The sequence below is a fragment of the Dendrobates tinctorius genome, unplaced genomic scaffold (genome assembly GCF_039654945.1).
Source record: "Dendrobates tinctorius isolate UK_male_01 unplaced genomic scaffold, ASM3965494v1 ptg000182l, whole genome shotgun sequence".
Taxonomy (NCBI): Eukaryota; Metazoa; Chordata; class Amphibia; order Anura; family Dendrobatidae; genus Dendrobates; species Dendrobates tinctorius.
In genome coordinates this window covers 2734750-3023107 of record NW_027361849.1, presented here as the reverse complement: position 1 = coordinate 3023107, position 288358 = coordinate 2734750, and the positions used below count along the sequence as shown (strand labels likewise).

Sequence of the window (288358 nt, the reverse complement as noted above, 5' to 3'; positions counted from 1 at the left end):
CCCCCCGTTATACAGAGAGCTCGTCTACAACCCCCCGTTATACAGAGAGCTCATCTACAACCCCCCGTTATACAGAGAGCTCGTCTACAACCCCCGTTATACAGAGAGCTCGTCTACAACCCCCCGTTATACAGAGAGCTCACCTACAACCCCCCGTTATACAGAGAGCCTTTTTGGATCTCCTTATATGTCTATGTGACAACCCGGGGTGATTATGTGCAATTATCTGTGATTTTTTTGTTTTTATGTGATTGTGCACTCTGATTTAGTAATAATCTAAATCTATCGGTTATATAGAGAGCGTTAGTACGACACCCTGATGGATATACAGGAGCTTCTCTCAAAATTAGAATATCATCAAAAAGTGAATTTATTTCAGTTCTTCAATTCAAAAAGTGCCTCTCCTCTATTCTATAGAGTCATTACACACAGAGGGATCTATGTCACGGGTTTATTTCTGTTAATTTTAACCACAATTCGGACTTACATATGTCACAGCCGAAAGAAGAGTTCCAGTAAATAAATTTAAAACCATACAATATTTTATTCAGTATTATAACAGGCAGGTTAACGATGCAACAAGTTTTATTTGTATCCATACAAGCATTTCAGTAAGTCCAGGTAGATGACCCCAATGTAATGCCCCCAGTCCACCAGATCAGCAACAAGTCAGTAAAAATAGTCCATGGGATTATTCCTAGGGGAATTCCAAGTTCGATAGTCCATTCATGGGTTCCAGGAGCGGCCTTAACTCTGCTCCTTTCGCTTCAGATCCCCAGACACAACTGCTCTCCCCCATCATGTCTCTCATCTCTCCTCCCAACCCCCTAACCAATATACATTGAATTCACAGCCAGTGAAGTCTCGCCAGTCTGGAGTGGTGTGAACCCAAGTGGCCCCCTGCCGAGAGAAAGAAAGACACATATTCCCCCACCAGATAAGGTCATTGCATGTAAATACAACATAAATTGGGGTAACTAGTCATCTGTGCTGGGAAAGTATTTCAGTTCCTCACACCTCCGAGACCCCGGAACACACGGTGTCCCTCCGACACCCCGGAACACACAGTGTCCCTCCGACACCCCCCACACACAGTATCCCTCCAACACCCCGGAACACACAGTGTCCCTCCGACACCCCGGAACACACAGTGTCCCTCCGACACCCCGGAACACACAGTGTCCCTCCGACACCCCCGCACACACAGTATCCCTCCAACACCCCGGAACACACAGTGTCCCTCCGACACCCCGGAACACACGGTGTCCCTCCGACACCCCGGAACACACAGTGTCCCTCCGACACCCCCGCACACACAGTATCCCTCCAACACCCCGGAACACACAGTGTCCCTCCGACACCCCGGAACACACAGTGTCCCTCCGACACCCCCGCACACACAGTATCCCTCCGACACCACGGAACACACAGTGTCCCTCCGAGACCCCGGAACACACAGTGTCCCTCCGATACCCCGGAACACACAGTGTCCCTCCGACACCCCGGAACACACAGTGTCCCTCCAACACCCCGGAACACACAGTGTCCCTCCGACACCCCGGAACACACAGTGTCCCTCCAACACCCCGGAACACACAGTGTCCCTCCAACACCCCGGAACACACAGTGTCCCTCCAACACCCCGGAACACACAGTGTCCCTCCAACACCCCGGAACACACAGTGTCCCTCCAACACCCCGGAACACACAGTGTCCCTCCAACACCCCGGAACACACAGTGTCCCTCCAACACCCCCGGAACACACAGTGTCCCTCCGACACCCCCGGAACACACAGTGTCCCTCCAACACCCCGGAACACACAGTGTCCCTCCGACACCCCGGAACACACAGTGTCCCTCCGACACCCCGGAACACACAGTGTCCCTCCGACACCCCGGAACACACAGTGTCCCTCCGACACCCCGGAACACACAGTGTCCCTCCGACACCCCCGCACACACAGTATCCCTCCGACACCACGGAACACACAGTGTCCCTCCGAGACCCCGGAACACACAGTATCCCTCCGACACCCTGGAACGCACAGTGTCCCTCCGAGACCCCGGAACACACAGTGTCCCTCCGACACCCCGGAACACACAGTGTCCCTCCGACACCCCCGCACACACAGTATCCCTCCGACACCCCAGAACACACAGTGTCCCTCCGACACCTCGGAACACACAGTGTCCCTCTGACACCCCCGCACACACAGTATCCCTCCGACACCCCGGAACACACAGTGTCCCTCCGACACCCCAGAACACACTATGTCCCTCCGACACCCGGCACACACAGTGTCCCTCCGACACCCCCGCACACACAGTGTCCCTCTGAGACCCCGGAACACACAGTGTCCCTCCGACACCCCGGAACACACAGTATCCCTCCGACACCCTGGTACACACAGAGTCCCTCCGAGACCCCGGAACACACAGTGACCCTCCGACACCCCGGCACACACAGTGTCCCTCCGACACCCCCGCACACACAGTATCCCTTCGACACCCCGGCACACATGGTGTCCCTCCAACACCCTGGAACACACAGTGTCCCTCCAACACCCCGGAACACACAGTGTCCCTCCGACACCCGGCGCAAGGTGTCCCTTCGACACCCCAGCACACACAGTGTCCCTCCGACACCCCGGAACACACAGTGTCCCTCTGACACCCAGTACACACAGTGTCCCTCCGACACCCCGGCACACACAGTGTCCCTCCGACACCTCGGAACACACAGTGTCCCTCCGACACCCCCGAACACACAGTATCCCTCCGACTCCCCGGAACACACAGTGTCCCCCCGACAACCCAGAACACACTGTGTCCCTCCGACACCCCGGTATGCACAATGTGCCTCCGACAACCCGGTACACACAGTGTCCCCTGTGACACAGACGTTATCCCCCTGACACCCCGGCACACAATGTCCCCTGACACACACCGTATCCCCCCGACTCCCCATCACACATTGTTCACTTGACTTACGGTTTGAGCAGTTGAATCCTCCGAGGCCAAAGAGACACCTGGAAAACAAAGACAAGACGGTGTTTACTGCACAGAGAAAACCTGGGGATTTACAGGGCACCGGTGAGTAACGCACAGAGTAACCAATCAGATTCCAGCTCTTGTCAATCTGGGGATGATTAGAAAATGAAAGCTGTGATGTGATTGGCTGCTGCATTTGTGTCCATAAATGTTGCCCTCGGTGTCAGTCACGGACATTAAAGGGCCGGTGCAGTAAATGAGGCTAAACCATCGTGTGATGGAACGTTCCGCAACTCTAGACAGTCTTCCAATTCCTTGCCATTTCCAACATCACAGACATCAACAACCCCCAGAGGTAGAATAGATTGCAGCAGACCCTGTGTGGGCCCCGTGGGCCGGGAGCTTTCATGGCCCAGACTCAATGTTCTCAAAGACCATTGTAAAGAAGTTTCCATCCTGGAGAAAGTGACTGGTAGAAAGTGTAGAATGACGCAGACCCTCGCCATCACATGACCCCACCCTCACGGCCGCGCCGTCCCCTCCTCACCTCACACAGGCGCCATTGTCCAGTCTGTAGCCATCGTCACAGGCTGAGGAAGGAAACAAAGCATTAGATCAGCCCGTGCCCCGAGTATCAGTATCACCCCGAGTATCAGTACTAGTCCCAGACCAACCACACAAGAACCCCAGCCCAGAACACAGATGTGGGGGCTCAGATATTGGGGTCTCACCTCGACACGAATGGTCAGTTTTGCTGTATTTGAAGTACCCCGGCTTACACTGGCAGACGGCGACACCGGCGGGATCGGCGCAGACGGCCGTCTCATTGTCACATCCCGGGCTCCTCACATGACACAGGCTGAGGGCTGCAACACACAGAAAGAGCGTGCTATACGTGGTACACGCCGTCCATGAGCAACACGCCGCACCGTATATACCGGACACCCCGTGCCGTATACACTGTACATGACACCCCGTATATACCGTACACGACACCCCACGCTGTACATACCGTACACGACACCCCACGCCGTATACGACACCCCGTATATACCGTACACTACATCTGCTGTATATACCGTATGACACCCCACGCTGTATATACCGCACATGACACCCCGTACATACCGTACACTACACCTCACGTCGTATATACCATACACAATACCCCGTACATACTGTACACGACACCTCACACTGTATATACCATACACGACACCCAATGCTGTATATACCGTACACGACACGACACCCCACGCAGTATACGACACCCCGTATATACCGTACACTACATCTGCTGTATATACCGTATGACACCCCACGCTGTATATACCGCACATGACACCCCGTACATACTGTACACGACACCTCACACTGTATATACCATACACGACACCCCATGCTGTATATACCGTACACGACACGACACCCCACGCCGTATACGACACCCCGTATATACCGTACACTACATCTGCTGTATATACCGTATGACACCCCACGCTGTATATACCGCACATGACACCCCGTACATACCGTACACTACACCTCACGTCGTATATACCATACACAACACCCCGTACATACTGTACACGACACCTCACACTGTATATACCATACACGACACCCAATGCTGTATATACCGTACACGACACGACACCCCACGCAGTATACGACACCCCGTATATACCGTACACTACATCTGCTGTATATACCGTATGACACCCCACGCTGTATATACCGCACATGACACCCCGTACATACTGTACACGACACCTCACACTGTATATACCATACACGACACCCCATGCTGTATATACCGTACACGACACGACACCCCACGCCGTATACGACACCCCGTATATACCGTACACTACATCTGCTGTATATACCGTATGACACCCCACGCTGTATATACCGCACATGACACCCCGTACATACCGTACACTACACCTCACGTCGTATATACCATACACAATACCCCGTACATACTGTACACGACACCTCACACTGTATATACCATACACGACACCCAATGCTGTATATACCGTACACGACACGACACCCCACGCAGTATACGACACCCCGTATATACCGTACACTACATCTGCTGTATATACCGTATGACACCCCACGCTGTATATACCGCACATGACACCCCGTACATACTGTACACGACACCTCACACTGTATATACCATACACGACACCCCATGCTGTATATACCGTACACGACACGACACCCCACGCCGTATACGACACCCCGTATATACCGTACACTACATCTGCTGTATATACCGTATGACACCCCACGCTGTATATACCGCACATGACACCCCGTACATACCGTACACTACACCTCTCGTCGTATATACCATACACAATACCCCGTACATACTGTACACGACACCTCACACTGTATATACCATACACGACACCCAATGCTGTATATACCGTACACGACACGACACCCCACGCAGTATACGACACCCCGTATATACCGTACACTACATCTGCTGTATATACCGTATGACACCCCACGCTGTATATACCGCACATGACACCCCGTACATACTGTACACGACACCTCACACTGTATATACCATACACGACACCCCATGCTGTATATACCGTACACGACACGACACCCCACGCCGTATACGACACCCCGTATATACCGTACACTACATCTGCTGTATATACCGTATGACACCCCACGCTGTATATACCGCACATGACACCCCGTACATACCGTACACTACACCTCACGTCGTATATACCATACACAATACCCCGTACATACTGTACACGACACCTCACACTGTATATACCATACACGACACCCAATGCTGTATATACCGTACACGACACGACACCCCACGCAGTATACGATGTCATGATTTGTAGTCTTGCCCTGTCCTGTATTTTGTATAATAGGTCATTTAACTTTCCTCTGGTTCATTTGCTGTAAATTAACCATGTCTCCTTCCCCCAATACTTTGCAATGTCTTGTGATGTACCTGGACCATAATCTAATTTAGGCTTGTGTCAACAGCTAGTGGAACTTTGGCTATTGTTTTCCTAAGCAGAAGATAACCTACAATACACATCCTGTAGACTAAGTGGAGCCCTTACATTTCTAGAATCTTCTGATGGACCAAACCATTGAATAGTAGGTGTGACCCCTACCCCCCTTCAGATGGACTGATCCCAGGAGCCCTGACAATACATTCTTGCTTTAAGATCAGATGTGAGTTGGATGCTAAAAGAGAAGGATGAGGCTGTCTGAGGAAGCTTCGGCCTCTGTGTGATCGTGGTGGATTTCTGGGACTCTTAAAGGACTATGGTTTTGTGATCTGGCACAAGGATTGTCGGGAGGTGCCCCCGAATCAGTTTCCTGTGGACTTATTTTGGGACTCTGCAAATTACCTTCGTGTTGTTCCTGTTTTTTGGTCAATAAATCTGTTGGATCGTTCCCAGGCCTGTTGTCCCTCCTTGCTCTGGAGAATACTCCCGTCACAAACTGGTTGGCAGCGGTGGGATCAGAGCAGAAGAAATGGAGGACAACGGCCCATCAACTTCTGGAACCAGAGCCTCAGAGTACAAGAACTGGACTGCAAAGAACCTACAAACAAAGGCCCGTGAACTGGGAGTCAGCTGCAAGGGACTCTCCAAGGAGCAGCTGATTGAGGCTTTGGAAGCAGTTCGCCTGCAAGATGATGCTGAGGAAGGATCCTCACAGCAAAGAGAGGAAAGGCGGCAGTCGGAGGTAAATACCCAAAAAAGTCAGTGGGTTGTGTGGTACGAGGAGGAGATGGCCTTACTGGGAGAAGAGGCTACCATAGAAGATAAGAGGGAGGTCATGCGCACAGCCAAGGAGAGGCAGCGCAGGATGGAGGAGAGGGCAATGCTGGAGAGGGAGATCGCTTTGGAGGCAGCGAGAAGCTCCAGACAGACTGTACCCACAGCATCCCCCATGAGGGAACTCCCCAGAGTGTCCCGCAAAGACTTCAAGCCGTTTAATGAGGCTTCCGGTGACATTGAGGGCTTCTTCCTGGACTTTGAGCATCAGTGTCGATTAATGGAAGTCCCGGAAAGGGAGCGCGTCCGACATCTTGTGGGGCTCTTAGAGGGTGGAGCTGCCGCAGCCTATAGAGCTATGGACCCTCGGTGGAACTGTGAGTATGCAGAGATTAAACGGACTGTTCTAGAACATTATGCTGTGACCCCAGACACTTACAGGACCCAGTTTCGTACTTTAGCCTGTAATGAGGAAGTGTCTTTCAAGATGTATGCCCACAGACTCAAACAAATATGTAATCGCTGGCTGGAGGCAGAGGAGGCCTTAACCTGGAACACCTGTCTCCAGGTTATCCTAAAAGAACAATTTTTTGCCCAGTGCCCCGCTGAGATCAGGGAATGGGTGCGTGAGAGGAAACCTGCTACAGTGGAAGAAGCTGCATCTCTCGCTGATGAGGCTCTCACCATCAAGCCTCGGTGGAGAGTTCTGTTGGAGGATGGAGAGAGGCCTACCAGCTCCACAACACCGGTGGCCCCCAGTTCTTCTGTCCCCATTGTTCCCCGTTCCTCTGAGCCACCACCTCGTGTTGATACCTGTGTTAATGTGCCTCCTGTTGCTTCCACTGCGTTTTCTGGAATACGACGAGGAGAGGAAGTAGCAGAGCGCAGGTGTTATGGTTGTGGGCATCCGGGGCATCTGCAGGCCTCATGTCCAGCCAGCTCATGGAGGAATCGTCCTCAAACCCCTACAGCACCTTCAGGTGGGAGCCGACCGGCAGGTTCCCTTACTCCTCGCCCAAGAGGACGCATTGGATGGAGTGAGACACAGCACAGATGCTATCGATGTGGGCAGCCTGGGCATCTGCAAGCCTCCTGCCCAGCTGTTCAAATGAGGATTGATCCTGTACCCAATCATATTATTAATTATCTACAGCCAAGTGCCATGGAGGAAGACGTGTCACCACTAAGTGAGGACTGGCCTAGTGCCTCACCCACCCATGTTGCACCACTAGGAGTTTATGGTGTGCGACCCGCAGCTATGACGACTTCAGCTCATCGAGGTAAGCACTTGCAGGAGGTCGTGCTGGATGGACAAAGACTTGTTGGATTTTGTGACTCAGGAGCTTTCCTCACGCTGGCTGATCCCCGAGTGGTTCGGCCTGAGGCAATCAATAGAGGACCTGGAATTGTCATTGAACTGGCTGGTGGACAATGGAGGACTATTCCCACAGCCACTGTGGATCTGAACTTTGGTTTTGGGGTCAGGCGATGTTTGGTTGGGGTGATGGGTGGTCTGCCTGCAGCTGTTCTCCTGGGCAATGATGTGGGAAAGCTACGATGCCAATTCGTGGCTGCATGAAGCCACATGTAAGTTACGCCATGCCTGTGTGTACTTAACCAGTGACCTGTAGAGGTCCCTAGTACGTACACAAATTAGGAGGGGAAGGGATTGTCATGATTTGTAGTCTTGCCCTGTCCTGTATTTTGTATAATAGGTCATTTAACTTTCCTCTGATTCATTTGCTGTAAATTAACCATGTCTCCTTCCCCCAATACTTTGCAATGTCTTGTGATGTACCTGGACCATAATCTAATTTAGGCTTGTGTCAACAGCTAGTGGAACTTTGGCTATTGTTTTCCTAAGCAGAAGATAACCTACAATACACATCCTGTAGACTAAGTGGAGCCCTTACATTTCTAGAATCTTCTGATGGACCAAACCATTGAATAGTAGGTGTGACCCCTACCCCCCTTCAGATGGACTGATCCCAGGAGCCCTGACAATACATTCTTGCTTTAAGATCAGATGTGAGTTGGATGCTAAAAGAGAAGGATGAGGCTGTCTGAGGAAGCTTCGGCCTCTGTGTGATCGTGGTGGATTTCTGGGACTCTTAAAGGACTATGGTTTTGTGATCTGGCACAAGGATTGTCGGGAGGTGCCCCCGAATCAGTTTCCTGTGGACTTATTTTGGGACTCTGCAAATTACCTTCGTGTTGTTCCTGTTTTTTGGTCAATAAATCTGTTGGATTATTCCCAGGCCTGTTGTCCCTCCTTGCTCTGGAGAATACTCCCGTCACATACGACACCCCGTATATACCGCACACTACACCTCACGCCGTATATACCATACACAATACCCCGTACATACTGTACACGACACCTCACACTGTATATACCATACACGACACCCAATGCTGTATATACCGTACACGACACCCCATGCTGTATACGACACCCCGTATATACCGCACACTACACCCGCTGTATATACCGTATAAGACACCCCACGCTGTATATACCATACACGACACCCAACGCTGTATATACCGTACACGACACCCCACGCCATATACGACACCCCGTATATACCGCACACTACACCCGCTGTATATACCGTATAAGACACCCCACACTGTATATACCATACACTACACGCGCCATATATACCGTACACAACACCCCACGCTGTACATACCGTACACGACACCCCACGCTGTATATACCGTACACGACACCCCACGCTGTATATACCGCACATGACACCCTGTACATACCGTACACTACACCTCACGTCGTATATACCATACACAACACCCCGTACATACTGTACACGACACCTTACACTGTATATACCATACACGACACCCAACGCTGTATATACCGTACACGACACCCCACGCCATATACGACACCCCGTATATACCGCACACTACACCCGCTGTATATACCGTATAAGACACCCCACACTGTATATACCATACACTACACCCGCCATATATACCGTACACAACACCCCACGCTGTACATACCGTACACGACACCCCACGCTGTATATACCGTACACGACACCCCACGCTGTATATACCGCACATGACACCCTGTACATACCGTACACTACACCTCACGTCGTATATACCATACACAACACCCCGTACATACTGTACACGACACCTTACACTGTATATACCATACACGACACCCAACGCTGTATATACCGTACACGACACCCCGAACCGTATACACTGTACATGACACACCGTATATATGTCGTACACAACACCAGCCATATATACCGTACACGACACCCCACGCTGTATATACCGTACACGACACCCCACGCCGTATACGACACCCAGTATATACCGCACATGACAGCCCGTATATACCGTTCACTACACTTCACGCCATATACACCGTACACAACACCCTGTATATACCGTACACGACACCCCATGCCGTATGTACCGTACACGACACTTCGTATATGCCGTATACTACACCCCACGCCGTATATACTGTACACGACATCCTGCGCCGTACACGACGTCTTGTGCCATATATGTCATACAGTACACCACACCGGACACCGTATATACTATACACAATGCCTTGTGTCACATACACCGTACAGAACACCACACCGGACACCGTATATACAGTACACGACGCCTTGTGCCACATACACCGTACAGTACATCACACCGGACACCGTATATACAGTACATGACGCCTTGTGCCACATACACCGTACAGAAAACCACACCGGACACCGTATATACAGTACACGACGCCTTGTGCCACATACGCCGTACAGAACATCACACCGGACACCGTATATACAGTACACGACGCCTTGTGCCACATACACCGTACAGAATACCACACCGGACACCGTATATACAGTACACGACGCCTTGTGCCACATACACCGTACAGAATACCACACCAGACACCGTATATACAGTACACGACGCCTTGTGCCACATACGCCGTACAGAACACCACACCGGACACCGTATATACAGTACACGACGCCTTGTGCCACATACGCCGTACAGAACACCACACTGGACACCGTATATACAGTACACGACGCCTTGTGCCACATACGCCGTACAGAACACCACACCGGACACCGTATATACAGTACACGACGCCTTGTGCCACATACGCCGTACAGAACACCACACCGGACACCGTACATACAGTACACGATGCCTTGTGCCACATACGCCGTACAGAACACCACACCGGACACCGTATATACAGTACATGACGCCTTGTGCCACATACGCCGTACAGAACACCACACCGGACACCGTATATACAGTACCTGACGCCTTGTGCCACATACGCCGTACAGAACACCACACCGGACACCGTACATACAGTACACGACGCCTTGTGCCACATACACCGTACAGAACACCACACCGGACACCGTATATACAGTACACGACGCCTTGTGCCACATACGCCGTACAGAACATCACACCGGACACCGTATATACAGTACACGACGCCTTGTGCCACATACGCCGTACAGAACATCACACCTGACACCGTACATACAGTACACGACGCCTTGTGCCACATATGCCGTACAGAACACCACACCGGACACCGTACATACAGTACACGACGCCTTGTGTCACATACACCGTACAGAACACCACACCGGACACCGTATATACAGTACACGACGCCTTGTGCCACATACGCCGTACAGAACACCACACCGGACACCGTATATACAGTACCTGACGCCTTGTGCCACATACACCGTACAGAACACCACACCGTACATACAGTACACGATGCCTTGTGCCACATACGCCGTACAGAACACCACACCGGACACCGTATATACAGTACATGACGCCTTGTGCCACATACGCCGTACAGAACACCACACCGGACACCGTATATACAGTACCTGACGCCTTGTGCCACATACGCCGTACAGAACACCACACCGGACACCGTACATACAGTACACGACGCCTTGTGCCACATACACCGTACAGAACACCACACCGGACACCGTATATACAGTACACGACGCCTTGTGCCACATACGCCATACAGAACATCACACCGGACACCGTATATACAGTACACGACGCCTTGTGCCACATACGCCGTACAGAACATCACACCTGACACCGTACATACAGTACACGACGCCTTGTGCCACATATGCCGTACAGAACACCACACCGGACACCGTACATACAGTACACGACGCCTTGTGTCACATACACCGTACAGAACACCACACCGGACACCGTATATACAGTACACGACGCCTTGTGCCACATACGCCGTACAGAACATCACACCGGGCACCGTATATACAGTACACGACGCCTTGTGCCACATACGCCGTACAGAACACCACACCGGACACCGTACATACAGTACCTGACGCCTTGTGCCACATACGCCGTACAGAACACCACACCGGATACCGTATATACAGTACACGATGCCTTGTGCCACATACACCGTACAGAACACCACACCGGACACCGTACATACAGTACCTGACGCCTTGTGCCACATACGCCGTACAGAACACCACACCGGACACTGTACATACAGTACACGACGCCTTGTGCCACATACGCCGTACAGAACACCACACCGGACACCGTATATACAGTACACGACGCCTTGTGCCACATACGCCGTACAGAACATCACACCGGACACCGTATATACAGTACACGACGCCTTGTGCCACATACGCCGTACAGAACACCACACCGGACACCGTATATACAGTACACGACGCCTTGTGCCACATACCCCGTACAGAACACCACACCAGGCATCGTATATACAGTACATGACGCCTTGTGCCACATACACCGTACAGAACACCACAGCAGGCACCGTATATACAGTACACGACGCCTTGTGCCACATACACCGTACAGAACACCACACCGGACACCGTATATACAGTACACGACGCCTTGTGCCACATACACCGTACAGAACACCACAGCAGGCATCGTATATACAGTACACGACGCCTTGTGCCACATACACCGTACAGAACACCACAGCAGGCACCGTATATACAGTACACGACGCCTTGTGCCACATACACCGTACAGAACACCACACCGGACACCGTATATACAGTACACGACGCCTTGTGCCACATACACCGTACAGTACACCACACCGGACACCGTATATACAGTACACGACGCCTTGTGCCACATACACCGTACAGAACACCACAGCAGGCATCGTATATACAGTACATGACGCCTTGTGCCACATACGCCGTGCAGAACACCACAGCAGGCACCGTATATACAGTACACGACGCCTTGTGCCACATACACCGTACAGAACACCACACCAGGCACCGTATATACAGTACACGACGCCTTGTGCCACATACACCGTACAGTACACCACACCGGACACCGTATATACAGTACACGACGCCTTGTGCCACATACACCGTACAGAACACCACACCAGGCACCGTATATACAGTACACGACGCCTTGTGCCACATACACCGTACAGAACACCACACCAGGCACCGTATATACAGTACACGACGCCTTGTGCCACATACACCGTACAGTACACCACACTGGACACCGTATATACAGTACACGACGCCTTGTGCCACATACACCGTACAGAACACCACACCAGACACCGTATATACAGTACACGACGCCTTGTGCCATATATACCGTACAGTACATCACACTGGACACCGTATATACAGTACACGACGCCTTGTGCCACATACACCGTACAGAACACCACAGCAGGCACCGTATATACAGTACACGACGCCTTGTGCCACATACACCGTACAGAACACCACACCAGGCACCGTATATACAGTACACGACGCCTTGTGCCACATACACCGTACAGTACACCACACCGGACACCGTATATACAGTACACGACGCCTTGTGCCACATACACCGTACAGAACACCACAGCAGGCACCGTATATACAGTACACGACGCCTTGTGCCACATACACCGTACAGAACACCACACCAGGCACCGTATATACAGTACACGACGCCTTGTGCCACATACACCGTACAGTACACCACACTGGACACCGTATATACAGTACACGACGCCTTGTGCCACATACACCGTACAGAACACCACACCAGACACCGTATATACAGTACACGACGCCTTGTGCCACATACACCGTACAGTACACCACACTGGACACCGTATATACAGTACACGACGCCTTGTGCCATATATACCGCACACTACAGCGTATACAGTACAGTATACTCCACCTTCTGCCCGCCAGCTACATTATACAGAGCTTTACCCCGTATTCGGTGCTGGAGGTGCAGCGCCAGCGGGCAGGACCGGGGCGGCGGCGCCGAGCTCTCACACACTTTGGCGTAGCTCTGCAGACTGCGCAATAGATCGAACATCGTCACGTTGGACTCCAGAGAGAAAAGATTCTGCAGGAAGAAGTCGTTCCGACCGGTGTGACTGCGGAAGAAAACGAGAAGAAGTCACGCACAGAATCTCCCAGAATCCTCCGCTGTCCGGCACCCCAGTGTGACCTGATCACAGGCGCGTCTTACCTGTCACTGGTGACTGTGGACTGGTAATAGCCGGAGATGGCGGAGAACGAGGAGCGCAGCTGTAATTAGCAGATTAGAGTCAGTCCCCCAAAAGACGGGATTAACCCCCTGCTGTCTGCAAGACCCATGCTAAGCCCCTCCCCCAGCCTTACTATGGTGACCACACCCACCTAAGATGGCCACCCCCATACTCACTATGCCGGCGATGTCCTCCTCGACATGATGTAATCCGCTGTCTTTCATGTCCGCACCACTGAGGAAGCTCCAGGGGATCTCGACGTGTCCCAGAAACGTCCTGACTGCAGATAACGGAGCAACGTCCAGAGGGGGCAAACAACCTTCCATCTGCACTCACTCCGGCCACACCCAGAGCTGCACTCACTCCGGCCTCACCCAGAGCTGCACTCACTCCGGCCACACCCAGAGCTGCACTCACTCCGGCCACACCCAGAGCTGCATTCACTCCGGCCACACCCAGAGCTGCACTCACTCCGGCCACACCCAGAGCTGCACTCACTCCGGCCACACCCAGAGCTGCATTCACTCCGGCCACACCCAGAGCTGCACTCACTCCGGCCACACCCAGAGCTGCACTCACTCCGGCCACACCCAGAGCTGCACTCACTCCGGCCACACCCAGAGCTGCACTCACTCCGGCCACACCCAGAGCTGCATTCACTCCGGCCACACCCAGAGCTGCACTCACTCCGGCCACACCCAGAGCTGCATTCACTCCGGCCACACCCAGAGCTGCACTCACTCCGGCCACACCCAGAGCTGCATTCACTCCGGCCACACCCAGAGCTGCACTCACTCCGGCCACACCCAGAGCTGCATTCACTCCGGCCACACCCAGAGCTGCACTCACTCCGGCCACACCCAGAGCTGCACTCACTCCGGCCACACCCAGAGCTGCACTCACTCCGGCCACACCCAGAGCTGCATTCACTCCGGCCACACCCAGAGCTGCACTCACTCCGGCCACACCCAGAGCTGCACTCACTCCGGCCACACCCAGAGCTGCATTCACTCCGGCCACACCCAGAGCTGCATTCACTCCGGCCACACCCAGAGCTGCATTCACTCCGGCCACACCCAGAGCTGCACTCACTCCGGCCACACCCAGAGCTGCATTCACTCCGGCCACACCCAGAGCTGCACTCACTCCGGCCACACCCAGAGCTGCACTCACTCCGGCCACACCCAGAGCTGCACTCACTCCGGCCACACCCAGAGCTGCACTCACTCCGGCCACACCCAGAGCTGCATTCACTCCGGCCACACCCAGAGCTGCACTCACTCCGGCCACACCCAGAGCTGCATTCACTCCGGCCACACCCAGAGCTGCACTCACTCCGGCCACACCCAGAGCTGCACTCACTCCGGCCACACCCAGAGCTGCATTCACTCCGGCCACACCCAGAGCTGCACTCACTCCGGCCACACCCAGAGCTGCACTCACTCCGGCCACACCCAGAGCTGCATTCACTCCGGCCACACCCAGAGCTGCATTCACTCCGGCCACACCCAGAGCTGCATTCACTACGGCCACACCAAGAGCTGCATTCACTCCGGCCACACCCAGAGCTGCACTCACTCCGGCCACACCCAGAGCTGCATTCACTCCGGCCACACCCAGAGCTGCACTCACTCCGGCCACACCCAGAGCTGCACTCACTCCGGCCACACCCAGAGCTGCATTCACTCCGGCCACACCCAGAGCTGCATTCACTCCGGCCACACCCAGAGCTGCATTCACTCCGGCCACACCCAGAGCTGCATTCACTCCGGCCACACCAAGAGCTGCATTCAATCCAGCCACACCCAGAGCTGCACTCACTCCGGCCACACCAAGAGCTGCATTCAATCCAGCCACACCCAGAGCTGCATTCACTCCGGCCACACCCAGAGCTGCATTCACTCCGGCCACACCAAGAGCTGCATTCAATCCAGCCACACCCAGAGCTGCACTCACTCCGGCCACACCAAGAGCTGCATTCAATCCAGCCACACCCAGAGCTGCACTCACTCCGGCCACACCAAGAGCTGCATTCACTCCAGCCACACCCAGAGCTGCATTCGCTCCGGCCACACCCAGAGCTGCACTCACTCCGGCCACACCCAGAGCTGCATTCACTCCGGCCACACCTAGAGCTGCACTCACTCCAGCCACACCCAGAGCTGCATTCACTCCGGCCACATCTAGAGCTGCATTCACTCCGGCCACACCCAGAGCTGCACTCAGTCCGGCCACACCAAGAGCTGCATTCACTCCAGCCACACCCAGAGCTGCATTCACTCCGGCCACACCCAGAGCTGCACTCACTCCGGCCACACCAAGACCTGCATTCACTCCGGCCACACCCAGAGCTGCACTCACTCCAGCCACACCCAGAGCTGCACTCACTCCGGCCACACCTAGAGCTGCACTCACTCCAGCCACACCCAGAGCTGCACTCACTCCAGCCACACCCAGAGCTGCATTCACTCCGGCCACATCCAGAGCTGCAATCCCTCCGACCACACCCAGAGCTGCATTCACTCCGGCCACACCCAGAGCTGCATTCACTCCGGCCACATCCAGAGCCGCATTCACTCCGGCCACACCCAGAGCTGCACTCACTCCAGCCACACCCAGAGCTGCATTCACTCCGGCCACATCCAGAGCTGCAATCCCTCCGACCACACCCAGAGCTGCATTCACTCCGGCCACACCCAGAGCTGCATTCACTCCGGCCACATCCAGAGCCGCATTCACTCCGGCCACACCCAGAGCTGCACTCACTCCGGCCACACCAAGAGCTGCATTCACTCTGGCCACACCCAGAGCTGCACTCACTCCAGCCACACCCAGAGCTGCACTCACTACGGCCACACCTAGAGCTGCACTCACTCCAGCCACACCCAGAGCTGCACTCACTCCGGCCACACCCAGAGCTGCATTCACTCCGGCCACACCCAGATCTGCATTCACTCCGGCCACACCCAGAGCTGCATTCATTCAGGCCACACCCAGAGCTGCATTCACTCAGGCCACACCCAGAGCTGCATTCACTCAGGCCACACCCAGAGCTGCATTCACTCAGGCCACACCCAGAGCTGCATTCACTCCGGCCTCACCCAGAGCTGCATTCACTACGGCCACACCCAGAGCTGCATTCACTCCAGCCACACCCAGAGCTGCATTCACTACGGCCTCACCCAGAGCTGCATTCACTACGGCCTCACCCAGAGCTGCATTCACTCCGGCCACACCCAGAGCTGCATCGCTTACTCCTATCCATACCACTCACCGAGAACGCAGCCGGCGCCTTTCTCTAGGAGGTACCCCAGAGGACACTGGCAGCCGAAGGAGCCCCTCGAATTGACGCATGTGCTCAACACTGGGCAGGGGTTGGAGAGACATTCATCCACATCTGAAAGACAAACAGGAGCAGTGAGGCTCCGCCATCAGTACATGTGGAGGGGTCTGCACTCTCGCTGGGGTAAGAGGGCTTTTCCAAGATTAGGAAAACATGGCTGATAAATGTGTGCCCCCCCTCCTTTGTCCACAGCACATGTCTGGTACTGCAGCACCATTAAAGTCAATAGGGCTGTGCCGCAGTACCAGGCACATCCTGTGCAAGGGGGTGGCGCTGTTTCCAGAGAAAAAGCACCATATTTTTCTAATCCTGCAGGGTCCTCTGATGGTTTCCCATGAATCACACTCCAGAGCTCACCGGTGCTGCAGAGATCATCACTCCACCCCACCAGACAATCACATGTGAAGCTCGTCAGGTCGCTGCTCTCGACACACAGACCCCCATTGTGACAAGGACCAGAGGCGCAGAGACTAACTGGAAATATAAGAACAGGGTTACACAGTGATACGGGGTGTACAGAGCATGCAAATGGTGCAGCGCTGGTCTCACCTGCAGCGGGGGGAGTCGGAGGAGTCCTGGTGGGAGTATTCCTAGAAGGAGTCCTGGTGGGAGCACTCCTCGGAGGTGTGGTGGTGGGAGTATTCCTAGAAGGAGTCCTGGTGGAAGCACTCCTCGGAGGTGTGGTGGTGGGAGTACTCCTCGGAGGCGTGGTGGTGGGAGTACTTCTCGAAGGTGTGGTGGTGGGAGTACTCCTCGGAGGCGTGGTGGTGGGAGTACTCCTCGGGGATGTGGTGGTGGGAGTACTCCTCGGGAGTGTGGTGGTGGGAAGGGTTGGTACAGTGGTGGCGGAATACCTCACTGCAGGTGTAGTGCTCGGAGGAGGGTAAGGAAGGGTCTTTGTGTCCTTTGTGCTGACTGTGGTGTTTGGTGCTGGCGCCTCAGTTTTGGGGTGCATTTGGGCGGTCTGGGTCATGAGTACCCGATCAGTAGTGGCCATTGTTGAGCTTCCATCCCTCGGTGTCTCCATAGTGTCATGTGACATCTTCTGTGTGGTGTCCCGCTGGGTTGGAGTCAGTGGGATGTTCTGGGATGTAGAAGATGAAGCGTTACCTCCGGTCTGTGTTGGGGTCCCCATGAGATGACTTCCCACTGTGACCCCTTTTGACTTCTCTGAGGACATCGCTTCAGTTCCAGTCGTCACTGATTTCACTGTTGTGGTGACATCTTGTGTCTCATCATGTGACCTCTTCTCCGTGAGCACTTGAGGGGTCTCTGGACTGACGGCTATGGTATAGTTAGCGGTGGACACTTCATTACTTGGCGATACAGAGGTCACGGGGGTCTTCTCGGTTACTGGTGTGGATTCTGGGTGGAGCGATGGTGGCAGTGTTGTGGATGAGGCAGCTGACCATGGGGTGGAGGACATGGTGGTCGAAGAGTAAAGGGTCTCGGTGGTGTCAGTGTTTGGCGGTGAAGCTAAGGAGACTAATGTGGAGATGGGGGATGATGAGGAGCTCAGTGATGGCGGCTGCCGGGACTGTGCAGACAATCCTCCGGGAGGTGATAAAGCTGCTGCGCTGGTGGCAGCTGATGGCGGAACAGAAGACGAGGAAATCCACAGATGGATGGATGAGGTGTTGGTGGTGACCCCGAGAGTCTTGGGGCTGCTCCTCGTATTGGGCGATGTAGTGGGAACAACGGTGATTGAGAAGGTGGGACTGGGCTCGTGGTGCGATGTGGTGGATGAGTACGTGGTCACCACATATGATGGGTACCTGACTGGCACCGAGGCGGCAGTCATGTTCCTCTCTGTGGTGTTCCCGTCCCCCCGCACTGCGCTCGCCGAGACCGCAGTGATGTCCCCAGTGACAGTCACATAGGTAGTGGGAATCTCGGTGATGTTGGACGCGATGCTGTCATTGGTGACAGATAGGAGGGTCCGGTCGCCCCCTCGGGTGCTGGAGACGTATGTCGTGTCCATGTGAGGTGTCCTCTTGTTCAGATGTCGCTGAGTTGCAGATTTCTGGATGATTCCAGCGGCTGAAAGAAGAAAAATACTGTGAAAATCAAATTCTGGAGGATCAGTCGTCCTCATTACAAGTCACACGATGCTCGGTCCCCTCTAGGGGCGACATGCCTGATCTCCAACCACGTCTCATACGAGGGCTGGCCCCACCTGTGAGGAGACTCCCCGAGCATAATGGAGGGCAGATGACCGCAGACGTCCCTGTAATGACTCCCCCCGGGGGGTCCACAGGACGGCAGTGAAGGCTGACACCCGGGGGGCGACACTGTGACACTGCAGATCCCTACACACAGAGGACGGTACAGTGTGGGGCTGCCCTGTCTCACACACACAGAGGACGGTACAGTGTGGGGCTGCCCTGTCTCACACACACATACAGAGGACGGTACAGTGTGGGGCTGCCCTGTCTCACACATAGAGGACGGTACAGTGTGGGGCTGCCCTGTCTCACACATACAGAGGACGGTACAGTGTGGGGCTGCCCTGTCTCACACACACAGAGGACGGTACAGTGTGGGGCTGCCCTGTCTCACACATAGAGGACGGTACAGTGTGGGGCTGCCCTGTCTCACACATACAGAGGACGGTACAGTGTGGAGCTGCCCTGTCTCACACACACAGAGGACGGTACAGTGTGGGGCTGCCCTGTCTCACACATACAGAGGACGGTACAGTGTGGGGCTGCCCTGTCTCACACATACAGAGGACGGTACAGTGTGGGGCTGCCCTGTCTCACACACATACAGAGGACGGTACAGTGTGGGGCTGCCCTGTCTCACACATACAGAGGACGGTACAGTGTGGGGTGCCCTGTCTCACACACACAGAGGACGGTACAGTGTGGGGCTGCCCTGTCTCACACATACAGAGGACGGTACAGTGTGGGGCTGCCCTGTCTCACACATACAGAGGACGGTACAGTGTGGGGCTGCCCTGTCTCACACATACAGAGGACGGTACAGTGTGGGGCTGCCCTGTCTCACACATACAGAGGACGGTACAGTGTGGGGCTGCCCTGTCTCACACATACAGAGGACGGTACAGTGTGGGGCTGCCCTGTCTCACACATACAGAGGACGGTACAGTGTGGGGCTGCCCTGTCTCACACATACAGAGGACGGCACAGTGTGGGGTGCCCTGTCTCACACATACAGAGGACGGTACAGTGTGGGGCTGCCCTGTCTCACACATACAGAGGACGGTACAGTGTGGGGCTGCCCTGTCTCACACACACAGAGGACGGCACAGTGTGGGGCTGCCCTGTCTCACACATACAGAGGACGGTACAGTGTGGGGCTGCCCTGTCTCACACATACAGAGGACGGTACAGTGTGGGGCTGCCCTGTCTCACACATACAGAGGACGGTACAGTGTGGGGCTGCCCTGTCTCACACATACAGAGGACGGTACAGTGTGGGGCTGCCCTGTCTCACACATACAGAGGACGGTACAGTGTGGGGCTGCCCTGTCTCACACATACAGAGGACGGTACAGTGTGGGGCTGCCCTGTCTCACACATACAGAGGACGGTACAGTGTGGGGCTGCCCTGTCTCACACACACAGAGGACGGTACAGTGTGGGGCTGCCCTGTCTCACACACACAGAGGACTGTACAGTGTGGGGTGCCCTGTCTCACACATACAGAGGACGGTACAGTGTGGGGCTGCCCTGTCTCACACATACAGAGGACGGTACAGTGTGGGGCTGCCCTGTCTCACACACACAGAGGACGGTACAGTGTGGGGCTGCCCTGTCTCACACATACAGAGGACTGTACAGTGTGGGGTGCCCTGTCTCACACATACAGAGGACGGTACAGTGTGGGGCTGCCCTGTCTCACACATACAGAGGACGGTACAGTGTGGGGCTGCCCTGTCTCACACATACAGAGGACGGTACAGTGTGGGGCTGCCCTGTCTCACACACACAGAGGACGGTACAGTGTGGGGCTGCCCTGTCTCACACATACAGAGGACGGTACAGTGTGGGGCTGCCCTGTCTCACACACACAGAGGACGGTACAGTGTGGGGCTGCCCTGTCTCCACACACAGAGGACGGTACAGTGTGGGGCTGCCCTGTCTCACACACACAGAGGACGGTACAGTGTGGGGCTGCCCTGTCTCACACACACAGAGGACGGTACAGTGTGGAGCTGCCCTGTCTCACACATACAGAGGATGGTACAGTGTGGGGCTGCCCTGTCTCACACATACAGAGGACGGTACAGTGTGGGGCTGCCCTGTCTCACACACACAGAGGACGGTACAGTGTGGGGCTGCCCTGTCTCACACATACAGAGGATGGTACAGTGTGGGGCTGCCCTGTCTCCACACACAGAGGACGGTACAGTGTGGGGCTGCCCTGTCTCACACACACAGAGGACGGTACAGTGTGGGGCTGCCCTGTCTCACACATACAGAGGACGGTACAGTGTGGGGCTGCCCTGTCTCACACACACAGAGGACGGTACAGTGTGGGGCTGCCCTGTCTCACACACACAGAGGACGGTACAGTGTGGGGCTGCCCTGTCTCACACACACAGAGGACGGTACAGTGTGGGGCTGCCCTGTCTCACACATACAGAAGACGGTACAGTGTGGGGCTGCCCTGTCTCACACATACAGAGGACGGTACAGTGTGGGGCTGCCCTGTCTCACACACACAGAGGACGGTACAGTGTGGGGCTGCCCTGTCTCACACACACAGAGGACGGTACAGTGTGGGGCTGCCCTGTCTCACACATACAGAGGACGGTACAGTGTGGAGCTGCCCTGTCTCACACACACAGAGGACGGTACAGTATGGGGCTGCCCTGTCTCACACACACAGAGGACGGTACAGTGTGGGGCTGCCCTGTCTCACACATACAGAGGACGGTACAGTGTGGGGCTGCCCTGTCTCACACACACAGAGGACGGTACAGTGTGGGGCTGCCCTGTCTCACACATACAGAGGACGGTACAGTGTGGGGCTGCCCTGTCTCACACATACAGAGGACGTTACAGTGTGGGGCTGCCCTGTCTCACACATACAGAGGACGGTACAGTGTGGGGCTGCCCTGTCTCACACATACAGAGGACGGTACAGTGTGGGGCTGCCCTGTCTCACACATACAGAGGCCGGTACAGTGTGGGGCTACCCTGTCTCACACATACAGAGGACGGTACAGTGTGGGGATGCCCTGTCTCACACATACAGAGGACGGTACAGTGTGGGGCTGCCCTGTCTCACACATACAGAGGACGGTACAGTGTGGGGCTGCCCTGTCTCACACATACAGAGGACGGTACAGTGTGGGGCTGCCCTGTCTCACACATACAGAGGACGGTACAGTGTGGGGCTGCCCTGTCTCACACATACAGAGGACGGTACAGTGTGGGGCTGCCCTGTCTCATACACATACAGAGGACGGTACAGTGTGGGGCTGCCCTGTCTCACACATACAGAGGACGGTACAGTGTGGGGTTGCCCTGTCTCACACATAGAGGACGGTACAGTGTGGGGCTGCCCTGTCTCACACATAGAGGACGGTACAGTGTGGGGCTGCCCTGTCTCACACATACAGAGGACGGTACAGTGTGGGGCTGCCCTGTCTCACACATACAGAGGACGGTACAGTGTGGGGCTGCCCTGTCTCACACATACAGAGGACGGTACAGTGTGGGGCTGCCCTGTCTCACACACAGAGGACGGTACAGTGTGGGGCTGCCCTGTCTCACACATAGAGGACGGTACAGTGTGGGGCTGCCCTGTCTCACACATACAGAGGACGGTACAGTGTGGGGCTGCCCTGTCTCACACATACAGAGGACGGTACAGTGTGGGGCTGCCCTGTCTCACACACACAGAGGACGGTACAGTGTGGGGCTGCCCTGTCTCACACATACAGAGGACGGTACAGTGTGGGGCTGCCCTGTCTCACACACACAGAGGACGGTACAGTGTGGGGCTGCCCTGTCTCACACATACAGAGGACGGTACAGTGTGGGGCTGCCCTGTCTCACACATACAGAGGACGGTACAGTGTGGGGCTGCCCTGTCTCACACACACAGAGGACGGTACAGTGTGGGGCTGCCCTGTCTCACACATACAGAGGACGGTACAGTGTTGGGCTGCTCTGTCTCACACATACAGAGGACGGTACAGTGTGGGGCTGCCCTGTCTCACACATACAGAGGACGGTACAGTGTGGGGCTGCCCTGTCTCCACACACAGAGGACGGTACAGTGTGGGGCTGCCCTGTCTCACACACACAGAGGACGGTACAGTGTGGGGCTGCCCTGTCTCACACATACAGAGGACGGTACAGTGTGGGGCTGCCCTGTCTCACACATACAGAGGACGGTACAGTGTGGGGCTGCCCTGTCTCACACATACAGAGGACGGTACAGTGTGGGGCTGCCCTGTCTCACACATACAGAGGACGGTACAGTGTGGGGCTGCTCTGTCTCACACATACAGAGGACGGTACAGTGTGGGGCTGCCCTGTCTCACACATACAGAGGACGGTACAGTGTGGGGCTGCCCTGTCTCACACATACAGAGGACGGTACAGTGTGGGGCTGCCCTGTCTCACACATACAGAGGACGGTACAGTGTGGGGCTGCCCTGTCTCACACACACAGAGGACGGTACAGTGTGGGGCTGCCCTGTCTCACACATACAGAGGACGGTACAGTGTGGGGCTGCCCTGTCTCACACATACAGAGGACGGTACAGTGTGGGGCTACCCTGTCTCACACATACAGAGGACGGTACAGTGTTGGGCTGCCCTGTCTCACACATACAGAGGACGGTACAGTGTTGGGCTGCTCTGTCTCACACATACAGAGGACGGTACAGTGTGGGGCTGCCCTGTCTCACACATACAGAGGACGGTACAGTGTGGGGCTGCCCTGTCTCACACACACAGAGGACGGTACAGTGTGGGGCTGCCTTGTCTCCACACACATACAGAGGACGGTACAGTGTGGGGCTGCCCTGTCTCACACATACAGAGGACGGTACAGTGTTGGGCTGCTCTGTCTCACACATACAGAGGACGGTACAGTGTGGGGCTGCCCTGTCTCACACACACAGAGGACGGTACAGTGTGGGGCTGCCTTGTCTCCACACACATACAGAGGACGGTACAGTGTGGGGCTGCCCTGTCTCACACATACAGAGGACGGTACAGTGTGGGGCTGCCCTGTCTCATACACACAGAGGACGGTACAGTGTGGAGCTGCCCTGTCTCACACATACAGAGGACGGTACAGTGTGGGGCTGCCCTGTCTCACACATACAGAGGACGGTACAGTGTGGGGCTGCCCTGTCTCACACACACAGAGGACGGTACAGTGTGGGGCTGCCCTGTATCACACATACAGAGGACGGTACAGTGTGGGGCTGCCCTGTCTCCACACACATACAGAGGACGGTACAGTGTGGGGCTGCCCTGTCTCACACACACAGAGGACGGTACAGTGTGGAGCTGCCCTGTCTCACACATACAGAGGACGGTACAGTGTGGGGCTGCCCTGTCTCACACACACAGAGGACGGTACAGTGTGGGGCTGCCCTGTCTCACACATACAGAGGACGGTACAGTGTGGGGCTGCCCTGTCTCACACATACAGAGGACGGTACAGTGTGGGGCTGCCCTGTCTCCACACACATACAGAGGACGGTACAGTGTGGGGCTGCCCTGTCTCACACACACAGAGGACGGTACAGTGTGGGGCTGCCCTGTCTCACACATACAGAGGACGGTACAGTGTGGGGCTGCCCTGTCTCCACACACACAGAGGACGGTACAGTGTGGGGCTGCCCTGTCTCACACATACAGAGGACGGTACAGTGTGGGGCTGCCCTGTCTCACACACACAGAGAACGGTACAGTGTGGGGCTGCCCTGTCTACACACACATACAGAGGATGGTACAGTGTGGGGCTGTCCTGTCTCACACACGTAGAGGACGATACAGTGTGGAGCTGCCCTGTCTCCACACACAGAAGACGGTACAGTGTGGGGCTGCCCTGTCTCACACACACAGAGGACGGTACAGTGTGGGGCTGACCTGTCTCCACACACATACAGAGGACGGTACAGTGTGGGGCTGCCCTGTCTCACACACACAGAGGACGGTACAGTGTGGGGCTGCCCTGTCTCCACACACACAGAGGACGGTACAGTGTGGGGCTGCCCTGTCTCACACATACAGAGGACGGTACAGTGTGGGGCTGCCCTGTCTCACACATAGAGGACGGTACAGTGTGGGGCTGCCCTGTCTCACACATACAGAGGACGGTACAGTGTGGGGCTGCCCTGTCTCACACAGACAGAGGACGGTACAGTGTGGGGCTGCCCTGTCTCACACACACAGAGGACGGTACAGTGTGGGGCTGCCCTGTCTCCACACACACAGAGGACGGTACAGTGTGGGGCTGCCCTGTCTCACACATACAGAGGACGGTACAGTGTGGGGCTGCCCTGTCTCACACATACAGAGGACGGTACAGTGTGGGGCTGCCCTGTCTCACACATACAGAGGACGGTACAGTGTGGGGCTGCCCTGTCTCACACATACAGAGGACGGTACAGTGTGGGGCTGCCCTGTCTCACACATACAGAGGACGGTACAGTGTGGGGCTGCCCTGTCTCACACATACAGAGGACGGTACAGTGTGGAGCTGCCCTGTCTCACACACACAGAGGACGGTACAGTGTGGGGCTGCCCTGTCTCCACACACATACAGAGGACGGTACAGTGTGGGGCTCCCCTGTCTCACACATACAGAGGACGGTACAGTGTGGGGCTGCCCTGTCTCACACATACAGAGGACGGTACAGTGTGGGGCTGCCCTGTCTCACACATGCAGAGGACGGTACAGTGTGGGGCTGCCCTGTCTCACACATACAGAGGACGGTACAGTGTGGGGCTGCCCTGTCTCACACATACAGAGGACGGTACAGTGTGGGGCTGCCCTGTCTCACACATACAGAGGACGGTACAGTGTGGGGCTGCCCTGTCTCACACATGCAGAGGACGGTACAGTGTGGGGCTGCCCTGTCTCACACATGCAGAGGACGGTACAGTGTGGGGCTGCCCTGTCTCACACATACAGAGGACGGTACAGTGTGGGGCTGCCCTGTCTCACACACACAGAGGACGGTACAGTGTGGGGCTGCACTGTCTCACACATACAGAGGACGGTACAGTGTGGGGCTGCCCTGTCTCACACATACAGAGGACGGTACAGTGTGGGGCTGCCCTGTCTCACACATGCAGAGGACGGTACAGTGTGGGGCTGCCCTGTCTCACACATACAGAGGACGGTACAGTGTGGGGCTGCCCTGTCTCACACACACAGAGGACGGTACAGTGTGGAGCTGCCCTGTCTCACACACACAGAGGACGGTACAGTGTGGAGCTGCCCTGTCTCACACATGCAGAGGACGGTACAGTGTGGGGCTGCCCTGTCTCACACATACAGAGGACGGTACAGGGTGGGGCTGCCCTGTCTCACACATACAGAGGACGGTACAGTGTGGAGCTGCCCTGTCTCACACACACAGAGGACGGTACAGTGTGGGGCTGCCCTGTCTCACACACACAGAGGACGGTACAGTGTGGGGCTGCCCTGTCTCACACACACAGAGGACGGTACAGTGTGGGGCTGCCCTGTCTCACACATACAGAGGACGGTACAGTGTGGGGCTGCCCTGTCTCACACACACAGAAGACGGTACAGTGTGGGGCTGCCCTGTCTCACACATACAGAGGACGGTACAGTGTGGGGCTGCCCTGTCTCACACATACAGAGGACGGTACAGTGTGGGGCTGCCCTGTCTCACACACACAGAAGACGGTACAGTGTGGGGCTGCCCTGTCTCACACATACAGAGGACGGTACAGTGTGGGGCTGCCCTGTCTCACACATACAGAGGACGGTACAGTGTGGGGCTGCCCTGTCTCACACATACAGAGGACGGTACAATGTGGGGCTGCCCTGTCTCACACATACAGAGGACGGTACAATGTGGGGCTGCCCTGTCTCACACATACAGAGGACGGTACAGTGTGGGGCTGCCCTGTCTCACACATACAGAGGACGGTACAGTGTGGGGCTGCCCTGTCTCACACATACAGAGGACGGTACAGTGTGGGGCTGCCCTGTCTCACACATACAGAGGACGGTACAGTGTGGGGCTGCCCTGTCTCACACATACAGAGGACGGTACAGTGTGGAGCTGCCCTGTCTCACACACACAGAGGACGGTACAGTGTGGGGCTGCCCTGTCTCACACACACAGAGGACGGTACAGTGTGGGGCTGCCCTGTCTCACACATACAGAGGACGGTACAGTGTGGGGCTACCCTGTCTCACACATACAGAGGACGGTACAGTGTGGGGCTGCCCTGTCTCACACATACAGAGGACGGTACAGTGTGGGGCTGCCCTGTCTCACACATACAGAGGACGGTACAGTGTGGGGCTGCCCTGTCTCACACATACAGAGGACGGTACAGTGTGGGGCTGCCCTGTCTCACACATACAGAGGACGGTACAGTGTGGGGCTGCCCTGTCTCACACACACAGAGGACGGTACAGTGTGGGGCTGCCCTGTCTCACACACACAGAGGACGGTACAGTGTGGAGCTGCCCTGTCTCACACACACAGAGGACGGTACAGTGTGGGGCTGCCCTGTCTCACACATACAGAGGACGGTACAGTGTGGGGCTGCCCTGTCTCACACATACAGAGGACGGTACAGTGTGGGGCTGCCCTGTCTCACACATACAGAGGACGGTACAGTGTGGGGCTGCCCTGTCTCACACACACAGAGGACGGTACAGTGTGGGGCTGCCCTGTCTCACACATACAGAGGACGGTACAGTGTGGGGCTGCCCTGTCTCACACACACAGAGGACGGTACAGTGTGGGGCTGCCCTGTCTCACACATACAGAGGACGGTACAGTGTGGAGCTGCCCTGTCTCACACACACAGAGGACGGTACAGTGTGGGGCTGCCCTGTCTCACACACACAGAGGACGGTACAGTGTGGAGCTGCCCTGTCTCACACATACAGAGGACGGTACAGTGTGGGGCTACCCTGTCTCACACATACAGAGGACGGTACAGTGTGGGGCTGCCCTGTCTCACACATACAGAGGACGGTACAGTGTGGGGCTGCCCTGTCTCACACATACAGAGGACGGTACAGTGTGGGGCTGCCCTGTCTCACACATACAGAGGACGGTACAGTGTGGGGCTGCCCTGTCTCACACATACAGAGGACGGTACAGTGTGGGGCTGCCCTGTCTCACACACACAGAGGACGGTACAGTGTGGGGCTGCCCTGTCTCACACATACAGAGGACGGTACAGTGTGGGGCTGCCCTGTCTCACACATACAGAGGACGGTACAGTGTGGGGCTGCCCTGTCTCACACACACAGAGGACGGTACAGTGTGGGGCTGCCCTGTCTCACACATACAGAGGACGGTACAGTGTGGGGCTGCCCTGTCTCACACATACAGAGGACGGTACAGTGTGGGGCTGCCCTGTCTCACACATACAGAGGACGGTACAGTGTGGGGCTGCCCTGTCTCACACACACAGAGGACGGTACAGTGTGGGGCTGCCCTGTCTCACACACACAGAGGACGGTACAGTGTGGAGCTGCCCTGTCTCACACATACAGAGGACGGTACAGTGTGGGGCTGCCCTGTCTCACACATACAGAGGACGGTACAGTGTGGGGCTGCTCTGTCTCACACATACAGAGGACGGTACAGTGTGGAGCTGCCCTGTCTCACACACACAGAGGACGGTACAGTGTGGGGCTGCCCTGTCTCACACATACAGAGGACGGTACAGTGTGGGGCTGCCCTGTCTCACACATACAGAGGACGGTACAGTGTGGGGCTGCCCTGTCTCACACACACAGAGGACGGTACAGTGTGGGGCTGCCCTGTCTCACACATACAGAGGACGGTACAGTGTGGGGCTGCCCTGTCTCACACACACAGAGGACGGTACAGTGTGGGGCTGCCCTGTCTCACACACACAGAGGACGGTACAGTGTGGGGCTGCCCTGTCTCACACATACAAAGGTTTTGCTGCGGATCTCGCTGAGGGAAGATTTCGCGTCTTGAGGAATTTCTGGTATTAAAAGTAGCAGGAAAGTCGGGAGCGTCACAGTCACGGGAATTGGACGTTTACTTCCTTACCCCACCGTGCATCAGGAGGCCTTATCCCTGGCAGCCATGGTCTAGACAGCTCCGAAAAACGTCCTAATAAAAAGGAGCAGCGCGAGAAAAGCCGGAGAGCGCCAACTCCTAAAACGAAGTTCACAAAGCAGGACGTAATGCAGCAACCGCGCTCACAAGCCACACCATTAGATTAGATTAGATTAGATTAGATTAGATAAACTTTATTGATCCCGGAGGAAATTACAGTATTACAGCAGCAGAACAAAGATCAAGAACATTACAAGAACAATACACACTTTACAAAATAAGTCTATATGGACAGCAGATGCGGATAGACTGGTACTTGTAACTCACCAATCCCCCCCCATACACTTTGAACTTCATTTAGTCTTGGGATGCTTTACACTTATACATTTGTTAAACATCCCCACAGCTGTCGGAACAAACGATTTTCTATATCTTTCCTTTTTACACATTAGTTGGAGTAGACGCTTGCTGAATGTGCTCTTTTGCTTCGCAAACAGTTCATAGAGCGGGTGTGTATTGTTGCTCATTATAGCCTTGCATTTCTTAGTAATTCTATCCTCTAATACCTCCTCGAAAGTCCTGAGTTGTAGACCCACCGCCGCACTAGCCTTCTTGATAAGTTTATTCAGCTTATTCGCGTCAGCTGTGCGCACACTACTACCCCAGCATATAATTGCATCAAAGATTGCACTCGCCACAATGGATTGGTAGAACATTTCAAGCATTTTGCTACACACATTAAACGACCTTAACTTCCTTAGGAAGTAAAGTCTACTCATCCCTTTCTTGCAAACCTTCTCCATATGGCACCTCCAATCAAGCTTGCTGTCCAGGTGAACCCCCAAATATTTGAAATTCTCCACCATCTCCACATCCTGACCATCAATAGTGATAGGTAAGCAATCCTTCATGCACCTTCCATAACTCAACACCAGCTCCCTGGTTTTCTTTACGTTGAGTTCTAAATGGTTAGCCTGGCACCAGTCAACAAAGTCCAAAACCACCCTTCTGTATTCCTCCTCCCCCCGGTCTCTCTCAATACCTCCGACTATCACTGAGTCATCAGAGTACTTCTGAAGGTGACAAAGGTCTGATTTATACTGAAAATCAGCTGTGTATAACGTAAAAAGGAATGGCGACAGCACCGTTCCCTGAGGGGCTCCAACACTACTCCGCACACTATCCGATACGGCCGCCCCCAACCTCACAAACTGTGGCCTGTCCGACAGATAATCAATGATCCAATTCACTAGTCCCTCATCAACCGCCATTTCAACCAGCTTTTTACGTAATAATAGTGGCTGTAAGGTGTTGAATGCACTGGAGAAATCGAAGAACATGGCACGCACAGTGGTTCTATCATTGTCCAAAAATGAATGTACTGTTTGTAGTAGATACGCTACAGCATCGTCCACCCCCAGACTCTGCCGATACGCAAACTGAAGGGGGTCCGTAAAAGCAGACACCCTCGGACACAAGTAGGCAAGTACAATTCTCTCCAAGGACTTCATCACATGCGATGTTAAGGCCACCGGTCTATAGTCATTATGGGATGGGCCGAAATCTGGGGCCCAGAGCTACAGGGTCAGGGATGATGGGAGTAGTGATACATTGTGTGATAGGAGATTAGATTGTGAGCTCTGGGGTCAGGGATGATGGGAGTAGTGATACACTGTGTGATAGGAGATTAGATTGTGAGCTCCGGGGTCAGGGATGATGGGAGTAGTGATACACTGTGTGATAGGAGATTAGATTGTGAGCTCCGGGGTCAGGGATGATGGGAGTAGTGATACACTGTGTGATAGGAGATTAGATTGTGAGCTCCGGGGTCAGGGATGATGGGAGTAGTGATACACTGTGTGATAGGAGATTAGATTGTGAGCTCCGGGGTCAGGGATGATGGGAGTAGTGATACACTGTGTGATAGGAGATTAGATTGTGAGCTCTGGGGTCAGGGATGATGGGAGTAGTGATACACTGTGTGATAGGAGATTAGATTGTGAGCTCCGGGGTCAGGGATGATGGGAGTAGTGATACACTGTGTGATAGGAGATTAGATTGTGAGCTCCGGGGTCAGGGATGATGGGAATAGTGATACACTGTGTGATAGGAGATTAGATTGTGAGCTCCGGGGTCAGGGATGATGGGAGTAGAGATACACTGTGTGATAGGAGATTAGATTGTGAGCTCTGGGGTCAGGGATGATGGGAGTAGTGATACACTGTGTGATAGGAGATTAGATTGTGAGCTCTGGGGTCAGGGATGATGGGAGTAGTGATACACTGTGTGATAGGAGATTAGATTGTGAGCTCCGGGGTCAGGGATGATGGGAGTAGTGATACACTGTGTGATAGGAGATTAGATTGTGAGCTCCGGGGTCAGGGATGATGGGAGTAGTGATACACTGTGTGATAGGAGATTAGATTGTGAGCTCCGGGGTCAGGGATGATGGGAGTAGTGATACACTGTGTGATAGGAGATTAGATTGTGAGCTCCGGGGTCAGGGATGATGGGAGTAGTGATACACTGTGTGATAGGAGATTAGATTGTGAGCTCCGGGGTCAGGGATGATGGGAGTAGTGATACACTGTGTGATAGGAGATTAGATTGTGAGCTCTGGGGTCAGGGATGATGGGAGTAGTGATACACTGTGTGATAGGAGATTAGATTGTGAGCTCCGGGGTCAGGGATGATGGGAGTAGTGATACACTGTGTGATAGGAGATTAGATTGTGAGCTCCGGGGTCAGGGATGATGGGAGTAGTGATACACTGTGTGATAGGAGATTAGATTGTGAGCTCCGGGGTCAGGGATGATGGGAGTAGTGATACACTGTGTGATAGGAGATTAGATTGTGAGCTCCGGGGTCAGGGATGATGGGAGTAGTGATACACTGTGTGATAGGAGATTAGATTGTGAGCTCTGGGGTCAGGGATGATGGGAGTAGTGATACATTGTGTGATAGGAGATTAGATTGTGAGCTCTGGGGTCAGGGATGATGGGAGTAGTGATACATTGTGTGATAGGAGATTAGATTGTGAGCTCCGGGGTCAGGGATGATGGGAGTAGTGATACACTGTGTGATAGGAGATTAGATTGTGAGCTCCGGGGTCAGGGATGATGGGAGTAGTGATACACTGTGTGATAGGAGATTAGATTGTGAGCTCCGGGGTCAGGGATGATGGGAGTAGTGATACACTGTGTGATAGGAGATTAGATTGTGAGCTCCGGGGTCAGGGATGATGGGAGTAGTGATACACTGTGTGATAGGAGATTAGATTGTGAGCTCCGGGGTCAGGGATGATGGGAGTAGTGATACATTGTGTGATAGGAGATTAGATTGTGAGCTCTGGGGTCAGGGATGATGGGAGTAGTGATACACTGTGTGATAGGAGATTAGATTGTGAGCTCCGGGGTCAGGGATGATGGGAGTAGTGATACACTGTGTGATAGGAGATTAGATTGTGAGCTCTGGGGTCAGGGATGATGGGAGTAGTGATACACTGTGTGATAGGAGATTAGATTGTGAGCTCTGGGGTCAGGGATGATGGGAGTAGTGATACACTGTGTGATAGGAGATTAGATTGTGAGCTCCGGGGTCAGGGATGATGGGAGTAGTGATACATTGTGTGATAGGAGATTAGATTGTGAGCTCTGGGGTCAGGGATGATGGGAGTAGTGATACACTGTGTGATAGGAGATTAGATTGTGAGCTCTGGGGTCGGGGATGATGGGAGTAGTGATACACTGTGTGATAGGAGATTAGATTGTGAGCTCTGGGGTCAGGGATGATGGGGGTAGTGATACATTGTGTGATAGGAGATTAGATTGTGAGATCTGGGGTCAGGGATGATGAGAGTAGTGATACACTGTGTGATAGAAGATTAGATTGTGAGCTCTGGGGTCAGGGATGATGGGAGTAGTGATACACTGTGTGATAGGAGATTAGATTGTGAGCTCCGGGGTCAGGGATGATGGGAGTAGTGATACACTGTGTGATAGGAGATTAGATTGTGAGCTCCAGGGTCAGGGATGATGAGAGTAGTGATACACTGTGTGATAGGAGATTAGATTGTGAGCACCGGGGTCAGGGATGATGGGAGTAGTGATACACTGTGTGATAGGAGATTAGATTGTGAGCTCCAGGGTCAGGGATGATGGGAGTAGTGATACACTGTGTGATAGGAGATTAGATTGTGAGCTCTGGGGTCAGGGATGATGGGAGTAGTGATACACTGTGTGATAGGAGATTAGATTGTGAGCTCTGGGGTCAGGGATGATGGGAGTAGTGATACACTGTGTGATAGGAGATTAGATTGTGAGCTCTGGGGTCAGGGATGATGGGAGTAGTGATACACTGTGTGATAGGAGATTAGATTGTGAGCTCTGGGGTCAGGGATGATGGGAGTAGTGATACACTGTGTGACAGGAGATTAGATTGTGAGCTCTGGGGTCAGGGATGATGGGAGTAGTGATACACTGTGTGATAGGAGATTAGATTGTGAGCTCCGGGGTCGGGGATGATGGGAGTAGTGATACACTGTGTGATAGGAGATTAGATTGTGAGCTCCGGGGTCAGGGATGATGGGAGTAGTGATACACTGTGTGATAGGAGATTAGATTGTGAGCTCTGGGGTCAGGGATGATGGGAGTAGTGATACACTGTGTGATAGGAGATTAGATTGTGAGCTCTGGGGTCAGGGATGATGGGAGTAGTGATACACTGTGTGATAGGAGATTAGATTGTGAGCTCCAGGGTCAGGGATGATGGGAGTAGTGATACACTGTGTGATAGGAGATTAGATTGTGAGCTCTGGGGTCAGGGATGATGGGAGTAGTGATACACTGTGTGATAGGAGATTAGATTGTGAGCTCTGGGGTCAGGGATGATGGGAGTAGTGATACACTGTGTGATAGGAGATTAGATTGTGAGCTCTGGGGTCAGGGATGATGGGAGTAGTGATACACTGTGTGATAGGAGATTAGATTGTGAGCTCCGGGGTCGGGGATGATGGGAGTAGTGATACACTGTGTGATAGGAGATTAGATTGTGAGCTCCGGGGTCAGGGATGATGGGAGTAGTGATACACTGTGTGATAGGAGAATAGATTGTGAGCTCTGGGGTCAGGGATGATGGGAGTAGTGATACACTGTGTGATAGGAGATTAGATTGTGAGCTCCAGGGTCAGGGATGATGGGAGTAGTGATACACTGTGTGATAGGAGATTAGATTGTGAGATCTGGGGTCAGGGATGATGGGAGTAGTGATACACTGTGTGATAGGAGATTAGATTGTGAGCTCTGGGGTCAGGGATGATGGGAGTAGTGATACACTGTGTGATAGGAGATTAGATTGTGAGCTCCAGGGTCAGGGATGATGGGAGTAGTGATACACTGTGTGATAGGAGATTAGATTGTGAGCTCTGGGGTCAGGGATGATGGGAGTAGTGATACACTGTGTGATAGGAGATTAGATTGTGAGCTCTGGGGTCAGGGATGATGGGAGTAGTGATACACTGTGTGATAGGAGATTAGATTGTGAGCTCTGGGGTCAGGGATGATGGGAGTAGTGATACACTGTGTGATAGGAGATTAGATTGTGAGCTCTGGGGTCAGGGATGATGGGAGTAGTGATACACTGTGTGATAGGAGATTAGATTGTGAGCTCTGGGGTCAGGGATGATGGGAGTAGTGATACACTGTGTGATAGGAGATTAGATTGTGAGCTCCAGGGTCAGGGATGATGGGAGTAGTGATACACTGTGTGATAGGAGATTAGATTGTGAGCTCTGGGGTCAGGGATGATGGGAGTAGTGATAAACTGTGTGATAGGAGATTAGATTGTGAGCTCTGGGGTCAGGGATGATGGGAGTAGTGATACACTGTGTGATAGGAGATTAGATTGTGAGCTCTGGGGTCAGGGATGATGGGAGTAGTGATACACTGTGTGATAGGAGATTAGATTGTGAGCTCCAGGGTCAGGGATGATGGGAGTAGTGATACACTGTGTGATAGGAGATTAGATTGTGAGCTCTGGGGTCAGGGATGATGGGAGTAGTGATACACTGTGAGATAGGAGATTAGATTGTGAGCTCCAGGGTCAGGGATGATGGGAGTAGTGATACACTGTGTGACAGGAGATTAGATTGTGAGCTCTGGGGTCAGGGATGATGGGAGTAGTGATACACTGTGTGATAGGAGATTAGATTGTGAGCTCCGGGGTCAGGGATGATGGGAGTAGTGATACACTGTGTGATAGGAGATTAGATTGTGAGCTCTGGGGTCAGGGATGATGAGACTAGTGATACACTGTGTGATAGGAGATTAGATTGTGAGCTCCGGGGTGGGGGATGATGGGAATAGTGATACACTGTGAGATAGGAGATTAGATTGTGAGCTCCAGGGTCAGGGATGATGGGAGTAGTGATACACTGTGTGACAGGAGATTAGATTGTGAGCTCTGGGGTCAGGGATGATGGGAGTAGGGATACACTGTGTGATAGGAGATTAGATTGTGAGCTCCGGGGTCAGGGATGATGGGAGTAGTGATACACTGTGTGATAGGAGATTAGATTGTGAGCTCCAGGGTCAGGGATGATGGGAGTAGTGATACACTGTGTGATAGGAGATTAGATTGTGAGCTCCAGGGTCAGGGATGATGGGAGTAGTGATACACTGTGTGATAGGAGATTAGATTGTGAGCTCCGGGGTCAGGGATGATGGGAGTAGTGATACACTGTGTGATAGGAGATTAGATTGTGAGCTCCGGGGTCGGGGATGATGGGAGTAGTGATACACTGTGTGATAGGAGATTAGATTGTGAGCTCTGGGGTCAGGGATGATGAGACTAGTGATACACTGTGTGATAGGAGATTAGATTGTGAGCTCCGGGGTGGGGGATGATGGGAATAGTGATACACTGTGAGATAGGAGATTAGATTGTGAGCTCCAGGGTCAGGGATGATGGGAGTAGTGATACACTGTGTGACAGGAGATTAGATTGTGAGCTCTGGGGTCAGGGATGATGGGAGTAGGGATACACTGTGTGATAGGAGATTAGATTGTGAGCTCCGGGGTCAGGGATGATGGGAGTAGTGATACACTGTGTGATAGGAGATTAGATTGTGAGCTCCAGGGTCAGGGATGATGGAAGTAGTGATACACTGTGTGATAGGAGATTAGATTGTGAGCTCCGAGGTGGGGGATGATGGGAGTAGTGATACACTGTGTGATAGGAGATTAGATTGTGAGCTCCAGGGTCAGGGATGATGGGAGTAGTGATACACTGTGTGATAGGAGATTAGATTGTGAGCTCTGGGGTCAGGGATGATGGGAGTAGTGATACACTGTGTGATAGGAGATTAGATTGTGAGCTCTGGGGTCAGGGATGATGGGAGTAGTGATACACTGTGTGATAGGAGATTAGATTGTGAGCACCGGGGTCAGGGATGATGGGAGTAGTGATACACTGTGTGATAGGAGATTAGATTGTGAGCTCCAGGGTCAGGGATGATGGGAGTAGTGATACACTGTGTGATAGGAGATTAGATTGTGAGCTCTGGGGTCAGGGATGATGGGAGTAGCGATACACTGTGTGATAGGAGATTAGATTGTGAGCTCCAGGGTCAGGGATGATGGGAGTAGTGATACACTGTGTGATAGGAGATTAGATTGTGAGCTCTGGGGTCAGGGATGATGGGAGTAGTGATACACTGAGTGATAGGAGATTAGATTGTGAGCTCCAGGGTCAGGGATGATGGGAGTAGTGATACACTGTGTGATAGGAGATTAGATTGTGAGCTCCAGGGTCAGGGATGATGGGAGTAGTGATACACTGTGTGACAGGAGATTAGATTGTGAGCTCTGGGGTCAGGGATGATGGGAGTAGTGTTACACTGTGTGATAGGAGATTAGATTGTGAGCTCCAGGGTCAGGGATGATGGGAGTAGTGATACACTGTGTGATAGGAGATTAGATTGTGAGCTCTGGGGTCAGGGATGATGGGAGTAGTGTTACACTGTGTGATAGGAGATTAGATTGTGAGCTCCAGGGTCAGGGATGATGGGAGTAGTGATACACTGTGTGATAGGAGATTAGATTGTGAGCTCTGGGGTCAGGGATGATGGGAGTAGTGATACACTGAGTGATAGGAGATTAGATTGTGAGCTCCAGGGTCAGGGATGATGGGAGTAGTGATACACTGTGTGATAGGAGATTAGATTGTGAGCTCTGGGGTCAGGGATGATGGGAGTAGTGATACACTGTGTGATAGGAGATTAGATTGTGAGCTCCAGGGTCAGGGATGATGGGAGTAGTGATACACTGTGTGATAGGAGATTAGATTGTGAGCTCCAGGGTCAGGGATGATGGGAGTAGTGATACACTGTGTGACAGGAGATTAGATTGTGAGCTCTGGGGTCAGGGATGATGGGAGTAGTGATACACTGTGTGATAGGAGATTAGATTGTGAGCTCCGGGGTCAGGGATGATGGGAGTAGGGATACACTGTGTGATAGGAGATTAGATTGTGAGCTCCGGGGTCAGGGATGATGGAAGTAGTGATACACTGTGTGATAGGAGATTAGATTGTGAGCTCCGAGGTGGGGGATGATGGGAGTAGTGATACACTGTGTGATAGGAGATTAGATTGTGAGCTCCAGGGTCAGGGATGATGGGAGTAGTGATACACTGTGTGATAGGAGATTAGATTGTGAGCTCTGGGGTCAGGGATGATGGGAGTAGTGATACACTGTGTGATAGGAGATTAGATTGTGAGCTCCAGGGTCAGGGATGATGGGAGTAGTGATACACTGTGTGATAGGAGATTAGATTGTGAGCACCGGGGTCAGGGATGATGGGAGTAGTGATACACTGTGTGATAGGAGATTAGATTGTGAGCTCCAGGGTCAGGGATGATGGGAGTAGTGATACACTGTGTGATAGGAGATTAGATTGTGAGCTCTGGGGTCAGGGATGATGGGAGTAGTGATACACTGTGTGATAGGAGATTAGATTGTGAGCTCCAGGGTCAGGGATGATGGGAGTAGTGATACACTGTGTGATAGGAGATTAGATTGTGAGCTCTGGGGTCAGGGATGATGGGAGTAGTGATACACTGTGAGATAGGAGATTAGATTGTGAGCTCCAGGGTCAGGGATGATGGGAGTAGTGATACACTGTGTGATAGGAGATTAGATTGTGAGCTCTGGGGTCAGGGATGATGGGAGTAGTGATACACTGTGTGATAGGAGATTAGATTGTGAGCTCCGGGGTCAGGGATGATGGGAGTAGTGATACACTGTGTGATAGGAGATTAGATTGTGAGCTCTGGGGTCAGGGATGATGAGACTAGTGATACACTGTGTGATAGGAGATTAGATTGTGAGCTCCGGGGTGGGGGATGATGGGAATAGTGATACACTGTGAGATAGGAGATTAGATTGTGAGCTCCAGGGTCAGGGATGATGGGAGTAGTGATACACTGTGTGACAGGAGATTAGATTGTGAGCTCTGGGGTCAGGGATGATGGGAGTAGGGATACACTGTGTGATAGGAGATTAGATTGTGAGCTCCGGGGTCAGGGATGATGGGAGTAGTGATACACTGTGTGATAGGAGATTAGATTGTGAGCTCCAGGGTCAGGGATGATGGAAGTAGTGATACACTGTGTGATAGGAGATTAGATTGTGAGCTCCGGGGTCAGGGATGATGGAAGTAGTGATACACTGTGTGATAGGAGATTAGATTGTGAGCTCCGAGGTGGGGGATGATGGGAGTAGTGATACACTGTGTGATAGGAGATTAGATTGTGAGCTCTGGGGTCAGGGATGATGGGAGTAGTGATACACTGTGTGATAGGAGATTAGATTGTGAGCTCTGGGGTCAGGGATGATGGGAGTAGTGATACACTGTGTGATAGGAGATTAGATTGTGAGCACCGGGGTCAGGGATGATGGGAGTAGTGATACACTGTGTGATAGGAGATTAGATTGTGATCTCTGGGGTCAGGGATGATGGGAGTAGTGATACACGGTGTGATAGGAGATTAGATTGTGAGCTCCAGGGTCAGGGATGATGGGAGTAGTGATACACTGTGTGATAGGAGATTAGATTGTGAGCTCTGGGGTCAGGGATGATGGGAGTAGTGATACACTGTGTGATAGGAGATTAGATTGTGAGCTCTGGGGTCAGGGATGATGGGAGTAGTGATACACTGTGTGATAGGAGATTAGATTGTGAGCTCCAGGGTCAGGGATGATGGGAGTAGTGATACACTGTGTGATAGGAGATTAGATTGTGAGCTCCAGGGTCAGGGATGATGGGAGTAGTGATACACTGTGAGATAGGAGATTAGATTGTGAGCTCCAGGGTCAGGGATGATGGGAGCAGTGATACACTGTGTGATAGGAGATTAGATTGTGAGCTCTGGGGTCGGGGATGATGGGAGTAGTGATACACTGTGTGATAGGAGATTAGATTGTGAGCTCTGGGGTGGGGGATGATGGGAGTAGTGATACACTGTGTGATAGGAGATTAGATTGTGAGCTCTGGGGTCAGGGATGATGGGAGTAGTGATACACTGTGTGATAGGAGATTAGATTGTGAGCTCCGGGGTCAGGGATGATGGGAGTAGTGATACACTGTGTGATAGGAGATTAGATTGTGAGCTCTGGGGTCGGGGATGATGGGAGTAGTGATACACTGTGTGATAGGAGATTAGATTGTGAGCTCTGGGGTCAGGGATGATGGGAGTAGTGATACACTGTGTGATAGGAGATTAGATTGTGAGCTCCGGGGTCAGGGATGATGGGAGTAGGGATACACTGTGTGATAGGAGATTAGATTGTGAGCTCCGGGGTCAGGGATGATGGAAGTAGTGATACACTGTGTGATAGGAGATTAGATTGTGAGCTCCGGGGTCAGGGATGATGGGAGTAGGGATACACTGTGTGATAGGAGATTAGATTGTGAGCTCCGGGGTCAGGGATGATGGAAGTAGTGATACACTGTGTGATAGGAGATTAGATTGTGAGCTCTGGGGTCAGGGATGATGGGAGTAGTGATACACTGTGTGATAGGAGATTAGATTGTGAGCTCTGGGGTCAGGGATGATGGGAGTAGTGATACACTGTGTGATAGGAGATTAGATTGTGAGCTCTGGGGTCAGGGATGATGGGAGTAGTGATACACTGTGTGATAGGAGATTAGATTGTGAGCTCTGGGGTCAGGGATGATGGGAGCAGTGATACACTGTGTGATAGGAGATTAGATTGTGAGCTCTGGGGTCAGGGATGATGGGAGTAGTGATACACTGTGTGATAGGAGATTAGATTGTGAGCTCTGGGGTCAGGGATGATGGGAGTAGTGATACACTGTGTGATAGGAGATTAGATTGTGAGCACCGGGGTCAGGGATGATGGGAGTAGTGATACACTGTGTGATAGGAGACTAGATTGTGAGCTCCAGGGTCAGGGATGATGGGAGTAGTGATACACTGTGTGATAGGAGATTAGATTGTGAGCTCTGGGGTCAGGGATGATGGGAGTAGTGATACACTGTGTGATAGGAGATTAGATTGTGAGCTCTGGGGTCAGGGATGATGGGAGTAGTGATACACTGTGTGATAGGAGATTAGATTGTGAGCTCCAGGGTCAGGGATGATGGGAGTAGTGATACACTGTGTGATAGGAGATTAGATTGTGAGCTCTGGGGTCAGGGATGATGAGAGTAGTGATACACTGTGAGATAGGAGATTAGATTGTGAGCTCCAGGGTCAGGGATGATGGGAGTAGTGATACACTGTGTGACAGGAGATTAGATTGTGAGCTCTGGGGTCAGGGATGATGGGAGTAGTGATACACTGTGTGATAGGAGATTAGATTGTGAGCTCCGGGGTCAGGGATGATGGGAGTAGTGATACACTGTGTGATAGGAGATTAGATTGTGAGCTCCGGGGTGGGGGATGATGGGAATAGTGATACACTGTGAGATAGGAGATTAGATTGTGAGCTCCAGGGTCAGGGATGATGGGAGTAGTGATACACTGTGTGACAGGAGATTAGATTGTGAGCTCTGGGGTCAGGGATGATGGGAGTAGGGATACACTGTGTGATAGGAGATTAGATTGTGAGCTCCGGGGTCAGGGATGATGGGAGTAGTGATACACTGTGTGATAGGAGATTAGATTGTGAGCTCCAGGGTCAGGGATGATGGAAGTAGTGATACACTGTGTGATAGGAGATTAGATTGTGAGCTCTGGGGTCAGGGATGATGAGAGTTGTGATACACTGTGTGATAGGAGATTAGATTGTGAGCTCTGGGGTCAGGGATGATGGAAGTAGTGATACACTGTGTGATAGGAGATTAGATTGTGAGCTCCGAGGTGGGGGATGATGGGAGTAGTGATACACTGTGTGATAGGAGATTAGATTGTGAGCTCCAGGGTCAGGGATGATGGGAGTAGTGATACACTGTGTGATAGGAGATTAGATTGTGAGCTCTGGGGTCAGGGATGATGGGAGTAGTGATACACTGTGTGATAGGAGATTAGATTGTGAGCACCGGGGTCAGGGATGATGGGAGTAGTGATACACTGTGTGATAGGAGATTAGATTGTGAGCTCCAGGGTCAGGGATGATGGGAGTAGTGATACACTGTGTGATAGGAGATTAGATTGTGAGCTCTGGGGTCAGGGATGATGGGAGTAGTGATACACTGTGTGATAGGAGATTAGATTGTGAGCTCTGGGGTCAGGGATGATGGGAGTAGTGATACACTGTGTGATAGGAGATTAGATTGTGAGCTCCAGGGTCAGGGATGATGGGAGTAGTGATACACTGTGTGATAGGAGATTAGATTGTGAGCTCCAGGGTCAGGGATGATGGGAGTAGTGATACACTGTGAGATAGGAGATTAGATTGTGAGCTCCAGGGTCAGGGATGATGGGAGCAGTGATACACTGTGTGATAGGAGATTAGATTGTGAGCTCTGGGGTCGGGGATGATGGGAGTAGTGATACACTGTGTGATAGGAGATTAGATTGTGAGCTCTGGGGTGGGGGATGATGGGAGTAGTGATACACTGTGTGATAGGAGATTAGATTGTGAGCTCTGGGGTCAGGGATGATGGGAGTAGTGATACACTGTGTGATAGGAGATTAGACTGTGAGCTCTGGGGTCAGGGATGATGGGAGTAGTGATACACTGTGTGATAGGAGATTAGATTGTGAGCTCTGGGGTCAGGGATGATGGGAGTAGTGATACACTGTGTGATAGGAGATTAGATTGTGAGCTCCAGGGCCAGGGATGATGGGAGCAGTGATACACTGTGTGATAGGAGATTAGATTGTGAGCTCTGGGGTCGGGGATGATGGGAGTAGTGACACACTGTGTGATAGGAGATTAGATTGTGAGCTCTGGGGTCAGGGATGATGGGAGTAGTGATACACTGTGAGATAGGAGATTAGATTGTGAGCTCCAGGGCCAGGGATGATGGGAGCAGTGATACACTGTGTGATAGGAGATTAGATTGTGAGCTCTGGGGTCGGGGATGATGGGAGTAGTGATACACTGTGTGATAGGAGATTAGATTGTGAGCTCTGGGGTGGGGGATGATGGGAGTAGTGATACACTGTGTGATAGGAGATTAGATTGTGAGCTCTGGGGTCAGGGATGATGGGAGTAGTGATACACTGTGTGATAGGAGATTAGATTGTGAGCTCCGGGGTCAGGGATGATGGGAGTAGTGATACACTGTGTGATAGGAGATTAGATTGTGAGCTCTGGGGTCGGGGATGATGGGAGTAGTGATACACTGTGTGATAGGAGATTAGATTGTGAGCTCTGGGGTCGGGGATGATGGGAGTAGTGATACACTGTGTGATAGGAGATTAGATTGTGAGCTCCGGGGTCAGGGATGATGGGAGTAGTGATACACTGTGTGATAGGAGATTAGATTGTGAGCTCCGGGGTCAGGGATGATGGGAGTAGTGATACACTGTGTGATAAGAGATTAGATTGTGAGCTCCGGGGTCAGGGATGATGGGAGTAGTGATACACTGTGTGATAGGAGATTAGATTGTGAGCTCTGGGGTCAGGGATGATGGGAGTAGTGATACACTGTGTGATAAGAGATTAGATTGTGAGCTCCGGGGTCAGGGATGATGGGAGTAGTGATACACTGTGTGATAGGAGATTAGATTGTGAGCTCCGGGGTCAGGGATGATGGGAGTAGTGATACACTGTGTGATAGGAGATTAGATTGTGAGCTCTGGGGTCAGGGATGATGGGAGTAGTGATACACTGTGTGATAGGAGATTAGATTGTGAGCTCCCGGGTCAGGGATGATGGGAGTAGTGATACACTGTGTGATAGGAGATTAGATTGTGAGCTCTGGGGTCAGGGATGATGGGAGTAGTGATACACTGTGTGATAGGAGATTAGATTGTGAACTCCGGGGTCAGGGATGATGGGAGTAGTGATACACTGTGTGATAGGAGATTAGATTGTGAGCTCCGGGGTCAGGGATGATGGGAGTAGTGATATACTGTGTGATAGGAGATTAGATTGTGAGCTCTGGGGTCAGGGATGATGGGAGTAGTGATACACTGTGTGATAGGAGATTAGATTGTGAGCTCCGGGGTCAGGGATGATGGGAGTAGTGATACACTGTGTGATAGGAGATTAGATTGTGAGCTCTGGGGTCAGGGATGATGGGAGTAGTGATACACTGTGTGATAGGAGATTAGATTGTGAGCTCCGGGGTCAGGGATGATGGGAGTAGTGATACACTGTGTGATAGGAGATTAGATTGTGAGCTCCGGGGTCAGGGATGATGGGAGTAGTGATACACTGTGTGATAGGAGATTAGATTGTGAGCTCTGGGGTCAGGGATGATGGGAGTAGTGATACACTGTGTGATAGGAGATTAGATTGTGAGCTCCGGGGTCAGGGATGATGGGAGTAGTGATACACTGTGTGATAGGAGATTAGATTGTGAGCTCCGGGGTCAGGGATGATGGGAGTAGTGATACACTGTGTGATAGGAGATTAGATTGTGAACTCCGGGGTCAGGGATGATGGGAGTAGTGATACACTGTGTGATTGGAGATTAGATTGTGAGCTCTGGGGTCAGGGATGATGAGAGTAGTGATACACTGTGTGACAGGAGATTAGATTGTGAGCTCCGGGGTCAGGGATGATGGGAGTAGTGATATACTGTGTGATAGGAGATTAGATTGTGAGCTCCGGGGTCAGGGATGATGGGAGTAGTGATACACTGTGTGATAGGAGATTAGATTGTGAACTCCGGGGTCAGGGATGATGGGAGTAGTGATACACTGTGTGATAGGAGATTAGATTGTGAGCTCCGGGGTCAGGGATGATGGGAGTAGTGATACATTGTGTGATAGGAGATTAGATTGTGAGCTCTGGGGTCAGGGATGATGGGAGTAGTGATATACTGTGTGATAGGAGATTAGATTGTGAGCTCCGGGGTCAGGGATGATGGGAATAGTGATACACTGTGTGATAGGAGATTAGATTGTGAGCTCCGGGGTCAGGGATGATGGGAGTAGTGATATACTGTGTGATAGGAAATTAGATTGTGAGCTCTGGGGTCAGGGATGATGAGAGTAGTGATACACTGTGTGACAGGAGATTAGATTGTGAGCTCCGGGGTCAGGGATGATGGGAGTAGTGATATACTGTGTGATAGGAGATTAGATTGTGAGCTCCGGGGTCAGGGATGATGGGAGTAGTGATACACTGTGTGATAGGAGATTAGATTGTGAACTCCGGGGTCAGGGATGATGGGAGTAGTGATATACTGTGTGATTGGAGATTAGATTGTGAGCTCTGGGGTCAGGGATGATGAGAGTAGTGATACACTGTGTGACAGGAGATTAGATTGTGAGCTCCGGGGTCAGGGATGATGGGAGTAGTGATATACTGTGTGATAGGAGATTAGATTGTGAGCTCCGGGGTCAGGGATGATGGGAGTAGTGATACACTGTGTGATAGGAGATTAGATTGTGAGCTCCGGGGTCAGGGATGATGGGAGTAGTGATACATTGTGTGATAGGAGATTAGATTGTGAGCTCTGGGGTCAGGGATGATGGGAGTAGTGATATACTGTGTGATAGGAGATTAGATTGTGAGCTCCGGGGTCAGGGATGATGGGAATAGTGATACACTGTGTGATAGGAGATTAGATTGTGAGCTCCGGGGTCAGGGATGATGGGAGTAGTGATATACTGTGTGATAGGAAATTAGATTGTGAGCTCCGGGGTCAGGGATGATGGGAGTAGTGATATACTGTGTGATAGGAGATTAGATTGTGAGCTCCGGGGTCAGGGATGATGGGAGTAGTGATATACTGTGTGATAGGAGATTAGATTGTGAGCTCCGGGGTCAGGGATGATGGGAGTAGTGATACACTGTGTGATAGATTAGATTGTGAGCTCTGGGGTCAGGGATGATGGGAGTAGTGATACACTGTGTGATAGATTAGATTGTGAGCTCCGGGGTCAGGGATGATGGGAGTAGTGATATACTGTGTGATAGGAGATTAGATTGTGAGCTCCGGGGTCAGGGATGATGGGAGTAGTGATACATTGTGTGATAGGAGATTAGATTGTGAGCTCCGGGGTCAGGGATGATGGGAGTAGTGATATACTGTGTGATAGGAGATTAGATTGTGAGCTCCGGGGTCAGGGATGATGGGAGTAGTGATACACTGTGTGATAGATTAGATTGTGAGCTCTGGGGTCAGGGATGATGGGAGTAGTGATACATTGTGTGATAGGAGATTAGATTGTGAGCTCTGAGGTCAGGGATGATGGGAGTAGTGATACACTGTGTGATAGGAGATTAGATTGTGAGCTCCGGGGTCAGGGATGATGGGAGTAGTGATACACTGTGTGATAGGAGATTAGATTGTGAGCTCCGGGGTCAGGGATGATGGGAGTAGTGATATACTGTGTGATAGGAGATTAGATTGTGAGCTCTGGGGTCAGGGATGATGGGAGTAGTGATACACTGTGTGATAGGAGATTAGATTGTGAGCTCTGGGGTCAGGGATGATGGGAGTAGTGATACACTGTGTGATAGGAGATTAGATTGTGAGCTCTGGGGTCAGGGATGATGGGAGTAGTGATACACTGTGTGATAGGAGATTAGATTGTGAGCTCCGGGGTCAGGGATGATGGGAGTAGTGATATACTGTGTGATAGGAGATTAGATTGTGAGCTCCGGGGTCAGGGATGATGGGAGTAGTGATACACTGTGTGATAGGAGATTAGATTGTGAGCTCCGGGGTCAGGGATGATGGGAGTAGTGATATACTGTGTGATAGGAGATTAGATTGTGAGCTCTGGGGTCAGGGATGATGGGAGTAGTGATACACTGTGTGATAGGAGATTAGATTGTGAGCTCTGGGGTCAGGGATGATGGGAGTAGTGATACACTGTGTGATAGGAGATTAGATTGTGAGCTCCGGGGTCAGGGATGATGGGAGTAGTGATACACTGTGTGATAGGAGATTAGATTGTGAGCTCCGGGGTCAGGGATGATGGGAGTAGTGATATACTGTGTGATAGGAGATTAGATTGTGAGCTCTGGGGTCAGGGATGATGGGAGTAGTGATACACTGTGTGATAGGAGATTAGATTGTGAGCTCTGGGGTCAGGGATGATGGGAGTAGTGATACACTGTGTGATAGGAGATTAGATTGTGAGCTCCGGGGTCAGGGATGATGGGAGTAGTGATACACTGTGTGATAGATTAGATTGTGAGCTCTGGGGTCAGGGATGATGGGAGTAGTGATACACTGTGTGATAGGAGATTAGATTGTGAGCTCTGGGGTCAGGGATGATGGGAGTAGTGATACACTGTGTGATAGGAGATTAGATTGTGAGCTCCGGGGTCAGGGATGATGGGAGTAGTGATACACTGTGTGATAGATTAGATTGTGAGCTCTGGGGTCAGGGATGATGGGAGTAGTGATACACTGTGTGATAGGAGATTAGATTGTGAGCTCTGGGGTCAGGGATGATGGGAGTAGTGATACACTGTGTGATAGGAGATTAGATTGTGAGCTCCGGGGTCAGGGATGATGGGAGTAGTGATACACTGTGTGATAGATTAGATTGTGAGCTCTGGGGTCAGGGATGATGGGAGTAGTGATACACTGTGTGATAGGAGATTAGATTGTGAGCTCTGGGGTCAGGGATGATGGGAGTAGTGATACACTGTGTGATAGGAGATTAGATTGTGAGCTCCGGGGTCAGGGATGATGGGAGTAGTGATATACTGTGTGATAGGAGATTAGATTGTGAGCTCCGGGGTCAGGGATGATGGGAGTAGTGATACACTGTGTGATAGGAGATTAGATTGTGAGCTCCGGGATCAGGGATGATGGGAGTAGTGATATACTGTGTGATAGGAGATTAGATTGTGAGCTCCGGGGTCAGGGATGATGGGAGTAGTGATACACTGTGTGATAGGAGATTAGATTGTGAGCTCTGGGGTCAGGGATGATGGGGGTAGTGATACACTGTGTGATAGGAGATTAGATTGTGAGCTCCGGGGTCAGGGATGATGGGAGTAGTGATATACTGTGTGATAGGAGATTAGATTGTGAGCTCCGGGGTCAGGGATGATGGGAGTAGTGATACACTGTGTGATAGGAGATTAGATTGTGAGCTCTGGGGTCAGGGATGATGGGAGTAGTGATACACTGTGTGATAGGAGATTAGATTGTGAGCTCCGGGGTCAGGGATGATGGGAGTAGTGATAAACTGTGTGATAGGAGATTAGATTGTGAGCTCCGGGGTCAGGGATGATGGGAGTAGTGATATACTGTGTGATAGGAGATTAGATTGTGAGCTCCGGGGTCAGGGATGATGGGAGTAGTGATACATTGTGTGATAGGAGATTAGATTGTGAGCTCCGGGGTCAGGGATGATGGGAGTAGTGATATACTGTGTGATAGGAGATTAGATTGTGAGCTCCGGGGTCGGGGATGATGGGAGTAGTGATACACTGTGTGATAGATTAGATTGTGAGCTCTGGGGTCAGTGATGATGGGAGTAGTGATACATTGTGTGATAGGAGATTAGATTGTGAGCTCTGAGGTCAGGGATGATGGGAGTAGTGATACACTGTGTGATAGGAGATTAGATTGTGAGCTCCGGGGTCAGGGATGATGGGAGTAGTGATACACTGTGTGATAGGAGATTAGATTGTGAGCTCCGGGGTCGGGGATGATGGGAGTAGTGATATACTGTGTGATAGGAGATTAGATTGTGAGCTCTGGGGTCAGGGATGATGGGAGTAGTGATACACTGTGTGATAGGAGATTAGATTGTGAGCTCTGGGGTCAGGGATGATGGGAGTAGTGATATACTGTGTGATAGGAGATTAGATTGTGAGCTCTGGGGTCAGGGATGATGGGAGTAGTGATACACTGTGTGATAGATTAGATTGTGAGCTCTGGGGTCAGTGATGATGGGAGTAGTGATACATTGTGTGATAGGAGATTAGATTGTGAGCTCTGAGGTCAGGGATGATGGGAGTAGTGATACACTGTGTGATAGGAGATTAGATTGTGAGCTCCGGGGTCAGGGATGATGGGAGTAGTGATACACTGTGTGATAGGAGATTAGATTGTGAGCTCCGGGGTCGGGGATGATGGGAGTAGTGATATACTGTGTGATAGGAGATTAGATTGTGAGCTCTGGGGTCAGGGATGATGGGAGTAGTGATACACTGTGTGATAGGAGATTAGATTGTGAGCTCTGGGGTCAGGGATGATGGGAGTAGTGATATACTGTGTGATAGGAGATTAGATTGTGAGCTCGGGGGTCAGGGATGATGGGAGTAGTGATATACTGTGTGATAGGAGATTAGATTGTGAGCTCTGGGGTCAGGGATGATGGGAGTAGTGATACACTGTGTGATAGGAGATTAGATTGTGAGCTCTGGGGTCAGGGATGATGGGAGTAGTGATATACTGTGTGATAGGAGATTAGATTGTGAGCTCTGGGGTCAGGGATGATGGGAGTAGTGATATACTGTGTGATAGGAGATTAGATTGTGAGCTCTGGGGTCAGGGATGATGGGAGTAGTGATATACTGTGTGATAGGAGATTAGATTGTGAGCTCTGGGGTCAGGGATGATGGGAATAGTGATACACTGTGTGATAGGAGATTAGATTGTGAGCTCCGGGGTCAGGGATGATGGGAGTAGTGATACACTGTGTGATAAGATTAGATTGTGAGCTCTGGGGTCAGGGATGATGGGAGTAGTGATACACTGTGTGATAGGAGATTAGATTGTGAGCTCTGGGGTCAGGGATGATGGGAGTAGTGATACACTGTGTGATAGGAGATTAGATTGTGAGCTCCGGGGTCAGGGATGATGGGAGTAGTGATACACTGTGTGATAGGAGATTAGATTGTGAGCTCTGGGGTCGGGGATGATGGGAGTAGTGATACACTGTGTGATAGGAGATTAGATTGTGAGCTCCGGGGTCAGGGATGATGGGAGTAGTGATACACTGTGTGATAGGAGATTAGATTGTGAGCTCCGGGGTCAGGGATGATGGGAGTAGTGATATACTGTGTGATAGGAGATTAGATTGTGAGCTCCGGGGTCAGGGATGATGGGAGTAGTGATAAACTGTGTGATAGGAGATTAGATTGTGAGCTCCGGGGTCAGGGATGATGGGAGTAGTGATACACTGTGTGATAGGAGATTAGATTGTGAGCTCCGGGGTCAGGGATGATGGGAGTAGTGATACACTGTGTGATGGGAGATTAGATTGTGAGCTCTGGGGTCAGGGATGATGGGAGTAGTGATACACTGTGTGATAGGAGATTAGATTGTGAGCTCTGGGGTCAGGGATGATAGGAGTAGTGATACACTGTGTGATAGGAGATTAGATTGTGAGCTCCGGGGTCAGGGATGATGGGAGTAGTGATACACTGTGTGATAGGAGATTAGATTGTGAGCTCCGGGGTCGGGGATGATGGGAGTAGTGATACACTGTGTGATAGGAGATTAGATTGTGAGCTCCGGGGTCGGGGATGATGGGAGTAGTGATATACTGTGTGATAGGAGATTAGATTGTGAGCTCTGGGGTCAGGGATGATGGGAGTAGTGATACACTGTGTGATAGGAGATTAGATTGTGAGCTCTGGGGTCAGGGATGATGGGAGTAGTGATACACTGTGTGATAGGAGATTAGATTGTGAGCTCCGGGGTCAGGGATGATGGGAGTAGTGATACACTGTGTGATAGGAGATTAGATTGTGAGCTCTGGGGTCGGGGATGATGGGAGTAGTGATACACTGTGTGATAGGAGATTAGATTGTGAGCTCCGGGGTCAGGGATGATGGGAGTAGTGATACACTGTGTGATAGGAGATTAGATTGTGAGCTCTGGGGTCAGGGATGATGGGAGTAGTGATACACTGTGTGATAGATTAGATTGTGAGCTCTGGGGTCAGGGATGATGGGAGTAGTGATACATTGTGTGATAGGAGATTAGATTGTGAGCTCTGGGGTCAGGGATGATGGGAGTAGTGATACACTGTGTGATAGATTAGATTGTGAGCTCTGGGGTCAGGGATGATGGGAGTAGTGATATACTGTGTGATAGGAGATTAGATTGTGAGCTCCGGGGTCAGGGATGATGGGAGTAGTGATACACTGTGTGATAGGAGATTAGATTGTGAGCTCTGGGGTCAGGGATGATGGGAGTAGTGATACACTGTGTGATAGATTAGATTGTGAGCTCTGGGGTCAGGGATGATGGGAGTAGTGATATACTGTGTGATAGGAGATTAGATTGTGAGCTCCGGGGTCAGGGATGATGGGAGTAGTGATACACTGTGTGATAGGAGATTAGATTGTGAGCTCTGGGGTCAGGGATGATGGGAGTAGTGATACACTGTGTGATAGGAGATTAGATTGTGAGCTCTGGGGTCAGGGATGATGGGAGTAGTGATACACTGTGTGATAGGAGATTAGATTGTGAGCTCTGGGGTCAGGGATGATGGGAGTAGTGATACACTGTGTGATAGATTAGATTGTGAGCTCCGGGGTCAGGGATGATGGGAGTAGTGATATACTGTGTGATAGGAGATTAGATTGTGAGCTCCGGGGTCAGGGATGATGGGAGTAGTGATACATTGTGTGATAGGAGATTAGATTGTGAGCTCCGGGGTCGGGGATGATGGGAGTAGTGATATACTGTGTGATAGGAGATTAGATTGTGAGCTCTGGGGTCAGGGATGATGGGAGTAGTGATATACTGTGTGATAGGAGATTAGATTGTGAGCTCTGGGGTCAGGGATGATGGGAGTAGTGATACACTGTGTGATAGGAGATTAGATTGTGAGCTCCGGGGTCAGGGATGATGGGAGTAGTGATACACTGTGTGATAGATTAGATTGTGAGCTCTGGGGTCAGGGATGATGGGAGTAGTGATACACTGTGTGATAGGAGATTAGATTGTGAGCTCTGGGGTCAGGGATGATGGGAGTAGTGATACACTGTGTGATAGGAGATTAGATTGTGAGCTCCGGGGTCAGGGATGATGGGAGTAGTGATACACTGTGTGATAGGAGATTAGATTGTGAGCTCCGGGGTCAGGGATGATGGGAGTAGTGATATACTGTGTGATAGGAGATTAGATTGTGAGCTCCGGGGTCAGGGATGATGGGAGTAGTGATAAACTGTGTGATAGGAGATTAGATTGTGAGCTCCGGGGTCAGGGATGATGGGAGTAGTGATACACTGTGTGATAGGAGATTAGATTGTGAGCTCCGGGGTCAGGGATGATGGGAGTAGTGATACACTGTGTGATAGGAGATTAGATTGTGAGCTCTGGGGTCAGGGATGATGGGAGTAGTGATACACTGTGTGATAGGAGATTAGATTGTGAGCTCTGGGGTCAGGGATGATGGGAGTAGTGATACACTGTGTGATAGGAGATTAGATTGTGAGCTCCGGGGTCAGGGATGATGGGAGTAGTGATACACTGTGTGATAGGAGATTAGATTGTGAGCTCTGGGGTCGGGGATGATGGGAGTAGTGATACACTGTGTGATAGGAGATTAGATTGTGAGCTCCGGGGTCAGGGATGATGGGAGTAGTGATACACTGTGTGATAGGAGATTAGATTGTGAGCTCTGGGGTCAGGGATGATGGGAGTAGTGATACACTGTGTGATAGATTAGATTGTGAGCTCTGGGGTCAGGGATGATGGGAGTAGTGATACACTGTGTGATAGGAGATTAGATTGTGAGCTCTGGGGTCAGGGATGATGGGAGTAGTGATACACTGTGTGATAGATTAGATTGTGAGCTCTGGGGTCAGGGATGATGGGAGTAGTGATATACTGTGTGATAGGAGATTAGATTGTGAGCTCCGGGGTCAGGGATGATGGGAGTAGTGATACACTGTGTGATAGGAGATTAGATTGTGAGCTCTGGGGTCAGGGATGATAGGAGTAGTGATACACTGTGTGATAGGAGATTAGATTGTGAGCTCTGGGGTCAGGGATGATGGGAGTAGTGATACACTGTGTGATAGGAGATTAGATTGTGAGCTCTGGGGTCAGGGATGATGGGAGTAGTGATACACTGTGTGATAGGAGATTAGATTGTGAGCTCCGGGGTCAGGGATGATGGGAGTAGTGATACACTGTGTGATAGGAGATTAGATTGTGAGCTCTGGGGTCAGGGATGATGGGAGTAGTGATACACTGTGTGATAGGAGATTAGATTGTGAGCTCCGGGGTCAGGGATGATGGGAGTAGTGATACACTGTGTGATAGGAGATTAGATTGTGAGCTCCGGGGTCAGGGATGAAGGGAGTAGCGATACACTGTGTGATAGATTAGATTGTGAGCTCTGGGGTCAGGGATGATGGGAGTAGTGATACACTGTGTGATAGGAGATTAGATTGTGAGCTCTGGGGTCAGGGATGATGGGAGTAGTGATACACTGTGTGATAGGAGATTAGATTGTGAGCTCCGGGGTCAGGGATGATGGGAGTAGTGATACACTGTGTGATAGATTAGATTGTGAGCTCTGGGGTCAGGGATGATGGGAGTAGTGATACACGGTGTGATAGGAGATTAGATTGTGAGCTCCGGGGTCAGGGATGATGGGAGTAGTGATACACTGTGTGATAGGAGATTAGATTGTGAGCTCTGGGGTCGGGGATGATGGGAGTAGTGATACACTGTGTGATAGGAGATTAGATTGTGAGCTCCGGGGTCAGGGATGATGGGAGTAGTGATATACTGTGTGATAGGAGATTAGATTGTGAGCTCCGGGGTCAGGGATGATGGGAGTAGTGATACACTGTGTGATAGGAGATTAGATTGTGAGCTCTGGGGTCAGGGATGATGGGAGTAGTGATACACTGTGTGATAGGAGATTAGATTGTGAGCTCTGGGGTCAGGGATGATGGGAGTAGTGATACACTGTGTGATAGATTAGATTGTGAGCTCTGGGGTCAGGGATGATGGGAGTAGTGATACACTGTGTGATAGGAGATTAGATTGTGAGCTTCGGGGTCAGGGATGATGGGAGTAGTGATACACTGTGTGATAGGAGATTAGATTGTGAGCTCCGGGGTCAGGGATGATGGGAGTAGTGATACACTGTGTGATAGGAGATTAGATTGTGAGCTCTGGGGTCAGGGATGATGGGAGTAGTGATACACTGTGTGATAGGAGATTAGATTGTGAGCTCCGGGGTCAGGGATGATGGGAGTAGTGATACACTGTGTGATAGATTAGATTGTGAGCTCTGGGGTCAGGGATGATGGGAGTAGTGATACACTGTGTGATAGGAGATTAGATTGTGAGCTCTGGGGTCAGGGATGATGGGAGTAGTGATACACTGTGTGATAGATTAGATTGTGAGCTCTGGGGTCAGGGATGATGGGAGTAGTGATACACTGTGTGATAGGAGATTAGATTGTGAGCTCCGGGGTCGGGGATGATGGGAGTAGTGATACACTGTGTGATAGATTAGATTGTGAGCTCTGGGGTCAGGGATGATGGGAGTAGTGATACACGGTGTGATAGGAGATTAGATTGTGAGCTCCGGGGTCAGGGATGATGGGAGTAGTGATACACTGTGTGATAGGAGATTAGATTGTGAGCTCCGGGGTCAGGGATGATGGGAGTAGTGATATACTGTGTGATAGGAGATTAGATTGTGAGCTCCGGGGTAAGGGATGATGGGAGTAGTGATACACTGTGTGATAGGAGATTAGATTGTGAGCTCTGGGGTCGGGGATGATGGGAGTAGTGATACACTGTGTGATAGGAGATTAGATTGTGAGCTCCGGGGTCAGGGATGATGGGAGTAGTGATACACTGTGTGATAGGAGATTAGATTGTGAGCTCCGGGGTAAGGGATGATGGGAGTAGTGATACACTGTGTGATAGGAGATTAGATTGTGAGCTCTGGGGTCGGGGATGATGGGAGTAGTGATACACTGTGTGATAGGAGCTAAGATTGTGAGCTCCGGGGTCAGGGATGATGGGAGTAGTGATACACTGTGTGATGGGAGATTAGATTGTGAGCTCTGGGGTCGGGGATGATGGGAGTAGTGATACACTGTGTGATAGGAGATTAGATCGTGAGCTCTGGGGTCAGGGATGATGGGAGTAGTGATACACTGTGTGATAGATTAGATTGTGAGCTCTGGGGTCAGGGATGATGGGAGTAGTGATACACTGTGTGATAGGAGATTAGATTGTGAGCTCCGGGGTCAGGGATGATGGGAGTAGTGATAAACTGTGTGATAGGAGATTAGATTGTGAGCTCCGGGGTCAGGGATGATGGGAGTAGTGATACACTGTGTGATAGGAGATTAGATTGTGAGCTCCGGGGTCAGGGATGATGGGAGTAGTGATATACTGTGTGATAGGAGATTAGATTGTGAGCTCTGGGGTCAGGGATGATGGGAGTAGTGATACACTGTGTGATAGGAGATTAGATTGTGAGCTCTGGGGTCAGGGATGATGGGAGTAGTGATACACTGTGTGATAGGAGATTAGATTGTGAGCTCCGGGGTCAGGGATGATGGGAGTAGTGATACACTGTGTGATAGGAGATTAGATTGTGAGCTCTGGGGTCGGGGATGATGGGAGTAGTGATACACTGTGTGATAGGAGATTAGATTGTGAGCTCCGGGGTCAGGGATGATGGGAGTAGTGATACACTGTGTGATAGGAGATTAGATTGTGAGCTCTGGGGTCAGGGATGATGGGAGTAGTGATACACTGTGTGATAGATTAGATTGTGAGCTCTGGGGTCAGGGATGATGGGAGTAGTGATACACTGTGTGATAGATTAGATTGTGAGCTCTGGGGTCAGGGATGATGGGAGTAGTGATATACTGTGTGATAGGAGATTAGATTGTGAGCTCCGGGGTCAGGGATGATGGGAGTAGTGATACACTGTGTGATAGGAGATTAGATTGTGAGCTCTGGGGTCAGGGATGATGGGAGTAGTGATACACTGTGTGATAGGAGATTAGATTGTGAGCTCTGGGGTCAGGGATGATGGGAGTAGTGATACACTGTGTGATAGGAGATTAGATTGTGAGCTCTGGGGTCAGGGATGATGGGAGTAGTGATACACTGTGTGATAGATTAGATTGTGAGCTCTGGGGTCAGGGATGATGGGAGTAGTGATACACTGTGTGATAGGAGATTAGATTGTGAGCTTCGGGGTCAGGGATGATGGGAGTAGTGATACACTGTGTGATAGGAGATTAGATTGTGAGCTCCGGGGTCAGGGATGATGGGAGTAGTGATACACTGTGTGATAGATTAGATTGTGAGCTCTGGGGTCAGGGATGATGGGAGTAGTGATACACTGTGTGATAGGAGATTAGATTGTGAGCTCTGGGGTCAGGGATGATGGGAGTAGTGATACACTGTGTGATAGGAGATTAGATTGTGAGCTCCGGGGTCAGGGATGATGGGAGTAGTGATACACTGTGTGATAGGAGATTAGATTGTGAGCTCTGGGGTCAGGGATGATGGGAGTAGTGATACACTGTGTGATAGGAGATTAGATTGTGAGCTCCGGGGTCAGGGATGATGGGAGTAGTGATACACTGTGTGATAGGAGATTAGATTGTGAGCTCCGGGGTCAGGGATGAAGGGAGTAGCGATACACTGTGTGATAGATTAGATTGTGAGCTCTGGGGTCAGGGATGATGGGAGTAGTGATACACTGTGTGATAGGAGATTAGATTGTGAGCTCTGGGGTCAGGGATGATGGGAGTAGTGATACACTGTGTGATAGGAGATTAGATTGTGAGCTCCGGGGTCAGGGATGATGGGAGTAGTGATACACTGTGTGATAGATTAGATTGTGAGCTCTGGGGTCAGGGATGATGGGAGTAGTGATACACGGTGTGATAGGAGATTAGATTGTGAGCTCCGGGGTCAGGGATGATGGGAGTAGTGATACACTGTGTGATAGGAGATTAGATTGTGAGCTCTGGGGTCGGGGATGATGGGAGTAGTGATACACTGTGTGATAGGAGATTAGATTGTGAGCTCCGGGGTCAGGGATGATGGGAGTAGTGATATACTGTGTGATAGGAGATTAGATTGTGAGCTCCGGGGTCAGGGATGATGGGAGTAGTGATACACTGTGTGATAGGAGATTAGATTGTGAGCTCTGGGGTCAGGGATGATGGGAGTAGTGATACACTGTGTGATAGGAGATTAGATTGTGAGCTCTGGGGTCAGGGATGATGGGAGTAGTGATACACTGTGTGATAGGAGATTAGATTGTGAGCTCTGGGGTCAGGGATGATGGGAGTAGTGATACACTGTGTGATAGATTAGATTGTGAGCTCTGGGGTCAGGGATGATGGGAGTAGTGATACACTGTGTGATAGGAGATTAGATTGTGAGCTTCGGGGTCAGGGATGATGGGAGTAGTGATACACTGTGTGATAGGAGATTAGATTGTGAGCTCCGGGGTCAGGGATGATGGGAGTAGTGATACACTGTGTGATAGGAGATTAGATTGTGAGCTCTCGGGTCAGGGATGATGGGAGTAGTGATACACTGTGTGATAGGAGATTAGATTGTGAGCTCTGGGGTCAGGGATGATGGGAGTAGTGATACACTGTGTGATAGGAGATTAGATTGTGAGCTCCGGGGTCAGGGATGATGGGAGTAGTGATACACTGTGTGATAGGAGATTAGATTGTGAGCTCCGGGGTCAGGGATGAAGGGAGTAGCGATACACTGTGTGATAGATTAGATTGTGAGCTCTGGGGTCAGGGATGATGGGAGTAGTGATACACTGTGTGATAGGAGATTAGATTGTGAGCTCTGGGGTCAGGGATGATGGGAGTAGTGATACACTGTGTGATAGGAGATTAGATTGTGAGCTCCGGGGTCAGGGATGATGGGAGTAGTGATACACTGTGTGATAGATTAGATTGTGAGCTCTGGGGTCAGGGATGATGGGAGTAGTGATACACGGTGTGATAGGAGATTAGATTGTGAGCTCCGGGGTCAGGGATGATGGGAGTAGTGATACACTGTGTGATAGGAGATTAGATTGTGAGCTCTGGGGTCGGGGATGATGGGAGTAGTGATACACTGTGTGATAGGAGATTAGATTGTGAGCTCCGGGGTCAGGGATGATGGGAGTAGTGATACACTGTGTGATAGGAGATTAGATTGTGAGCTCCGGGGTCAGGGATGATGGGAGTAGTGATATACTGTGTGATAGGAGATTAGATTGTGAGCTCCGGGGTAAGGGATGATGGGAGTAGTGATACACTGTGTGATAGGAGATTAGATTGTGAGCTCTGGGTCGGGGATGATGGGAGTAGTGATACACTGTGTGATAGAAGATTAGATTGTGAGCTCCGGGGTCAGGGATGATGGGAGTAGTGATACACTGTGTGATAGGAGATTAGATTGTGAGCTCCGGGGTAAGGGATGATGGGAGTAGTGATACACTGTGTGATAGGAGATTAGATTGTGAGCTCTGGGGTCGGGGATGATGGGAGTAGTGATACACTGTGTGATAGGAGATTAGATCGTGAGCTCTGGGGTCAGGGATGATGGGAGTAGTGATACACTGTGTGATAGGAGATTAGATTGTGAGCTCTGGGGTCAGGGATGATGGGAGTAGTGATACACTGTGTGATGGGAGATTAGATTGTGAGCTCTGGGGTCAGGGATGATGGGAGTAGTGATACACTGTGTGATAGGAGATTAGATTGTGAGCTCTGGGGTCAGGGATGATGGGAGTAGTGATACACTGTGTGATAGGAGATTAGATTGTGAGCTCTGGGGTCAGGGATGATGGGAGTAGTGATACACTGTGTGATGGGAGATTAGATTGTGAGCTCTGGGGTCGGGGATGATGGGAGTAGTGATACACTGTGTGATAGGAGATTAGATTGTGAGCTCTGGGGTCAGGGATGATGGGAGTAGTGATACACTGTGTGATAGGAGATTAGATTGTGAGCTCTGGGGTCAGGGATGATGGGAGTAGTGATACACTGTGTGATAGGAGATTAGATTGTGAGCTCTGGGGTCAGGGATGATGGGAGTAGTGATACACTGTGTGATAGGAGATTAGATCGTGAGCTCTGGGGTCAGGGATGATGGGAGTAGTGATACACTGTGTGATAGGAGATTAGATTGTGAGCTCTGGGGTCAGGGATGATGGGAGTAGTGATACACTGTGTGATAGGAGATTAGATTGTGAGCTCTGGGGTCAGGGATGATGGGAGTAGTGATACACTGTGTGATGGGAGATTAGATTGTGAGCTCTGGGGTCAGGGATGATGGGAGTAGTGATACACTGTGTGATAGGAGATTAGATCGTGAGCTCTGGGGTCAGGGATGATGGGAGTAGTGATACACTGTGTGATAGGAGATTAGATCGTGAGCTCTGGGGTCAGGGATGATGGGAGTAGTGATACACTGTGTGATAGGAGATTAGATTGTGAGCTCTTGGGTCAGGGATGATGGGAGTAGTGATACACTGTGTGATGGGAGATTAGATTGTGAGCTCTGGGGTCGGGGATGATGGGAGTAGTGATACACTGTGTGATAGGAGATTAGATCGTGAGCTCTGGGGTCAGGGATGATGGGAGTAGTGATACACTGTGTGATAGGAGATTAGATTGTGAGCTCTGGGGTCAGGGATGATGGGAGTAGTGATACACTGTGTGATGGGAGATTAGATCGTGAGCTCTGGGGTCAGGGATGATGGGAGTAGTGATACACTGTGTGATAGGAGATTAGATCGTGAGCTCTGGGGTCAGGGATGATGGGAGTAGTGATACACTGTGTGATGGGAGATTAGATTGTGAGCTCTGGGGTCAGGGATGATGGGAGTAGTGATATACTGTGTGATAGATTAGATTGTGAGCTCTGGGGTCAGGGATGATGGGAGTAGTGATACACTGTGTGATAGGAGATTAGATTGTGAGCTCTGGGGTCAGGGATGATGGGAGTAGTGATACACTGTGTGATGGGAGATTAGATCGTGAGCTCTGGGGTCAGGGATGATGGGAGTAGTGATACACTGTGTGATAGGAGATTAGATTGTGAGCTCTGGGGTCAGGGATGATGGGAGTAGTGATACACTGTGTGATAGGAGATTAGATTGTGAGCTCTGGGGTCAGGGATGATGGGAGTAGTGATACACTGTGTGATAGGAGATTAGATTGTGAGCTCTGGGGTCAGGGATGATGGGAGTAGTGATACACTGTGTGATAGGAGATTAGATTGTGAGCTACGGGGTCAGGGATGATGGGAGTAGTGATACACTGTGTGATAGGAGATTAGATTGTGAGCTCCGGGGTCAGGGATGAAGGGAGTAGCGATACACTGTGTGATAGATTAGATTGTGAGCTCTGGGGTCAGGGATGATGGGAGTAGTGATACACTGTGTGATAGGAGATTAGATTGTGAGCTCTGGGGTCAGGGATGATGGGAGTAGTGATACACTGTGTGAAAGGAGATTAGATTGTGAGCTCCGGGGTCAGGGATGATGGGAGTAGTGATACACTGTGTGATAGATTAGATTGTGAGCTCTGGGGTCAGGGATGATGGGAGTAGTGATACACGGTGTGATAGGAGATTAGATTGTGAGCTCCGGGGTCAGGGATGATGGGAGTAGTGATACACTGTGTGATAGGAGATTAGATTGTGAGCTCTGGGGTCGGGGATGATGGGAGTAGTGATACACTGTGTGATAGGAGATTAGATTGTGAGCTCTGGGGTCGGGGATGATGGGAGTAGTGATACACTGTGTGATAGGAGATTAGATTGTGAGCTCCGGGGTCAGGGATGATGGGAGTAGTGATACACTGTGTGATAGGAGATTAGATTGTGAGCTCTGGGGTCAGGGATGATGGGAGTAGTGATACACTGTGTGATAGGAGATTAGATTGTGAGCTCCGGGGTCAGGGATGATGGGAGTAGTGATATACTGTGTGATAGGAGATTAGATTGTGAGCTCCGGGGTCAGGGATGATGGGAGTAGTGATATACTGTGTGATAGGAGATTAGATTGTGAGCTCCGGGGTCGGGGATGATGGGAGTAGTGATACACTGTGTGATAGGAGATTAGATTGTGAGCTCTGGGGTCGGGGATGATGGGAGTAGTGATACACTGTGTGATAGAAGATTAGATTGTGAGCTCCGGGGTCAGGGATGATGGGAGTAGTGATACACTGTGTGATAGGAGATTAGATTGTGAGCTCCGGGGTAAGGGATGATGGGAGTAGTGATACACTGTGTGATAGGAGATTAGATTGTGAGCTCTGGGGTCGGGGATGATGGGAGTAGTGATACACTGTGTGATAGGAGCTAAGATTGTGAGCTCCGGGGTCAGGGATGATGGGAGTAGTGATACACTGTGTGATGGGAGATTAGATTGTGAGCTCTGGGGTCGGGGATGATGGGAGTAGTGATACACTGTGTGATAGGAGATTAGATCGTGAGCTCTGGGGTCAGGGATGATGGGAGTAGTGATACACTGTGTGATGGGAGATTAGATCGTGAGCTCTGGGGTCAGGGATGATGGGAGTAGTGATACACTGTGTGATGGGAGATTAGATTGTGAGCTCTGGGGTCGGGGATGATGGGAGTAGTGATACACTGTGTGATAGGAGATTAGATCGTGAGCTCTGGGGTCAGGGATGATGGGAGTAGTGATACACTGTGTGATGGGAGATTAGATTGTGAGCTCTGGGGTCGGGGATGATGGGAGTAGTGATACGCTGTGTGATAGATTAGATTGTGAGCTCTGGGGTCAGGGATGATGAGAGTAGTGATACACTGTGTGATAGATTAGATTGTGAGCTCTGGGGTCAGGGATGATGGGAGTAGTGATACACGGTGTGATAGGAGATTAGATTGTGAGCTCCGGGGTCGGGGATGATGGGAGTAGTGATACACTGTGTGATAGGAGATTAGATTGTGAGCTCTGGGGTCAGGGATGATGGGAGTAGTGATACACTGTGTGATAGGAGATTAGATTGTGAGCTCCGGGGTCGGGGATGATGGGAGTAGTGATACACTGTGTGATAGGAGATTAGATTGTGAGCTCTGGGGTCAGGGATGATGGGAGTAGTGATACACTGTGTGATAGATTAGATTGTGAGCTCCGGGGTCAGGGATGATGGGAGTAGTGATACACTGTGTGATAGGAGATTAGATCGTGAGCTCTGGGGTCAGGGATGATGGGAGTAGTGATACACTGTGTGATGGGAGATTAGATTGTGAGCTCTGGGGTCGGGGATGATGGGAGTAGTGATACACTGTGTGATAGGAGATTAGATCGTGAGCTCTGGGGTCAGGGATGATGGGAGTAGTGATACACTGTGTGATGGGAGATTAGATTGTGAGCTCTGGGGTCGGGGATGATGGGAGTAGTGATACGCTGTGTGATAGATTAGATTGTGAGCTCTGGGGTCAGGGATGATGAGAGTAGTGATACACTGTGTGATAGATTAGATTGTGAGCTCTGGGGTCAGGGATGATGGGAGTAGTGATACACGGTGTGATAGGAGATTAGATTGTGAGCTCCGGGGTCGGGGATGATGGGAGTAGTGATACACTGTGTGATAGGAGATTAGATTGTGAGCTCTGGGGTCAGGGATGATGGGAGTAGTGATACACTGTGTGATAGGAGATTAGATTGTGAGCTCCGGGGTCGGGGATGATGGGAGTAGTGATACACTGTGTGATAGGAGATTAGATTGTGAGCTCTGGGGTCAGGGATGATGGGAGTAGTGATACACTGTGTGATAGATTAGATTGTGAGCTCCGGGGTCGGCGATGATGGGAGTAGTGATACACTGTGTGATAGGAGATTAGATTGTGAGCTCTGGGGTCAGGGATGATGGGAGTAGTGATACACTGTGTGATAGATTAGATTGTGAGCTCTGGGGTCAGGGATGATGGGAGTAGTGATACACTGTGTGATAGATTAGATTGTGAGCTCTGGGGTCAGGGATGATGGGAGTAGTGATACACTGTGTGATAGATTAGATTGTGAGCTCCGGGGTCAGGGATGATGGGAGCAGTGATACACTGTGTGATGGGAGATTAGATTGTGAGCTCTGGGGTCAGGGATGATGGGAGTAGTGATACACTGTGTGATAGATTAGATTGTGAGCTCCGGGGTCAGGGATGATGGGAGCAGTGATACGCTGTGTGATAGATTAGATTGTGAGCTCTGGGGTCAGGGATGATGAGAGTAGTGATACACTGTGTGATAGGAGATTAGATCGTGAGCTCTGGGGTCAGGGATGATGGGAGTAGTGATACGCTGTGTGATAGATTAGATTGTGAGCTCTGGGGTCAGGGATGATGAGAGTAGTGGTACACTGTGTGATAGATTAGATTGTGAGCTCTGGGGTCAGGGATGATGGGAGTAGTGATACACTGTGTGATAGGAGATTAGATTGTGAGCTCCGGGGTCGGGGATGATGGGAGTAGTGATACACTGTGTGATAGGAGATTAGATTGTGAGCTCTGGGGTCAGGGATGATGGGAGTAGTGATACACTGTGTGATAGGAGATTAGATTGTGAGCTCTGGGGTCGGGGATGATGGGAGTAGTGATACACTGTGTGATAGGAGATTAGATTGTGAGCTCTGGGGTCAGGGATGATGGGAGTAGTGATACGCTGTGTGATAGGAGATTAGATTGTGAGCTCCGGGGTCGGGGATGATGGGAGTAGTGATACACTGTGTGATAGGAGATTAGATTGTGAGCTCTGGGGTCGGGGATGATGGGAGTAGTGATACACTGTGTGATAGGAGATTAGATTGTGAGCTCTGGGGTCAGGGATGATGGGAGTAGTGATACGCTGTGTGATAGGAGATTAGATTGTGAGCTCCGGGGTTGGGGATTATGGGAGTAGTGATACACTGTGTGATAGGAGATTAGATTGTGAGCTCTGGGGTCAGGGATGATGGGAGTAGTGATACGCTGTGTGATAGGAGATTAGATTGTGAGCTCCGGGGTCGGGGATGATGGGAGTAGTGATACACTGTGTGATAGGAGTTTAGATTGTGAGCTCTGGGGTCGGGGATGATGGCAGTAGTGATACACTGTGTGATAGATTAGATTGTGAGCTCTGGGGTCAGGGATGATGGGAGTAGTGATACACTGTGTGATAGGAGATTAGATTGTGAGCTCCGGGGTCGGGGATGATGGGAGTAGTGATACACTGTGTGATAGGAGATTAGATTGTGAGCTCCGGGGTTGGGGATTATGGGAGTAGTGATACACTGTGTGATAGGAGATTAGATTGTGAGCTCTGGGGTCAGGGATGATGGGAGTAGTGATACGCTGTGTGATAGGAGATTAGATTGTGAGCTCCGGGGTCGGGGATGATGGGAGTAGTGATACACTGTGTGATAGGAGTTTAGATTGTGAGCTCTGGGGTCGGGGATGATGGCAGTAGTGATACACTGTGTGATAGATTAGATTGTGAGCTCTGGGGTCAGGGATGATGGGAGTAGTGATACGCTGTGTGATGGGAGATTAGATTGTGAGCTCCGGGGTCGGGGATGATGGGAGTAGTGATACACTGTGTGATAGGAGATTAGATTGTGAGCTCTGGGGTCGGGGATGATGGGAGTAGTGATACGCTGTGTGATAGATTAGATTGTGAGCTCTGGGGTCAGGGATTTTGAGAGTAGTGATACACTGTGTGATAGATTAGATTGTGAGCTCTGGGGTCAGGGATGATGGGAGTAGTGATACGATGTGTGATAGGAGATTAGATTGTGAGCTCTGGGGTCAGGGATGATGGGAGTAGTGATACACTGTGTGATAGGAGATTAGATTGTGAGCTCTGGGGTCAGGGATGATGGAAGTAGTGATACACTGTGTGATAGGAGATTAGATTGTGAGCTCTGGGGTCAGGGATGATGGGAGTAGTGATACACTGTGTGATAGGAGATTAGATTGTGAGCTCCGGGGTCGGGGATGATGGGAGTAGTGATACACTGTGTGATAGGAGATTAGATTGTGAGCACCGGGGTCAGGGATGATGGGAGTAGTGATACACTGTGTGATAGGAGATTAGATTGTGAGCTCTGGGGTCAGGGATGATGGGAGTAGTGATACACTGTGTGATAGGAGATTAGATTGTGAGCACCGGGGTCAGGGATGATGGGAGTAGTGATACACTGTGTGATAGGAGATTAGATTGTGAGCTCTGGGGTCGGGGATGATGGGAGTAGTGATACACTGTGTGATAGGAGATTAGATTGTGAGCTCCAGGGTCAGGGATGATGGGAGTAGTGATACACTGTGTGATAGGAGATTAGATTGTGAGCTCTGGGGTCAGGGATGATGGGAGTAGTGATACACTGTGTGATAGGAGATTAGATTGTGAGCTCTGGGGTGGGGGATGATGGGAGTAGTGATACACTGTGTGATAGGAGATTAGATTGTGAGCTCCGGGGTCAGGGATGATGGGAGTAGTGATACACTGTGTGATAGATTAGATTGTGAGCTCTGGGGTCAGGGATGATGGGAGTAGTGATACATTGTGTGATAGGAGATTAGATTGTGAGCTCCGGGGTCAGGGATGATGGGAGTAGTGATTTACTGTGTGATAGGAGATTAGATTGTGAGCTCCGGGGACAGGGATGATGGGAGTAGTGATACACTGTGTGATAGGAGATTAGATTGTGAGCTCTGGGGTCGGGGATGATGGGAGTAGTGATACACTGTGTGATAGGAGATTAGATTGTGAGCTCCGGGGTCAGGGATGATGGGAGTAGTGATACACTGTGTGATAGGAGATTAGATTGTGAGCTCCGGGGTCGGGGATGATGGGAGTAGTGATACACTGTGTGATAGGAGATTAGATTGTGAGCTCTGGGGTCAGGGATGATGGGAGTAGTGATACACTGTGTGATAGGAGATTAGATTGTGAGCTCCGGGGTCAGGGATGATGGGAGTAGTGATACACTGTGTGATAGGAGATTAGATTGTGAGCTCCGGGGTCAGGGATGATGGGAGTAGTGATACACTGTGTGATAGGAGATTAGATTGTGAGCTCCGGGGTCAGGGATGATGGGAGTAGTGATACACTGTGTGATAGATTAGATTGTGAGCTCCGGGGTCAGGGATGATGGGAGTAGTGATACACTGTGTGATAGATTAGATTGTGAGCTCCGGGGTCAGGGATGATGGGAGTAGTGATACACTGTGTGATAGGAGATTAGATTGTGAGCTCTGGGGTCAGGGATGATGGGAGTAGTGATACACTGTGTGATAGGAGATTAGATTGTGAGCTCCGGGGTCGGGGATGATGGGAGTAGTGATACACTGTGTGATAGGAGATTAGATTGTGAGCTCCGGGGTCAGGGATGATGGGAGTAGTGATACACTGTGTGATAGATTAGATTGTGAGCTCTGGGGTCAGGGATGATGGGAGTAGTGATACACTGTGTGATAGGAGATTAGATTGTGAGCTCCGGGGTCGGGGATGATGGGAGTAGTGATACACTGTGTGATAGGAGATTAGATTGTGAGCTCCGGGGTCAGGGATGATGGGAGTAGTGATACACTGTGTGATAGGAGATTAGATTGTGAGCTCCGGGGTCGGGGATGATGGGAGTAGTGATACACTGTGTGATAGGAGGTTAGATTGTGAGCTCCGGGGTCAGGGATGATGGGAGTAGTGATACACTGTGTGATAGGAGATTAGATTGTGAGCTCCGGGGTCAGGGATGATGGGAGTAGTGATACACTGTGCGATAGGAGATTAGATTGTGAGCTCTGGGGTCGGGGATGATGGGAGTAGTGATACACTGTGTGATAGGAGATTAGATTGTGAGCTCCGGGGTCGGGGATGATGGGAGTAGTGATACACTGTGTGATAGGAGATTAGATTGTGAGCTCCGGGGTCAGGGATGATGGGAGTAGTGATACACTGTGTGATAGGAGATTAGATTGTGAGCTCCGGGGTCAGGGATGATGGGAGTAGTGATACACTGTGTGATAGGAGATTAGATTGTGAGCTCCGGGGTCAGGGATGATGGGAGTAGTGATACACTGTGCGATAGGAGATTAGATTGTGAGCTCTGGGGTCGGGGATGATGGGAGTAGTGATACACTGTGTGATAGGAGATTAGATTGTGAGCTCCGGGGTCGGGGATGATGGGAGTAGTGATACACTGTGTGATAGGAGATTAGATTGTGAGCTCCGGGGTCAGGGATGATGGGAGTAGTGATACACTGTGTGATAGGAGATTAGATTGTGAGCTCCGGGGTCAGGGATGATGGGAGTAGTGATACACTGTGTGATAGGAGATTAGATTGTGAGCTCCGGGGTCAGGGATGATGGGAGTAGTGATACACTGTGTGATAGATTAGATTGTGAGCTCTGGGGTCAGGGATGATGGGAGTAGTGATACACTGTGTGATAGGAGATTAGATTGTGAGCTCTGGGGTCAGGGATGATGGGAGTAGTGATATACTGTGTGATAGGAGATTAGATTGTGAGCTCCGGGGTCAGGGATGATGGGAGTAGTGATACACTGTGTGATAGGAGATTAGATTGTGAGCTCTGGGGTCAGGGATGATGGGAGTAGTGATACACTGTGTGATAGATTAGATTGTGAGCTCTGGGGTCAGGGATGATGGGAGTAGTGATACACTGTGTGATAGGAGATTAGATTGTGAGCTCCGGGGTCAGGGATGATGGGAGTAGTGATACACTGTGTGATAGGAGATTAGATTGTGAGCTCCGGGGTCAGGGATGATGGGAGTAGTGATACACTGTGTGATAGATTAGATTGTGAGCTCTGGGGTCAGGGATGATGGGAGTAGTGATACACTGTGTGATAGATTAGATTGTGAGCTCTGGGGTCAGGGATGATGGGAGTAGTGATACACTGTGTGATAGGAGATTAGATTGTGAGCTCTGGGGTCAGGGATGATGGGAGTAGTGATACACTGTGTGATAGGAGATTAGATTGTGAGCTCTGGGGTCAGGGATGATGGGAGTAGTGATACACTGTGTGATAGGAGATTAGATTGTGAGCTCCGGGGTCAGGGATGATGGGAGTAGTGATACACTGTGTGATAGATTAGATTGTGAGCTCTGGGGTCAGGGATGATGGGAGTAGTGATACACTGTGTGATAGGAGATTAGATTGTGAGCTCCGGGGTCAGGGATGATGGGAGTAGTGATACACTGTGTGATAGGAGATTAGATTGTGCGCTCTGGGGTCAGGGATGATGGGAGTAGTGATACACTGTGTGATAGGAGATTAGATTGTGAGCTCCGGGGTCAGGGATGATGGGAGTAGTGATACACTGTGTGATAGGAGATTAGATTGTGAGCTCTGGGGTCGGGGATGATGGGAGTAGTGATACACTGTGTGATAGGAGGTTAGATTGTGAGCTCCGGGGTCAGGGATGATGGGAGTAGTGATACACTGTGTGATAGGAGATTAGATTGTGAGCTCCGGGGTCAGGGATGATGGGAGTAGTGATACACTGTGTGATAGGAGATTAGATTGTGAGCTCCGGGGTAAGGGATGATGGGAGTAGTGATACACTGTGTGATAGGAGATTAGATTGTGAGCTCTGGGGTCGGGGATGATGGGAGTAGTGATACACTGTGTGATAGGAGATTAGATTGTGAGCTCCGGGGTCAGGGATGATGGGAGTAGTGATACACTGTGTGATAGGAGATTAGATTGTGAGCTCCGGGGTCAGGGATGATGAGAGTAGTGATGCACTGTGTGATAGGAGATTAGATTGTGAGCTCTGGGGTCAGGGATGATGGGAGTAGTGATACACTGTGTGATAGGAGATTAGATTGTGAGCTCTGGGGTCAGGGATGATGAGAGTAGTGATGCACTGTGTGATAGGAGATTAGATTGTGAGCTCCGGGGTCAGGGATGATGGGAGTAGTGATGCACTGTGTGATAGGAGATTAGATTGTGAGCTCTGGGGTCAGGGATGATGGGAGTAGTGATACACTGTGTGATAGGAGATTAGATTGTGAGCTCTGGGGTCAGGGATGATGGGAGTAGTGATACACTGTGTGATAGGAGATTAGATTGTGAGCTCTGGGGTCAGGGATGATGAGAGTAGTGATACACTGTGTGATAGGAGATTAGATTGTGAGCTCTGGGGTCAGGGATGATGGGAGTAGTGATACACTGTGTGATAGGAGATTAGATTGTGAGCTCTGGGGTCAGGGATGATGAGAGTAGTGATACACTGTGTGATAGGAGATTAGATTGTGAGCTCCGGGGTCAGGGATGATGAGAGTAGTGATGCACTGTGTGATAGGAGATTAGATTGTGAGCTCTGGGGTCAGGGATGATGGGAGTAGTGATACACTGTGTGATAGGAGATTAGATTGTGAGCTCTGGGGTCAGGGATGATGAGAGTAGTGATACACTGTGTGATAGGAGATTAGATTGTGATTTCTGGGGTCAGGGATGATGAGAGTAGTGATGCACTGTGTGATGGGAGATTAGATTGTGAGCTCTGGGGTCAGGGATGATGGGAGTAGTGATACACTGTGTGATAGGAGATTAGATTGTGAGTTCTGGGGTCAGGGATGATGAGAGTAGTGATGCACTGTGTGATAGGAGATTAGATTGTGAGCTCTGGGGTCAGGGATGATGAGAGTAGTGATACACTGTGTGATAGGAGATTAGATTGTGAGCTCTGGGGTCGGGGATGATGGGAGTAGTGATACACTGTGTGATAGGAGATTAGATTGTGAGCTCTGGGGTCAGGGATGATGAGAGTAGTGATGCACTGTGTGATAGGAGATTAGATTGTGAGCTCTGGGGTCGGGGATGATGAGAGTAGTGATACACTGTGTGATAGGAGATTAGATTGTGAGCTCTGGGGTCGGGGATGATGGGAGTAGTGATACACTGTGTGATAGGAGATTAGATTGTGAGCTCTGGGGTCAGGGATGATGAGAGTAGTGATACACTGTGTGATAGGAGATTAGATTGTGAGCTCTGGGGTCAGGGATGATGGGAGTAGTGATACACTGTGTGATAGGAGATTAGATTGTGAGCTCTGGGGTCAGGGATGATGGGAGCAGTGATACACTGTGTGATGGGAGATTAGATTGTGAGCTCCGGGGTCAGGGATGATGGGAGTAGTGATACACTGTGTGATAGGAGATTAGATTGTGAGCTCTGGGGTCGGGGATGATGGGAGTAGTGATACACTGTGTGATAGGAGATTAGATTGTGAGCTCCGGGGTCAGGGATGATGGGAGTAGTGATACACTGTGTGATGGGAGATTAGATTGTGAGCTCCGGGGTCGGGGATGATGGGAGTAGTGATACACTGTGTGTGATGATGCTGGGGTACGTGCTGGGGTGTGGGCAGGGACAGGGTTAATCCTTGGCTATTAATACTCTGGATTCCGCACATATTGGGTGTTACCAGGAAATACCAGAACAAACCTCCTGATAACAGCTCCAAGTCCCATCATCTGTCAGAGGCCACAGTGCTGCGCCCCCTGCTGGTGACAGCGCGGTACTGAGGAACACGCCACCTGCTCACTTGTCGGCTGGGAAACTTAGGATGAACAGATGGAGATCTCCAGGAGTCGCTGCGCAGATGTCTCTTGTGATTGCTCTTCTGGCTCCAGACTCTTCACCTGATTCACTGTATCCACTGCTCAATTGATAGTAAGAATGTAATATAGAAATATTCTCTTATTCACTGACAGCAGAGACGGTGCGATGGCGAGAACAGAAAGATTTCATCTATATATTAATAGTTCTCATTCTGGGCGGAGTTTAGTGATCACATGACTGCTGTGTATAGACTATGTGGAGCGCCCCTTTAATTTCCCGACTTCTCACTGTGGGTCTGATCCAGTGATGACGATGGCTGTGAAAAGGACAGGATTTTTGCCTCCAGTAATTTGTACTTTGTTTTCCTTTCTATCTTTTGACAAAACCAGAATCACGGGGCGTCAATAATCCAGAGCCCTGAGACGTAACATCACAGCGTGTCCATTCCACGTATCTCAGCTACACTAAGGAGAGAAGTTCTGGGCCACACATATTAATTATGGAACTTAGATTTCTCCTTTACCCCCCAGTGTATAACATTCGACCTCATCACCCCCCGGTGTATAACATCCGACCTCATCACCCCCGATGTATAACATCCGACCTCATCACCCCCCGGTGTATAACATCCGACCTCATCACCCCCCGGTGTATAACATCCGACCTCATCACCCCCCGGTGTATAACATCCGACCTCATCACCCCCCGGTGTATAACATCCGACCTCATCACCCCCCGGTGTATAACATCCGACCTCATCACCCCCCGGTGTATAACATCCGACCTCATCACCCCCCAGTGTATAACATCCGACCTCATCACCCCCCGGTGTATAACATCCGACCTCATCACCCCCCGATGTATAACATCCGACCTCATCACCCCCGATGTATAACATCCGACCTCATCACCCCCGATGTATAACATCCGACCTCATCACTCCCGGTGTATAACATCCGACCTCATCACCCCCGGTGTATAACATCCGACCTCATCACCCCCGATGTATAACATCCGACCTCATCACCCCCGGTGTATAACATCCGACCTCATCACTCCCGGTGTATAACATCCAACCTCATCACCCCCGATGTATAACATCCGACCTCATCACCCCCGATGTATAACATCCGACCTCATCACCCCCGATGTATAACATCCGACCTCATCACTCCCGGTGTATAACATCCGACCTCATCACCCCCGGTGTATAACATCCGACCTCATCACTCCCGGTGTATAACATCCGACCTCATCACCCCCGATGTATAACATCCGACCTCATCACCCCTGATGTATAACATCCGACCTCATCACCCCCGGTGTATAACATCCGACCTCATCACCCCCGATGTATAACATCCGACCTCATCACCCCTGATGTATAACATCCGACCTCATCACCCCCGGTGTATAACATCCGACCTCATCACTCCCGATGTATAACATCCGACCTCATCACCCCCGATGTATAACATCCGACCTCATCACTCCCGGTGTATAACATCCGACCTCATCACCCCCGGTGTATAACATCCGACCTCATCACCCACGGTGTATAACATCCGACCTCATCACCCCCGATGTATAACATCCGACCTCATCACCCCCGATGTATAACATCCGACCTCATCACTCCCGGTGTATAACATCCGACCTCATCACCCCCGGTGTATAACATCCGACCTCATCACCCCCGATGTATAACATCCGACCTCATCACCCCCGGTGTATAACATCCGACCTCATCACTCCCGGTGTATAACATTCAACCTCATCACCCCCGATGTATAACATCCGACCTCATCACCCCCGATGTATAACATCCGACCTCATCACCCCCGATGTATAACATCCGACCTCATCACTCCCGGTGTATAACATCCGACCTCATCACCCCCGGTGTATAACATCCGACCTCATCACTCCCGGTGTATAACATCCGACCTCATCACCCCCGATGTATAACATCCGACCTCATCACCCCTGATGTATAACATCCGACCTCATCACCCCCGGTGTATAACATCCGACCTCATCACTCCCGGTGTATAACATCCGACCTCATCACCCCCGATGTATAACATCCGACCTCATCACTCCCGGTGTATAACATCCGACCTCATCACCCCCGGTGTATAACATCCGACCTCATCACCCACGGTGTATAACATCCGACCTCATCACCCCCGGTGTATAACATCCGACCTCATCACCCCCGATGTATAACATCCGACCTCATCACTCCCGGTGTATAACATCCGACCTCATCACCCCCGGTGTATAACATCCGACCTCATCACTCCCGGTGTATAACATCCGACCTCATCACTCCCGGTGTATAACATCTGGCCCCATCAACCCCGATATATAACATCCAGCCCCATCACCCCCCCGGTGTATAACATCCGACCTCATCACCCCCCGGTGTATAACATCCGACCTCATCACTCCCGGTGTATAACATCTGGCCCCATCACTCCCGGTGTATAACATCTGGCCCCATCAACCCCGATGTATAACATCCAGCCCCATCACCCCCCCGGTGTATAACATCCGACCTCATCACCCCCGATGTATAACATCCGACCTCATCACCCCCCGGTGTATAACATCCGACCTCATCACCCCCGGTGTATAACATCTGGGCCCATCACCCCCGATGTATAACATCCGGCCCCATCACCCCTGATGTATAACATCCAACCTCATCACCCACCGCTGTATAACATCTGGCCCCATCACCCCCGATGTATAACATCCGGCCCCATCACCCCTGGTGTATAACATCCGACCTCATCACCCCCTGTATATAACATCTGGCCCCATCACCCCCAGTATATAACATCTGGCCCCATCACCCCCCCGGTGTATAACATCTGGCCCCATCATTCCCCCCGGTGTATAACATCCAGCCCTATCACCCCCCGTGTATAACATCCAGCCCCATCACCCCCCGGTGTATAACATCTGTCCCCATCACCCCCCGGTGTATAACATCTGTCCCCATCACCCCCGATGTATAACAACCGGCCCCATCACCCCCCGGTGTATAACATCCGACCTCATCACCCCCGATGTATAACATCTGGCCCCATCACCCCCCGGTGTATAACATCCGACCTCCTCGCCCCCGGTGTATAACATCCGACCTCATCACCCCCGCTGTATAACATCTGGCCCCATCATCCCCCGACGTATAACATCCGACCTCATCACCCCCGGTGTATAACATCTGGCCCCATCACCTCAAATGTATAACATCTGGCCCCATCACCCCCTGGTGTATAACATCTGACCTCATCACCCCCCGGTGTATAACATCTGGCCCCATCACCCCCCCGGTGTATAACATCCGGCCTCATCACGTCCCGGTGTATAAAATCCGGCCCCATCACCCCCCGGTGCAGAACATCCGACCCCATTACCCCTCGGTGTATAACTTCTGGCCCCATCACCCCCCTGGTGTATAACATATGGCCCCATCACCCCCCCGGTGTATAACATTCGGCCGCATCACTCCCGGTGTATAACATCCAGCCCCATCACCCCCCCGGTGTATAACATCCAGCCCTATCACCCCCCGTGTATAAAATCCGGCCCCATCACCCCCAGTGTATAACATCCGACCTCATCACCCCCGGTGTATAATATCTGGCCCCATCACCCCCGGTGTATAACATCCGGCCCCATCACTCCCGGTGTATAACATCTGGCCCCATCACCCCCAAAAGGTGGAGTCCCAAAAGGGGGCGATGACCCAAATCGGGGTGGTAGCCCAAAAGGGGGTGGAGTCCCAAATTGGGGTGGTAACCAAAAAAGAAGTGGAGTCCCAAAAGGGGGTGGAATCCCAAATTGGGGTCGTAACCCAAAAGGGGGTGGAGTCTCAGAGGGAGGCGGTGACCCAAATTTGGGTGGTGGTCCAGAAAGGGGCCGAGTGTGAAGAAATGGCAGCACTGGTTGGCTCAGTGGGTATGTCTGGGAAACCACAGTGTTCATGTATGTCATTTCCAGAATGTGGGATATTCTTTCCGGGTGATGACTGGCCGCAAGTGTGTACCGTGATGTTACACCGGGAAGGATATCGGGACGGTTGGACTCCAAGAGTCAGGTGACGCTGGTAGGAACTCCTCTCACTTTCTGTCTGACCGAGAAAATGGCCCAGGTTCGCTGTGCACATGGGGTCACGGTGAACTATGCGGTAGACAGCATAATGTTTGAGGGGCTCGGAGGCAGTGAGTGCCAAGGTGGCAGTATACCATCAGACTTAGTGTATGCCTTGGAGTGGGGCCGGGACTTTGTCAGGTTTGATGATATATGCCACGAGGGTGGAGACGTTCCTACTGTTGGGCTAACCAATACGAAGACGCTGACGACTCCTAACGTGGACAGGCCAGACGTAGGGGCGACCAGAGAAAGAGTTGCGTCAGATGAATTTACTGACCTGACGTCACCTGAAGGGTACCACAGTGTGAATGAGAATGTTGTGGTAAACAAAAAGAGCGGAGCTGACACACCGATAGAGAGTGTCTTGGGGGTTCACCGTACAATGTGGTGTGACTGTGACGTGTTGTTGCCAGTAGCCACCACTAGAACTGAATCTAGTGCTGTGCTGACTGAAACTCGTGACAAAACTGACGCTGACCTGGTGGGTAAGACGGCGGAAGTAGTCACACGGTTAGTGAGTAACTGGAGAGATGACTTAATCTCTGGGGGTGACTTTGGCTCTGAGAAAGAAAGGGAGCACAGAATAGAAGGGCTAGAGAAAGAAGTCTCTGAGCTCAAAGGCCACATGGTAATGTGGCAAGGACTGAACAAGGCCCTCAGAGAGGAGGTGGATGAGTGTGTCAAACAAGAAAGAGTCCTGAGACAAACGGCTGAGCACAGGGTCGAGGAGCTCAAGAAAGAGATCTTGGAGCTCAGAGGTCACCTGTCCACCTGGCAAAGTGTGAACAAGAACCTCAAGGAAGAGATGGAGGAACTCAGAGGAGTAGTTAACAGTCTGCGGCGGGAGAAATTGGACGAAGACTTACCGCGGGTGAGCCTGAGTGATAAGACAGAACTGCCAGTAGCCATAGTGGCCAAGGGTCATGAAGTGATCCCATTGTGTGAAGTTGAGGAGTTAAGAACTGAAGAAGACAGTCACCTGGTCGGGTCAACTGTAGTGAGGGAAGTGTCCTTGGTAAGGCCAGAGCCTCCTGGCCTGGAAGAGAGCAAGACCACGTCCTTCAAGACTGTGATTGACGTTCCAGAAGACATGCAAGACGCCTGTGCGGAGGAAGGTGTGCATGAGGCTTTCAAAGAGGCGGTCAAGGCGTGTGAGGTGCACTGGGCACCTGAGACTCGGCAGTTGGTGATAATATCCGCCAGAGAAGATACAGCAAACCGGGTAGCTGTCCTGAAAGAGATGCATCTACAGTGTCTCCACGTCAAACAGTTGGTCAGGCAGAGTAATATGAAAGCTGCTCGACGCCTGGAGTTAGCCAGGGAGGCTATGGATCGGTTGGGTTTGCGGAAAGATGTGGTTCCGGTACCCAAAGCTCTGATTGGGAGAATCATTGGAAGATCCGGGAAGGTGATGCAAGACCTTGTGAATATCTCCGGTGTGGTGAGGGTGAGGATCCCTCCTGATGATGAAGACCAGGTATCCAGTGAAGTGGGTAGAATTCCCATCATCGTGGTTGGCTCCGTGGAGAGCCTGAGAGACTTTCGGATGCTCGTGGAGTATCGAGTGGGGTACCTGCAAGAAATTGAGCAGTTGAGGCTGGACCGTCAGCGAATTAATAAAGAAGTACGGAATACCAGATGGCTGCCGCCTGCAATCCAACAAGATGTAAGGACCCGAAGAGTGCCACCAAGAAGTGATAGGACTGATGACCGTACCAACCGGGAGAGCCGGTCAGTGGGAGAACGGTCAGGTGACGAAGCGCACTCTAGGAGGGTGGTGACTAAACAGTGTCTGATGACGCAGACAGACTCCAACTGGAGGGTCAAAGACAATGACCGATATTTTGACCGCTGGGGGCGTGGGAGGCCTAACGCAGAGATGAGGCCGTATGACAGATGGAGACGGTTCTCTCGACCTGTGGGGCAAGGTGTAATGAGTGTCCGGTCTCGAGATCCTGGTGTAAGATTGTGTGTTCAACCCCACAAGTTTGAACAGAGGGGCGGGGTATGTGGTGTAATTACTACTGTGTCCACTAGGGGGCGCTGTGTGGATGTCCCAAGAGAACGGATGAGTTGCAGAATACTGAGTGGCCGTTGTGTATCTCAAAGTGGGTGGCTTTGAGATGAAGGCTTGGTTATGTGCTGATTAGCAGAGCTGATCTTTCGTGCCTATGTGTTAGGGAGAGGCCTTCAGGCAGCTGGAGAGATGGGCGGGTTCTAGCTGCCCACAAACCCACCCAGGGGTGTGTCTGATAACACCTATAGTAAAAGGCTATGTGAGTGTGTGAAGGACCTGTGATGAGGTCATAGCCATGTGACCCGGTGGGCGTGGCTGCAGACCATATATGGTGGCCAGGGTAGGTCACATGGGTGAATGCTGGGACCTGATTGGTCCAGTTTGGAAGGTCCCGTGAGGAGGAGGATCTCCTCACTAACAGCCTGTGTGTGGCTGGGTGTAATGGCGCCAGCGTCTGAGAGTCCCAGAGGAGAGAGGGGATGTCTGCAGCGTGAGGAAACAGCCATGAGAGAACCCTGACGTGGGTGAGATAAGGATGAGGCTGAAGAGCCTGTAGAATGGACGCTATGCTGTTTATGATGGTGAATAAACCTCATGGACTATGTTATGGTTTATGAAGACCCGAGCTGGATCTGATTGTGTGGCTGCCAAGCGAGTGTCCCCCAACCTGGAGTGACAGCGCTGCCTCACAGCCGCTATAAACAACGTTTGGTGGAAATCTTAACCTTCAGCACAAGACATTGTGGACAACTGTAGCTTCAGGATTGTGGGGAAGAGCCTTATCTGCCCCCATGTCTCCACACAGACCGGGGCCACACTGAGCCTCGCACCTCTGAAGCTCAGCTGTGTAACCCTGCACCCGTGTGACGAGATATTACACCCGTGTGACTGTTCTATCCACCACACTTGACTTAGTAACCGGAGCGGTCCGGACAATACGCTGCGCGCACACAATGGAGGGGCAGCGATCTGATTGCACAGAGCGGTGCAACCGATCCCTGAAAGGCGCCATTGTCAGGCTGGAGACGATCACTTCACATTAAAGGACACTGACCAGTCTTTCCTAGCGCTCGGCCACACAAGGGCTGCTTTGTCCTGGAAGGTAATGTGACATCAATACATGATGGCCCCTGTGACGGAGAGGACAGGTGCGGTCTGACCTAACTCACTGCCCGAAATTATCCCCAGTGGAGCAGAGTACAACTCCCATCATACGAGCAAGACGACACAAAGGGCAATAGTCCAGGAGCCTTCGGCCTGCCCCAATATGTGACACTGACAGCTCTATAGAGCAGAGATGATGGGGGTTATACTGCTGGCATATGATGGGAGTTATACTGCGCCCGGGTGGCGAGCATTTTTATTGGTACATTTATACAGTGTCTTCAATATAATGGCACAGGAGATCGCGGTATGCGCACACGTTGACTCCGGCGCCATTTTATTGTTGTACTACGATGTTAATATAGCAGTGCGCATGCGCCGGCCAAGGGGATAATGGTGACGGCTGTCACAAGCGCACTGCTAAGCAGACGGTGTAGTAGAATTCTTCAGTAAAATAGTTTGGGAGACAAAGTGTGCGAGTACCGCCATCTCCAGATCCACATATGAAGTGTCTTCTATAAAATGGCGCCGTACTGCAGTATAAATTTGTGCTGACTACGTCGCCACACTGCGCAGGTGCCGTCCATTCCTGCTTCAGACAGAAGGACACATCCACCGTTATATATAAGATTAGCATTGACTTACAGCATTTGTCTGCCCTGCACCAAAGCGATCAAGCTCTGAGTATATGAGCATTTACAGCTCTGGCAAAAATTAAGAGCGCACTGCACAGTTGTATAAAAATCCGCTTCTCTCCATGTCTGACAGCCATTCCTCCATTCCAGTGTCAGGTGAATTCCAACCAGAGTCCACCTCATTCTACTCAATGTGCTTCTGATCAGGTGATCACCTGAACCAAATCTTATCTAACAAAAGAAAGTATATAAACCCTGCTGTGGTGTCCACAATCCTCCTGCAATAGGACAAGCTGGACGGCAAAACAAGTGCTAGTAATATCCCAAAAGTTATAGGAATGTAAAAATAACTTATAACCATGCCAAAGGAGATGAAAAGAAAAGTCTTGAGTGAGGAAAAGAAGGGCTCAATTCTGGCTTTCCTAGCAGAGGGATACAGTGAGCGTCAGGTTGCCTCCATCCTTAAAATTTCTAAGACGGCAGTCCATTACAATAAGGTCAAGCAGCAGAGATTGAGGACAACAAAGCTACAGACCGGCAGAGGGTGAAAACGGCTCTCCACTGACCGGGATGACAGTCATCTTATTCAAATGTCACTCAGCAACCGCAGGATGACATCAAGTGACCTACAAAAGGAATGGCAAATGGCAGCTGGGGTGAAGTGCACGGCAAGAACAGTTCATAACAGGCTCCTAGAGGCAGGGCTCAAGTCATGTAAAGCTAGAAAAAGGCCTTTCCTCAATGAGAAGCAAAGGAGAGACAGGCTGAAGTTTACCAGAGACCATAAGGATTGGACCATAGAGGACTGGAGTAAGGTAATCTTCTCTGATGAGTCTAATTTTCAGCTTTGCCAAACACCTGGTCGTCTAATGGTTAGTCGGAGACCTGGAGAGTCGTACAAGCCACAGTGTCTTGCACCCACTGTGAAATTAGGTGGAGGATCGGTGATGATCTGGGGAGGCTTCAGCAAGGCTGGAATTGGGCAGGTTAATCTTTGCGAAGGACGTATGAACCAAGCCGCATACAAGGTAATCCTGGAAAAACAGCGGATTCCTTCTGCTCAGGCAATGTTCCCCAACTCTGAGGACAGTGCGCCATGCCACACAGCTAGGTCACTCAATGTGTGGATGAAGGACCACCACATCCAATCCCTGTCATGGCCGCCCAATCTCCAGACCTGAACCCCACTGAAAACTTCTGGAATGTAATCAGGAGGAAGATGGAGAGTCACAAGCCATCAGACAAAGAAGAACTGCTGACATATGTACCAGGAGTGGCATAAGGTCACCCAAAAGCAGAGTGAGAGACTGGAGGAAAGCAGCCAAGACGCAGGAAAGCTGGGGTTAACAATCATGTATTCCTATTTTCGGGCCCCAGTGCCGCCGGTTTGGCGCTTCCTCCTCGTCCTCTTGAGTCTGAGCTGCTTATCGTCACCCTCCCCGGAGCGGCGGTGACAGGTGCAGTAATCCGGGTGGTGGCATCTGTCACGCCTGGCGCTGGATGGGTTAACCCTGTCTGCCGGGGTTATGTAAAGAGATTAATCCGGCATGTGTGACCATCAGGGGGTGAAAGTTAGGACGTGTGCGGGGGCTCGGGCTGGGGACAGGTGGACCCGAATAATGGGGAACTTATCACAGGTGACCGGCAGCAATATGGCGGCTCCATGATATATTACCACGGCCAGTGAAGTGTCGGCACAGTACTCGGGCAGCATCACCTCCCGTCCTCTGCGCTGGCACATTTGTTGCTTCTCTTTCACGGCAGTTTTCTACTGTGCTGCAGGATGGCTGCTTCATCCTCCTACATGATGACACGTCAGAGACGACCGTGAACACGTCAATCCTCCAAAACCTAGTGTACTCTATATGCACTATACAGAGGCCACTGTCCACATAAAGGACCACCAACGTCACCGTCCACATAAAGGACCACCAACGTCACCGTCCACATAAAGGACCACCAACGTCACCGTCCACATAAAGGACCACCAACGTCACCGTCCACATAAAGGACCACCAACGTCACCGTCCACATAAAGGACCACCAACATCACCGTCCACATAAAGGACCACCAACGTCACCGTCCACATAAAGGACCACCAACGTCACCGTCCACATAAAGGACCACCAACGTCACCGTCCACATAGGGGACCACCAATGTCACCGTCCTCATAAAGGACCACCAACGTCACCGTCCACATAAAGGACCACCAACGTCACCGTCCACATAAAGGACCACCAACGTCACCGTCCACATAGGGGACCACCAATGTCACCGTCCTCATAGGGGACCACCGGCCTCACCGTCCACAAAGGGGACCATCGACGTCACCGTCCACATAGGGGATCACCAACGTCATAGTCCACATAAAGGACCACCAACGTCACCATCCACATAAAGGACCACCAACGTCACCGTCCACATAGGGGACCACCAATGTCACCGTCCTCATAGGGGACCACCGGCCTCACCGTCCACATAGGGGACTACCGACGTCACCGTCCACATAGGGGACCACCGGCCTCACCGTCCACATAATGGACCACCAACATCACCATCCACATAAAGGACCACCACCGTCACCGTCCACATAAAGGACCACCAACGTCACCGTCCACATAAAAGACCACCGTCACCGTCCACATAAAGGACCACCGTCACCGTCCACATAGGGGACCACCGGCCTCACCGTCCACATAGGGGACCACCGGCCTCACCGTCCACAAAGGGGACCATCGACGTCACCGTCCACATAGGGGACCACCGGCCTCACCGTCCACAAAGGGGACCATCGACGTCACCGTCCACATAGGGGACCACCGGCCTCACCGTCCACAAAGGGGACCATCGACGTCACCGTTAACATAGGGGACTACCGACGTCACCGTCCACACAGGCGACCACCGGCCTCACCGTCCACATAATGGACCACCAACATCACCGTCCACATAAAGGACCACCAACGTCACCGTCCACATAGGGAACCACCAATGTCACAGTCTTCATAGGGGACCACCGGCCTCATCGTCCACAAAGGGGACCATCGACGTCACCGTCCACATAGGGGAGCAACAACGTCACCGTCCACATAGGGGAGCAAAAACGTCACCGTCCACACAGGGAAGCACCTACCTCGCCATCCACATAGGGAAGCAACGACGTCACCGTCCACATAGGGGAGCGCCGACGTCACCGTCCACATAGGGGAGCGCCGACGTCACCGTCCACATAGGGGAGCGCCGACGTCACCGTCCACATAGGGGGCACCGACGTCACCGTCCACATAGGGGAGAACCGACGTCACCATCCACATAGGGGGCACAGACGTCACCGTCCACATAGGGGAGAACCGACGTCACCATCCACATAGGGGGCACAGACGTCACCGTCCACATAGGGGAGAACCGACGTCACCATCCACATAGGGGGCACAGACGTCACCGTCCACATAGGGGAGCGCCGACGTCACCGTCCACATAGGGGAGCGCCGACGTCACCGTCCACATAGGGGAGCGCCGACGTCACCGTCCACATAGGGGAGCGCCGACGTCACCGTCCACATAGGGGAGCGCCGACGTCACCGTCCACATAGGGGGCACCGACGTCACCGTCCACATAGGGGAGAACCGACGTCACCATCCACATAGGGGGCACCGACGTCACCGTCCACATAGGGGAGAGCCGACGTCACCATCCACATAGGGGAGCGCCGACGTCACCGTCCACGTACGGAGGCAGACTGGCTCGGTAGCGGATGGGCCGTGGACATGGCAGCCAATATTCTCTGTTGTGATCCTTGACTCCATCCCCGTCCTCACTAGGACAGGATCCGACCATTTACCGGAGAACCAACAGTGACTCCACCAGTGACCCCAGAGCTGTGATGTCTCCTCATCCTTCAGCCACGTCCCTGCACGGCTTCCTGACTATTGTTCCTCCACATCCGGACGCCCATCGTCCCCGAAGCTTTATACAAGAGTCTATATAAAATGCATTGTAACGGAGCAGGGGCCCTGAGAAAAAGCCTGACTGGGGGCCACACCTGCCAGCCCCTGTTCTCACAGGTTTTCCACCACAGACCGTGTACTGAGAATAATTGGACCCTTTGTGATCTCCTGGGGTCATGGATGATGCGAGTAGTAATACACTGAGTGTGAGGCATGTTACAGTGTCAACCCTTCTCAGCAGTGCAATTACATTACCAAGAAGGAGAAGATGATGGTGGAGACGTTAGCGATCTGCAGATGGTGGAGCAGGACGGATTGTACCCACAAACCAAGACAAGAGATGAAGATCCCACAAGAGATCATGTAGAAGAAGCAAAGCGGCCAATGACGTCCCCGATGTGCTCAATGGTGACAAGTCTGGAGACGCTACCGGCAGCTCCTGTGTAATCACCGACCAATGACATCACCATCAAGCACATCGGGGACAAGTCCTTAGACACTGCCGCCACAGGAGCAGGTGTAGGCCATGCTGGCGGCTCATAGTAGTGCCAGGAACTTGTGGCCTGGGGTTGCTGTGTGGAAAGATGGCTCCTGGACACTTCCACGGTCCCTCCTCGAGGGCTCTTCATGGCACTTTCTATGTCATCTCCAGCTATGATTGAGTACAAGATAAAAGCCGGACTCATCACTGAAGAAGGACAGGCCTCCATTCCAGCCTCAATCTGGAGACCACATGGACAATGTCATTAAGGGGCTTTCACGAGGAAACTTGGAAGTGTCCCAGGCGCTGTTCATCCACATGACAGCCGCGGCCGCCGCATGCTCCTCGTCCTCCTGTGAGCCGCCTCTGTGACCTGAACCTGCTTCTGTGGCTGCAGACTCGGAGACATTATTGGTCGGTGATTACACAGGAGCTGCCGGCAGCGGATCCCGATCATCTGTACAGTCAGCGGCAGAGCTTCCCTCCGACGACCATTAATGACCTCAGTGACCGCAGCCGGAGGGGAGAATCCAGAGGATCTTCACTATCCGCAGATCAGTGACGTCTCCGTCATCCGCCTCTTCTTGGTGCAGTAAATATGCAGTCCTGTGCAAAACTTTTAGGCAGGTAATAGGTGATTTATAGTGAATGAAGAAAAATGTAAATCCCATCAGTATCTGGTGACCGCCCGTCTCCTCCATCATCAGTATCTGGTGACCGCCCGTCTCCTCCATCATCAGTATCTGGTGACCGCCCGTCGCCTCCATCATCAGTATCTGGTGACCGCCCGTCACCTCCATCATCAGTATCTGGTGACCGCTCGTCGCCTCCATCATCAGTATCTGGTGACCGCCCGTCTCCTCCATCATCAGTATCTGGTGACCGCCCGTCACCTCCACCATCACTATCTGGTGACCGCCCGTCACCTCCACCATCACTATCTGGAGACCGCCCGTCTCCTCCATCATCAGTATCTGGTGACCGCCCGTCTCCTCCATCATCAGTATCTGGTGACCACCCGTCTCCTCCATCATCAGTATCTGGTGACCGCCCGTCACCTCCATCATCAGTATCTGGTGACCGCTCGTCGCCTCCATCATCAGTATCTGGTGACCGCCCGTCTCCTCCATCATAAGTATCTGGTGACCGCCCGTCGCCTCCATCATCAGTATCTGGCGACCGCCCGTCGGGCGGTCACCAAATAGTGATGGTGGAGGTGACGGGCGGTCCCCAGATAGTGATGGTGGAGGTGACGGGAGGTCCTCAGATAGTGATGGTGGAGGTGACGGGAGGTCCTCAGATAGTGATGGTGGAGGTGACGGGAGGTCCTCAGATAGTGATGGTGGAGGTGACGGGAGGTCCTCAGATAGTGATGGTGGAGGTGACGGGAGGTCCCCAGATAGTGATGGTGGAGGTGACGGGCGGTCTCCAGATAGTGATGGTGGAGGTGACGGGCGGTCACCAGATAGTGATGGTGGAGGTGACGGGCGGTCACCAGTTAGTGATGGTGGAGGTGACGGGTGGTCCCCAGATAGTGATGGTGGAGGTGACGGGCGGTCCCCAGATAGTGATGGTGGAGGTGACGGGCGGTCCCCAGATAGTGATGGTGGAGGTGACGGGCGGTCCCCAGATAGTGATGATGGTGGTGACGGGCGTTCCCCAGATAATGATGGTGGAGGTGACGGGCGGTCACCAAATAGTGATGGTGGAGGTGACGGGCGGTCCCCAGATAGTGATGGTGGAGGTGACGGGCGGTCCCCAGATAGTGATGGTGGATGTGATGGGAGGTCACCAAATAGTGATGGTGGAGGTGACGGGCGGTCCCCAGATAGTGATGGTGGAGGTGACGGGCGGTCCCCAGATAGTGATGGTGGATGTGATGGGAGGTCACCAGATAGTGATGATGGTGGTGACGGGCGGTCCCCAGATAGTGACGGTGAAGGTGACGGACGGTCCCCAGATAGTGATGATGGTGGTGACGGGCGGTCCCCAGATAGTGATGATGGTGGTGACGGGCGGTCCCCAGATAGTGATGATGGTGGTGACGGGCGGTCCCCAGATAGTGATAGTGGAGGTGACGGGCGGTCACCAAATAGTGATGGTGGAGGTGACGGGCGGTCCCCAGATAGTGATGGTGGAGGTGACGGGCGGTCCCCAGATAGCGATGGGATTTACATTTCTTCACTTTGTATTTTGGTGACTGATAGAAATAACCTATTAACCATTCTATTCCTGGAAGCCTCCTCTCGCTCGGCTCACTGCTCTACATGTATGTGCATATATACAGGGGTTGCAGTCGGGGCCCTGGATGACGGAGGTGACCAATATGAAAAAAAATCAAAGCTATTAAAAGTTTGCAATAATTCGGGGCCCCGCTGGGGCTTTGGTATTGGGGCCCATGAGCTTCACGTCGTACTACTGCACATACAGCATGCCGGCTGGGGTTAGGTACTTGGTGCGGACTCACCTGAGCTTGTTTGGGTTGTGTCTCTCCCGTCCGGTTCTGATCTGTAATATATGTGAGGTCCCAGGAGATGTTCTGTGTGACCCGATCCTGCAAGTGTCTGAGTCCCTCCAACATCAGCACTGAGTGATGGGCTTTCAGTTCCATTACATCCTGATGGACGGTCAGTCCCGGTTCTGTTGGGTTCTGATGGACGGTTAGTCCGGGTTCTGTTGGGTTCTGATGGACGGACAGTCTGTGTTCTATTGGGTTCTGATGGAGGGTCAGTCCGGGTTCTGTTGGGTTCTGATGGACGGTCGGTCCAGGTTCTGTTGGGTTCTGATGGACGGACAGTCTGTGTTCTATTGGGTTCTGATGGAGGGTCAGTCCGGGTTCTGTTGGGTCCTGATAGACGGTCAGTCCTGGTTCTGTTGGGTTCTGATGGACGGTCGGTCCAGGTTCTGTTGGGTTCTGATGGACGGTCAGTCAGGGTTCTGTTGGGTTCTGATGGACGGTCAGTCCGGGTTCTGTTGGGTTCTGATGGACGGTCAGTCAGGGTTCTGTTGGGTTCTGATGGACGGTCAGTCCGGGTTCTGTTGGGTTCTGATGGACGGTCAGTCAGGGTTCTGTTGGGTTCTGATGGACGGTCAGTCCGGGTTCTGTTGGGTTCTGATGGACGGTCAGTCCGGGTTCTGTTGGGTTCTGATGGACGGTCAGTCCGGGTTCTGTTGGGTTCTGATGGACGGTCAGTCCGGGTTCTGTTGGGTTCTGATGGACGGACAGTCCGGGTTCTGTTGGGTTCTGATGGACGGACAGTCCGGGTTCTGTTGGGATCAGTTGAGGTCGGGGTATGATCTCCTGATTGGTTGCGATTCGCTCTGGAATCTGCAGGAGAAACTTCTGCCGCTCGGAGTCTTTGAGCGTCCATCATTAACCCTTCCCACCCTGCAGAGGCTTCTTCCCGGGGTGCGGAGGTCCGCGCTGCTGCTCCCCATGCAGGAGCCGGTGTCGGAGCGGGGTGTCCGGGCGTCTTCTGGGACCATTCACCGTCCGGAGCGGCTGTAGAGGAGCGGGCGGTGCCCAGGAGCAGCACAGCCCGGAGCAGCAGCCGGGGGCCGGGGAGCATCATGCGAGAGCAGCCGGAGGACGAGGGAGCTCCCCGGAGCCGGAGGACGAGGCGACCGCGAAGACAGCAGCATGGAGCTGACACTGAGATCGGAGCGACCGGGGAGGGAGGAGAGAGGACGGAAGGAGAAAAGCCGGCCCACCGAGGGACAGAGCCGCCCCCGACCCCAAACCACCGAGGGACAGAGCCGCCCCCGACCCCAAACCACCGAGGGACAGAGCCGCCCCCGACCCCAAACCACCGAGGGACAGAGCCGCCCCCGACCCCAAACCACCGAGGGACAGAGCCGCCCCCGACCCCAAACCACCGAGGGACAGAGCCGCCCCCGACCCCAAACCACCGAGGGGCAGAGCCGCCCCCGACCCCAAACCACCGAGGGACAGAGCCGCCCCCGACCCCAAACCACCGAGGGGCAGAGCCGCCCCCGACCCCAAACCACCGAGGGACAGAGCCGCCCCCGACCCCAAACCACCGAGGGACAGAGCCGCCCCCGACCCCAAACCACCGAGGGACAGAGCCGCCCCCGACCCCAAACCACCGAGGGACAGAGCCGCCCCCGACCCCAAACCACCGAGGGACAGAGCCGCCCCCGACCCCAAACCACCGAGGGGCAGAGCCGCCCCCGACCCCAAACCACCGAGGGACAGAGCCACCCCTGACCCCAAACCACCGAGGGACAGAGCCGCCCCCGACCCCAAACCACCGAGGGACAGAGCCGCCCCCGACCCCAAACCACCGAGGGACAGAGCCGCCCCCGACCCCAAACCACCGAGGGACAGAGCCGCCCCCGACCCCAAACCACCGAGGGACAGAGCCGCCCCCGACCCCAAACCACCGAGGGACAGAGCCGCCCCCGACCCCAAACCACCGAGGGGCAGAGCCGCCCCCGACCCCAAACCACCGAGGGACAGAGCCGCCCCCGACCCCAAACCACCGAGGGGCAGAGCCGCCCCCGACCCCAAACCACCGAGGGACAGAGCCGCCCCCGACCCCAAACCACCGAGGGACAGAGCCGCCCCCGACCCCAAACCACCGAGGGACAGAGCCGCCCCCGACCCCAAACCACCGAGGGACAGAGCCGCCCCCGACCCCAAACCACCGAGGGACAGAGCCGCCCCCGACCCCAAACCACCGAGGGGCAGAGCCGCCCCCGACCCCAAACCACCGAGGGACAGAGCCACCCCTGACCCCAAACCACCGAGGGACAGAGCCGCCCCCGACCCCAAACCACCGAGGGACAGAGCCGCCCCCGACCCCAAACCACCGAGGGACAGAGCCGCCCCCGACCCCAAACCACCGAGGGACAGAGCCGCCCCCGACCCCAAACCACCGAGGGACAGAGCCGCCCCCGACCCCAAACCACCGAGGGACAGAGCCGCCCCCGACCCCAAACCACCGAGGGACAGAGCCGCCCCCAACCCCAAACCACCGAGGGGCAGAGCCGCCCCCGACCCCAAACCACCGAGGGACAGAGCCACCCCTGACCCCAAACCACCGAGGGGCAGAGCCACCCCCGACCCCAAACCACCGAGGGACAGAGCCGCCCCCGACCCCAAACCACCGAGGGACAGAGCCACCCCTGACCCCAAACCACCGAGGGACAGAGCCGCCCCGGACCCCAAACCACCGAGGGACAGAGCCACCCCTGACCCCAAACCACCGAGGGACAGAGCCGTCCCCAACCCCAAACCACCGAGGGACAGAGCCACCCCTGACCCCAAACCACCGAGGGACAGAGCCGCCCCCGACCCCAAACCACCGAGGGACAGAGCCACCCCTGACCCCAAACCACCGAGGGACAGAGCCGCCCCCGACCCCAAACCACCGAGGGACAGAGCCGCCCCTGACCCCAAACCACCGAGGGACAGAGCCGCCCCCGACCCCAAACCACCGAGGGACAGAGCCGCCCCTGACGCCAAACCACCGAGGGACAGAGCCGCCCCCGACCCCAAACCACCGAGGGACAGAGCCGCCCCCGACCCCAAACCACCGAGGGACAGACCCGCCCCAGAGCCACCGAGGGACAGAGCCGCCCCCGACCCCAAACCGCCGAGGGACAGAGCCGCCCCCGACCCCAAATCGCCTAGGGACAGAGCCTCCCCCGACCCCAAACCGCCGAGGGACAGAGCCGCCCCCTACCCCAAACCACCGAGGGACAGAGCCGCCCCAGAGCCACCGATGGACAGAGCCTCCCCCGACCCAAACCGCCGAGGGACAGAGCCGCCCTCGACCCCAAACCACCGAGGAACAGAGCCGCCGCCAACCTCAAACCACGAGGGACAGAGCCGCCCCCAACCCCAGAGCCACCGAGGGACAGAGCCGCCCCCGACCCCAAACCACCGAGGGACAGAGCCGTCCCCAAACCATCGAGGGACAGAGCCGACCCCGACCCCAAACCACCGAGGGACAGGGCCGACCCCAAACCATCGAGGGACAGAGCCGACCCCGACCCCAAACCACCGAGGGACAGAGCCGACCCCCCACAACTGAGCCACCGAGGGACAGAGCCGCCCCCGACCCCAAACCACCGAGGAACAGAGCCGCCCCCGACCCCAAACCACCGAGGGACAGAGCCGCCCCCGACCCCAAACCACCGAAGGACAGAGCCGCCGCCGACCCCAGAGCCACAGAGGGACCGAGCTGCCCCCGACCCCAAACCACCGAGGGACAGAGCCGACCCCAAACCACCGAGGGACAGAGCTGCCCCAGAGCCACCGAGGGACAGAGCCGACCCCCAAACCACTGAGGGACAGAGCCACCCCTGACCCCAAACCATCGAGGGACAGAGCCGCCCCCGACCCCAAACTACTGAACAGAGCCGCCCCCAACCCCAAACCACCGAGGGACAAAGCGGCCCCAGACCCCAAACCACCGAAGGACAGAGCCGCCGCCGACCCCAGAGCCACCGAGGGACAGAGCCGACCCCAAACCATCTGAAGAGGACGCCGTACACAGATGTCCCCGCAATCTGTGGTGTCCTGAAGAGGACGCCGTACAAAGGAGATGTCCCCGCAATCTGTGGTGACCTGAAGAGGACACTGCACACAGATGCCCCCGCAATCTGTGGTGACCTGAAGAGGGCGCCGTACACAGGAGTTGTCCCCGCAAACTGTGGTATCCTGAAGAGGGCGCCGTACACAGGAGATGTCCCCACAAACTGTGGTGTCCTGAAGAGGGCGCCGTACACAGATGTCCCCGCAATCTGTGGTGACCTGAAGAGGATGCCGTACACAGGAGATGTCCCCGCAATCTGTGGTGACCTGAAGAGGGCGCTGTACACAGGAGATGTCCCCGCAATCTGTGGTGACCTGAAGAGGGCGCTGTACACAGGAGATGTCCCCGCAATCTGTGATGACCTGAAGAGGATGCCGTACACAGGAGATGTCCCCGCAATCTGTGGTGACCTGAAGAGGGCGCTGTACACAGGAGATGTCCCCGCAATCTGTGGTGACCTGAAGAGGGCGCTGTACACAGGAGATGTCCCCGCAATCTGTGATGACCTGAAGAGGGCGATGTGTTATGATTGAGTCACCGTAGGAGGCAAAAATAGAAATGCTAGCTAAGTCCAGAAAACCAGAGAAGTTGGCAGCTATCGGATTGCAGACCCCTGAACCTATCAACAACTAGCAGTAGCCGTGGGGGGCTCCTACGATGCCCTAGGCCCCTCGATCACAGCCGGAGGACTACATAGCCTAAAGACAGAAAGGGAAATCTAAACTGCCCCAGAGCAGACTCCAAAGCAAAAGGCAGCCCCCCACATATAATGACGGTGAAGCAAGAAGAAAGAACAAAACACAGACAGAAAGATAGACTGAGCAAAGATGGGGCCCACGCTAGCTTAGATAGGAAAGGACAGGAAGGCTGCTGTCTGCAATCCGTGAAAAACCCTATGAAAATAAGCGCCAACAAACTGACAGTAAAAAAGGCCCTGAAGACGCTAGGCTTCAAAAAAGCTATGTCAGTACTCAGGAATATTCTGAAGACAGAGCAACAGGCAAAAGGAGATTCAGCTCACCCCAGCAGGGAATGGCAGAATCCAGAAAAGCAAGGAAAACAAAACACTAATGCAAAAAGGCAAAGCAGAAATCTTAGCTTTAGATGAGCAGGAATCAGACTGGTTTCCTAGAAGTCCACAGAGAAATCACCCGCAGGCCAGAAGGGCGTCGGCAGCCTTATATCCAGTCATTAACTCCACTCAGCCAGTCATCATCATCAGCCCCAGGTGTTTGACAATCAGGCTCACTACCTTTCTTCACCAGAAGAGGGAGTTCCTCGGGCCTCAGTAGTGAAGGTGAAAATGAACTCACAACAGCGATGTACACAGGAGATGTCCCCGCAATCTGTGGTGTCCTGAAGAGGGCGCCGTACACAGATGTCCCCGCAAACTGTGGTGTCCTGAAGAGGGTGCCGTACACAGATGTCCCCGCAATCTGTGGTGACCTGAAGAGGGCGCCGTACACAGGAGATGTCCCCGCAATCTGTGGTGACCTGAAGAGGGTGCCGTACACAGGAGATGTCCCCGCAAACTGTGGTGACCTGAAGAGGGTGCCGTACACAGGAGATGTCCCCGCAATCTGTGGTGACCTGAAGAGGGCGCCGTACACAGATGTCTCCGCAATCTGTGCTGTCCTGAAGAGGGCGCTGTACACAGGAGATGTCCCCACAATCTGTGGTGTCCTGAAGAGGACGCTGTACACAGGAGATGTCCCCACAATCTGTGGTGTCCTGAAGAGGGCGCCGTACACAGGAGATGTCTCCGCAATCTGTGGTGTCCTGAAGAGGGCGCCGTACACAGGAGATGTCCCCGTAATCTGTGGTGTCCTGAAGAGGGCGCTGTACACAGGAGATGTCCCCGCAATCTGTGGTGTCCTGAAGAGGACGCCGTACACAGGAGATGTCCCCGCAATCTGTGGTCTCCTGAAGAGGGCGCTGTACGCAGGAGATGTCCCCACAATCTGTGGTGTCCTGAAGAGGACGCCGTACACAGGAGATGTCCCCGCAATCTGTGGTCTCCTGAAGAGGGCGCTGTACACAGGAGATGTCCCCGCAATCTGTGGTGACCTGAAGAGGACGCTGTACACAGGAGATGTCCCCGCAATCTGTGGTGACCTGAAGAGGACGCCGTACACAGATGTCCCCGCAATCTGTGGTCTCCTGAAGAGGGCGCTGTACACAGGAGATGTCCCCGCAATCTGTGGTCTCCTGAAGAGGACGCTGTACACAGGAGATGTCCCCGCAATCTGTGGTGACCTGAAGAGGGCGCTGTACACAGGAGATGTCCCCGCAATCTGTGGTGTCCTGAAGAGGGCGCTGTACACAGGAGATGTCCCCGCAATCTGTGGTGTCCTGAAGAGGGCGCTGTACACAGGAGATGTCCCCGCAATCTGTGGTGTCCTGAAGAGGGCGCCGTACACAGGAGATGTCCCCGCAATCTGTGGTGACCTGAAGAGGACGCTGTACACAGGAGATGTCCCCGCAATCTGTGGTGACCTGAAGAGGGCGCTGTACACAGGAGATGTCCCCGCAATCTGTGGTCTCCTGAAGAGGACGCTGTACACAGGAGATGTCCCCGCAATCTGTGGTGACCTGAAGAGGACGCTGTACACAGGAGATGTCCCCGCAATCTGTGGTCTCCTGAAGAGGACGCTGTACACAGGAGATGTCCCCGCAATCTGTGGTGTCCTGAAGAGGGCGCCGTACACAGGAGATGTCCCCGCAATCTGTGGTGACCTGAAGAGGACGCCGTACTGTGGTGACCTGAAGAGGGCGCCGTACACAGGAGATGTCCCACAATCTGTGGTGACTAGAGTTGAGCGATACCGTCCGATACTTCAAAGTATCGTATCGGATGGTATCGGCCGATCTTTAAAAAAAGTATCGGTATCGCCGATTCCGATACCGGAAGTCCCATTCAAGTCTATGGGACTTCCGGTATCGGAATAAGAAAAACCCTTTCCTGCCCTTGTACAGCCTCTCTGGGGTCTGTACGGGCCTTTCGGGGGGCTGTGCCGGCCTGCCAGGGGGTCTGTGCAGGCTCCGGTGGTCTGTGCCGGCCTGCCGGTGGTCTGTGCAGGCTCCGGGGGGCTGTGCCGGCCTGCCGGGGGGCTGTGCCGGCCTGCCGGGGGGCTGTGCAGGCTCCGGGGGGCTGTGCCGGCCTGCCGGGGGGCTGTGCCGGCCTGCCGGTGGTCTGTGCAGGCTCCGGGGGTCTGTGCAGGCATCGTCCGATGGGACTGCAAGTCCCATCGGGCGATGCCTGCTACCATGACAGTGATTGACACATTAGCCAATGATGGGACAGTAGTAGTCCCATCATCCGGCTAATGTGTTAAATGTAAAAAAAAAAAAAAAAAATTACATGCTACATACATACAACATGCATACTACATACATGCTACATTCATACTACATACTACATACATGCTACATACATACTACATATATACTACATGCATGCTACATACATACTGCATGCTACATACATACCACATACATACTACATACATACTACATGCTACATACATACCACATACATGCTACATATATACTACATGCATGCTACATACATACCACATACATACTACATACATACTACATGCTACATACATACCACATACATGCTACATATATACTACATGCATGCTACATACATACTGCATGCTACATACATACCACATACATACTACATACATACTACATGCTACATACATACCACATATATACTACATACATACAATACATTCATACAATACATACATAGACATACAGTACATATAACATAGAGTAACATACTTACCAATACTTGTCACATTGTTCCCCGAAGCCATTGTCGTCTACGGAATAAATATTAACATAACAAACCACAAAAATACTCACCCACGATCCGAAGCAGTCCACGAGTGTGTCCCACGACGATCTTGGGTAGAGAACTGCAGCATCAGCTGTTGCTGCCGTTCTCTACGGGCTGCAGGAATCCAATGACGGAAGGTAGGTATCCTTCCGCACTGTATTCCTCCGCCACTTAAAAAAAAAAAAGTCCCTAGTCTCACTTTATGCCATTGCTGCGTGGGAATTTCCCACACAGCAATGGCATAAAGTGAGACTAGGGACTTTTTTTTTTTTAAGTGGCGGAGGAATACAGTGCGGAAGGATACCTACCTTCCGTCATTGGATTCCTGCAGCCCGTAGAGAACGGCAGCAACAGCTGATGCTGCAGTTCTCTACCCAAGATCGTCGTGGGACACACTCGTGGACTGCTTCGGATCGTGGGTGAGTATTTTTGTGGTTTGTTATGTTAATATTTATTCCGTAGACGACAATGGCTTCGGGGAACAATGTGACAAGTATTGGTAAGTATGTTACTCTATGTTATATGTACTGTATGTCTATGTATGTATTGTATGAATGTATTGTATGTATGTAGTATATATGTGGTATGTATGTAGCATGTAGTATGTATGTAGTATGTATGTAGCATGCATGTAGTATATATGTAGTATGTATGTAGCATGCATGTAGTATATATGTAGCATGTATGTGGTATGTATGTAGCATGTAGTATGTATGTAGTATGTATGTGGTATGTATGTAGCATGCAGTATGTATGTAGCATGCATGTAGTATATATGTAGTATGTATGTAGCATGTAGCATGTATGTAGTATGTATGTGGTATGTATGTAGCATGCATGTAGTATGTATGTAGTATGTATGTAGTATATATGTAGTATGTATGTAGTATGTATGTAGCATGCATGTAGTATGTATGTAGTATGTATGTAGTATATATGTAGTATGTATGTAGTATGTATGTAGCATGCAGTATGTATGTAGTATGTATGTAGTATATATGTAGTATGTATGTAGCATGCATGTAGTATGTATGTAGTATTTTTTTTTTTTTTTTTTTTTTTAACATTTAACACATTAGCCGGATGATGGGACTACTACTGTCCCATCATTGGCTAATGTGTCAATCACTGTCATGGTAGCAGGCATCGCCAGATGGGACTTGTAGTCCCATCGGACGATGCTTGCACAGACCCCCGGACATCAGCACAGCCCCCCGGCAGGCCGGCACAGCCCCCCGGCAGGCCGGTACAGACCCCCACAGGGTGCACAGACCACCGGCAGGCCAGCACAGCCCCCCGGCAGGCCGGTACAGACCCCGGGCAGTCCACACAGCCCCCCGGCAGGCCGGCACAGCCCCCGGGCAGTCCACACAGCCCCCCGGCAGGCCGGCACAGCCCCCCGGCAGGCTGGCAGAGACCCCCGGAAGGCCCGAAATGACGGCGCATCATGATGCGCACACACCGCGCATCATGATGACGTCAGGCCGTCAATCAACTGAACTTCCGATTCCGATGCCGAATTCCGATATTGAAAAAATATCGGAAGTCGGTATCGGAATTCCGATACAGCAAGTATCGGCCGATACCCGATACTTGCGGTATCGGAATGCTCAACACTAGTGGTGACCTGAAGAGGACGCTGTACACAGGAGATGTCCCCGCAATCTGTGGTCTCCTGAAGAGGGCGCTGTACACAGGAGATGTCCCCGCAATCTGTGGTGACCTGAAGAGGGCGCCGTACACAGGAGATGTCCCCGCAATCTGTGGTGTCCTGAAGAGGGCGCCGTACGCAGGAGATGTCCCCGCAATCTGTGGTGTCCTGAAGAGGGCGCCGTACACAGGAGATGTCCCCGCAATCTGTGATGTTCTGAAGAGGGCGCCGTACACAGGAGATGTCCCCGCAATCTGTGGTGTCCTGAAGAGGGCGCCGTACACAGGAGATGTCCCTGCAATCTGTGGTGACATGAAGAGGGCGCCGTACACAGGAGATGTCTCCGCAATCTGTGGTGACCTGAAGAGGACGCCGTACACAGGAGATGTCCCTGCAATCTGTGGTGACATGAAGAGGGCGCCGTACACAGGAGATGTCCCTGCAATCTGTGGTGACATGAAGAGGGCGCCGTACACAGGAGATGTCTCCGCAATCTGTGGTGACCTGAAGAGGGCGCCGTACACAGGAGATGTCCCCACAATCTGTGGTGTCCTGAAGAGGACGCCGTACACAGGAGATGTCCCCGCAATCTGTGGTGACCTGAAGAGGGCGCCGTACGCAGGAGATGTCCCCGCAATCTGTGGTCTCCTGAAGAGGGCGCTGTACACAGGAGATGTCCCCGCAATCTGTGGTGACCTGAAGAGGGCGCCGTACACAGGAGATGTCCCCGCAATCTGTGGTGACCTGAAGAGGGCGCTGTACACAGGAGATGTCCCCGCAATCTGTGGTGTCCTGAAGAGGACGCTGTACACAGGAGATGTCCCCGCAATCTGTGGTCTCCTGAAGAGGGCGCCGTACACAGGAGATGTCCCCTCAATCTGTGGTCTCCTGAAGAGGGCGCCGTACACAGGAGATGTCCCCGCAATCTGTGGTGTCCTGAAGAGGACGCTGTACACAGGAGATGTCCCCTCAATCTGTGGTCTCCTGAAGAGGGCGCCGTACACAGGAGATGTCCCCGCAATCTGTGGTGTCCTGAAGAGGGCGCTGTACACAGGAGATGTCCCCGCAATCTGTGGTGTCCTGAAGAGGGCGCTGTACACAGGAGATGTCCCCACAATCTGTGGTGACCTGAAGAGGACGCTGTACACAGGAGATGTCCCCGCAATCTGTGGTCTCCTGAAGAGGGCGCCGTACACAGGAGATGTCCCCGCAATCTGTGGTGACCTGAAGAGGACGCTGTACACAGGAGATGTCCCCTCAATCTGTGGTGTCCTGAAGAGGGCGCCGTACACAGGAGATGTCCCCGCAATCTGTGGTGTCCTGAAGAGGACGCTGAACACAGGAGATGTCCCCGCAATCTGTGGTGACCTGAAGAGGGCGCTGTACACAGGAGATGTCCCCGCAATCTGTGGTGTCCTGAAGAGGGCGCCGTACACAGGAGATGTCCCCGCAATCTGTGGTGACCTGAAGAGGGCGCCGTACACAGGAGATGTCCCCGCAATCTGTGGTGTCCTGAAGAGGACGCTGTACACAGGAGATGTCCCCGCAATCTGTGGTGTCCTGAAGAGGACGCTGTACACAGGAGATGTCCCCGCAATCTGTGGTGTCCTGAAGAGGGCGCCGTACACAGGAGATGTCCCCGCAATCTGTGGTGACCTGAAGAGGGCGCTGTACACAGGAGATGTCCCCGCAATCTGTGGTGACCTGAAGAGGGTGCTGTACACAGGAGATGTCCCCGCAATCTGTGGTGTCCTGAAGAGGGCGCTGTACACAGGAGATGTCCCCGCAATCTGTGGTGTCCAGAAGAGGACGCTGTACACAGGAGATGTCCCCGCAATCTGTGGTGACCTGAAGAGGGCGCTGTACACAGGAGATGTCCCCGCAATCTGTGGTGACCTGAAGAGGGCGCCGTACACAGGAGATGTCCCCGCAATCTGTGGTGTCCTGAAGAGGACTCTGTACACAGGAGATGTCCCCGCAATCTGTGGTGTCCTGAAGAGGGCGCTGTACACAGGAGATGTCCCCGCAATCTGTGGTGACCTGAAGAGGACGCTGTACACAGGAGATGTCCCCGCAATCTGTGGTGTCCTGAAGAGGACTCTGTACACAGGAGATGTCCCCGCAATCTGTGGTGTCCTGAAGAGGGCGCCGTACGCAGGAGATGTCCCCGCAATCTGTGGTGTCCTGAAGAGGGCGCCGTACACAGGAGATGTTCCCGCAATCTGTGATGTTCTGAAGAGGGCGCCGTACACAGGAGATGTCCCCGCAATCTGTGGTGTCCTGAAGAGGGCGCCGTACACAGGAGATGTCCCCGCAATCTGTGATGTTCTGAAGAGGGCGCCGTACACAGGAGATGTCCCCGCAATCTGTGGTGACCTGAAGAGGACGCCGTACACAGGAGATGTCCCCGCAATCTGTGGTGACCTGAAGAGGACGCTGTACACAGGAGATGTCCCCGCAATCTGTGGTGACCTGAAGAGGACGCTGTACACAGGAGATGTCCCCGCAATCTGTGGTGTCCTGAAGAGGACTCTGTACACAGGAGATGTCCCCGCAATCTGTGGTGACCTGAAGAGGACGCTGTACACAGGAGATGTCCCCGCAATCTGTGGTGTCCTGAAGAGGGCGCCGTACACAGGAGATGTCCCCGCAATCTGTGGTGTCCTGAAGAGGGCGCCGTACACAGGAGATGTCCCCGCAATCTGTGGTGACCTGAAGAGGACGCCGTACACAGGAGATGTCCCCGCAATCTGTGGTGTCCTGTAGAGGGCGCCGTACACAGGAGATGTCCCCGCAATCTGTGGTGTCCTGAAGAGGGCGCTGTACACAGGAGATGTCCCCGCAATCTGTGGTGACCTGAAGAGGACGCTGTACACAGGAGATGTCCCCGCAATCTGTGGTGTCCTGAAGAGGACTCTGTACACAGGAGATGTCCCCGTAATCTGTGGTGTCCTGAAGAGGGCGCTGTACACAGGAGATGTCCCCGCAATCTGTGGTGACCTGAAGAGGGCGCTGTACACAGGAGATGTCCCCGCAATCTGTGGTGTCCTGAAGAGGACTCTGTACACAGGAGATGTCCCCGTAATCTGTGGTGTCCTGAAGAGGGCGCTGTACACAGGAGATGTCCCCGCAATCTGTGGTGTCCTGAAGAGGGCGCTGTACTCAGGAGATGTCTCCGCAATCTGTGGTGTCCTGAAGAGGACTCTGTACACAGGAGATGTCCCCGCAATCTGTGGTGACCTGAAGAGGGCGCTGTACACAGGAGATGTCCCCGTAACCTGTGGTGTCCTGAAGAGGGCGCCGTACTCAGGAGATGTCTCCGCAATCTGTGGTGTCCTGAAGAGGGCGCCGTACGCAGGAGATGTCCCCGCAATCTGTGGTGACCTGAAGAGGGCGCCGTACACAGGAGATGTCCCCGCAATCTGTGGTGACCTGAAGAGGGCGCCGTACACAGGAGATGTCCCCGCAATCTGTGGTGTCCTGAAGAGGGCGCCGTACTCAGGAGATGTCTCCGCAATCTGTGGTGTCCTGAAGAGGGCGCCGTACGCAGGAGATGTCCCCGCAATCTGTGGTGACCTGAAGAGGGCGCCGTACACAGGAGATGTCCCCGCAATCTGTGGTGACCTGAAGAGGGCGCCGTACACAGGAGATGTCCCCGCAATCTGTGGTGACCTGAAGAGGGCGCTGTACGCAGGAGATGTCCCCGCAATCTGTGGTGACCTGAAGAGGGCGCCGTACACAGGAGATGTCCCCGCAATCTGTGGTGTCCTGAAGAGGGCGCTGTACGCAGGAGATGTCCCCACAATCTGTGGTGACCTGAAGAGGGCGTCGTACACAGGAGATGTCCCCGCAATCTGTGGTGTCCTGAAGAGGACTCTGTACACAGGAGATGTCCCCGCAATCTGTGGTGACCTGAAGAGGGCGCTGTACACAGGAGATGTCCCCGTAACCTGTGGTGTCCTGAAGAGGACGCTGTACACAGGAGATGTCCCCGCAATCTGTGGTGTCCTGAAGAGGGCGCCGTACACAGGAGATGTCCCCGCAATCTGTGGTGACCTGAAGAGGGCGCCGTACACAGGAGATGTCCCCGCAATCTGTGGTGTCCTGAAGAGGGCGCCGTACACAGGAGATGTCCCCGCAATCTGTGGTGTCCTGAAGAGGGCGCTGTACACAGGAGATGTCCCCGCAATCTGTGGTGTCCTGAAGAGGACGCTGTACACAGGAGATGTCCCCGCAATCTGTGGTGTCCTGAAGAGGGCGCTGTACACAGGAGATGTCCCCGCAATCTGTGGTGACCTGAAGAGGGCGCTGTACACAGGAGATGTCCCCGCAATCTGTGGTGTCCTGAAGAGGGCGCTGTACACAGGAGATGTCCCCGCAATCTGTGGTGTCCTGAAGAGGACGCTGTACACAGGAGATGTCCCCGTAATCTGTGGTGTCCTGAAGAGGACGCTGTACACAGGAGATGTCCCCGCAATCTGTGGTGTCCTGAAGAGGGCGCTGTACACAGGAGATGTCCCCGCAATCTGTGGTGACCTGAAGAGGACGCCGTACACAGGAGATGTCCCCGCAATCTGTGGTGACCTGAAGAGGACGCTGTACACAGGAGATGTCCCCGCAATCTGTGGTCTCCTGAAGAGGACGCTGTACACAGGAGATGTCCCCGCAATCTGTGGTGTCCTGAAGAGGGCGCCATACACAGGAGATGTCCCCGCAATCTGTGGTGACCTGAAGAGGACGCCGTACACAGGAGATGTCCTCGCAATCTGTGGTCTCCTGAAGAGGACGCCGTACACAGGAGATGTCCTCGCAATCTGTGGTCTCCTGAAGAGGGCGCTGTACACAGGAGATGTCCCCGCAATCTGTGGTCTCCTGAAGAGGACGCCGTACACAGGAGATGTCCTCGCAATCTGTGGTCTCCTGAAGAGGGCGCTGTACACAGGAGATGTCCCCGCAATCTGTGGTGTCCTGAAGAGGACGCCGTACACAGGAGATGTCCCCGCAATCTGTGGTCTCCTGAAGAGGGCGCCGTACACAGGAGATGTCCCCGCAATCTGTGGTCTCCTGAAGAGGACGCTGTACACAGGAGATGTCCCCGCAATCTGTGGTGACCTGAAGAGGACGCAGTACACAGGAGATGTCCCCGCAATCTGTGGTGACCTGAAGAGGACGCAGTACTCAGGAGATGTCCCCGCAATCTGTGGTCTCCTGAAGAGGGCGCTGTACACAGGAGATGTCCCCGCAATCTGTGGTGACCTGAAGAGGGCGCCGTACACAGGAGATGTCCCCGCAATCTGTGGTCTCCTGAAGAGGACGCTGTACACAGGAGATGTCCCCGCAATCTGTGGTGTCCTGAAGAGGACGCTGTACACAGGAGATGTCCCCGCAATCTGTGGTCTCCTGAAGAGGGCGCTGTACACAGGAGATGTCCCCGCAATCTGTGGTGTCCTGAAGAGGACACTGTACACAGGAGATGTCCCCGCAATCTGTGGTGACCTGAAGAGGGCGCCGTACACAGGAGATGTCCCCGCAATCTGTGGTGACCTGAAGAGGGCACTGTACACAGGAGATGTCCCCGCAATCTGTGGTGTCCTGAAGAGGACTCTGTACACAGGAGATGTCCCCGCAATCTGTGGTGTCCTGAAGAGGACTCTGTACACAGGAGATGTCCCCGCAATCTGTGGTGACCTGAAGAGGACGCTGTACACAGGAGATGTCCCCGCAATCTGTGGTGACCTGAAGAGGGCGCCGTACACAGGAGATGTCCCCGCAATCTGTGGTGTCCTGAAGAGGGCGCCGTACACAGGAGATGTCCCACAATCTGTGGTGACCTGAAGAGGGCGCCGTACACAGGAGAAGTCCCACAATCTGTGGTGTCCTGAAGAGGGCGCCGTACACAGGAGATGTCCCCGCAATCTGTGGTGTCCTGAAGAGGGCGCCGTACACAGGGGATGTCCCTGCAATCTGTGGTGTCCTGAAGAGGGCGCCGTACACAGGAGATGTCCCCGCAATCTGTGGTGACCTGAAGAGGGCGCCGTACACAGGAGATGTCCCCGCAATCTGTGGTGTCCTGAAGAGGGCGCCGTACACAGGAGATGTCCCCACAATCTGTGGTGTCCTGAAGAGGGCGCCGTACACAGGAGAAGTCCCACAATCTGTGGTGACCTGAAGAGGGCGCCGTACACAGGAGATGTCCCCGCAATCTGTGGTGTCCTGAAGAGGGCGCCGTACACAGGAGATGTCCCCGCAATCTGTGGTGACCTGAAGAGGGCGCCGTACACAGGAGATGGCCCCGCAATCTGTGGTGTCCTGAAGAGGGCGCCGTACACAGGAGATGTCCCCACAATCTGTGGTGTCCTGAAGAGGGCGCCGTACACAGGAGAAGTCCCACAATCTGTGGTGACCTGAAGAGGGCGCTGTACACAGGAGATGTCCCCGCAATCTGTGGTGACCTGAAGAGGGCGCCGTACACAGGAGATGTCCCACAATCTGTGGTGTCCTGAAGAGGGCGCCGTACACAGGAGAAGTCCCACAATCTGTGGTGACCTGAAGAGGGCGCCGTACACAGGAGATGTCCCCGCAATCTGTGGTGACCTGAAGAGGGCGCTGTACACAGGAGATGTCCCCGCAATCTGTGGTGTCCTGAAGAGGGCGCTGTACACAGGAGATGTCCCCACAATCTGTGGTGACCTGAAGAGGGCGCCGTACACAGGAGATGTCCCCGCAATCTGTGGTGTCCTGAAGAGGGCGCTGTACACAGGAGATGTCCCCGCAATCTGTGGTGACCTGAAGAAGGCGCTGTACGCAGGAGATGTCCCCGCAATCTGTGGTGACCTGAAGAGGGCGCCGTACACAGGAGATGTCCCCGCAATCTGTGGTGACCTGAAGAGGGCGCTGTACACAGGAGATGTCCCCGCAATCTGTGGTGTACTGAAGAGGGCGCTGTACGCAGGAGATGTCCCCGCAATCTGTGGTGACCTGAAGAGGGCGCCGTACACAGGAGATGTCCCCGCAATCTGTGGTGTCCTGAAGAGGGCGCTGTACACAGGAGATGTCCCCGCAATCTGTGGTGACCTGAAGAGGGCGCTGTACACAGGAGATGTCCCCGCAATCTGTGGTGTCCTGAAGAGGGCGCTGTACACAGGAGATGTCCCCGCAATCTGTGGTGACCTGAAGAGGGCGCTGTACACAGGAGATGTCCCCGCAATCTGTGGTGACCTGAAGAGGACGCCGTACACAGGAGATGTCCCCGCAATCTGTGGTGACCTGAAGAGGACGCTGTACACAGGAGATGTCCCCGCAATCTGTGGTCTCCTGAAGAGGGCGCTGTACACAGGAGATGTCCCCGCAATCTGTGGTCTCCTGAAGAGGGCGCCATACACAGGAGATGTCCTCGCAATCTGTGGTCTCCTGAAGAGGGCGCTGTACACAGGAGATGTCCCCGCAATCTGTGGTGTCCTGAAGAGGACGCCGTACACAGGAGATGTCCCCGCAATCTGTGGTCTCCTGAAGAGGGCGCCGTACACAGGAGATGTCCCCGCAATCTGTGGTCTCCTGAAGAGGACGCTGTACACAGGAGATGTCCCCGCAATCTGTGGTCTCCTGAAGAGGGCGCTGTACACAGGAGATGTCCCCGCAATCTGTGGTGACCTGAAGAGGGCGCCGTACACAGGAGATGTCCCCGCAATCTGTGGTCTCCTGAAGAGGACGCTGTACACAGGAGATGTCCCCGCAATCTGTGGTGTCCTGAAGAGGACGCTGTACACAGGAGATGTCCCCGCAATCTGTGGTGTCCTGAAGAGGACTCTGTACACAGGAGATGTCCCCGTAATCTGTGGTCTCCTGAAGAGGGCGCTGTACACAGGAGATGTCCCCGCAATCTGTGGTCTCCTGAAGAGGGCGCTGTACACAGGAGATGTCCCCGTAATCTGTGGTCTCCTGAAGAGGACGCTGTACACAGGAGATGTCCCCACAATCTGTGGTCTCCTGAAGAGGGCGCCGTACACAGGAGATGTCCCCGCAATCTGTGGTCTCCTGAAGAGGACGCTGTACACAGGAGATGTCCCCGCAATCTGTGGTCTCCTGAAGAGGGCGCTGTACACAGGAGATGTCCCCGCAATCTGTGGTGACCTGAAGAGGGCGCCGTACACAGGAGATGTCCCCGCAATCTGTGGTCTCCTGAAGAGGACGCTGTACACAGGAGATGTCCCCGCAATCTGTGGTCTCCTGAAGAGGGCGCTGTACACAGGAGATGTCCCCGCAATCTGTGGTGACCTGAAGAGGGCGCCGTACACAGGAGATGTCCCCGCAATCTGTGGTGACCTGAAGAGGGCGCCGTACACAGGAGATGTCCCCGCAATCTGTGATGTTCTGAAGAGGGCGCCGTACACAGGAGATGTCCCCGCAATCTGTGGTGTCCTGAAGAGGGCGCCGTACGCAGGAGATGTCCCCGCAATCTGTGGTGTCCTGAAGAGGGCGCCGTACACAGGAGATGTTCCCGCAATCTGTGATGTTCTGAAGAGGGCGCCGTACACAGGAGATGTCCCCGCAATCTGTGGTGTCCTGAAGAGGGCGCCGTACACAGGAGATGTCCCCGCAATCTGTGATGTTCTGAAGAGGGCGCCGTACACAGGAGATGTCCCCGCAATCTGTGATGTTCTGAAGAGGGCGCCGTACACAGGAGATGTCCCCGCAATCTGTGGTGACCTGAAGAGGACGCTGTACACAGGAGATGTCCCCGCAATCTGTGGTGTCCTGAAGAGGGCGCTGTACACAGGAGATGTCCCCGCAATCTGTGGTGACCTGAAGAGGGCGCTGTACACAGGAGATGTCCCCGCAATCTGTGGTGTCCTGAAGAGGGCGCCGTACACAGGAGATGTCCCCGCAATCTGTGGTGACCTGAAGAGGGCGCCGTACACAGGAGATGTCCCCGAAATCTGTGGTGACCTGAAGAGGGCGCCGTACACAGGAGATGTCCCACAATCTGTGGTGTCCTGAAGAGGGCGCCGTACACAGGAGATGTCCCACAATCTGTGGTGTCCTGAAGAGGGCGCCGTACACAGGAGATGTCCCCGCAATCTGTGGTGACCTGAAGAGGGCGCCGTACACAGGAGATGTCCCACAATCTGTGGTGTCCTGAAGAGGGCGCCATACGCAGGAGATGTCCCCGCAATCTGTGGTGACCTGAAGAGGGCGCCGTACACAGGAGATGTCCCCGCAATCTGTGGTGTCCTGAAGAGGGCGCTGTACGCAGATGTCCCCGCAATCTGTGGTGACCTGAAGAGGGCGCCGTACACAGGAGATGTCCCCGCAATCTGTGGTGACCTGAAGAGGGCGCTGTACACAGGAGATGTCCCCGCAATCTGTGGTGTCCTGAAGAGGGCGCCGTACACAGGAGATGTCCCCGCAATCTGTGGTGTCCTGAAGAGGACGCCGTACACAGGAGATGTCCCCGCAATCTGTGGTGTCCTGAAGAGGGCGCTGTACACAGGAGATGTCCCCGCAATCTGTGGTGACCTGAAGAGGGCGCCGTACACAGGAGATGTCCCCGCAATCTGTGGTGACCTGAAGAGGGCGCCGTACACAGGAGATGTCCCCGCAATCTGTGGTGTCCTGAAGAGGACACTGTACACAGGAGATGTCCCCGCAATCTGTGGTGACCTGAAGAGGGCGCCGTACACAGGAGATGTCCCCGCAATCTGTGGTGACCTGAAGAGGGCACTGTACACAGGAGATGTCCCCGCAATCTGTGGTGTCCTGAAGAGGACTCTGTACACAGGAGATGTCCCCGCAATCTGTGGTGTCCTGAAGAGGACGCTGTACACAGGAGATGTCCCCGCAATCTGTGGTGACCTGAAGAGGGCGCCGTACACAGGAGATGTCCCCGCAATCTGTGGTGTCCTGAAGAGGACACTGTACACAGGAGATGTCCCCGCAATCTGTGGTGACCTGAAGAGGGCGCCGTACACAGGAGATGTCCCCGCAATCTGTGGTGACCTGAAGAGGGCACTGTACACAGGAGATGTCCCCGCAATCTGTGGTGTCCTGAAGAGGACTCTGTACACAGGAGATGTCCCCGCAATCTGTGGTGACCTGAAGAGGACGCTGTACACAGGAGATGTCCCCGCAATCTGTGGTGACCTGAAGAGGGCGCCGTACACAGGAGATGTCCCCGCAATCTGTGGTGTCCTGAAGAGGGCGCCGTACACAGGAGATGTCCCACAATCTGTGGTGACCTGAAGAGGGCGCCGTACACAGGAGAAGTCCCACAATCTGTGGTGTCCTGAAGAGGGCGCCGTACACAGGAGATGTCCCCGCAATCTGTGGTGTCCTGAAGAGGGCGCCGTACACAGGGGATGTCCCTGCAATCTGTGGTGTCCTGAAGAGGGCGCCGTACACAGGAGATGTCCCCGCAATCTGTGGTGACCTGAAGAGGGTGCCGTACACAGGAGATGTCCCCGCAATCTGTGGTGTCCTGAAGAGGGCGCCGTACACAGGAGATGTCCCCACAATCTGTGGTGTCCTGAAGAGGGCGCCGTACACAGGAGAAGTCCCACAATCTGTGGTGACCTGAAGAGGGCGCCGTACACAGGAGATGTCCCCGCAATCTGTGGTGTCCTGAAGAGGGCGCCGTACACAGGAGATGTCCCCGCAATCTGTGGTGACCTGAAGAGGGCGCCGTACACAGGAGATGGCCCCGCAATCTGTGGTGTCCTGAAGAGGGCGCCGTACACAGGAGATGTCCCCACAATCTGTGGTGTCCTGAAGAGGGCGCCGTACACAGGAGAAGTCCCACAATCTGTGGTGACCTGAAGAGGGCGCTGTACACAGGAGATGTCCCCGCAATCTGTGGTGACCTGAAGAGGGCGCCGTACACAGGAGATGTCCCACAATCTGTGGTGTCCTGAAGAGGGCGCCGTACACAGGAGAAGTCCCACAATCTGTGGTGACCTGAAGAGGGCGCCGTACACAGGAGATGTCCCCGCAATCTGTGGTGACCTGAAGAGGGCGCCGTACACAGGAGATGTCCCCGCAATCTGTGGTGTCCTGAAGAGGGCGCCATACGCAGGAGATGTCCCCGCAATCTGTGGTGACCTGAAGAGGGCGCCGTACACAGGAGATGTCCCCGCAATCTGTGGTGACCTGAAGAGGGCGCTGTACACAGGAGATGTCCCCGCAATCTGTGGTGTACTGAAGAGGGCGCTGTACGCAGGAGATGTCCCCGCAATCTGTGGTGACCTGAAGAGGGCGCCGTACACAGGAGATGTCCCCGCAATCTGTGGTGTCCTGAAGAGGGCGCTGTACACAGGAGATGTCCCCGCAATCTGTGGTGACCTGAAGAGGGCGCTGTACACAGGAGATGTCCCCGCAATCTGTGGTGTCCTGAAGAGGGCGCTGTACACAGGAGATGTCCCCGCAATCTGTGGTGACCTGAAGAGGGCGCTGTACACAGGAGATGTCCCCGCAATCTGTGGTGACCTGAAGAGGGCGCTGTACACAGGAGATGTCCCCGCAATCTGTGGTGTCCTGAAGAGGGCGCCATACGCAGGAGATGTCCCCGCAATCTGTGGTGACCTGAAGAGGGCGCCGTACACAGGAGATGTCCCCGCATTCTGTGGTGTACTGAAGAGGGCGCTGTACGCAGGAGATGTCCCCGCAATCTGTGGTGACCTGAAGAGGGCGCCGTACACAGGAGATGTCCCCGCAATCTGTGGTGTCCTGAAGAGGACGCTGTACACAGGAGATGTCTCCGCAATCTGTGGTGACCTGAAGAGGGCGCTGTACACAGATGTCCCCGCAATCTGTGGTGTCCTGAAGAGGACTCTGTACACAGGAGATGTCCCCGCAATCTGTGGTGACCTGAAGAGGACGCCGTACACAGGAGATGTCCCCGTAATCTGTGGTGTCCTGAAGAGGGCGCTGTACACAGGAGATGTCCCCGCAATCTGTGGTGTCCTGAAGAGGACGCCGTAGAACGCCGTACACAGGAGATGTTCCCGCAATCTGTGGTGTCCTGAAGAGGGCGCCGTACTCAGGAGATGTCTCCGCAATCTGTGGTGTCCTGAAGAGGGCGCAGTACGCAGGAGATGTCCCCGCAATCTGTGGTGACCTGAAGAGGGCGCCGTACACAGGAGATGTCCGCGCAATCTGTGGTGACCTGAAGAGGGCGCCGTACACAGGAGATGTCCCCGCAATCTGTGGTGACCTGAAGAGGGCGCTGTATGCAGGAGATGTCCCCGCAATCTGTGGTGACCTGAAGAGGGCGCCGTACACAGGAGATGTCCCCGCAATCTGTGGTGACCTGAAGAGGGCGCTGTACACAGGAGATGTCCCCGCAATCTGTGGTGACCTGAAGAGGGCGCTGTACGCAGGAGATGTCCCCGCAATCTGTGGTGACCTGAAGAGGGCGCCGTACACAGGAGATGTCCCCGCAATCTGTGGTGTCCTGAAGAGGGCGCTGTACACAGGAGATGTCCCCGCAATCTGTGGTGTCCTGAAGAGGGCGCCGTACACAGGAGATGTCCCCGCAATCTGTGGTGACCTGAAGAGGGCGCTGTACACAGGAGATGTCCCCGCAATCTGTGGTGTCCTGAAGAGGGCGCTGTACACAGGAGATGTCCCCGCAATCTGTGGTGTCCTGAAGAGGGCGCTGTACACAGGAGATGTCCCCGCAATCTGTGGTGTCCTGAAGAGGACGCTGTACACAGGAGATGTCCCCGTAATCTGTGGTGTCCTGAAGAGGGCGCTGTACACAGGAGATGTCCCCGCAATCTGTGGTGACCTGAAGAGGACGCTGTACACAGGAGATGTCCCCGTAATCTGTGGTGTCCTGAAGAGGGCGCTGTACACAGGAGATGTCCCCGCAATCTGTGGTGTCCTGAAGAGGGCGCTGTACACAGGAGATGTCCCCGCAATCTGTGGTGTCCTGAAGAGGACGCCGTAGAACGCCGTACACAGGAGATGTTCCCGCAATCTGTGGTGTCCTGAAGAGGGCGCCGTACACAGGAGATGTCTCCGCAATCTGTGGTGTCCTGAAGAGGGCGCTGTACGCAGGATATGTCCCCGCAATCTGTGGTGACCTGAAGAGGACGCCGTACTCAGGAGATGTCTCCGCAATCTGTGGTGTCCTGAAGAGTGCGCTGTACGCAGGAGATGTTCCCGCAATCTGTGGTGTCCTGAAGAGGACGCCGTACTCAGGAGATGTCTCCGCAATCTGTGGTGTCCTGAAGAGGGCGCTGTACGCAGGAGATGTCCCCGCAATCTGTGGTGACCTGAAGAGGGCGCCGTACACAGGAGATGTCCCCGCAATCTGTGGTGTCCTGAAGAGGGCGCTGTACGCAGGAGATGTCCCCGCAATCTGTGGTGTCCTGAAGAGGACGCTGTACACAGGAGATGTCCCCGCAATCTGTGGTGTCCTGAAGAGGGCGCTGTACGCAGGAGATGTCCCCGCAATCTGTGGTGACCTGAAGAGGGCGCCGTACACAGGAGATGTCCCCGCAATCTGTGGTGTCCTGAAGAGGGCGCTGTACGCAGGAGATGTCCCCGCAATCTGTGGTGACCTGAAGAGGGCGCCGTACACAGATGTCCCCGCAATCTGTGGTGACCTGAAGAGGACGCTGTACACAGGAGATGTCCCCGTAATCTGTGGTGTCCTGAAGAGGGCGCTGTACACAGGAGATGTCCCCGCAATCTGTGGTGTCCTGAAGAGGACGCCGTACACAGGAGATGTCCCCGCAATCTGTGGTGACCTGAAGAGGGCGCCGTACACAGGAGATGTCCCCGCAATCTGTGGTGTCCTGAAGAGGGCGCCGTACACAGGAGATGTCCCCGCAATCTGTGGTGACCTGAAGAGGGCGCCGTACTCAGGAGATGTCTCCGCAATCTGTGGTGTCCTGAAGAGGGCGCTGTACGCAGGAGATGTCCCCGCAATCTGTGGTGTCCTGAAGAGGGCGCCGTACACAGGAGATGTCCCCACAATCTGTGGTGTCCTGAAGAGGGCGCCGTACACAGGAGATGTCCCCGCAATCTGTGGTGTCCTGAAGAGGGCGCCGTACACAGGAGATGTCCCCGCAATCTGTGTTGACCTGAAGAGGGCGCCGTACACAGATGTCCCCGCAATCTGTGGTGTCCTGAAGAGGGCGCTGTACGCAGGAGATGTCCCCGCAATCTGTGGTGTCCTGAAGAGGACGCTGTACACAGGAGATGTCCCCGCAATCTGTGGTGTCCTGAAGAGGGCGCCGTACACAGGAGATGTCCCCACAATCTGTGGTGTCCTGAAGAGGGCGCCGTACACAGGAGAAGTCCCACAATCTGTGGTGACCTGAAGAGGGCGCCGTACACAGGAGATGTCCCCGCAATCTGTGGTGTCCTGAAGAGGGCGCCGTACACAGATGTCCCCGCAATCTGTGGTGACCTGAAGAGGGCGCCGTACACAGGAGATGTCCCCGCAATCTGTGGTGTCCTGAAGAGGGCGCCGTACACAGGAGATGTCCCCACAATCTGTGGTGTCCTGAAGAGGGCGCCGTACACAGGAGAAGTCCCACAATCTGTGGTGACCTGAAGAGGGCGCCGTACACAGGAGATGTCCCCGCAATCTGTGGTGTCCTGAAGAGGGCGCCGTACACAGGAGATGTCCCCGCAATCTGTGGTGACCTGAAGAGGGCGCCGTACACAGGAGATGGCCCCGCAATCTGTGGTGTCCTGAAGAGGGCGCCGTACACAGGAGATGTCCCCACAATCTGTGGTGTCCTGAAGAGGGCGCCGTACACAGGAGAAGTCCCACAATCTGTGGTGACCTGAAGAGGGCGCTGTACACAGGAGATGTCCCCGCAATCTGTGGTGACCTGAAGAGGGCGCCGTACACAGGAGATGTCCCACAATCTGTGGTGTCCTGAAGAGGGCGCCGTACACAGGAGAAGTCCCACAATCTGTGGTGACCTGAAGAGGGCACCGTACACAGGAGATGTCCCCGCAATCTGTGGTGACCTGAAGAGGGCGCTGTACACAGGAGATGTCCCCGCAATCTGTGGTGTCCTGAAGAGGGCGCCATACGCAGGAGATGTCCCCGCAATCTGTGGTGACCTGAAGAGGGCGCCGTACACAGGAGATGTCCCCGCAATCTGTGGTGACCTGAAGAGGGCGCTGTACACAGGAGATGTCCCCGCAATCTGTGGTGTACTGAAGAGGGCGCTGTACGCAGGAGATGTCCCCGCAATCTGTGGTGACCTGAAGAGGGCGCCGTACACAGGAGATGTCCCCGCAATCTGTGGTGTCCTGAAGAGGGCGCTGTACACAGGAGATGTCCCCGCAATCTGTGGTGACCTGAAGAGGGCGCTGTACACAGGAGATGTCCCCGCAATCTGTGGTGTCCTGAAGAGGGCGCTGTACACAGGAGATGTCCCCGCAATCTGTGGTGACCTGAAGAGGGCGCTGTACACAGGAGATGTCCCCGCAATCTGTGGTGACCTGAAGAGGGCGCTGTACACAGGAGATGTCCCCGCAATCTGTGGTGTCCTGAAGAGGGCGCCATACGCAGGAGATGTCCCCGCAATCTGTGGTGACCTGAAGAGGGCGCCGTACACAGGAGATGTCCCCGCATTCTGTGGTGTACTGAAGAGGGCGCTGTACGCAGGAGATGTCCCCGCAATCTGTGGTGACCTGAAGAGGGCGCCGTACACAGGAGATGTCCCCGCAATCTGTGGTGTCCTGAAGAGGACGCTGTACACAGGAGATGTCTCCGCAATCTGTGGTGACCTGAAGAGGGCGCTGTACACAGATGTCCCCGCAATCTGTGGTGTCCTGAAGAGGACTCTGTACACAGGAGATGTCCCCGCAATCTGTGGTGACCTGAAGAGGACGCCGTACACAGGAGATGTCCCCGTAATCTGTGGTGTCCTGAAGAGGGCGCTGTACACAGGAGATGTCCCCGCAATCTGTGGTGTCCTGAAGAGGACGCCGTAGAACGCCGTACACAGGAGATGTTCCCGCAATCTGTGGTGTCCTGAAGAGGGCGCCGTACTCAGGAGATGTCTCCGCAATCTGTGGTGTCCTGAAGAGGGCGCAGTACGCAGGAGATGTCCCCGCAATCTGTGGTGACCTGAAGAGGGCGCCGTACACAGGAGATGTCCGCGCAATCTGTGGTGACCTGAAGAGGGCGCCGTACACAGGAGATGTCCCCGCAATCTGTGGTGACCTGAAGAGGGCGCTGTATGCAGGAGATGTCCCCGCAATCTGTGGTGACCTGAAGAGGGCGCCGTACACAGGAGATGTCCCCGCAATCTGTGGTGACCTGAAGAGGGCGCTGTACACAGGAGATGTCCCCGCAATCTGTGGTGACCTGAAGAGGGCGCTGTACGCAGGAGATGTCCCCGCAATCTGTGGTGACCTGAAGAGGGCGCCGTACACAGGAGATGTCCCCGCAATCTGTGGTGTCCTGAAGAGGGCGCTGTACACAGGAGATGTCCCCGCAATCTGTGGTGTCCTGAAGAGGGCGCCGTACACAGGAGATGTCCCCGCAATCTGTGGTGACCTGAAGAGGGCGCTGTACACAGGAGATGTCCCCGCAATCTGTGGTGTCCTGAAGAGGGCGCTGTACACAGGAGATGTCCCCGCAATCTGTGGTGTCCTGAAGAGGGCGCTGTACACAGGAGATGTCCCCGCAATCTGTGGTGTCCTGAAGAGGACGCTGTACACAGGAGATGTCCCCGTAATCTGTGGTGTCCTGAAGAGGGCGCTGTACACAGGAGATGTCCCCGCAATCTGTGGTGACCTGAAGAGGACGCTGTACACAGGAGATGTCCCCGTAATCTGTGGTGTCCTGAAGAGGGCGCTGTACACAGGAGATGTCCCCGCAATCTGTGGTGTCCTGAAGAGGGCGCTGTACACAGGAGATGTCCCCGCAATCTGTGGTGTCCTGAAGAGGACGCCGTAGAACGCCGTACACAGGAGATGTTCCCGCAATCTGTGGTGTCCTGAAGAGGGCGCCGTACACAGGAGATGTCTCCGCAATCTGTGGTGTCCTGAAGAGGGCGCTGTACGCAGGATATGTCCCCGCAATCTGTGGTGACCTGAAGAGGACGCCGTACTCAGGAGATGTCTCCGCAATCTGTGGTGTCCTGAAGAGTGCGCTGTACGCAGGAGATGTTCCCGCAATCTGTGGTGTCCTGAAGAGGACGCCGTACTCAGGAGATGTCTCCGCAATCTGTGGTGTCCTGAAGAGGGCGCTGTACGCAGGAGATGTCCCCGCAATCTGTGGTGACCTGAAGAGGGCGCCGTACACAGGAGATGTCCCCGCAATCTGTGGTGTCCTGAAGAGGGCGCTGTACGCAGGAGATGTCCCCGCAATCTGTGGTGTCCTGAAGAGGACGCTGTACACAGGAGATGTCCCCGCAATCTGTGGTGTCCTGAAGAGGGCGCTGTACGCAGGAGATGTCCCCGCAATCTGTGGTGACCTGAAGAGGGCGCCGTACACAGGAGATGTCCCCGCAATCTGTGGTGTCCTGAAGAGGGCGCTGTACGCAGGAGATGTCCCCGCAATCTGTGGTGACCTGAAGAGGGCGCCGTACACAGATGTCCCCGCAATCTGTGGTGACCTGAAGAGGACGCTGTACACAGGAGATGTCCCCGTAATCTGTGGTGTCCTGAAGAGGGCGCTGTACACAGGAGATGTCCCCGCAATCTGTGGTGTCCTGAAGAGGACGCCGTACACAGGAGATGTCCCCGCAATCTGTGGTGACCTGAAGAGGGCGCCGTACACAGGAGATGTCCCCGCAATCTGTGGTGTCCTGAAGAGGGCGCCGTACACAGGAGATGTCCCCGCAATCTGTGGTGACCTGAAGAGGGCGCCGTACTCAGGAGATGTCTCCGCAATCTGTGGTGTCCTGAAGAGGGCGCTGTACGCAGGAGATGTCCCCGCAATCTGTGGTGTCCTGAAGAGGGCGCCGTACACAGGAGATGTCCCCACAATCTGTGGTGTCCTGAAGAGGGCGCCGTACACAGGAGATGTCCCCGCAATCTGTGGTGTCCTGAAGAGGGCGCCGTACACAGGAGATGTCCCCGCAATCTGTGTTGACCTGAAGAGGGCGCCGTACACAGATGTCCCCGCAATCTGTGGTGTCCTGAAGAGGGCGCTGTACGCAGGAGATGTCCCCGCAATCTGTGGTGACCTGAAGAGGGCGCCGTACACAGATGTCCCCGCAATCTGTGTTGTCCTGAAGATGGCGCCGTACACAGGAGATGTCCCCGCAATCTGTGGTGACCTGAAGAGGACGCCGTACACAGGAGATGTCCCCGCCATCTGTGGTGTCCTGAAGAGGGCGCCGTACACAGATGTCCCCGTAATCTGTGGTGACCTGAAGAGGGCGCTGTACACAGGAAATGTCCCCGCAATCTGTGGTGTCCTGAAGAGGGCACCGTACACAGGAGATGTCCCCGCAATCTGTGGTGACCTGAAGAGGACGCTGTACACAGGAGATGTCCCCGCAATCTGTGGTGACCTGAAGAGGACTCTGTACACAGGAGATGTCCCCATCTGTGGTGTCCTGAAGAGGGCACCGTACACAGGAGATGTCCCCGTAATCTGTGGTGACCTGAAGAGGGCGGCTTACACAGGAAATGTCCCCGCAATCTGTGGTGTCCTGAAGAGGGCACCGTACACAGGAAATGTCCCCGCAATCTGTGGTGTCCTGAAGAGGGCGCCGTACACAGGAAATGTCCCCGCAATCTCTGGTGTCCTGAAGAGGACGCTGTACACAGGAGATGTCCCCGCAATCTGTGGTGTCCTGAAGAGGACGCTGTACACAGGAGATGTCCCCGCCATCTGTGGTGACATGAAGAGGGCGCCGTACACAGGAGATGTCCCCGCAATCTGTGGTGACCTGAAGAGGGCGGCGTACACAGGAAATGTCCCCGCAATCTGTGGTGTCCTGAAGAGGACACCGTACACAGGAGATGTCCCCACAATCTGTGGTGACCTGAAGAGGGCGCCGTACACAGATGTCCCCGCAATCTGTGGTGACCTGAAGAGGGCGCCGTACACAGGAGATGTCCCCGCAATCTGTGGTGACCTGAAGAGGGCGCCGTACACAGGAGATGTCCCCGCAATCTGTGGTGACCTGAAGAGGGCGCCGTACACAGGAGATGTCCCCGCCATCTGTGGTGTCCTGAAGAGGGCGCCGTACACAGGAGATGTCCCCGCAATCTGTGGTGTCCTGAAGAGGGCACCGTACACAGATGTCCCCACAATCTGTGGTGACCTGAAGAGGACGCCGTACACAGGAGATGTCCCCGCAATCTGTGGTGTCCTGAAGAGGACGCCGTACACAGGAGATTTCCCCGCAATCTGTGGTGTCCTGAAGAGGGCGCCGTACACAAGAAATGTCCCCGCAATCTGTGGTGTCCTGAAGAGGACGCCGTACACAGGAGATGTCCCAGCAATCTGCGGTGACCTGAAGAGGGTGCTGTACACATGAGATGTCCCCGCAATCTGTGGTGTCCTGAAGAGGACGCCGTATACAGGAGATGTCCCAGCAATCTGCGGTGACCTGAAGAGGGCGCTGTACACATGAGATGCCCATCAATCTGACAGATGTGGAGCTGCTGCAGGGAGGAGCTGGTAATGATCGCCAGTTCTAGATATGCTGAGTGATAGACCGCGACTCTAAAAGACTGAACGTTGCCAGAAATTCACAGTAACTGCAGCAAAGTAATAGTAGAAGGGTGTGCAGATTTTTGCATCCACATTATTTAGGAGCTATTAATTTTTCTTTTTCCACCAGAAAAGACTTCAGTTTATATTTCAATAGATTTGTACATATTATGAGCAACATCAAAGGGAAAAAGTTCTGAAATTATTCTTACAACAGGAGGTGTGGAGACACAGCATTTTATCTTAATTAACCAGACGTCTATTTTCAGTAAGCCACGAAGAATAGACTTATCTATATTTTGACTTTTGAATTTGTGTTTCTTTCTGGTTGGTGAAGGAAACAAAGACTTTTATTCGTATGAACCTGTAATATTGACTTGTAAGTTGACGTTCGTTGTAACACATTGTGCTGTTATCCTGGATAACAGAAATGCAGGGCAATTGAACAATGATATTTGCTGATATGCTGATTACACAATGTCCAGGCCAGATAGCTTGTTGACTTGCAAAACAGAGTAAAAATTTTGCAAATTGATTTAAGAGCCAAACAATGCGAGTCAACCTCAACACATCTTTCGCTTGACCTGTGGATGCTGGCTTGAAGGACAGTGTGAGGGACAAGGGAGACTCCATTTTGGATTTATAAATTCAGGCCGCATAGATTATCCATAGATCTCCCTTCACAACAACAGGGTTGTGGCCCCCACCCTTAGGATAAATACATATTCCCAAAAGACCAAAACTTTGCCAAATGGCCAGAACATTAGAGGCCATGTGTTAATGAATATGAGGAGGAGCAGAGATGGGACCCCTGCTGTCTTTTGTGCAAGGCAGCCAACATCAATGGAAGCTCTAGACCGAGTGTCACCGACACCTAGACATGAATTATGAGAGTACCGTGCATCTCAAGGGTAAGTCCAATATACCACCAGAACCCTGGGAGGCCTCTGCACACACCCCTGTCTTATCTTTCTCTAGCTGTTCTGGATACCGAGCTATCGAGACTGGCTCTCCAGAACCACTTGGCCAACCCAAGTTTGGACTCTCCGTATCGGACCAGCCACAACGAACCCATTGAGACGTCAGTCGCCCCATTTGGACCTCCCACTAGGAAGTTATAACCCTTCCTAGATATTGGTAATTATTTCAGCTAGGAGTTCAAGGGAGATTTGTGTCCAACCCAGAGGGACGGTGGTGAATATGGGAGGGTGAGAGCTAGGGGTTAAAGGCTAGCTACACACCTTTAGCCTTTTGTCATTATTCTGCCATGGAAGCCGCATCATGTCACGGACCAGAAACTAAGAAGGTGCCTGTGGACTCAAGCGCTTCCCTGGGGCCCCACTTTGTATAAGAAATAGTAACTTGACACATGCAGCTAACAGCAATCCCATACCTGCACCCTCCCTTTACCTGTGATTCTGGCTGTAATATTATCTGTTGTGAGTTCATTTTCCCCTTCACCATTGAGGTCTGATGAACTCCCTCTTCTGGTGAAGGAAGGTAGTGAGGCTGATTACCAAGCACCTGAGCTGGATGATGATGACTGGGTGACGGGAATTGCTGACTGGATATAAGGCAGCCGACGCCCTTCTGCCTGGCTGGTGATTTCTCTGAGGGATTCTAGGAGACCAGTCTGATTCCTGCTCCTCAAAAGCTAAGTTTTCTGCTCTGCTTTTTGCATTTGTGTTTTGGTTTTGCCTTGTTTTTCTGGATTTCTGCCATTGCCTGCTGGGGTGAGCTGAATTCCTTTTTGCTCTTTCTTCAGAAAATACCTGAGTACTGATATAGTCTTTTTGAAGCCTAGCGTCTTCAGGGCTTTTTTCCCTATCAGTCTGTTGGCTCTTGTTTTGATAGGATTTTGGCGGATTGCAGACATCAGGTTTTCTATCCTGTCCTATTTAGTTAGCTTGGGCCCCATCATTTGCTCAGCCTATCTTTCTATCCGTGTGTTTTTTCATCTTGCTTCACCGTCATTATATGTTGGGGGCTGCCTATTGCTTTGGGGTCTGCTCTGGGGCAGTTTAGATTTCCCTTTCTGTCTTTAGGCTATGTAGTTCTCCGGCTGTGATCGAGGGGTCTAGGGCACCGTAGGAACCCCCCACGGCTATTGCTAGTTGTTGATAGGTTCAGGGGTCTGCAATCCGATAGCTGCCAACTTCTCTGGTTTTCTGGACTTAGCTAGTATTTCTGTTTTTGCCTCCTACGGTGACTCATTCATAACAGAATCACCAGCCATACCGCAGATCCTAGGGTACTCAATAGCAGGAAAGAATTGTAAAAAAAAAAAGAAAAAGTGTGTATATTTTTTCCTCTATATCTCTGAGGCCGTAGGGGGAAATTTTTTTTTCTCTCAATGGATAAAGCAATTGTCTGATCGTGTGGAGCAGCTCGCTGCGGAAGTGCGGGGAATTTCCGCCTACCATGCTCATTCACATGCTGCTGAACCAAGGATCCCTACTCCTGATGTGTTTTTTGGGGATCGGTCTAAATTTTTGAATTTCAAAAATAATTGTAAATTATTTTTTGCCTTGAAGCCTAACTCGTCAGGGAGCTCCATGCAGCAGGTTAAAATTGTCATCTCTTTGCTGCATGGCGATCCCCAGGATTGGGCGTTTTCTTTGAAACCAGATGATCCTATTCTGACTAATGTGAACGCATTTTTTCAAGCCTTGGGGTTGTATGACGAACCTAATGCTATTGATCAGGCTGAAAAGACCCTGTTGGCATTGAGCCAGGGTCGAGATTCTGCAGAATTGTACTGTCAAAAATTCCGAAAGTGGGCGGTCTTTACTACCTGGAATGATGGTGCCTTGGCAGCTCTCTTTCGGAAGGGTTTGTCAGAAGCCGTAAAAGATACTATGTTGGGATTTCCTGTTCCCTCTGGTCTTGACGATTCTATGTCATTAGCCATTCAGGTTGATCGGCGTTTACGTGAACGCAGGACTGCACGAGAGGTGTTGCCACCTGTTGAACAAGTGTCTGAACCTATGCAATGTGATAGAGTTTTGTCCAGGGAGCAAAGTCAGGAGTTCAGAAGGCGTAATAAGCTGTGTTTTTTTTGTGGAGATGCCTCGCATATTATTTCTGTCTGTCCTAAACGAGAGAAACGTTTTGCACACACGTTTTCTGTGGGTGGTGTTCAACCTAAGTTTCTTCTAGCAATTACTCTGATCTGCTCCCTGTCCACATTTTCCGCCAAGGCTTTTGTGGATTCGGGAGCAGCCCTGAACCTAATGGACTTGGATTTTGCTAAACGTTGTGGTTTCCCTATGACACCTCTGCGGATGCCTATCCCTTTGAGGGGGATTGATGCTACTCCTTTGGCGAAAAATAAACCTCAGTTTTGGACCCAGGTGGTAATGCGGGTCGCCCCAGACCATCAAGAAAATTGCATATTTTTGGTGTTGCATAATTTGCATGATACCATTGTTCTGGGGTTTCCCTAGTTGCAAATTCATAATCCAGTTTTGGATTGGAAATCTGTGTCTGTGGTGAGTTGGGGTTGTCAGTGTGCCCTTAGTGAGGCTCCGGTTTTTTCCACCTCTCCTCAGTCGCATGATTTGGCGGACTTTTATGATGTATTTAGTGAGAATGAGTCTGCGTCTTTGCCTCCTCATAGGAGTTATGACTGTGCATTTGAACTGAGCCCTGGGTGTAAATTTCCCAAGGGTCGGCTCTTCAATTTATCTGTACCCGAGCACGAGGCTATGCGATCCTATATTAAGGAGTCGTTGGAGAAGGGTCATATTAGACCATCCTCTTCACCCTTAGGTGCCGTTTTTTTTTTCGTGGCCAAAAAGGATGGTTCATTAAGACCTTGTATTGATTATCGTGCCCTCAACAAAATTACTATTAAATATCAGTATCCGTTACCCCTGATTTCAGATCTATTCTCCAGAGTTAAAGGTGCTTGCTGGTTTACCAAGCTTGACCTCAGGGGGGCGTATAATCTTATCCGCATTAAGCATGGGGATGAATGGAAGACGGCGTTTAATACTCCGGAGGGACATTTTGAGTACCTGGTGATGCCTTTTGGGCTCACTAATGCCCCTTCTGTCTTCCAGTGCTTCATGACCGACATTTTCCGAGACTTTGTGGATACATTTTTGATTATCTATCTGGATGATATTTTGATCTTCTCCAAGGATTGGGATTCTCATGTGGAACATGTTCGGACTGTGTTCCGGATCTTGAGGGAGAATTCCCTGTATGTCAAAGGATCAAAATGCCTTTTTGGGGTACAGAGGATTTCATTTTTGGGATTTATTTTGTCTCCGTCAACTATTGAAATGGACCCGGCCAAGGTACAGGCCATTTATGATTGGGTTCAGCCCACTTCTTTGAAGGCCCTCCAGAAGTTTTTGGGTTTTGCTAATTTTTATCGGAAATTTATAGCAAAATTTTCTAGTATTGCCAAGCCATTGACTGATCTGACTAAGAAGGGTGCTGATGTGTTGAATTGGTCTCCAGAGGCTGTTGCTTCCTTTCAGGAGCTGAAGCGAAGATTCACTTCTGCCCCAGTTTTGCGGCAACCTGATGTCTCACTCCCGTTCCAGGTAGAGGTGGACGCTTCTGAGATTGGTGCAGGAGCTGTTTTGTCCCAAAAGGATCCTGTAACATCTAAAATGAATCCCTGTGCTTTCTTTTCCCGAAAGTTCTCTCCATCTGAACGTAACTATGTTGTGGGGAATCGGGAACTGTTAGCCATGAAATGGGCATTTGAGGAGTGGAGACATTGGTTGGAGGGAGCTAGACATCAAGTCGTGGTCCTCACTGACCACAAGAATTTGATTTACCTGGAGTCGGCCAAGCGCTTGAACCCTAGACAGGCTAGGTGGGCCTTGTTTTTTACACGTTTTGATTTTGTGGTCTCTTTTCTTCCTGGCACTAAGAATGTCAAGGCTGACGCTCTCTCTAGGAGCTTCTTTGCTGATTCTCCTGTGGTGACCAAGCCTGCTACCATCTTAGGCGAAGGGGTAGTTCTTTCTGCCATCTCGCCCGATTTGAGACGTGCTCTGGAAGAGTTCCAGGAGGACAAACCTGAGCGTTGTCCCAGTGGAAAGTTGTATGTTCTTGACCAGTGGAAGAAGAAAGTGATGTCTGAAGTTCATTGCTCTGCATTGGCTGGTCATCCAGGTATTTTTGGTACTAGAGATCTGGTGAGTCGGTCTTTTTGGTGGCCCTCCTTGTCTCGTGATGTCAGGAATTTTGTGCAGTCCTGTGGGACTTGTTCCCGGTCTAAACCTTGTTCTCGCTCTAGTGGGTTGTTGATACCTTTGCCTGTCCCCAGGAGGCCATGGACCCATATTTCAATGGATTTCATCTCTGATATGCCTGTCTCTCAGAGAATGACTGTTGTTTGGGTGATTTGTGATAGGTTCTCTAAGATGGTTCATCTTGTACCACTCCCTAAGTTGCCATCTTCCTCTGAGTTGGTGCCCCTGTTTTTGCAACAGGTGGTTCGCTTGCACGGGATTCCTGAGAACATTGTATCTGACAGAGGAGTTCAGTTTGTGTCTAGATTTTGGAGAACTTTCTGTTCCAGGCTGGGAATTCAGTTGTCCTTCTCCTCTGCTTTTCACCCTCAGACCAATGGGCAGACGGAGAGAACAAACCAGACCTTGGAGTCGTATTTGAGATGTTTTATTTACGCTGATCAGGATGATTGGGTTTCATTTTTGCCCTTGGCCGAATTTGCTTTAAATAATAGTGCTAGTTCTGCCACTTTGATGTCACCTTTTTTTTGTAACTTTGGGTTTCATCCTCGATTTTCTTCAGGGCAGGTGGAGCCTTCTGCCTGCCCAGGTGTTGACACTGTGGTGGAGAGAATACACCAGATCTGGGACCAAGTGGTGGATAAGTTATCTCTCTCCCAGAAAAAGGCCCAGTGGTTTTCCAACCGACATAGGACCATTGGTCCCCAGTTTAAGGTTGGTGATATGGTTTGGTTATCATCAAAAAATATCGCTATGAAGGTGGCTTCTCCTAAGTTTAAGCCTAGATTTATTGGACCTTACAAGATTTTGGAGATTATTAATCCGGTCTCTTTTCGTTTGGCTCTTCCTGTCACATTTAAAATCCATAATGTGTTTCATAAGTCCTTGTTGAAAAGGTTTGTTGAACCAGTAGTTCCTGGGGTGGCACCTCCGGACACTGTATTGGTTGAAGGTAACATGGAATATGAGGTAGAGAAGATACTGGATTCCCGTCTGGCTAGACAGAGACTCCAGTATTTGGTTAAGTGGAAGGGTTATGGCCAGGAGGATAATTCCTGGGTCTCTGCCTCTGATATTCATGCCAAAAGATTGGTGCGTGCCTTTCTTCGGGCTCACCCTGATCGCCCTGGTGGCGTGGATGAGGGTTCGGTGACCCCTCCTCAAGGGGGAGGTACTGTTGAGTTCATTTTCCCCTTCACCATTGAGGTCTGATGAACTCCCTCTTCTGGTGAAGGAAGGTAGTGAGGCTGATTACCAAGCACCTGGGCAGGATGATGACTGGGTGACGGGAATTGCTGACTGGATATAAGGCAGCCGACGCCCTTCTGCCTGGCTGGTGATTTCTCTGAGGGATTCTAGGAGACCAGTCTGATTCCTGCTCCTCAAAAGCTAAGTTTTCTGCTCTGCTTTTTGCATTTGTGTTTTGGTTTTGTTTTGCCTTGTTTTTCTGGATTTCTGCCATTCCCTGCTGGGGTGAGCTGAATTCCTTTTTGCTCTTTCTTCAGAAAATACCTGAGTACTGATATAGTCTTTTTGAAGCCTAGCGTCTTCAGGGCTTTTTTCCCTATCAGTCTGTTGGCTCTTGTTTTGATAGGATTTTGGCGGATTGCAGACAGCAGCTTTTCTATCCTGTCCTATTTAGTTAGCTTGAGCCCCATCATTTGCTCAGCCTATCTTTCTATCTGTGTGAGTGTTTTTTCATCTTGCTTCACCGTCATTATATGTTGGGGGCTGCCTATTGCTTTGGGGTCTGCTCTGGGGCAGTTTAGATTTCCCTTTCTGTCTTTAGGCTATTTAGTTCTCCGGCTGTGATCGAGGGGTCTAGGGCACCGTAGGAACCCCCCACGCCTACTGCTAGTTGTTGTTGATAGGTTCAGGGGTCTGCAATCCGATAGCTGCCAACTTCTCTGGTTTTCTGGACTTAGCTAGTATTTCTGTTTTTGCCTCCTACGGTGACTCATTCATAACAATTATCTGTATATTACTCTGTACATATTTGTATTCTCTACTGCGCCTTTCGGCAATTAAAATATCAATTAATTTTGGGCTGCTCTTTTATCTCAAAAACTGATCTCCCACGTCCGAGAGTCCAGCTAGTACTATTACGCCACCTGGGGTTGGGTTCTGACCAGATATAAGCTTGTTACCGGACCAGGCTTATATCTAACGAGGAACTGGTGGCAGCATACCGTTCTGGTGTTATTGGGGGATCCTGGCAGTGACGGACCGGAAGTTTATATATATATATTCCTGGCATGGGACTGGTGATATATGTACCGCCCTCACTGCAGAGTGTCCCTCCAGTGACTACTTATCGTAGGTACAGTTCCTTGACTGACCAGAGGGTAAGGGGGGTGCCAGAGAGCTGCAACTGTGTAAGCTCCGTCTCAGATTGGTGACGGCAGTGGAGTATCCGTATCCTCGGCTCTCGTGTTTCCTTACAGTTGTTAACTATGAAAAGAGGATATACAGTATGCCTCTGTAACATATACATCCTGACTGCCCTGAGAACCAGAGAATCTTAGAAGACAGCAGCCACAACATCTTGGCTCCATCACAAGGGACACAGATTTATTATTCTACAGGATGTCAGCTTAGGGGACCACAGCTCCAGCTGAAAGAATGCAGATTTGTTCCATTGATCATAGCTGAACCATGGATACGTTTGGAATAGTCAGGATTTGGACCCACCGGTCACCTGGCTCCATGGAAATGTTTGGAGAAGCCAGGTTGTGACTCTCAGGTCAACTGGCCTTGTACCTCATCTCCATGTCATCTTCCTATTCTTGTTATTACCTCCTCTCTGTGTGCGTGCCACAGGTGGGGTAGTGACCTTGGGAGCACTGAAGTCACCGCAGCTCTGATGCCGGCGAGTCAGCGGAAGGGTGAAACTCTGTAATGTGCACCATCTTGGGATTTTTTGCTGGGAATGTTCTTTGCGTTATCTGCCCGTTTTGTGATTCACCCTCACCCTGTGTTGTATGAGCAGTATTATACCCACAGTGAAAGGAGAGCAGACATTCGAAGGGATGATCCTTGGTCCGTGCAATTTCGTCAGGGGGTGTAGTCTTTTTATATCCACTGTACTCTGGTAGTGTCTAAAGAGACAATGCAGCACATGAAATCCCCTCCGCTTCCTTATTTTATGATCTGGGAGTAAGGCTGGCAAATTTTGTGCTCTAGTAAGGGAGCGCGGTCCATCCATATCTATGAGCGAGATACCCTCAGCTCTGAAGATGACGAGTGCGGTAAATTATGCTTCAATCGGATATTTTAGTAGATCCGTTAAAAGGGGCACACAGATGACATCTGACGTTTCCACCTATGAAACGACTTTTTCAAGGAAATCTGCTGTACAGAAAATAACAATGAAAAATGACTTAATAGATTAGATATTAGGAGAATAAGAGGCGGGTGGGGGAGCCGGAGCGAATGGTCAATACCGGAGAATATATCACTGGCACAATCCATGCGACATTAGGAATCCCAGACATCGGAGAGATCGCAGAGAGGGGAGGCATCATCACTCATCATGAAGTGTCCAAATCATGGGATCAGAGTCCCCTAGGGGTGAAGAAGTCCGGGTACTACACCGTGAGATCACAGCAGCGTTTGCTGGTCCATGTTCTAGAGGTAAACTGGACATTGGAAAGAAAGATCGAAGGAAAACAGAGAGAAAGAGGAAGAAAAGGAAAAATGTTTGGGGAAGAAGAAAAGGGAAATCTGACGTGTTCAGATGCGATCACCGGAAGTGAGACACATACTGGGAACTGCAAATTCTCCCGCTATGAACTTGATCTCCGTTTTCGGAGCGAATGGAACCCATCAATCGTCTTCATATCTGTGGTGAACAGAGACGACACAAAAGGGTTTACAGAAAATTCATGGAAGTGAGTTCAGATGACTACAGAGTCTCTGTTCTGACGCTTAGTGAGCACCGATAAAGGTGGCAGCATTGTGTTCATGGGTAAGAGTCACTACATCAGGGAGATACCCCCACAGGACACCTAAATCTACAACCCTATATCAAGGCATTCCTTGCCTGAGAGAAGGATGGAAAATATCTACATCCTTGATCATTTCTATGACCAAGGGTTTATTGACCTCAAACGCAGGGATAACCAATCATACATTTTTTAATCCGCCCCCTGACGAAGCTAGGGTGAAACGCGCGTTGGGGCTGGGGACTAGACACCAGACCTGTCATTTGATCATCAAAAGACTACCTGATGGCAGTACCATGCCTGCTCCGTTAGTATGTCTATTTTGCAGGTTCCATCTTATTCTGCTACAGCTGTGAGTTGTAGGCAGACGCACTATGGTCTAGGTGTTTTCTTTATATGACTTTTGCTATGTATATTTATTCTGTGGTCTAGTGTTATCCCCCACATTTTGTCTTTCTTACTTTCTTGAATAATTTTATGCATTGTTTTATTATATTTCAATAAACTGAATATTTTGTAGCACCTTATTTGTGTTGGTACTTTTTTAAACCCTACCTAAAATTCACAAAAATTTGGAGCAATCACTTGATCTCCCAATTGTTGTATCCCCTGGCTCCATCTTCTCCCCACTGGTCAGTGTTAAAAAATGATCTTGACACCTCTGGTCTGTGAGTCTATCTCATTTCTTTTAGATGCAATTTATCCTAATTTGACACTATTACACTAAATCATCTCCTTGTGGCCATGGATGTTACACTAGTTTACAGCAATACAACAATTTATAAGCACATTATTCCTGCAAGAAATTACCAGAATCAGGGACCAGATCTATGTACAGAGGAAAAGGACCGCAATGGGGCCAAATGTAGCCCACTTCCTGTAACAGGGTTACCATGACAGAGAGGAGTCACAATACCACAGCGTCTGAATGTGCCTACTCCTGTGCTGAAAATAAGCACTTCACCTTCTTTTCAAATGGTGTAAATTTTTTTTGGTAGAACAGGGGTTAATAGGCCATGTTGGGAGCTCTGGCAGCTTTCCTGCATTAAGGCTCTCAGCTGTTCACTGTTAGCCACTCCCATTTCCTATATAATCTGGCTCCTGACTGAAACATCATCAGAGCGAGCTTATGCTGCATGGCTGGAGGTTGATGGTGGTTGTTATTGGAGAAGGCATTTGGTGGATTTATCTGTGACTGTTGCTAGGTTTTGAGTGTGATAATTTGCTTTCTTATCCTACTTTGGTTTTTCCCTGTCCTCCACTCCCGGGTGCATCCCTCTGTTGTTTGTGTGAGTATATTTGAATGATTGGTATTTTTTGTCACCCCTGTTTGTATTACCTTGTCAGTCTGTTTGCTGTACTATGGTATACTACTACTCCCCTCTTCCCTGGGTGGGGGAATTTGTACAGACTGAGGGTGGATTCAGGAGCTAAGGCAAGAGTGGAGGCCCTGGAATCTTCATCATGAGAAGTAATCCGCGGAACAGGATGAGCTAGGGCACCCCCTAGTGTAAAGGACAGGGAAGGAGCCCCTGGTCCCAGGACACCCGACAACAGAGTAGTGATATTGTTCTGACCGAAACCGTTTTTTTCATCCATTATGCTGATCTGAAGCAGCAACTGCAGCGGCTCAGTCTGGAGGTGGCAGATCTACACACGGTCGTTTTGCACCACCCTAATACATCAGGTTTGGGGACCGTGACTCCCAGGCAAACCACAGTGGAGCCCAAGATCGCGTTGCTGGACAGGTTCTCTGGGGAACATGACAAGTTTGTTTTCAGGGAGGCCTATAAACTATACTTCAACTTACCGCCTTGTTCCTCAGGAACCGAGGAGCAACAGGTGGGGATAATAATCGTGCTCCTTCAGAGGGACCCACAAGCATTGGCATTTTTTCTCCTGTATCACTCTGTTACTTCAGATGGTGGAGGAATTTTTTCTGGCTCTGGGCCTTATATACGATGGTTCCGACCGTAGCTCCTTGGCTGATTACACACTGCGTCAGCTCCAGCAGGGAATATTGCTCTAAGTTACAAGGTGGGGCACAGACACTAAGTGGAATGACCCCGCACTCCATAGTCAGTTCTGTGAGGGGCTTACAGTAAGGGTGGAGGATACGTTGGCTCTGTGTGAGCCTCCTGACTCCCTTGAGGCAGCTATGTCTCTGACTATCCAGTTTGATCGCCGTCTTTGCCAGAGACAGGGAGACTGTCACAGGGTTACCGCGACAGTGTGTAACCAGAAGACCACAGCGTCTGATTGCTCCTACTCCGGGGCTGAGAAGAAGCACTTCTTCATTTTAAATGTTTATTTCTTCTGGCACAACAGGGGTTAATCGGCCATGTTGAAAATCCCTGTGCTCACAGCTGCGCTCGGTCAGCCACTCCTTTCCCCTTTATAATCTGGGCTCTGTTACTAATCCTCGTTAGAGCTAGCATTTACTGCATGGCTAACGGAGGGAGAGAACATATGAGGAGAGTTGGAGGAGTTATGTCTGTTGCTTTGTTTGTATGTGTTGCAATTCCTTATCCTTCTCTATTTTGGTTTATTCCCATACCTCAACGCCCCAGTGCATTCCTCTGTTACATGTGAGTGAATATTTTGCATGCCTGGAGTTTTCTGCTAACCCTTGTCCGTGTTGCCTTGTTTGTTGGGTTGGTGTACTACATGCACAGTAGCGCCCCCTCTTCCCTGGGCCAAGTGCTGTACGCTACAGAGCACACATCAGCGCTGGATCCTGGAAGCTTTCTCTGAGATGTGTAAGGCTGTCTAATCTTGACGGCTGCACAGCTCCCGCTCCCTCTGGACTTCCGGTCAGGTGACGGCTCGTACACGCCGACAAGTACAAGAACGCTAGAAGAGCTGCGGCTGTAGGGGATCGTCTGTGAGGTAACTATGAGAAACGTGTTTATCTTTTCTTTATAAAGTGAATTAAATGGTTGAGGGGAGATGGAAGTGGAGGTGGACTGCAACTTCTAAAAAGTGATGGAGGGGGAGTGCCAATGATGCCATGGGGGAGGGGCTCAGCAAATGAAGTGAGTGGGGGGAGGGGAGTGCACATGATGAAGTGAGTGGGGGGAGGGGAGTGCACATGATGAAGTGAGTGCACATGATGAAGTGAGTGGGGGGAGGGGAGTGCACATGATGAAGTGAGTGGGGGGAGGGGAGTGCACATGATGAAGTGAGTGGGGAGGGGGACAGGGCAACCATCATAGCAATGGAGGGGTTTATGTAGCATGATTAGTACTCAATTATCGACCCTACTAATGAAAAAGGGACATGGATATCAGTGTCTCTTGCTGCATAAGGCATCCAGACAAAGGAAGACCCTCTTTTGACACCCTCGTACACTGGAAATATCGGCTTGACCAAGCGTTCCTGCAAATCATGAATTGAAGGTGTGAATTCGTGGAGAGCAAAAAATAATAAATTTTGAGGGCAGGGGTGTAAATGATGCACTGAATGTGGGGGACAGAAGTTGATCATGAATTAGAAGGTGGGGGTAGGAGAGAGAGAAGACAAGACAATGAATTGGGGCAGAAGGGGCGTGTGAATATAGTGAATCGCGGGAGGTACATAGTATGGGGAATTGAGGATTTAGTGAATGGTGATGAATTGGTGAAAAGTATAGGTGCTAACTAATTCATATTTATTCGGTCGTCCATGACAGCACCACCTGAGAGAGGGGATCCGCCCTTCAGGAACAGGAAACCTACAGATACAAAAGGGCGGCACCTCTCCCACGCATCAGTTGGTTTCCTGTTCCTATAGGACGGGACTTCCTACAGATGGTCCATCATGGAGTCGTCGAGGGATTCCCAGGCCGGCTGACCGACCCAGGTAGCGGGGGGGTCTCCTACCTCGGTCAAGCTCGGGTCCCTGGATGCGCCACGGTGGGGCCGGGTAGGTCACCACGACAGTGGTTGGAGCAGGCGGAGCAGAGGGTCCGGTGGACAGCCGTCTCCATAGGGCCGGCACAAGGTATGTATGGCCCCTGGAACCCCTCCTGTTGCATCCACCCGGTCTCCGCTTGCTCCTCTCTCTCTCTCTCTCTCCGGGGGCTGGCGGTCGCGCCTGTGCGGCGGGCGCAGGTCGGCGCATGTGGGGGCGGCGGGCATTCCGGAGCCGGGGGCGCCGTGCCGGCTCCTTTCCGCGCGCTCCCGCGGTCTTGATCGCGCGGCGGAAGGGGTGGGGCCGGGAACGCCGAAACCGGAAGTCGGGTGCCGGCCGGCTTTCCGGGATGCGCCGCCGGTGCTCGGCGGTCTGGGGCGGCGCGCGGTACCCGGGGAGGGGGGGGGGGACGGAGCATGTGGGGGGGGGAGTCGCGGGGGGGGAGGACCTGGGGGGAGGTGCCGCGCCAGAGCCCTGCTGACCCGGACACTGTGGGAGGCATTAAAAGACAGGAGGTGACGCTGCTGGGGTGCTTCTGAAGGCCCAGCAATGGATTCGACAGAAGCCCCCACAGAGCAGCAGGACGAGGCGCAGGAGCGCCCAGAGAAACAGGCCACAGTGAATTCACAGGCGAGTGGCCAGCAGAAGAAGAAACGGACGGGCGAACAAAGCCACAGAAGTTCCTCCAGGCTAAAGGACCCTCCTGCCTCCCTCCGTGACCCGGTACCTGCCTCATCTGCATGGGTAAGAGATCTCCGTGAATGTACCCTGATGCAGTGTTTTATTTTTGTTCTTTCGCAGGCAAGGAAAGCTACGGGGAAGCAGAAGCACAGGGAATGTGCCCTCTGTAATTGCCCTTTGCCAGACGGCCACCCCAAAAAGTTGTGTCAGCCATGCGTGCGACAAACGGTAGGGGTTGGATAGGGGTACCCTAGGGGTAGATTGACAGGCCCTTACACTCTTCCCCGTCCATACAGGTGGCGGAAGAAACACCGGACTTCACCACAAGCCTGAGGGAGATAATCAGGACAGAAATGAAGGCCCTATCTAAAAAAGACTCCTCTAAGGGAAGAGATGTTAACCTCTCTGGTTCTGATTCCTCGGCCGCACCTGGAATCGATATCTCCTCAGATTCCCCGGCCTCCACTTCATCATCTTCAGAGGAAGACTCGAGCCGTTTCTGCTTTCCCTTAGACCAGATGGATAAGTTTGTTAAAGCAGTAAGGTCCACTATGGGGGTAGCAGACACAAAACCGGAACTTTCGGCACAGGACGTGATGTTCGGAGGCCTAGGTCCCAGAAAGCGCAGATCCTTCCCGTTGAATGATAAAGTCCAGAACCTAATAAATAGAGAATGGAAAAAGCCTGAAAAAAGAGGTTCTTTGCCACCTGCCTTCAAACGAAGGTACCCGTTTGATGACCCAGTGGTAACCAAATGGGACAAGGCCCCTAAGCTGGACGCGGCAGTGGCCAAAGCCTCCAAAAAGTCCTCCATACCTTTCGATGACATGGCCTCCTTAAAAGACCCGCTAGACAAAAAAGCGGATTCTTTTCTGAAAGGAACATGGGAGATGTCAGCGGGTGCATTGAGACCAGCGGTAGCGGCTACATGTACGGCCAGATCCTTGATGGTCTGGCTGGATCAGCTGGATTCCCAATTGAAGGATGGAACCTCAAGAGCATACATTCGAAAAGCCTTACCAGTTATCCAAAGTGCTGCTGCTTTTCTGGCTGATGCGTCAGCAGATTCTGCGAGGATGGCGGCTAGGACCGCAGGTTTATCCAACGCAGCTCGAAGGGCTCTCTGGTTAAAATGCTGGCCAGGAGACATCCAGGCCATAAGTAGTTCCCTACTTAGATGACTTCTTGATTGTAGGGAAAACGGCTAACCATTGTTTGCAACAGCTACAAAGGGCAAGGTCTGCCCTAGAACGGTTAGGATGGCTGCTTAACATTAAAAAATCTCGGTTACAGCTGATGAGAATCCAACAATTCTTGGGCCTCATCCTAGATTCCGTAAAACAGGAATGCCGTCTGCCCCCGGAGAAGCTGGTTCGCCTACACTATCAGGTCCTGAACGCTTCCAATAACCCGACCATGTCCCTTAGGAAAGCCATGTCCCTTCTAGGTTCACTTTCCTCCTGTATCCCGGCTGTCCAGTGGGCCCAGTTTCATTCAAGAACTCTACAGGGCGAGGTCTTAAGGCATCAAAAAATGCTTGGGGGTTACTTAGAGGGCCAGCTAACCTTGTCCCGAAACACAAGGGAGTCCCTAGAATGGTGGCTAGATGAGAATAATTTATCCAGAGGGGTTCCCTGGGAATATGACATATCCCGCATAATCACCACGGATGCTAGCCCTTCCGGTTGGGGGGCTCATATGGGGGAAATTCTGGTCCATGGCATATGGGAGCATCATCAGATAGAGATGTCATCCAACTTGAAAGAATTGACAGCAGTAGAGCTGGCGGCTAAAGAACTGCTTGTGTATCTACAGGGCCATCATGTGTGAGTGTTCTCCGACAATCTGGTCACCGTAGCGTATATCAACCACCAAGGCGGGACCCGTTCCAAATCCCTGATGAATGTAGCAGAACGGCTGTTCCAGCTAGCAGAGCAGCATTTCCTATCATTAACAGCTCTACATATAAAGGGGAAAGAAAACACCACGGCAGATTTCCTGAGCCGCAATCTCTTAAGGCAAGGAGAATGGTCCCTAAAAAACTCTATCTTCGACCTGATTGTACAGAAGTGGGGACTGCCAGAGATAGATCTCTTCGCCACCAAAGAAAACAGGAAAGTAAGGCAGTTTTGCTCACTAAATCCCAGAGAAGACCCCCTGGCGGTAGACTCCTTGCTGATAAAGTGGGATTTCGGGCTATCCTATGCCTTCCCTCCTCTATCGCTATTACCTCTAGTGGTGAGAAAAATCAGGAGAGACAGAGCGAAAGTTATTGTGATCGCTCCGTTTTGGCCCAGGAGGGCTTGGTTCTCATGCCTCAAGACCATGTCAGTGTCCGATCCTTGGGTCCTGCCGGAGATCCCGGATCTCCTATCCCAGGGCCCAGTCTTTCATCCTCAGGTGGCTGGCCTACATCTGACGGCGTGGAGTTTGAACGGACACTGCTGAAAGATAAAGGCTTCTCCCCAGACCTGGTTGACACTCTACTTAAAAGTAGAAAGATCACTACTACCAAGATCTATGTCAGAATTTGGAAGAGATTCCTAAAGAACTCTAGAGTAATCGCTGGGGGTTCGGCTCCTATAAATCAAATCTTAGAATTTCTTCAGAAAGGTCTAGAAATGGGGCTCTCCACTAGTACCCTCAAAGTACAAGTTTCAGCCTTGGGGGCCCTCTTTAGCTGCAACATCGCGGGTAATTACTGGGTCAGTAGATTCATCAAGGCAGCAGGTAGATCCAGGCCAGTGGTGAAGGATAGATTCATGCCATGGGACTTGAACCTAGTCCTCACAGCCATGACAGAAGCTCCATTCGAACCCATCTCATCAGCCTCTATAAAAAACCTGTCCCTCAAGGTAGCCTTCCTGGTAGCTCTAACCTCAGCTCGTAGACTAAGCGACATCCAGGCATTATCTAGGCGTCCTCCTTATTTACAGTTTAAGGACGATAGGGTAATACTCAGACCTGACCCGGCGTACTTACCGAAGGTAGTTTCTAGCTTTCATAGAACACAGGAAATAGTCCTTCCATCCTTCCTCCCTAATCCAGCTAATGAGAAGGAAGAGAAAATACACACCTTAGATGTTAGAGAATGCCTTAAAGAATATCTGGCGGTTACTGACCCCTGGAAAAAGGAGAATGCCCTATTTATCTCCCATCAAGGTCCCAGGAAAGGCTGTAGAGTGTCAAAAAATACACTAGCTAGGTGGATTAGAGAGGCTATTTCAATTGCATACACCTCAAAGGGCAGACCGGCACCTGCAAAACTGAGGGCGCATTCCACCAGAGCCATGGCGTCCTCATGGGCCGAGAGATCAGAAGTCTCCATTGACCAGATATGTAGGGCGGCTACTTGGTCCTCTCCGAGCACCTTTTATAATCATTATAGGCTAGACTTGGGTGCTTCCACAGACCTCTCTTTTGGTATAAGGGTACTGCAGGCTGTAGTCCCTCCCTAAAATAGTTATTACTCTCTGTAATTCTCTCAGGTGGTGCTGTCATGGACGACCGAATAAAGTCTTAGTTACTCACCGGTTAACGGTATTTTTCGGAGTCCATGACAGCACCCGTATATTCCCTCCCTTTAGTTTAAATTTGGGTGTGCACTTCTTCCTCTTATATGTACACTGGTAATGAATAGTTGTGTAAAGTATTGTATATAAATTATGCTATTAACCATTGTGGTCCTCTTGTGCTCTGTAATCCAACTGATGCGTGGGAGAGGTGCCGCCCTTTTGTATCTGTAGGTTTCCTGTTCCTGAAGGGCGGATCCCCTCTCTCAGGTGGTGCTGTCATGGACTCCGAAAAATACCGTTAACCGGTGAGTAACTAAGACTATTTATTAGATGGGGAAAGTGGCATTTATAGTTGTGGGGGCACAGAGGTGAATTATAATTTATATTTGGAATGGTGGGTTGCATAATAGCTAATTATATAGTAATGGTGGGTGAAAGTCTGTATTCAGCTGTGTATCTTAGAAGAAAAGGAAAAAGTGGGGAATGTGCTCTGGAGGCAATGCTCTAGATAACTGTATGCTATTTTATGCAGAGACGAGTCCTGGCTGGAAGTGATGGTGGTCTGCTCTGGATAAAGAAGATGAAGGACTTCAGCTTGAGCTGTCACTGGTGATCACTGTATTACCTGTACACTGACACTATATACAGAGCTCCTGTGTATAATGTCACTGGTGATCACTGTATTACCTGTACACTGACACAATATACAGAGCTCCTGTGTATATTGTCACCGGTGATCACTGTATTACCTGTACACTGACACTATATACAGAGCTCCTGTGTATGTCACTTGTTATCACTGTATTACCTGTACACTGACACTATATACAGAGCTCCTTGTATAATGTCACTTGTTATCACTGTATTACCTGTACACTGACACTATATACAGAGCTCTTGTGTATAATATCACCGGTGATCCCTGTATTACGTGTACACTGACAATATACAGAGCTCCTGTGTGTAATGTCACCAGTGATCACTGTATTACTTGTACACTGACACTATATACAGAGATCCTGTGTATATTGTCACCGGTGATCACTGTATTACCTGTACACTGACACTATATACAGAGCTCCTGTGTATAATGTCACTTGTTATCACTGTATTACCTGTACACTGACACTATATACAGAGCTCCTGTGTATAATGTCAGTGGTGATCACTGTATTACCTGTACACTGCACTGTATACAGAGCTCCTGTGTATATCACCGGTGATCTCTGTATTACTTGTACACTGACACTATATACAGAGCTCCTGTGTATGTCACCAGTGATCACTGTATTACTTGTACACTGACACTATATAGAGCTCCTGTGTATAATGTCACTGGTGATCACTGTATTACCTGTACACTGACACTATATACAGAGCTCCTGTGTATAATGTCACTGGTGATCACTGTATTACCTGTACACTATATACGGAGCTCCTGTGTATGTCACCGGTGATCCCTGTATTACGTGTACACTGACACAATATACAGAGCTCCTGTGTATAATGTCACTGGTGATCCCTGTATTACCTGTACACTGACACTATATACAGAGCTCCTGTGTATGTCACTGGTGATCACTGTATTACCTGTACACTGACACTATATACAGAGCTCCTGTGTATAATATCACTGTATTACCTATACACTGACACTATATACAGAGCTCCTGTGTATAATGTCACTGGTGATCACTGTATTACCTGTACACTGACACTATATACAGAGCTACTGTGTATATCATCACCGGTGATCCCTGTATTACGTGTACACTAACACTATATACAGAGCTCCTGTGTATGTCACTGGTGATCACTGTATTATCTGTACACTGACAATATATACAGAGGTCCTGTGTATAAGGTTACTGGTGATCCCTGTATTATCTGTACACTATACACTATATACAGAGCTCCTGCGTATAATGTCACTGGTACTCACTGTACACTATATACAGAGCTCCTGTGTATATCATTGGTGATCACTGTATTACCTGTACACTGACAATATATACAGAGGTCCTGTGTATAATGTTACTGGTGATCCCTGTATTACTTGTACACTATACAGATGTGCTCAAAGGTTTACATACCCTGGCAGAATTTTTGCTTTCTTGGCCTTTTTTCAGAGAATATAAATGATAACACCAAACCTTTTTCTCCACTCATGGTTAGTGGCTGGGTGAAGCCATTTATTGTCAAACTACTGTGTTTTCTATTTTTAAATCACAATGACAACTCAAAACATCCAAATGACCCTGATCAAAAGTTTACATACCCTGGTGATTTTAGCCTGATAACATGCACAGATGTTGACACAAATGGGTTTGAATGGCTACTAACGGTAACATCCTCACCTGTAACCTGTGTTACAAAATCAGTGTGTGCATAAAAGCTGAGTGAGTTTCTGGGATCCAGACAGACTCTGGCATCTTTCATGCAGCCACTGTTGTTTCTGGATTGGGAAAGCAAAAGAACTGTCAACGGATCTATGGGAAAAGGTAGTTGAACTGAATAAAACAGTAAAGGGATACAAAAAAGATATCCAAGAAATTGATAATGCCAGTCAGCAGTGTTCAAACTGTGATTAACAAATGGAAAATCAGGGGCTCTGTAAAAACAAAACCACGGTGAGGTAGACCAGCAAAAATGTCCACAACTGTAAGGAAAATTATTCGGGATGCAAAGAAAACCCCCACACATAACATCGGCTGAAATACTGGACTCTCTGAAAACTAGTGGTGTAGTTGTTTCAAGATGCACAGTAAGGAGTCACTTGAAGAAAAATGGGCTGCATGGTCGAGTCGCCAGAAGAAAGCTGTGCAAATTCTACAAAGTATATCACCTACAATATGCAAAACAGCACAGAGACAAGCCTCAAAACTTCTGGAGCAAGGTCATTTGGAGTGATGAGACCAAAATTGAACTTTTTGGCCACAACCATAAACGTTACATTAGGAGAGAGGTCAAGAAGGCCTATGATGAAAGGAACACCATTCCTACTGTAAAGCACAGAGGTAGATCGCTGATGTTTTGGGGATGTGTGAGCTACAAAAGGCACAGGAAACTTGGTAAAAGTTGAAGGAAAGATTAATGCAGCACGTTATCAGGAAATACTGGAGGCAAATTTGCAATCATCAGCCAGGAAGCTGCGCATGGGACGTATTTGGATATTCCTAAACACAAGGCCAAATCGACCTGTCATTGGCTACAGCAGAACAAAATGAAGGTTCTGGAGTGGTCATCTCAGTCTCCTGACCTCAATATCATTGAGTCACTCTGGGGAGATCTCAAGCGCGCAGTTCATACTAGACAGCCTAGGAATTTACAGGAACTGGAGGAATTTTGCCAAGAAGAGTGGGCAGCTTTACTATCTGAGAAAATAAAGAACCTCATCCACAACTACCACAAAAGACTTCAAGCTGTCATTGATGTTAGAGGGGCAATACACGGTATTAAGAAATGGGGTATGTGAACTGTTGATCAGGGTCATTTGGATGTTTTGGGTTGTCATTATGATGTAAAAAGAGAAAACACAGCAGTTTGGCAATAAATGGCTTCACCCAACCACTAACCATGAGAGGAGAAAAAGTTTCTCGGTCGAGTAGATCTCTTTCCTAGGATATGTGTTCCTAGGATCCAACGAAAGTCCGGGCGGTATTGGATTGGGATGGTCCTTTGGATTTGAAGGTGTTACAAAGGATTTTAGGTTTCGCCAACTACTACCGGTTTTGGCTTCAGTAGTAGCCAAACCTTACGGATATGACCAGGAAGAGGATGGACTTCTCAAGTGGTCCAGTCCTGCCTGGGAGGCATTTGATATGTTGAAGAGGTGTTTTTCTTCTGCGCCGAATCTTATTCGGCCTGACGTCTCTCAGCCTTTTATCGTTGAGGTCGATAAGTCTGAGGTGGGAGTGGGGACTGTATTGTCGCAGGGTGCGTCTCCTGGTAAATGGCGACCATGTGCTTATTATCCGAAAAAAACAGTCACCTGCTGATAAAAATTATGACATTGGTAACAGGGAACTCTTAGCAACCAAATGGGCTTTTGAGGAGTGGCCTCATTTTTTGGAGGGAGTGGTTCACCCAGTTATGGTAATCACAGATTATAAGAATCTGGTATACTTGGAATCGGCAAAACGTCTAATACCTCGACAGGCAAGAGGAATATTGTTCTTCACCAGGCTTTTTTTTTTGTCACTTATAAGCCGGGCAACAAGAACATCTCGTTGTTTCCCTGGGGAGGAGATAAGTGTGAATCGGTACCTATTCTACAAAAAGGGGTGGTTATGGCATCTATATGATCCGTTCTGGAGAGGTTGTTGACACTCAGGGGGACGCCCCTGCTGCCTGTCCACTTGGTAAACTGTTTGCTCCTGTTAATCTCCGTCTTAGAGTCCTCAACGAACATCACAATTCAGTGTTGGCTGGACATCCTGGTAATAAAACCACCGTGGATCTACTTACTCTGCGTTTTGGTGACCAGGTGCTCATCAGGATGTCCGGGAGTATGTAGCTACCAGCAGTGTCTGCGCGCGTTCTAAGACCTCTCATACTCATCCGTCGGGGTCTCTCTAACCATTGAATATTCCCAGCAGACCTTGGACTCACTTGTCGGTCGATTTTATCAGGGATCTTCCCATGTCGGCGGGGAATACTGTAATTCTTGTGATATTGGATAAATTCAGTAAAATGTCTCATTTTATCACTTTACCAGCTTTACAGAACGCTAAATTCTTGGCCCAAGGTTTCATCAGGGAAATAATTAGATTACATGGGATCCCGACCGATATTGTTTCTGATTGGGGGGTGCAGATTATTTCCAAGTTTTGGAGGGCATTTTGCACCTGGCTTTTCACTCACAGTCTAATGGGCAGCCTGAATGGGTTAACCAGAATCTAGAGACTTATTTCTGGTGTTTTCTGCCTGAGAATCAGGAGGACTGGGTTACCTACTTACCTCTAGCTGAATCAGTGGTAAATGATCGTTGTCATGAGTCTACGGGTAAGTCCCTGTTTTTTCGGGGCATACGGGTTTCATCCTCAGTTCAGCTCATTTAATAGGAATCGTTCTGGATTACGTGAAGAACGGTTTTCATCAATTACGTCTGTGTGACAAGGGGTTATTGATAATTTGAGGAAGATGGGATACAGATATAAGAGTGTGGCTGATCGGAGACTTTGGTGGTCCGGACCTGTGTGTTGGTGACTTGGTGTGGTTGTCCTCTAGGAACAATAAGCTGAAGGTTCCGTTTTGGAAATTGGGTCCCAGATTTATCGGTCTTTATAAGATCGTAGCCATCGTCAATCTCATAGCATTCTGCTTTGCCGCCCACTTTTAGAATCCATGTTTCATTGTTCCCTCCTCAAAAAATATGTTGCATCTTCAGCACCATCACCTGTACCACCGTCTCCTGTTATTGTGGATGGAAATTTGGAATTTAAGATAACAAAAATCATGGATATTTGCTTAGTTTGTCGGTCGCTTCAGAATCTGGTACATTGGAGGGGGTACGGTCCTTAGAAGAGGATATGGGTACCAGCATCCGATGTTCATGCGGGCAGGCTGATCTTGTCTTTTCACGTGGCACACCCACATAAACCAGGCTCTGAAGTTCTGGATGTCCCTCGTAGAAGGGGGGTATTGTCATGGGGTTACCGTGACAGAGAGGAGCGCGAAGACCGCAGTGAATGATAACTCCTACTCCTGCAATGATTTGAAGCACATCACCTTCATATTAAATGGTGCAGGTTTCTTTTAGCAATACAGGGATTAATCTACTCAGTTGAGAGCTCCTGGAAGCTTTCCTGCATTAAGGCTCTCAGCTGTTCACGGTTAGCCACTCCCATCCCCTATATAATCTGGGCCCTGGCTAGCACTCATTGTCAGGGTTAGCTTATGCTGCATGGCTGGAGGTGGTTATCATAGAAGGCAGTTTGGTGGATTTATCTGTGACTGTTGCTAGGTTTTAAGTGTGTGATAATTCCCTTTCTTCTATTTTGGTTTATTCCCATCCTCCACTCTCTAATGCATTCCTCTGTTATATGTCAGTATATTTATATGATTGGTATTTTCCATTTACCCTGTTTGTATTACCTTGTTAGTCTGGTTGGTGTACTACAGTACATGCTACTCTGTTATGAATGGGTCACTGAGGAGAAAAAAGCAAAACAAGCTAAGCCACAGAAAACCAGAGTGGTTGGTAACTATGCAGATTGCAGATCCCTGATCTTACCACACAACTAGCAGTAGCCGTGGAGCGTGCCTACAATGAACCTAGACGCCTTGTCACGGCCGAAGGACTATATAAGCCTAAAGCAAGAAAAGGGAAAACTAACTGCCCCACAGCAGACCCCAAAGGAATAGATAGCCCCCACACATGTATTGACGGTGAAACAAGATGAAGGCACAAACACAGGCAGGAAAATAGGCTGAGCAAATGATGGGGCCCAAACTAACTAGAAAGGAAAGGAAAGGCAAGGCAAGTCACTGTCTGCAACCTGCAAAAAACCCTACAAAAATAATGTCCAACACTTCTGATAGCAAAATTAACCCTGAAGTCACTAGACTTCTCCCACTATATCAGCACTCTGAAATATTCTGAGACAGAGCAAAAAGAGACCGAACTAGTAAGGGACCAAAAGCCAATTGGCAAAATACTGATAAGAGTGGAAATTCAGCACAGCCCCCAGACGGGGCTGGCAGACCACACAAAAACTGAATAGACCAACAAAATCAAGTGTGAACATTAGCAGAAAAACTTAGCTTTAGATGACTGGAACAGAGCTGAAAACCAAGAGCTGACAAGCCAGAAGGAATCACCAGCAACTGAATAGGGCGTCGGCTGTCTTAAATCCAATCTGAGACTCCTGAGATCCAATCGTCATCCTCATTCTCAGGTGGCAGATCTCCACCGATCAAACCAGACGCACCACCTCCCGTCACCACCAGAGGGAGTTCAGAAGGGGAACTCACAACTGGTGAACCAGAGAATGAACTCACAACAGAACCCCCCCTTGAGGAGGGGTCACCGAACCCTCATCCACACCACCAGGCCGATCAGGATGGGCCCGGTGAAAAGCATGAACCAATCTATTAGCATGACTATCGGAGGCAGAGACCCAAGAATTATCCTCCTGACCATAACCCTTCCATTTGACCAAATACTGGAGTCTCCGTCTAACCAAACGAGAATCCAATATTTTCTCTACCTCATATTCCACATTGCCTTCGACTAACACAGGGTCAGGAGGTGCCGCCATAGGAACCACTGGCTCAACAAACCTCTTCAACAGAGATTTGTGAAATACGTTATGGATTTTGAACGTAACTGGAAGAGCCAATCGAAACGAAACAGGATTAAGAATTTCCAAAATCTTATGAGGACCAATAAATCTTGGCTTAAATTTAGGAGATGCAACCTTCATAGGAATATTCTTAGACGACAACCAAACCATATCACCCACTTTAAACCGGGGACCAATGGTCCTATGCCGGTTGGAAAATTGCTGGACCTTTTCCTGAGAGTGACAACTTATCCACCACTTGGTCCCATATCTGCTGCATTCTCTTAACCACAGTGTCCACACCTGGGCAGGACGAAGATTCCACTTGCCCTGAAGAGAATCGAGGATGAAACCCAAAATTACAGAAAAAGGGTGACATCAAAGTGGCAGAACTAGCTCTATTGTTCAGTGCGAATTCGGCCAAGGGCAAAAATGAGACTCAATCATCCTGATCAGCAGATATAAAACATCTCAAATAAGACTCCAAGGTCTGGTTTGTTCTCAGTCTGTCCATTGGTCTGGGGATGAAACGCGGAGAAGGATAACTGAATTCCCAGATTGGAAAAAACGCTTTCCAGAATCTGGAAACAAACTAGACTCCACTGTCGGACACAATGTTCTCAGGAATCCCATGTAACCGAACCACCTGTTGTAAAAACAAGGGCACCAACTCAGCAGAAGATGGCAACTTTGGGAGTGGTACAAGATGGACCATCTTTGAAAATCTATCACAAATCACCCAGATAACAGTCATTCCCTGAGAGACAGGAAGATCAGAAATAAAATCCATTGAGATATGGGTCCATGGCCTCTTGGGCACCGGCAAGGGCATCAGCAACCCACTAGAACGAGAACAGGGTTTAGACCGAGAACAAGTCCCACAGGACTGTACAAAATTCCTGACGTCACGAGATAAGGCAGGCCACCAAAAGGACCGACTCACCAAATCTCTGGTACCAAAAATACCTGGATGACCAGCCAATGCGGAGCAATGAATTTCAGACATCACTCTCTTTCTCCACTGGTCAGGAACATACAATTTTCCCATAGGGCAACGCTCAGGTGTATCCTCCTGAAATTCCTCCAGGGCGCGTCTCAAATCGGGTGAAATGGCAGAAAGAACTACCCCCTCACCTAGGATGGTAGTAGGCTCGGTCACACTAAGAGAATCGGCAAAGAAACTCCTAGAAAGAGCGTCTGCCTTAACATTCTTAGTGCCCGGAAGAAAAGAGACCACAAAATTAAAACGCTTGAAAAACAAGGCCCACCTAGCCTGTCTAGGATTCAAGAGTTTGGCCGACTCCAGATAAATCAAATTCTTGTGATCAGTGAGGACCACAACTTGATGTCTAGCTCCCTCCAACCAATGTCTCCACTCCTCAAATGCCCACTTCATTGCCAACAATTCCCGATTCCCCACGTCATAGTTGCGTTCAGATGGGGAGAACTTTCGAGAAAAGAAGGCACAGGGATTCATCTTAGAAGTCACAGGGTCTTTTTGGGACAAAACAGCTCCTGCACCAATCTCAGAAGCATCTACCTCCACCTGAAATGGAAGTGAGACATCAGGTTGCCGTAAAACTGGAGCTGAAGTGAATCTCCGCTTAAGCTCCTGAAATGCTGAGACAGCCTCAGGAGACCAATTCGACACATCAGCTCCCTTCTTGGTCAGATCAGTCAGTGGTTTGACAATACCAGAAAAATTAGCAATAAATTTACGATAGAAATTAGCAAAACCCAAAAACTTCTGGAGAGCCTTCAAAGAAGTAGGCTGAACCCAATCATAAATGGCCTGTACCTTGGCCGGGTCCATTTCAATAGTCGATGGAGACAAGATAAATCCCAAAAATGAAATCCTCTGTACACCAAAGAGGTACTTCGATCCCTTAACAAACAGGGAATTCTCCCTCAAAATCCGGAACACAGTCCGAACATGTTCCACATGAGAATCCCAATCACTAGAAAAGATCAAAATATCATCCAGATAAATGATCAAAAACTTATCCACAAAGTCACGGAAAATATCATTCATAAAGGACTGGAAGACAGAAGGGGCATTAGTGAGCCCAAAAGGCATCACCAGGTACTCAAAATGTCCCTCCGGAGTGTTAAACGCTGTCTTCCATTCATCCCCGTGCTTGATGCGAATAAGATTATACGCCCCCTGAGGTCAAGCTTAGTAAACCAGCAGGCACTCTTAACTCTGGAGAAAAAATCAGACATCAGAGGTAACGGGTACTGATATTTAACCGTCATCTTGTTAAGGGAACGATAATCAATACACGTCTTAATGAACCATCTTTCTTGGCCACAAAAAAAAACAAAACAGCGCCTAAAGGTGACGAGGATGGTCTAATATGACCCTTCTCCAACGACTCCTTAATATAGGATCGCATAGCATCATGTTCGGTTACAGATAAGCTGAAAAGTCGACCCTTGGGAAATTTACACCCCGGGCATCAACTCAATTGCACAGTCATAACTCCTATGAGGAGGCAAAGACGCAGACTTAAGGTACTGTCACACTTAGCGATGCACCAGCGATCCCGACCAGCGATATGACGCGGTCAGGATCGCTGGTGCATCGCTAAGTGGTCGCTAGTGAGCTGCCACACAGGCGGATCTCACTAGCGACATCGCTGGGGTCGGGGGTCGCTACTTACCTGTCACACCAGGCAATCCTGCGTCCTCCCGCCCGGCTCCACGCGTCGCTCTTTGTCACAGCAGGAAGCGCCGCAGGAAGCTGACGACGAGAAACAGTCCTGGACGTTCTCGCGCGATCAGCGATAACCAGCCGGGGAGCGGGTTGTAGGTAAGTATCAGACACAGCGATATCGCTAGCAATATCGCTGCTACGTCACAAGTTATAGCGATATTGCTAGCGATATCTCTTAGTCTGACATGTCCTTTACTCTCACTAAATAAATCAGAAAAATCAGCCAGGTAATCAGGAATATCATGAGACTGAGGAGAGGGGGAGAAAATAGGAGCGTCCCTAAGAACACACCGACAACCCCAACTCACCACAGAGACAGATTTCCAATCCATAACTGGATTATGAGTTTGCAACCAGGGGAACCCCAGAACAATAGCATCATGCAAATTATGCAGCACCAAAAATTTACAATTTTGTTGGTGGTCTTGGGTAACTCGCATTATCACCTGGGTCCAAAACTGAGGTTTATTCTCCGCCAAAGGAGTAGCATCAATACCCCTCAAAGGAATAGGCGTCTGCAGAGGCGTCATGGAAAAACCACAACGTTTAGCAAAGTCCAAATCCATCAGATTCAGAGCTGCTCCTGAATCCACAAAAGCCTTAGTGGAAAATGTGGACAAGGAGCAGATCAGAGTAATTGCCAAAAGGAACTTAGGTTGTATACTGCCCACAGCAAATGTGTGTGCACAACGTTTCTCTCGTTTAGGGCAGACAGAAATAATATGAGAGGCGTCTCCACAGAAAAAACACAGCTTATTACGCCTTCTGAACTCCTGACGTTGCGCCCTAGACAAAACCCCATCACATTGCATAGGTTCAGACATTTGTCCAAAAGGTGGCAGCGCCTCCCGTGTAGTTTTGCGTTCACGTAAACGCCGATCAACTTGAATGGCTAATGACATAGAGCCATCCAGACCAGAAGGAACAAGAAATCCCACCATAACATCTTTTACGGTCTCAGATAAACCCTTCTGAAAGAGAGCTGCCAATGCACTATCATTCCAGGTAGTAAGGACCACCCACTTTCGGAATTTTTGACAGTACAACTCTGCAGGTTCCTGACCCTGGTTTAATGCCAACAGGGTTCTCTCAGCTTGATCAACAGCATTAGGTTCATCATACAACAACCCCAAGGCCTGAAAAAATGCATCCACATTAGTCAGAATAGGATTTTCAGGTGTCAAAGAAAACACCCAATCCTGGGGATCGCCGCGCAGCAAGGAGCTGACAATTTTAACCTGCTGCGCAGAGCTCACCGATGAGTTAGGCTTCAAGGCAGGAAATAATTTACAATTATTCTTAAAATTCAAAAATTTAGACCGATCCCCAAAAAACACATCAGGAGTAGGAATCCTTGGTTCAGCAGCATGTGAATGAGCGAGATAAGCGGAAATTCCCCGCACTTCAGCAGTGAGCTGCTCCACACGATCAGACAATTGCTTAATCTCCATAAAAAAAAAAAATCCTCCTACGGCCCCAGAGAAAAAGAGTAAAATATACATATAAAAAAAAAAAATTCTGACACTTTTTTTTTTTTTTTTTACAATTCTTTCCTGCTATTGAGTACCCTAGAATCTGCGGTATGGCTGGTGATTCTGTTATGAATGAGTCACCGGAGGAGAAAAAAGCAAAACAAGCTAAGTCACAGAAAACCAGAGTGGTTGGTAACTATGCAGATTGCAGATCCCTGATCTTACCACACAACTAGCAGCAGCCGTGGAGCGTACCTACGATGAACCTAGACGCCTCGTCATGGCCGGAGGACTACATAAGCCTAAAGCAAGAAAAGGGAAAACTAACTGCCCCAGAGCAGACCCCAAAGGAATAGACAGCCCACACACATGTATTGACGGTGAAACAAGATGAAAACACAAACACAGGCAGGAAAATAGGCTGAGCAAACGATGGGGCCCAAACTAACTAGAGAGGATAAGAAAGGAAAGACACTGTCTGCAACCTGCATAAAACCCTACAAAAATAATGTCCAACACTTCTGATAGCAAAATTAACCCTGAAGTCACCAGACTTCTCCCACTATATCAGCACTCTGAAATATTCTGAGACAGAGCAAAAAGAGACCGAACTAGTAAGGGAGCAAAAGCCAACTGGCAAACTACTGATAAATAAGAGTGGAAATTCAGCTCAGCCCCCAGACGGGGCTGGCAGACCACACAAAAACTGAATAGACCAACAAAATCAAGTGTGAACATTAGCAGAAAAACTTAGCTTTAGATGACTGGAACAGAGCTGAAAACCAAGAGCTGACAAGCCAGAAGGAATCACCAGCAACTGAATAGGGCGTCGGCTGTCTTAAATCCAATCTGAGAATCCTGAGATCCAATCGTCATCCTCATTCTCAGGTGGCAGATCTTCACCGATCAAACCAGCCGCACCACCTCCCGTCACCACCAGAGGGAGTCCAGAAGGGGAACTCACAACTGGTGAACCAGAGAATGAACTCACAACACTACTCCCCTCTTCCCTGGGTGGGGGAAGGGTACAGACTGAGGGCGGGTTCAAGAGATAAGGCAAGGTAAGTGGCCCCGACATCTTCACTAGAGATGAGCGAATTTTGGGTCTGAATCTGATTTTGACAAATTTGGGCCATATTCGAACACTTCGTGCCGAATTTATGTCTTATGTTCGGTTCCTAACATAGTCAGAAATTTCAGCTCCCATTGACTCTAATGATGTTCGGCTGTGTTCGACGAATAATGTAAAAGTAAAATTCGAATCCGATCATATTCGAAACCGAATAAATTTGCTCATCGCTAATCTTCACCATCAGAAGTAATCGGGGGAACAGAGTGAGCTAGGGTGCCCCTAGTGTTAGGGACAGGGAAGGAGGCCCTGGTCTCAGGAGACCCGACAACAGAGTCGTGGCACGTCCTTTACGGTCCAGATTCCGGATGAATTTATCTACACAAACACAAGAGATCAGAACACATACTTACTTGGAAGAGACACATTAATGAAATTTTACAATGGCACAACTGGAACACTCCTCCTGCTTCAAGAACTCATGGCCGGTCTTACACTTATCTTTCCCTTTCACCCCACTAGACCAACTGCTGCCTCCCTTGTATGAGAGCTCCTCACCGATGCCGGTTATCCCCAATGTCACACTGTGTCGGTTTTACCCTCCACTCCATTATTGACCTTATCGCACCTGGCCACATTCGATTCCGCCAACTCGCCACTCCCCCTCCTCTTCTCTCTCCTCATTTAAGTCTTTTTTGTTATTTTCTGTAGAACAGATTTCCTTGAAAAAAACTTTTTACAGGTGGAAACTGTTCCAAATGATGTTTGTTCCTTTCACCGGATCCTACATCACAGATCCGCGGTCGGACACATTCCTCCGTCCTGCCGCTGGATTCCACTTCTGTACGCCGCGTTGTGATGGCGCTGCGCCCTGTGTATTGTTGCTGGTAACGCAGGAGACGCCGGGACCTGCAGAACATTCCAGAATCCGCAGAAACTGTGTAAAAGGTCTTTTCTTGACATTCTGTTGTGGGAGGAATCAGCACAACATTCAGACGGCGCTCACAGCCGGCATGTCGTCCAGGGGCGGCGCGGCAGAGACCCCGCACAGGGCAGGTGGAGGCACTGAGGGGCTACGCTGACATTACGGATGATGCCATGCACATTAGGATGTGAGCGGCACTTACGCATGTTTGAGTTGCAGGGGGATGAGTCGCGGTGCCTTGTGACGCCATGGTACCTGAATTATTGTAAAAAGTCACAATTCTGCCCAATGAGTGAACCAAACACAAAAAGAACAAGGTTTAGGCAAACCCCAAGCAAAAGTGGGAACTCCTGATTGCACTCGGGCCGTCCTGGAGAGGAGGTAAGAGGGGTATGCCCAAAATTAAGTTCCCCCATCATTGGTTCTTTTTTTTTAAGTTAATTTTTTTTTTTCTTTTTGCCTTGTGGTATTTATTGACATTTTTTGCACCAAATTCTACAAAACGGCCCCAAGATTCATGAATGTTGAGCAAAACCAGAAATGTTCTTTATTGCGTTTTTAGCTTATTTTGCAACTTTTTAGCTCAAAAAGTCACATACCCGTCTAAAAGGGGGCAATATACACAGATAGTCCAGGCGTAAATAAAATCACCCCGGGGGGATCTCGAGTGCAAAAAATGGCAACTTTATAGTTGTAACTCATTAATCAGCTGAAAACTGGAAAAGGAATAGAAAAATCAGATGGACATGTAAAATAGACTTTACAACACCGTGATGATGAGGACCGGCGCGGGGTAACACCGTGATGACGAGGGCCGGCGCAGGGTAACACCGTGATGATGAGGGCCGGCGCGGGGTAACACCGAGATGACGAGGGCCGGCACAGGGTAACACCGTGATGACGAGGGCCGGCGCAGGGTAACACCGTGATGATGAGGGCCGGCGCGGGGTAACACCAAGATGACGAGGGCCGGCGCAGGGTAACACCGTGATGATGAGGGCCGGCGCGGGGTAACACCGTGGTGACTGGGGCCGGCGCGGGGTAGCACCAAGATGACGAGGGCCGGCGCAGGGTAACTCCGTGATGACGAGGGCCGGCGCGGGGTAACACCGAGATGACGAGGGCCGGCGCAGGGTAACACCGTGATGACGAGGGCCGGCGCAGGGTAACACCGTGATGAGGGCCGGCGCGGGGTAACACCGAGATGACGAGGGCCGGCGCAGGGTAACACCGTGATGACGAGGGCCGGCGCAGGGTAACACCGTGATGACGAGGGCCGGCGCGGGGTAACACCGAGATGACGAGGGCCGGCGCAGGGTAACACCGTGATGACGAGGGCCGGCGCAGGGTAACACCGAGATGACGAGGGCCGGCGCAGGGTAACACCGTGATGACGAGGGCCGGCGCAGGGTAACACCGTGATGACGAGGGCCGGCGCGGGGTAACACCGAGATGACGAGGGCCGGCGCAGGGTAACACCGTGATGATGAGGGCCGGCGCGGGGTAACACCGTGGTGACTGGGGCCGGCGCGGGGTAGCACCGTGGTGACTGGGGCCGGCGCGGGGTAGCACCGTGGTGACTGGGGCCGGCGCGGGGTAACACCGTGATGAAGGGGGCCGGCGCACCGTAACACCGTGATGATGAGGGCCGGCGCGGGGTAGCACCGTGGTGACTGGGGCCGGCGCGGGGTAGCACCGTGTTGATGAGGGCCGGCGCAGGGTAACACCGTGATGACGAGGGCCGGCGCGGGGTAACACCGTGATGACGAGGGCCGGCGCGGGGTAACACCGTGATGACGAGGGCCGGCGCGGGGTAACACCGTGATGACGAGGGCCGGCGCGGGGTAACACCGTGATGACGAGGGCCGGCGCGGGGTAACACCGTGATGACGAGGGCCGGCGCGGGGTAACACCGTGATGACGAGGGCCGGCGCGGGGTAACACCGTGATGACGAGGGCCGGCGCGGGGTAACACCGTGATGACGAGGGCCGGCGCGGGGTAACACCGTGATGACGAGGGCCGGCGCAGGGTCACACAGTGGTGACTGGGGCCGGCGCGGGGTAGCACCGTGATGATGAGGGCCGGCGCAGGGCAACACCGTGATGACGAGGGCCGGCGCGGGGTAACACCGTGATGATGAGGGCCGGCGCGGGGTAGCACCGTGGTGACTGGGGCCGGCGCGGGGTAGCACCGTGGTGACTGGGGCCGGCGCGAGGTAACACCGTGATGACGGGGGCCGGCGCAGGGTAACACCGTGATGATGAGGGCTGGCGCGGGGTAACACCGTGATGATGAGGGCCGGCGCGGGGTAGCACCATGGTGACTGGGGCCGGCGTGGGGTAACACCGTGATGACGGGGGCCGGCGCGGGGTAACATTGTGATGACGGGGGCCGGCGCGGGGTAGCACCGTGGTGACTGGGGCCGGCGCGGGGTAACACCGTGATGACGGGGGCCGGCGTGGGGTAACACCGTAGTGACGGGGGCTGGTGCGGGGCAACACCGTGGTGACGGGGGCCGGCGCGGGGTAACACCGTGGTGACGGGGGCCGGCGCAGGGTAACACCGTGATGACGAGGGCTGGCGCGGGGTAGCACCATGACGGGGACCGTTGCGGGGTAACACCGTGATGATGGGGGCCGGCGCGGGGTAACACCGTGATGACGGGGGCCGGCGCGGGGTAACACCGTGGTGTGGTGGACCTGACATAAACGCCACGCACACGTCCTGAGCTTCACCCTGTGTTGGTTGGGAATAATCTGCTGAGAGAACTGCGCCTCTGAAGTGGCGACCATCACGGAGTTTGTGCGTCGCTGTGTTTCCCAGATCTGCAATAGTCGGCTCTGACGTGATCATAAAACCCCTGAGGAAGCGGTAATGGCCATACAGGTGGTCATCAGCCCCAAGAGTGTCGCAATACTAAAAACTGTCATTTCGGACTCTGGGAGACGCTGGTGACAATGTCTGCAGATGTAATGGGGCCATCACAGGAGTGACCGGAGACCACCACGGCCATGTGACGGCGACGCTTATTGCCACCGCCCCTCCCCCACGTCTCACATCTTCCTCCAATCCAATCATTTATTTGACCTCATCTGTCAATGACGACCCGCCGGCCTGTGACCTGACACAAAGACCTGCAGACACGGCGTCACCTCAGGTGCTGGGACCCCGATACTTTCACTATGGTGATGTAGTCACCGTGAGCACAGCGCCCTCCTGTGGTGCCGGCCGCCCGCCAGCACGTGGTCCAGCCCTGGAGGCCGCAGTTTCCCCGGCTCTAGTTAAACTGGTTAATAAAATGGCCCTGGCTGATGACAGACGAGTGGTGGAAGCGCCCGCGAGAGGCAAAGTCAGCGTTCTCCTCTGTCAATTGCGTGGTTTCCATGCCAACATGAGCGAAAGTCGGGGTCACCACAAACTGTTCGGGGGACGGCTTCTTCCTGTAGTCAGAGGGGAGGGGTGAGCAAAAAACGAAACAACAGAAAGATCTGAGATCCAGAGTCCTGGCCGCCATCCCCCCCGCTCCTAAAGACAAACCTGAAAGTCGTCGCGGCCAAAAGTCGGATCCAGACGAAGAAGCTGAAGTTCGCGGCCGCGCCTGAAATGAGAAGCATCACCTTTCAGAGGCCTGGAAAGCTGGGTGCCCACCTTGTGCAATGGAGGCCGCACGTCACATCCGCCTCCTACGGGTGTCTGACTCGGTACCAACCTGGATTCATCCCGGGGCTCACCCGGCCGATATAGAAGAAGAGCAGAACCGCGACGCCGAGATTCGCCAGAGCGTAGACCCACTGGATGACAAACATGATGACGATGGAGACGATGGCCTGCAAGAGAGGAGGGGCAGATCACCGCACTCGCCCCGATAGATGACACCACGCGATCAGAGCCGCACTCCCCCAATAGATGGCACTCCGCGATCAGAGCCACACTCCCCCAATAGATGGCACCCCGCGATCAGAGCAGCACATGCCCCGATAGATGGCACCCAGCGATCAGAGCCGCACTCCCCCCGATAGATGGCACCCAGCAATCAGAGCTGCACTCGCCCCGATAGATGGCACCCTGCGATCAGAGCCGCACTCCCCCCGATAAATGACACCCAGCGATCAGAGCCGCACTCCCCCGATATATGGCACTCCGCGATCAGAGCCGCACTCCCCCAATAGATGGCACCCCGCGATCAGAGCCGCACTCCCCCCGATAGATGGCACCCCGCGATCAGAGCCGCACTCACCCAGATAGATGGCACTCAGCGATCAGAGCCGCACTCCCCCGATAGATGGCACCCTGCGATCAGAGCCGCACTCCCCCGATAGATGACACCCTGCGATCAGAGCCGCACTCACCCCGATAAATGACACCCTGCGATCAGAGCCGCACTCCCCCCGATAAATGACACCCAGCGATCAGAGCCGCACTCCCCCGATAAATGACACCCAGCGATCAGAGCCGCACTCCCCCCGATAAATGACACCCAGCGATCAGAGCCGCACTCCCCCCGATAAATGACACCCAGCGATCAGAGCCGCACTCACCCCGATAAATGACACCCAGCGATCAGAGCCGCACTCACCCCGATAAATGACACTCAGCGATCAGAGCCGCACTCCCCCCGATAAATGACACCCAGCGATCAGAGCCGCATTCCCCCCGATAAATGACACCCAGCGATCAGAGCCGCACTCACCCCGATAAATGACACCCAGCGATCAGAGCCGCACTCACCCCGATAAATGACACCCAGCGATCAGAGCCGCACTCACCCCGATAAATGACACCCAGCGATCAGAGCCGCACTCCCCCCGATAAATGACACCCAGCGATCAGAGCCGCACTCACCCCGATAAATGACACCCAGCGATCAGAGCCGCACTCACCCCGATAAATGACACCCAGCGATCAGAGCCGCACTCCCCCCGATAAATGACACCCAGCGATCAGAGCCGCACTCACCCCGATAAATGACACCCAGCGATCAGAGCCGCACTCCCCCCGATAAATGACACCCAGCGATCAGAGCCGCACTCCCCCCCGATAAATGACACCCAGCGATCAGAACCACACTCCCCCCGATAAATGACACCCAGCGATCAGAGCCGCACTCACCCCGATAAATGACACCCAGCGATCAGATCCGCACTCACCCCGATAAATGACACCCAGCGATCAGATCCGCACTCACCCCGATAAATGACACCCAGCGATCAGAGCCGCACTCCCCCGATAGATGGACCCAGCGATCAAAGTCGCACTCACCCCGATAAATGACACCCAGCGATCAGAGCCGCACTCACCCCGATAAATGACACCCAGCGATCAGAACCGCACTCCCCCCTTATAAATGACACCCAGCGATCAGAGCCGCACTCCCCCGATAAATGACACCCAGCGATCAGAGCCGCACTCACCCCGATAAATGACACCCAGCGATCAGAGCCGCACTCACCCCGATAAATGACACCCAGCGATCAGAACCGCACTCCCCCCCTATAAATGACACCCAGCGATCAGAGCCGCACTCACCCCGATAAATGACACCCAGCGATCAGAGCCGCACTCCCCCCGATAAATGACACCCAGCGATCAGAGCCGCACTCACCCCGATAAATGACACCCAGCGATCAGAACCGCACTCCCCCCGATAAATGACACCCAGCGATCAGAGCCGCACTCACCCCGATAAATGACACCCAGCGATCAGAGCCGCACTCACCCCGATAAATGACACCCAGCGATCAGGTCCGCACTCACCCCGATAAATGACACCCAGCGATCAGAGCCGCACTCCCCCGATAGATGGACCCAGCGATCAGAGTCGCTCTCACCCCGATAAATGACACCCAGCGATCAGAGCCGCACTCACCCCGATAAATGACACCCAGCGATCAGAACCGCACTCCCCCCCTATAAATGACACCCAGCGATCAGAGCCGCACTCCCCCCGATAAATGACACCCAGCGATCAGAGCCGCATTCACCCCGATAAATGACACCAAGCGATCAGAGCCGCACTCACCCCGATAAATGACACCCAGCGATCAGAGCCGCACTCACCCCGATAAATGACACCCAGCGATCAGAACCGCACTCACCCCGATAAATGACACCCAGCGATCAGAGCCGCACTCACCCCGATAAATGACACCCAGCGATCAGAACCGCACTCACCCCGATAGATGGACCCAGCGATCAGTCGCACTCACCCCGATAAATGACACCAAGCGATCAGAGTCGCACTCACCCCGATAAATGACACCCAGCGATCAGAGACGCACTCCCCCCGATAAATGACACCCAGTGATCAGAGCCGCACTCCCCCCGATAAATGACACCCAGTGATCAGAGACGCACTCCCCCCGATAAATGACACCCAGCGATCAGAACCGCACTCCCCCCCTATAAATGACACCCAGCGATCAGAGCCGCACTCACCCCGATAAATGACACCCAGCGATCAGAGCCGCACTCCCCCCGATAAATGACACCCAGCGATCAGAGCCGCACTCACCCCGATAAATGACACCCAGCGATCAGAACCGCACTCCCCCCGATAAATGACACCCAGCGATCAGAGCCGCACTCACCCCGATAAATGACACCCAGCGATCAGATCCGCACTCACCCCGATAAATGACACCCAGCGATCAGATCCGCACTCACCCCGATAAATGACACCCAGCGATCAGAACCGCACTCACCCCGATAGATGGACCCAGCGATCAGTCGCACTCACCCCGATAAATGACACCAAGCGATCAGAGTCGCACTCACCCCGATAAATGACACCCAGCGATCAGAGACGCACTCCCCCCGATAAATGACACCCAGTGATCAGAGCCGCACTCACCCCGATAAATGACACCCAGCGATCAGAGCCGCACTCACCCCGATAAATGACACCCAGCGATCAGAACCGCACTCACCCCGATAGATGGACCCAGCGATCAGTCGCACTCACCCCGATAAATGACACCAAGCGATCAGAGTCGCACTCACCCCGATAAATGACACCCAGCGATCAGAGACGTACTCCCCCCGATAAATGACACCCAGTGATCAGAGCCGCACTCCCCCCGATAAATGACACCCAGTGATCAGAGACGCACTCCCCCCGATAAATGACACCCAGTGATCAGAGCCGCACTCCCCCCGATAAATGACACCCAGCGATCAGAGCCGCACTCACCCCGATAAATGACACCCAGCGATCAGATCCGCACTCACCCCGATAAATGACACCCAGCGATCAGAACCGCACTCACCCCGATAGATGGACCCAGCGATCAGTCGCACTCACCCCGATAAATGACACCAAGCGATCAGAGCCGCACTCACCCCGATAAATGACACCCAGCGATCAGAACCGCACTCACCCCGATAAATGACACCCAGCGATCAGAGCCGCACTCCCCCCGATAAATGACACCCAGCGATCAGAGCCGCACTCACCCCGATAAATGACACCCAGCGATCAGAACCGCACTCACCCCGATAGATGGACCCAGCGATCAGTCGCACTCACCCCGATAAATGACACCAAGCGATCAGAGTCACACTCACCCCGATAAATGACACCCAGCGATCAGAGACGCACTCCCCCCGATAAATGACACCCAGTGATCAGAGCCGCACTCACCCCGATAAATGACACCCAGCGATCAGAGCCGCACTCACCCCGATAAATGACACCCAGCGATCAGAACCGCACTCACCCCGATAGATGGACCCAGCGATCAGTCGCACTCACCCCGATAAATGACACCAAGCGATCAGAGTCGCACTCACCCCGATAAATGACACCCAGCGATCAGAGACGCACTCCCCCCGATAAATGACACCCAGTGATCAGAGCCGCACTCCCCCCGATAAATGACACCCAGTGATCAGAGCCGCACTCCCCCCGATAAATGACACCCAGTGATCAGAGCCGCACTCCCCCCGATAAATGACACCCAGCGATCAGAGCCGCACTCACCCCGATAAATGACACCCAGCGATCAGAACCGCACTCACCCCGATAAATGACACCCAGCGATCAGAGCCGCACTCCCCCCGATAAATGACACCCAGCGATCAGAGCCGCACTCACCCCGATAAATGACACCCAGCGATCAGAGACGCACTCACCCCGATAAATGACACCCAGCGATCAGAGCCGCACTCCCCCCGATAAATGACACCCAACGATCAGAGCCGCACTCACCCCGATAAATGACACCCAGCGATCAGAACCGCACTCACCCCGATAAATGACACCCAGCGATCAGAGCCGCACTCCCCCCGATAAATGACACCCAGCGATCAGAGCCGCACTCACCCCGATAAATGACACCCAGCGATCAGAGCCGCACTCACCCCGATAAATGACACCCAGCGATCAGAGCCGCACTCACCCCGATAAATGACACCCAGCGATCAGAGCCGCACTCACCCCGATAAATGACACCCAGCGATCAGAGCCGCACTCCCCCCGATAAATGACACCCAGCGATCAGAGCCGCACTCACCCCGATAAATGACACCCAACGATCAGAGCCGCACTCACCCCGATAAATGACACCCAGCGATCAGAGCCGCACTCCCCCCGATAAATGACACCCAGCGATCAGAGACGCACTCCCCCCGATAAATGACACCCAGTGATCAGAGCCGCACTCCCCCCGATAAATGACACCCAGCGATCAGAGCCGCACTCACCCCGATAAATGACACCCAGCGATCAGATCCGCACTCACCCCGATAAATGACACCCAGCGATCAGAACCGCACTCACCCCGATAGATGGACCCAGCGATCAGTCGCACTCACCCCGATAAATGACACCAAGCGATCAGAGTCGCACTCACCCCGATAAATGACACCCAGCGATCAGAGACGCACTCCCCCCGATAAATGACACCCAGTGATCAGAGCCGCACTCACCCCGATAAATGACACCCAGCGATCAGAGCCGCACTCACCCCGATAAATGACACCCAGCGATCAGAACCGCACTCACCCCGATAGATGGACCCAGCGATCAGTCGCACTCACCCCGATAAATGACACCAAGCGATCAGAGTCGCACTCACCCCGATAAATGACACCCAGCGATCAGAGACGCACTCCCCCCGATAAATGACACCCAGTGATCAGAGCCGCACTCCCCCCGATAAATGACACCCAGTGATCAGAGCCGCACTCCCCCCGATAAATGACACCCAGTGATCAGAGCCGCACTCCCCCCGATAAATGACACCCAGCGATCAGAGCCGCACTCACCCCGATAAATGACACCCAGCGATCAGAACCGCACTCACCCCGATAAATGACACCCAGCGATCAGAGCCGCACTCCCCCCGATAAATGACACCCAGCGATCAGAGCCGCACTCACCCCGATAAATGACACCCAGCGATCAGAGACGCACTCACCCCGATAAATGACACCCAGCGATCAGAGCCGCACTCCCCCCGATAAATGACACCCAACGATCAGAGCCGCACTCACCCCGATAAATGACACCCAGCGATCAGAACCGCACTCACCCCGATAAATGACACCCAGCGATCAGAGCCGCACTCCCCCCGATAAATGACACCCAGCGATCAGAGCCGCACTCACCCCGATAAATGACACCCAGCGATCAGAACCGCACTCACCCCGATAGATGGACCCAGCGATCAGTCGCACTCACCCCGATAAATGACACCAAGCGATCAGAGTCACACTCACCCCGATAAATGACACCCAGCGATCAGAGACGCACTCCCCCCGATAAATGACACCCAGTGATCAGAGCCGCACTCACCCCGATAAATGACACCCAGCGATCAGAGCCGCACTCACCCCGATAAATGACACCCAGCGATCAGAACCGCACTCACCCCGATAGATGGACCCAGCGATCAGTCGCACTCACCCCGATAAATGACACCAAGCGATCAGAGTCGCACTCACCCCGATAAATGACACCCAGCGATCAGAGACGCACTCCCCCCGATAAATGACACCCAGTGATCAGAGCCGCACTCCCCCCGATAAATGACACCCAGTGATCAGAGCCGCACTCCCCCCGATAAATGACACCCAGTGATCAGAGCCGCACTCCCCCCGATAAATGACACCCAGCGATCAGAGCCGCACTCACCCCGATAAATGACACCCAGCGATCAGAACCGCACTCACCCCGATAAATGACACCCAGCGATCAGAGCCGCACTCCCCCCGATAAATGACACCCAGCGATCAGAGCCGCACTCACCCCGATAAATGACACCCAGCGATCAGAGACGCACTCACCCCGATAAATGACACCCAGCGATCAGAGCCGCACTCCCCCCGATAAATGACACCCAACGATCAGAGCCGCACTCACCCCGATAAATGACACCCAGCGATCAGAACCGCACTCACCCCGATAAATGACACCCAGCGATCAGAGCCGCACTCCCCCCGATAAATGACACCCAGCGATCAGAGCCGCACTCACCCCGATAAATGACACCCAGCGATCAGAGCCGCACTCACCCCGATAAATGACACCCAGCGATCAGAGCCGCACTCACCCCGATAAATGACACCCAGCGATCAGAGCCGCACTCACCCCGATAAATGACACCCAGCGATCAGAGCCGCACTCCCCCCGATAAATGACACCCAGCGATCAGAGCCGCACTCACCCCGATAAATGACACCCAACGATCAGAGCCGCACTCACCCCGATAAATGACACCCAGCGATCAGAGCCGCACTCCCCCCGATAAATGACACCCAGCGATCAGAGCCGCACTCCCCCCCGATAAATGACACCCAGCGATCAGAGCCGCACTCACCCCGATAAATGACACCCAGTGGTTGCACAGTTTGCTGTAGAAGGAGCTCGATAAACTCTGGATCTCAAACTCTGGAACTTTCTGTTTTGTTTTTGCCTCTGAAAGAAGAATATTCAATAGTGAAACAAACTCTAACACTACCGCGGCCTCTGCAGGGAACCCCGTGGTCGCTTTCCCATGGGGGACCACTAGGGGTGCAGGAAGCTGAGATATTAGGAGCTGTTTGCAGACTGTGCCTCTGTGGAGCTGTTGGGGGAGGGGACGGGTAATGGCTACAGGGGTGCAGATCCTCGGGGGTCTCCAGTGCACTTAGGGGGCCATTCACAGATTTTGTTCTGGACTCAGGCGGACAATCATGGCCACCCTTCCTCCGGATGATGGGCCTCTGTGTTCTGTGACCCATCAGAACTCACCGTCCTTCGGGTCGTCTCCCGGCTCCTGGGCGTCAGTGACGAGCTGCTCCTGATCCCCGGTCCGGTCCTCGTCACTTTGCTTGGCTTGTTCCTGCCCATCGCTCGTGGTCCGGTCTGGGCTGCGCTCGTCCTCCTGCACGTCAGCGCTGGTCCTGCTCTCCGGCTCCTGGTTCTGCTGCAGGTCCAGTTGGAAGCTGTCCTGCAGCGTCTCCTTGGCCGGTTTTCGGGATTTCTTCAGCTTATTGAACTTCTTCTGCTCTGGGTCCGGGACCTTGGTGCTGTCCGCTGTCTCCACCTGACCCGGTCTGAAGATCTGGTCCATGTCTTTGGTGAATTCCAGGAGGGTCCCATTAGAGCCATAACTGGCGGACTTAACCAGGATGAGGGGCTGCAGCGGTCCTGGTGTCCTGGAGGTGGCTCTGCCCAGCGTCCTGCGGGAGCGCTGCAGGTCATAGCTCATGGTGACGGAGAAGTAGGAGTAGTCCACGGCGCTGTACGTCAGCATGAAGTTAATGGTGACGATGGGGGCCAGGATGTTCACCTGACCGATGAAGACGAAGGCCACAGTGAGGAGGCCGGTCAGGAAGATGGCGGCCACCGGAGTCTTGTTAGGACCTTTCTAAAGAAAAACCAAAAGGCAGACAGTGATCAGCGGCCTGTGGCTCACACAGCCATGCACAGCGGACATCAATGGTGCAGTCACCAGTCAGGACACCAGTGATCGCACCGAGCAGCAGGAGATAAGAGAGGCCACGCGCCCCACCGCCTACCCTCCGACCCCCATCAGACTGATCACTACGTGGCCCTGAGATACATCACAGCCTGGGCATCAGTCACATCCAGAGCTGCACTCACACAGCAGCAGACGCCTCAGGATCGACACCGGCTCTGGTGCATTGAGGGATGTCGGACAGCAAAGTGCAGGAGGATTCAGTGAGAAAGCCAGCAGAATAGTGAGTCCAGCTCTGGAGGTGACTGGAGGATAATACATGATGTAACAGCAGAATAGTGATTACAGCTCTGGAGGTGACTGGAGGATAATACATGATGTAACAGCAGAATAGTGAGTGCAGCTCTGGAGGTGCCTGGAGGATAAGACACTATGTAACACCAGAATAGTGAGTGCAGCTCTGGAGGTGACTGCAGGATAAGACACGATGTAACAGGAGAATAGTGAGTGCAGCTCTGGAGGTGACTGGAGGATAGAGCACGCCCAGGAAGAGGAGGAGCATCTGTGCTGAGCGTCTGCAGGCTAGGGCCTTGCTAAGCTCCTGGGAAGGGAGGTTTTTTCCTGCAAGGACTTTCCATCTGCCCCCTTCCCAGGAAAGAGGACTTTCCCTGGGACTGAGCGCCGGGGCTGTGCCCCTGGCTCCCACCCTCCGGCAAGCCAGCTGGGGGTGGGGGGGCTCAGCACCATCCAGAGGCCAGGGTGCAGCCAGCCAGTCCCAGGGAGATGGGGAAGAGACGGAGCCAAGAGAGAGGGGGTCGCAGGACCCAGGAGCCCCGGGACACCGGGCCCCCCGAAGCTGGTACCGTGGCGGCTCCTCCTCCCGGAGGAGTGGCGGCCCAGAGCAGAGGTGCAGTGGCAGAGCCCCCCAACATCTGGGGCTCCAGAGCTGAGGGAGAGCCATCCACCATCTACGCCTCCCGCATCCATGCGCACCTCTGCGAATATGAGGAGGCCGCCAAACAGCTGGGAAAACTCCGGGAGGAGTTAAGGGGAGCACGAGCGGTGGCTAAGAACCGGCTCCCCGCCTCGAGACGAGCTGAGGTCTCCGCCACGGTGGAGAGGCTGAAGGGGGCTATCAGGGCCTTGGAGGAGATACGGGCGGCTATCCTGAGTGGGAGCGGCCCCTTTGCAGAGAAACTGAAAAATGATGACCGGTTTAGAGCCATGACCGGAGGGTCTCCTGGGGGGTCGGGAGGCCCCTGCCAGGTGGAGCACGAAGAGGAGGATGGCGGAACATCTACGCCTGCCCCACCTGAAGGCCTGGTGAGCAGCGACACCCAGGTAACATGCAGCGGGGTGGCCCCTGAGCAAGTGGCTCTCCCACCGGACTCCAGTTACTCGGAGGAAAGTGGGGGCGAGGGGGAGGCTGGTGGGAGTGGGGACAGTAGTAGTGAGGGGGGCTGCCTCGTCCTACAACAGGTGAGGCAGATCGAGTCCCCAGAGCGGTTTGGCACACTGCTCTTTGGGGATGAGGTCTGCCCTGAGGACGAGGCAACCGGAAAGAGGAAAAAGAAAAAAAACAAGCGCAAGCCAAAGAACACCGTGGCTGACAAACTTATGTTTGTCCCTCTTTCCGGGGCCCCTCTGTCCCGCTGTATGGAACCCGCTGCCCACCCCGGCTCGGGCCCTGTGGTGGGTCCGCAGCGGGGGCGCGGGGAGAGTGATGCGTGCCTGGACCTTACCGTCACATCTGGTGGTGGCGGTGAGGGTTCAGGCAGCGACATGGAGGTCGGTGCTGGTGCCAGTGGTGTAACAGCCGCTGGCGGTATTGGCAGTAGTGGTGTCCGGGCTCAGTCCCCGGTGGCAGGGGGGGCTGGCCTGGCGCTCAGCACGGGTACAGCCAGGACCGCACCTCCGGCGGTGAGTGCTGGGGTCTCTGGATCCCCCACGCACGGGTCCGTTAAGTCTGGTCCACTTATGGGGGTCCAGAGACCTAGAAAGGGCGTGGAGGCTGCTGTGAAGCAGCAGCTAAAAAAATGCAAGGGGCTGGTAGCTCCTCTGACGGCGCCCGTGGCAAGAGCGGGGTCCCCGGCGCGTAGACCCAAAAAGGGGTCCGTGCTGGGGGCACCGCCGCCGCTGGGCGACGAGGGGGAGTGGCCAGCCCTGCCAACATCAAGTGGTGGGTTCAGGGGCGCAGTGACGGTCCGTGGGGGGGGCGTGGCCTCCCCGAGTGTTGCCCAGCCTGCAAAGGCTGCGGCATGCGGGGGGGGCGTGTCCTCCTCGGCCGCTGTCCCGCCCGCTGTGCCCGCGTCACCTGGGGAGGGCGTGGCCTCGCAAGGGGTCACTGCTCTGCCCGGGGTGGCTGCGGCCGGCGGGGGGGGCGTGGCCTTGGCGGGCCCACTGCCTCCTGTCCCGCCTACCCCCTCAAGCAGCATAGTGCCCCCAAAAGTCGGTAGGGAGTTGTCGGGGTCCCCAGCCCGCTTACCTCCATCTGGTGGTGCGGGGGCTCTGGCGCTCCTTGGGAAGCCGGCGGGGGCGAACAGCAGAGGGCAGGGTGCGGTGGCAGTGGCCGTCCCTGTCCTCAGTGCAAAGACACCGCAAAAAGAAAAAAAAGTGGAGCCAGAGAACCCAGGAGCTGCTGCTGCTCCCAGGCTCGGGCAGGGCGTACTGAGTGCGCTCTGCTCGGAGGTATTTAAAGGGGCAGCGGCACTCTTGGACAAGAGTTGGAGCAGTGCCAGCAGCTCCAAGGAGCAGAGCACTGGCCAGTCAGGGCCCCCAGCAGGCAGGCAGGGGTACTGCAACACCAAGTCTGCTAATGTAAATAGTGGTCTATCTGGAAGTGAGAGTGGGAGTGAGATAGGAGATATTTTTGAAGAGCTGTTTGAGGACATAAATGGTGATGTGAGCGATATGGATGAGGGAGTGAGTGCGAGTGTGAATGTGGCAGTAAATGCTGGAGTGAGTGCCGGAGCGAGTGGAAATAATAAAAGAGTGAACGGGAGAATGAATGAGGGTGCTGGCACAAGTGGTGGTAGTGGTGGGAGGGCTGGCCCGTCTGCCCCCCCATCCGCGAGGCCCCAACGTAATTATGCGGGGGTCGCGGCTGGGGGTCGGGGTGGTTCCGGGGGGGTCTCCTCGCCTCCGGGCTCCGGGGACGGCGGTTTGCACCGCCGTTTCCTGGAGGCCCTCCAAAGGGGAGAAAGATCGATCATGGTAGAGGGGAGGACAGTGGACCTGTCTTTCTGGATAGAGAGACATGGCCTAGCAGCCTTCCAAAATCAAAGGGAGGGAGGGACTGTTTGGTCTCTCCCCACAGCCGGGCAGGGGCCGCCAAGAAGGAATGTGGTCCGTCTTAGGTGGGGGGGCAGTGAAGCTTGTCCACCTAGGAGCAAGGTGGTGGAGCTCCTCCTTAAGATGGGCTTCGGGGCGAATGACATCTTTGCCCTGATACACCCTTCGGCGTCCCGCTTCTTCGACGTCAGCTTCGTGCGGCCAGAGGGGCTTGAGCTCTTCTGGTCAAACTACGAGCTGGTGCGAGAAGAGCCCGGATGGCGAGACTTCGTGGCTCAAGCGGTGTCTCGCCAAAATTCCGTCAAGCGAGTGACCGTGGTTACATGTAACGAGTCACTCGCAGGCGTGGACATCATGACGTGGCTTTCCCGTTACGGGGAGGTCACCGAGGTCCCAAAAAAGAACAGGGACGAGTTTGGCATCTGGTCGGGGGGCTGGACCTTCATGGTCAAATTGAAGGTTTCCGGCGGCACGGTCACCCACATCCCTTCCTCGGCGTTCCTGGGAAGGGACAGGATCCTGGTCTTCTACCAGGGGCAACCGAAGGTCTGCCACAAGTGCGGCGACCCCACTCACTTCAGCGCCAACTGCAAGGTGCAGAAGTGCGCGTTGTGTGGTGGGGTAGGTCACCTGGCTGCCTTGTGCAAAGACATTCGGTGCCACCTGTGTGGTGACCTGGGTCACCCTCTCAGCCGCTGCCCTCGCTCTTTCTCTAATGCCGCCACAGGCCCGGTGGGGGGAGACCGCGGGGGGGCAACCCCCGGTGGCGCTGCTTCTGCTGTGGCAGGTGGTGGCGAAGGGGGAAGGGCTGAGGGGCCAGTGAGGAAGGGCAATGCTGCAAGGGGCCCCGCGTACCAGCGGAGGCAGGAAAAACGCCAGGGAGGTAAGGGACAGGTGGAGCCTCGGGCAACCGGGGTGATGCCTGCTCCTCCCTCCAGGCCCGTGGCCAAAGCCTCTGAGGCCCTGGGGGAGAGTGCGGTGAGTGAGGAGATCAGGAGGATGGAGAGAGAGGAGAAAGCGGCTGACTCGGACAATTCCTCTCAGTATGAAAGTGTTGATGAGGATGTCCAAGAGCAGCCTACAGCACCAGGTGGCAAAACCAGGCGTGCCAAGCGCAAAGCGGTGGGGAGGAAGGCTGACAAGCCTTCAAAGTCCCCCCCACCCCCGACCACAAGGGTGCATACGGAAGGGCCCGCTGACCCCCCTCTGATCAGACTCTCCAACCGGTTCAGCGCCCTCGGGGGTTCAGATGATGAACCGCAAGACGAGGGTACTGGGCCGGGGGCAACACCGGAGGGTCCTTCAGGGGATGGCGGAGTCCGTCCCTCAGGGGGCATTGCTCCTCCTGAGGGGGGGACAGACCTGGAACCCGGGGGCGAGGACACCGGGGGGGGTGGGATGGACACGTCGGGAGCTTCCCTGAAAAGGAAGGTGTCTGACCCCTCCCCAGGAGGAGGTAATAGCGGGGTAGGGAAGAAATTGGCCATCCAACTCGATCACCCATGATGGCTGAACTCGCCCCGTTGACGCTGGCGTCTATTAATGTCGCCAGCATTAAGTCAGATGCGGCTCGCTTCACGGCCTTTGATTTTTTCTCCCGGATTGAGGCAGAAATTTTATTCTTGCAAGAGACCAGACTAACAGACATGGGGGCCATCTATAAAGCACGGAGGGAGTGGAGGTGCGGGCCCTCATACTGGTCTCTTGCGGCCGAGCCGTATAGCGGGGTGGCAGTCCTTTTTAAGACTGCAGCAGTTGAATGCCGACGGGTTACTGAGTTGGAAATGGGGAGGTGCCTGATCCTAGATGTCTTCATGAGGGGACAAGAGCTCCGGCTCATCAACATCTACGGCCCGCAGTCCAAGTGGGACCGCAAATGTCTCTTCCTGAGGATCAAGCCCTTTCTTTTTACGAGCCGACAGGTGGTCTTCGGTGGGGACTTCAACACCATTACGAGGTCCCGTGACCGGGGGGGTCCCGGAGATCGCCTGGCTTATGATAGCGTCGCGTTGAATAGCATAGCCAGTGAAGCTCGCCTGGTGGATGCCCACATCCGGCACACTCCAGGTCACGGAGGTTTCACCTACCATAGGGGTAGCTGTAGGTCTAGAATAGACAGGTTTTTTTTGAAGGAGGACGCCATCTTTTCTGCTGTGTCCGCCGTTGAGGTGGAGTTCTCCGATCACTGTCTAATTTTCTTTTCTCTGAATGTTGCAGAGACTCCTCGGATGGGAAGAGGGCTGTGGAAGCTCAATTCGTCCCTGCTGGAAGAAGCGGAGGTGAGACAATCCTTCGAGGATTTTCTTCAGAGCCAGGTACCGCTGTTGGATCTCTGTAGTAGTAAGTCAGAGTGGTGGGAGATCTTCAAAAAGCGGGTGGCGGGGTTCTTCCGTCAGCTCTCGAGCCTCAGGAGTCTGAACAGGCACCGCTTGTACCAGGCTCTGGGGAGGAAACTCGAGCAGCTTGTCTCGACTGGAGGTGACCGAGAGGAAATCTCCAGAGTGAAATCTTTGCTCAAGAGGTGTCAGTATGATAGGCACACATCCTTGGTTTTTGAGAGGGACTTCGGGAAGTACCGCTCGCCCGACCCTTACAGAAACTGTAAGATGTCAGTGAATTGTAAGATGGTGACAGGACTGATCGACAGTACGGGGTCCCTGAACAGATCCAAATCAGGGATCCTGGAGGTGGTCAGATCCTTCTACTCACACCTCTTGGAAAAGAAGGATCTGGATCGGGACAGGATGTCGGCTTTCCTGGCTGAAGCCATCCCTGAGCCAGGGGGTGACCCCTCTCTTGGTGTTTTGGCAGAAAAAATCAGGGAAGAGGAAGTGAGACTGGCCATTGATGGGCTTCGGCTCAAGAAATCGCCAGGTCCGGATGGCTTAACATCTGAGTTCTATAAGACTTTTAGGGACTCCTTGGTCCCCCTCTTGACAGGGGTCTTTAATGAGTGTCTCTCCTCGGGCACTCTTCCCGGCTCAATGAGGAAGTCAGCCCTCATTATTCTGTCAAAGGGTAAGGATCCGTCCCGAATCGAGAACTGGCGTCCCATAGCGCTTCTCGATACGGACCGGAAGGTTCTGGCCAAGGTGCTGTTTAATCGGCTGGTGAAGTTTGCACCCCGGCTCCTTTCAGGGGCCCAGCATTGCTCTGTTCCAGGCCGCAGTACTTTTAGTGCTGTGCTCGGTGTCCGAGAGGCAGTGGAGCAGGGTAGGGCAGGTCACTGGAAGGGGTACTTGCTGTCATTAGATCAAGCGAAAGCCTTTGACCGGGTCAACCACGAGTACCTCTGGTCCGTCCTTTTGAGGTATGGTCTGCCTGGGAGGTTTGTAAAATGGTTAGAGATCTTGTACCAAGGGGCTGAGACTTTTCCGCTGGTGAATGGTTGGTCAGGTCGTCCTTTTGAGGTGGGTTCTGGGGTCCGTCAGGGCTGTCCGCTGAGCCCGCTTTTATACGTGTTCGCGATCGATCCCTTCTTAAGGAGGGTAGATCGTGGACCGTTGGCGGGAGTCGGGATGGACCGGGCGGGCTCTGGCTCCTCTCTGAGGGTGGTGGCGTACGCCGATGATGTTTCCCTGTTCGTATCCTCGAGAGGGGAGGCGGACTGGGTCATGTCGGAGGTAGTGCGCTACTCGGAGGCATCCGGGTCCATGATCAACCGGGATAAGTGTGAAAGTCTCTGGCTGGGAGGGGGAGATCCTAGTTTTGATCTCCCGGACACCCTTCCAGGGCCCCAGGCCACCGCCAAAATTCTAGGCATCGAATTTGGCCCCGGGGACTACCCCCAGCAAAATTGGGAGGGCAGACTTAAGATCGCCGCCCAAAAGGTGGACCAATGGAAGGGTTGGTCTTTAACCCTGAGGGAAAGGGTTGCCCTGGCTAAAGGCTATCTGCTACCTTTATTGATATACCTGGGCAGTGTGTGCATCTTGCCGGAACCTCTCTGGACGCGGGTCTATAGCCTGTTCTTCCAATTGTTATGGGGGAATAGGCTTAACCTAATCAAGAGGGAGGTTACATACCGTACGAGGAGACTAGGCGGGTTGGGTATGGTCAACCCGGTGGTGTTTCTAGTAAACACCTTTCTTAAGACTAACATCTCTAACCTCTGGCTAGAGAGGGCTCCTCCGTGGGTAGTCTCCTGCAAGGGTTGGCTTTGGCCTTTCTTCCAGGAATGGGAGACAGGAGGGCGGGTGAAGGACCTACGCACACCTCATGGGCATCTTCCGGCTTACGCTACCCCGGTTCTGAAGGTGATCCGCCGGTGGGGTCTGGGAATGTGGGAAATCAGGACCATGTCGAGGCAGTGCCTTGACAGGAGGGTCCTGTTGACCCATTTCCAGAAGCCCCTGGCCCTTAAGGATTGCCCAGGCCGGGATCTGGAGGTCGGGCTGGGGCTTTTAAATTCTAAGCGGATCCCCATGAAGTTTTGGGACTTGACCTGGCGTTGCTTCCACGGGAGGCTGTATGTAAGGGACAACTTGAAGTGCAGGAACTCCGATGACCGGGGTTGCCCTCGTGAGGAGTGTGGCGACGTGCTGGAAAGCATGGAGCACTTCCTGCTTCATTGTCCCTTTAATGCAGAGGTTTACAACAGGGTGGGTGCCTCCATACGTTGGCCGCGGCTGGCGTCCCTCTCCTACACTGAATGGGCCTATGGAGCGTTCAGATCCCTGGGTGGCCGGGACCCGTGCACTTTATTCCTAGTCAGTGCAGCGGTTAGGTTCCACACTTGGAATGCACGGTGCCTAGTTACGACGCGGAAAAAAACCCTCCCAAGGGATGAGGTGGTAGGAAACATCTTGGGTGACCTGGTGAAGGTCCGTTCTTTGGAGTTCGAAAGGTTGGGTGTGAGGAAGGCCTCTTGGCTTTGGAGAGGCCTCTCCTTTTAAAAACGCACTCAAGGGAGAGCTAGCTCCGTGTGAATGAGGGTAGGGATAGCATAAGTTTCACTGGGTGTGTTAGGGACAGAAGTAGGGGCAGATAGGGACAGGGAGGGACAGGCACTGAGGGACAGATAGAGAGTTAGTTATGATAAGTTAGGTAGAGTAGGGCCAGGAAGGGACAGACAGGGACAGTTTCTATAGGGACAGAAGTAGGGACAGTCTTAGTTCTTGAGGGATAGGATGAATGTGTTAGTGAGGGATGGAGCCTCTAGAACCCCGTTTTCCTGGTGGTGGGCTGGTGCATGCCACCTTAGCTTTTTGTTTTAAAAACAGGACATATAATGGATATTGGGCTTACAGGTGCCAAACTTGGGCCTTGGGTATGTAAATGCTGTGTTTAGTTTGTATATTAATGCGTAAGTAGATGGGATGGTATTGAGAGTTTTGGAAAATGTCTTTTGGTTGTGCTTTGGTAAAAGGAAAAACATATAACACACGTTTTTTTGTTTTTTTAGTTAGAATGTGTGGATGGGGTGTAGTCAGGTTGGGAGGGGGGTGCATGGGGGGTGGTGGATGGATGACCGGATGCCAAGAGCAACATGAAGGAGCAGAGGAGCAGGGCAGGAGAAGTAGACTCTGCGGACCCTGGAAATAATTTTTGTGTGGAATCAAAAGGCCATAAACTTTCGTGGACCAGATTTTGCAGTGACAAGGCTACAAACTTGTAGGACCTGCGGTGCAAGGTGGTGGGAAAAAAAGGCTGCGAACTTGTTGCCATGTGTGGGAGAGGAAAAAAAAAAAAAAAAAAAAAAAAAAAAATCTTTGCTGTGTAATAGGAGGTAAGGTTTGTCGGCCAAAGTGGCAGAGTTCTTGTTTTTTTCAAGGCGGAGGGCCAGGAAAGGGTTATTTTCGTTTGGTTTTTGTAAATAGTAAAATTGTAAATAGTAAACTAGTAAAATCGGTGAGGTGTGAATGGGGGTGAATGGGGGTGAATGGAGTGAGAGTGGGGAGAGGGGTTTATGTTTCTTTGCATTTTCTTTTAAGTGGATTCCTGCTGGGGGACCCTAAGCTGCCAAGCTTAGTGGAGGACAAGGAAAGGATTTGGACTTTCAGTTGTTTGCGCATGTTTTGCACATTTTATGTCTGTCTATGTTGGTTTTCTTTAGTTTATGTATTGTGGTTTGTTTCTGAGTGTAATTTTGATAATTTTGTAAAATAAAAGAGTTGGAGGATAATACAAGATGTAACAGCAGAATGGTGACTGCAGCTCTGGAGGTGAGTGGAGGATAAGACACGATGTAACAGAATAGTGAGTGCAGCTCTGAAGGTGACTGGAGGATAGAGCACGCCCAGGAAGAGGAGGAGCATCTGTGCTGAGCATCTGCAGGCTAGGGCCTTGCTAAGCTCCTGGGAAGGGAGGTTTTTTCCTGCAAGGACTTTCCATCTGCCCCCTTCCCAGGAAAGAGGACTTTCCCTGGGACTGAGCGCCGGGGCTGTGCCCCTGGCTCCCACCCTCCGGCAAGCCAGCTGGGGGTGGGGGGCCTCAGCACCATCCAGAGGCCAGGGTGCAGCCAGCCGGTCCCAGGGAGATGGGGAAGAGACGGAGCCAGGAGAGAGGGGGTCGCAGGACCCAGGAGCCCCGGGACACCGGGCCCCCCGAAGCTGGTACCGTGGCGGCTCCTCCTCCCGGAGGAGTGGCGGCCCAGAGCAGAGGTGCAGTGGCAGAGCCCCCCAACATCTGGGGCTCCAGAGCTGAGGGAGAGCCATCCACCATCTACGCCTCCCGCATCCATGCGCACCTCTGCGAATATGAGGAGGCCGCCAAACAGCTGGGAAAACTCCGGGAGGAGTTAAGGGGAGCACGAGCGGTGGCTAAGAACCGGCTCCCCGCCTCGAGACGAGCTGAGGTCTCCGCCACGGTGGAGAGGCTGAAGGGGGCTATCAGGGCCTTGGAGGAGATACGGGCGGCTATCCTGAGTGGGAGCGGCCCCTTTGCAGAGAAACTGAAAAATGATGACCGGTTTAGAGCCATGACCGGAGGGTCTCCTGGGGGGTCGGGAGGCCCCTGCCAGGTGGAGCACGAAGAGGAGGATGGCGGAACATCTACGCCTGCCCCACCTGAAGGCCTGGTGAGCAACAACACCCAGGTAACATGCAGCGGGGTGGCCCCTGAGCAAGTGGCTCTCCCACCGGTCTCCAGTTACTCGGAGGAAAGTGGGGGCGAGGGGGAGGCTGGTGGGAGTGGGGACAGTAGTAGTGAGGGGGGCTGCCTCGTCCTACAACAGGTGAGGCAGATCGAGTCCCCAGAGCGGTTTGGCACACTGCTCTTTGGGGATGAGGTCTGCCCTGAGGACGAGGCAACCGGAAAGAGGAAAAAGAAAAAAAACAAGCGCAAGCCAAAGAACACCGTGGCTGACAAACTTATGTTTGTCCCTCTTTCCGGGGCCCCTCTGTCCCGCTGTATGGAACCCGCTGCCCACCCCGGCTCGGGCCCTGTGGTGGGTCCGCAGCGGGGGCGCGGGGAGAGTGATGTGTGCCTGGACCTTACCGTCACATCTGGTGGTGGCGGTGAGGGTTCAGGCAGCGACATGGAGGTCGGTGCTGGTGCCAGTGGTGTAACAGCCGCTGGCGGTATTGGCAGTAGTGGTGTCCGGGCTCAGTCCCCGGTGGCAGGGGGGGCTGGCCTGGCGCTCAGCACGGGTACAGCCAGGACCGCACCTCCGGCGGTGAGTGCTGGGGTCTCTGGATCCCCCACGCACGGGTCCGTTAAGTCTGGTCCACTTATGGGGGTCCAGAGACCTAGAAAGGGCGTGGAGGCTGCTGTGAAGCAGCAGCTAAAAAAATGCAAGGGGCTGGTAGCTCCTCTGACGGCGCCCGTGGCAAGAGCGGGGTCCCCGGCGCGTAGACCCAAAAAGGGGTCCGTGCTGGGGGCACCGCCGCCGCTAGGCGACGAGGGGGAGTGGCCAGCCCTGCCAACATCAAGTGGTGGGTTCAGGGGCGCAGTGACGGTCCGTGAGGGGGGCGTGGCCTCCCCGAGTGTTGCCCAGCCTGCAAAGGCTGCGGCATGCGGGGGGGGCGTGTCCTCCTCGGCCGCTGTCCCGCCCGCTGTGCCCGCGTCACCTGGGGAGGGCGTGGCCTCGCAAGGGGTCACTGCTCTGCCCGGGGTGGCTGCGGCCGGCGGGGGGGGCGTGGCCTTGGCGGGCCCACTGCCTCCTGTCCCGCCTACCCCCTCAAGCAGCATAGTGCCCCCAAAAGTCGGTAGGGAGTTGTCGGGGTCCCCAGCCCGCTTACCTCCATCTGGTGGTGCGGGGGCTCTGGCGCTCCTTGGGAAGCCGGCGGGGGCGAACAGCAGAGGGCAGGGTGCGGTGGCAGTGGCCGTCCCTGTCCTCAGTGCAAAGACACCGCAAAAAGAAAAAAAAGTGGAGCCAGAGAACCCAGGAGCTGCTGCTGCTCCCAGGCTCGGGCAGGGCGTACTGAGTGCGCTCTGCTCGGAGGTATTTAAAGGGGCAGCGGCACTCTTGGACAAGAGTTGGAGCAGTGCCAGCAGCTCCAAGGAGCAGAGCACTGGCCAGTCAGGGCCCCCAGCAGGCAGGCAGGGGTACTGCAACACCAAGTCTGCTAATGTAAATAGTGGTCTATCTGGAAGTGAGAGTGGGAGTGAGATAGGAGATATTTTTGAAGAGCTGTTTGAGGACATAAATGGTGATGTGAGCGATATGGATGAGGGAGTGAGTGCGAGTGTGAATGTGGCAGTAAATGCTGGAGTGAGTGCCGGAGCGAGTGGAAATAATAAAAGAGTGAACGGGAGAATGAATGAGGGTGCTGGCACAAGTGGTGGTAGTGGTGGGAGGGCTGGCCCGTCTGCCCCCCCATCCGCGAGGCCCCAACGTAATTATGCGGGGGTCGCGGCTGGGGGTCGGGGTGGTTCCGGGGGGGTCTCCTCGCCTCCGGGCTCCGGGGACGGCGGTTTGCACCGCCGTTTCCTGGAGGCCCTCCAAAGGGGAGAAAGATCGATCATGGTAGAGGGGAGGACAGTGGACCTGTCTTTCTGGATAGAGAGACATGGCCTAGCAGCCTTCCAAAATCAAAGGGAGGGAGGGACTGTTTGGTCTCTCCCCACAGCCGGGCAGGGGCCGCCAAGAAGGAATGTGGTCCGTCTTAGGTGGGGGGGCAGTGAAGCTTGTCCACCTAGGAGCAAGGTGGTGGAGCTCCTCCTTAAGATGGGCTTCGGGGCGAATGACATCTTTGCCCTGATACACCCTTCGGCGTCCCGCTTCTTCGACGTCAGCTTCGTGCGGCCAGAGGGGCTTGAGCTCTTCTGGTCAAACTACGAGCTGGTGCGAGAAGAGCCCGGATGGCGAGACTTCGTGGCTCAAGCGGTGTCTCGCCAAAATTCCGTCAAGCGAGTGACCGTGGTTACATGTAACGAGTCACTCGCAGGCGTGGACATCATGACGTGGCTTTCCCGTTACGGGGAGGTCACCGAGGTCCCAAAAAAGAACAGGGACGAGTTTGGCATCTGGTCGGGGGGCTGGACCTTCATGGTCAAATTGAAGGTTTCCGGCGGCACGGTCACCCACATCCCTTCCTCGGCGTTCCTGGGAAGGGACAGGATCCTGGTCTTCTACCAGGGGCAACCGAAGGTCTGCCACAAGTGCGGCGACCCCACTCACTTCAGCGCCAACTGCAAGGTGCAGAAGTGCGCGTTGTGTGGTGGGGTAGGTCACCTGGCTGCCTTGTGCAAAGACATTCGGTGCCACCTGTGTGGTGACCTGGGTCACCCTCTCAGCCGCTGCCCTTGCTCTTTCTCTAATGCCGCCACAGGCCCGGTGGGGGGAGACCGCGGGGGGGCAACCCCCGGTGGCGCTGCTTCTGCTGTGGCAGGTGGTGGCGAAGGGGGAAGGGCTGAGGGGCCAGTGAGGAAGGGCAATGCTGCAAGGGGCCCCGCGTACCAGCGGAGGCAGGAAAAACGCCAGGGAGGTAAGGGACAGGTGGAGCCTCGGGCAACCGGGGTGATGCCTGCTCCTCCCTCCAGGCCCGTGGCCAAAGCCTCTGAGGCCCTGGGGGAGAGTGCGGTGAGTGAGGAGATCAGGAGGATGGAGAGAGAGGAGAAAGCGGCTGACTCGGACAATTCCTCTCAGTATGAAAGTGTTGATGAGGATGTCCAAGAGCAGCCTACAGCACCAGGTGGCAAAACCAGGCGTGCCAAGCGCAAAGCGGTGGGGAGGAAGGCTGACAAGCCTTCAAAGTCCCCCCCACCCCCGACCACAAGGGTGCATACGGAAGGGCCCGCTGACCCCCCTCTGATCAGACTCTCCAACCGGTTCAGCGCCCTCGGGGGTTCAGATGATGAACCGCAAGACGAGGGTACTGGGCCGGGGGCAACACCGGAGGGTCCTTCAGGGGATGGCGGAGTCCGTCCCTCAGGGGGCATTGCTCCTCCTGAGGGGGGGACAGACCTGGAACCCGGGGGCGAGGACACCGGGGGGGGTGGGATGGACACGTCGGGAGCTTCCCTGAAAAGGAAGGTGTCTGACCCCTCCCCAGGAGGAGGTAATAGCGGGGTAGGGAAGAAATTGGCCATCCAACTCGATCACCCATGATGGCTGAACTCGCCCCGTTGACGCTGGCGTCTATTAATGTCGCCAGCATTAAGTCAGATGCGGCTCGCTTCACGGCCTTTGATTTTTTCTCCCGGATTGAGGCAGAAATTTTATTCTTGCAAGAGACCAGACTAACAGACATGGGGGCCATCTATAAAGCACGGAGGGAGTGGAGGTGCGGGCCCTCATACTGGTCTCTTGCGGCCGAGCCGTATAGCGGGGTGGCAGTCCTTTTTAAGACTGCAGCAGTTGAATGCCGACGGGTTACTGAGTTGGAAATGGGGAGGTGCCTGATCCTAGATGTCTTCATGAGGGGACAAGAGCTCCGGCTCATCAACATCTACGGCCCGCAGTCCAAGTGGGACCGCAAATGTCTCTTCCTGAGGATCAAGCCCTTTCTTTTTACGAGCCGACAGGTGGTCTTCGGTGGGGACTTCAACACCATTACGAGGTCCCGTGACCGGGGGGGTCCCGGAGATCGCCTGGCTTATGATAGCGTCGCGTTGAATAGCATAGCCAGTGAAGCTCGCCTGGTGGATGCCCACATCCGGCACACTCCAGGTCACGGAGGTTTCACCTACCATAGGGGTAGCTGTAGGTCTAGAATAGACAGGTTTTTTTTGAAGGAGGACGCCATCTTTTCTGCTGTGTCCGCCGTTGAGGTGGAGTTCTCCGATCACTGTCTAATTTTCTTTTCTCTGAATGTTGCAGAGACTCCTCGGATGGGAAGAGGGCTGTGGAAGCTCAATTCGTCCCTGCTGGAAGAAGCGGAGGTGAGACAATCCTTCGAGGATTTTCTTCAGAGCCAGGTACCGCTGTTGGATCTCTGTAGTAGTAAGTCAGAGTGGTGGGAGATCTTCAAAAAGCGGGTGGCGGGGTTCTTCCGTCAGCTCTCGAGCCTCAGGAGTCTGAACAGGCACCGCTTGTACCAGGCTCTGGGGAGGAAACTCGAGCAGCTTGTCTCGACTGGAGGTGACCGAGAGGAAATCTCCAGAGTGAAATCTTTGCTCAAGAGGTGTCAGTATGATAGGCACACATCCTTGGTTTTTGAGAGGGACTTCGGGAAGTACCGCTCGCCCGACCCTTACAGAAACTGTAAGATGTCAGTGAATTGTAAGATGGTGACAGGACTGATCGACAGTACGGGGTCCCTGAACAGATCCAAATCAGGGATCCTGGAGGTGGTCAGATCCTTCTACTCACACCTCTTGGAAAAGAAGGATCTGGATCGGGACAGGATGTCGGCTTTCCTGGCTGAAGCCATCCCTGAGCCAGGGGGTGACCCCTCTCTTGGTGTTTTGGCAGAAGAAATCAGGGAAGAGGAAGTGAGACTGGCCATTGATGGGCTTCGGCTCAAGAAATCGCCAGGTCCGGATGGCTTAACATCTGAGTTCTATAAGACTTTTAGGGACTCCTTGGTCCCCCTCTTGACAGGGGTCTTTAATGAGTGTCTCTCCTCGGGCACTCTTCCCGGCTCAATGAGGAAGTCAGCCCTCATTATTCTGTCAAAGGGTAAGGATCCGTCCCGAATCGAGAACTGGCGTCCCATAGCGCTTCTCGATACGGACCGGAAGGTTCTGGCCAAGGTGCTGTTTAATCGGCTGGTGAAGTTTGCACCCCGGCTCCTTTCAGGGGCCCAGCATTGCTCTGTTCCAGGCCGCAGTACTTTTAGTGCTGTGCTCGGTGTCCGAGAGGCAGTGGAGCAGGGTAGGGCAGGTCACTGGAAGGGGTACTTGCTGTCATTAGATCAAGCGAAAGCCTTTGACCGGGTCAACCACGAGTACCTCTGGTCCGTCCTTTTGAGGTATGGTCTGCCTGGGAGGTTTGTAAAATGGTTAGAGATCTTGTACCAAGGGGCTGAGACTTTTCCGCTGGTGAATGGTTGGTCAGGTCGTCCTTTTGAGGTGGGTTCTGGGGTCCGTCAGGGCTGTCCGCTGAGCCCGCTTTTATACGTGTTCGCGATCGATCCCTTCTTAAGGAGGGTAGATCGTGGACCGTTGGCGGGAGTCGGGATGGACCGGGCGGGCTCTGGCTCCTCTCTGAGGGTGGTGGCGTACGCCGATGATGTTTCCCTGTTCGTATCCTCGAGAGGGGAGGCGGACTGGGTCATGTCGGAGGTAGTGCGCTACTCGGAGGCATCCGGGTCCATGATCAACCGGGATAAGTGTGAAAGTCTCTGGCTGGGAGGGGGAGATCCTAGTTTTGATCTCCCGGACACCCTTCCAGGGCCCCAGGCCACCGCCAAAATTCTAGGCATCGAATTTGGCCCCGGGGACTACCCCCAGCAAAATTGGGAGGGCAGACTTAAGATCGCCGCCCAAAAGGTGGACCAATGGAAGGGTTGGTCTTTAACCCTGAGGGAAAGGGTTGCCCTGGCTAAAGGCTATCTGCTACCTTTATTGATATACCTGGGCAGTGTGTGCATCTTGCCGGAACCTCTCTGGACGCGGGTCTATAGCCTGTTCTTCCAATTGTTATGGGGGAATAGGCTTAACCTAATCAAGAGGGAGGTTACATACCGTACGAGGAGACTAGGCGGGTTGGGTATGGTCAACCCGGTGGTGTTTCTAGTAAACACCTTTCTTAAGACTAACATCTCTAACCTCTGGCTAGAGAGGGCTCCTCCGTGGGTAGTCTCCTGCAAGGGTTGGCTTTGGCCTTTCTTCCAGGAATGGGAGACAGGAGGGCGGGTGAAGGACCTACGCACACCTCATGGGCATCTTCCGGCTTACGCTACCCCGGTTCTGAAGGTGATCCGCCGGTGGGGTCTGGGAATGTGGGAAATCAGGACCATGTCGAGGCAGTGCCTTGACAGGAGGGTCCTGTTGACCCATTTCCAGAAGCCCCTGGCCCTTAAGGATTGCCCAGGCCGGGATCTGGAGGTCGGGCTGGGGCTTTTAAATTCTAAGCGGATCCCCATGAAGTTTTGGGACTTGACCTGGCGTTGCTTCCACGGGAGGCTGTATGTAAGGGACAACTTGAAGTGCAGGAACTCCGATGACCGGGGTTGCCCTCGTGAGGAGTGTGGCGACGTGCTGGAAAGCATGGAGCACTTCCTGCTTCATTGTCCCTTTAATGCAGAGGTTTACAACAGGGTGGGTGCCTCCATACGTTGGCCGCGGCTGGCGTCCCTCTCCTACACTGAATGGGCCTATGGAGCGTTCAGATCCCTGGGTGGCCGGGACCCGTGCACTTTATTCCTAGTCAGTGCAGCGGTTAGGTTCCACACTTGGAATGCACGGTGCCTAGTTACGACGCGGAAAAAAACCCTCCCAAGGGATGAGGTGGTAGGAAACATCTTGGGTGACCTGGTGAAGGTCCGTTCTTTGGAGTTCGAAAGGTTGGGTGTGAGGAAGGCCTCTTGGCTTTGGAGAGGCCTCTCCTTTTAAAAACGCACTCAAGGGAGAGCTAGCTCCGTGTGAATGAGGGTAGGGATAGCATAAGTTTCACTGGGTGTGTTAGGGACAGAAGTAGGGGCAGATAGGGACAGGGAGGGACAGGCACTGAGGGACAGATAGAGAGTTAGTTATGATAAGTTAGGTAGAGTAGGGCCAGGAAGGGACAGACAGGGACAGTTTCTATAGGGACAGAAGTAGGGACAGTCTTAGTTCTTGAGGGATAGGATGAATGTGTTAGTGAGGGATGGAGCCTCTAGAACCCCGTTTTCCTGGTGGTGGGCTGGTGCATGCCACCTTAGCTTTTTGTTTTAAAAACAGGACATATAATGGATATTGGGCTTACAGGTGCCAAACTTGGGCCTTGGGTATGTAAATGCTGTGTTTAGTTTGTATATTAATGCGTAAGTAGATGGGATGGTATTGAGAGTTTTGGAAAATGTCTTTTGGTTGTGCTTTGGTAAAAGGAAAAACATATAACACACATTTTTTTTTGTTTTTTTAGTTAGAATGTGTGGATGGGGTGTAGTCAGGTTGGGAGGGGGGTGCATGGGGGGTGGTGGATGGATGACCGGATGCCAAGAGCAACATGAAGGAGCAGAGGAGCAGGGCAGGAGAAGTAGACTCTGCGGACCCTGGAAATAATTTTTGTGTGGAATCAAAAGGCCATAAACTTTCGTGGACCAGATTTTGCAGTGACAAGGCTACAAACTTGTAGGACCTGCGGTGCAAGGTGGTGGGAAAAAAAGGCTGCGAACTTGTTGCCATGTGTGGGAGAGGAAAAAAAAAAAAAAAAAAAAAAAAAAAATCTTTGCTGTGTAATAGGAGGTAAGGTTTGTCGGCCAAAGTGGCAGAGTTCTTGTTTTTTTCAAGGCGGAGGGCCAGGAAAGGGTTATTTTCGTTTGGTTTTTGTAAATAGTAAAATTGTAAATAGTAAACTAGTAAAATCGGTGAGGTGTGAATGGGGGTGAATGGGGGTGAATGGAGTGAGAGTGGGGAGAGGGGTTTATGTTTCTTTGTATTTTCTTTTAAGTGGATTCCTGCTGGGGGACCCTAAGCTGCCGAGCTCAGTGGAGGACAAGGAAAGGATTTGGACTTTCAGTTGTTTGCGCATGTTTTGCACATTTTATGTCTGTCTATGTTGGTTTTCTTTAGTTTATGTATTGTGGTTTGTTTCTGAGTGTAATTTTGATAATTTTGTAAAATAAAAGAGTTGGAGGATAAGACACTATGTAACACCAGAATAGTGAGTGCAGCTCTGGAGGTGACTGCAGGATAAGACACGATGTAACAGGAGAATAGTGAGTGCAGCTCTGAAGGTGACTGGAGGATAGAGCACGCCCAGGAAGAGGAGGAGCATCTGTGCTGAGCATCTGCAGGCTAGGGCCTTGCTAAGCTCCTGGGAAGGGAGGTTTTTTCCTGCAAGGACTTTCCATCTGCCCCCTTCCCAGGAAAGAGGACTTTCCCTGGGACTGAGCGCCGGGGCTGTGCCCCTGGCTCCCACCCTCCGGCAAGCCAGCTGGGGGTGGGGGGCCTCAGCACCATCCAGAGGCCAGGGTGCAGCCAGCCGGTCCCAGGGAGATGGGGAAGAGACGGAGCCAGGAGAGAGGGGGTCGCAGGACCCAGGAGCCCCGGGACACCGGGCCCCCCGAAGCTGGTACCGTGGCGGCTCCTCCTCCCGGAGGAGTGGCGGCCCAGAGCAGAGGTGCAGTGGCAGAGCCCCCCAACATATGGGGCTCCAGAGCTGAGGGAGAGCCATCTACCATCTACGCCTCCCGCATCCATGCGCACCTCTGCGAATATGAGGAGGCCGCCAAACAGCTGAGAAAACTCCGGGAGGAGTTAAGGGGAGCACGAGCGGTGGCTAAGAACCGGCTCCCCGCCTCGAGACGAGCTGAGGTCTCCGCCACGGTGGAGAGGCTGAAGGGGGCTATCAGGGCCTTGGAGGAGATACGGGCGGCTATCCTGAGTGGGAGCGGCCCCTTTGCAGAGAAACTGAAAAACGATGACCGGTTTAGAGCCATGACCGGAGGGTCTCCTGGGGGGTCGGGAGGCCCCTGCCAGGTGGAGCACGAAGAGGAGGATGGCGGAACATCTACGCCTGCCCCACCTGAAGGCCTGGTGAGCAACAACACCCAGGTAACATGCAGCGGGGTGGCCCCTGAGCAAATGGCTCTCCCACCGGACTCCAGTTACTCGGAGGAAAGTGGGGGCGAGGGGGAGGCTGGTGGGAGTGGGGACAGTAGTAGTGGGGGGGGCTGCCTCGTCCTACAACAGGTGAGGCAGATCGAGTCCCCAGAGCGGTTTGGCACACTGCTCTTTGGGGATGAGGTCTGCCCTGAGGACGGGGCAACCGGAAAGAGGAAAAAGAAAAAAAACAAGCGCAAGCCAAAAAACACCGTGGCTGACAAACTTATGTTTGTCCCTCTTTCCGGGGCCCCTCTGTCCCGCTGTATGGAACCCGCTGCCCACCCCGGCTCGGGCCCTGTGGTGGGTCCGCAGCGGGGGCGCGGGGAGAGTGATGTGTGCCTGGACCTTACCGTCACATCTGGTGGTGGCGGTGAGGGTTCAGGCAGCGACATGGAGGTCGGTGCTGGTGCCAGTGGTGTAACAGCCGCTGGCGGTATTGGCAGTAGTGGTGTCCGGGCTCAGTCCCCGGTGGCAGGGGGGGCTGGCCTGGCGCTCAGCACGGGTACAGCCAGGACCGCACCTCCGGCGGTGAGTGCTGGGGTCTCTGGATCCCCCACGCACGGGTCCGTTAAGTCTGGTCCACTTATGGGGGTCCAGAGACCTAGAAAGGGCGTGGAGGCTGCTGTGAAGCAGCAGCTAAAAAAATGCAAGGGGCTGGTAGCTCCTCTGACGGCGCCCGTGGCAAGAGCGGGGTCCCCGGCGCGTAGACCCACAAAGGGGTCCGTGCTGGGGGCACCGCCGCCGCTGGGCGACGAGGCGGAGTGGCCAGCCCTGCCAACATCAAGTGGTGGGTTCAGGGGCGCAGTGACAGTCCGTGAGGGGGGCGTGGCCTCCCCGAGTGTTGCCCAGCCTGCAAAGGCTGCGGCATGCGGGGGGGGCGTGTCCTCCTCGGCCGCTGTCCCGCCCGCTGTGCCCGCGTCACCTGGGGAGGGCGTGACCTCGCAAGGGGTCACTGCTCTGCCCGGGGTGGCTGCGGCCGGCGTGGCCTTGGCGGGCCCACTGCCTCCTGTCCCGCCTACCCCCTCAAGCAGCATAGTGCCCCCAAAAGTCGGTAGGGAGTTGTCGGGGTCCCCAGCCCGCTTACCTCCATCTGGTGGTGCGGGGGCTCTGGCGCTCCTTGGGAAGCCGGCGGGGGCGAACAGCAGAGGGCAGGGTGCGGTGGCAGTGGCCGTCCCTGTCCTCAGTGCAAAGACACCGCAAAAAGAAAAAAAAGTGGAGCCAGAGAACCCAGGAGCTGCTGCTGCTCCCAGGCTCGGGCAGGGCGTACTGAGTGCGCTCTGCTCGGAGGTATTTAAAGGGGCAGCGGCACTCCTGGACAAGAGTTGGAGCAGTGCCAGCAGCTCCAAGGAGCAGAGCACTGGCCAGTCAGGGCCCCCAGCAGGCAGGCAGGGGTACTGCAACACCAAGTCTGCTAATGTAAATAGTGGTCTATCTGGAAGTGAGAGTGGGAGTGAGATAGGAGATATTTTTGAAGAGCTGTTTGAGGACATAAATGGTGATGTGAGCGATATGGATGAGGGAGTGAGTGCGAGTGTGAATGTGGCAGTAAATGCTGGAGTGAGTGCTGGAGCGAGTGGAAATAATAAAAGAGTGAACGGGAGAGTGAATGAGGGTGCTGGCACAAGTGGTGGTAGTGGTGGGAGGGCTGGCCCGTCTGCCCCCCCAGCCGCGAGGCCCCAACGTAATTATGCGGGGGTCGCGGCTGGGGGTCGGGGTGGTTCCGGGGGGGTCTCCTCGCCTCCGGGCTCCGGGGACGGCGGTTTGCACCGCCGTTTCCTGGAGGCCCTCCAAAGGGGAGAAAGATCGATCATGGTAGAGGGGAGGACAGTGGACCTGTCTTTCTGGATAGAGAGACATGGCCTAGCAGCCTTCCAAAATCAAAGGGAGGGAGGGACTGTTTGGTCTCTCCCCACAGCCGGGCAGGGGCCGCCAAGAAGGAATGTGGTCCGTCTTAGGTGGGGGGGCAGTGAAGCTTGTCCACCTAGGAGCAAGGTGGTGGAGCTCCTCCTTAAGATGGGCTTCGGGGCGAATGACATCTTTGCCCTGATACACCCTTCGGCGTCCCGCTTCTTCGACGTCAGCTTCGTGCGGCCAGAGGGGCTTGAGCTCTTCTGGTCAAACTACGAGCTGATGCGAGAAGAGCCCGGATGGCGAGACTTCGTGGCTCAAGCGGTGTCTCGCCAAAATTCCGTCAAGCGAGTGACCGTGGTTACATGTAATGAGTCACTCGCAGGCGTGGACATCATGACGTGGCTTTCCCGTTATGGGGAGGTCACCGAGGTCCCAAAAAAGAACAGGGACGAGTTTGGCATCTGGTCGGGGGGCTGGACCTTCATGGTCAAATTGAAGGTTTCCGGCGGCACGGTCACCCACATCCCTTCCTCGGCGTTCCTGGGAAGGGACAGGATCCTGGTCTTCTACCAGGGGCAACCGAAGGTCTGCCACAAGTGCGGCGACCCCACTCACTTCAGCGCCAACTGCAAGGTGCAGAAGTGCGCGTTGTGTGGTGGGGTAGGTCACCTGGCTGCCTTGTGCAAAGACATTCGGTGCCACCTGTGTGGTGACCTGGGTCACCCTCTCAGCCGCTGCCCTCGCTCTTTCTCTAATGCCGCCACAGGCCCGGTGGGGGGAGACCGCGGGGGGGCAACCCCCGGTGGCGCTGCTTCTGCTGTGGCAGGTGGTGGTGGAGGGGGAAGGGCTGAGGGGCCAGTGAGGAAGGGCAATGCTGCAAGGGGCCCCGCGTACCAGCGGAGGCAGGAAAAGCGTCAGGGAGGTAGGGGACAGGTGGAGCCTCGGGCAACCGGGGTGATGCCTGCTCCTCCCTCCAGGCCCGTGGCCAAAGCCTCTGAGGCCCTGGGGGAGAGTGCGGTGAGTGAGGAGATCAGGAGGATGGAGAGAGAGGAGAAAGCGGCTGACTCGGACAATTCCTCTCAGTATGAAAGTGTTGATGAGGATGTCCAAGAGCAGCCTACAGCACCAGGTGGCAAAACCAGGCGTGCCAAGCGCAAAGCGGTGGGGAGGAAGGCTGACAAGCCTTCAAAGTCCCCCCCGCCCCCGACCGCAAGGGTGCATACGGAAGGGCCCGCTGACCCCCCTCTGATCAGACTCTCCAACCGGTTCAGCGCCCTCGGGGGGTCAGATGATGAACCGCAAGACGAGGGTACTGGGCCGGGGGCAACACCGGAGGGTCCTTCAGGGGATGGCGGAGTCCGTCCCTCAGGGGGCATTGCTCCTCCTGAGGGGGGGACAGACCTGGAACCCGGGGGCGAGGACACCGGGGGGGGTGGGATGGACACGTCGGGAGCTTCCCTGAAAAGGAAGGTGTCTGACCCCTCCCCAGGAGGAGGTAATAGCGGGGTAGGGAAGAAATTGGCCATCCAACTCGATCACCCATGATGGCTGAACTCGCCCCGTTGACGCTGGCGTCTATTAATGTCGCCAGCATTAAGTCAGATGCGGCTCGCTTCACGGCCTTTGATTTTTTCTCCCGGATTGAGGCAGAAATTTTATTCTTGCAAGAGACCAGACTAACAGACATGGGGGCCATCTATAAAGCACGGAGGGAGTGGAGGTGCGGGCCCTCATACTGGTCTCTTGCGGCCGAGCCGTATAGCGGGGTGGCAGTCCTTTTTAAGACTGCAGCAGTTGAATGCCGACGGGTTACTGAGTTGGAAATGGGGAGGTGCCTGATCCTAGATGTCTTCATGAGGGGACAAGAGCTCCGGCTCATCAACATCTACGGCCCGCAGTCCAAGTGGGACCGCAAATGTCTCTTCCTGAGGATCAAGCCCTTTCTTTTTACGAGCCGACAGGTGATCTTCGGTGGGGACTTCAACACCATTACGAGGTCCCGTGACCGGGGGGGTCCCGGAGATCGCCTGGCTTATGATAGCGTCGCGTTGAATAGCATAGCCAGTGAAGCTCGCCTGGTGGATGCCCACATCCGGCACACCCCAGGTCACGGAGGTTTCACCTACCATAGGGGTAGCTGTAGGTCTAGAATAGACAGGGTTTTTTTGAAGGAGGACGCCATCTTTTCTGCTGTGTCCGCCGTTGAGGTGGAGTTCTCCGATCACTGTCTAATTTTCTTTTCTCTGAATGTTGCAGAGACTCCTCGGATGGGAAGAGGGCTGTGGAAGCTCAATTCGTCCCTGCTGGAAGAAGCGGAGGTGAGACAATCCTTCGAGGATTTTCTTCAGAGCCAGGTACCGCTGTTGGATCTCTGTAGTAGTAAGTCAGAGTGGTGGGAGATCGTCAAAAAGCGGGTGGCGGGGTTCTTCCGTCAGCTCTCGAGCCTCAGGAGTCTGAACAGGCACCGCTTGTACCAGGCTCTGGGGAGGAAACTCGAGCAGCTTGTCTCGACTGGAGGTGACCGAGAGGAAATCTCCAGAGTGAAATCTTTGCTCAAGAGGTGTCAGTATGATAGGCACACATCTTTGGTTTTTGAGAGGGACTTCGGGAAGTACCGCTCGCCCGACCCTTACAGAAACTGTAAGATGTCAGTGAATTGTAAGATGGTGACAGGACTGATCGACAGTACGGGGTCCCTGAACAGATCCAAATCAGGGATCCTGGAGGTAGTCAGATCCTTCTACTCACACCTCTTGGAAAAGAAGGATCTGGATCGGGACAGGATGTCGGCTTTCCTGGCTGAAGCCGTCCCTGAGCCAGGGGGTGACCCCTCTCTTGGTGTTTTGGCAGAAGAAATCAGGGAAGAGGAAGTGAGACTGGCCATTGATGGGCTTCGGCTCAAGAAATCGCCAGGTCCGGATGGCTTAACATCTGAGTTCTATAAGACTTTTAGGGACTCCTTGGTCCCCCTCTTGACAGGGGTCTTTAATGAGTGTCTCTCCTCGGGCACTCTTCCCGGCTCAATGAGGAAGTCAGCCCTCATTATTCTGTCAAAGGGTAAGGATCCGTCCCGAATCGAGAACTGGCGTCCCATAGCGCTTCTCGATACGGACCGGAAGGTTCTGGCCAAGGTGCTGTTTAATCGGCTGGTGAAGTTTGCACCCCGGCTCCTTTCAGGGGCCCAGCATTGCTCTGTTCCAGGCCGCAGTACTTTTAGTGCTGTGCTCGGTGTCCGAGAGGCAGTGGAGCAGGGTAGGGCAGGTCACTGGAAGGGGTACTTGCTGTCATTAGATCAAGCGAAAGCCTTTGACCGGGTCAACCACGAGTACCTCTGGTCCGTCCTTTTGAGGTATGGTCTGCCTGGGAGGTTTGTAAAATGGTTAGAGATCTTGTACCAAGGGGCTGAGACTTTTCCGCTGGTGAATGGTTGGTCAGGTCGTCCTTTTGAGGTGGGTTCTGGGGTCCGTCAGGGCTGTCCGCTGAGCCCGCTTTTATACGTGTTCGCGATCGATCCCTTCTTAAGGAGGGTAGATCGTGGACCGTTGGCGGGAGTCGGGATGGACCGGGCGGGCTCTGGCTCCTCTCTGAGGGTGGTGGCGTACGCCGATGATGTTTCCCTGTTCGTATCCTCGAGAGGGGAGGCGGACTGGGTCATGTCGGAGGTAGTGCGCTACTCGGAGGCATCCGGGTCCATGATCAACCGGGATAAGTGTGAAAGTCTCTGGCTGGGAGGGGGAGATCCTAGTTTTGATCTCCCGGACACCCTTCCAGGGCCCCAGGCCACCGCCAAAATTCTAGGCATCGAATTTGGCCCCGGGGACTACCCCCAGCAAAATTGGGAGGGCAGACTTAAGATCGCCGCCCAAAAGGTGGACCAATGGAAGGGTTGGTCTTTAACCCTGAGGGAAAGGGTTGCCCTAGCTAAAGGCTATCTGCTACCTTTATTGAAATACCTGGGCAGTGTGTGCATCTTGCCGGAACCTCTCTGGACGCGGGTCTATAGCCTGTTCTTCCAATTGTTATGGGGGAATAGGCTTAACCTAATCAAGAGGGAGGTTACATACCGTACGAGGAGACTAGGCGGGTTGGGTATGGTCAACCCGGTGGTGTTTCTAGTAAACACCTTTCTTAAGACTAACATCTCCAACCTCTAGCTAGAGAGGGCTCCTCCGTGGGTAGTCTCCTGCAAGGGTTGGCTTTGGCCTTTCTTCCAGGAATGGGAGACAGGAGGGTGGGTGAAGGACCTACGCACACCTCATGGGCATCTCCCGGCTTATGCTACCCCAGTTCTGAAGGTGATCCGCCGGTGGGGTCTGGGAATGTGGGAAATCAGGACCATGTCGAGGCAGTGCCTTGACAGGAGGGTCCTGTTGACCCATTTCCAGAAGCCCCTGGCCCTTAAGGATTGCCCAGGCCGGGATCTGGAGGTCGGGCTGGGGCTTTTAAATTCTAAGCGGATCCCCATGAAGTTTTGGGACTTGACCTGGCGTTGCTTCCACGGGAGGCTGTATGTAAGGGACAACTTGAAGTGCAGGAACTCCGATGACCGGGGTTGCCCTCGTGAGGAGTGTGGCGACGTGCTGGAAAGCATGGAGCACTTCCTGCTTCATTGTCCCTTTAATGCAGAGGTTTACAACAGGGTGGGTGCCTCCATACGTTGGCCGTGGCTGGCGTCCCTCTCCTACGCTGAATGGGCCTATGGAGCGTTCAGATCCCTGGGTGGCCGGGACCCGTGCACTTTATTCCTAGTCAGTGCAGCGGTTAGGTTCCACACTTGGAATGCACGGTGCCTAGTTACGACGCGGGAAAAAAACCCTCCCAAGGGATGAGGTGGTAGGAAACATCTTGGGTGACCTGGTGAAGGTCCATTCTTTGGAGTTCGAAAGGTTGGGTGTGAGGAAGGCCTCTTGGCTTTGGAGAGGCCTCTCCTTTTAAAAACGCACTCAAGGGAGAGCTAGCTCCGTGTGAATGAGGGTAGGGACAGCATAAGTTTCACTGGGTGTGTTAGGGACAGAAGTAGGGGCAGATAGGGACAGGGAGGGACAGATAGAGAGTTAGTTATGATAAGTTAGGTAGAGTAGGGACAGGAAGGGACAGATAGGGACAGGTTTCTTTTTTTAGGGACAGAAGTAGGGACAGTCTTAGTTCTTGAGGGATAGGATGAATGTGTTAGTGAGGGATGGAGCCTCTAGAACCCCGTTTTCCTGGTGGTGGGCTGGTGCATGCCACCTTAGCTTTTTGTTTTAAAAACAGGACATATAATGGATATTGGGCTTACAGGTGCCAAACTTGGGCCTTGGGTATGTAAATGCTGTGTTTAGTTTGTATATTAATGCGTAAGTAGATGGGATGGTATTGAGAGTTTTGGAAAATGTCTTTTGGTTGTGCTTTGGTAAAAGGAAAAACATATAACACACGTTTTTTTTGTTTTTTGAGTTAGAATGTGTGGATGGGGTGTAGTCAGGTTGGGAGGGGGGTGCATGGGGGGTGGTGGATGGATGACCGGATGCCAAGAGCAACATGAAGGAGCAGAGGAGCAGGGCAGGAGAAGTAGACTCTGCGGACCCTGGAAATAGTTTTCGTGTGGAATCAAAAGGCCATAAACTTTCGTGGACCAGATTTTGCAGTGACAAGGCTACAAACTTGTAGGACCTGCGGTGCAAGGTGGTGGGAAAAAAGGCTGCGAACTTGTTGCCATGTGTGGGAGAGGGAAAAAAAAGGGAAAAAGGAAAAAAAAAAAAAAAAAAATCTGCTGTGTAATAGGAGGTAAGGTTTGTCGGCCAAAGTGGCAGAGTTCTTGTTTTTTTCAAGGCGGAGGGCCAGGAAAGGGTTATTTTCGTTTGGTTTTTGTAAATAGTAAAATTGTAAATAGTAAACTAGTAAAATCGGTGAGGTGTGAATGGGGGTGAATGGAGTGAGAGTGGGGAGAGGGGTTTATGTTTCTTTGTATTCTCTTTTCAGTGGATTCCTGCTGGGGGACCCTAAGCTGCCGAGCTCAGTGGGGGACAAGGAAAGGATTTGGACTTTCAGTTGTTTGCGCATGTTTTGCACATTTTATGTCTGTCTATGTTGGTTTTCTTTAGTTTATGTATTGTGGTTTGTTTCTGAGTGTAATTTTGATAATTTTGTAAGATAAAAGAGTTGGAGGATAAGACATGATGTAACAGCAGAATAGTGACCGCAGCTCTGGAGGTGACTGGACGAGACATAATTGTCAGTTCACTGTCTGGACATTTTACAATACGCGCGTCACCTGCTGCAGATCAGTAAATCCGGGAAGCGATTCTTCGTGTGCGGAGCCGACACAGTGACTACTATGCAGCAGGTTGACATCTTGTATGTCTGGATAATAAAGCGGAGAGTGATTAGCTCAACAATCAGCCCATAACTACCGGCTGAGCGAGGTCTCATCATGTGACAACGCACATTAGCTATAACAGGAGGAGAAGCCACCAGAGCGCTAATCCCAATTATCAGGAGAATTACAGAACACATGTTTAGCGCTCACTATTAACACTTCACTCGCCTGGAAAAGAGAAAACATCTGGTCAGAAGGATAAACACTAAGATACAGGCACAGTTACATCCTGCATTATACTCCAGAGCTGCACTCACTATTCTGCTGGTGCAGTCACTGTGTACATACATTACTGATCCTGAGTTACATCCTGTATTATACCCCAGAGCTGCACTCACTATTCTGCTGGTGCAGTCACTGTGTACATACATTACAGTACTGATCCTGAGTTACATCCTGTATTATACCCCAGAGCTGCACTCACTATTCTGCTGGTGCAGTCACTGTGTACATACATTACAGTACTGATCCTGAGTTACATCCTGTATTATACCCCAGAGCTGCACTCACTATTCTGCTGGTGCAGTCACTGTGTACATACATTACATTACTGATCCTGAGTTACCTCCTGTATTATACTCCAGAGCTGCACTCACTATTCTGCTGGTGCAGTCACTGTGTACATACATTACATTACTGATCCTGAGTTACCTCCTGTATTATACTCCAGAGCTGCACTCACTATTCTGCTGGTGCAGTCACTGTGTACATACATTACTTTACTGATCCTGATTTACATCCTGTATTATACTCCAGAGCTGCACTCACTATTCTGCTGGTGCAGTCACTGTGTACATACATTACAGTACTGATCCTGAGTTACATCCTGTATTATACCCCAGAGCTGCACTCACTATTCTGCTGGTGCAGTCACTGTGTACATACATTACAGTACTGATCCTGAGTTACATCCTGTATTATACCCCAGAGCTGCACTCACTATTCTGCTGGTGCAGTCACTGTGTACATACATTACAGTACTGATCCTGCGTTACCTCCTGTCTTATACCCCAGAGCTGCACTCACTATTCTGCTGGTGCAGTCACTGTGTACATACATTACATTACTGATCCTGAGTTACCTCCTGTATTATACTCCAGAGCTGCACTCACTATTCTGCTGGTGCAGTCACTGTGTACATACATTACATTACTGATCCTGAGTTACCTCCTGTATTATACTCCAGAGCTGCACTCACTATTCTGCTGGTGCAGTCACTGTGTACATACATTACATTACTGATCCTGAGTTACCTCCTGTATTATACTCCAGAGCTGCACTCACTATTCTGCTGGTGCAGTCACTGTGTACATACATTACTTTACTGATCCTGATTTACATCCTGTATTATACCCCAGAGCTGCACTCACTATTCTGCTGGTGCAGTCACTGTGTACATACATTACATTACTGATCCTGAGTTACATCCTGTATTATACTCCAGAGCTGCACTCACTATTCTGCTGGTGCAGTCACTGTGTACATACATTACTTTACTGATCCTGATTTACATCCTGTATTATACCCCAGAGCTGCACTCACTATTCTGCTGGTGCAGTCACTGTGTACATACATTACAGTACTGATCCAGAATTACCTCCTGTATTATACTCCAGAGCTGCACTCACTATTCTGCTGGTGCAGTCACTGTGTACATACATTACTTTACTGATCCTGATTTACATCCTGTATTATACTCCAGAGCTGCACTCACTATTCTGCTGGTGCAGTCACTGTGTACATACATTACTTTACTGATCCTGATTAACATCCTGTATTATACCCCAGAGCTGCACTCACTATTCTGCTGGTGCAGTCACTGTGTACATACATTACAGTACTGATCCAGAATTACCTCCTGTATTATACTCCAGAGCTGCACTCACTATTCTGCTGGTGCAGTCACTGTGTACATACATTACATTACTGATCCTGAGTTACCTCCTGTATTATACTCCAGAGCTGCACTCACTATTCTGCTGGTGCAGTCACTGTGTACATACATTACTGATCCTGAGTTACATCCTGTATTATACCCCAGAGCTGCACTCACTATTCTGCTGGTGCAGTCACTGTGTACATACATTACATTACTGATCCAGAATTACCTCCTGTATTATACTCCAGAGCTGCACTCACTATTCTGCTGGTGCAGTCACTGTGTACATACATTACATTACTGATCCAGAATTACCTCCTGTATTATACTCCAGAGCTGCACTCACTATTCTGCTGGTGCAGTCACTGTGTACATACATTACATTACTGATCCTGAGTTACCTCCTGTATTATACCCCAGAGCTGCACTCACTATTCTGCTGGTGCAGTCACTGTGTACATACATTACTGATCCTGAGTTACATCCTGTATTATACCCCAGAGCTGCACTCACTATTCTGCTGGTGCAGTCACTGTGTACATACATTACTTTACTGATCCTGATTTACATCCTGTATTATACTCCAGAGCTGCGCTCACTGTTCTGCTGGTGCAGTCACTGTGTACATACATTACATTACTGATCCTGATTTACATCCTGTATTATACTCCAGAGCTGCGCTCACTATTCTGCTGGTGCAGTCACTGTGTACATACATTACATTACTGATCCTGAGTTACATCCTGTATTATACTCCAGAGCTGCACTCACTATTCTGCTGGTGCAGTCACTGTGTACATACATTACTTTACTGATCCTGATTTACATCCTGTATTATACTCCGGAGCTGCGCTCACTGTTCTGCCAGCACGTTTCTCGGTCGGTGGACGATGCACTTACTCCGTGGCTCAGGAATGACAGGACAGGGATGACCTTCTCCTGTGCGATGCACTGGAGGATTCTGGGAGCGCTGTACAGACCCCCCATGCAGGAGGCCAAGGAGGAGATGTAGAGACCCAGCAGGAATAGGAAGCCCACCAGAGACACCTGCGGAGGGGACACAACATGTGATACACGATGTCAGCTCTCTGCACGCTGGCGCCATATGCTGCAGTCTATAGTCAGACCACAGGGCAGCGCTGCGGACCCTCATACAGACTGCGCCCCCCACCTGTGTATGGGGGCGACGCTCCTGTAATAGACGGACATTAGGGAACAGCTATTCAAGCAACTGCACAACAACCGGATCCGTCATCAGGGAGCGGCAGTATAGACTGAGCGCAATCACCCCCATCATTCTATGTACGAGGGGCCGCCGGACAGGAAGGGTTAATGGAGCCGCTGACGCCTAATTCTCCGGATTATGATTATTAATCCGCACTCTGAGCTCAGACACGTGAAAAGCCTCAGCTCCGCGGTACTGAGACTGGGGGCCGCAGTGATCAGAAGCTCCGCGGTACTGAGACTGGGGGCCGCAGTGATCGGAAGCTCCGCGGTACTGAGACTGGGGGCCGCAGTGATCGGAAGCTCCGCGGTACTGAGACTGGGGGCCGCTGTGATCGGACGCTCCGCGGTACTGAGACTGGGGGCCGCAGTGATCGGAAGCTCCGCAGTACTGAGACTGGGGGCCGCAGTGATCGGACGCTCCACGGTACTGAGACTGGGGGCCGCTGTGATCGGACGCTCCGCAGTACTGAGACTGGGGGCCGCTGTGATCGGAAGCTCCGCAGTACTGAGACTGGGGGGCCACAGTGATCGGAAGCTCCGCAGTACTGAGACTGGGGGCCGCTGTGATCGGAAGCTCCGCAGTACTGAGACTGGGGGCCGCTGTGATCGGAAGCTCCGCAGTACTGAGACTGGGGGGCCGCAGTGATCGGAAGCTCCACAGTACTGAGACTGGGGGCCGCAGTGATCGGACGCTCTGCAGTACTGAGACTGGGGGCCGCTGTGATCGGAAGCTCCGCAGTACTGAGACTGGGGGCCGCTGTGATTGGACGCTCTGTGGTACTGAGACTGGGGGCCGCAGTGATCGGACGCTCTGCAGTACTGAGACTGGGGGCCGCTGTGATCGGAAGCTCCGCAGTACTGAGACTGGGGGCCGCTGTGATCGGAAGCTCCGCAGTACTGAGACTGGGGGTCGCAGTGATCGGAAGCTCCGCAGTACTGAGACTGGGGGCCGCAGTGATCGGACGCTCCGCAGTACTGAGACTGGGGGCCGCTGTGATCGGAAGCTCCGCAGTACTGAGACTGGGGGCCGCAGTGATCGGAAGCTCCGCAGTACTGAGACTGGGGGCCGCAGTGATCGGACGCTCCGCAGTACTGAGACTGGGGGCCGCTGTGATCGGACGCTCCGCGGTACTGAGACTGGGGGCTGCTGTGATCGGACGCTCCGCAGTACTGAGACTGGGGGCCGCTGTGATCGGACGCTCCGCAGTACTGAGACTGGGGGCCGCTGTGACTGGACGCTCCGCAGTACTGAGACTGGGGGCTGCTGTGATTGGACGCTCCGTGGTACTGAGACTGGGGGCCGCTGTGATTGGACGCTCCGTGGTACTGAGACTGGGGGCCGCAGTGATCGGAAACTCTGCAGTACTGAGACTGGGGGCCGCAGTGATCGTACGCTCCACGGTACTGAGACTGGGGGCCGCTGTGATTGGATGCTCTGCAGCTCTGAGACTGGGGGCCGCAGTGATCGGACGCTCCACGGTACTGAGACTGGGGGCCGCTGTGATTGGATGCTCTGTGGTACTGAGACTGGGGGCCGCTGTGATCGGACGCCCCGCGGTACTGAGACTGGGGGCCGCTGTGACTGGACGCTCCGCAGTACTGAGACTGGGGGCCGCTGTGATTGGACGCTCCGTGGTACTGAGACTGGGGGCCGCAGTGATCGGAAACTCTGCAGTACTGAGACTTGGGGCCGCAGTGATCGTACGCTCCACGGTACTGAGACTGGGGGCCGCTGTGATTGGATGCTCTGCAGCTCTGAGACTGGGGGCCGCAGTGATCGGACGCTCCACGGTACTGAGACTGGGGGCCGCTGTGATTGGATGCTCTGTGGTACTGAGACTGGGGGCCGCTGTGATCGGACGCCCCGCGGTACTGAGACTGGGGGCCGCTGTGATCGGAAGCTCCACAGTACTGAGACTGGGGGCCGCAGTGATCGGAAGCTCCGCAGTACTGAGACTGGGGGCCGCTGTGATCGGAAGCTCCGCAGTACTGAGACTGGGGGCCGCAGTGATCGGACGCTCCACAGTACTGAGACTGGGGGGCCGCTGTGATTGGATGCTCTGTGGTACTGAGACTGGGGGCCGCAGTGATCGGACGCTCCGCAGTACTGAGACTGGGGGCCGCTGTGATCGGACGCCCCGCGGTACTGAGACTGGGGGCCGCTGTGATCGGAAGCTCCACAGTACTGAGACTGGGGGCCGCAGTGATCGGAAGCTCCGCAGTACTGAGACTGGGGGCCGCTGTGATCGGAAGCTCCGCAGTACTGAGACTGGGGGCCGCAGTGATCGGACGCTCCACGGTACGGAGACTGGGGGGCCGCTGTGATTGGATGCTCTGTGGTACTGAGACTGGGGGCCGCTGTGATCGGACGCCCCGCGGTACTGAGACTGGGGGCCGCTGTGATCGGACGCTCCGCGGTACTGAGACTGGGGGCCGCTGTGATCGGAAGCTCCACAGTACTGAGACTGAGGGCCGCAGTGATCGGAAGCTCCGCAGTACTGAGACTGGGGGCCGCTGTGATCGGAAGCTCCGCAGTACTGAGACTGGGGGCCGCAGTGATCGGACGCTCCACAGTACTGAGACTGGGGGCCGCTGTGATCGGACGCTCCACAGTACTGAGACTGGGGGCCGCTGTGATCGGAAGCTCCGCAGTACTGAGACTGGGGGCCGCTGTGATCGGAAGCTCCGCAGTACTGAGACTGGGGGCCGCAGTGATCGGAAGCTCCGCAGTACTGAGACTGGGGGTCGCAGTGATCGGAAGCTCCGCAGTACTGAGACTGGGGGCCGCTGTGATCGGAAGCTCCACAGTACTGAGACTGGGGGCCGCAGTGATCGGACGCTCCGCAGTACTGAGACTGGGGGCCGCTGTGATCGGAAGCTCCGCAGTACTGAGACTGGGGGCCGCAGTGATCGGACGCTCCGCAGTACTGAGACTGGGGGCCGCTGTGATCGGAAGCTCCACAGTACTGAGACTGGGGGCCGCAGTGATCGGAAGCTCCGCAGTACTGAGACTGGGGGCCGCTGTGATCGGAAGCTCCGCAGTACTGAGACTGGGGGCCGCAGTGATCGGACGCTCCGCAGTACTGAGACTGGGGGCCGCTGTGATCGGACGCTCCGCAGTACTGAGATTGGGGGCCGCTGTGATCGGAAGCTCCGCAGTACTGAGACTGGGGGCCGCTGTGATCGGAAGCTCCACAGTACTGAGACTGGGGGCCGCAGTGATCGGAAGCTCCGCAGTACTGAGACTGGGGGCCGCTGTGATCGGAAGCTCCGCAGTACTGAGACTGGGGGCCGCAGTGATCGGACGCTCCGCAGTACTGAGACTGGGGGCCGCTGTGATCGGACGCTCCGCAGTACTGAGACTGGGGGCCGCAGTGATCGGACGCTCCGCAGTACTGAGACTGGGGGCCGCAGTGATCGAAAGCTCCGCAGTACTGAGACTGGGGGCCGCAGTGATCGGACGCTCCGCAGTACTGAGACTGGGGGCCGCAGTGATCGGACGCTCCGCAGTACTGAGACTGGGGGCCGCAGTGATCGGACGCTCCGCAGTACTGAGACTGGGGGCCGCTGTGATCGGACGCTCCGCAGTACTGAGACTGGGGGCCGCTGTGATCGGACGCTCCGCAGTACTGAGACTGGGGGCCGCTGTGATCGGACGCTCCGCAGTACTGAGACTGGGGGCCGCAGTGATCGGATGCCCCACGGTACCGTGGATCCGGAGCTGCACCACCCTCCTGGTGGTGTCAGATTCTGTGTACCGCGCACTGTCACCGGTGACCGCCATGATGGTGGCCGGGTCCTGACCCTGAGGGGAGGCTACAGGAATAATCGCTCATCTGGCAATTCCCTAATCCCATTATGTCCCCTGATGCAGCGTGAACGCGCCATTACCTTCTCCGCGATCATGAACTCATAGCGCAGGAATTCCCTGGTGCAAATGGCGCCGAGCAAGAAGACAAAGACGACGTAAAGGAACCACCTGCGGAGAGAGAAGCAGCCTGCTCATCCTGAGCCTCCTGGTGCACAGTATACAGTGTATCCCAGCCACGCACTGACACTTACGAGATGGCAATGGCGGCCAGCGAGCCCACAGGAATACTAACGGCCGGCCGCCGCAGGTCTCCGCCCATGTTGAAGCCCACCATGACACCTGCAGGGTGAAGACACAGGACGGGTCAGTCGGGACCGAGCCCCCAACATGGCGGATGTTCTCCGCAGCTCTGCTTGCTGTCAGTGAGTGAAAACATTCATGCCAGCATTGAATCCGGGTCTCCGCTGAGGGTTCGTTACAGAGTGCCAGTCTGCACAATGACTGAACATATCTGAAGTCTGTTACTATGTGTCAGTGTGGAGGGTCAGATTAGGGAGCACAGAACAGACTGGACACAACTGTAGCAAAACCTCAGCTGTGAGCGGGACGGGCGCGTGCAAACAGGGACCTTGTCATTCACCCGCAGCAGCGCAACCGTGGGAATCCGCCAGAATCCCTGCGCCACAGCCCGACTCATGTCAGGAGGATCACCGCGATCCATCAGTGATCACTGCTCATACTGTGTTACATGGGACTGCAGGTGACAGCTACTACATTATCTGTACTCAGAGAGGTATCACTGTGATATCTGTGGTGTTACATAGGACTGCAGATGACATCTACTACATTATCTGTACTCAGAGAGGTATCACTGTGTTATCTGTGGTGTTACATGGGACTGCAGATGACATCTACTACATTATCTGTACTCAGAGTTCTCACTGTGTTATCTGTGGGGTTACATAGGACTGCAGGTAACACACACGGTATTGTAAGTTCAGCTCTGCTACGTCCGTATAACAGGCAGAATTTTATGTAAAGATATACACACAGTATATACAGTGATGTGCAAGAAAATTAGGCTGGTGCGGAAAAAAAGCTGCGGAGGAAGAAGCTTCCAGGAATAGAAGGGTTAATATTTCTATCAATTAACAAAATGCAAAGCAGGGCTGTGGAGTCGGTATAAAATGGTCCGACTCCTAAAATATATAATAAATTGGGTTCAATGCAGAATGTGCTGAATATTTTTTCATAGGAATTTGGGAACGTTATGAAATGTCCTATAAATGACTGTTCTATTCCCGATCTAAGGCTACATTCACACACAGCGTTTTTCCTGCGTTTTTTGAAGATACGTTTTTCAGCTGCAAAAGCAGCAGATCAGATTTTTAAAAATCCGCATCACCTGAAAGGTTTTTTGAGCTCATATAATGTTTTCAATAGCAAAAGCAGATTAGAAATCTGCTCTTTCTATATATCCATTTATCCATATCTGTCTATCCATATCATATCTGTACCAAAAAGAAGGAAAGCCGGATAGCACACAGACTAACACTCCTATTATTTAGCACCAGTCAGGTACACCTCATAGCTGCCCAAAAGGACGCCCAGGACAGGCATTGCTCGTCTTCAGTAACATCAACTGATAGTTGGAATAAATAGACTGCATTCATCACCACATCTTCTTAAGGTGCAGGCTTTATTTTCAAGTGTAGGGGTGTGCAGTATGAGGTTCTGCAGAACAGTATGAGATTCTGCCCCCCCCTAGGTTTGATCCTGGCTATGCCCATAGTGTGAATGTAGCCTGAGGATCTAGGCTTTATCTTAGCCGAGATAAGTCATAGTGTGTGTGTGTATATATATATATATATATATATATATATATATATATACACACACATATATGTACATACACACACAGTACAGACCAAAAGTTTGGACACACCTCAATCAAAGCGTTTTCTTTATTTTCATGACTATGAAAATTGTAGATTCACTCTGAAGGCATCAAAACTATGAATTACCACATGTGGAATTATATAATTAACAAAAAAGTGTGAAACAACTGAAAATACTGTATGTCTTATATTCTAGGTTCTTCATAGTAGCCACCTTTTGCTTTGATTTCTGCTTTGCACACTCTTGGCATTCTCTTGATGAGCTTCAAGAGGTAGTCACCGGAAATGGTTTTCACTTCATGGGTGTGCCCTGTCAGGTTTAATAAGTGGGATTTCTTGCCTTATAAATGGGGTTGGGACCATCAGTTGTGTTGTGCAGAAGTCTGGTGGATACACAGCTGATAGTCCTACTGAATAGACTGTTAGAATTTGTATTATGGCAAGAAAAAAGCAGCTGAGTAAAGAAAAACGAGTGGCCATCATTACTTTAAGAAATGAAGGTCAGTCAGTCCGAAAAATTGGGAAAACTTTGAAAGTGTCCCCAAGTGCATTGGCAAAAACCATCAAGCGCTACAAAGAAACTGGCTCACATGAGGACCGCCCCAGGAAAGGAAGACCAAGAGTCACATCTGCTGCGGAGGATAAGTTCATCCGAGTCACCAGCCTCAGAAATCGCAGGTTAACAGCAGCTCAGATTAGAGACCAGGTCAATGCCACACAGAGTTCTAGCAGCAGAAATATCTCTACAACAACTGTTAAGAGGAGACTTTGTGCAGCAGGCCTTCATGGTAAAATAGCTGCTAGGAAACCACTGCTAAGGACAGGCCACAAGCAGAAGAGACTTGTTTGGGCTAAAGAACACAAGGAATGGACATTAGACCAGTGGAAATCTGTGCTTTGGTCTGATGAGTCCAAATTTGAGATCTTTGGTTCCAACCACCGTGTCTTTGTGCGACGCAGAAAAGGTGAACGGATGGACTCTACATGCCTGGTTCCCACCGTGAAGCATGGAGGAGGAGGTGTGATGGTGTGGGGGGGGCTTTGCTGGTGACACTGTTGGGGATTTATTCAAAATTGAAGGCATACTGAACCAGCATGGCTACCACAGCATCTTGCAGCGGCATGCTGTTCCATCCGGTTTGTGTTTAGTTGGACCATCATTTATTTTTCAACAGGACAATGACCCCAAACACACCTCCAGGCTGTGTAAGGGCTATCTGACCAAGAAGGAGAGTGATGGGGTGCTACGCCAGATGACCTGGCCTCCGCAGTCACCAGACCTGAACCCAATCGAGATGGTTTGGGGTGAGCTGGACCGCAGAGTGAAGGCAAAAGGGCCAACAAGTGCTAAGCATCTCTGGGAGCTCCTTCAAGACTGTTGGAAGACCATTTCTGGTGACTACCTCTTGAAGCTCATCAAGAGAATGCCAAGAGTGTGCAAAGCTGTAATCAAAGCAAAAGGTGGCTACTGTGAAGAACCTAGAATATAAGACATATTTTCAGTTGTTTCACACTTTTTTGTTAATTATATAATTCCACATGTGGTAATTCATAGTTTTGATGCCTTTAGAATGAATCTACAATTTTCATAGTCATGACAATAAAGAAAACTCTTTGAATGAGAAGGTGTGTCCAAACTTTGGTCTGTACTGTATACATGTATACAGTGTATTACATATTTACAATTTATTAGTTTTTTAGTTGTATTCCAATAAATAGATATTATGTTCTATCTAAATATCTTGATTATTGGATCATAGAAATGATTGAGGCTAAGTGCACACGTATCGGAACTCTCGCGGAAATTACCGCAAGAATTCCGAAATTCCAGTCCGCGGGAAAATCGCATTTTAAATTCCCGCGATTTTCCAGCGGAAAAACTAGCATTTTGCAAGCGTAATTAGCTTGCAAAATGCTAGCGTTTTCCAAGCGATCTGTAGCATCGCTTGGAGAACTGATTGACAGGTTGGTCACACTCGTCAAACATAGTGTTTGACGAGTGTGACCAACTTTTTACTACTGAGGCCGCCTATGCAGCATCAGTAGTAAAAGATAGAATGTAAAAAAAAATAAAAAATGGTGTTATTCTCACCCTCCGACATCCCACGCATCCGTTCCCAGTAATCCTTTGCGAAAATGCCCGCGATGACGTCAGTTCTCGCGGGATCGCGACGTCTCGCGGTCATTCGCGATGACGTCGTGCGAATGACCGCGAGACTTCGCGATCCCGCGAGAACGGACGTCATCGCGAGCATTTTCGCAAAGGATTACTGGGACCGGAGCGTGAAGAGAAGCGGGAAGACTGCGCGGGACGTCGGAGGGTGAGAATAACAATATTTTTTATTTTAAATTCTATTTTTTACAGGGATATGGTACCCAAAGCCCGGAGGACAGTCTCCTCTCCTCCGGACCGTGGGTACCATCCGCAATTGTTCTGCTTACTTTCCGCATGGTGTGCACAGCCACATGCGGGAAATAAGCGGAACAATGCATTCCTATGGGTGCGGGATCGCCGCGATTCCGCAAATTAATGAGCATGCTGCGGTTTTTACCACAAAGCGATTCCGCCGCGGTAAAAACCGCAGCATTAGTACAGCATTGCGGAATCCCATAGGAATGCATGGGATGCTTATTTTTCGCGTTTTCGCGTCAAAATCGCGCGGTTAAAACCGCCGCGGAAACGCGAAAAAAATGCAACGTGTGAACTCAGCCTGAATGTCTGATGTTCACATTGTACTACAATACATTTTTCACTTAAATATAAGCGATATATGTGGGAGTCGGAGTCCTGGAGTCGGTGTAAGGGAAATTGAGGTGTCGGAGTCGCAGGTTTGGCTTACCGACTCCACAGCCCTGATGCAAAGTGACTGAAGAGAACTGCACTTATTGGTAGTTGGTTTTCTACGACCCTCCAGGACAGCACACAGGAGGTGGCCTCCCCCCATCCTAATTAGGGACAGGAAACAAGAGGTTAAATAGCCCTCCCTCTAATCCCCAGTGTTTTCCAAGGACCACAGAGTGAATGCTTGAAATATTATTTATTCACATAAGTCACATGAGCAAAATTTGTTAGGGGGGGAAAATTACCCGTGCTGTCGTGGAGGGTCTCAGAAACCCAACTACCGGTAAGTGTAGTTCTCTTTTCTTTTATCCCCTCCACAACAGCACACAGGAGGTATACCAAAGAGTAATGGTTTAGGGAGGGACCACGGCTTGCAGGACTTTCCTGCCAAAGGCTAGATCTCGTACTGACATCAGATCTAATCTATAATGCCTCGTGAAGGTATGGACTGAGGACCAGGTCGCAGCCTTGCAGATCTGCTCGATGGATGCATTGGCCTTTTCTGCCAAGGAGACGGAGACAGCTCTAGTGGAGTGGGCCTTCAGGGATACCGGAGGAGGTAGATCCTGGTTTTTATAAGCGGCCGTGATTGCTTTCTTGATCCAGTTAGCTAGGGAGCTTTTGGACGCTTTCTTCCCCTTGTTCGGTCCACCATACTGAACAAAAAGATTCTGATCTTTCCTTTCAGGGTTTTGTCTCTTCCAAATAGAGCAGGACTGCTCTCCGGACGTCCAGAGAATGGAATCCCTCTTCCCTCTGATTCTTCGGGTTATCACAGAAGGAGGGCAGTATTATTTCCTGGGACCTGTGTAAATCCGAAGACACTTTTGGCACAAAGGAAGGGTCTAGCCGGAAAATTAGTCTATTGTCCAAAATTCTTAGATAAAGCTCTCTGATGGACAGTGCCTGAATTTCACCCACTCTTCTTGCCGTTGTAAGGGCTACGAGTAGTGCTGTTTTCCAGGATAGTTTATCTATCTGGGTCTTGTCGATGGGTTCAAATGGAGGGCTCGTTAGACCATTTAGTACTATATTTAAGTCCCAAGCTGGGACCACGCTGGACTTATTCGGACGGATTCTGGAAGCTGCTGACATAAATCTTTTGATCCATCAAAGCTCTGCTATGTTTAGGTCGAAGTAAGAACTCAGGGCTGATACTTGGACCCTCAAGGTACTTGGTCTTAGACCCTTGGATAATCCGTCTTGTGGGAAATCTAGGATCTTTGTTAAGTCTGGGTGGAAGGGATCCATGGGAGTGGATCCGTACCATGCTGAGAAAGTCTTCCATATTTTGAAACATATGGCGTTTGAGATTGGTTTCCTACTCTTTTGTAACGTGGATATCACTGCATCTGAGAGGCCTCTGGCTTTCAGGATTGTGGTTTCAGAAGCAAGGCTGCCAAGCTTAAGCTGTGGGGAGCCGGGTGAAGGATGGGACCTTGATGTAGAAGGTCGCGGTCCAAAGGTAGGAAAAGGGCAACCTCTGAGTTCATTAGTTTTAGGGCTCCGAACCAGCTCCTTTTTGGCCAGAGATGTGCGATCAGGATAGTTTTGACCCAGTCTGTCCTGACCTTTTGCAGAGTTCTTGGTATTAGGGGAATTGGTGGAAAGGCGTATGCCAGTCCGAAGTTCCACGGGTGAGCGAAGGCATCCACCCTTGACTGTTTCTCGTTTGGACCTATGGAGAAGTACTGCTTTGTTTTGGTGTTCTCCTGGTTCGTAAATAGGTCTACCTCTGGGAGACCCCATTATTTGGTTATGGCATGGAATACTCTAATATTGAGGCTCCATCCTCCTGGACCTAAGACTGTCCCGCTTAGGAAGTCTGCCTCGATGTTGTCGGATCTTTTCAGGTGAAGAGCTGATAGGGACTGGAGATGGCGTTCTGCCCAGCCGAATATTCGTGCTGACACGTTTTGCAAGCTTCCGTATTTTGTGCTGCCCTGATGACGTAGATGGGCCACAGTGGTCATATTGTCGGAGTAAATTCGGACATGGGTTCCCTGGACTGATGTTTCTGCTGCCTTTAGGGCTTCTTCTACCGCTCTCAGTTCTCTGTAATTGGAAGATTGTTTTACCATGTCTTTGGGCCAGAGACCCTGGAAGACTCCCTGAGGCGGTGCTGCTCCCCAACCACGTTTGCTGGCGTCTGATGTGACTGACGTAATCACGAAACAATCACTGACCTCAGGGAGACCAGTCAAAGAAAACACTGCGGCAGTCGGCAAAGGCGCTCAATCAGTGAAATCCTAGGTGCATTGCTCCCTGGGAAATATGAATATGCAAATAAAGTCCATGGAGCCTCATTTAAGAGTCTAAAACACGGGACTAGCCAGATCTTCCTCCAGGGAAGGACCCAGTCAGGGATTTCCCTTGTCATATCTGTAAACTCGTAAAGAGCTGGATATTGACTTAAAGGGCCACTTAACATGATTAGATTAGATTCTGGATATTATCATGGATAGGAAAAAACATTTTCTTCCGGGACTTCAGGCTGCCAAATAGACCATCCTGCACTGAGCGGGGTGGTCTATCTTCTTCTACTCCCATTGTGTTTGAAATGTATAATGTCTGTAAGATCTGTATGTTAAAGTAAAGTATGATGCTTCTAGAAATCCCCCATTGCTACACATTGAGGAGACGAGCCTGTCATGTAGCTGCAACCCCCCTCCTTATCAGCTCTGTGCTTGCTGGTAACCTGAAACCGTCCATTTCCTCTCGCAGCCTTCACCCCCTTGCAAGGGAAAGCATTGCTTTGTTCTGAAACTATGAAGCTTGAATACAGGAAATATTAAAAGAAGCCTAGCGCGCACTTCGCTTGTGACAGAGATATGAAACTCACATTTCTGCAAAGGGCACGAAGCCAGCTTTCTAAACTCCTAAGTTTCACGATTCTCGGACTTCCAGAAATTGAGATATGGGTTGCTCCCAAATGGAGTGTCCTATCTAGTGCATTCTTGATGTTTTCTTGTTGGGTTCGTCACACTGGGAAACATGATACCCTTGGTGAGTTCATACGAGCTTCCCCCATTAAGATATGGTTATCATAACTTTTTTAGTTAAGTTATAACTGAGAGAGAAGGGGGCTGGACCTCACCAGACCGCCCATTTCGTGAGGTCACAGACCCTAGGCTATAGGTATTCCCTACCAAATTCCAGTCAGTTGGAGCTACAGAGTCCATGCTGACAAGACAGGCAGATGAGTGGAGACGTGTGGCTCCGCCTTCTCCCCCACATGGTCTGCCTGATACCGACTGAACACGTGAGTGTTACTTTCTGTCTTTTAATCCCTTTGTTTTATATTTGCAATTGTACATATTTAATGTCTCAATTTTGTAACAATTTTTTATCTAAGTAATCACTGCCCTTTTAGGAATAAATGATAAAAATCTATTAGTTTGCCTCCATGCTCTAAGAAACGAACTATGCGCCTTTTTAGATAATCGCTACTAATTTCAGAGGTTTGCCGCGGACCCTCTTAATTAACTCTTTGATTAAGTAAAGCGTGGCTGGTGGCAGCGTGGTGTGCACGGCTGGCTAGGCTAGCTCTTATGGAATAAAATTCTTGGACTTATGTGCGATGCTAGACAGAATTATCAAATCCAGATCACGTAGATAAATTAACCTTTTATTTCCCAACGTGTTTCAAAGTCCATAAAACTTCTTCCTCAGGGGATGACAACCCCCTGAGGAAGAAGTTTTATGGACTTTGAAACGCGTTGGGAAATAAAAGGTTAATTTACCTACGTGATCTGGATTTGAAAATTCTGTCTAGCAGCGCACATAAGTCCAAGAATTTTATTCCATAAGAGATTTACTTGGCGGTCACTGTGTGGACCGTTGGACGTGCAGCAGGCTGACAACTTGATCTTATATGCTCAAGCTCTCTCCTGGAAAGGGTGAGTATATCTCTTTATTACCTTTCAAAAGTCACCCAGATAAGACCTTATTGAGCTCTTTTTTCCAATAGTTTGAATAATTTGGCTAGGCTAGCTGGCAGTACAGACGGGTCTTACATGCTGAATGAGGGGCTGCGGCCACAGCATTGATAATTCCCTTACTGCAGTAGTCTAGTGGCCCGTGCACAACAAGCAGCCCGTCCGGTGACTAATTATCCTAGGCGCAGTTCCCTGACTGACCTGAGGGTAAGGGGGGCGCCGGAGAGCTGCGAGTTCCAAAGTGGAACTGAGAAAGTGGGATATACATAAATCCCTGCAGTTCTTGGAAGGTTGTTAGCAGTGGTGGGGCATCCAAAATAACCCCGCTGCAGTAAATTGTTAGAGCAAGATTAGCTTGCTGTATTTTGTCACTTTTTAGCTTATATTTTGCTTCACCTATTATTTAATAAAGATTTGCATTTTATCCTCTATATACTGGATGTTACACTGTTCTTTAGTTATGTGGTTTTAATTTGTATTTTGTCACGTGGTGGCGGTGGTGGGATAACTAAGATAAGCCCCCACTGTGCCTGTGATAGCCGTGTGCTGGCAGTGCGTCGCGTCCCTCCTTCCGCTGACAAACCCGTGTCGGTGGTGGGATCGTGACGTATTGGTGGCACAGGGTCCGCTGTCCGTCACAATTTGGCAGCAGCGGTCCGCCCGTTCGTCACATATTGGTGGCAGTGGTGGGCTGTTCCTCACATATTGGTGGCAGTGGTGGGCTGTTCCTCACATATTGGTGGCAGAGCGGTGGGATAATCCTAGAGCATTAGTGATTTGGTTTGAGCAATCATTCCTCTCACTAAAAACCTGCACGGTTCCTGCGGGAATCCTGCATCATAGGTTTTGGAGAACAGACTCAGTGGTTACTAGTCCTGAGACATTTTTGTGTACTTGCAAGTATTCCCTCCCTTTCTCTTCGTTTTTCTTTTCTATCTTTTATTTGGCAACCATGGCAGCAAAAGGAGAACACTGGTACAGACAGCAGAAAAAGGAAAACCTTGCTGCAGTATGCATGTACTGAGGCATTGACGCCACAAGCAAAACCAGAGATCAATTGATCTCAGCTCTGGTGCAGCTGGACAACACCCAGGGTCCAGCGGATGCAGAAGTTGGCCCAAGTATCTATGGGGCTGTAGCAGAGGCTCCACTCCTGAGCGCTGGCCCCACATCCAACCAGAGCGGGCTGGACCCCTACCTGCAAGCGGCCTTGGACGCACTCCCCGCCGAAGACAGTGAAGGACGGGTGAGGCTGATCCAGCAATATTGGCAGGAGGCCCAAGCCGAAAAAGAGGCTGAGAGAGCAGAGCGCCAGGCGCAGAGGGCCCATGAACTGGAGGTGCTCCAGCGGGGGGGGGGGGGGATGCCCCCACTGCCCGAAGTAGTGAGCCCAGCAGCGTCCAGACTCCTAAACACCGGCCAGAGCATTTTCCAGTGATGGAAAAGGACGGGGACTTGGACACGTTCTTGCGAGCCTTTGAGAAAGCCTGCAGACAGTACCAGCTGCCTAGAGACCAATGGGCAAGGTACTTGACCCCAGGGCTAAAAGGCAAAGCTCTGGAGGTGTTTGCTTCTCTTCCGTCAGAAGACGACGACGACTATGATGCCATCAAGCAGGCTCTGATCGCCAAATACCGGCTGACACCTGAGGCATACCGAAAGAAGTTCCGGAACCTCCAACGTGGCCCACACGATAGCTGTAGTGATGTGGTGCAAGGACTCAGGACCCACTTTGACCAGTGGATCCATGGACTGTCCGTTGATTCCTTTGAGCTGCTACGGGACCTGATGATCAAAGACCAGTTCCTGCATCTCTGCCCAGCTGAGGTCCGACAGTTCATCCTGGACCGCGAACCAACGAATGCGGATAAAGCGGCGCAGATCGCCGACAACTATGAGGACAACCGGAAGCCAGAGACGCGGAGGCCAATCACCACCAGCTGGAGAGGGGGTAAGCCTGCAACCAACCCCAGTGCCCCAGCTAGCCGTCACTCCGGAGGCCCTGTCCCTGTTGCAAACACCAGGCCTACTACTGACAGTCGCCTGTGTTTCAACTGCAATAGGACTGGTCACTTCCGTCACGCCTGTCCGGAAAAGCCGAAGAACCCCCCAGCCAAGGCCTCTGGGCCCAACTCCTCTGTTTTTTTGGTGGGAGGTGTGGTTGGGAGGATTGATGACAACGTTCAACCTATCCAGGTGGGGGCCCGTCTTGCTACAGGCCTCAAGCACACCGGGGCTGAGCGAACCCTCATCCGTCCTGGACTGGCGGCCCCTGAAGAGTTTGTTGGGGGAAAACCCTGACTGTCACCGGGATCGGGGGTACCCGCTGTCCCTTGCCAGTGGTCCGGGTATTCCTTGATTGGGGTGTTGGGAGCGGGGTGAGGGAAGTGGGAGAGTCTGAAAACCTGCCCACTGATGTTTTATTGGGGACTGGCTTGGGGAGGATGGTTGCATACTGTGTCCTTGACACCCTTCCCCAATCTGATATTAAGGGTAACGTTAACCCTGGTGTTGATGATGATGATGACTGGAAACAATGTGTTACCTGCTAATGCCTTGATGAGTAATGATGCAACTAACAACCATTCTTTCCTCAGGAATGATGCTGATGTGAATGTACCAAAGCAATCTGATAACCATTCTTTTCCTAAGAATGATGATAATGATGATGATGATGTATCTGTACCGACTGAACCTGTTAACCATTTCTTTGAAACGGTAGATGTGTCCACAGATACCGAAGTGCTCAGCCCCGTCACTCTGCGGAGTGAGACGGCTGAGGAACCCCTGGCAGGAGCAAGCAATGGTGCTCAAGGAAATGGGGAAGTGCATGGGGACCATGAGGAAGGTAATGCCATGCAACTGACCAGTGCCACCGAGGAAGGTAACTGGCCCATAAGTAGCACTGCTCCTGAAGTGTTGGGGGTGGATGGGGAGGTAGAGCCCATAGCAGCACCGACTGGTGGGTCTGTTGAAATCCCCAGGGAGACAGCATACGTAGCAGCTGTCACACGCAGTCAGAGTGCCCAGATCGCAGGTAGCGCCCTGTCTTCTGGACCCTCTTCTGCTACAGGAGAGACTGAACCAGAGGTGACCCCAGAGCCGGTTCCAGAGGGTCCCAGTACGGAAGGAACCCTGACGCCACTTCTGGCAGCCTCCAGCAAGGAGTTCCAGGCTGCTCTGCACTCAGATGCAAGCCTGGAGAAATTGAGACACCTCGCCGAGACGCCAACCTCCGAGCATGATAAGGAGAGGGTGTTCTGGCTAGTCGTCCCCCTACAGTTCAGAACTGAGTTGTTGCGGATTGCCCATGAGATTCCACTCGCTGGACACTTGGGGATCAGCAAAACAAAGGCACGGCTGTCTCAACACTTCTATTGGCCCAAGATGGGGACAGATGTAACACAATACTGCCGCTCCTGTGACACCTGTCAAAAGGTGGGTAAGGCGGGGCCTGCTCTTAAGGCTCCCCTTATTCATTTGCTGGTGATAGAGGAGCCTTTCCAGAGAATCGCGGTGGACATTGTGAGCCCGCTGGCCGTCCCCAGCAGCTCTGGAAAGCGATACATTCTCACCGTGGTAGACTACGCTACCCGGTACCCAGAGGCAGTAGCTCTGTCTTCAACCAAGGCAGATAAGGTGGCTGACGCACTGGTGACCATCTTTTCAAGGGTAGGATTTCCCAGGGAGATGCTTACCGATCAAGGGATCCAATTCATGTCTCGCCTAATAGAGGTTCTCTGTAAGAAAATGCAGGTGAAGCACCTGGTATCGAGTGCGTATCACCCACAGACTAATGGTTTGTGTGAACGCTTCAACGGTACCCTCAAACAGATGCTCCGCATGCTGGTTGAGACCCAAGGGCACGACTGGGAGCGGTACCTCCCACACCTGCTGTTCGCTTACAGAGAAGTTCTGCAGGCCTCGACCGGGTTCTCCCCCTTCGAGTTCCTGTATGGCAGGCGAGTCCAGGGACCCCTTGGGTTGATAAGAGGATCCTGGGAAGATGAGCCAAACCCCACAGAAGTGTCCATCGTGGATTATGTCATGCGCTTCCGTGACAAGATGCAGACCTTGACGCAGTTGGTGCATTACAACATGACGCAGGCTCAGGCTGACCAGAAGCACTGGTACGACCAGAACGCCCGGGAGCGGACCTACCAGGTGGGTCAAAAGGTGTGGGTGCTGGTCCCTGTACCAACGGATAAGCTTCAGGCAGCCTGGGAAGGCCCATATGTCGTCCACCAACAGCTCAACCCAGACACCTACGTGGTCACGCTTGACCATGCTCGGGGTAGGCGCAAGGCCTTTCACGTCAATATGCTGAAGGCGCACCTCAAACGTGAAGCTTGCGTCCTACCGGTCTGCAACCTGCCCGAGAATGGGGAGGAAGATCCCCTCCTGGACATGCTGGCCCAAGCCAAGGCCGATGGGTCCATTGAGGACATGGAGATAAGTGGTTTGCTAACCGTATTCCAGTGGTCGCAGTTGGTGGAAGCCCTGGAACCCTTCCGGGCCGTGTTCACCAACCGACCAGGGAGGACGGAGTTAGCGGTTCATGAGGTGGACACCGGGAATCACGCCCCACTACGGCGAACACCTTATCGGATCTCTGAGGAGGTGCAACAAGTCATGCGCCAAGAGATCAATGAAATTTTAAGGCTGGGGGTGATTCAACGGTCAAAAAGCACGTGGGCCTCACCTGTAGTCCTCGTGCCTAAAAAGGATCGAACCACTCGGTTCTGTGTGGACTACAGGGGGCTCAACGCCATCACAACCTCTGATGCCCACCTGATGCCGTGCATCGAGGACCTGCTTGAGCGGTTGGCGAAAGCAAGGTACATATCCATCATGGATTTGAGTCGGGGATACTGGCAGATTCCCCGGAGCTCTGAGGCGCAGGAGAAATCCGCCTTTATCACCCCCTTTGGACTGTACGAGTCCACAGTCATGCCCTTCGGCATGAAAAATGCCCCTGCCACTTTCCAGCGGATGGTCAACCACCTGCTCTGGGGACTGGAGGAGTACGCAGTGGCGTACTTGGACGACATCGCCATCTTCAGTTCCACCTGGGAGGAACACCTTCAGCATCTCCAGGAGGTGCTCAAGCGTCTTCACCAGGCAGGCCTGACTATCAAGCCGGGAAAGTGCCAGATGGGCATGCGCAAGGTCCACTACCTGGGGCACCGGGTAGGCGGGGGTTCCATGAGTCCAGAACCAATGGAAGGTTGCTCCGCTGGAGCCTTACCCATCAACAGTACGAATTTACTGTACAACACAAAAAGGGCAGTGAACATGGCAATGCCGATGGGTTGTCCCGTCGGGGCGAACCCACTGAGGTACGCATGGCCGATTACCGAGAGGTAATGCCTCCGTAGCGCCCTCTAAAAGGGGGAGGTGTAATGTAAAATGTCTGTAAGATCTGTATGTTAAAGTTAAGTATGATGTTTCTAGAACCTTCTAGAAATCCCCCATTGCTACACACTGAGGAGACGAGCCTGTCATGTAGCTGCAACCCCCCTCCTTATCAGCTATGTGCTTGCTTGTAAACCTGAAACCATCCATTTCCTCTCGCAGCCTTCACCCCCTTGCAAGGGAAAGCATTGCTTTGTTCTGAAACCATGAAGCTTGAATATAGGTATAGGAAATATTAAAAGCCTAGCGCGCACTTCGCTTGTGACAGAGCTATGAAACTCACATTTCTGCAAAGGGCACAAAGCCAGCTTTCTAAACCCCTAAGTTTCACGATTCTTGGACTTCCAGAAATTGAGATATGGATTGCTCCCAAATGGAGTGTCCTATCTAGTGCATTCTTGATGTTTTCTTGTTGGGTTCGTCACACTGGGAAACATGATACCCTTGGTGAGTTCATACAAGCTTCCCCCATTAAGATATGGTTATCATGACATTTTTAGTTAAGTTATAACTGAGAAAGAAGGGGGTTGGACCTCACCAGACCGCCCATTTCGTGAGGTCACAGACTCCAGGCTATAGGTATTCCCTACCAAATTCCAGTCAGTTGGAGATACAGAGTCCATGCTGACAAGACGTGCAGATGAGTGGAGACGTGTGGCTCCGCCTTCTCCCCCACATGGTCTGCCTGATACCAACTGAACACATGTGAGTGTTACTTTCTGTCTTTTAATCCCTTTGTTTTATATTTGCAATTGTACATATTTAATGTCTCAATTTTGTAACAATTCTTTATCTAAGTAATCACTGCCCTTTTGGGAATAAATGATAAAAATCTATTAGTTTGCCTCCATGCTCTAAGAAACGAACTATGCGCATTTTTTAGATAATCGCTACTAATTTCAGGGGTTTGCCACGGACCCTCTTAATTAACTCTTTGATTACGTAAAGCGTGGCTGGTGGCAGCGTGGTGTGCACGGCTGGCTAGGCTAGCTGGCAGTACAGACGGGTCTTACATGCTGAATGAGGGGCTGCGGCCACAGCATTGATAATTCCCTTACTGCAGTAGTCTAGTGGCCTGTGCACAACAAGCAGCCCGTCCGGCGACTAATTATCCTAGGTGCAGTTCCCTGACTGACCTGAGGGTAAGGGGGGCGCCGGAGAGCTGCGAGTTCCAAAGTGGAACTGAGAAAGTGGGATATACATAAATCCCCGCAGTTCTTGGAAGGTTGTTAGCAGTGGTGGGGCATCCAAAATACCCCCCTGCGGTAAATTGTTAGAGCGAGATTAGCTTGCTGTATTTTGTCACGTGGTGCCGGTGGTGGGATAACTAAGATAAGCCCCCACTGTGCCTCTGATAGCCGTGTGCCGGCAGTGCTTCGCGTCCCTCCGTCCGCTGACATACCCGTGTCAGTGGTGGGATCGTGACGTATTGGTGGCACAGGGTCCGCTGTCCGTCACAATTTGGCGGCAGCGGTCCGCCCGTTCGTCACATATTGGTGGCAGTGGTGGGCTGTTCCTCACAATGTTCCTGACTGCTGAGAGTAGTTCCTCCATATCGTCTGAGGAAAAGAACCATTTCTTATCTTCTGTCCGGGTTGGGGTTAATTCACCCTCTTCCCTCCAATCCGCTGAAACCGATGACTCGGGTTCGGAATCTGAAATGTCCTCAGGGGCGTATTTTCTCTTCCTTGAGGTTGAGGCCCCCCCTCCCGAATGATTGGGAGAAGGTAGCCAGGGACGACTGGATCTCCTGTCGCACCGTCCCTCTTACTTCCTCTATCAGGGATGGTTGTTCCTCCCGGACGATTTTTGCCGTGCATTGCTGGCACAAGGTCTTTTTATAATCGGAGGGGAGTTTTTTCCTACAGATGGCGCATTTTCGGCTTGTAGGTTTTTCTTCCGTTTTTGGTGTAGGATCCTTGTCTCCCTGAAAGAGAGAAAAGGAGGGGGCCCCAAAGGATGGGTCCTGAACCAAAAAGGTGTATACCCTTTTCCAAGTGTACTCGCTGGGCCAGGGGTTGTGCTGGGCTCTGCAGAAGCAGCTTTCAGGGAAGATGCAGACGTTAGTCCTACCTTATGGAGTCTTCCATCAGGGTCCTTAAATAGGAACCGAGATCCAGCATTTCCTTACCTCATCAAATCGGATGAGATCGCTCCCCCACAGTTCCTGGCGCCACCTGTTTTCCTCTCTCATTTTTTTTTTTTCCAATTCAAATTTTCCGCCAAGATGGCGGTACGCTCCACTGTGCAACGCAGGGCGGAAGTGACGTCGCACCTTCGGGCCCGGCGGTGAACGTCACTTCCAGTGCATGCCGCTCGATTAGAGACGAGCATGGGGCGCGTGGGGGGAGCGGATCCTGGGCTGGGGGGCTACGGGAGGCCTCCAGCCCGACTCACCATCCAGCATTGCCGGAGCGCCGGAGGATGGTGCGGGTCCTGCCAGCGGCGGGAGCAGCGTCCGGGGAGGAAGGTCCGGGACAATCGACCCCGGCTGCCCGGCTCACAGGTAGAAACGCCGGGATCTCGCCGGCCTCATCCACGGAGCACACAGAACCTCTTCATCCCTATAGGGACAGGAAAACACCGGGGATTAGAGGAAGGGGAGGGCTATTTAACCTCTTGTTTCCTGTTCCTAATTAGGATGGGGAGGCAACCTCCTGTGTGCTGTCGCGGAGGGGATTAGAGAAAAGAGAAATGTGAATTCCCTCAGTATCTGGTGACCGCCCGTCTCCTCCATCATCAGTATCTGGTGACTGCCCCTCCCCTCCATCATCAGTATCTGGTGACTGCCCCTCCCCTCCATCATCAGTATCTGGTGACAGCCCCTCCCCTCCATCATCAGTATCTGGTGACCTCCCGCCACCTCCATCATCAGTATCTGGTGACTGCCCCTCCCCTCCATCATCAGTATCTGGTGACTGCCCCTCCCCTCCATCATCAGTATCTGGTGACAGCCCCTCCCCTCCATCATCAGTATCTGGTGACGGCTCGTCCCCTCCATCATCAGTATCTGGTGACCTCCCGCCACCTCCATCATCAGTATCTGGTGACTGCCCCTCCCCTCCATCATCAGTATCTGGTGATCTCCCGTCGCCTCCATCACCTTGGAGACCTGACCACATTAAGTGAAGCAAACCTCGGTGATGATTAGACCTGGGTGAGGTTGTGGTAGACAGGTTCCCGGCTCGGCTGAGTGCAGGAGGTTCTTCCAGGCACTGACGACATTTCTCTTTTCGGCCGTCCTTTGCTGTACACAGATATATACTCAGTCCTGGAAGGACACATTTAGGGCTGCAGCATGGCGCCATCAGCCGCCCTGGACCCCCTACTTCCCCCCTTACCTGTCGCAGCTGGGAAAAACACCCCAAACACCGTGAAGAAGCTTTCTCCGGGGGTGTAGTCGGGAAACGTGTTATTATAAAGCAAATCCTGGGAGTATCCGACAAATCCATGATCTGAGGAGAGAAGACAGAGAAGAGGAGTCAGGGAGTGGGGGAAATGTGATAAGATGGGTAATGGTGGCGATGATGGTGGTGGTAGTAATGACGATGGAGACTAGAGCTCGACGCTGATTGGGTGAGGAATGGGGGACCGGACCTAACATTTGGGTGGTTTCATTCCTTTGGATGTAGATTTTCCATACTCCCCCATTATCTGGAGCCCCTGGCTTCAGTCAGTGAGACCCCCGATAACGGGACACATTCTCCGCTCTCGTCCTCCCGGCAGCCCCTTATCTCTTCCTGTTCTGCCCGCTTTTTCCACCAGTCACAATCAGAGCTGTTTATAGACAGACAGTAAATCCAGAAAGTGGAGGTGAGGGGCACCGATCCGATACACGGGAAGCGCAGGGTCCTAGCTGCTGCCCCCAGAGCTGCGCTCACCCTGCTGGCACCGATGGATGGACCCCTCCAGCTTCTGGCTCTCCTCTATTCTTTGCCCCTGGCAACAACCTGCACCCCTCATGACCCCCTACACCCAGAAGCCCCCATCAGTCAGGGTGCATGTCCTGCTGGAGGTAGAGTGGGTGCGGAAAGTATTCAGACCCCTTTACATTTTTCACTCTTTGTTTCATTGCAGCCATTTGGTAAATTCAATAAAGTTAATTTTCTTCTCATTAATGTGCACTCTGTACCCCATCTGGACTGAAAAAAAGCAGAAATGTAGAAATTGTTGCCAATTTATTAAAAAAGAAAAACTGAAATCTCCCATGGTCATAAGTATTCAGCCCTTTTGCTCAGACTCTCATATGTAAGTCACATGCTGTCCATTTCCTTATGATCCTCCTTGAGATGGTTCTACTCCTTCATTGGAGCCCAGCTGTGTGTGATTACACTGATAGGACTTGATTTGTAAAGGCGCACACCTGTCTATATAAGACCTCACTGCTCACAGTGCATGTCAGACCAAATGAGAATCATGAGGCCAAAGGAACCGGCCAAGGAGCTCAGAGACAGAATTGTGGCAAGGCACAGATCTGGCCAAGGTTACAGAAGAATTTCTGCAGTACTCAAGGTTCCTAAGAGCACAGTGGCCTCCATAATCCTTAAATGGAAGAAGGTTGGGACCAGCAGAAGTCTTCCTAGACCTGGCCGTCCAGCCAAACTGAGCAATCGTGGGAGAAGAGCCTTGGTGAGAGACGTAAAGAAGAACCCCAAGATCACTGTGGCTGAGCTCCACAGATGCAGTATGGAGATCGGAGAAAGTTCCACAAAGTCAACTATCACTGCAGCCCTCCACCAGTTAGGCCTTTATGGCAGTGGCCAGACGGAAGCCTCTCCTCAGTGCCAGACATATGAAAGCCCCCATAGAGTTTGCTAAAAAACACATGAAGGACTCCCAGACTATGAGAGATAAGATTCTCTGGTCTGATGAGACGAAGATAGAACTTTTTGGTGATAATTCTAAGTGGTATGTGTGGAGAATACCAGGCACTGCTCATCACCTGCCCAATACAATCCCAACAGTGAAACATGGTGGTGGCAGCATCATGCTATGGGGGTGTTTTTCAGCTGCAGGGACAGGATGACTGGTTGCCATTGAAGGAAACATGAATGTGGCCAAGTACAGAGATATCCTGGATGAAAACCTCTTCCAGAGTGCTCTGGACCGCAGACTTGGCCGAAGGTTCACCTTCCAACAAGACAATGACCCTAAGCACACAACTAAAATAACAAAGGAGTCGCTTCAGAACAACTCTGTGACCATTCTTGATTGGCCCAGCCAGAGCCCTGACCTAAACCCAATGGAGCATCTCTGGAGAGACCTGAAGATGGCTGTCCACCAACGTTCACCATCCAACCTGACGGAACTGGAGAGGATCTGCAAGGAAGAATGGCCGAGGATCCCCAAATCCAGGGGTGAAAAACTTGTGGCATCATTCCCAAGAAGACTCATGGCTGTACTAGCTCAGAAGGTGCGTCTACTCAATACTGAGCAAAGGGTCTGAATACTTATGACCAGGTGATAGTTCAGTTTTTATTTTTTAATAAATTTGCAAAACTTTTTACATTTGTTTTTTTTTTCAGCCAAGATGGGGAACAGAGTGGACATTAACGAGAAAAAAGGAACTTTTATTGAATTTACCAAATGGCTGCTGTAACGGGGTCTTCTGTGCTGTAATACCTCTTACATTACCACCCCGTTTCTCAGGGGGTCCACTCTGCTTTTCCTCACTTCTGAATGAAGGGCGCTGGCTCGAAAGGCTTTGTAACATGGGAACATATAAAAGATCACTGATACTCCATGTATTTCCAGTGTGACCACATTTTACTCACCGGTCTCAGTATATATATATATACAGAGGGCAGGACAATCAGTGTGTGTCGGGCCAGTAGATAACAGGCTCCAATTAAGATGTCAGACGTACATTACAATAGCCGCAGGTGGCCGGCGACCCCCCGATCATTTACCGTGGGATTTACAAAGGTGGGGGGAGGTCAGAAGTGGGATATCTCGTTTACCTCTGCCCAGGGGTCGCAGCCGGTCGGTTGCTGCATTAGGGGTATGCATCTCACATTGCACCTATCATACATGCATCTCCTATTCGGGGTGCTGGGGGTTCTGTAACAGCTGCAATGAAATAGCGAAAAATGTAAAGGGGTGTGAATACTTTCTGTACCCGCTGTAGGGTTAGTCCAGCCGGCACTGCCGATGGTGGGGGCTGGGCACGTTCATGTCCTTTATGCGCAGGGAACGTCTGACTAAAGAGAAAGGACAGAAATCCCGGGGGGAAGTGTCCAGAAATATCTGGAATCTGCCCCAGGAATAATGTGCCCCCTCATGACACCGGCCAAGTGCGGCCACTGCAGGCACCACGTTCGCCCCTCTCCTGGCCAATGTCCAGCTCACCGCTGCTCAGTCTGCCGCAGTCCTGGCGCCGCTCACCTGTCAGGTCACGACTCATCCATGTGCAGTAACGAAAAAAACATGGAGAAACGTATTTCCTATTGCACAAGTGCAGAACCAAAATTCTGTTATGTCCCTGACCCCAATGGCACGGCGGCCCAGGACCCACCATTGGCACAGGTGGCCCAGGACACCGCGGCCCAGGACCCGCCATCAGTACAGATGACCCAGGACACCCCAATGACACAGGTGGCCCAGGACCTCCCCAATGACACGGCGGCCCAGGACCCACCATTGGCACAGGTGGCACAGGACACGCCATTGGCACAGGTGGCACAGGACACGCCATTGGCACAGGTGGCACAGGACACGCCATTGGCACAGGTGGTCCAGGATCCCCCATCGGCACATGTGTCCAGGACCCACCACCCATAGGCACATGCGGCCCAGAACACCCCCCAATGACACGGCGACACAGGACCCCCCATTGGCACAGGCGGCCCAGGATCACCCAATGGCACCAGCAGTCCACCCCTGTAAGGGTGTGACAGGAGCGGTCATATGCCTCTCTCCCTAAAGACACCGTCAGTAGGAGCGATATGTGAAAATGTTAGAATATAGTTTTAGTGCATTGCACGAGTAATGTAAAACTTCATTGAATCTCATAAGTACTAATATGCACTGTAAATGTGGAAAGTTTAGAGATAAGCGCAGGACGGCATAAGGTGCAGTATAGGATATATTGTTAGAATCAGATATAAGCCAGGGCACAATAGACTCAGGAAGAGCGATGAACAGGATCAGGAGCAGTAAAGGGGTTGGGAGCAGCCCGGCAATGGGAGGGGGCAGAGTAGTAATAATGGGAGCATGTCCTGATTAACATCAGAGTTGGAGCTTAGTTGTGATAGTAGAAGTTCCAGGCCATGAGGCCCGAGCGGTTCCCGACTGTTAAGCTGCATGAGACCGGCCATGATAAACTACAGTGGGTCTTCACAGGACGTTTGGGGCCTACAGCCAGAATTAGGCACAGAGAAGCCCGCCTTAAACTGTTTCCACAAGGGAAAGTCGGACGGGGCATCGCTTATGAAAGTCGGGACTGAACTTGTGTGAGCAGCAAAGCCGGGCGGAGTATCGCAGTAATGGGAAAGCTCAGTGGAAGGGACTGCCACCACGACCACCTATTGTGTGTGACAACCGCTGAACGTGGAAAGGAACAAAGCGTCTCCTGCTGAATGTGCGACTGATCCTGGATCCGGAGTCGAGGAGACGGCGGCGGCCAACCCGTGAGCGTTATACAGTACACCCACAGCACACGGGAAACGGGACACAATTTACTTCTGGGGTGCCAGGGTGTAGGAACACAGCAGCCTCTCGCCCATGACCACCGCTCTGTGCTCCTTACACCCCACTGGCTGACCAGGACCCCAGAAGCCCCCCATCCATTTCTGGTCCAGATGAGGACAGCGCCGCAGCCAACAGCTGATCATCCAATAAAAAGATGTGATGTGTAAATCACCAGAAACATAGTGTAGAAGCCGTATGCAAATCAGGCAGAAAGTGCACTCGGGCGTGTCCAAGCACCTGGGAGAAGCGTCTGCACAGCCAGACCACTATCTCCATAAGTAGAAACGTGCCGGCAGGGACCCTCTCACAGAGGACCAGTGTGCGACCTCAGAATGTGCTCTCCGAGGCGCCAGATCCAGATAAACATGAACAATCCTGATTGTAGCAGCCGCTCGTCTAGGGACAGGAAGGCCGACGTCTGGATGGATGTGGGTCTCTACAGAACAAACGACAGCCACATCCTTCCTGCCCCCTGTGCCCACCGCGCCCTTCCAGGGAGGAAAGCAAGCGTCTGAGATCCTAAATGTCCTCCTTCAGAATGGAGACATCTTACAGGAGCAGAATGTGAGGGTCTGAGAGGGCAGCGGGCTGAGGGGCAAGACAGAGCGGGCCAGGTGGCAGGACAGAGTGGGGCAGGACACAGGAGGCAGCGGTCTGGGGTTCAGGACAGAGCAAGCAGCAGAGCAGGACAGAGGGGGCAGCAGGCCGAGGGGCAGGACAGAGCGGGCCAGGGGGGGCAAGACAGAGTGGGGCAGGACAGAGGGGGCAGCGGGCCAGGACAAAGCAGGCAGGACAGAGGGGGCTAGGACAGAGCGGGAAGCGGGGCAAAACAGAGTGGGGCAGGACAGAGGGGGCAGCAGGCTGAGGGGCAGGACAGAGCGGGCCGGGGGGGCAGGACAGAGTGGGGCAGGACAGAGGAGGCAGCTGTCTGGGGTTCAGGACAGAGCAAGCAGCGGAGCAGGACAGAGGGGGCAACATGCCGAGGGGCAGGACAGAGTGGGCCGGGGGGGAGCAGGACGAGGGGGCAGCATGCCGAGGGGCAGGACAGAGCGGGCCGGGGGGGCAGGACAGAGGGGGCAGCATGCCGAGGGGCAGGACAGAGCGGGCCAGGTGGCAGGACAGAGTGGGGCAGGACAGAGGAGGCAGCGGTCTGGGGTTCAGGACAGAGCAAACAGCGCAGCAGGACAGAGGGAGCAGCATGCCGAGGGGCAGGACAGAGCGGGCCATGTGGCAGGACAGAGTGGAGCAGGACAGAGGAGGCAGCTGTCTGGGGTTCAGGACAGAGCAAGCAGTGGAGCAGGACAGAGGGGGCAGCATGCCGAGGGGCAGGACAGAGCGGGCCGGGGGGGCAGGGCAGAGGGGGCAGCATGCCGAGGGGCAGGACAGAGCGGGCCAGGTGGCAGGACAGAGTGGGGCAGGACAGAGGAGGCAGCTGTCTGGGGTTCAGGACAGAGCAAGCAGTGGAGCAGGACAGAGGGGGCAGCATGCCGAGGGGCAGGACAGAGCGGGCCGGGGGGGCAGGGCAGAGGGGGCAGCATGCCGAGGGGCAGGACAGAGCGGGCCAGGTGGCAGGACAGAGTGGGGCAGGACAGAGGAGGCAGCTGTCTGGGGTTCAGGACAGAGCAAGCAGCGGAGCAGGACAGAGGGGGCAGCATGCCGAGGGGCAGGACAGAGCGGGCCGGGGGGGCAGGACAGAGGGGGCAGCATGCCGAGGGGCAGGACAGAGCGGGCCAGGTGGCAGGACAGAGTGGGGCAGGACAGAGGAGGCAGCTGTCTGGGGTTCAGGACAGAGCAAGCAGCGGAGCAGGACAGAGGGGGCAGCATGCTGAGGGGCAGGACAGAGCAGGCCAGGGGGGCAGGACAGAGGGGGCAGCATGCTGAGGGGCAGGACAGAGCAGGCCGGGGGGGCAGGACAGAGGGGGCAGCATGCTGAGGGGCAGGACAGAGCGGGCCAGGTGGCAGGACAGAGTGGGGCAGGACAGAGGAGGCAGCTGTCTGGGGTTCAGGACAGAGCAAGCAGCGGGGCAGGACAGAGGGGGCAGCATGCCGAGGGGCAGGACAGAGCGGGCCGGGGGGGCAGGACAAAGCAGGCAGGACAGAGGGGACAGCGGGCCAGGACAGAGCGGGCAGGACAGAGCAGGCAGCAGGGCAAAACAGAGTAGGGCAGGACAGAGGGGGCAGCAGGCCGAGGGGCAGGACAGAGCGGGCCGGGGGGGCAGGACACAGTGGGGCAGGACAGAGCGGGCAGGACAGAGGGCCAGGACAGAGCGGGCAGGACAGAGCAGGCAGGACAGAGCAGGCAGCGGGGCATAACAGAGTGGGGCAGGACAGAGGGGGCAGCGGGCCAGATAGAGCAGGCCGAGGGGCAAGACAGAACGGGCAGGTGGGCAGGACAGAGCAGGCAGCGGCCAGGGAAACAGGACAGAGCAGGCAACAGGGCAAGACTGAGCGGGCATGATTATATAGACGTTATCATGGGTCACATCATGTAATCAGCACAAGTCATACGTTGAGGGCAGGTGAGCAGAGAGGGTCTTCATTTAACCCCGGACTCTCCAAGCGCAAAAGGAAAAAAATTACAGAAGAAAACGGAAAACACTGGAGATAAGGCCGAGAAATCCGAAGTTACGGAGTAGCTGCACCCCCTGCTGGACACCCCATGTAATGCAGCGTATGCAAACAATCAGGACGGATCCAAGACACCACTCACTGAACACATTTCTTGCAAAAAATTTTGACTGGAAATCAGATAAATTCCCATGATTGACAAAAAAATCTGCATCCGATGGAGCAATGATGAACAGCAGTGGAGCAGAAACCTGCAGCACATCTGTGCCCCCCGAAAATCCACCCTGGAGAGCAGCGACCGAAGCTTCTTGGTAGAAATCAGTCTCCGCTGACAAGACCCCGAGTACCGACAAGTGAGAATAGATGGCAGAAGACAATGTGTATAATATATATACAGCACATGCAGCGAGGACAAGGATCGGCTCCGCTGCCGATTCTGCAGTTTTCCCACCTGCACAGAATGGAGAGGGCTGTAATTGTTACCGTAGAATCTAAAACTAATGTCCAGAAAGTCACATTGTAGGATCGTTACACACCGTATTTTTCGGATTACAAGACGCACTTTTTTTAGGGGGAGGAATGGGGGTGCGTCTTATAATGTGGATATACCTTACCAGCGCACCGCTGCGGGGGTCCAGTGCTGCTGCTGAGGGAAAATGGCTGGCGGGGGCGGCGCATGCGCAGATGGAGATCTCGGGACTCCCGAGACCTTGGTGCCAAGATCTCATCTCCTGAGATCTTGGTGCCGAGATCTCCATCTGCGCATGCGCCGCCCCCGGCAGCTATTTTCCCGGCGTCCACCGCATAGGAAACCATGGAACTGCGGGGGCTCTGGCCTTTCACAAAATGTCAGCAGAGCCCCCCGCAGCACCGCCGGACACCGGCAGCAGCGCGACACACATCTGAACACCCCCCATCCCAGCCTGTGGACTGCAGCATCACCCCACTCCTGCCTCCTCCAGCAGCGACCCTGGGACCCCGCTTCACCGCAGCCACCACCCCAGGTAAACAATAAGACGCATGGATTATAAGAGGCACCACCATTTTATTAAAAAATTTTTTTTCCTATTTTTCTCCTAAAAATTTTGGGTGCGTCTTATAATCTGTAGCGTCTTCTAATACGCAAAATACGGTAATTAATTTGCATTTTATTGCAGGAAATAAGTATTTGATACAACAGAAAAACAGAACTTAATATTTGGTGCAGAAACCTTTGTAATTACAGAAGTCGGACATTTCCTGTGGTTCTTGACCAGGTTTGCACACACTGCAGCAGGGATTTTGGCCCCCTCCTCCAGAAGGATCTTCTCCAGATCTTTCAGGTTTCAGAGCAACATTGAGTTTCAGCTCCTCCAAAGATCGTCTATTGGGGTCAGGTCTGGAGACTGGCTAGGCCACTCCAGGACCTTGAAATGCTTCTTACGGAGCCACTCCTTAGTTTCCGTGGCTGTGTGTTTCGGGCCATTGTCATGCTGTAAGACGCAACCACGACCCATCTTCAATGCTCTTACTGAGGGAAGGAGGTTGTTGGCCAAAATCTCATGATACATGACCCCATCCATCCTCCCTTCAATATGGTGCAGTTGTCCTGTCCCCTTTGCAGAAAAGAACCTCCAATGTTATGTTTTCTCCCAGCATGCTTTATGATTGGATTGGTGTTTTTGGGGTTGTGCTCTTCTTTCTTCTTCCGCCAATCACGGCGAGTGGAGTGGATACAAAAAAGTTCTATTTTGGTCTCATCTGACCATATGACTTTCTCCCATGCCTCCTCCTCTGGATCATCCAGATGGTCATTTGTGAACTTCAGACGGGCCAGGACATGCGCTGTTGTGAGCAGGGGGACCATGTGTTCCCTGCAGGACTGTAATCCATGACAGCGTAGTGTGTTACTAACGGTGATGTTTGAGACTGTGGCCTCAGCTCCCTTCAGGTCATTGACCAGGTCCTCCCGTGTAGTTCTGGGCTGAGTCCTGACGTTTCTCAGAATCATCCGTACACCATGAGACGAGATCTTGCATGGAAGCCCCAGACCAAGGAAGACTGACAGTGATCTTGTGTTTCTTCTATTTTCGAATAATTGCACCAACAGTTGTCTTCTCACCAAGCTGCTCGCCTATTGTCCTGTTGCCCATCCCATCCTTGTGCAGATCTACAATTTTGTCCCTGGTGTCCTTAGACAGCTGTTTGGTCTTGGCCATGGTGGAGAGGTTGGAGTGTGATTGAGTGTGTGGACAAGTGTCTTTTATACAGGTAACGAGGTTAAACAGGTGCTATTATTACAGGTAATGAGTGCAGAGTAGGAGGCTTCTTACAGAAACACTACCAGATCTGTGAGAGCAGAATTCTCGCTGGTTGGTCGGTGATCAAATACTAATTTCAGGCAATAAAATACAAATTAATTATGTAACAATCCTACAATGTGATTTTCTTTTTAGATTCTGTCTGTCACAGGTGAAGTGACCTACGATAAAAATTACAGACCTCTCCATTCTTTGTAGGTGGGAAAACTGCAAAATCAGCAGAGGATCAAATACTTATTCCCCCAACACACATATATACTAGTAATGTGCAGAAGATTTAGGCAGGGGAGAAAAAATGCTGCACAAGAAGAAAGTTATAAAGACTAGAAGGGTTAATACATAACATCAATTAACAAAAAGTGAAATGAATGATCTAATCTAAATTCCCTCAGTATCTGGTGACCGCCCATCACCTCCATCATCACTATCTGGTGACCGCCCATCACCTCCATCATCAGTATCTGGTGATCGCTGTCTCCTCCATCATCAGTATCTAGTGACCTCTCGTCCCCTCCATCATCAGTATCTGGTGACTGCCCATCACCTCCATCATCACTATCTGGTGACCGCCCATCACCTCCATCATCAGTATCTGGTGATCGCTGTCTCCTCCATCATCAGTATCTGGTGATCGCCCGTCACCTCCATCATCAGTATCGGGTGACCGCCCGTCTCCTCCATCATCACTATCTGGTGACCGCCCATCACCTCCATCATCAGTATCTGGTGATCGCTGTCTCCTCCATCATCAGTATCTGGTGACCGCTCGTCCCCTCCATCATCAGTATCTGGTGACTGCCCATCACCTCCATCATCACTATCTGGTGACCGCCCATCACCTCCATCATCAGTATCTGGTGATCGCTGTCTCCTCCATCATCAGTATCTGGTGACCGCTCGTCCCCTCCATCATCAGTATCTGGTGACTGCCCATCACCTCCATCATCACTATCTGGTGACCGCCCATCACCTCCATCATCAGTATCTGGTGATCGCGGTCTCCTCCATCATCAGTATCTGGTGACCGCTCGTCCCCTCCATCATCAGTATCTGGTGACCGCCCATCACCTCCATCATCACTATCTGGTGACCGCCCATCACCTCCATCATCAGTATCTGGTGATCGCTGTCTCCTCCATCATCAGTATCTGGTGACCGCTTGTCCCCTCCATCATCAGTATCTGGTGACCGCCCATCACCTCATCAGTATCTGGTGATCGCCCATCACCTCCATCATCAGTATCTGGTGATCGCTGTCTCCTCCATCAGCAGTATCTGGTGACCGCTCGTCCCCTCCATCAGTATCTGGTGACCACCCATCACCTCCATCATCAGTATCTGGTGACCGCCCGTCCCCTCCATCAGTATCTGGTGACCACCCGTCACCTCCATCATCAGTATCTGGTGACCGCCCGTCACCTCCATCATCAGTATCTGGTGACCGCCCGTCACCTCCATCATCAGTATCTGGTGACCGCCCGTCACCTCCATCATCAGTATCTGGTGACCGCCCGTCGTCTCCATCTTCAGTTATCTAGTGACAGCCCATCACCTCCATCATCAGTATCTGGTGACCGCCCGTCACCTCCATCATTAGTATCTAGTGACCGCCCCTCCCCTCCATCATCACTATCTGGTGACCTCCCGTCTCCTCCATCATCAGTATCTGGTGACCGCCCGTCCCCTCCATCGTCAGTATCTGGTGACCGCCCCTCGCCTCCATCATCAGTATCTGGTGACCTCCCGTCCCCTCCATCATAAGTATCTGGTGACCGTCCGTCGCCTCCATCATCAGTATCTGGTGACCGCCCGTCCCCTCCATCATCAGTATCTGGTGACAGCCCGTCGCCTCCATCACTTCCCGTTGTACACTGGTTATGGAGGGTCTCGGCAGGCGGTTGCTCCTGACATCTTGTATCACTGACCCCGGATCTCCTGCGGATCCTCTGACTCCTCTGTGATCCCAGACAGACGGACGCTGTGGGATCGCGGCTCCTGTTTCGTTTCTGATGAATACAGTTGCAGACACGTCTCCATCTGGAGGTTTCTGCGGCCGGACAACGACCCCCAACATCCAGCCGATAAGATCCAACAAAGGACGGCCGACATCACTGGAGAGTCGGCGCAGCCATGGCTCCGGGATTATGGCCACTCAGCGCTACACTTGTTAAATACACTACCGCTCCAAAGTTTGGGGTCATCAGACAATTGTGTGTTTTCCATGAAATCTCAAACTGTTATTAATCACACGAGTTGCCAAATGAATTTAAAATCAAATTCATTATCATCCCATCAGCCAGAGCCACCGGACTACTACCCCTAATATCCCACATCATCCCGTCACCCAGAGCCACCGGACTACTACCCCTAATATCCCACATCATCCCGTCACCCAGAGCCACCGGACTACTACCCCTAATATCCCACATCATCCCGTCACCCAGAGCCACCGGACTACTACCCCTAATATCCCACATCATCCCGTCACCCAGAGCCACCGGACTACTACCCCTAATATCCCACATCATCCCGTCACCCAGAGCCACCGGACTACTACCCCTAATATCCCACATCATCCCGTCACCCAGAGCCACCGGACTACTACCCCTAATATCCCACATCATCCCGTCAGCAAGAGCCACCGGACTACTACCCCTAATATCCCACATCATCCCGTCAGCCAGAGCCACCGGACTACTACCACTAATATCCCACATCATTCCATCAGCCAGAGACACCGGACTACTACCACTAATATCCGACATCATCCCGTCAGCCAGAGCCACCGGACTACTACCCCTAATATCCCACATCATCCCGTCACCCAGAGCCACCGGACTACTACCCCTAATATCCCACATCATCCCGTCAGCCAGAGCCACCGGACTACTACCCCTAATATCCCACATCATTCCATCAGCCAGAGACACCGGACTACTACCACTAATATCCGACATCATCCCGTCAGCCAGAGCCACCGGACTACTACCCCTAATATCCCACATCATCCCGTCAGCCAGAGCCACCGGACTACTACCCCTAATATCCCACATCATCCCGTCAGCCAGAGCCACCGGACTACTACCCCTAATATCCCACATCATCCCGTCACCCAGAGCCACCGGACTACTACCCCTAATATCCCACATCATCCCGTCAGCCAGAGCCACCGGACTACTACCCCTAATATCCCACATCATCCCGTCAGCCAGAGCCACCGGACTACTACCCCTAATATCCCACATCATCCCGTCAGCCAGAGCCACCGGACTACTACCACTAATATCCCACATCATCCCATCAGCCAGAGACACCGGACTACTACCACTAATATCCGACATCATCCCGTCAGCCAGAGCCACCGGACTACTACCCCTAATATCCCACATCATCCCGTCAGCCAGAGACACCGGACTACTACCCCTAATATCCGACATCATCCCGTCAGCCAGAGCCACCGGACTACTACCACTAATATCCGACATCATTCCATCAGCCAGAGACACCGGACTACTACCCCTAATATCCCACATCATTCCATCAGCCAGAGCCACCGGACTACTACCACTAATATCCCACATAATCCCATCAGCCAGAGCCACCAGAATACTACCCCTAATATCCCACATCATCCCATCAGCCAGAGTCACCGGACTACTACCCCTAATATCCCACATCATCCCGTCAGCCAGAGCCACCAGACTACTACCCCTAATATCCCACATCATTCCATCAGCCAGAGCCACCGGACTACTACCACTAATATCCCACATAATCCCATCAGCCAGAGCCACCAGAATACTACCCCTAATATCCCACATCATCCCGTCAGCCAGAGCCACCGGACTACTACCCCTAATATCCCACATCATCCCGTCAGCCAGAGCCACCGGACTACTACCCCTAATATCCCACATCATTCCATCAGCCAGAGCCACCGGACTACTACCACTAATATCCCACATCATCCCATCAGCCAGAGCCACCGGACTACTACCCCTAATATCCCACATCATCCCATCAGCCAGAGCCACCGGACTACTACCACTAATATCCCACATCATCCCATCAGCCAGAGCCACCGGACTACTACCCCTAATATCCCACATCATCCCATCAGCCAGAGCCACCGGACTACTACCACTCATATCCCACATCATCCCGTCAGCCAGAGCCACCGAACTACTACCCCTAATATCCCACATCATCCCGTCACCCAGAGCCACCGGACTACTACCCCTAATATCCCACATCATCCCGTCAGCCAGAGCCACCGGACTACTACCCCTAATATCCCACATCATTCCATCAGCCAGAGACACCGGACTACTACCCCTAATATCCCACATCATCCCGTCAGCCAGAGCCACCGGACTACTACCCCTAATATCCCACATCATTCCATCAGCCAGAGACACCGGACTACTACCCCTAATATCCCACATCATCCCGTCACCCAGAGCCACCGGACTACTACCCCTAATATCCCACATCATTCCATCAGCCAGAGACACCGGACTACTACCCCTAATATCCCACATCATCCCATCAGCCAGAGCCACCGGACTACTACCCCTAATATCCCACATCATTCCGTCAGCCAGAGACACCGGACTACTACCACTAATATCCCACATCATCCCGTCAGCCAGAGCCACCGGACTACTACCACTAATATCCCACATCATCCCATCAGCCAGAGCCACCGGACTACTACCCCTAATATCCCACATCATTCCATCAGCCAGAGACACCGGACTACTACCACTAATATCCGACATCATTCCATCAGCCAGAGACACCGGACTACTACCCCTAATATCCCACATCATTCCATCAGCCAGAGCCACCGGACTACTACCACTAATATCCCACATAATCCCATCAGCCAGAGCCACCAGAATACTACCCCTAATATCCCACATCATCCCATCAGCCAGAGTCACCGGACTACTACCCCTAATATCCCACATCATCCCGTCAGCCAGAGCCACCAGACTACTACCCCTAATATCCCACATCATTCCATCAGCCAGAGCCACCGGACTACTACCACTAATATCCCACATAATCCCATCAGCCAGAGCCACCAGAATACTACCCCTAATATCCCACATCATCCCGTCAGCCAGAGCCACCGGACTACTACCCCTAATATCCCACATCATCCCGTCAGCCAGAGCCACCGGACTACTACCCCTAATATCCCACATCATTCCATCAGCCAGAGCCACCGGACTACTACCACTAATATCCCACATCATCCCATCAGCCAGAGCCACCGGACTACTACCCCTAATATCCCACATCATCCCATCAGCCAGAGCCACCGGACTACTACCACTAATATCCCACATCATCCCATCAGCCAGAGCCACCGGACTACTACCCCTAATATCCCACATCATCCCATCAGCCAGAGCCACCGGACTACTACCACTCATATCCCACATCATCCCGTCAGCCAGAGCCACCGAACTACTACCCCTAATATCCCACATCATCCCGTCACCCAGAGCCACCGGACTACTACCCCTAATATCCCACATCATCCCGTCAGCCAGAGCCACCGGACTACTACCCCTAATATCCCACATCATTCCATCAGCCAGAGACACCGGACTACTACCCCTAATATCCCACATCATCCCGTCAGCCAGAGCCACCGGACTACTACCCCTAATATCCCACATCATTCCATCAGCCAGAGACACCGGACTACTACCCCTAATATCCCACATCATCCCGTCACCCAGAGCCACCGGACTACTACCCCTAATATCCCACATCATTCCATCAGCCAGAGACACCGGACTACTACCCCTAATATCCCACATCATCCCATCAGCCAGAGCCACCGGACTACTACCCCTAATATCCCACATCATTCCGTCAGCCAGAGACACCGGACTACTACCACTAATATCCCACATCATCCCGTCAGCCAGAGCCACCGGACTACTACCACTAATATCCCACATCATCCCATCAGCCAGAGCCACCGGACTACTACCCCTAATATCCCACATCATTCCATCAGCCAGAGACACCGGACTACTACCACTAATATCCCACATCATCCCGTCAGCCAGAGCCACCGGACTACTACCCCTAATATCCCACATCATCCCGTCAGCCAGAGCCACCGGACTACTACCACTAATATCCCACATCATCCCGTCAGCCAGAGCCACCGAACTACTACCACTAATATCCCACATCATCCCGTCAGCCAGAGCCACCGAACTACTACCCCTAATATCCCACATCATCCCGTCAGCCAGAGCCACCGGACTACTACCCCTAATATCCCACATCATCCCGTCAGCCAGAGCCACCGGACTACTACCCCTAATATACCACATCATCCCGTCAGCCAGAGCCACCGGACTACTACCCCTAATATCCCACATCATCCCATCAGCCAGAGCCACCGGACTACTACCACTAATATCCCACATCATCCCATCAGCCAGAGCCACCAGACTACTACCACTAATATCCCACATCATCCCGTCAGCCAGAGCCACCGGACTACTACCACTAATATCCCACATCATCCCGTCAGCCAGAGCCACCGGACTACTACCACTAATATCCCACATCATCCCGTCAGCCAGAGCCACCGGACTACTACCCCTAATATCCCACATCATCCCATCAGCCAGAGCCACCGGACTACTACCACTCATATCCCACATCATCCCGTCAGCCAGAGCCACCGAACTACTACCCCTAATATCCCACATCATCCCGTCACCCAGAGCCACCGGACTACTACCCCTAATATCCCACATCATCCCGTCAGCCAGAGCCACCGGACTACTACCCCTAATATCCCACATCATTCCATCAGCCAGAGACACCGGACTACTACCCCTAATATCCCACATCATCCCATCAGCCAGAGCCACCGGACTACTACCCCTAATATCCCACATCATCCCGTCAGCCAGAGCCACCGGACTACTACCCCTAATATCCCACATCATCCCATCAGCCAGAGCCACCGGACTACTACCCCTAATATCCCACATCATCCCGTCAGCCAGAGCCACCGGACTACTACCCCTAATATCCCACATCATTCCATCAGCCAGAGACACCGGACTACTACCCCTAATATCCCACATCATCCCATCAGCCAGAGCCACCGGACTACTACCCCTAATATCCCACATCATCCCATCAGCCAGAGCCACCGGACTACTACCCCTAATATCCCACATCATCCCATCAGCCAGAGCCACCGGACTACTACCCCTAATATCCCACATCATTCCATCAGCCAGAGACACCGGACTACTACCCCTAATATCCCACATCATCCCGTCAGCCAGAGCCACCGGACTACTACCCCTAATATCCCACATCATTCCATCAGCCAGAGACACCGGACTACTACCCCTAATATCCCACATCATCCCGTCACCCAGAGCCACCGGACTACTACCCCTAATATCCCACATCATTCCATCAGCCAGAGACACCGGACTACTACCCCTAATATCCCACATCATCCCATCAGCCAGAGCCACCGGACTACTACCCCTAATATCCCACATCATTCCATCAGCCAGAGACACCGGACTACTACCACTAATATCCCACATCATCCCGTCAGCCAGAGCCACCGGACTACTACCACTAATATCCCACATCATCCCATCAGCCAGAGCCACCGGACTACTACCCCTAATATCCCACATCATTCCATCAGCCAGAGACACCGGACTACTACCACTAATATCCCACATCATCCCGTCAGCCAGAGCCACCGGACTACTACCACTAATATCCCACATCATCCCGTCAGCCAGAGCCACCGGACTACTACCACTAATATCCCACATCATCCCGTCAGCCAGAGCCACCGAACTACTACCCCTAATATCCCACATCATCCCGTCAGCCAGAGCCACCGGACTACTACCCCTAATATCCCACATCATCCCGTCAGCCAGAGCTACCGGACTACTACCCCTAATATCCAACATCATCCCGTCAGCCAGAGCCACCGGACTACTACCCCTAATATCCAACATCATCCCGTCAGCCAGAGCCACCGGACTACTACCACTAATATCCCACATCATCCCGTCAGCCAGAGCCACCGGACTACTACCCCTAATATCTCACATCATCCCATCATCCAGAGCCACCGGACTACTACCACTAATATCCCACATCATCCCATCATCCAGAGCCACCGGACTACTACCCCTAATATCCCACATCATCCCGTCAGCCAGAGCCACCGGACTACTACCCCTAATATCCCACATCATCCCGTCAGCCAGAGCCACCGGACTACTACCCCTAATATCCCACATCATCCCATCATCCAGAGCCACCGGACTACTACCCCTAATATCCCACATCATCCCGTCAGCCAGAGCCACCGGACTACTACCACTAATATCCCACATCATCCCGTCAGCCAGAGCCACCGGACTACTACCCCTAATATCTCACATCATCCCATCATCCAGAGCCACCGGACTACTACCCCTAATATCCCACATCATCCCATCATCCAGAGCCACCGGACTACTACCCCTAATATCCCACATCATCCCGTCAGCCAGAGCCACCGGACTACTACCCCTAATATCCCACATCATCCCGTCAGCCAGAGCTACCGGACTACTACCCCTAATATCCAACATCATCCCGTCAGCCTGGGGTCAGAACCACAGAGCTGAGTGGAACGGTTCTAACTTCCATACCGGAGATCCCTTTAAGAGGGAAGATGTGCCTCTGGGATGGAGGATGTGTGATGGGGATATGAGCAGGGAGGGGGGATTCATTTCTGTCATGTGCTCTCTGCTCCTTTTTGGGGGGCAGACAATGGCTGGAGCTTATGTTCCCGGGGATGCTAGATTTCTCCCACCATGTCAGTGTCTGCTGAGGTGTTTTGGAGTGGGAAAACTGATGCTTATAGCAACCAATCACAGCTCACTTCTTTTAAACAGCTCTGGTGAAATGAAAGATGCTTAGTGATTGGTTGGTGATACACACACATATATTCAATTTTATATATATATAATTTTCTCCTTCAGACTTTGCTTTCGGCACATAATGCTCCTTTGCAGCAATTCCAGCATTGCAGACCTTTGGCATTCTAGCAGTTAATTTGCTGAGATAATCTGGAGAACTTTCCCCCCATGATTCCAGAAGCCCCTCCCACATGTCGGTTTAGCTTGATGGGCACTTTTTGCGCACCATACGGTCAAGCTGCTCCCACAACAGCTCAATGGGGTTGAGATCTGGTGACTGCGCTGGCCACTCCATTACAGACAGAATACCAGCTGCCGGCTTCTTCCCTAAATAGTTCTGGCATAATTTGGAGGTGTGCTTTGGGTCATTGTCCTGTTGTAGGATGAAATTGGCTCCAATCAAGCGCTGTCCACAGGGTACGGCATGGCGATGCAAAATGGAGTGATAGCCTTCCTTATTCAAAATCCATTTAACCTTGTACAAATCTCCCATTTACCCACACCAATGCAACCCCAGACCATCACATTACCTCCACCATGCTTGACAGAAGGCGTCAGGCACTCTTCCAGCATCTTTTCAGTTGTTCTGCGTCTCACAAATGTTCTTCTGTGTGATCCAAACACCTCACACTTGGATTCGTCTGCCCATAACACTTTTTTCCAATCTTCCTCTGTCCAATGTCTGTGTTCTTTTGCCCATATTATTCTTTTCCTTTTATTAGGCAGTCTCAGATATGGCTTTTTCTTTACCACTTTGCCCTGAAGGCCAGCATCCTGGAGTCGCCTCTTCACTGTAGACGTTGACACTGGTGTTTTGCGTGTACTATTTAATGAAGCTGCCAGTTGAGGACCTGTGAGGAGTCGATTTCTCAACCTACGGACTCTTATGTCCATGTCTTGTTGCTCAGTTGTGCAGCGGTGCCTCCCACTTCTCTTTCTACTCTGGTTAGAGCCTGTTTGTGGTCTCTGAAGGGAGTAGTGCACATCGTTGTAGGAAATCTTCAGTTTCGTGGCAATTTCTCACATGGAATAGCCTTCATTTCTAAGAAGAAGAATAGACTGTCGAGTTTCACATGAAAGTTCTTGTTTTCTGGCCATTTTGAGAATTTAAAGGAACTAACAAATGTAATGTTCCAGATTCTCAACTAGCTCAAAGGAAGGTCAGGTTTATAGCTTCTCCAATCAGCCAAACTGTTTTCAGCTGTGCTAACATACTTGCCCAAGGGTTTTCAAGGGTATTCTAACCATCTATTAGCCTTCTTATTCAGTTAGCAAACACAAAGTACCATAAGAATACTGGAGTGATGGCTGTTGGAAATGGGCCTCAATACACCTATCATAAGATCCTCATGGAAACCACACAGAAAATACACCAACTATGAAGTACTTAATTATATAATGTGTGTTGAACAAATTTATCAAGGACAATAGAGTGATAAATCGCTACTTACACCATAGCACTGATACAAATTACGATCAAAAAATCCCAAAACATTCTGCAAAATTAGAAAAAACTTTTATTGAGTATATCACAGATACATGGAGAAGGGAAGGAAGGAAGGGGGAGGCAGAACCATATGTTCATATGAACAAAAAGAGGCGCACATAATACCAAAAAAGGGGAGTGAACAATATTCACATCAATAATATAACAAATCATAGTACGAACCCATTACATTGCACATTCCCAAATGGCCTAATGAACAGAACCGATGTTATGTTGTGGGCATATGTAATTAGTGAGCAATCATCATTAGTATACCTGATCAGATGGCCAGGGACAATCTGTAGCAATGCGCCCTCCCCGACGCGCGTTTCGGCCAGCACAAGCCATTGTCAACATAATATCGGTTCTGTTCATTAGGCCATTTGGGAGTGTGCAATGTAATGGGTTCGTACTCTGATTTGTTATATCATTGAAGTGAATATTGTTCACTCCCCTATTTGGTAGCATGTGCGCCTCTTTTTGTTCGTGTGTACATGTGGTTCTGCATTCCCCTTCCTTCCCTTCTCCATGTATCTGTGATATACTCAATAAAAGTTTTTTCTAATTTTGCAAAACGTTTTGGGATTTTTTGATGGTAATTTTTATCAGTGCTACTCTATACACCTATGACGATATTGCATTACAAGGCAGCCGCCTGCAGCTGGAATAGTCGTTTACCGCAATAACAATGTATATGAATCATTTCATGTTAGCTTCATTGGGAAAAACTGTGCTTTTCTTCCAAAAATAAGGAAATTTCTAAGTGGCCCTAAACTTTCACATGGTAGTGACCCTTTTCATCTTTATTCTGACAGTTTCTCATCTTTTTTGCTACTTTCGCCTCGTACATGTGTGATACAGGTCCGATTGACCGACACGTCGCACACGTGGGCACAATACTGGACGTGCACAAAAAAAAAATATCAAGATTTTCTTGTGGATACAATGTTGCCATATTTAGCTCCACCCCTTTCTGCCATTGTTGAAATGGTAACCATGGTGATAGAAGTGCAAGGCGGCACCTACCAGGGGCTGCACAGCAGCGGCTGCAGGGTCTTACCTGGATCCAGGTGAGTGAATGAGCCGATAACAAAGTCCAGGGTGGAGATGGCGAGTAAGAGGAGCAGCAGCAGCTGCAGCCGGATGATCCATTTCACCCCTGCCAGATTAATGCCCAACAGTCCCAGCAGCACGGCCAGCGAGATGCCCCGCACCACCCAGGTGCTCTCCAAGTGCAGGAGGTCGGAGATGGATTCTGCAAAGCCGGTGATGTACATGGCGCCTGCAACACACTGCACAGCGGCTGCGTCACACGTGGGAAGATCGTAAGCTCTGCTGCCCAGGACCATAGGTGTCTCTTACCTGGCCGAACACATACAGCAGACCAACCGTCCCCCCAACTTTGCCCCCGAGGACAGTGGAAATCATGGAATAGACTCCGCCGCTGCCTATGCTGCATCTCTCACACACGCCGATACCGGATAAGACGGTGACCAGAGCCACGAGGACGACGATGGAAACCAGGAAGATGCCCAGAGGGATCCCAGTGTTACCCTGAGAAACAGAAGAAAGAAGTGTCCATTACTGCTGACAACAACCTGTGCATCATAGCGGTGAGAGGCCTGGAAGTCTTCCTGGAGCGTAACGACATTCTATCTTACAGTGATTAGGTTCTTTAGAAGGATGGAGATCTGGGGATTTATTCTGACGGAATATAGGCTGAACTGGGCAGACACAGGGCTTTTTTTATGCCTTATGAGAGGTTATCAGCCCTGCCCCCAGTGATGACATCACTGATATAATGATGAGACCACACCCCTTACACTTCAGCCCAGCCCCCGGTGATGACATCACTGATATAATGATGAGACCACACCCCTTATACTCCAGCCCCACCCCGGTGATGAGATCACTGATATGAGACCACACCCCTTATACTCCAGCCCCACCCCGGTGATGAGATCACTGATATGAGACCACACCCCTTAAACTCCAGCCCCGCCCCCAGTGATGACATCACTGATATAATGATGAGACCACACCCCTTATACTCCAGCCCAGCCCCCGGTGATGACATCACTGATATAATGATGAGACCACACCCCTTATACTCCAGCCAAGCCCCGGTGATGAGATCACTGATATGAGACCACACCCCTTAAACTCCAGCCCCACCCCCAGTGGTGACATCACTGATATAATGATGAGACCACACCCCTTACACTCTAGCCCCGCCCCCTCATCTATCACTGTTGACAACCTGCCTGTATATCATGTGTAAAGTCTTGTCTAAAGTCCACTTTAAGGGAGGATATTAGTGAAGGGAATGAGGATGTCCAGTCCATATGGGTGGAAATATATGGAGGGAAAAATAGTAACAAAATCCTCATTGGGGTCTGTTACACCCCCCAAATATAACAGAAATCATGAAAAGTTTACTACTAAGGGTCCCGTTACATTTAGCGATGCACCAGTGATCCCGACAACGATATGACCCGGTCAGGATCGCTGGCGCATCGCTAAGTGGTCGCTAGTGAGCTGCCACACAGGCGGACCTCACCAGCGACGCAGCAACGATCCAGCGCTGCTCGGCGGTCGCTCTTACCTATCACACGCAGCGATAATGACGACTTCCGCCTGCGTCCATGCGTCGCTAGTTGGCGCCAGCGGGACACCAACGAGGAGAAAATGGCCCAGGATGTTCGAGTGCGATCAGCGATATCCATCGTGGGGGCGGTCACAGGTACATGTCACATGTAGCAAGATCGCTAGCGATATCGCTATGTGTAAAGTCCCCTTAAGGCAGATAGATGAAGCTGCAACCCATAATGAGGTCCTTGTTATGGGGGACTTTACCCGGATATTAACTGGGAAACAGAAACAGAGACCTGCGAAACCCATAAAGGCGACAGGTTTCTGCTAGTAACCAATTCTCTCTCACAACTGGTGCAGAATCCGACCAGAGGAGAAGCACTTTACACCTAATACTATCTAACAGACCGGACAGAATAACAGATCTGCAGGAAATAGCGACCGCAATATTGTACAGTGTCACTTGTGTTTCGCTCGGGGGACTTCTCAGGGAGTCTCAAAAATACCAAACTTTAGGAAGGCAAAGTTTCACCAGCTTAGAGATGCCCTTAATCTGGTGACTGGGACAATGTCCTCAGAAATAAGAATACAGGTAATAAATGGGAAATGTGTAAGAACATCCTAAAGAGGCGCTGTAAGCGGTTTATACCTTGTGGGAATAAAAGGAGAATAAAAGGAGAAGAAATAGGAAAAACCCAAAGTGGCTAAACAAAGAAGTAAGAGGGCAATTACCAGTAACAAGAAAGCATTTACACTACTAAAGCAGGACGGCCCCGCTGAGGATCTAACAACTATAGGGAGAAAGATACTTTATCTAAAAAACTAAAGCTGCCAAAAAGGAGACAGAGAAGCACAAAGGAGAGTAAGGCTAAGTGCACACGTACCGGAACTCTCGCGGAAATTACCGCGAGAATTCCAGAATTCCAGTCCGCGGGAAAATCGCATTTTAAATTCCCGCGATTTTCTAGCGTATTTAGCTTGCAAAATGCTAGCATCACTTGGAGAACTGATTGACAGGCTGGTCACACTCGTCAAACACAGTGTTTGACAAGTGTGACCAACTTTTTACTACTGAGGCCGCCTATGCAGCATCAGTAGTAAAAGATAGTATGTAAAAAAAAATAAAAAACGGTGTTATTCTTACCTTCCGATGTCCCGCGCAGCCGTTCCCAGTAATCCTTTGCGAAAATGCCCGCGATGACGTCAGTTCTCGCGGGATCGCGACGTCTCACGGTAATTCGCGATGACGTCGCGTGAATGACCGCGAGACTTCGCGATCCCGCGAGAACGGACGTCATCGCGGGCATTTTCGCAAAGGATTACTGGGAACGAAAGCGTGAAGAGAAGCAGGAAGACTGCGCGGGACGTCGGAGGGTGAGAATAACAATATTTTTTATTTTTAAATTCTATTTTTTACAGGGATATGGTACCAAAAGCCCGGAGGACAGTCTCCTCTCCTCCGGACCGTGGGTACCATCCGCAAATGTTCTGCTTACTTTCCGCATGGTGGGCACAGCCACACGCGGGAAGTAAGCGGAACAATGCATTCCTATGGGTGCGGGATCGCCGCGATTCCGAAAATTAATGAGCATGCTGCGGTTTTTACCGCGAAGGGATTCCGCCGCGGTAAAAACCGCAGCATTAGCACAGCATTGCGGAATCCCATAGGAATGCATGGGGTGCTTATTTTTCGCGTTTTCGCGGCAAAATCGCGCGGTTAAAACCGCCGCGGAAACGCGAAAAAAACGCCACGTGTGAACTCAGCCTAACACTAATCCCAAGCTGTTCTTCACCTACAGTGGGGAAAAAAAGTATTTAGTCAGTCAGCAATAGTGCAAGTTCCACCACTTAAAAAGGTGAGAGGCGTCTGTAATTTACATCATAGGTAGACCTCAACTATGGGAGACAAACTGAGAAAAAAAAATCCAGAAAATCACATTGTCTGTTTTTTTTTCATTTTATTTGCATATTATGGTGGAAAATAAGTATTTGGTCAGAAACAAAATTTCATCTCAATACTTTGTGATATATCCTTTGTTGGCAATGACAGAGGTCAAACGTTTTCTGTAAGTCTTCACAAGGTTGCCACACACTGTTGTTGGTATGTTGGCCCATTCCTCCATGCAGATCTCCTCTAGAGCAGTGATGTTTTTGGCTTTTCGCTTGGCAACACGGACTTTCAACTCCCTCCAAAGGTTTTCTATAGGGTTGAGATCTGGAGACTGGCTAGGCCACTCCAGGACCTTGAAATGCTTCTTACGAAGCCACTCCTTCGTTGCCCTGGCGGTGTGCTTTGGATCATTGTCATGTTGAAAGACCCAGCCACGTTTCATCTTCAATGCCCTTGCTGATGGAAGGAGGTTTGCACTCAAAATCTCACGATACATGGCCCCATTCATTCTTTCATGTACCCGGATCAGTCGTCCTGGCCCCTTTGCAGAGAAACAGCCCCAAAGCATGATGTTTCCACCACCATGCTTTACAGTAGGTATGGTGTTTGATGGATGCAACTCAGTATTCTTTTTCCTCCAAACACGACAAGTTGTGTTTCTACCAAACAGTTCCAGTTTGGTTTCATCAGACCATAGGACATTCTCCCAAAACTCCTCTGGATCATCCAAATGCTCTCTAGCAAACTACAGACGGGCCCGGACATGTACAGGCTTAAGCAGTGGGACACGTCTGGCACTGCAGGATCTGAGTCCATGGTGGCGTAGTGTGTTACTTATGGTAGGCCTTGTTACATTGGTCCCAGCTCTCTGCAGTTCATTCACTAGGTCCCCCCGCGTGGTTCTGGGATTTTTGCTCACCGTTCTTGTGATCATTCTGACCCCACGGGGTGGGATTTTGCGTGGAGCACCAGATCGAGGGAGATTATCAGAAGTCTTGTATGTCTTCCATTTTCTAATTATTGCTCCCACAGTTGATTTCTTCACTCCAAGCTGGTTGGCTATTGCAGATTCAGTCTTCCCAGCCTGGTGCAGGGCTACAATTTTGTTTCTGGTGTCCTTTGACCGCTCTTTGGTCTTCACCATAGTGGAGTTTGGAGTCAGACTGTTTGAGGGTGTGCACAGGTGTCTTTTTATACTGATAACAAGTTTAAACAGGTGCCATTACTACAGGTAATGAGTGGAGGAAAGAGGAGACTCTTAAAGAAGTTGTTACAGGTCTGTGAGAGCCAGAAATCTTGATTGCTTGTTTCTGACCAAATACTTATTTTCCACCATAATATGCAAATTAAATTAAATTAATTAAATTAAAAAAAAAACAGACAATGTGATTTTCTGGATTTTTGTTTCTCAGTTTGTCTCCCATAGTTGAGGTCTACCTATGATGTAAATTACAGACGCCTCTCATCTTTTTAAGTGGTGGAACTTGCACTATTGCTGACTGACTAAATACTTTTTTTCCCCACTGTATATCAATAGTAAAAGAATCATAAGTGACAGTGTAGGAACCTTAAAGAATTGTGAGGAAAGAATGGTTGTAGATGACGAGGAAAAAGCGAATATATTACCCACCTTCTTCTCCACGGTATTCACGATGGAAAATGAAATGCCGAGAGACAAAGAAAACCCGATATTAAGGGTCACCAATCTAACCCAAGAAGAGGGGCGAAACCGGCTACATAAGATTACAATAGATAACTCTCCGGGTCCGGATGGCATACACCCACGAGTACTAAGAGAACTAAGTAATGGAATAGACAAGCCATTATTTCTTATATTTAGGGACTCTATAGCGACGGGGTCTGTTCCACAGGACTGGCGCACAGCAAATGTGGTACCAATATTCATAAAGGCTCTAGAAGTGACCTGGAAATTATAGGCCAGTAAGTCTAACCTCTATGGTTGGTGAGATATGTGAAGGGTTTCTGAGGGATGTTATTCTGGATGATCTCAATGAGAATAACTGTTTAACGCCATATCAGCATGGGGTTATGAGGAATCGCTCCTGTCACACCAATCTAATCAGCTTTTATGAAGAGGTAAGCTATAGACTGGACCAAGGTGAGTCACTGGACGCGGTAGATCTTGATTTTTCCAAAGCGTTTGATACCGTGCCACACAAGAGGTTGGTGCACAGAATGACAATGCCGGGTCTGGGGGGAACATGTGTGTAATGGGTAAGTAACTGGCTGAGTGATAGAAAGCAGAGGGGGGTTATAAATGGGATGTTCTCTAACTGGGTCGCTGTGACCAGTGGGGACTGCAGGGGTCGGTGTTGGGACCTCTTCTCTTCAACATATTTATTAACCATCTGGTAGAAGGTTTGCACAGGAAAATATCGATATTTGCAGATGATACAAAACTATGTAAAGCAGTCAGTACAAGAGAAGATAGTATTCTGCTACAGATGGATCTGGATAAGTTGGAAACTTGGGCCGAAAGGTGGCAGATGGGGTTTACCAATGATAAATGTAAGGTTATACACATGGGAAGAAGGAATCAATATCACCATTACACACTGAACGGGAAACCACTGGGTAAATCTGACCTGGAGAAGGACTTGGGGATCCTAGATAATGATAAACTTACCTGGAGCAGCCAGTGCCAGGTAGCAGCTGCCAAGGCAAACAGGATCATGGGGTGCATTAAAAGAGGTCTGGATACACATGATGAGAGCATTATACTGCCTCTGTACAAATCTCTGGTTAGACAGCACATGGAGGACTGTGTACAGTTTTGGGCACCGGTGCTCAGGAAGGATATTATGGAACTAGAGCGGGTACAAAGGAGGGCAACAAAATTAATAAAGGGGATGGGGGAACTACAATACCCAGAGAGATTAGCAAAATTAGGATTATTTAGCCTAGAAAAAAGACGACTGAGGGGCGATCTAATAACCATGTATAAATATATAAGGGGACAATACAAATATCTCTCTGAGGATCTGTTTATACCAAGGAAGGTGACGGTCACAAGGGGGCATTCTCTGCGTCTGGAGGAGAGAAGGTTTCTCCACCAACATAGAAGAGGATTCTTTACTGTTAGGGCAGTGAGAATCTGGAATTCCCTGCCTGAGGAGGTGGTGATGGCGAACTCAGTCGAGGGGTTCAAGAGAGGCCTGGATGTCTTCCTGGAGCGTAACAATATTGTATCTTACAGTGATTAGGTTCTTTAGAAGGACGCAGATCTGGGGATTTATTCTGATGGAATATAGGCTGAACTGGACGGACACAGGGCTTTTTTAGGCCTTATAAGAGGTTATCAGCCCCGCCCCCGGTGATGACATCACTGATATAATGACCTGAGACCTCACCCCTTATACTCCAGCCCCGCCCCTGGTGATGACATCACTGATATAATGACCTGAGACCTCACCCCTTATACTCCAGCCCCGCCCCAGTGATGACATCACCTTGTGACGGCCTCTTCCCGTATTTGGGCGGCTGATCCTGTCGATCACTTACCACGAGCCAGCCGGTGCGGAGAAATAGCACCACGCCGAATATATTAATCATACAGGAGGTGAAGACGCCGTCCCAGGTCCCGAACAGCACCGGCTCCCAGACGAAGAGTTGAATCTTCCACCACGGTCGCGACTGTAACTGGGAGACCTGAAATAAAACAGACGGGAGTCACATGAGCTCGGCGGGGCTGCCGCATGCTGAGAGCTGTAGTTCTCCGGACCATCACCCACCTGGGCGTCCTCATGGAACAGGTCGGTGATGTTGCGGTTGTCCGCGGTGCGGTGGATCTCTCCGCTCATGTCTGAGTCACGGGGAGAAGTCGCCATGAGGAGGTCACCTTTGACTAGTCGCCTGCCGGGAGCGGCCGCACCACACGTCCCCCCTCTGCATCTTGACACCTGCATAAAGGCAAAAGAAAGTCACATGACCGGCAGCGGGCGGAGTCAAGCAGATGATCGTTTCCAAAAGCAACCAGGGGTCGTTCAGCTTTGGGGCCTTACAAGAGGCGTAAATCGGGGTCACACGGCCCTGGATGCACGGGGCTGGGGGTCTCCGCGCCGCATCCACGGACCCCTCTCCTATCTCAGCTCGGGGCACAATTATGGCTTAATCTTTGTAGAACGTGGATTCCTCAACTGCAAATATATACAAGAGCTTCATTATCCAACCTGCTGCCCAGAGCGACCAATCACAGAGCGGCATTACCAGAGCAACCAATCACAGCGCAGTATTAGTAATACCAGAGGGACCAGTCACAGAGCAGGATTAATGTTAGTAGATCGCCCAATCACAGCTAAATAATGTTACCACAGCGACCAATCACAGCGCAGCATTAATGTTACCAGATCAACCAACCACAACGCAGCATTAAGGTTACCAGATCGACCAATCACAGCGCCGCAAAATATGAAAGCTACGCCCTGACTGGCTGCTGTGGTAATATGAAAGCTGACCTCTGATTGGTTGCTGTGGTAATATGAAAGCTGCGCTCTGATTGGTTGCTGTGGTAATATGAAAGGTGTGCTCTGATTGGTTGCTGTGGTAATATGAAAGCTGCGCTCTGATTGGTTGCTGTGGTAATATGAATGGTGCACTGGTTGCTATGGGTGACAGTCCCTCCTTCAGTGTGGATCATTCTGCCCCCATATTCTCGGCCCTCTCAGACATTTGCCGCCCAGGGAGTCCCTGGTGGCGCTGACTGTGTATTACTTTCTGGACTCTCAGGCACGTATGGTGTGTACAGCGCCGTACGCTGCAGTTTCCATGCACAGCTGCTGCAGAGATGCAGCGAAAGCCAGATTGGCGGGTCCGCTCCCTGCGCTCGTACCGTGAGATGAAGGGTCCGCTCCCCGCTCGTACCGTGAGATGACGGGTCCGCTCCCCGCGCTCGAACCGTGAGATGATGGGTCCGCTCCCCGCTCATACCGTGAGATGGAGGGTGCGCTCCCTGCGCTCGTACCGTGAGATGAAGGGTCCACTCCCCACTCGTACCACGAGATGGCGGGTTCACTCCCTGCGCTCGTACCGTGAGATGACGGGTCCGCTCCCCGCGCTCGTACTGTGAGATGATGGGTCCGCTCCCCGCTCGTACCGTGAGATGGAGGGTGCGCTCCCTGCGCTCGTACCGTGAGATGAAGGGTCCACTCCCCACTCGTACCACGAGATGGCGGGTTCACTCCCTGCGCTCGTACCTTGAGATGACGGGTCCGCTCCCCGCTCGTACCGTGAGATGACGGGTCCGGTCCCCACTCGTATCAGGAGATGGCGGGTCCGCTACCCTGCGCTCGTACCGTGAGATGGTGGGTCCACTCCCTGCGCTCGTACCGTGAGATGACGGGTCCACTCCCTGCGCTCGTACCGTGAGATGGCGGGTTCACTCCCTGCGCTCGTACCGTGAGATGACGGGTCCGCTCCCCGCTCGTACCGTGAGATGACGGGTCCGGTCCCCACTCGTATCGGGAGATGGCGGGTCCGCTACCCTGCGCTCGTACCGTGAGATGGCGGGTTCACTCCCTGCACTCGTACCGTGAGATGGCGTGTCCACTCCCTGCGCTCGTACCGTGAGATGACGGGTCCACTCCCTGCGCTCGTACCGTGAGATGACGGGTCCACTCCCTGCGCTCGTACTGTGAGATGACGGGTCCACTCCCTGCGCTCGTACCGTGAAATGACGGGTCCACTCCCTGCGCTCGTACCGTGAGATGACGGGTCTGCTCCCTGCGCTCGTACCGAGATGGTGGGTGCGCTCCCTGCGCTTGTACCGTGAGATGGAGGGTGCGCTCCCTGCGCTCGTACCGTGAGATGGAGGGTGCGCTCCCTGCGCTCGTACCGTGAGATGGTGTGTGCGCTCCCTGCGCTCGTACCGTGAGATGGCGGGTCACCTCCCGCTCGTACCATGAGATGGCAGATTCACTCCCTGCGCTCGTACCGTGAGATGACGGGTCCACTCCCTGCGCTCGTACCATGAGATGACGGGTCCACTCCCTGCGCTCGTACCATGAGATGATGGGTCCACTCCCTGCGCTCGTACCATGAGATGGTGGGTGCGCTCCCTTCACTCGTACCGTGAGATGATGGGTCCACTCCCTGCGCTCGTACTGTGAGATGGCGGGTCCACTCCCTGCGCTCGTACTGTAAGATGGTGGGTCTGCTCCCTGCGCTCGTACCGTGAGATGGTGGGTCCACTCCCTGCGCTCGTACCGTGAGATGACGGGTCCACTCCCTGCGCTCGTACCGTGAGATGGCGGGTTCACTCCCTGCGCTCGTACCGTGAGATGACGGGTCCGCTCCCCGCTCGTACCGTGAGATGACGGGTCCGGTCCCCACTCGTATCGGGAGATGGCGGGTCCGCTACCCTGCGCTCGTACCATGAGATGGCGGGTTCACTCCCTGCACTCGTACCGTGAGATGGCGTGTCCACTCCCTGCGCTCGTACCGTGAGATGACGGGTCCACTCCCTGCGCTCGTACCGTGAGATGACGGGTCCACTCCCTGCGCTCGTACTGTGAGATGACGGGTCCACTCCCTGCGCTCGTACCGTGAGATGACGGGTCCACTCCCTGCGCTCGTACCGTGAGATGACGGGTCTGCTCCCTGCGCTCGTACCGAGATGGTGGGTGCGCTCCCTGCGCTTGTACCGTGAGATGGAGGGTGCGCTCCCTGCGCTCGTACCGTGAGATGGAGGGTGCGCTCCCTGCGCTCGTACCGTGAGATGGTGTGTGCGCTCCCTGCGCTCGTACCGTGAGATGGCGGGTCACCTCCCGCTCGTACCATGAGATGGCAGATTCACTCCCTGCGCTCGTACCGTGAGATGACGGGTCCACTCCCTGCGCTCGTACCATGAGATGACGGGTCCACTCCCTGCGCTCGTACCATGAGATGATGGGTCCACTCCCTGCGCTCGTACCATGAGATGGTGGGTGCGCTCCCTTCACTCGTACCGTGAGATGATGGGTCCACTCCCTGCGCTCGTACTGTGAGATGGCGGGTCCACTCCCTGCGCTCGTACTGTAAGATGGTGGGTCTGCTCCCTGCACTCGTACCGTGAGATGGTGGGTCTGCTCCCTGCGCTCGTACCGTGAGATGATGGGTTCCCTCCCTGCGCTCATACCGTGAGATGGAGGGTCCACTCCCTGCGTTCGTACCGGGAGATGGCGGGTCCGCTCCCTGCGCTCGTACCATGAGATGATGGGTCCACTCCCTGCGTTCGTACCGGGAGATGGCGGGTCCGCTCCCTGCGCTCGTACCGTGAGATGGCGGGTCCGCTCCCCGCTCGTATCGGGAGATGGCGGGTCCGCTCCCCGCTCGTACCGAGAGATGGCGGGTCCGCTCCCCGCTCGTACCGGGAGATGGCGGGTCCGCTCCCCGCTCGTACCGGGAGATGGCGGGTGCGCTCCCCGCTCGTACCGGGAGATGGCGGGTGCGCTCCCCGCTCGTACCGGGAGATGGCGGGTCCGCTATCCTGCGCCTGTCCCGGAGATGGCGGGTCCGCTCCCCGCTCATACCGGGAGATGGTGGGTCCGCTCCCCGCTCGAACCGTGAGATGGCGGGTCTGCTCCCTGCGCTCGTACCGTGAGATGGCGGTTGCGCTCCCTGCGCTCGTACCGTGAGATGATGGGTTCCCTCCCTGCGCTCATACCGTGAGATGATGGGTCCACTCCCTGTGTTCGTACCGGGAGATGGCGGGTCCTCTCCCTGCGCTCGTACCATGAGATGATGGGTCCACTCCCTGCGTTCGTACCGGGAGATGGCGGGTCCGCTCCCTGCGCTCGTACCGTGAGATGGCGGGTCCGCTCCCCGCTCGTATCGGGAGATGGCGGGTCCGCTCCCCGCTCGTACCGAGAGATGGCGGGTCCGCTCCCCGCTCGTACCGGGAGATGGCGGGTCCGCTCCCCGCTCGTACCGGGAGATGGCGGGTCCGCTATCCTGCGCCTGTCCCGGAGATGGCGGGTCCGCTCCCCGCTCATACCGAGAGATGGTGGGTCCGCTCCCCGCTCGAACCGTGAGATGGCGGGTCCGCTCCCTGCGCTCGTACCGGGAGATGGCGGGTCCGCTCCCCGCTCGTACCGTGAGATGGCGGGTCCGCTCCCTGCGCTCGTACTGTGAGATGGCGGGTTCACTCCCTGCGCTCGTACCGTGAGATGACGGGTCCGCTCCCCGCTCGTACCGTGAGATGACGGGTCCGGTCCCCACTCGTATCGGGAGATGGCGGGTCCGCTACCCTGCGCTCGTACCGTGAGATGGCGAGTTCACTCCCTGCGCTCGTACCGTGAGATGGCGGGTCACCTCCCGCTCGTACCATGAGATGGCAGATTCACTCCCTGCGCTCGTACCGTGAGATGACGGGTCCACTCCCTGCGCTCGTACCATGAGATGACGGGTCCACTCCCTGCGCTCGTACCATGAGATGATGGGTCCACTCCCTGCGCTCGTACCATGAGATGGTGGGTGCGCTCCCTTCACTCGTACCGTGAGATGATGGGTCCACTCCCTGCGCTCGTACTGTGAGATGGCGGGTCCGCTCCCTGCGCTCGTACTGTAAGATGGTGGGTCTGCTCCCTGCGCTCGTACCGTGAGATGGTGGGTCTGCTCCCTGCGCTCGTACCGTGAGATGGCGGTTGCGCTCCCTGCGCTCGTACCGTGAGATGATGGGTTCCCTCCCTGCGCTCATACCGTGAGATGGAGGGTCCACTCCCTGCGTTCGTACCGGGAGATGGCGGGTCCGCTCCCTGCGCTCGTACCATGAGATGATGGGTCCACTCCCTGCGTTCGTACCGGGAGATGGCGGGTCCGCTCCCTGCGCTCGTACCGTGAGATGGCGGGTCCGCTCCCCGCTCGTATCGGGAGATGGCGGGTCCGCTCCCCGCTCGTACCGAGAGATGGCGGGTCCGCTCCCTGCTCGTACCGGGAGATGGCGGGTCCGCTCCCCGCTCGTACCGGGAGATGGCGGGTCCGCTATCCTGCGCCTGTCCCGTAGATGGCGGGTCCGCTCCCCGCTCATACCGGGAGATGGTGGGTCCGCTCCCCGCTCGAACCGTGAGATGGCGGGTCTGCTCCCTGCGCTCGTACCGTGAGATGGCGGTTGCGCTCCCTGCGCTCGTACCGTGAGATGATGGGTTCCCTCCCTGCGCTCATACCGTGAGATGATGGGTCCACTCCCTGCGTTCGTACCGGGAGATGGCGGGTCCGCTCCCTGCGCTCGTACCATGAGATGATGGGTCCACTCCCTGCGTTCGTACCGGGAGATGGCGGGTCTGCTCCCTGCGCTCGTACCGTGAGATGGCGGGTCCGCTCCCCGCTCGTATCGGGAGATGGCGGGTCCGCTCCCCGCTCGTACCGAGAGATGGCGGGTCCGCTCCCCGCTCGTATCAGGAGATGGCGGGTCCGCTCCCCGCTCGTACCGGGAGATGGCGGGTCCGCTATCCTGCGCCTGTCCCGGAGATGGCGGGTCCGCTCCCCGCTCATACCGAGAGATGGTGGGTCCGCTCCCCGCTCGAACCGTGAGATGGCGGGTCCGCTCCCTGCGCTCGTACCGGGAGATGGCGGGTCCGCTCCCCGCTCGTACCGTGAGATGGCGGGTCCGCTCCCTGCGCTCGTACCGTGAGATGGCGGGTTCACTCCCTGCGCTCGTACCGTGAGATGACGGGTCCGCTCCCCGCTCGTACCGTGAGATGACGGGTCCGGTCCCCACTCGTATCGGGAGATGGCGGGTCCGCTACCCTGCGCTCGTACCGTGAGATGGCGGGTTCACTCCCTGCGCTCGTACCGTGAGATGACGGGTCCACTCCCTGCGCTCGTACCGTGAGATGACGGGTCCACTCCCTGCGCTCGTACCGTGAGATGACGGGTCCACTCCCTGCGCTCGTACCGTGAGATGACGGGTCCACTCCCTGCGCTCGTACCGTGAGATGACGGGTCCACTCCCTGCGCTCGTACCGTCAGATGACGGGTCCACTCCCTGCGCTCGTACCGTGAGATGACGGGTCCACTCCCAGCGCTCGTACCCTGAGATGGTGGGTGCGCTCCCTGCGCTTGTACCGTGAGATGGAGGGTGCGCTCCCTGCGTTCGTACCGTGAGATGGAGGGTGCGCTCCCTGCGTTCGTACCGTGAGATGGAGGGTGCGCTCCCTGCTCTCGTACCGTGAGATGGAGGGTGCGCTCCCTGCGCTCGTACCGTGAGATGGTGTGTGCGCTCCCTGCGCTCGTACCGTGAGATGGCGGGTCACCTCCCGCTCGTACCATGAGATGGCAGATTCACTCCCTGCGCTCGTACCGTGAGATGACGGGTCCACTCCCTGCGCTCGTACCATGAGATGATGGGTCCACTCCCTGCGCTCGTACCATGAGATGATGGGTCCACTCCCTGCGCTCGTACCATGAGATGGTGGGTGCGCTCCCTGCACTCGTACCGTGAGATGGTGGGTGCGCTCCCTGCGCTCGTACTGTGAGATGGCGGGTCCACTCCCTGCGCTCGTACTGTAAGATGGTGGGTCACCTCCCGCTCGTACCATGAGATGGCAGATTCACTCCCTGCGCTCGTACCGTGAGATGACGGGTCCACTCCCTGCGCTCGTACCATGAGATGACGGGTCCACTCCCTGCGCTCGTACCATGAGATGATGGGTCCACTCCCTGCGCTCGTACCATGAGATGGTGGGTGCGCTCCCTTCACTCGTACCGTGAGATGATGGGTCCACTCCCTGCGCTCGTACTGTGAGATGGCGGGTCCGCTCCCTGCGCTCGTACTGTAAGATGGTGGGTCTGCTCCCTGCGCTCGTACCGTGAGATGGTGGGTCTGCTCCCTGCGCTCGTACCGTGAGATGGCGGTTGCGCTCCCTGCGCTCGTACCGTGAGATGATGGGTTCCCTCCCTGCGCTCATACCGTGAGATGGAGGGTCCACTCCCTGCGTTCGTACCGGGAGATGGCGGGTCCGCTCCCTGCGCTCGTACCATGAGATGATGGGTCCACTCCCTGCGTTCGTACCGGGAGATGGCGGGTCCGCTCCCTGCGCTCGTACCGTGAGATGGCGGGTCCGCTCCCCGCTCGTATCGGGAGATGGCGGGTCCGCTCCCCGCTCGTACCGAGAGATGGCGGGTCCGCTCCCCGCTCGTACCGGGAGATGGCGGGTCCGCTCCCCGCTCGTACCGGGAGATGGCGGGTCCGCTATCCTGCGCCTGTCCCGTAGATGGCGGGTCCGCTCCCCGCTCATACCGGGAGATGGTGGGTCCGCTCCCCGCTCGAACCGTGAGATGGCGGGTCTGCTCCCTGCGCTCGTACCGTGAGATGGCGGTTGCGCTCCCTGCGCTCGTACCGTGAGATGATGGGTTCCCTCCCTGCGCTCATACCGTGAGATGATGGGTCCACTCCCTGCGTTCGTACCGGGAGATGGCGGGTCCGCTCCCTGCGCTCGTACCATGAGATGATGGGTCCACTCCCTGCGTTCGTACCGGGAGATGGCGGGTCTGCTCCCTGCGCTCGTACCGTGAGATGGCGGGTCCGCTCCCCGCTCGTATCGGGAGATGGCGGGTCCGCTCCCCGCTCGTACCGAGAGATGGCGGGTCCGCTCCCCGCTCGTATCGGGAGATGGCGGGTCCGCTCCCCGCTCGTACCGGGAGATGGCGGGTCCGCTATCCTGCGCCTGTCCCGGAGATGGCGGGTCCGCTCCCCGCTCATACCGAGAGATGGTGGGTCCGCTCCCCGCTCGAACCGTGAGATGGCGGGTCCGCTCCCTGCGCTCGTACCGGGAGATGGCGGGTCCGCTCCCCGCTCGTACCGTGAGATGGCGGGTCCGCTCCCTGCGCTCGTACCGTGAGATGGCGGGTTCACTCCCTGCGCTCGTACCGTGAGATGACGGGTCCGCTCCCCGCTCGTACCGTGAGATGACGGGTCCGGTCCCCACTCGTATCGGGAGATGGCGGGTCCGCTACCCTGCGCTCGTACCGTGAGATGGCGGGTTCACTCCCTGCGCTCGTACCGTGAGATGACGGGTCCACTCCCTGCGCTCGTACCGTGAGATGACGGGTCCACTCCCTGCGCTCGTACCGTGAGATGACGGGTCCACTCCCTGCGCTCGTACCGTGAGATGACGGGTCCACTCCCTGCGCTCGTACCGTGAGATGACGGGTCCACTCCCTGCGCTCGTACCGTGAGATGACGGGTCCACTCCCTGCGCTCGTACCGTGAGATGACGGGTCCACTCCCTGCGCTCGTACCCTGAGATGGTGGGTGCGCTCCCTGCGCTTGTACCGTGAGATGGAGGGTGCGCTCCCTGCGTTCGTACCGTGAGATGGAGGGTGCGCTCCCTGCGCTCGTACCGTGAGATGGAGGGTGCGCTCCCTGCGCTCGTACCGTGAGATGGTGTGTGCGCTCCCTGCGCTCGTACCGTGAGATGGCGGGTCACCTCCCGCTCGTACCATGAGATGGCAGATTCACTCCCTGCGCTCGTACCGTGAGATGACGGGTCCACTCCCTGCGCTCGTACCATGAGATGATGGGTCCACTCCCTGCGCTCGTACCATGAGATGATGGGTCCACTCCCTGCGCTCGTACCATGAGATGGTGGGTGCGCTCCCTGCACTCGTACCGTGAGATGGTGGGTGCGCTCCCTGCGCTCGTACTGTGAGATGGCGGGTCCACTCCCTGCGCTCGTACTGTAAGATGGTGGGTCTGCTCCCTGCGCTCGTACCGTGAGATGGCGGTTGCGCTCCCTGCGCTCGTACCGTGAGATGATGGGTTCCCTCCCTGCGCTCATACCGTGAGATGATGGGTCCACTCCCTGCGTTCGTACCGGGAGATGGCGGGTCCGCTCCCTGCGCTCGTACCATGAGATGATGGGTCCACTCCCTGCGTTCGTACCGGGAGATGGCGGGTCCGCTCCCTGCGCTCGTACCGTGAGATGGCGGGTCCGCTCCCCGCTCGTATCGGGAGATGGCGGGTCCGCTCCCCGCTCGTACCGAGAGATGGCGGGTCCGCTCCCCGCTCGTACCGGGAGATGGCGGGTCCGCTCCCCGCTCGTACCGGGAGATGGCGGGTCCGCTATCCTGCGCCTGTCCCGGAGATGGCGGGTCCGCTCCCCGCTCATACCGGGAGATGGTGGGTCCGCTCCCCGCTCGAACCGTGAGATGGCGGGTCCGCTCCCTGCGCTCGTACCGTGAGATGGCGGGTCCGCTCCCTGCGCTCGTACCGTGAGATGGCGGGTCCGCTCCCCGCTCGTACCGAGAGATGGCGGGTCCGCTCCCCGCTCGTACCGGGAGATGGCGGGTCCGCTCCCTGCTCGAACCGTGAGATGGCGGGTCCGCTCCCTGCGCTCGTACCTGTGAGCCGGCGGCTACGAGAACTCTGGGGCGCAGAGTGATTCTGCTAGTAGAAGTGGCACAGACGGCGCAGCCGCATATTGCGCCAGTTTTGCTCTCCCTGGTTATGGCGGCGGCGTCGCTCGGGTAAAAGTTACCATAAATCTATGAAGCATAAAACGTCAATGATTGTCAGACGCAGCGCTCCGACACATAATCCTGGCCGGTTTCTGCAGCTTTAAATTAACCCCTCCCTGCTCGTCACGATCAGTAATGTTACCTGGGTGGCCCTTATGTGTACGGGGCCCCTCGTGCTGCCCGGATTTACCTGTGCGAGGCTCCGGTGGAACACGTCTGTCAGCAGCGGCCGCCTCCCTGCGAGAACAGCTGTCACCTGAGTGCAGATGCCGGGGTCAGGAGCACCTGGCGAGGTCACACTGCAGCAGAGAAGGGGTTAAGATCAGCAAACGACGCCACCCGGCTCCATGTCCTCCTTATATCCGGGAGCGCTCAGCCATACAAAGACCAGGCCGGACCCTGAGAGCCCACCTGTAACCTCACCCGCGTATAACGCACCATGTATACGGCCTCGCCGGCTCCGCTTCATGTCAGTGAATGGAAAAAAAACGCTCTAATATGTCTCCCAGCTGGGGGTTTGCTACAATGTATCAGGGTAGATCTTCCCTACGTAGTAAGCACAGCAGATCTCTGCCCTGTCCTTATCCATACAGTCATACATGTCGGCTGCCCCCGGACCCTCAGGCTAGGTTCCCACATAGCATCTTCCCTGAGGACCCCCGCAGCAGGATTTACTGAAGTGGGGGACTCGCTCCTATATCCAAGGCATAAATCGCCACGTTGTAGATCTCAAACTCGCTGCTCTGGTCAATCCGCGCAGGAGGTTTACACGCAGCAAGAAAATCCACTGGGCTGATACTCGGAGCGTTCAGCTGCATAGAAACACATGGAGCCGCACACTCCGGTCCGAGTGCCGGGTATTGATGTGCGAGACGATCGGCCGATTCTGCCAATGTCACCTTAGTGCCATCCGATTCTCTCCCATGAGTCTCGCACCTCAATACCCGGCACTGCCGCCGGCACTCGGAGCGCTCAGCTGCATAGAAATACATGGAGCCGCACACTCCGGTCTGAGTGCCGGCGGCAGTGCCGGGTTTTCATGCGAGAGACGAGAATCGTGCGAGTCTCTCGCAAGGGAGTATGAGCCCTTAGGCCGGGATCACACGGACATCAATTCTCTCGTGCGAGACGATCGGCTGATTCTGCCAATGTCACCTTAGTGCCATCCAATTCTCTCCCACGACTCGCACCTCAATACCCGGCACTGCCGCCGGCACTCGGAGCGCTCAGCTGCATAGAAACACATGGAGCCGCACACTCCGGTCCGAGTGCTGGGCATTGATGTGCGAGACTCGTGCGAGTTTCTTGCATGTGTGATCCCGGCCATAGGTGCGGAAAAGACGAACTTATGAGACTGTCCGCACAGAACGACTGTTCAAACTAAGTCCCGCCGCTCGGTGCCTCGTGGCGGCCATACAACTTCCCACAATCCCCTCCACCCCTCTATTTTGATTGACGGCTCCGGCTTCATAGAGGGCGGAGATCGAGGGAATCCAAGCAGGTGGGAAGGTGCATTTCAATGACGGGCTGAGGCACCGAGCGCCTGGACTTTGTCTGAATGGTCATTCAGCGCTGACACAGGCCCTTTGAGTTCTCCATCTCCTCCACTGTCTCTATCACAGTAATCAGACTGCACTCGGATGACAACGATGTTTCACATGCACCCATAGACTAGTATGAGTGCGCTTGGTCCGATTACTGGATGCACTCGTGGCACGCTGCAATTGTTTATGTCTTGGATGTAATTGCAAAATCTATGAAGAAAATATCACAGAAAAAGAGAAGAACCTTACCAACATCAGGTCAGATTACCAATGCACCAGCAGGGGGCAGCAAAGCACCATGATAAAGGCAGGGGCAGCACAGGTGCAAAATCCTGGTGCAAACAGCCCCTCACAAACCTCCCAATTCCTGGAGGGGGCCGCTGCTGCACCCAGATGGAGCTTGTGTAGGACGCCAGGCCACAGGCACGTGTAGCACAGAGTGTGGGGCCTGCAGCCTATTGATGACGCCCATACTATGAGATCAGGTGGCTGCCCAGCACTAGCTAAGTGCACCCCACAAGCCAGGCGCCCCAACTCACCCAACCGACACTAAAGGGAAAAATGTGCAATAAAACGATGAAAATCATATCAGTACATCACAAAAAATGAAAGTCACCCGAGGAGAACAGATATCCCAGAATGACACAAATAGGATCCAAATATTAAATAGGAAAGTCTTACGGGGTTTTTCTATTACACTCCTGCACCCTGACGATCTGAATGAAACAGTGGAAAATGGACAGAGAATTAGAACAGAGAGAAAAGATGAAAAGAGACACAATGGAATCTCTATTTCATGCTCACATATTCCTTTGTGTATCACGGCTGTCACCGTGTTCCGTCTACGTCTCTTTGTGTATGTGCTTTTTATTGCTGCATATTTTTATATACCTTTTTTTTTTAACTTCTATTTTTTTGAGATACCAATTGGATTGACGATCATGCTGACCTCACGTGACGGAAGCACGCCCTGTCATAGGTGTCAGCAACCACCAGTCTATAAAGACAACATTTTTTTTCCGAAAAAGAAAAAAAAATTCAATGCATAATATACCTGATGAAGGCCGATGCAGGCTGAAACGCGTTGCTTTATCTCAGTAAAGTGTTTTAATAAAACATTTTTTACGAATTATCCTTGTCCTCCGGAAGTGCCGAAAAAGGAAATCTTTTTTTTTTTTTTTCAGTAATACATGAGGTATTGGTCAAAATGTTGGCAAATTATGCAACCTCGTAACCCACATCAAGAGTCCTCACACTTACGAGTCCTAACACCAAAATTAAAAATGGCTATCATAGGGCAAAACGCAAGCTCCATGTGGGTGCATGCTTAATACGACACAGCCGCCCCCTCCATAAATTGGGAGGTTTGTGAGTGGTTGTTTGCACCAGCATTCTGCATCTGTGCTGCCCCCCGCTTTTACCATGGGGGTCTCCTGCCTGCTGGTGGTGCACTGGTAATCTGACTTGGGGTTGGTAAGGATGTTTCTTTTCCTGTGAAGTTTTTTGTAAATTTTGTCCAATGTTGGGGAAAAATCTAAACGCCATCTCAGTTCTCATAAGTGAACACTAAAGCAAGGCTAGCACCCTATGACCACCACCTGACCCTTATTCTCGGCTGAGACCACCCTGCTGACTACAGGTAATTAAAGTTGGTTATTTGATGGATCGCAGACCAGGCACGGCCAACAGAAGAATTTGGAAGATTACATATTTATGGCCGGTGGAAATAACCGATCACCCTTGGCCTCATGGTGACCAGAAAGACTTGAGTCAGGCTCCAGTATGAGTATTGGGGTTTTTATGAATGGCATAGGTATGACAGATATAAGAGGTAAGTGGGCGAACGTAACACATTGTCTTATATCACTGAGCGATCACGGCAAAACTTACAAATCAATATCAGTCAGATGGATAATATCCATGCTTCCTATCTATAGAAGATAAAATGGTGATAGTAAATGTGGCATTAATATCTCCCGCCTGAGACCTCCAGGGGCGAAGACAATGTGAAAGTTGAGGATCCCATAATTTTGTAAAGACCTAGTCACATCCCATGACCAGCCCTGTTATGGGTGACCAGAGGGGAGGAAAGTTGGCATATTGGTGATAAAAAAAGCAAATGCCGAAGTATGATCATTGTTATACTGGGAGACACGCTGCGCTGTGGTTCTGTACCGTTACCCCCCAAAAATGAAGAGCGATACTTGATAAAGGCCAGAGCCAACCCTGCGACATCAGGTTTAGTACTCCTCGTTTGTTATCCTTTTCATGCTATGTAATTGTATGCACCGCATATTGTTTTGCCCTTCCTGTAACATCTCTGCATATTTTTTATAAACTTTGCTTATGTTTCCAGATTAAATATAAAATGTAATAGCTCTGTTCATCTTGCTCTGTAAACCGCACCGTGTAGCCGAGCTGGTTCTCCTGACATATTGGTGACAGCGGTGGGATCCGTGCGGTTTTCCCTGCCGTTCTCCTGACCGTTTGCTCATGCCGAACTGGCACTAAAAAAAAAAAAGTGCTGGTGAGCAGTGCCCCACGATATGACATCGGTCCGGTGCTATCAGATAGCACTTGGCCGTGTTTACACTCATGTGAGAGAGCCCTAACGAGGACATGTTTCACCCGTGACCGCCACAATACGACTACACAGCGGGGATACAAAGCTACGACAATAAGATACAAGAAGGCTTAACCCCCGATGTGGCGGCAATTGTCATCTTAAGCAGGCAGGAAACACCGCCGACTGAGCCGGGCCTTACACAGCAACTCAATGTTTTCTATATTCTGTGGGGTTTTTTAACCATCGCTACTCTGTATGCGACTCCTTAGTACGTATACTTAGGCCCATTACTTTCTATGGATGAAAAAAACACAACAAAAACGCTGAAAAGTAGCGATGCTGAAGTTTGCAGAAACACAGCAGTTTTCCAAATCAGTCAGGAAAAAAAAAAAACAGTGTGTGTGCAATAGATTTCTGAAATCTCATGGCTTTTGCAGCTTAAAATGTGCAAATAATTGTGATAAATAAAGCCTGAAAGTCATTAGAGCAAAGCTCCAAACCCCTCGGCCTCCTGGCACGGACCCACAACTTGTCAGTGCAGATAACATGTATCAGACTGTCTCCTTCATACAGGACTGATGCCCGGACCGGAGGACAGCTGGGACTGCTCTTGACCTTGATTGGGGATTATCCACCATCCTGCCTTACAACCTTTCATCAATATTTCTCCGCTGTCCTGCTAGATTACCGGAGTTACAGCGCCATCCGTTATAAACTTCTTGATTACGGTATATTGTGCACAATAGATAAAGGAACATCACGATCTCTGGAGATGGACGATATTAGTCAATAATTCTGGTTCTCCAGTCCTCAGACAGTTCTCTTCTCCTCTTTCTGTTCTCCATGCTTACTGTGCCACACTGTGATGGTGGGATATGGTGTGTGGGGATCATTGTGTTTGTATTAATATTTTACTGATTTTCATGGTGTTCTCTTGTAGGATGAGTCGTTATTTGCTAGATGATGAATGGCTTTTGTTGCCATCTGATATCAACCCCCACAGTCCTGTACTGTTTGCTAATATGCTAATGACATATTGACCTAGCTTGGGGAAACAATGAACCCCTGCCACCTTTCCCCCCTGACCTGTGAATGAGGTAGGGGGGGACTTTGAAAATATCAGTGATGGGAGACCCAGTCTGAGATCCTGTGTGGAACTATGATGTGAACACAGCACCTCAGAGAGAAAGAAGAGTACATGGACTGTGTTATCCTCTGTCTGCTGGATTATTGGACTCTCATCTCCCAGGGCTTTTATCCTGTTACTGATCTGCATTCAGGATCTGGACTATCTTATCCTTTGTGTGGTGGATTGTATATGGACCTTTCATATTTTTGCCTAAATAAAGGTCTTGGAATTTTTCACTCTTCTCTTGCTGTTGCTTGTGTGATATCGGAGAAGGACCCAGTGACACACACACAGACCCACAATGCAAATATTCAGTCAATTTCTCTTTTTATCTGGTTTCAGGTGTGATTTTCACATTGTCCACACCACTTACTTGCCACAGGTGATTGTGAACGAGCTTCCCATGCTTGAAACAAAGTTCTTTATCCACAATTTTGGAAAAATGCAAAAAATTTTGTCCGATCCATTTTTTAGGTCATGACTATAACTACTATAATACTGCTCTCTGTGTACAAGAATATAACTACTATAATACTGCCCCCCTATGTACAAGAATATAACTACTATAATACTGCCCCCCTATGTACAAGAATATAACTACTATAATACTGCCCCCTATGTACAAGAATATAACTACTATAATACTGCTCCTATGTACAAGAATATAACTACTATAATACTGCCCCCTATATACAAGAATATAACTACTATAATACTGCTCCCTATGTACAAGAATATAACTACTATAATACTGCCCCTATGTACAGGAATATAACTACTATAATACTGCCCCTATGTACAAGAATATAACTACTATAATACTGCCCCCATGTACAAGAATATAACTACTATAATACTGCCCCCTATGTACTAGAATATAACTACTATAATACTGCCCCTATGTATAAGAATATAACTACTATAATACTGCCCCTATGTACAGGAATATAACTACTATAATACTGCCCCTATGTACAGGAATATAACTACTATAATACTGCTCCTATGTACAAGAATATAACTACTATAATACTGCTCCCTATATACAAGAATATAACTACTATAATACTACTCCTATATACAAGAATATAACTACTATAATACTGCCCCTATGTACAGGAATATAACTACTATAATACTGCTCCTATGTACAAGAATATAACTACTATAGTACTGCTTCCTATATACAAGAATATAACTACTATAATACTACTCCTATATACAAGAATATAACTACTATAATACTGCCCCCTATGTACAAGAATATAACTACTATAATACTGCTCCCTATATACAAGAATATAACAACTATAATACTGCCCCTATGTACAAGAATATAACTATAATACTGCTCCCTATATACAAGAATATAACTACTATAATACTGCTCCTATGTACAAGAATATAACTACTATAATACTGCCCCCTATGTACAAGAATATAACTACTATAGTACTGCTCCCTATATACAAGAATATAACTACTATAATACTGCCCCTATGTACAGGAATATAACTACTATAGTACTGCTCCCTATATACAAGAATATAACTACTATAATACTGCTCCTATGTACAGGAATATAACTACTATAATACTGCCCCCTATGTACAAGAATATAACTACTATAGTACTGCTCCCTATATACAAGAATATAACTACTATAATACTGCCCCTATGTACAAGAATATAACTACTATAATACTACTCCTATATACAAGAATATAACTACTATAATACTGCCCCCTATGTACAAGAATATAACTACTATAGTACTGCTCCCTATATACAAGTATATAACTACTATAATACTGCCTCTATGTACAAGAATATAACTACTATAATACAGCTCCTATGTACAAGAATATAGGGTATATATCGTCTATACGTGTCTCCCAGTGGTCTACAAAAGTATACAGCTTCTATAGGAGGCTCTCGGGTGTATGCAGCTTCTAAAGGGGGCTATCGGGAGTATACAGCTTCTATAGGTGGCTCTCGGGTGTATACAGTTTCTATAGGAGGCTCTCGGGTTTATACAGCTTCTAAAGGTGGCTCTCGGGTGTATACAGCTTCTATAGGTGGCTCACGGGTGTATACAGGGGTATTCAGATTTTATAGGTGGCTATCAGGTGAGTATACAGCTTCTATAGGAGGCTCTCGGGTGTATACAGCTTCTATAGGTGGCTCTCGGGTGTATACAGCTTCTATAGGAGGCTCTCGGGTGTATACAGCTTCTATAGGTGGCTCTCAGGGGTGTATACAGGGGTACTCAGCTTTTATAGGTGGCTATCAGGTGAGTATACAGATTCTATAGGAGGCTTTCGGGTGTATACAGCTTCTATAGGTGGCACTCGGGTGTATACAACGTCTATAGGTGCCTCTCGGGTGTATACAGCTTCTATAGGAGGCTCTCGGGTGTACACAGCTTCTATAGGAGGCTCTCGGGTGTACACAGCTTCTATATGTGACTCACGGGTGTATACAGCTTCTACAGGAGGCTCTCGGGTGTATACAGCTTATATAGAAGGCCCTCGGGCGTATACAGCTTCTATAGGAGGCTCTCGGGTGTATACAGCTTCTATAGGAGGCTATCAGGTGAGTATACAGCTTCTATAGGTGGCTCTCAAGGGTGTATACAGCTTCTATAGGTGGTTCCCGGGTGTATACAGCTTCTATAGGTGGCTCTCAGGTGTATACAGCTTCTATAGGAGGCTCTCGGGTGTATACAGCTTCTATAGGTGGTCCCGGGTGTATACAGCTTCTATAGGTGGCTCTCGGGTGTATACAGCTTCTATAGGAGGCTCTCGGGTGTATACAGCTTCTATAAGTGGCTCTCGAGTGTATACAGCTTCTATAGGAGGCTCCCGGGTGTATACAGCTTCTATAGGTGGCTCTCGGGTGTATACAGCTTCTATAGGAGGCTCCCGGGTGTATACAGCTTCTATAGGAGGCTCCCGGGTGTATACAGCTTCTATAGGAGGCTCTCGGGTGTATACAGCTTCAATAGGAGGCTCTCGGGTGTATACAGCTTCTATAGGAGGCTCCCGGGTGTATACAGCTTCTATAGGAGGCTCCCGGGTGTATACAGCTTCAATAGGAGGCTCTCGGGTGTATACAGCTTCTATAGGAGGCTCCCGGGTGTATACAGCTTCTATAGGAGGCTCCCGGGTGTATACAGCTTCTATAGGAGGCTCCCGGGTGTATACAGCTTCTATAGGAGGCTCCCGGGTGTATACAGCTTCTATAGGAGGCTCCAGGGTGTATACAGCTTCTATAGGTGGCTCCCGGGTGTATACAGCTTCTATAGGAGGCTCCCGGGTGTATACAGCTTCTATAGGAGGCTCTCGGGTGTATACAGCTTCTATAGGAGGCTCCCGGGTGTATACAGCTCCTATAGGAGGCTCCCGGGTGTATACAGCTTCTATAGGAGGCTCTCGGGTGTATACAGCTTCTATAGGAGGCTCCCGGGTGTATACAGCTCCTATAGGAGGCTCCCGGGTGTATACAGCTTCTATAGGAGGCTCTCGGGTGTATACAGCTCCTATAGGAGGCTCCCGGGTGTATACAGCTTCTATAGGAGGCTCCCGGGTGTATACAGCTTCTATAGGAGGCTCCCGGGTGTATACAGCTTCTATAGGAGGCTCCCGGGTGTATACAGCTTCTATAGGAGGCTCTCGGGTGTATACAGCTTCTATAGGTGGCTCTCGGGTGTATACAGCTTCTATAGGAGGCTCTCGGGTGTATACAGCTTCAATAGGAGGCTCTCGGGTGTATACAGCTTCTATAGGAGGCTCCCGGGTGTATACAGCTTCTATAGGAGGCTCCCGGGTGTATACAGCTTCTATAGGAGGCTCTCGGGTGTATACAGCTTCTATAGGAGGCTCTCGGGTGTATACAGCTTCTGTAGGAGGCTCTCGGGTGTATACAGCTTCTATAGGAGGCTCTCGGGTGCATACAGCTTCTATAGGAGGCTCTCGGGTGTATACAGCTTCTATAGGAGGCTCCCGGGTGTATACAGCTTCTATAGGTGGCTCCCGGGTGTATACAGCTTCTATAGGAGGCTCTCGGGTGTATACAGCTTCTATAGGAGGCTCTCGGGTGTATACAGCGTCTATAGGTGCCTCTCGGGTGTATACAGCTTCTATAGGAGGCTCTCGGGTGTACACAGCTTCTATAGGAGGCTCTCGGGTGTACACAGCTTCTATATGTGACTCACGGGTGTATACAGCTTCTACAGGAGGCTCTCGGGTGTATACAGCTTATATAGAAGGCCCTCGGGCGTATACAGCTTCTATAGGAGGCTCTCGGGTGTATACAGCTTCTATAGGAGGCTATCAGGTGAGTATACAGCTTCTATAGGTGGCTCTCGGGTGTATACAGCTTCTATAGGAGGCTCTCGGGTGTATACAGCTTCTATAAGTGGCTCTCGAGTGTATACAGCTTCTATAGGAGGCTCCCGGGTGTATACAGCTTCTATAGGTGGCTCTCGGGTGTATACAGCTTCTATAGGAGGCTCCCGGGTGTATACAGCTTCTATAGGAGGCTCCCGGGTGTATACAGCTTCTATATGAGGCTCTCGGGTGTATACAGCTTCAATAGGAGGCTCTCGGGTGTATACAGCTTCTATAGGAGGCTCCCGGGTGTATACAGCTTCTATAGGAGGCTCCCGGGTGTATACAGCTTCAATAGGAGGCTCTCGGGTGTATACAGCTTCTATAGGAGGCTCCCGGGTGTATACAGCTTCTATAGGAGGCTCCCGGGTGTATACAGCTTCTATAGGAGGCTCCCAGGTGTATACAGCTTCTATAGGAGGCTCCCGGGTGTATACAGCTTCTATAGGAGGCTCCCGGGTGTATACAGCTTCTATAGGTGGCTCCCGGGTGTATACAGCTTCTATAGGAGGCTCCCGGGTGTATACAGCTTCTATAGGAGGCTCTCGGGTGTATACAGCTTCTATAGGAGGCTCCCGGGTGTATACAGCTCCTATAGGAGGCTCCCGGGTGTATACAGCTTCTATAGGAGGCTCTCGGGTGTATACAGCTTCTATAGGAGGCTCCCGGGTGTATACAGCTCCTATAGGAGGCTCCCGGGTGTATACAGCTTCTATAGGAGGCTCTCGGGTGTATACAGCTCCTATAGGAGGCTCCCGGGTGTATACAGCTTCTATAGGAGGCTCCCGGGTGTATACAGCTTCTATAGGAGGCTCCCGGGTGTATACAGCTTCTATAGGAGGCTCCCGGGTGTATACAGCTTCTATAGGAGGCTCCCGGGTGTATACAGCTTCTATAGGAGGCTCTCGGGTGTATACAGCTTCTATAGGTGGCTCTCGGGTGTATACAGCTTCTATAGGAGGCTCTCGGGTGTATACAGCTTCAATAGGAGGCTCTCGGGTGTATACAGCTTCTATAGGAGGCTCCCGGGTGTATACAGCTTCTATAGGAGGCTCCCGGGTGTATACAGCTTCTATAGGAGGCTCTCGGGTGTATACAGCTTCTATAGGAGGCTCTCGGGTGTATACAGCTTCTGTAGGAGGCTCTCGGGTGTATACAGCTTCTATAGGAGGCTCTCGGGTGTATACAGCTTCTATAGGAGGCTCTCGGGTGTATACAGCTTCTATAGGAGGCTCCCGGGTGTATACAGCTTCTATAGGTGGCTCCCGGGTGTATACAGCTTCTATAGGAGGCTCTCGGGTGTATACAGTTTCTATAGGAGGCTCTCGGGTGTATACAGCTTCTATAGGAGGCTCCCGGGTGTATACAGCTTCTATAGGAGGCTCCCGGGTGTATACAGCTTCTATAGGAGGCTCCCGGGTGTATACAGCTTCTATAGGAGGCTCTCGGGTGTATACAGCTTCTATAGGAGGCTCCCGGGTGTATACAGCTTCTATAGGAGGCTCTCGGGTGTATACAGCTTCTATAGGAGGCTCTCGGGTGTATACAGCTTCTATAGGAGGCTCCCGGGTGTATACAGCTTCTATAGGAGGCTCCCGGGTGTATACAGCTTCTATAGGAGGCTCTCGGGTGTATACAGCTTCTATAGGAGGCTCTCGGGTGTATACAGCTTCTATAGGAGGCTCTCGGGTGTATACAGCTTCTATAGGAGGCTCCCGGGTGTATACAGCTTCTATAGGAGGCTCTCGGGTGTATACAGCTTCTATAGGAGGCTCCCGGGTGTATACAGCTTCTATAGGAGGCTCCCGGGTGTATACAGCTTCTATAGGAGGCTCTCGGGTGTATACAGCTCCTATAGGAGGCTCTCGGGTGTATACAGTTTCTATAGGAGGCTCTAGGGTGTATACAGCTTCTATAGGAGGCTCTCGGGTGTATACAGCTTCTATAGGAGGCTCCCGGGTGTATACAGCTTCTATAGGAGGCTCCCGGGTGTATACAGCTTCTATAGGAGGCTCTCGGGTGTATACAGCTTCTATAGGAGGCTCTCGGGTGTATACAGCTTCTATAGGAGGCTCTCGGGTGTATACAGCTTCTATAGGAGGCTCTCGGGTGTATACAGCTTCTATAGGAGGCTTCCGGGTGTATACAGCTCCTATAGGAGGCTCTCGGGTGTATACAGCTTCTATAGGAGGCTCTCGGGTGTATACAGCTTCTATAGGAGGCTCCCGGGTGTATACAGCTTCTATAGGAGGCTCCCGGGTGTATACAGCTTCTATAGGAGGCTCCCGGGTGTATACAGCTTCTATAGGAGGCTCTCGGGTGTATACAGCTTCTATAGGAGGCTCCCGGGTGTATACAGCTTCTATAGGAGGCTCTCGGGTGTATACAGCTTCTATAGGAGGCTCTCGGGTGTATACAGCTTCTATAGGAGGCTCTCGGGTGTATACAGCTTCTATAGGAGGCTCCCGGGTGTATACAGCTCCTATAGGAGGCTCTCGGGTGTATACAGCTTCTATAGGAGGCTCCCGGGTGTATACAGCTTCTATAGGAGGCTCTCGGGTGTATACAGCTTCTATAGGAGGCTCTCGGGTGTATACAGCTTCTATAGGAGGCTCCCGGGTGTATACAGCTCCTATAGGAGGCTCTCGGGTGTATACAGCTTCTATAGGAGGCTCCCGGGTGTATACAGCTTCTATAGGAGGCTCCCGGGTGTATACAGCTTCTATAGGAGGCTCTCGGGTGTATACAGCCGGTCAGGCAGGTGTCTCCCCTCACAGATATCCCGGGCGGCGCTTCCCGCCGTCCCCCTCACTCACCGGCTCCTGTGTCCCGGGATCCGCACCTGCGTCACCTCAGCCACGTGTTCTTCGGGCACCGCCAGCTCCGACCGACCGACCCGCCCCGAGCGGCCAACACCTCCTCCAGGAGCGGACAGCAGCCGAGTCCGGCAAGGTAGAAAGCGCCAGAGGACATAGACCCCCCCATATCCCCATTATACTGTATAGCCCCCCCAATACATGGAGCTGCCCCCCATTATACTGTACAACCCCCAATACATGGAGCTGCCCCCCATTATACTGTACAACCCCCAATACATGGAGCTGCCCCCCATTATACTGTACAACCCCCAATACATGGAGCTGCCCCCCACTATACTGTACCACCCCCAATACAGTGAACTGCCCCCCACTATACTATACCACCCCCAATACAGTGAGCTGCCCCCACTATACTATACCACCCCCAATACAGTGAGCTGCCCCCACTATACTATACCACCCCCAATACAGTGAGCTGCCCCCACTATACTATACCACCCCCAATACAGTGAGCTGCCCCCCACTATACTATACCACCCCCAATACAGTGAGCTGCCCCCACTATACTATACCACCCCCAATACAGTGAACTGCCCCCCACTATACTATACAACCCCCAATACAGTGAGCTGCCCCCACTATACTATACCACCCCCAATACAGTGAACTGCCCCCCACTATACTATACCACCCCCAATACAGTGAGCTGCCCCCACTATACTGTACCACCCCCAATACAGTGAGCTGCCCCCACTATACTATACCACCCCCAATACAGTGAGCTGCCCCCCACTATACTATACCACCCCCAATACAGTGAGCTGCCCCCACTATACTATACCACCCCCAATACAGTGAGCTGCCCCCCACTATACTATACCACCCCCAATACAGTGAGCTGCCCCCACTATACTATACCACCCCCAATACAGTGAACTGCCCCCCACTATACTATACCACCCCCAATACAGTGAGCTGCCCCCCACTATACTGTACCACCCCCAATACAGTGAGCTGCCCCCACTATACTATACCACCCCCAATACAGTGAACTGCCCCCCACTATACTATACCACCCCCAATACAGTGAGCTGCCCCCACTATTCTATACCACCCCCAATACAGTGAACTGCCCCCCACTATACTATACAACCCCCAATACAGTGAGCTGCCCCCACTATACTATACCACCCCCAATACAGTGAACTGCCCCCCACTATACTATACCACCCCCAATACAGTGAGCTGCCCCCACTATACTAAACCACCACCAATACAGTGAGCTACCCCCACTATACTATACCACCCCCAATACAGTGAGCTGCCCCCACTATACTATACCACCCCCAATACAGTGAGCTGCCCCCCACTATACTATACCACCCCCAATAGAGTGAACTGCCCCCCACTATACTATACCACCCCCAATACAGTGAGCTGCCCCCACTATACTAAACCACCACCAATACAGTGAGCTACCCCCACTATACTATACAACCCCCAATACAGTGAACTGCCCCCCACTATACTATACCACCCCCAATACAGTGAGCTGCCCCCCACTATACTATACCACCACCAATACAGTGAGCTGCCCCCCACTATACTATACAACCCCAAATACAGTGAGCTGCCCCCCACTATAGTGTACAACCCCCAATACAGTGAGCTTCCCCCACTATACTATACCACCCCCAATACAGTGAGCTGCCCACCACTATACTGTACCACCCCCAATACAGTGAACTGCCCCCCACTATACTATACCACCCCCAATACAGTGAACTGCCCCCCACTATACTATACCACCCCCAATACAGTGAGCTGCCCCCCACTATACTATACAACCCCCAATACAGTGAGCTGCCCCCCACTATACTGTACAACCCCCAATACAGTGAGCTGCCCCCACTATACTATACAACCCCCAATACAGTGAACTGCCCCCCACTATACTATACCACCCCCAATACAGTGAGCTGCCCCCCACTATACTATACAACCCCCAATACAGTGAACTGCCCCCCACTATACTATACAACCCCCAATACAGTGAGCTGCCCCCCACTATACTGTACAACCCCCAATACAGTGAACTGCCCCCCACTATACTATACAACCCCCAATACAGTGAGCTGCCCCCCACTATACTGTACAACCCCCAATACAGTGAACTGCCCCCCACTATACTATACAACCCCCAATACAGTGAGCTGCCCCCCACTATACTGTACAACCCCCAATACAGTGAGCTGCCCCCCACTATACTATACCACCCCCAATACAGTGAGCTGCCCCCCACTATACTATACAACCCCCAATACACTGAGCTACCCCCACTATACTGTCCAACCCCCAATACAGTGAGCTGCCCCCCACTATACTATACAACCCCCAATACAGTGAGCTGCCCCCACTATACTGTACAACCTCCAATACAGTGAGCTGCCCCCCACTATACTATACCACCCCCAATACAGTGAGCTGCCCCCCACTATACTATACAACCCACAATACAGTGAGCTGCCCCCACTATACTGTACAACCTCCAATACAGTGAGCTGCCCCCCACTATACTATACAACCCCCAATACAGTGAGCTGCCCCCACTATACTGTACAACCCCCAATACAGTGAGCTGCCCCCCCCTATACTATGCAACCCCCATTACAGTGAGCTGCCCCCCACTATACTGTACAACCCCCAATACAGTGAGCTGCCCCCCACTATACTATACCACCCCCAATACAGTGAGCTGCCCCCCACTATACTATACCACCCCCAATACAGTGAGCTGCCCCCACTATACTGTACAACCCCCAATACAGTGAGCTGCCCCCCACTATACTATACAACCCCCAATACAGTGAGCTGCCCCCACTATACTGTACAACCTCCAATACAGCGAACTGCCCCCCACTATACTGTACAACCCCCAATACAGTGAGCTACCCCCACTATACTATACAACCCCCAATACAGTGAGCTGCCCCCCACTATACTATACCACCCCCAATACACTGAGCTGCCCCCCACTATACTATACAATCCCCCAATACAGTGAGCTGCCCCCACTATACTATACAACCCCCAATACAGTGAGCTGCCCCCACTATACTGTACAACCCCCAATACAGTGAGCTGCCCCCCAATATACTGTACAACCCCCAATACAGTGAGCTGCCTCCACTATACTATACCACCCCCAATACAGTGAGTTGCCCCCACTATACTATACCACCCCCAATACAGTGAGCTGCCCCCACTATACTATATCACCCCCAATACAGTGAGCTGCCTCCACTATACTATACCACCCCCAATACAGTGAGCTGCCCCCCACTATACTATACCACCCCCAATACAGTGAGCTGCCCCCCACTATACTATACCATCCCCAATACAGTGAGCTGCCCCCACTATACTATACCACCCCCAATACAGTGAGCTTCCCCCACTATACTATACCACCCCCAATACAGTGAGCTTCCCCCACTATACTATACCACCCCCAATACAGTGAGCTGCCCCCACTATACTATACCACCCCCAATACAGTGAGCAGCCCCCACTATACTATACCACCCCCAATACAGTGAGCTGCCCCCCAATATACTGTACAACCCCCAATACAGTGAGCTGCCCCCAACTATACTGTACCACCCCCAATACACTGAGCTGCCCCCACTATACTGTACCACCCCCAATACAGTGAGCTGCCCCCACTATACTATACCACCCCAAATACAGCGAACTGCCCCCCACTATACTGTACAACCCCCAATACAGTGAGCTGCCCCCCAATATACTGTACAACCCCCAATACAGTGAGCTGCCTCCACTATACTATACCACCCCCAATACAGTGAGCTGCCCCCACTATACTGTACCACCCCCAATACAGTGAGCTGCCCCCCACTATACTGTACCACCCCTAATGCAGTGAGCTGCCCCCCACTATACTGTACAACCCCCAATACAGTGAGCTGCCCCCCACTATACTGTACAACCCCCAATACAGTGAGCTGCCCCCCACTATACTGTACAACCCCCAATACAGTGAGCTGCCCCCCCACTATACTATACCACCCCCCAATACAGCGAACTGCCCCCACTATACTATACCACCCCCAATACAGTGAGCTGCCCCCACTATACTATACCACCCCCAATACAGTGAGCTGCCCCCACTATACTATACCACCCCCAATACAGTGAGCTGCCCCCCACTATACTATACAACCCCCAATACAGTGAGCTGCCCCCACTATACTATACAACCCCCAATACAGTGAACTGCCCCCCACTATACTGTACAACCCCCAATACAGTGAGCTGCCCCCCACTATACTATACAACCCTCAATACAGTGAGCTGCCCCCCACTATACTGTACAACCCCCAATACAGTGAGCTGCCCCCACTATACTGTACAACCTCCAATACAGCGAACTGCCCCCCACTATACTGTACAACCCCCAATACAGTGAGCTGCCCCCCAATATACTGTACAACCCCCAATACAGTGAGCTGCCTCCACTATACTATACCACCCCCAATACAGTGAGCTGCCCCCACTATACTATACCACCCCCAATACAGTGAGCTTCCCCCACTATACTATACCACCCCCAATACAGTGAGCTTCCCCCACTATACTATACCACCCCCAATACAGTGAGCTGCCCCCACTATACTATACCACCCCCAATACAGTGAGCAGCCCCCACTATACTATACCACCCCCAATACAGTGAGCTGCCCCCCAATATACTGTACAACCCCCAATACAGTGAGCTGCCCCCAACTATACTGTACCACCCCCAATACACTGAGCTGCCCCCACTATACTGTACCACCCCCAATACAGTGAGCTGCCCCCCACTATACTATACCAACCCAAATACAGAGAACTGCCCCCCACTATACTGTACAACCCCCAATACAGTGAGCTGCCCCCCAATATACTGTACAACCCCAATACAGTGAGCTGCCTCCACTATACTATACCACCCCTAATATAGTGAGCTGCCCCCACTATACTATACCACCCCCAATACAGTGAGCTGCCCCCACTATACTATACCACCCCCAATACAGTGAGCTGCCCCCACTATACTATACCACCCCCAATACAGTGAGCTGCCCCCACTATACTATACCACCCCCAATACAGTGAGCTGCCCCCACTATACTATACCACCCCTAATACAGTGAGCTGCCCCCACTATACTATACCACCCCCAATACAGTGAGCTGCCCCCCAATATACTGTACAACCCCCAATACAGTGAGCTGCCCCCAACTATACTGTACCACCCCCCAATACACTGAGCTGCCCCCACTATACTGTACCACCCCCAATACAGTGAGCTGCCCCCCACTATACTATACCACCCCAAATACAGCGAACTGCCCCCCACTATACTGTACAACCCCCAATACAGTGAGCTGCCCCCAATATACTGTACAACCCCCAATACAGTGAGCTGCCTCCACTATACTATACCACCCCCAATACAGTGAGCTGCCCCCACTATACTATACCACCCCCAATACAGTGAGCTGCCCCCACTATACTATACCACCCCCAATACAGTGAGCTGCCCCCACTATACTATACCACCCCCAATACAGTGAGCTGCCCCCACTATACTATACCACCCCCAATACAGTGAGCTGCCCCCCAATATACTGTACAACCCCCAATACAGTGAGCTGCCCCCAACTATACTGTACCACCCCCAATACAGTGAGCTGCCCCCACTATACTATACCACCCCCAATACAGTGAGCTGACCCCCAATATACTGTACAACCCCCAATACAGTGAGCTGCCCCCACTATACTATACCACCCCCAATACAGTGAGCTGCCCCCCATCATACCACCCCCAATACAGTGAGCTGCCCCCCATTATACCACCCCCAATACAGTGAGCTGCCCCCAACTATACTATACCACCCCCAATACAGTGAGCTGCCCCCCACTATACTGTACCACCCCCAATACAGTGAGCTGCCCCCCACTATACTGTACAACCCCCAATACAGTGAGCTGCCCCCCACTATACTGTACCACCCCCAATACAGTGAGCTGCCCCCCACTATACTGTACAACCCCCAATACAGTGAGCTGCCCCCCACTATACTATACCACCCCCAATACAGTGAGCTGCCCCCCACTATACTGTACCACCCCCAATACAGTGAGCTGCCCCCCACTATACTGAACCACCCCCAATACAGTGAGCTGCCCGCCAACTATACTGTACAACCCCCAATACAGTGAGCTGCCCCCCACTATACTGTACAACCCCCAATACAGTGAGCTGCCCCCCACTATACTGTACAACCCCCAATACAGTGAGCTGCCCAACACTATACTGTACCACCCCCAGTACAGTGAGCTGCCCCCCTCTATACTGTACCACCCCCAATGCAGTGAGCTGCCCCCCACTATACTGTACAACCCGCAATACAGTGAGCTGCCCCCCACTATACTGTACAACCCCCAATACAGTGAGCTGCCCCCCACTATACTGTACAACCCCCAATACAGTGAGCTGCCCCCCACTATACTGTACAACCCCCAATACAGTGAGCTGCCCCCCCACTATACTATACCACCCCCAATACAGCGAACTGCCCCCACTATACTATACCACCCCAATACAGTGAGCTGCCCCCCACTATACTATACCACCCCCAATACAGTGAGCTGCCCCCCACTATACTATACAACCCCCAATACAGTGAACTGCCCCCCACTATACTATACAACCCCCAATACAGTGAGCTGCCCCCCACTATACTGTACAACCCCCAATACAGTGAACTGCCCCCCACTATACTATACAACCCCCAATACAGTGAGCTGCCCCCCACTATACTGTACAACCCCCAATACAGTGAACTGCCCCCCACTATACTATACAACCCCCAATACAGTGAGCTGCCCCCCACTATACTGTACAACCCCCAATACACTGAGCTACCCCCACTATACTGTCCAACCCCCAATACAGTGAGCTGCCCCCCACTATACTATACAACCCCCAATACAGTGAGCTGCCCACACTATACTGTACAACCTCCAATACAGTGAGCTGCCCCCCACTATACTATACCACCCCCAATACAGTGAGCTGCCCCCCACTATACTATACAACCCCCAATACAGTGAGCTGCCCCCACTATACTGTACAACCCCCAATACAGTGAGCTGCCCCCCCTATACTATGCAACCCCCATTACAGTGAGCTGCCCCCCACTATACTGTACAACCCCCAATACAGTGAGCTGCCCCCCACTATACTATACCACCCCCAATACAGTGAGCTGCAGCCCACTATACTATACCACCCCCAATACAGTGAGCTGCCCCCACTATACTGTACAACCCCCAATACAGTGAGCTGCCCCCCACTATACTATACAACCCCCAATACAGTGAGCTGCCCCCACTATACTGTACAACCTCCAATACAGCGAACTGCCCCCCACTATATTGTACAACCCCCAATACAGTGAGCTGCCCCCACTATACTATACAACCCCCAATACAGTGAGCTGCCCCCCACTATACTATACCACCCCCAATTCACTGAGCTGCCCCCCACTATACTATACAATCCCCCAATACAGTGAGCTGCCCCCCACTATACTATACAACCCCCAATACAGTGAGCTGCCCCCACTATACTGTACAACCTCCAATACAGCGAACTGCCCCCCACTATACTGTACAACCCCCAATACAGTGAGCTGCCCCCCAATATACTGTACAGCCCCCAATACAGTGAGCTGCCTCCACTATACTATACCACCCCCAATACAGTGAGCTGCCCCCACTATACTATACCACCCCCAATACAGTGAGCTGCCCCCACTATACTATATCACCCCCAATACAGTGAGCTGCCTCCACTATACTATACCACCCCCAATACAGTGAGCTGCCCCCCACTATACTATACCACCCCCAATACAGTGAGCTGCCCCCCACTATACTATACCACCCCCAATACAGTGAGCTGCCCCCACTATACTATACCACCCCCAATACAGTGAGCTGCCCCCCCGATATACTGTACAACCCCCAATACAGTGAGCTGCCCCAACTATACTGTACCACCCCCAATACACTGAGCTGCCCCCACTATACTGTACCACCCCCAATACAGTGAGCTGCCCCCCACTATACTATACCACCCCAAATACAGCGAACTGCCCCCCACTATACTGTACAACCCCCAATACAGTGAGCTGCCCCCCAATATACTGTACAACCCCCAATACAGTGAGCTGCCTCCACTATACTGTACCACCCCCAATACAGTGAGCTGCCCCCCACTATACTGTACCACCCCCAATACAGTGAGCTGCCCCCCACTATACTGTACCACCCCCAATGCAGTGAGCTGCCCCCCACTATACTGTACAACCCCCAATACAGTGAGCTGCCCCCCACTATACTGTACAACCCCCAATACAGTGAGCTGCCCCCCACTATACTGTACAACCCCCAATACAGTGAGCTGCCCCCCCACTATACTATACCACCCCCAATACAGCGAACTGCCCCCACTATACTATACCACCCCCAATACAGTGAGCTGCCCCCACTATACTATACCACCCCCAGTACAGTGAGCTACCCCCACTATACTATACCACCCCCAATACAGTGAGCTGCCCCCCACTATACTATACAACCCCCAATACAGTGAGCTGCCCCCACTATACTATACAACCCCCAATACAGTGAACTGCCCCCCACTATACTGTACAACCCCCAATACAGTGAGCTGCCCCCCACTATACTATACAACCCTCAATACAGTGAGCTGCCCCCCACTATACTGTACAACCCCCAATACAGTGAGCTGCCCCCACTATACTGTACAACCTCCAATACAGCGAACTGCCCCCCACTATACTGTACAACCCCCAATACAGTGAGCTGCCCCCCAATATACTGTACAACCCCCAATACAGTGAGCTGCCTCCACTATACTATACCACCCCCAATACAGTGAGCTGCTCCCACTATACTATACCACCCCCAATACAGTGAGCTGCCCCCACTATACTATACCACCCCCAATACAGTGAGCTTCCCCCACTATACTATACCACCCCCAATACAGTGAGCTGCCCCCACTATACTATACCACCCCCAATACAGTGAGCTGCCCCCCAATATACTGTACAACCCCCAATACAGTGAGCTGCCCCCAACTATACTGTACCACCCCCAATACACTGAGCTGCCCCCACTATACTGTACCACCCCCAATACAGTTAGCTGCCCCCCACTATACTATACCACCCCAAATACAGCGAACTGCCCCCCACTATACTGTACAACCCCCAATACAGTGAGCTGCCCCCCAATATACTGTAAAACCCCCAATACAGTGAGCTGCCTCCACTATACTATACCACCCCTAATACAGTGAGCTGCCCCCACTATACTATACCACCCCCAATACAGTGAGCTGCCCCCACTATACTATACCACCCCCAATACAGTGAACTGCCCCCACTATACTATACCACCCCCAATACAGTGAGCTGCCCCCACTATACTATACCACCCCCAATACAGTGAGCTGCCCCCCAATATACTGTACAACCCCCAATACAGTGAGCTGCCCCCAACTATACTGTACCACCCCCAATGCACTGAGCTGCCCCCACTATACTGTACCACCCCCAATACAGTGAGCTGCCCCCCACTATACTATACCACCCCAAATACAGCGAACTGCCCCCCACTATACTGTACAACCCCCAATACAGTGAGCTGCCCCCCAATATACTGTACAACCCCCTATACAGTGAGCTGCCTCCACTATACTATACCACCCCCAATACAGTGAGCTGCCTCCACTATACTATACCACCCCCAATACAGTGAGCTGCCCCCACTATACTATACCACCCCCAATACAGTGAGCTGCCCCCACTATACTATACCACCCCCAATACAGTGAGCTGCCCCCCAATATACTGTACAACCCCCAATACAGTGAGCTGCCCCCAACTATACTGTACCACCCCCAATACAGTGAGCTGCCCCCACTATACTATACCACCCCCAATACAGTGAGCTGACCCCCAATATACTGTACAACCCCCAATACAGTGAGCTGCCCACACTATACTATACCACCCCCAATACAGTGAGCTGCCCCCCATTATACCACCCCCAATACAGTGAGCTGCCCCCCATTATACCACCCCCAATACAGTGAGCTGCCCCCAACTATACTATACCACCCCCAATACAGTGAGCTGCCCCCCACTATACTGTACCACCCCCAATACAGTGAGCTGCCCCCCACTATACTGTACAACCCCCAATACAGTGAGCTGCCCCCCACTATACTGTACCACCCCCAATACAGTGAGCTGCCCCCCACTATACTGTACAACCCCCAATACAGTGAGCTGCCCCCCACTATACTATACCACCCCCAATACAGTGAGCTGCCCCCCACTATACTGTACCACCCCCAATACAGTGAGCTGCCCCCCACTATACTGTACCACCCCCAATACAGTGAGCTGCCCCCCACTATACTGAACCACCCCCAATACAGTGAGCTGCCCCCCAACTATACTGTACAACCCCCAATACAGTGAGCTGCCCCCCACTATACTGTACAACCCCCAATACAGTGAGCTGCCCCCCACTATACTGTACAACCCCCAATACAGTGAGCTGCCCACCACTATACTGTACCACCCCCAGTACAGTGAGCTGCCCCCCACTATACTGTACAACCCCCAATACAGTGAGCTGCCCCCCACTATACTATACCACCCCCAATACAGTGAGCTGCCCCCCACTATACTGTACCACCCCCAATACAGTGAGCTGCCCCCCACTATACTGAGCCACCCCCAATACAGTGAGCTGCCCCCCAACTATACTGTACAACCCCCAATACAGTGAGCTGCCCCCCACTATACTGTACAACCCCCAATACAGTGAGCTGCCCCCCACTATACTGTACAACCCCCAATACAGTGAGCTGCCCACCACTATACTGTACCACCCCCAGTACAGTGAGCTGCCCCCCACTATACTGTACCACCCCCAATGCAGTGAGCTGCCCCCCACTATACTGTACAACCCGCAATACAGTGAGCTGCCCCCCACTATACTGTACAACCCCCAATGCAGTGAGCTGCCCCCCACTATACTGTACAACCCCCAATACAGTGAGCTGCCCCCCACTATACTATACCACCCCTAATACAGCGAACTTCCCCCCACTATAATGTACAACTCCCAATACAGCGAACTGTCCCCCACTATACTATACCACCCCCAATACAGTGAGCTGCCCCCACTAGACTATACATCCCCCAATACAGTGAGCTGCCCCCCACTATACTATACATCCCCCAATACAGTGAGCTGCCCCCCACTATACTATACCACCTCCAATACAGTGAGCTGCCCCCCACTATACTATACCAACCCCAATACAGTGACCTGCCCCCCACTAAAATGTACAACCCCCAATACAGCGAACTGCCCCCCACTATACTATACCACCCCCAATACAGTGAGCTGCCCCCCCACTATACTGTACAACCCCCAATACAGCGAATTGCCCCCCACTATACTATACCACCCCCAATACAGTGAGCTGCTCCCACTATACTATACCACCCCCAATACAGCGAACTGCCCCCCACTATACTATACCACCCCCAATACAGCGAGCTGCCCCCCACTATACTATACCACCCCCAATACAGCGAACTGCCCACCACTATACTATACCACCCCCAATACAGCGAACTGCCCCCCACTATACTATACCACCCCCAATACAGTGAGCTGCCCCCCACTATACTATACCACCCCCAATACAGCGAACTGCCCCCCACTATACTGTACAACCCCCAATACAGTGAGCTGCCCCCACTATACTATACCACCCCCAATACAGTGAGCTACTCCCCACTATACTTGTACATCCCCCAATACAGTGAATTGCCCCCCACTATAACTATACAATCCCCAATACAGTGAATTGCCCCCCACTATACTATACAATCCCCAATACAGCGAACTGCCCCCCACTATACTATACATCCCCAATACAGTGAACTGCCCACCACTATTCTATACAACCCCTAATACAGCGAACTGCCCCCCACTATACTATACATCCCCCAATACAGCGAACTGCCCCCCACTATACTATACATACCCCAATTCAGTGAATTGCCCCCCATTATAGTATACAACCCCCAATACAGTGAGCTGCCCCCCACTATACATCCCCCAATACAGTGAGCTGCCCCCCACTATACTATACAAACCCCAATACAGTGAACTGCCCCCCACTATAACTATACAACCCCCAATACAGTGAGCTGCCCCCACTATACTATACCACCCCCAATACAGTGAATTGCCCCCCACTATACTATACCACCCCAATACAGTGAGCTGCCCCCCACTATACTATACCACCCACAATACAGTGAGCTGACCCCCACTATACCACCCCTAATACATTGAGCTGCCCCCCACTATACAACCCCCAATACAGTGAGCTGCCCCCCCACTATACAATACCACCCCCAATACAGTAAACTGCCCCCCACTATACTATACCACCCCCAATACAGTGAGCTGCCCCCACTATACTATACAACCCCCAATACAGTGAACTGCCCCCCGCTATAACTATACAACCCCACAATACAGTGAGCTGCCCCCACTATACTATACCACCCCCAATACAGTGAATTGCCCCCCACTATACTATACAACCCCCAATACTGTGAACTGCCCCCCCACTATACTATACAATTCCTAATACAGCGAACTGCCCCCCACTATACTATACAATTCCTAATACAGTGAACTGCCCCCCACTATACAACCCCCAATACAGTGAGCTGCCCCCCACTATACAACCCCCAATATAGTGAGCTGCCCCCCCTATACTATACCACCCCCAACATAGTGAACTGCCCCCCACTATACTATACCACCCCCAATACAGTGAGCTGCCCCCCACTATACAACCCCCAATACAGTGAGCTGCCCCCACTATACTGTACAACCCCCAATACAGCGAACTGCCCCCCACTATACTATACAACCCCTAATACAGTGAGCTGCCCCCCACTATACAACCCCCAATACAGTGAGCTGCCCCCCACTATACAACCCCCAATACAGTGAGCTGCCCCCCCACTATACAATACCACCCCCAATACAGTGAACTGGCCCCCACTATACTATACAACCCCCAATACAGTAAGCTGCCCCTCACTATAACTATACAACCCCCATTACAGTGAACTGCCCCCACTATACTATACCACCCCCAATACAGTGAATTGCACCCCACTATACTATACCACCCCCAATACAGTGAGCTGCCCCCCACTATACTATACAACCCCCAATACAGTGAATTGCCCCCCACTATAACAATACAACCCCCAATACAGTGAGCTGCCCCCCTACTATACAATACCACCCCAATACAGTGAGCTGCCCCCCACTATACTATACCACCCCCAATACAGTGAACTGTCCCCCACTATACTATACCACTCCCAATACAATGAGCTGCCCCCCACTATACTATACAATCCCCAATACAGTGAATTGCCCCTCACTATACTATACAACCCCCAATACAGTGAACTGCCCCCCACTATACTGTACAACCCCCAATACAGTGAACTGCCCCCGACTATACTATACAACCCCCAATACAGTGAACTGCCCCCCACTATACTATACAATTCCTAATACAGTGAACTGCCCCCCACTATACAACAACCAATACAGTGAGCTGCCCCCCACTATACAACCCCCAATATAGTGAGCTGCCCCCCCTATACATTACCACCCCCAACATAGTGAACTGCCCCCCACTATACTATACCACCCCCAATACAGTGAGCTGCCCCCCACTATACAACCCCCAATACAGTGAGCTGCCCCCACTATACTGTACAACCCCCAATACAGCGAACTGCCCCCCACTATACTATACAACCCCTAATACAGTGAGCTGCCCCCCACTATACAACCCCCAATACAGTGAGCTGCCCCCCACTATACAACCCCCAATACAGTGAGCTGCCCCCCCACTATACAATACCACCCCCAATACAGTGAACTGGCCCCCACTATACTATACAACCCCCAATACAGTAAGCTGCCCCTCACTATAACTATACAACCCCCATTACAGTGAACTGCCCCCACTATACTATACCACCCCCAATACAGTGAATTGCACCCCACTATACTATACCACCCCCAATACAGTGAGCTGCCCCCCACTATACTATACAACCCCCAATACAGTGAATTGCCCCCCACTATAACAATACAACCCCCAATACAGTGAGCTGCCCCCCTACTATACAATACCACCCCAATACAGTGAGCTGCCCCCCACTATACTATACCACCCCCAATACAGTGAACTGTCCCCCACTATACTATACCACTCCCAATACAATGAGCTGCCCCCCACTATACTATACAATCCCCAATACAGTGAATTGCCCCTCACTATACTATACAACCCCCAATACAGTGAACTGCCCCCCACTATACTGTACAACCCCCAATACAGTGAACTGCCCCCGACTATACTATACAACCCCCAATACAGTGAACTGCCCCCCACTATACTATACAACCCCCAATACAGTGAACTGCCCCCACTATACTATACAACCCACAATACAGTGAGCTGCCCCCCTCTATACTATACCACCCCAATACAGTGAGCTGCCCCCCACTATACTGTACAACCCCCAATAAAGCGAACTGCCCCCCACTAAACTGTATAACCCCCAATACAGTGAACTGCCCCCCACTATACAATACCACCCCCAATACAGTGAACTGCCCCCCACTATACTATACATCCCCCAATACAGTGAGCTGCCCCCCCACTATACTATACCACCCCAATACAGTGAATTGCCCCCCACTATACTGTACAACCCCCAATACAGTGAGCTGCCCCCCACTATACTGTACAACCCCCAATACAGTGAGCTGCCCCCCACTATACTATATAACGCCCAATACAGTGAATTGCCCCCCACTATACTATACAACCCCCAATACAGCGAACTGCCCCCCACTATACTGTACAACCCCCAATACAGTGAGCTGCCCCCCACTATACTGTATAGCCCCCATTACAGTGAGCTGCCCCCCACTATACCACCCCCAATACAGTGAGCTGCCCCCACTATACAACCCCCAATACAGTGAGCTTCCCCCCCACTATACTGTACAACCCCCAATACATTGAGCTGCCCCCCACTATACTGTACAACCCCCAATACAGTGAGCTGCCCCCCACTATACTATACAACCCCCAATGCAGTGAGCTGCCCCCCACTATACTGTACAACCCCCAATACACTGAGCTGCCCCCCACTATACTATACAACCCCCAATACAGTGAGCTGCCCCCCACTATACTGTACAACCCCCAATACAGTGAGCTGCCCCCCACTATACTATACAACCCCCAATACAGTGAGCTGCCCCCCCCTATACTATGCAACCCCCATTACAGTGAGCTGCCCCCCCTATACTGTACAACCCCCAATACAGTGAGCTGCCCCCCACTATACTATACAACGCCCAATACAGTGAATTTCCCCCCACTATACTGTACAACCCCCAATACAGTGAGCTGCCCCCCCACTATACTGTATAGCCCCCCAATACAGTGAGCTGCCCCCCACTATACCACCCCCAATATAGTGAGCTGCCCCCACTATACAACCCCCAATACAGTGAGCTGCCCCCCCACTATACTGTACAACCCCCAATACAGTGAGCTGCCCCCCACTATACTGTACAACCCCCAATACAGTGAGCTACCCCCCACTATACTATACAACCCCCAATACAGTGAGCTGCCCCCCACTATACTACACAACCCCCAATACACTGAGCTGCCCCCCACTATACTATGCAACCCCCAATACACTGAGCTGCCCCCCACTATACTGTACAACCCCCAATACAGTGAGCTGCCCCCCACTATACTATACAACCCCCAATACAGTGAGCTGCCCCCACTATATTATACAACCCCCAATACTGTGAGCTTCCCCCCACTATACTATACAACCCCCAATACAGTGAACTGCCCCCCACTATACTGTACAACCCCCAATACAGTGAACTGCCCCCGACTATACTATACAACCCCCAATACAGTGAACTGCCCCCCACTATACTATACAATTCCTAATACAGTGAACTGCCCCCCACTATACAACCCCCAATACAGTGAGCTGCCCCCCACTATACAACCCCCAATATAGTGAGCTGCCCCCCTATACATTACCACCCCCAACATAGTGAACTGCCCCCCACTATACTATACCACCCCCAATACAGTGAGCTGCCCCCCACTATACAACCCCCAATACAGTGAGCTGCCCCCACTATACTGTACAACCCCCAATACAGCGAACTGCCCCCCACTATACTATACAACCCCTAATACAGTGAGCTGCCCCCCACTATACAACCCCCAATACAGTCAGCTGCCCCCCACTATACAACCCCCAATACAGTGAGCTGCCCCCCCACTATACAATACCACCCCCAATACAGTGAACTGGCCCCCACTATACTATACAACCCCCAATACAGTAAGCTGCCCCTCACTATAACTATACAACCCCCATTACAGTGAACTGCCCCCACTATACTATACCACCCCCAATACAGTGAATTGCACCCCACTATACTATACCACCCCCAATACAGTGAGCTGCCCCCCACTATACTATACAACCCCCAATACAGTGAATTGCCCCCCACTATAACAATACAACCCCCAATACAGTGAGCTGCCCCCCTACTATACAATACCACCCCAATACAGTGAGCTGCCCCCCACTATACTATACCACCCCCAATACAGTGAACTGTCCCCCACTATACTATACCACTCCCAATACAATGAGCTGCCCCCCACTATACTATACAATCCCCAATACAGTGAATTGCCCCTCACTATACTATACAACCCCCAATACAGTGAACTGCCCCCCACTATACTGTACAACCCCCAATACAGTGAACTGCCCCCGACTATACTATACAACCCCCAATACAGTGAACTGCCCCCCACTATACTATACAACCCCCAATACAGTGAACTGCCCCCACTAGACTATACAACCCACAATACAGTGAGCTGCCCCCCTCTATACTATACCACCCCAATACAGTGAGCTGCCCCCCACTATACTGTACAACCCCCAATAAAGCGAACTGCCCCCCACTAAACTGTATAACCCCCAATACAGCGAACTGCCCCCCACTATACAATACCACCCCCAATACAGTGAACTGCCCCCCACTATACTATACATCCCCCAATACAGTGAGCTGCCCCCCCACTATACTATACCACCCCAATACAGTGAATTGCCCCCCACTATACTGTACAACCCCCAATACAGCGAGCTGCCCCCCACTATACTGTACAACCCCCAATACAGTGAGCTGCCCCCCACTATACTATATAACGCCCAATACAGTGAATTGCCCCCCACTATACTATACAACCCCCAATACAGCGAACTGCCCCCCACTATACTGTACAACCCCCAATACAGTGAGCTGCCCCCCACTATACTGTATAGCCCCCAATACAGTGAGCTGCCCCCCACTATACCACCCCCAATACAGTGAATTGCCCCCCCACTATACTATACCACCCCCAATACAGTGATCTGCCCCCCACTATACTGTACAACCTCCAATACAGTGAATTGCCCCCCACTATACAACCCCCAATACAGGGAGCTGCCCCCCACTATACTGTACAACCTCCAATACAGTGAATTGCCCCCCACCATACAACCCCCAATACAGTGAGCTGCCACCACTATACAACCCCTATTACAGTGAATTGCCCCCCACTATACTATACAACCCCCAATACACTGAGCTGCCCCCACTATACTATACAACCCCTAATACAGTGAATTGCCCCCCACTATACAATACAATCCCCAATACAGTGAGCTGCCCCCCACTATACTATACCACCCCCAATACAGTGAGCTGCCCCCACTATACTATACCACCCCCAACACAGCGAACTGCCCCCACTATACAATACAACCCCCAATACAGTGAGCTGCCCCCCACTATACAACCCCCAATACAGTGAGCTTCCCCCCCACTATACAATACCACCCCCAATACAGTGAACTGCCCCCACTATACTATACCACCCCCCATACAGTGAGCTGCCCCCCACTATACTATACAACCCCCAATACAGTGAACTGCCCCCCACTATAACTATACAACCCTCAATACAGTGAATTGCCCCCCACTATACTATACCACCCCCAATACAGTGAGCTGCCCCCCACTATACTATACCACCCCCAATACAGTGAGCTGCCCCCCACTATACGACCCCTAATACAGTGAATTGCCCCCCACTATACTATACAACCCCCAATACACTGAGCTGCCCCCACTATACTATACAACCCCCAATACAGTGAATTGCCCCCCTCTATACTGTACAACCCCCAATACAGTGAGCTGCCCCCCACTATACTATACCACCCCCAATACAGTGAGCTGCCCCCCACTATACCACCCCCAATACAGTGAGCTGTCCCCACTATACTATACCACCGCCAATACAGTGAGCTGCCCCCCACTATACCACCCCCAATACAGTGAGCTGCCCCCCACTATACTATACCACCCCCAATACAGCAAACTGCCCCCACTATACAATACAACCCCCAATACAGTGAGCTGCCCCCCACTATACTATACCACCCCCAATACAGTGAACTGCCCCCCACTATACTATACCACCCCCAATACAGTGAGCTGCCCCCCACTATACTATACCACCCCCAATACTGTGAGCTGCCCCCCACTATACTATACCACCCCTAATACAGTGAGCTGCCCCCCACTATAGTATACCACCCCCAATACAGTGAGCTGCCCCCCACTATACTGTACAACCCCCAATACAGTGAGCTGCCCCCCACTATACTGTACAACCCCCAATACAGCGAATTGCCCTCCACTATACAATACAACCCCCAATACAGTGAGCTGCCCCCACTATACTATACCACACCTAATACAGTGAGCTGCCCCCCACTATACAATACAACCCCCAATACAGTAAGCTGCCCCCCACTATGCTATACCACCCCCAATAGAGCAAACTGCCCCCACTATACAATACATCCCCCAATATAGTGAGCTGCCCCCCACTATACTATACCACCCCCAATAGTGAACTGCCCCCCACTATACTATACCACCCCTAATACAGTGAGCTGCCCCCCACTATACTATACCACCCCCAATACAGTGAGCTGCCCCCACTATGCTATACCACCCCCAATACAGTGAGCTGCCCCCCACTATACTATACCACCCCTAATACAGTGAGCTGCCCCCCACTATAGTATACCACCCCCAATACAGTGACCTGCCCCCACTATACTGTACAACCCCCAATACAGTGAGCTGCCCCCCACTATACTGTACAACCCCCAATACAGCGAATTGCCCCCCACTATACAATACAACCCCCAATACAGTTAGCTGCCCCCACTATACTATACCACACCTAATACAGTGAGCTGCCCCCCACTATACAATACAACCCCCAATACAGTGAGCTGCCCCCCACTATACTATACCACCCCCAATACAGTGAGCTGCCCCCCACTATACCACCCCCAATACAGTGAGCTGTCCCCACTATACTATACCACCCCAAATACAGTGAGCTTCCCCCCACTATACCACCCCCAATACAGTGAGCTGCCCCCACTATACTATACCACCCCCAATACAGCGAACTGCCCCCACTATACAATACAACCCCCAATACAGTGAGCTGCCCCCCACTATACTATACCACCCCCAATACAGTGAACTGCCCCCCACTATACTATACCACCCCTAATACAGTGAGCTGCCCCCCACTATACTGTACAACCCCCAATACAGTGAGCTGCCCCCCACTATACTATACCACCCCCAATACAGTGAGCTGTCCCCACTATTCTATACCACCCCCAATACAGTGAGCTGCCCCCCACTATACCACCCCCAATACAGTGAGCTGCCCCCCACTATACTATACCACCCCTAATACAGCAAACTGCCCCCACTATACAATACAACCCCCAATACAGTGAGCTGCCCCCCACTATACTATACCACCCCTAATACAGTGAGCTGCCCCCCACTATACTATACAACCCCCAATACAGTGAGCTGCCCCCCACTATACTATACCACCCCCAATACAGTGAGCTGCCCCCCACTATACTATACCACCCCCAATACAGTGAGCTGCCCCCCACTATACTATACAACCCCCAGTACAGTGAGCTGCCCCCCACTATACTATACCACCCCCAATACAGTGAGCTGCCCCCCACTATAGTATACCACCCCCAATACAGTGAGATGCCCCCCACTATACTGTATAACCCCCAATACAGTGAGCTGCCCCCCACTGTACTATACAACCCCCAATACAGTGAATTGCCCTTCATTATATCCCCCTCAAAACACACTATACTGTTAACCCTCATATCCACAAATCTCGCATTGCACAAATCCCGGCAGCTTTGGTCCCATTGCGGCCTCGGATTATGTTAGCTTGATCTCAGCAGACAACTGTGACCAATCTGTTATTGCTGAGGTCCATAAATACTGTTGTGTGAAACATGGATTTTTGTGAGTACTCACCGTAAAATCCTTTTCTCCGAGACGCTCATTGGGGGACACAGATACTGTGGGTGTATGCTTCTGCCGCTAGGAGGCTGACACTAAGTGAAAAAAGAGGTTAGCTCCTCCTCCGCAGTATACACCCTCGCCCCTATTTCGGGCGGAAATCAGTTTGGTGCCAAAGCAGTAGGAGGACAAAAAAAAAATCAGCCTTAATACAGGTACAACATGTCCAAAGGAAAACACCACCCTTATATCAAATAAGTAAACACATATTAATTTAAACAAGAGCCAACTGGCAAATAGGGTGGGTGCTGTGTCCCCCAATGAGCGTCTCGGAGAAAAGGATTTTACGTGAGTACTCACAAAAATCCATGTTTCTCCTTCGTCTCATTGGGGGACACAGATACTGTGGGACGTCCTAAAGCAGTCCCTGGGTGGGAGATTGACTCACCGATCCAAGCTACATGCACCTCCTGTTTAAAGGTGCGCCACCGCTGCTTGGAGAATCCTTCTACCCAGGCTTGCATCCGCCGAGGCCTGAGTATGGATATTATGTTTGGCAAATGTGTGCAGGCTGGACCAGGTTGCTGCCTTGCAAACCTGTTCTGTCGAAGCCTGGTGCCAAAGCGCCCAAGAGGCGCCCACCGACCGGGTAGAGTGCGCTCTGATCCCTGGCGGAATCGGCGTGCCTCTAATGCAGTAGGACTCCTGAATAGTCAAACGAATCTATCTGGCTATGGTCGACTTTGCGGCAGCGAGTCCCTTCCTGCGTTCTTCAGGGAGCACGAACCGCGTGTCCAGCTGAGGAAAGGGTGCCATCCGTGACACGTACCTCCGGAGGGCTCATACCAGGTCGAACGTGTGAAGAGCCGCCTTCCACACGGTGCACCGGTGCTGGACAAAATGAAGGCAAAGCAACATCTTCATTGATGTGACAAAGAGGACAAGACCTTCGGCAGAAAAAGAGGGGCTGGTCTGAGGACCACCTTATACCTATGGAAAGTGAGGAACGGAGCTCGGCAGGATAGAGCTGCCAGCTCTGAAACCCGCCTGATGGAAGTGATGGCCACTAGGGGAACAACTTTCCAGGAAAGGTACCTCATAGCGATATCCTGAAGCGGTTCCAATGGAGCTTCCTGCAGAACACTTAGGACCATGTTAGGAACCCAGGCGTCCATCGGCGCCATATAGGGAGGTATCAAGTGGGACACTCCCCGGATGAAAAGTTTTCACCTGCAAATTGGTAGCAACCCTGCACCGGAACAGGACGGATAAGGCCGACATTTGTCTCCTGCGGAAACCTGGGGCAAAGCCCGAGTCTAATGCTCTACCGACTGAGCTATCCGGGCTCTCTGAGCCCGACTGGAGAAAAACCAAGATGTTGGGAGATCGAGAATCTTAGCGGAGAAACACCGCGGCCTCGACATCAAGCAAAGAACACCTTCCAGGTGTGGTGGTAAATTCATGCTGAAGCAGGCCTCCGGGCGCTAATCGTTGTATCGACCACCTTGCTCCCGAACCCTGCCTGGGTTAGAATCCAAGATTCAACGGCCTTGCCGTTAAACACAAGGTCCCTGAGTTCGGGTGGCAAATTAGCCCTTGAGACGGTAGATCTGGGTGCTCTAGCAGGCGCCCAGGAACATCGGCGAGCAGCTGCCTTAGATCTGCGTACCACGCTCGACGGGGCCAGTCTGGGGCCAGCAGAATCGTCGGCCCCCCTTCCGTCTTGATCCCTTTGCTGACTCTCGAGAGTAGTGGCAGTGGGGAAAATAGATATGGGAGGCGATACTGGTTCCATGGTAGAACCAACGCGTCCACCGCGAATGCCTGCGGGTCCCTGGCCCGAGCGACATGTGGGCACCTTGGCATTCACTCTGGAAACCATCAGGTCCACATCCGGAGCTCCCTACAGTTGACAAATCTGTTGAAGAACTTCGGGATGTAGAGACCACTCTCCGGATGCAAGACCCTGCCGGCTGAGGAAGTCTGCCGCCCAATTTTCCGCGCCAGGGATGTGGACAGCTGAAATCACCGAGTGGTTTGCTTCGGCCCACTGAAGAATGTGCTCCACCTCGCGCATGTTTGTTCTGCTGCGGGTGCCCCCCTGACAAATTATGTAAACCACCGCCGTGGCGATGTCCGATGGAATCCGGACGGGGCGGCCTGCTAGAAAGTGATGAAACTTCTGCAGAGCCAGCCGAATTGCTCGTATCCCCAATAAGTTGGTCGGGAGGCGTGCCTCCTGTGGCAACCACCGTTCCTGGGTTGCGTGGTGGCGAAACACCGCTCCCCAACCGAGGTGACTGACGTTGATTGTCATTATCAGCCCATGACATGGGGGGGAAAGGTTTCCCCTAGGCCAGAGAAGAACTGGTTATCCGAACGACTGCCTGACTTGAGAGGACAGTTTGCACCGCCGATCGAGCGTGAAAGGATTCTTGTCCCAGGCTGACACGAGGCGTGCTGCAGGGGGTGAAGGATGGAACTGGACGAAAGTTATCGCTTCGATTGCTGCCACCATTTTCCCTAGGATCCTTATCGCGGATCGGATGGTATGAGGGACTGGTTGGCGTAGTGTCCGGACTCCCTGCCGGAGACTAGCGCCCTTTCCTGAGGGAGAATTATCAACCTTCAGCAAGCGTCGAAGATCATTCCTAGGAAGGAGATCCTCTGAGCTGGCACAAGGGATGATTTCTTTGCATTGACCAACCATCTAAGCGGCAAGAGTATCTAGCGTGATGTTGACACCTTCCTCACATGCCCATATTGACGGCACTTGACAAAGAGGTCGTCCAGATAAGGCAAGATGACTATGCCTCGAGAATGTAGTGTGGCCCTGACAATTGCCATAACCTTTGTGAACACTCTGGGAGCCGTGGCTAGCCCGAAGGGTAGCGCTACGAACTGCAAATGCTGAACGCTGATGACGAAGCGTAGCCGCCTCTGATGAGGAGGAAAAAATGGGAATATGCAGAAATGCGTCCTGGCTGTCAATTGAGGCCAAGTATTCTCACTGCTCCATGACCGCTATGACTGAACGGAGACTCCATCCGGAAATGTCTGATCCTGATGAATTTGTTCAGAAGCTTCAGGTCCAAAAAACAGGCCTGACAGACCCGTCCTTTTTGGGAACCGCAAAAAGTTTGGAATGAAACCCCTGAGCTCTTCTGTGTTCCGGCACTGGAACAATGACTCCGTTGTGCAGGAGCGACTTGATGGCTCCCAATAGAGCCCTTACCTGGGTATCCACCCTGGGAAGCCGGGAAAGAAAAAACCATCTTGGAGGGTATCTGACAAATTCTATTTTGTAACCGGAGGACACCAATTCTTTTACCCATGCGTCGTGAGCGATGTTGGCCCAGACGTGGTGAAAACAGTAGGCGGCCGCCCACTTTGCTGGTGTCGTCTGGTAAAGACCTCGAGTCATTTGGCCGATGATCCTTAGGATCTGGGTCCCCTCGATCTGGCCTGTTGAGCACGCATTCTCCCCAACAGGTTGGCTCTATATGACCTGCCGCTCCCTATCCTGATTGGGGCAGCCTGAGGTGGCGGAATTGGGCCCCGTAGTCCACCCGGAGTCCTTTAACGCATGACCCCGGACCGGTCTCCTATTCGGGTCCCGGACCAGGCTCAGGCTGCTTAGCGGCCACCACCTGACCAATGCCGTCACGCCCGGCCTAGAATGGCCGGTGGCACTGTGAAAGGCCCGAAAACGTGCCTGAACCGGGTGACGAAAAAACGATTTAACCTTCTGTTGAGGGAGAAACCCGCTCTTTCCTCCTGTGGAGTCGGAGATAAATTGATACACAAATTGGCGGCCGCACTGATAAGGCAGGGAAGTCAAGGACTTCTTGGAAGTAGAATCGGCCCGCCATGTCCTCAACCATAGGGCTCTTCAGATAGAGATTGCATTAGCGGCAGCAAGTGCTGAACAATTGGCCGCATCCAAAGACGCATTCAATGCATAATCTCCGGCTATCTTCATCTGACATGTGACCTCCGAGATCTCTGCAGGTAGATCCTGCTCCTGCGCGACCTTGTTTAATGTTTCTGACTATGATATCATAGCCTTGGCTACCCAAGTTGCTGCGAACGAGGGAGCGAGTGCAGACCCTGACGCCTCATATACTGAACGACCTAGGCTCTCAATAAGGCAGTCTGTGGGATCTTTAATCGAGGAAACCCTAGGGACAGATAACAGGGTCTTAGTGGCCAGGCGTGAAACCGGAGGATCCACTATCGGGGATTCCATCCATTGTTTACGGAGGTCCGGAGCAAACGGATAACGTTTCGAGTGCCCTTTAACCCGAGAAAAATGCAATCTTGGACGTTCTCTGCGCCGCTGCACTATGTCCTCAAACTCAGGGTGAGAGGAAAAAATTCTGTGCAGCCGCTTCACCCGTTTACATGCCACTTTACGCCCCGTAGCCGCTGCGGTATCATCCTCAATCCCCAGGGTCTGATTGATGGCTTCTCTGAGGCTGTCCACTGTTTCACGTGACCCTGGAGTGTCCAGGTCCATGGGCTCGTCTGAGTCGCAATCTGAGGTCTGCTCGCTATCAACCACTGGTGATGGGGAGCGAGAAGCAGACCTTACGGATGCCGAAGGCACCAGATGGACTGGGCGACACCGGGTCTGCCTGGAGTGAGGGTGGCCCCTGCAGGCCGGAGGCTCCTGTGAGGTGGAGGTTCCCTCTAAAGGCGGTGAGACACTGTCCCTGCCCCTATCTGGGGCTTGAAGGGATTCTATTGCTCTCGTAAGACGCCATGTACTGTGACAGTGATCGGGCACACTCCGGGGCATTTGACACATTGGTCGCGATCGCAGGGGAGGGCTCCTGGGCGCACTTGGATTCGCAGGCTTCGCATAAATGCTGCTCTGCACCCGCGGAAACGCAGCCCGACAAGAGATGCATGCCGTGTAAAAGAACGTGTGCACCTTTGCTTTTGTTCGGACATGCTGTATCTGTCCGCTGCTGGGGATATGGGGAGGAGGTAGCCTCTCGGGCAGCACTTACCCCAGTCCTGCGCCCCCCCGACCTGGATGCTTCCTTTAAATCGCGCGCCGACATCTGTGGCGCGCACCAGCCTGTAAAATCGCTCTAGTGGCTGTACTCCCACTTTGCGGCCTAGCCCGTGCTCCGAAGCCGGGGCCTCGATTTTTACCGCCGCCGAGTGCGGGGCGGGCTGCCGGAAGTGACATGCAGCCCTGAGGGCGGAACTTCCGGCCGCGGCCTAGCTCCGGCCGAAGTCGCAGCCTCAATTTTTCCCCTACCCGACCGGGGGGGGGGGGAGGTGGGCGCGGTACCAAAAGTGGAAAAGTGGCGCTACTGACCGGCGCAGTGTTCCTGTCCTGACGGATCCAGCCCTTCTCTTGCATGGCTAGTGGACACCGCGAGGCGTGCTGCGGCTGTGGGCTCCAGCCCGAAATCTTCGCAGGAGCCCTCCCCGACCCTCTCCTCACCGATGATCTTCTTCAGCCTGAGCGCAGGTATGTGAGGGGGTCTTTGATAAAAAATAGGACGGTGCAGGTACCCTAGCTCCATCTAACCCCTACAGGGGGTGAGGAGAGCGACCGTCCGCCACCTTGCAGCACCGCCGTCTAGCGTTGGTGGAGCAGTGGCGGCCGCACAGACTAGTCTTGTGCCTCTGTGCAAGCCATGGTTTCAATACCTAGGGGTGGACAGGGCTAAGTCTGGCATAATGTCCCACGTTGCGGGAGAGAAAAACGTGGAGGGACACTCGCACGTGGTCGCCCGTTGATGGTTTGGGGAAATCGGATCCTTTCAATAGGATGCGTTGCCCCTGTCTTATCTTCATAAAATAAAAAAACAAAGAAAAAAATAGATGTCTGGGGAAAAGTCCCAGAGATGTCCCTCGGTGCGGGAAAGGATACGCGGAGACGATACTCAACGCGTGCTCGCCCGTTGATGGTTTGGGGAGATCGGACACTTTCAATAGGATCCGTCGCCCCTGTCTCATCTTCATAGTAAACTAGAAAAAAATAGTCTGGAGAGATCCAGACTGTGAGTGCCTCCATAGGACACTAAGCAAAAAACTGATTTCCGCCCGCAATAGAATGCGCACAGAATGGAACCAATTCACACCTTCTGATGCCTTTGAAGGGAGACACCAAATGGGACCTAGTGCAGCCTGACAATATCTTTTTACTATGGGAAACAAGGGCTAAGACAAAAAAAAAGGATTATGTGGGAAACATTTCACACCTCTGATGCCTTTTGAAGAGCGACACCAAATTGCAGCCTGACACTATTTACTATGAGAAAGAAAGGTTACACAGAGTGTTGAGAGAATTCATGTGTTCATTGGTCGAGTCGCCATGGTCCAGTCACAAAGCAGGAATTAGAATATTAACATGAAGGGCTGGTCTAGAAATCTGATCTCCTGGCTAAACCTATAAATTGGGCCCTCCACAACGAAAGTCACAGATTGAGGAACAGTCGATCTGATCTGCTCCATTTCATATTCCCCCCCAGAGAACAGAATACCAGACTGCAATGTTCTATATTTCTGTAAGTTTCTCGCTTTTATTGTATCGCTGTTTTGCATATTTGTATGTCACTGTTTATTTCCATATTTTTATACCCTTTTATTGTAAGCACTGCACCTTTTATATTAAAACTTAAAACTTTAATAAGTCTGAACCTTTTATGCTCTAATAGAATCCATATCCTTAGAGTGTGCGCTCCTGGTGATTGGCACATAGTAGTAGTATCTCCGGGACTCATCGCCCGTGTGTTCGGTGAGTGTTGGCAGCGTGTATGAGCGGGGTGCGTGGTCTGTGTCGGGGTGTGATTTATGCTCCCACTGTAGCATAGGACAGAGGGTGAATGCTGGACTGAGTGAGAGGAGATAGATTAACCCTTGCAGGCGCAACCCCAAGTCACATGCTGAGAAGCGGGTACATGACAGATTGGCGACAGCGGTGGGATAGAATGTATTTCTATTAAAGCATTAGTGCATGGTGTAAGCAATTATTCCCTGTACTAAAGAGTTGGTATCCTTGCGAGGAGAGCACCAGCTCTACAAGGTTCAGCTCGGTGCTTACTTACACATACTTCTAAACACTAAAACTTCCCCGTTTTTCTGTTCTATCTTTTATTCTGTTCATCGATATGGCAGCCCTGTACAAGAAGCAGAGCAGAGAGGCTCTGACCGACCTCTGTGAGCAGAGAGGAATAGAGGCAGCCGACAGATCCAAGGAACTGCTGATACGCGCCTTGGTCGAGCAGGACAGAGCGAAATACTGAAGCATCTGGGCAAGGAGAGAGTCCCAGCAATGCCAGCTCTTGCACCGGAGATACCTGATGGAGGTGCCAGTAATGCCAGTGCTGCGGAGCCTATGGACTCTACAAATGGCTTTACAACAGCTGGGAACAAGTGATCCCGATCTGCGCCTGCAGCTTATTCTACAGCACCGACAGGCTGAGAGAGAGGCTGCAGAATGCCGGGAGGAGAGAGAGGCTGCAGAACGCCGGGAGGAGAGAGAGGCTGTAGAACACCGGGAGGAGAGAGAGGCTGCAGAACGCCGGGAGGAGAGAGAGGCTGTAGAACACCGGGAGGAGAGAGAGGCTGCAGAACGCCGGGAGGAGAGAGAGGCTGCAGAACGCCGAGAGGAGAGAGAGGCTCCAGAACGCCGGGAGGAGAGAGAGGCTGTAGAACACCGGGAGGAGAGAGAGGCTGCAGAACGCCGGGA

At 52.7% G+C, this 288358-nt stretch overlaps 2 protein-coding genes and 1 pseudogene across 7 annotated transcripts in view; 1 reads left to right on the top strand and 2 right to left on the bottom strand.

Moving 5' to 3' along the window:
* Positions 1–87200, bottom strand: part of HEG1 (heart development protein with EGF like domains 1) — a 135285-nt gene extending 48085 nt beyond the window's left edge. The window contains exons 1-11 of one of the 2 annotated variants that reach the window (XM_073551924.1): positions 85973–87200; positions 18315–19805; positions 18123–18239; positions 17697–17819; positions 14599–14702; positions 14404–14462; positions 14139–14308; positions 3724–3858; positions 3540–3582; positions 2993–3030; positions 179–900 (exon numbers count right to left, since the gene is read on the bottom strand). In XM_073551924.1, the coding sequence (XP_073408025.1) occupies positions 848–900; positions 2993–3030; positions 3540–3582; positions 3724–3858; positions 14139–14308; positions 14404–14462; positions 14599–14702; positions 17697–17819; positions 18123–18239; positions 18315–19805; positions 85973–87077 (3438 nt within the window). In that variant the 5' untranslated portion in view covers positions 87078–87200 and the 3' untranslated portion in view covers positions 179–847. Of the gene's footprint in view, positions 1–178; positions 901–2992; positions 3031–3539; positions 3583–3723; positions 3859–14138; positions 14309–14403; positions 14463–14598; positions 14703–17696; positions 17820–18122; positions 18240–18314; positions 19806–85972 lie in introns of those variants that run through there. The other variant, XM_073551923.1, reaches the window with a different exon arrangement.
* A 61598-nt stretch (positions 87201–148798) lies between these two features.
* Positions 148799–259990, bottom strand: SLC12A8 (solute carrier family 12 member 8). Of its 5 annotated transcripts, none has more exons than XM_073551925.1 (15): positions 251348–251464; positions 247588–247696; positions 237698–237865; positions 237468–237614; positions 230825–231016; positions 230523–230754; positions 209762–209875; positions 192579–192666; positions 192408–192495; positions 188190–188336; positions 157164–157782; positions 156751–156848; positions 149643–149760; positions 149471–149531; positions 148800–149373 (listed from the first exon to the last, which is right to left on the bottom strand). In XM_073551925.1, exons 1-15 carry the CDS (start codon positions 251434–251436, stop codon positions 149211–149213), a joined length of 2433 nt encoding a protein of 810 aa, XP_073408026.1. In that variant the 5' UTR covers positions 251437–251464; the 3' UTR covers positions 148800–149210. The 5 variants fall into 5 exon arrangements, with proteins under 5 accessions (XP_073408027.1, XP_073408026.1, XP_073408028.1 ...); XM_073551927.1 differs by lacking the exon at positions 251348–251464 and adding an exon at positions 259844–259990 and having other exon boundaries at positions 148801–149373; XM_073551926.1 differs by lacking the exon at positions 188190–188336 and having other exon boundaries at positions 148799–149373; positions 251348–251465.
* A 27976-nt stretch (positions 259991–287966) lies between these two features.
* The window catches only part of LOC141055007 (uncharacterized), a 3531-nt pseudogene continuing 3139 nt past the window's right edge, over positions 287967–288358 (top strand).

Bases quoted from the DNA above. Each gene is read 5' to 3' on its own strand.
- SLC12A8 (XM_073551925.1), bottom strand. From the start codon at position 251,436: ATGAGCAAACGGTCAGGAGAACGGCAGGGAAAACCGCACGGATCCCAC. The intron at 230,755-230,824 runs GTAAGAGACACC...GCCGCTGTGCAG, and splicing joins TGCTGTATGTGTTCGGCCAG to TGTGTTGCAGGCGCCATGTA. The intron at 149,374-149,470 runs GTTTGTCTTTAG...CTCTGACTACAG, and splicing joins TTGGCCGCGACGACTTTCAG to GAAGAAGCCGTCCCCCGAAC.